General features: G+C 40.3%; 8 protein-coding genes and 3 pseudogenes across 9 annotated transcripts; 6 read left to right on the top strand and 5 right to left on the bottom strand.

Moving 5' to 3' along the window:
• Positions 1–52,393: 52,393 nt before the first annotated feature.
• On the bottom strand, positions 52,394–76,190 carry LOC139466072 (protocadherin Fat 4-like). Its single transcript, XM_071248084.1, has 20 exons — positions 74,330–76,190; positions 73,805–73,909; positions 71,955–72,074; positions 69,018–70,499; positions 68,129–68,306; positions 67,318–67,412; positions 66,913–67,053; positions 66,100–66,229; positions 65,502–65,795; positions 64,836–64,975; positions 62,688–62,865; positions 61,130–61,359; positions 60,158–60,337; positions 59,303–59,441; positions 58,617–58,741; positions 57,995–58,119; positions 56,958–57,131; positions 55,471–55,636; positions 53,877–53,926; positions 52,394–53,348 (listed from the first exon to the last, which is right to left on the bottom strand). Exons 1-20 carry the CDS (start codon positions 75,464–75,466, stop codon positions 53,270–53,272), a joined length of 5,268 nt encoding a protein of 1,755 aa, XP_071104185.1. The 5' UTR covers positions 75,467–76,190; the 3' UTR covers positions 52,394–53,269.
• Positions 76,191–82,895: 6,705 nt separating this feature from the next.
• On the bottom strand, positions 82,896–109,299 carry LOC139466071 (protocadherin Fat 4-like). The gene is made up of 24 exons (XM_071248083.1): positions 109,226–109,299; positions 109,034–109,115; positions 105,644–107,980; positions 105,058–105,129; positions 102,599–103,905; positions 101,974–102,081; positions 101,514–101,630; positions 98,528–99,976; positions 98,065–98,245; positions 97,461–97,555; positions 96,374–96,514; positions 95,514–95,622; positions 93,950–94,264; positions 93,300–93,439; positions 92,835–92,997; positions 91,945–92,168; positions 91,136–91,318; positions 89,673–89,814; positions 88,807–88,931; positions 87,932–88,056; positions 86,519–86,698; positions 85,513–85,642; positions 85,036–85,082; positions 82,896–84,311 (listed from the first exon to the last, which is right to left on the bottom strand). Exons 3-24 carry the CDS (start codon positions 105,948–105,950, stop codon positions 84,176–84,178), a joined length of 5,796 nt encoding a protein of 1,931 aa, XP_071104184.1. The 5' UTR covers positions 105,951–107,980; positions 109,034–109,115; positions 109,226–109,299; the 3' UTR covers positions 82,896–84,175.
• Positions 109,300–116,929: 7,630 nt separating this feature from the next.
• On the bottom strand, positions 116,930–140,622 carry LOC139466070 (uncharacterized transporter slc-17.2-like). The gene is made up of 10 exons (XM_071248082.1): positions 140,544–140,622; positions 136,265–136,497; positions 130,271–130,504; positions 129,644–129,731; positions 129,068–129,163; positions 128,412–128,545; positions 127,208–127,357; positions 119,339–119,471; positions 118,426–118,667; positions 116,930–117,127 (listed from the first exon to the last, which is right to left on the bottom strand). The coding sequence occupies exons 1-10, from the start codon at positions 140,620–140,622 to the stop codon at positions 116,930–116,932; spliced, it is 1,587 nt and encodes a 528-aa protein (XP_071104183.1).
• On the top strand, positions 122,304–124,167 carry LOC139465980 (uncharacterized; annotated as a pseudogene).
• Positions 140,623–148,825: 8,203 nt separating the features above from the next.
• Positions 148,826–164,275, bottom strand: LOC139465318 (uncharacterized transporter slc-17.2-like). Its single transcript, XM_071247014.1, has 11 exons — positions 164,223–164,275; positions 160,236–160,334; positions 159,493–159,683; positions 158,742–158,975; positions 158,548–158,635; positions 157,383–157,478; positions 154,896–155,029; positions 153,488–153,637; positions 152,761–152,893; positions 151,254–151,495; positions 148,826–149,199 (listed from the first exon to the last, which is right to left on the bottom strand). The coding sequence occupies exons 2-11, from the start codon at positions 160,270–160,272 to the stop codon at positions 148,993–148,995; spliced, it is 1,512 nt and encodes a 503-aa protein (XP_071103115.1). The 5' UTR covers positions 160,273–160,334; positions 164,223–164,275; the 3' UTR covers positions 148,826–148,992.
• A 21,178-nt stretch (positions 164,276–185,453) lies between these two features.
• LOC139465317 (uncharacterized transporter slc-17.2-like) lies at positions 185,454–207,961 on the top strand. 2 transcript variants are annotated; one of them, XM_071247013.1, is made up of 9 exons: positions 185,454–185,735; positions 195,631–195,956; positions 197,606–197,839; positions 198,781–198,964; positions 202,001–202,137; positions 203,419–203,571; positions 205,412–205,544; positions 205,868–206,109; positions 207,558–207,961. In XM_071247013.1, the coding sequence occupies exons 1-9, from the start codon at positions 185,708–185,710 to the stop codon at positions 207,708–207,710; spliced, it is 1,590 nt and encodes a 529-aa protein (XP_071103114.1). In that variant the 5' UTR covers positions 185,454–185,707; the 3' UTR covers positions 207,711–207,961. The 2 variants fall into 2 exon arrangements, with proteins under 2 accessions (XP_071103114.1, XP_071103113.1); XM_071247012.1 differs by lacking the exon at positions 185,454–185,735 and adding an exon at positions 186,156–186,362.
• A 3,840-nt stretch (positions 207,962–211,801) lies between these two features.
• LOC139465617 (uncharacterized) lies at positions 211,802–212,973 on the top strand (annotated as a pseudogene).
• Positions 212,974–228,605: 15,632 nt separating this feature from the next.
• LOC139466069 (uncharacterized transporter slc-17.2-like) lies at positions 228,606–242,050 on the top strand (the record flags this gene model as incomplete). Its single annotated transcript, XM_071248081.1, has 9 exons — positions 228,606–228,666; positions 233,557–233,888; positions 235,384–235,617; positions 236,005–236,188; positions 236,555–236,691; positions 237,810–237,962; positions 239,438–239,570; positions 240,885–241,126; positions 241,898–242,050. Coding segments are annotated over 9 exons (1,629 nt in total), but the record flags the coding sequence as incomplete, so codon positions are not given.
• A 4,619-nt stretch (positions 242,051–246,669) lies between these two features.
• LOC139465316 (uncharacterized) lies at positions 246,670–249,243 on the top strand. Its single transcript, XM_071247011.1, has 2 exons — positions 246,670–247,024; positions 247,921–249,243. Exons 1-2 carry the CDS (start codon positions 246,670–246,672, stop codon positions 248,802–248,804), a joined length of 1,239 nt encoding a protein of 412 aa, XP_071103112.1. The 3' UTR covers positions 248,805–249,243.
• A 7,232-nt stretch (positions 249,244–256,475) lies between these two features.
• Positions 256,476–257,831, bottom strand: LOC139465618 (heparan-sulfate 6-O-sulfotransferase 2-like; annotated as a pseudogene).
• A 15,899-nt stretch (positions 257,832–273,730) lies between these two features.
• Positions 273,731–284,950, top strand: LOC139465315 (uncharacterized transporter slc-17.2-like). Its single transcript, XM_071247010.1, has 10 exons — positions 273,731–273,815; positions 274,719–275,014; positions 276,200–276,433; positions 276,880–276,967; positions 278,283–278,378; positions 279,095–279,228; positions 281,368–281,511; positions 282,147–282,279; positions 282,812–283,056; positions 283,849–284,950. Exons 1-10 carry the CDS (start codon positions 273,782–273,784, stop codon positions 284,020–284,022), a joined length of 1,578 nt encoding a protein of 525 aa, XP_071103111.1. The 5' UTR covers positions 273,731–273,781; the 3' UTR covers positions 284,023–284,950.
• Positions 284,951–288,358: the final 3,408 nt, after the last annotated feature.

Raw genomic sequence — 288,358 nt, 5'->3', positions numbered from 1 at the left:
CATGTTCTTTCTTCTCAGATTTCAAAGAGCGTTGTTCTCTTGCGCAAAGGTTGCAAAGGTTGCAACATTCAAGGCATCAGTAAAACATTCTAATATGGTAGACACGTGGAGGATATTCCAAATTTGAAGGACAAAAAACATGTCCGGTGCAATGCCCTAGTTTTGATCCCTACTCCTGTTCCCGTGTTTCTTCAGGAAAACGATTGACGTGCCTTTGCATGTGTTTGTGGCGAGTGCCACCATTCGGGAAGGATACGCTCACCTGTTCGCGAACGCATAACAATATTATCACAATTGGATAGTGCTCCATAAACACAAACTCGTGATGCAGTCGAAATCGTATAATCGACTCTGTTTCAAGCAGAGATTTCTTGTGGGCATGGAAACAGTTTTACCATTTCCGTTAAAATCGAAAAATAACTGACATGCTCAAAAGTACCTAAGATAAAGGTAGATTGCTCGACATGAACTGGAACTTCACGCTTGTTGTACAGCTTGGTACAGAGGCCGTCATTCTTTCTACATAGATCCAGATAGGACACTGGTTACCATATCTATTGATTTCTAACTGATGGATAGTTGGGGTGACGCTACTCATTTATCCTGGCACATATCGTGTTTAAAGCGTTCTTTATTTGATTTAATTAAGGTATGCAGAGAGAAAGGGATCAGCTTTGTGAGGGGATTAGTTGAACCCATGAAGATACCTACTATATATATATATATAGTGTTGTCAAGATGTTCTGTGCCGAAATTTGAAACATCCGAATGCAATGACATCATCAACCAATGGATGACGTCATGTTTCCCATAGCACCACATCAACTGGATAGTTAGCAGACAAAAATAAATAATTTCTCTCAGACATGATTAATTTAACTTCATTTTATGAACACAGTATTTATTTACTTAAATCTACGGTAAACGAGAAAACAACAGACAAAAGCCTTCCGGCTTCGAATCCTTTAAATTATGTGTTTTTAGATCCGCACTAACATTTCTTTGGTGATAAAGGTTAGGGTGATCAGCTGTTCCTGAAATAAACATAAATAAGCTTGCTTCAATATCCGCTTGAGAGGCTGTGATTGCCGTTAACGAGATACACGTGTTCTAGGACGGGTTTCGCCGCGAATAGCTGCAAAATTGCTGATGCGGCGTTAAGCAATATTCACTCACTCACTCTAGGACGGGTTCTTTGTGGCATCCCACAGGAATACTGATGCCTCAGTGGCATTCCACTACCTGATTATATCCGGGGTAGAAAAGGTCTTCAGCAACCCATGTTTACCGTAAGAGGTGACTATGCTTGTCGTAAGAGGCAACTAACAGGATCGGGTGGTCAGGCTCACTGACTTGGTTGATGCATGCCCGCGATACCAAATTGCGTGGATCGATGCTCATGATATTAATTACTTGATTGTCTGGTCCAGATTCGATTATTTACAGAGTGCGACTTTTAACAACCAACCAACCAAAATTATCATTGATGGATTACAGATACTACATACTTATGTCATATGTTTCATTTAGACTTCCGAAGTATATTGGACATAGCCACGCTCTTTGGAAGATCATGGAATATTCTGCACGTTTGTTTGCTCTTTAAATCTTATTATATTCATTCCGAAATTGCGATATCCGAAGAATAGAACGGAATTTGTATTCCATATATTAGCTCATGATGAAGTAGATATTTAATATCATGATCCATATGATTCAAGTTGGAGAAAAAAGTATAATTCTACGAAAAGCACTTCGGACAATACTTGATTTTATGACATCATTGTAAACGTTGACGTCTCATTTGTTGATGACGTTACAACCTAATGTCTAACGTCATCGGCGGGACAAAGTCCATTGTATCATTCCGACGAAATCATAAAAAATTGTTTACGAATCAACTTCAAATAATAATGATAGACGATATTCGCGCGCATCATACCCCTATGTGCCATATGTTGTCATCGGTGTTTTATTAATTAAGATCGACAACCAACTCAAATCGTTTGGCTTAACCCATGCCAAGTCACCAAATATCCTGCCTAATCCTAAGAGTTCGCATTTTAGTTTTAAAAACATCTTATTCAAGAACTTAGCTCCTGTCTTAGAAAAAAGTGACCAATGGAACATAATTCTTATGTTTTTCTTGTCAACAAAAGCCATGATCTGAACAAGTTGACACATTTTACTTGTGGTGGCGCCATCAATGCACTTTTTAATTTTGAGATGGACATGTTTTAGACAAGATATTGTCCACATATCTTCTGTTTTCAAAACAATTGTTTTATTATGATCCCCTTGCATGTTTTGCTCTATTTCAAGTTATCATGTGAAGATCTTCATGGACTATATATTTGTATTTAGTCAATGAAAAACATATTTTATTGCAATGCCTTGGTAGTACATGAGATCTCAAAATTGGCGTAATTAGAGTTTTTTCTGCGTACCCCGTGACGTAATTCGTGGTTACGTTACTGCACATTTATAATAATTTATTTATCTGTGCCATTTGACCACATGTCTATTGTCAGAATCCATAAAGAGTCTAAGCAGTTTGCTTGTGTTCTACTTATAGTTCTACCATGAATTTGGAATTTACTCGATTCTGATTGGTCAATCAGAGGCTGTTAAATCACAATAAGCCCCCTCTGATTGAAACAGTTGATTTGACGGCCGCATCACCGCGGAAGCTAATATTCATAGAATAGTACTATTTTCAGTAATTGTCGGTAGGCATATTAAAAAAATTATATCTACAATTACAGGTTACAAAATGCACAGACGCGTTTACTACAATATTCGAAGGATGTGTCGCAATACATTTCGTGCAGAAAACACGATAGAAATCTACAAAGGGAATGTATTTACGTTTTGGAGACAACAGAGAGCTTGGAATTCGGTATGATATGACGTCATAATAGTGACGTGCGATGTAGAGCGAAAGCCTTGCAAAGCTTGCTTTGTTTTCTTTAGGGATGCCCACCTCATGTTAGCTTACCAAGTTGCCGTGCTTATATGCTTTCAATGCCTGTCATATGTTCGAGTGAAGTATTACGGTGTAAACAAACTGCTTGAGTATATACATCGCCTTATTTTGTTCGGTGATTCTGTAATTCAGATCAATAACTCACTCAAAACACTGGACTCAAACCATGCCGCTTCACTCAGTATATTTGCTAACACCTAAGAGTTCGCGTTTTATTTAGTCATGGTAGAATGGAGATAAACATACTCTGTTTTTAATGTAAAGTTCTGTACCGGTAAATTTAACCGCGCGCGTTCGGTTCCAAATTCAATTTAGCGCGGTTAAATCGACAGGTAACCTAACTCTACATTGAAAACACAGAATGTTTATCTCCTAAATTTACGAAGGAATACCCTAACCATTTAAGTGCTCTACCAATTTAACCCTTACTCTGTAATTCCAGAACACACACATATATGTTCCGGACAAACTGTTTGCAGCTACCTTGAACAATTCATTTAGATATACCCTGATATTTAGTGATGAGACGACTAACGGTATCGGGTGGTCAGGCTCACTGACTTGGTTGATGCATGTCAAAGTAACCAAATTGCGTATATCCTTGATGTCAATCACTGGGTTGTCTTGTCCAAACTTGATCATTTACAGACAATGATTCCATCAATGATTCTGATACACCTCCTGAACATGAAGTAGTTCATATCGTGACTGATAACTAAAAGCATCAAAACTATTAATAATAATAACAAATCAATAATAAGAAACCTCTGCTAAATCATAGAGTCCCTTCCACGATTCATGAATCACTGTCAAATAGTGATTAACTTGATCAAAACAGTTTTATTCACATAGCCAGAGTTAAAAATATTTAGTTGTTTGCCAGTAACAGAAAAGGGTTCAATCGATTTGTCAATGGGTATTTTGATTAAAGTTCATGTCTTTTCTTTTGTTGTTTCAGCTGGTACGATTCGGCACCAATGGACCTCTCGGCGTATTTTGAAGACATCGCATGAGGTCATTGAAGGCCGTCGATGCTCGTGTGCGGACAGCGAGGCGAGAGTGACATAAATATTTATTTTGTAATAAACCTCCTAAACCAAGGACTACCACATGACCTTATGTCAATACCGGGCAAGGTTTTAGTGGAGAGAAGTGGCGTGGAAATGGCGTGCGTTCCTGTTTCTTGGACTAGTCAAAACAATATCAGACTTTTAGCAACATTTTACAAAAGCCATTGAAACCATTTCCATACACAAGGGATTTGTGAACGGATCTTGCAAACTTCTTCTCCTGACTGCTGAATCAACACGATGAGCCTTCCTGTAATCCAACATGTGTGCATTCCCCTTCTCTGTCTTCAACATCATATTATTTTTCATGTGAAATGTTTAACCAAAATGCGGCATTAAAACCTTATTTGTGTCTTCTAAACTTTAATCACAAGAAGTAATTTATCCGTTGAAGTGAATGACGCATAGAAGGGCGGTGTAAATATTGTATTTCGTTTCTGTACTGGTAAGCGACTATCCACCAAATTATAAACATAAACAGAATACCTGAAGCATTCACAGTTTGATCTTAAAACAAAAAATAATGAAGTTTTGTCCGATAAAATACCCAAATAAGCTCAAAATGTAAGAACAAAGTCCATTTGAAAAGTGTATGCATACAGCGTCAAATCTTAAAATTATATCTACTGCCTACATTTATTGTGGTTTAATCGCTGTTATATTCAATACAAAGGATTATGAATCGTGTCATATTATATTAAGCGATGTAGAGGGGAATGTCCGAGTAACTCTTCATTCCTTAAAAATAATGGAGCAGAGGTCCCGCAGGGGTTGAGGCCCATTATTTTTAAGGAATGGAGAGTTACGAGGATATTTCCCTACTTAAAACTCATTCTACTTTTACACTTTGACAAAATATTCTGTAGTTGAACATATTTGAAAAATTCAAATGCTGCTTCAAGATAATGTACAGTTGACAAACAACTCTCCATTCCTGAAAAATAATGGAGCGTTCAAACAATAGAATGACGTCACAGATGTGTTTTAATAATAATTAATCTGTCACGATATCTGATTAATGGTGCTACGCAAACACACTATTTAACACTGATGTGGTATGCTTGCTGTCACTTGGTTGTTCATTTACGTCAATTGCAAGGTACATTTCACCTGCGGTCATTTATGAGATTTTTTAAGACGTTTATGATAGAAATAATGTCTACATTTTGTTAGTATTGCATGATAAAGTTGTATTACGGAACGGCGACAGCGGAAACACAAAGACAGAATACTGATCACATTCAGCTGTGTCGTCCAATCTTAGACGTTCTCACTAATAGTGATGTACTCGTTTTCAATAATAGTTTTTCTGTGGCACGATTCCAATTAGGATTGTGGTAGGCATAATTATTCCGAAGGATATAAGCTCATATATTCACCATGGACACACGGGTAGTCATAAGATATTAACTGTACCTGATTCCAATAATTCAGAAAAAAACACGTGCTTGATGATATTGACTCATGGAAGTACGTTACCTTTCAATATTCATGTCAACTAATTCACAACGTGGAGGATGTTGTATTTGAAAAAATTATATGGTTGCTTCGGAGGATATTTGTTTTTGTTTGTTGTTTGTAAATCGGGTGTTGCTCCCTCTGTCCATAGATTACAACTAAAATCCGTGTCACTGTTCTCGTCATACGCCCCTAGCAACCTATTCTTGTCGTGTCGTAAGAGGCGACTAAATGGATCAGGTGGTCAGGCTTGGTTGACTGATTGTCATCGTATCTCGATTGCGTGGACTGAGGTACTGGATTGTCAATCTCTGTATTGTCTGGCCCAGACTCGATTATTTACAGACCGCCGGGATATGGCCACAGTATTGCAGACTGCGGCGATAAACAACAAACAAAAAGGTTCAATTTAGTACCTAATATGTACACGTACAATGTAGAATACGTGGTTACTTTTATATACTGACACACATTTATATAATTACAAAATATATTACATTATGAATAAAACAGTACATACACAATTGTTTGAATAAACAAAACACGTTGATAGGACAAGATAGACAAGAGTGAGTGAGTGAGTGAGTATGGTTTTACGACCTTATCAGTATTCCAGTAATACCACGGTAGGGTACACAGGAAATGGACTTAACATATTGTACCCATGTGGAGAATCGAACCGGGCCTTCGGCGAAAACCTTTAGCCATTATACTACGCCAGCTCCATTCCGAGACAAAACTCCCGTAAGGAATCTGATTGGCACTTACCTTACATCATTGATGAAACAATACAATCTGAGTTCTGCATTGTACATAAACATGAAACAGATTACAAACATAACTTTACATATTACCTATTAAAGATGCAGACACACTCAACATCACCCAATGTAGTCTCGTTCGTACATGGATCTGTTTGTGCAGTGTTTGAATTTGGTGTTTCGGTGTCTGGTCTGGTGTCCATATCTGGTACTGCCATGTCACATCGGTTACCTTTCGAAATTCTCCATCATGACATGAGCCGTGGAACGTACATTTGTAATTCCATCTATTATTGCAACAAAGAGAGAGGCCACGGGCCGTCTGACACACCACACATATCTGTGCAGAGTGTCTTTTGGTTGACATATTCGTACCAACGTCCATTCGAATCTCAAATTGCCCTGACTGTGATTCTTGGAATGCTCAAGGGTTTATCTAAAATGGTAAACGTCCAAGTCATGTATTTTTTCGGGCTCCCCTCTTCCATTAAGTTGACACGCCGTGACATAACGTTATAATTTTCAAAGGGGAGTTTAATCCAAAGGATGCTTGAATTATAGGTTTAGTGCAGTTTACTTCCCACTGATAAAATGTTGAAAACATATATAAGTAACAAGAAAAAAACATCTATTTGAAATTATTTTATGTTTATCCGAGAATTAAAATGGGTTTAAGTGTAGATGCATGACTTTAAATTTCCAATAGTTTACTTTCACTTTTGTCGAGCAATATTCCCAAAGCTCTAGTCTTTCGTTTCAACATTTCACAACATTTGAGGTATAATTGAGCACACTCTTTCTATTAGGTTTGCAAAGAGCGTCATACGAATGTCGCTCTAAATTTGTTGGATTAAGGGTACAGCATTTAAGGCCTCTTTTCGAAACAATTGAAATAATCGCTGTTTGATGGTGATTCATAGCTGGTGACACGGTCGGAATCGTACAATACAATCTGCTTTTTACAGAGTTTTTTTGGTGATTATGGAAATGATTTTGTAGCGTATATTTATGTGTATTTCCATTCAATCGAGATCTTACTGAGTGATCATACCATAAGAAAACGAAATTTTGATTTGCTTTGCCAGGTTTGTGGGCCAAATCTTGGAGGTATAATTGCTCACGAGGCCATAGTATCCAAATCCTTGTACTTATAACCTGATTACGAAATATATATATTTATCTACGTACTTTAATGTCAATGCATTGTGACAAGTAAATGAGATTTTAACCACCATAACTATCCATTTTAATGATAAAATCTTCAACTTATAAAGTAGTTTGACTTTTAGAAAATACACTTCACGCTTTTATTCACCAACAATCGTTAATGTCACTTAAAACTGCTCATTTAAATTAAAGCGATGAAACCCTTTTCATATTCATCGAAAATGTCGACTTACAATTCCGGCTAAATCATTGGCATGTTGATGAATCACTGTCAAAAAGTGATGACACCAGGTCTTCGTGAACACGTAAGCGTATCCAGCCTCGCAAACACATGCAAAGGCAAGTCCATTGTTCACCTGAAGAAAAAACAACGCATGGTACATATCAAAACTGCATCAAACATATTCTTTGTCACTGATCATGATGCGTCAAGTTTGGAAATGTCTTCCATAGTTTCACCATAAATCATTTTGAGTGCTTTACTGGGCGCTTTATTGTCGTAACATTGAGCAACGTTTCAGCAAGAGTCATATGACGCTCTGTGAAAGGGCATGGTTGATTGTACCTCAAAAGTTGTCGGAAGTGAACACCAAATGTTTTTCGACATAAAGAGGAAGATGACTTTTGGAAAGTTTGGAAGTCAGTCCTCTTGTCATAAGTAGTGTGGAGATTTCCACGCACGCAATGGACGCTAAGGTACATTATTAACCTGAACACCCTAATGGGATGATTGGTCTCTTCACGCTACCTATATACAAACGAAACAACACATTCAGATGACTTTATATTTTGCACGTATTTACAGCAAATCTACATATCTCATATTTGACATTGCGTTTAGGTGCTAGATACAAATATGTTGATATAATGATAGGCTCCAAGCTCCTAATTTGCTTGTCAGGAGTTCTCCAAAATAGAGAATGAATGAATATTATTTTACGTCGCTTTCACTGCGGGGGACGTCCTTAATGGTATCCATGTGGACATTGTACAATTGGCATTGTTTGCATGCATTTCCCCGCACAGCATTATATTGTAGCAATATATTATAGACAATCGAATATCGACCAGACAAACCAGAAGTGACATGAGCAAATGTTCCAATTTAAAATCTGTTCTGTCTAAAGTAAAAGCAGAATACCATACATTAACTCGAACGTTTGTTTCGTGTGTGTAAACATAACATACTTCGCAGCGCGCTTAGCACAATTTCCTGGACTTCTGAAACACAATCATTGCAGGAAGAAATCATGCTGGCACTTAATGACATTCAAACAAATTTAAAGGTCCCTTCTGCACAAATCACAAAAGGAAATATATACAAAATGAAGACAAACGAACCATGTGTCATCATCCCCTTTCATCTTTCCAAGAACAAAGCCATCCCCTCTTCTTGTGAACGAAATATAACCTTCAGTTTTAGAAAATATCGACCTTTTCCGTATGATGTGTGACTTTCATGCACACACGTCACAATAGAATGCTCACGCTTCCATTCGATTAGTGATCAAAGTTTATCTGCTTTGTCAGGAATGTTTCAATCTTGTGAAAAGGATGAACAAACGATTTGTCGGACATTAAACGTGAAATTCAAATAGCTAGCAGCATGTTAACTCATTCTTCCATCCCAGAACAGACGTGCAATGGTTGAATGGAGTGTGCACAATATTACACTCTGTGTAGGACTACGGATATGCAACTTAATGAGAAGGAAAAGGACTTTCCGCTTTCCATTTTAAACAGTTATAAATGCGTTATACATGCGTCACTTAAACACAACCATAATCCGCTGACTTCACTGTTTATGTTAGCGAGACAATTACATTATGTGATTTGAAATGTCAGGTTATGCCTAGGTTGTACTCAAACAAAATCATTATCGTTATTGCAGTAACCTAGATAAGGCGAAATACTCTTTCACATGTGATGCATTTCGAACGCTTAGATTACAAAAGAGACTCATTGCCCTGTGATGCCAGATCAGATCAGGAAACAAATATCGCTTCGGGCGAAATGTTTTCAAACGCATATATTCCACAAACTGGGTCTTCAGGACATGTAATACCAGCTTTCTCGAAATATCGGGTGACACCACAATAACGGAGATACGAGCCCTGCGCGGTCAAGGGCAGAGAGACCGACACCGGGCGCACTCCAGGGTAACGCACCAGGCAGGGTACCATCCACTGTATGGCTACCAGATTCAGATTCAGATTCATTTATTTACTCAAAACCATCCACGGTGGTACAAGAGTACAATATATAATTAACATTAGATAAATATACATGGAACAATTTGCGACTTTGTATACATACATTGCATATATAAATTACATCAGGGTAAAGGCTTTTAGAACTCATTCATGAGTTAAAAGGTAAATATGCAGATGGAAAATAGTCTTGACAATTAATAGGTATTGGGGAATGTGGAGAGATCTTTAGAGAGCAAAAAAGAGCAGGGAAGTACATAGTCCTCAAGTTCACTCTTCTCAAGTGAGTTTTGTTCCATTTCCGGTCTCTACCTGAAATATGTGATTATAAGTTCTAAATTTTAATAGAGGGATGTACACTCTTCCAAAAAAGAAACGCACAGGTAGATTTTTAGTACATTCATTTTACCTAATAAAGTCGATATATTTAATTCAATATCATAGATACAAATATGAAATTTTGTAGCTCGATAGTCACATGTTGTCGTTGTACAAAGTCATTGAAAACCGTTCATTGTCATGTCACATAAGGTCGCGCTGAGTTCGGTATCTGGTGTGACCACCCCGGGCAGCAATCTCTGCTCTGCACAATCACTGGATAAGTGTACGAATTCTGTCCTGCGGAATTCTGAGCCATACTGCTTGTAACGCGTTGGCCAGTTGTGGGAGTGTCTTTGGCGTGTTCTGACGTTGACGTACACGTCGATCGAGTTCATCCCAGAGGTGTTCGATTGGGTTGAGATCTGGAGATATAACATATATCCAATTTATATACCAGATGTTTTGTGTGGTCAGTTTCAATGAACTACATACTACCTATGCGTTTCGTTTTTTGAAGAGTGTATATATTTGGTTAAGTAACAGGTATTTTTCAAAGGAGAGCTCAGGTTTGATGAACTTATACAGATTGCCTTTAGAACTAGATTTGATATTGCAATGCCATTCTTGAAAATACCCTGGTCTTTTGAAGTGTATTCGGCACGGCTTGTGAGCTCCATAGTTGTACCTGCACAAGGATTATCCATCACGCACAGCAAAAAAGTATAGGTTTCCGTTTTCCGGAAACCTCCCCCAAAAATGTCCAAATTTGGGGGGTGCATTTTGTTCAGTTAAGTGTGAAACACATAAAAATAGTTGAAACTTACCAAGAAAATTAAAGATTGCTGAAGGTGCCGGATGCAAATTTTCTTCATGTCTTATTTCTAGTTAATAATGTTAGACTTGGCGCGGGTTCGATTCGCCGCCTGGGTACAATGTGTGAAGCTTATTGCTTTATAAGCCACCGTGATATTATTTTTTCCATAGCTTCTTGAATCATGATAAACTTTATTATGATTATAAGTGTGAGGGTTTCTGAGCTACTAGCTGTTTTATGCGAGCTGAGCTGTTTTATGCCAGAAGTTTATTCTCTTATATACCTTTAAACGGTGTGGTATTCTTTCAAATTCTCGCTATTAATCATGAAGTTTGGGGTACTGTTTTTAAGCCACGTTGCCATTTAAAACAAATATTCTCTATGATTTCCAAATGTTCATATCGCCATAGTTCTCAGGCTTATAGAATAATTGGTGTTACCAATAAATCGAAGGCTCAAAACAAACAATCGAGTGGAAGAGTTATATTTCTAGCTTTTTTTCTGTGAGAAAACCATCGCTTTTGGACCATTTAATGACAAACCTTTGATTGTACTTAGTGGACGCCGGTTCCTACGCTTGCTGGTATAACCCACCGTGATATCGTTACAATATTGCCAAAAGTGGCATTACACTATTCTCACTCGGAAAAAATGGAATGTCATCGGCTATGTGCTCACTTTGGCATTTGGTCCTGGTGAGATTAAAAGATTAGTTTGAAACGGTATCAGTACTTGTTATATCTGGACAGTTTGGTTTCATTGAAGTTCAAAACAGAATACAATTGCCCCAAATAGGTGCATCAGATTCATGGCATCCATAGAAAACACCAAGATAAAGTATATAACATTTTCAATGTCATTTTTCTACTTACATGAAACTAAAAACTTTACTTAGTGAGCTGTATTAACTGTAGGAAAACATTCAGGGTATTAGTATATTTGATATGTGTTCAGCACCTATGTTATTGCTGATCAGTATTATATTTCTGTATGCTAAATAAATGAAGCAAAACAAATAATGTTTTGGCAAAAAGATATATTTATTGATTATGTGACATTTCATTGATTACATAACCAAATAACCCCCAGAGGCAAATATAACACTTTTGCTCTTCCTACCGTTGACTAATAATTGTCTTTTAAAAATAAGGCAGTAAATATGCATAGCATCAATGGACTGCAAGGATAAAGCAGAAGTAATAATGTAACATATAGAAAAGTATTATCATCGTCAAATAGTACAAGGCAGCCATCACACCGCTGTTCATTTAGAAATGTCTCAAGATAATTTAGATAAACTGAGAAAAGAAATGGGGATAAATTTCCCCTTGTCGCACGCCAGCATAACACGGAAAAGGATCTGATGTCTTATCATTTACCATGACACGTAATTTTAAATTTGAGTACATGTTGTTTACCAGAGTGAAATATCTACCGTTAATACCACTTTGAAGTAATTTCTTCCTATGTCAGTAAGGTTACCACGGTGTAACCTGGCGCAACTGATGTTCCTCTATTGGAATACTTTGTCAGAGGACCATCATGCAGCTTACCGTCATCTGTACGGGTGCCATATCAGTCAGGGGACCATTGTGTAACTGAGGTCCTCTGTAGTGCTACCAATGTCACTAAGGGTACCATGGAGTGAATGATGTTCTTCTGAAAGGGTACCATGGTAGTGTCGCTGTGTTGTGACGAGTAGCGTACCCCTCCTCGCTCTATCCACAGCTCTCCCCGTCTTCCCGACGCGCTCCATCCATCTGCTTTCTTTCAGCAAAACTTGAAGGCGATCTGGCTACAAGGCGTCCTCAAACAGGTACCAATGACGCGTTCTGTCGTAAATCAACACATAATTTTGATGATTTCTGAAGGTATACACTGCACTCTGACACTTCTCTGTTTAATTCCCTATGTGCCTTATAATGTTATCACTCTAGTGTCAGTTAGGAATGCGTGGAACCATCAGGTTCTGATGTTTCCAAGTAACTTGTAATAAGCTCGTCAGTACAGTCCAGTTCGAGACAGTCCCTATATGTATATTATACTCATATGAGGTAATATTTTCAAAATGATCATATGAGCACGCCCATATATTGTGATCAAGGATCCAGGTCATAATAAAGCTATGAATCGAACACTACTAGAGGCTTCTGATCAGTTCAGTACAGCATATTCGCAGTGTTTGACCACTGGTCCCCGCGCCATGAATGTCACGAACGAACACCCTTCTCAATAACCCATTACGACTACAAAGTTTAATGTGCCATATGTAATTGTAAAAACGATGTGTCAAAGACCCCAAAGTGAGGTATAAAGGAAGGCTGACGAAATCCAACCCAAAAGCGAGTGAGTGAGTTGGGTCTAACGCCGCTTTTAACAGTATTCCATTCATATCGCGGCGTGTCAGCTTCCCAGGTAGCATGCCATCATCGGCCCTGCATCGGCCCAACGTCGGCTACACCATCGGCCCAACGTCGGCAAACTGCATCGGGCCGATGAAGTTTTGCTCATCGGATCGACATCGGCCCAACGCCGGCAAACGTCATCGGCACTGCATCGGCACTGCACCGGCCCAGCATCGGCCCAGCGTCGACAAACATCGTCGGGCCAATGAAGTTTTGCTCATCGGATCGACATTGGCCCAACGTCGGCAAACATCATCGGCCCTGCATCGGCAATGCACCGGCCCAGCATTGGCCCAGCGTCGGCAAACATCGTCGGGCCGATGAAGTTTTGCTCATCGGATCGACATCGGCCCAACGTCGTAAATAGTTATCTGGCCAGCCTCCGGCAACTGTTTTGGAATCAGCATTGGATGGACATCGGCCGAACGTCGACAATAATTATCAGCGCAGCATCTGCCATTGTCTTAAATAGGCTGATGTCATCAGAAGTCATAACTGACAACATCTCATCTTAATATTTCATGGAAATGATGCCACAATAGAACTTTTCCAAGTGTAGTGTTAGGGTACATAAAACTAAACATTTCTAAAAGCTGCAGCTAGCCGTGATGTTAATGTTACAAAGATAAAAGGTAAAACTAAAAAATACTGAATTTTTAAAAAGATAATATTTTGTTATCATAGTTAATACTTTGAAAACCAAATGTTAGTAATATAAATACTTCTAGCTGTACAAAACAATCGAAATGCTTACACTATAGTTACAGTACTATTTTTTATGTACCCTAATACATGTGTAGTTAATACTTATAAATAAACACAAAGAGCAAAATAGAATAATAAACTTTATTATTAATTAATTATTATTTACAAGAAAACAGTGTTACTACCTGCAACAAGGCGGATGTGAAACATATATTCTCAAAACCTGTTTTAAAATACAGTCTAAACATATACCCCTCATATTGGCCTGCAAAATTTCATTTATGTGTCTTCAAATTCAGAGACAAACTCCCCCCCCCCCCCCCTATATTTCATCAAGTTAAAATAGCATGAAGCAAAGGCCATAACTCCATACAAAATAAGTTCTTATAACCATCTTCTGGAGTTTGTACCTTAGATAAGCACGGAAAGTTTCATTTATTAACTTCAGTAGTGTCCAAGAGAACCTGGCAGTATATGTACCAAGTTCAAAAACAAGGGTCATAACCCTGTGAAAAATATGTTGTCAACACCAATTTTTTGGATTTCTTTGTTCCGTTGCAATTCAGCACTTTTGTTTGCAGATTCTCTATCTACACCTCTGTTTTTCAGTACGCGTTTTCCTTATGCCATTTCTAAGCCTTGCTCCTGGAACTCGAAGCCATTCTTTTACACAGGTCACCATGTACTTGTCAGTGGCTTGTAAGAGCCCAGCTGCAGCCTTCCTCCTCAGCTTCTGTTTACAAATGATAGCAAAAAATGTCAGTGTGCATATCATAAGTCATTGCATGCACTCTCACAATTACAAGTAATGGACTTCACAAGTGTGTTAACATAATGGAATAATAGAATAAGTAATACCCTGTTCACATGCACCACCTTACATATGTGTGTATATTTTATTTTAAGTCTTGACACCTGTTAATAAATACAGGGTTCACTCAAGGAATTTTCTGCCATGGGCCCTTTATGTGACAATTTCATATATTCCCTAGGTACACCCGCACTTGCCCATACAGCACAATGTTAAAATGCCCCATTGTATTTGAAAATGTGGGCCTTTTTCCAAATTTAGGGGCTAAAAGCAGAAGGCCCCATCCTAGAATTATCGGAATCCCAGTAAGTAAATTGATGAGTTAATAATATGTGTAAATAAGTAAATTGAATTATGTGTAATTATATACGCAAATAACATATCAACTCCCAATATTGTATGGTAGGTCCCTAATCTGTTTCTTATGTCAATTAAAAAAGATTTTTTAACTGACATATCACCCTATTAATTTAGCCCAATAAAAATCCTCTATATGAATCAAAATTGGAGTAAATTTCCCATACTTGATACATCTAAAGAAATTTAATTCACTCACCAGTTCTCTCTCAGTTGCTCGATTTTGGAAAAGCTGCTAAGAGTTCATTCAGCTCATCCATGTTTGCCAATCTGATTTTCTTAAATAGAAATATAAGGATATTATATGTCAAGTTTGTGTAGCAGCAGTGAGCACTTAGCTATTATGGTGATGATGTCAAGAGGTTGAGGGGAATATTGCTCAAAACATAAAAGTAACATTTAAATAAAGCTTTGGCCATACACAGATATCAGGTCCTTTCCTTAAGTCATACATCTTATCTCATATATTTGCACTTGTACATACAGTCCTTATATCTGGAGCCATGTAGCAGAAATAATTTCCCAGGGAAAGTAGTTTCACGTTAATAGCCATAGCCACATGCATTGAAAAGCAGTGAGAAAATCCCCATATTGACATAATATTGACTTGTACATACAGTCCTTATCTGTCGCCATGTAGCAGAAATAATTTCCCAGGGAAAGTAGTTTCACGTTAATAGCCATAGCCACATCCATTGAAAAGCAGTGAGAAAATCCCCATATTGACATAATATTGAACAGATCCTGTGAAGTCTGGTTACCACAAAACAGATTTCATCTATTATATGATGCCAAAATATATGTAGATTACATCATGGTAAACCAAAACTGCAAATAAATCATTAAAAGATCAGATACAAAAAGATCAGATACAAAGGTATGTACATATTACAAACACTTGTATGCAAAAAATAGCAGGAAAGTATTGGGGACAAGTAATTTTATGCAGTTTCATTGCTTGTAAACATAGGCAAAGGGATAATGATAAACTGAAATAATATATCTTTAGTTAGAATAAATCAAATTTGAAACAAGGCTGTGGGTGTTTTTCTATAATGGAAAATGTCCTGAAAAATCTGTACTGAAGTATCTTTCTCAAAGTTTTACCATTAATTTGAAATTTGATTAAATAAATGACATTCTCAATTGTTTTGGATTATATATTTAGCATCATACCTTTGAAATAGTACATTTAAAAAAAATTAATTCAGTATTTCATCAAAAATGTACATCATAAATTACTTAACTAGATAAGACTACCATACCCCCCCCCCCCCATCCCCAAACACACACACCCTAAAAATCCATTCTGAAATAGCCATATCTCAAAACCTCAATCGATCGATACAGATACCATACATAGGTATAAGATTTCTGATCGATTATAGGCCTAGGTCTATGTAAGGTATCCAGCAGATCTTGATAAAATTGCCCACACCTGTAATGCGCAGTGATCCGTTTACTAAAAGAGCTGTCCTTTTATTTCGCCCATTATCCAGAAAAAGTTCAAAATTCGCAAGTAACTATGACATTAAAAAACATAAATTTTATTTTTTTTATTTCAACTTTTTGGTGATCGAAAACCAAACTCGGCTGTGAAGCTCCGTTCATCGATCAGTAGGAAACATTAGATGGATCGCATGACATGCACACGCAATGCTGAAAGTTTCCGAAAGCCTCGTTATGAATTTCATGTTCACTGCTTTTTGCGCTGACAGCAATCACAAAATTGACTTGTAAATTCGAGTTTGTAATCAATTTCCTAACCTCATCCATCCCCACACTTAACAAATACGCATGTGACAATGACAAATAAAGCAATGTTCATTCAAAAATACTAATGTAAGTAAATGTTTGGCTATTCATTTGCTTACCGCTGTAATACTCTCACCCCGAGATTGCGACTCGTTGGTTGAACATCGCTGAATCTACATGGAAATAAAACATATCTTGTCATGTTTTGTATTTGCCCTTGTCCCCGCGTTTTGCTAGAAATATGTATATGGTATTTAAAAAAAATATAAATAGAGAATTTAGTGACGATGCAGTGTCACGACATATTCCACGGATTTTGACACTGACGTAGAATTGACAGGAGTGTGTTTCTCGAACCTCCAAAACACATAGGCCTAGATTTCTCTACTCACGTTGACACTTATGAATGTACACTGTTTCTCGTTTCAATTGTAAGGTTTGAAAATGAAATAAACACCTCGTAAATACAGTAATGAAGTAAACACTTACCGCAAAATAGATTTTCTCTCAGCCCTCCACACATCATCCTTTCGTCGTCTGCTTGAAAAGACGCGCGTGAGTAACAGCGCCTTCTATAACAAGAGTAGCTTCCCTTGGAAACATGTTGTGAAAACGTTGGACCAACGTAACATAACCGCTCGCGATATTCCAAACTTTTGCCAATATCATGTAATTTGCTGAATGAATTGTAAGATGTGACGAATCCCGTCTGTATCTTCTCTGTCTGTTGTATATGTGCAGCCAAAATGGTCAGTGAATGTGCTTGATCTATTTAATTTAAAATTAAAAATAAAGTTAATATTTTGAGTTCGAATAGAATTATTGTATTATTCGTAAATATACTTGATCTATTATTTGTCACATTGTAATCGACAAATGTGTTTTTTTTTCTTTTATGTTATCATAACAAGATCAAATCATATATCAGGTTCAATGTCAGTGCCAGTCACCAGCATTGGCCTGACAGCGGACCGCTGCAGTTTGCCGATGCCGATATTGCCGGCGGTTGCCGATGCAAAGCCAACGTCGGCCCGATGTAGGTGTGCTAGCTGGGTTAATGTGGGAGGAAAGCCCGAAGTGATGCAGGTCTCAGACGTTTACCACTTCGGTGAAACCCACGAACACATGTTTCTGGCGTACCCAAGGGAGGCAACTCTGCACAGCGAATCGCGGCTCCTTAGACGACTGGGCCACCCGTGCCCCCCCTCCCCCTCCCCCCCAAAGAACATCACGTGTACACATCATATTTGGTTAAGCTTTTCCATGTGATTTTTTATTTCACGAGTTCATCATTTTCATTTTCAGAAATAAAACGTTATGTCAGGTCATGTTTGTAATTCTTGGAAATGCATGCCATTTGAGTCGGAGTAATCATGAATCAATCTGCTAGGATGGATCTGTGCTGACTGAACCCAATAAAGGATCCAACAGGGAAAATGAAGAACCGACAGCTGTCATAATGCACACATTACAAACGTTGAACTGGAATAATAAGATAAATAAATAAGTAAAATACATAAATAATAATAATAAAATTAATAATAATAATAATAATAATAATAAGTATAGAAACTAAATCTGCATGCACTTCAATAGGTGTGTGAACGTTCAAATTTGTTACAAATGTTTACATGTGGCTCTCCATGTTCTAAAAGTAAAACAGACCGCCTCCGTGGTAGAGCGTCCGCCCGGAGAACGGAAGGTCCGGGGTTCGATCCCCGACCGCGTCATACCAAAAGACGTTAAAAGATGGTACTTGTTTTTACCCTGTCTGGCGCACGGCATTAAGGGGCTAAAACAAGGACTGGTCGGCTCGGAGTCAGTATACTGTGTCTGCTAGCACTATAAATCGGCATCAGTCCGGACTAGTACAAGCAGCCACACACACACACACACACACACACACACGTGCATGCACGTCGCTATATAACTGCAATAATCTTGGACGTGACGTTAAACCTTATTTCACCTCACCTCACCTAAAAGTAAAACTGATGTGTTCCAGTTGCTGTGAAGACAACCAAAGCCGATTTCGACGGGCAGTGTATACGTACACAGTGCAGGATCATAAAGTTTCTTCCACTTTTCGTCTCATTCACAAGCCACTTTTCGTCCCATTCTTCACTCATCATTCCAAGGTCATTAAGCCTTAAGAGAAGGAAAGACAGACAAATGGACATATAATTTATCACAGTTTCATATAATTACGTATACAGAAATGGTTCAGCAACTTGCATAATTATGCCCAAGTGCAAGAATATCCAATTGTAAGCTACTGTGGAACATTAGACTAATTGAGTGACTACATGACGGAAGAAGTCCATGTTTTGTCGAATCAAGTTACCTTATCCCTATCGAACGTTCATAGTTAGCTGTACAGTACACGGGGACTATGGGATACGAGGCAACCCACTAGAATATTCTGCATCTTTAATAATAAAATACATCTTTAATCAATTTTATAAACCACATCTCGTTTTGCTCCTCGTCGAAGGTGCTGCGATTTGCTGGGTGGAGGTGTGTCCCAAGGCGTTTTCATTATGCTTCTGGGTTTGTCAGCACAATGTCATGGCTTTTCCTGAGTGGTTGACATCTAAGACCGGCATCGCGTCGGGCTTTCCTCTCACACCAAGCCGACTCGCCGAAAAACTGGAATATTATTAAAAACGGCCATGATAAAGCTGTATTATTGCACACCACAGCTTAAAACTCCCTTCCTGTTAGTGCGTCCCGTTTTACAATCATCTAATGATGAGCTTTAGCTAAGGGCAAATTAATACAAAGAAATCACGGTTGGACATGCTATGGACATTGAGATCAATGGAATACAATTTGTTTGTTTGTTGTTTAGCGCCGCACTCAACTATGTTCCTGCTATATGGCGGCGGTGTGTAAATAATAGTGTTATTAGACCAGTTATTCAAGTGACTGACATGAACATCGATCTACGCAATTGCCATACGATGACATGCATCACCAAGTCAGCCTGACCACTCGATACCATTACTCACCCTTTCCGACAACCATGGGCTGCTGAAGATCTATTCTTACCGGATCTTCTCGAGAGGAATGGAATGCAAATGGCATTACTGATACACAATTATCTACACTACCCCTTGTAGTATACAACAGATAACATTCATCGAAACATGAGTCCTAATACTACCAATTACGCTGTTTCTGGGTTGGAATAAGAACACGGGCCAACTTCTTTCCTGTTCATATGTAATATGTTTAGTCCATTTAGAATGCGAATAAGAAAACGTTTAACTTTATGGATAACAACTTCAGCTCATTGCAATCATCCAGAAACAACGACTAGCATGCTTATCAAACAGTTAACAATTTGATTTAAACTTTATAAAATGATAAATTTGAATCAGTGTACATTTCGGATCAATTCTTTGTTTTTAAGTCACTATAATGGAACATGAGATTTTATAGTCCTTGAAAAACTAAGTGAATAGTCTGTAAAGATTTGTAAAGGAGCTAATATAAGGAGACATTTTCCCAACACATTAGACTGTTTAGAAGTTCAAGTGAACATTTATAAATCACGGTGAAGGCTAAGTAGTTTTCCTCTACGTTTTTGCCATCTTGTTCTCACCCAAATCCCTTGGTTTACAAATGCTCGTTTTCCGTGGAGGAATTACAGGGTGTCGGGTCAATTTAGTGGACGTATGCAACCATCACTAAAGTATAGGTTTCTTGTACTAGAAAGTCCCCCATCTGCGGTAATGCTCAGAAATTCGCAATCCCGAGGGAAGAGAGGTGAACGAAAGTTGACTGAATAGGATACAAGACCTGCGTTGGCATTAGGAAATCGTATTGTGCGAGAACCTTGGCCATGCGACGTCATACTCCGCTCGGGGCATGCCTTGGTTGTGCTTTCAGTTGAATTGACGGATCAAGTCACACTGGTCCACCAGGTTATGATAAACATGAAAGTACATTGAGTCTTATGGGAAAGGATAGGGCACTACATCAATTTCAGGTACCTAACCAATACATTTGAGAACTGCAGTGTGCGAGCGTGTGATTATTCTTTAATGTTTCGTGTGTGCACAACGATATTCCAGCAACTTGGCCGGCCTGTAACAAATCTGGTCTGACCACCTGATGTCATCACTATCTGTTAAATAATTTCATAAACACATGCTCATGGTACAGCTGGACTCGTACAATCGACTCTACTTTTTGCCGAGATTTCTTATGAATACAGAAAAGGGTTTTGTCGCTTTTATTTAAAAATCTGAATCAAAGTTTGACTAAATTGAAATTACATGAATCCACACGGAAGTTGATAGACCACTATATATCAAAGAAACATTGCAATTAACATATATGAGGACTGTAGTGAGTCACTGAAGGTTGTTGTTTTTATTTTATGTGACTCTCAGCATTATCGGAGCTCATACAGGTCGGCCTGTAAATAATCGCGTCTTGGCAATTACAACCTTTTGTCAGCTCGATCAGCAATCCACGCAATCGTTGTTCAAAGATACAACTATTACATCAGATACGCCACTCATTGTAATCACTCGGTTCTCACACAAGTCTGTTAGCATTTCTTGGGGGGTGGGACCTGGTATAAATAATAATCCACATGTTCAAGGTGCTACGTTATTACCCCGACCAATGGATCATTGTGCATGTGACTCAAGTCTCACCTCCCTGAGTATACAACCCAAGCCATCTTTGAAGGTTAACAGCATCATTATAATTTTCCCAGGTACCCATTCAGTGCCGGTTGGGTATATTTCAAACAAAGTCATATGAATTTGGTGAATGAGTACCCACTGATTATCATTATCATCAAGGTTATTGGACTTATGTAGCGACGTGCATGGGAACGCCAGAAACCTATGATTGTGGGTTCGAATCCCGGTTCGCCCCGATTATGTTTCTAGGTTTGTCAGCACCATACTCGTGCTTGTAGGTTTCACCAACTGGTTTACTATTAAGATCTGTCCTCCCACTTTAAGCTGACATGCCGCGATATAACTGTAATAGTGTTAAACGCGGCGTTAAACCCCTCACTCACTCACTCCAACTTCTAAATGCCGATAGAGACTCTCTAGTAGCAGTGTTCGACTCTCAAACATCTCAAGCTTCAATGTTAACGATGATATGCCAGCGTCGCAATGACAATGTGGACTATGTGATGTTTTCCGATGCATCACGTGGTTTGGAAATAACAGCTGCTTCCATGTCATATCACATATCATCTCCCACTGACTTCATACTCTCTCCACAATACTTGACATCACAAGTATACGTAACATGCACCAGTGCGTGCATCTTCTTCACTCTGATAACACAATGTAGCTAATAGAATTCTGTGCAACTTATGTCTCCTTCAATTTCTGGAACAGGTTATGGCAACCAGCCGTTGTCTTTGACACATTGTATGACTCTGAGTGGGCTCATAGATTCCCACATGTCATAACGCTACTCACTGAGAGCCAATAAAGAAATCACAGTCACTCATGCTCAAACGGGATTCACACTGACAAGATTGCAAGGCGGATATAACGCGCAGTATCAGTTCGTAACCCTGAGACCTATGCAGAGATTTATTTCCAACAATTGCTAACGACATTGAACTGTGCTAGTAAATAGTCTGATCGTGTTTTTTTTCGGTCATACCAAGTAGATGGCTATGCTTGGGGCATTGTATTTGTTGTCTTTGAACGAAACTGAAGAGCTTGAAACATGGTGGAAACGAATATAGACTTTGTGCTGACATGTAGATACGTGATGAATGTTAGATTCTATCACTGCTATAATCTATCCTGGCAGCATAGGGACAATGATCTGCACAACCTATTGCAACAAAATTACATCACCGGCGCACTTGTGTTCCAAAGGATATAACCGCCTCCGTGGTATAGTGGTAGAGCGTCCGCCCGGAGAGCGGAGGTCCGGGGTTCGATCCCCGGCCGCGTCATACCAAAATACGTTAAAAGATGGTACTTGTTGTTACCCTGTCTGGCGCTCGGCATTAAGGGGCTAAAACAAGTACTGGTCGGCTCGGAGTCAGTATACTGTGTCTGAGTAAGGTATTCATGTTAAACTGCGGCATGGTATCTCAGTGTGCTAGCACTATAAATCGGCATCAGTCCGGGGTTGATAGTGAGTGAATCGATCCCCTCTATGCAATGATATTGCTGAGTGCAGATAAAATCAATGTGAATACCTATCACAAACATTCCTCTTCAATCCCATTACGTTTGTGTGAAAAAGGGTTCGATTCCCGACATGGGTACAATCTGTGTACATTTCTGGTGTCCCCAGCTGTGATTTTGCTGAATATTGCTAAAGGCGGCGTAAAATGTCACTCAATAACTCCGGCGAAAGATTAATGCTTTGATATGACTGTAATGTTGCAGACTAAGGCTTAAAACACCAACCACCTTCTGCATCTTTGTCAGTAATCGTCATATTAGGAATATCTTACTTGGACATAAACCATTGCGTATTCATTCGTCACCATAACACACTCTTGCTATTTGTTAATAAAACGTTCTCATATTTTAATAAAATACATACTAATGCTTGCTGCTGAAATTGCCGGGAAAAGAAAAATGTACAGCCATGTTTGATAGTGGCTAAAAATGAAACAAACAAAAAATATTAATTCGATGGTCATGTAATTGATACAATTGATCATAATTATATTTTGGACCGTACGTTTGTAGTATTTTCAACCCAGTAACGTTTTGATAACTCTTGTAATGTTTTGTTCAAATCCAATTTTCAAGTCTATACTTGCAATCTAAACACGTTGTCAGAATATGGGAATGGAACTCAAAATACAAGTATTGATAATTGGCTCTAACTCGTACACTTCCCTTTAAACAAACATTTCGCTCAATTCCTCCCATCGTAACATTGAAGTTGTGTTACTACTGTTGACCTTGCGGGACGGAATACGGATTAGGGCCAATCTGCTTCATGTTGCTTTCTCATCGCGTTTTTGCACATTTTGGATTCATCAGGATACATTTGGATGAATGTGCATCAACAAGAACACTTGCAGTAATTTGCGCTCAATTTAATATTTTCTTTTAACTTGCAATAACGGAAACTGTGAGTTTGTACAGCCCATTAGGAATAATGTGAATAGTTGGTAAAGATTCGTAAAGAAGACATGTTAGAAGGAACACCTTCAGTTTGTGGTGTACGCTAAGCACTCCTCTCTCCTTTTCGTCCATCGAGTTCTAAAGCAGAACTACAACGTTTACAAATGCTCGGGCAGTGGTTGCGGTAATAAACTACAGGGTTTCGAAACATTTTAGGGCAAGGAAGAAACCTTCGCTTAACTACAGGTTCATGTAAACTAGAGCTCCAATCTGTGGTTATGCTCAGAAGGTTGCGAAACCCGATGAACAAAAGTAAGTGAAAGTTAACTGGGTCAGAACCAATGCCTACCTTGACGTCGGGTAATCGTATTGCACGTGAAAACCATGGCCACATGACACCTATCTCTGCTTGGGGCATGCCTGTTTGATATTTCTGTTGAAAGTCAAACAATGTAATTGATGGATCAAGCCGAACTGTTCACCAGGTTATATAATCTTAGATTTAGACTATAATGAAAGTGCATGGGTTCTCAAGGGGGTTTGCTACGCCATTACAACAAAGTCAGGTGTCCAACAAAGAGGGAATCTGAGAACTGCAATGAGTGAGTGTATGAATATTCGTATACCACGCTGTTGGTGATATTCCAACCAAAACACACCGACCTGTAACCAATCGAATCTTGACCCTATGGTTACACGCTCGAGCATGTGTCCAATTTATTTGTAGGACTGATTCAGAATTATGCTGGTATATAACAGTTCCTGATGGATTGATACATAGCACATACAAGGAGAAAATGGTACTCATCTTCTATATACAATTTGTTACACAATAGACATACTCTCTCACATCTTGGTTGTGTGCAGCATCGTCCGGTTTCAATTCTTAACTTATGGTAAGTACATCTTAGTTTTGCGAGATAGTTCTAAACGCAGAGATATTAATGACATTCAGGTACATTTCTAGACCATCTGACGTTTCATACAAAGAAGATTTTTTAACTCTTTTGGAGGGCGTCATGGCACTTTGGTCGTAGGAAGACTTTAATCGAAATGTAAATTCTGAAATAAATGTTAGAACGTTTACGACGGATTGATGTTCCCAAATATAACTAAAACTATAGGAGTAGCGCAAGTGCTTAATCTTAGATACCCAGTAGATCTTTCCATTATTTGCAAAAACAACAACATATAATTACATTTTTTTACATATCGTTTTTCGGGAAAATCTACAATTCGACACCAGTATTTTTCAACATGTTTGCAAGAATATATTTTGGTTTTACCTAAATTAACAGACAAATTGTAATAAGAACAAAAACTGTCCAAAGTGTCAATTTGTTTCTTGAGACCAAAAAATGGGGATGAAGTAAGTGCTGCATCGTCAACAAACAAAAACAGAAATAATTGAATGATATCTGGGTGTAGCTGAACACCAGAACCAAATGTAGACTCTATTTCATCAGCAAGTTCATCAATAAACACTGAGAACAACATAGAATCATCTTTTGACAGTGATTCAGATACATCAATCCTCATGGTGCAGTCGACTTGGCACTCATGTTTCAGCAGAGACATCTTTTTTATTATGGAATGAGTTACGTTGCTGATATTTTTAAGGTTTTACAGGTTTGACAGTTCAGACGCCTCATGATGCATCATGAGGAAAATATTGCGATGAGAGAAAGTAAGGAAGGAAGGTTATAGAAGAACGGCGATTACTGCTACTAATCGACAAGCGCCCTGGGATTGCGAACGTGGAACATGGCAAGTAAAACAGTAATCATCAGCTTTAGCTTAGATGAAAGAAATAGTAAAATATTGCAGCAAAGTTGCACTCTAAAATATCTCAAGCTTCAAATATCAAAGTGACACTACAAATGTCGTGTCATAATGACCACGGAGGCGATTGGGTGCGTGACACACCACTGGGTTTTGCAATAACTGGCGCATCACAGATATTTCACAAGACGCATTTATTACCGTCATGTTCCATACACAATATACGCAATATACCATTTAAAGACACTTTACTCAATAGTACTTGCATCATCTCCAGTGGGACTCCGGGTAAGAGGATGTAGCTGATGGATTTCCTCGTCTCTACAACTGGTGCCTTTTTACAATTTCTCGAACACGTTATGAAAACCAACCATTGTCTGAGACACCTTGTGTGAGTTGTAGTGGGCTATTAGATTCCCACAGCTCTTAACTCTTCTCTCTGAGAGCCAATAATGCAATCACTGTCACTTATGTCGGAACTGGGTTTACTCTGACGAGATTACATTGCTGATCAATTTTATGTGGGTGTGATACATTTATATCAAGCGATGTTTAGCCAACATTATAATGTAATAGAATTCTCAGGTAGCATCTTCTGTTTCGTTTGAAAGTCAAATGAAATCATATAAGCGTTTAAATGATTAACCAAAAAAAGCTGTTATCTTTCCAAACAGACCATTGACATGATGCCTCGCCTGTGAACATGTAAACTATCCACACAAAATATAGAACATACAAGGTACAAGTAGCATGTGTTGACAGAAGACAGAAAACACCCTCGGTTGCGGATACAGGTAGCGGTTACCAACCATGTCCATTGGGTATTTACATCAGATACTTAACATTTGCGAGACAGATGTCAGAACTTGCCGATTTCTCTTGGTTACCAGCACTGTGTCATGACTATTTCTGGCCACTAACTCTATTTTGGCGCAAAGGTATATCAACGACAACTCAAATGTTACAGTTTATATTAAATTATAGATGTATGTCACACATCGAGAATATTATTCGATTAAACATCCATTTCTAATTCGCTGATCAAATTGTTTTTACATATATACGGCAGCTGCAGTGCCATGACATTCATCTCTTGATTTGAGCATCATTGTAATGTTACTTTAGTACTAGTAGTATTTCTTATGAAATTAGGGCTTCTTCATTTGGCTTTGTTTTTATTCCATAAAATGTCAATGTTGAATAATGAATAAAACCAGTGTCATTAAGCTCTTCCTGTTGCATAACAGTCCAATCATTTGTGTGTCATAATAATCTTATTATTTGTATCCACAAGCAGGCAACTGAAGGCAAATAACTTCCCTCCAAAACTAATTAAAAAGCCTACTTTAATATGAGGCCGTTGTGTGGCGAGAAACAAGAAGCTGTTAAAATATGCAGAAATATACTGAACAAACAAAATCAGGGATCATGAATATTTTGGGGAGACTTTTTTGTGTTGAGGACTAAACAAAAATTCAAGATTCACTTTTTTGTCAAGTATATATAGAATCTTTGAACATCAATTGTAGCATTACTAGCCTTAATTAATACATTATCGATCACACGCCATACAGAATTACATTACTGGTTAAATGAAAAAGAAAAGAAACAGGTAGGACATATCAACAAACATACAACTTAATGCCGGAAATCATGTTTATCCAACACAATATATCAACAGACATCACAGAGGCATTCGTGTTAAGATAGATGCAATAGACCTTTTCTGCAATAATATGCTGCTTCGTACGAGGCAAATATACAATTATGGTGTGGAATTTCAACAACTCAAAGGATTCGTATAAATGTTTGCAATCTCAGAAACGAACCAAGTTCGATTTTGTAAAAAGTTTGAAAAGAACTTTGTACACCACTATCCGAGAAGTCAAACATATGATCCGTGACGCTTTTGTCCCTAAACGTTGTGACCATATTTATTGTCACATCTCTTTCGTCAAATTTGTTAACAATGATAGCAAATGTCATTTGAAATAAACCGAGAAAACAATATGTGAAATCCGAGATTTCCTTATTTGTGTTCCCCTCCGTGCTATTTGTTATGCACATGAACTGCGATGTCTGCTCGTCAAAAATAAGAAGGAATTGGCCAAGAAGTTTAACTTGAGTTTCAGGTAATGGTCGAATATAGCCATTTCCCTTCCACTGATTTACCCACTATAAACAAAGGAAACCAGTGACACCGCCTCATCTGTTTCATATCTAGATCTACTAGTATGCATAAAGATTCAGAGTGATAGAAAACTATCCTCAACACTGTATGACGAGAGGGATGACTTCAACTTTCCGTTTATGTGGAGCAAAAGTCCAGCGGCTCCAGCCTTCGGCGTCTATATATAACTTTTAAGGCACAGTCGAACACTCACTTTGTACAAAGATTTCAAAGACTCTCGCTCAAAAGATGGTTGTTCAGGGTTACAGTATTCAAGGTCTTAGTAAAACTTTCAAAAGGTTTTATGTGGAGGTTTTTCCTTTCATGTAAACACTTTAATTTCTGGTGTATGTGTATGTGACGGGTGCCACCGTTTGGGCAGGGTACGCTCATCTGTTTTGAAACAGGTGCAAAATAATCGGAAATGTACAATGAACTCAGTACATAATTCTTAAAATGATAATGTAAACTATGTATTGTCGCTTGTGTTTACATGTTCGTTGTGTCTGCTATACAACCATGCCACTCGCTATATGTTACACTCCAAATTCCCCATGTGTCGGGTACTAATTCGAAAACTTGCTCTATAGTTCTTAAGATGGCATTCTTCGTCTTTCATCTGTGATTGAACGTTGTACGCCTAAGGAAGTAAGTTGTAACAGATGTCCACATAACAAAATACGTTCGAAGACACAGTGTATACTATCCATTTAGGTTGGTACATTGAAAGGACAATTTGGGGGCACATATGGTATGGGATTTGGTTTCGCATTTGATATTCTAACCTAGTTGATTTAATTATTTTTATGACAGCTTCCCCGATTAAACAGCGTAGCTCTTTCATACTGATCCAATAATATCACCCAGTCAGAAATATATTGCCCAGCCCTTAAAAATAATTTTATACGGATTTCATGTCGCTGTATGAGAATAGGTCTCCCGTTGTGAGGTGAGTATATCTCATTTTACGAGAAAATAGTTTCTCTTGTTAGAGAGTTGCATCGACGTGGCCTATTAGGGACCATCTGACAGGTGGCGAAAACATTTGTATTCTGGTCTAAATTATTCGTTTAGGGAACGACATGGGTTTTTCAGAATGAGTGTCGCTAGTATAAAAAACATGTAATTTGGCGTTAACATTAACAGAAGAGACACGTCGGTATTCCTGAAGCTTTTCAGTGTCCTATGTATAAAGCCGGACGCATTTTCCACCAACACGCACGCATGCACATTAAAATGTTTAGTCTTGAAAAGCACCCCAACCACCCACATCCTGACAGACAAACATATAATGTCCGATCTCGTCGGCGATAATGATGCAATATTTTATGTAGCTGGGATTGCAAACGAGTTGGTAATGTGCTTTTGACAAAGGTTGAAACTGATGGTACACATCAAGTATTGCTACAGTCCAGTCGCCGGATGCTGCCACATGTTTTCCCAATCGACAGTGAGACTTGAGGTAACAGAGACAGGGAGAAACAAATACAAATGTCGAAAGTCAAAAACTCTCAACTGGATTATCGCTGCAAATATTTACTGTTACTTTCCGGGATAAGGCAGAGCCCATGACTTCTAGCACTGACTTGTTCATGTCAGGGTTTAATGTATCATTACAACACAAATCAAGGAAAGTTACCAACGGAAATTTGAGTACAACTCAATGTCAGTAGGCACAGTACAGTTTGAATGAGATCAAATTTCAAACTGCTACGTGATTGAAAGCGTAGGAATGACTGTACGCACACGCATCAAATGCTAGTAAAATGAGACACATCACTAAACAGATCAGGTACTAATCACGCAAACTGTCACGTGACATACCAATAATTGACATTTCCTGAAATTTATTATCCAGGTCGGCTGCGACAGAACGTCTGTGCCCGAGGTATGACAGTTATTAATACAAAGGCCATACTGTCCAGTGTGCTTTTTAAATCAAGATGAAAGAACGGCTGTCACTTACAAGAGAATTATTTATTGTAAATGTCGACATCAATTTTTTTTGTATACAACTTTCTTAAATTGTTTGAAGCCTTAGGCACATTTCCCACCTTGTAGTGAATGGTCTTGAAATATTTAAATTTGCTTTCAAAACCACCTTATTCAATTTACTATTATCAACACTAATGGCAGGTAATTCCAATAGCAACTAGATGGTGTAGTGTTTGCATTGTAAACGGCATGATGGCGCCTTCTCCAAACGATTATCTAAATGGTTTAACGAAATAGGATAAATACGTCAAGTAAAATCTAATTAGGTTTTGATCATTAAAGTGTAATAACTAGGTCACCCTACAAGGGACAGAAACAGACCCGCAGTTCGTCATAAGTGAGGAGAAGAATCTAACTGAATATAGCTTGCACATGGAATTGTCATTTGCAACCATGGGTCTTTAGGCGTCATCTTTTTGCCGCTTCTTATCGGGTTGCAAGAATAAAACATGACATGTCACAATCCGATAAATATGCATATTAGGTCGCCAAGCACACTATCCTTGAACACAGAGTTATTGACCAGAAAAGTATATATTTACTGTTAGCACAATAATTTTATGACACGGACAACACATGTAAAAATTGTTAAAATGAGACACACGTTTCCAAACCTATTTTGTGAAACTGTGTCATTCCTCCTGTCATCTTGTAAACTGCGATTACGAAAACCAAATCAACTTTAATGATCTTTTATGACCTAGTAAGCTCGATCTAGGGTTAGGCAGCAAGTGTCTGCTAAGTGTTTGTGGGCATGCATGGTAGTGTACCTTGCCAGTGGTAGGATCTGTTGTTCATGATTTGAAAATCCGACAGCACTACACCATTCTCATTGGTTATTAAAGTGACGATCGTTTTCTACTTAATGGTGTCTGATGGTATGAATGTGTGTCACTGTGCACCATATTTCGCCATATTTCAAGCCACTCTTTCGTCGATACGAATGCCATACTATATGGTGTGAGTAACCTGGCACATGTTCCCGTTATACAGAAACACACCATACATTCAACAATGCTTCTGTTTTATTGGACATTTTAGGTTAAAGGGGGGAGACGAGTAAAGTCAAACCGCGAAGCAAGTCGTAATCGATATTAACATTCGCTCAAACAACGTGTACAGACATTGTGCTGACATGTACATAAATGATGAATCTTGGATTCTATCTCTCCTATAATCTATCCTGTCAGCATAGGGACACAGTTCTATACAACAATAGCACCACAATTACATCACCGAAACAAATTTTCCAAGGGACATACATGTAAATTCACATTCACATAAATGTTCAATTCATGTCATGTACTGGATATAATTGAAGATGTATTGTCTTATTTGAAGGCTGCTGTAGAAAATGTCAGCAACTGTTGTCGAAATGATTAAAATTAGCCAAAGACCATCACATTGTGTCAGTGTTTCCGGGTGATTGAAAAATTACGACGCCAGATACAATCACATTTGTGTATCATTTTCTGTCCTGACGTTATGTAATACTTTTACGACAAGTTATTTGTATCTCTTCCCAATTAAACATTTTGGACGTGGTGCCAATAGAATCCGTAGATAGTTCCAATACGGCGATGTCAACTTCCGAAGACTGACAATGTTGTTCATCTTTAGTTGTGAGTAAGGCAATGGGAGTTTTCAATCATAATCCACTCAAGCATGAGTTTAACGTCAAGATGGTTCCGGACTGGTGACAAGTGAGAAATGCGAGAAGCTCCATGATCCGAAAGTCAAGCAGATTTGTGTCACTGAGGACACAACAAAGCAGATTTGTGTCACTAAGAACACCATCAAACAGATTTGTGTCACCAAGAACACAAGGTGGAACACAACCCAGCTCATTGAATCCGATGCAGCAACACTACCACGTATACATCTCACTCATGCTTTTCCCTGTACACTGGGCACCGTGCAGTCACATATAGTGATTCGTGAGTAAAGCCCGTTTGGTTAACCGCTGTAGTTACAAATGATGGGAATGACATCAACAGTATCCTAATTAAATGAAGGCGGATCTCTCTGATTAGTAGAAAACAGAGCAGGTAGGCCAGTGGGCAATAAAACAACCGTTACCGTGGCCAATCATTCGTTTGTCTTTTAGTCTAAGCAGTACAAATTGGTACTACTGTGGGCTATAGGGAGTAATACTGACACTTCTATATCCCAGATAAACTACGAACTATTAAACGTTTAGAAAGGTACATATGTATCGCAACCTGTTCCAGAAATGTAAACATATTTTTTATAAATGTGAAATTGTGTTCAGTTACGTTGAGACCGACACCTTCATATCGAAAGCAGCTAGTACTATTAACAAAACGGAAGCCACAGCAAGGGGTTGATAGTGACAGCCTCGATCTTCGCCATGCAATGATGTCGAAAACAGCCCTCTTCAATCACGTTGGGATTCTGCGAATTAATTATGCTTCGATAAAACTTTTACACACTAGGGCTTAAAACATGTTTCTCCTTTTGCATATTTGTCAGTTATCGCCATATTAGGAACATCGTACTTGAACATAAACCCTAATGTATTCATTCTGCACCTTAATACTCTTATGGCATTTGTAAATAAAATGTCCTACTACATTTTATGAAATATAATGCTTTCTATATAAACTGCCGGGTAAAATGTACACCCATTTTAGGTGGTGGCTAAAAAGGAAACAAACGAGAAATGATTAATTATTCGATGTTCATGTATTTGATATAGATATCATAGATGTATTTTGGACCTTTCGTTTGCAGTGTTACGGCGACTGTTTTCACCCCAGTAACGTTTGGATAACTTTTGTCATCGTGGGGACCCAGGGTAGAATATATCCCCAGCCTCTATTGTCAGCCAGACTGACGTGAGTTCAACCTATCCCTACCGCTTCCGCTGTGACTCCTTCTGTGACACCTCTAAAACGAAAAAACGTATAATATATGTCGAGTCTCAGACTTCAAAACCAGTACCTGAACCAGAACCAGAAATTGTTAATCTTACAAAGAAAGAAAGAAAATAATTAAAACAAAGGCAGCAAAAAGAGCAGTCTATCTCTACTTTTGAGGTCCCCATAGAGGTCCATGACTCCTTTGGTCCTCTGGACATGGAGGTAACTATATCTCCACATGACACAAATAGGAGAAATACAAAGACTTCCGCGCGTTCACGAGATATATCTCCTGACGAAGCACCACCATAAATACACAGAACATTATACAATGAAATTACAAACGTCTCAAGTAGAATTTAAATGAAATACAGCTATTGATTCACAATTTTAAGCCGTTGGCATTTTGTCTCCAAGAACTTACCTTAAAACACAGATAAATTTGATATCCGTCAGTACAATTCTTACCACTCGTTTTCCTCTCCTGTTGATAACGCTACAAGAGGTTCTTCTAACCTGGTGAGGCAGGACATAATCCATACAATGTAGCTCTGTTCCACTCAATACTACTCTTCAACTTTTGCTGTCAGTATAACTAAGAACATAGTGCTTCCATATTTTCTTCACTGTATCTTCCACCTTTCTCAACTGTCCGTCAATCAGATCTGCAGACTTTGCATGATCAGTTCCCTAAGACCCGCATATTCATGGGCGATGTAAACGGTCATAATGAACTATGGGGGAGTACTGATACAAATAATAAGGTAAACGTCCTTGAAGATTGTATCTCAAGCAATGATTTATGTATCTTCAATCATGGATCTAATACTTATATGCAAACTGCCACTGGCAATACTCTGCCCTTGATCTTTCTCCCTCGTGTTCAAATATTTTAAACAGATTTGAATGGTCAGTCTATGATGACCTTTGAGGAAGTGACCATTTTCCAAAATGACTTACAACTATCAATCTCACTGACGAACCACCTTCAACAATGTGCAACTTTACAAGAGACAATTGGTCTTTATTCCACACCATGTACAGAAAAGCTACAACCTGACTTTTTCAGGAATGATCCTGATGCTACGCAACTATTTTCAGATCAGTTAAATTCTACTGGAGACGAAAGCATTCCTAAGTCTTCTGCAAACCCTCATATACGTAAACCATGGTTTGATAATGAAAATGATAAGAAGAAAGATGAGAAATGTTTCCGCCGAATTATGTTAAAATCACGAGCGCCATAGCGAGACGTACTTTTAAATAAAATAAACGTCAACTCCAGAAAAAACTATGTACCTATAATCAATTCCCGCACACCCATGTCCAAAGTGTGGGACATGATTCAATAGATTAAGGATCAAAATATGGAGTTCACCAACTCAAAGATGGTAACAATATATTCACAAATAAATCTGAAATTGCCAGCAACCTTGGCGAAACTTTAGCAAACCATTCTTTATCATCAAATCATAACCCTCAATTTCAGAGGTTTAAAAAACAATAGGAAAACCAAAAAGGTGAGGTTTAAGTATAATAAATGTGACTACTATAATGAACCATTTCACTCTTTGAGTTACATACTGCCCTTGGACAAGCTCATGACACTGCAGCAGAAGACGACAACATCATTATCAGCTCATGAAACACTTGCCCGATTCATGAGGTCAACAATCCATTGGTCTTGTACGTGGAGACCAATAACCTCCGAAATAAACCCAGAAGCACCATTGACCATTTGGTGCGTTTAGAATCCTTTATTGCATTGTCAACAAACATGGAATCAGAATTCAACCACACGCCACTGCAGCTAAAATAGATCTCCTTACTGACTTCTGTCTTCTCCCCCTCACCCTCCTAAAAAACTCTCCGAAACTGTCTTCTCAAGGATCCAGATGGTAGTTCAATCTTTACTGCTGGGAACAAAGCTATGTTAACAGCTTTGACCTATTTTAAACAACAACATCAATGTTAAACCTTCATCATATTTTCAGATTCACTGTCTTGCCTTAAAGCACTTAAATGTGTCGCATCATATCACCTTATAATCCTAGACATTTTAGAACTTAACAATGATCTTTACACTGACAAATGTGACACGGTCTTTTGCTGGTTACCAAGGCATGTAGGCGTAGTAGGTAACTCAAAAGCCGATACTGCAGCTGAAGCAGCTCCTAACAAATCGTCATCTCCACTCCTTGTCCCGTACAGCGATTTCAAACCAAACATCCAGAGTTACCCTCAGGGTTTCATGCAAAAGAGGTTGGACACCCAGATAGAAATCAATGAACTTCATGAATTAAACCAACAATGGGTCATACTTTCTTGGGTTGTCAACGACGACGCGGTATTGGCCACGAATATCTGCGTAAAACAGATGAGGACTAACCTCCTATGTGTATCCCTTGTGAAGATAAGTTCACCGTCAAACATATTTTGCTTGACTGTGTAGACTTTGCAATCGCAAGGTATTCACATTACCAAACAGTAAATCTGAAGGATTTCAACTTGTTCTCGTCGCTATATGGCTGGCATAATACTGCTGCAACGTTAAATTGTAACTCACTCACTCACTCTCCCCATTGTAACTCGTACACTTCTCTTTGAACTAACATTCCCACCAGCTCCACATGTGGATTCTATTTCATCAGCACGTTCATCAATAAGCACTGAGAACAACATAGAATCATCTTTTGATATAGATTCAGAAACATCCATCCTCATGGTGTAGCCGAATTGGCACACATGTTTCAGCAGAGACATCTATATATTATTGAATGGGTTTCGATGCTTATATTTCTAAGGTTTAAAAGGTTTGACAGTTCAGACACCATAGATGCATCATTGTGAATGTGAGAATGTAAGGGTCTTTCTTTGGAAAGAACAAGCAAGGTTATAGAAGAACGGCGATTACTGCCACTAATCGACAAGCGCCCTGGGATTGCGAACGTGGAACATAGCAAGTAAAACATTAATCATCAGCTTCAGCTGAGGAAGACCATGTGATTAGATGAAAGAAATAGTAAAATATTGCAGCAAAGTTGCACTCTAAAATATCTCAAGCTTCAAATATCAAAGTGACACTACAAATGTCGTGTCATAATGACCACGGAGGCGATTGGGTGCGTGACACGCACCACTGGGTTTTGCAATAACTGGCGCATCACAGACAAAACGCATTTATTACCGTCATGTTCCATACACAATATACGCAATATACCATGTAAAGTCATTTTACTCAATAGTACTTGCATCATCTCCAGTGGGACTCCGGGTCAGAGGATGTAGCTTATGGATTTCCTCGTCTCTACAACTGATGCCTTTTAACAATTTCTGGCACACGTTATGTGAACCAACCATTGTCTGAGACACCTTGTGTGAGTTGTAGTGGGCTATTAGATTCCCATAGCTCATAACTCTTCTCTCTGAGAGCCAATAAAGCAATCACTGTCACTTATGTCGGAACTGGGTTTACTCTGACGAGATTACATAGCTGATCAATTTTATGTGGGTGTGATACATTAACATCAAGCGATGTTTAGCCAACATTATAAAGTAATAGAATTCTCAGGTAGCATCTTCTGTTTCGTTTGAAAGTCAAATGAAATCCTATAAGTGTTTGAATTATTAACCAAGAAAAAGCTGTTAACTTTCAAAAGAGACCATTGACATAATACCTCGCCTATGAACATGTAAACTATCCACACAATATATGGAACACACATGGTACAAGTAGCATGTGTTGACAGAAGACAGAAAACACCCTCGGTTGCGGATACAGGTAACGGTTACCAACCATGTCCATTGGGTATTTAAATGACATACTTTACACTTGCGAGACAGATGTCAGAACTTGTCGACTTCTATTGGTTACCAGCACTGTGCCATGACTCTTTCTGGCCACTAACTCTATTTTGGCGCAAAGGTATATCACCGACAACTCAAATGTTCGAGAATATTATTCGATCAAACAGCTATTTCCAATTTGCTGATCAAATTGTTTCTACAGATATACGGCAGCTGCAGTGACATGACATTCATCTCTTGATTCGAACATCAATGTAATGTTACTTTACTACCAGTTTTTTTTCTTATGAAATTAGGGCTTCTTCATTTTGCTTTGTTTTTATTCCATAAAATGTCAATGTTGAATAATGTATAACACTAGTGTCATGGAGCTCTTCCTGTTGCATAACAGTCCAATCATTTGTGTGTCATAATAATCTTTTTATATGTATCCACAAGCAGGCAACTGAAGGCAAATAACTTCCCTCAAAAAACAATTATATATACGCCTAAAAGCCTTCTCTAGTATGAGGCTTTTGTGTGGAGAGAATCAAGTAGCTGTCAAATATGCAGAAATATACCTGAACGAACAAAATCAGGGATCATGAATATTTTTGGGGAGACCTTTTTGTGGTGAAGACTAAACAAAAATTCCCGATTCACTTTTTTGTCAAGTATATATAGAATCTTTGAACATCAATTACAGCATTACTAGCCTTAATAAACACTTTATCGATAACATGCCATACATAATTACATTACTGGTTAAATGAAAAAGAAAAGAAACAGGTAGGACATATCAACAAACATATAACTTATTGACGGAAAACATGTTTATCCAACACAATATATCAACAGACATCGCAGAGGCATTCGTGTTAAGACAACTCGATTTTGTAAAAAGTTTGAAAAGAACTTTGAACACCACTACCCGACAAGTTAAACATATGATCCTTGACGCTTTTGTCCCTAAACGTTGTGACCATAGTTATTGTTAGTGTAAATATTGAGTTTTTGAATATTTTTTTTCTCCATTTTTTCTTCCTTGGTATGTTCCCATGAAAACAGCATGTTTAATTGTTTTTGACCGAGCCTGGGCAAAGACCGTAGAGTTTCTGGACTTTTGGGTTTCCAGAATTAAAATGGGACGTGTTAAACTATGTTTTGTCGCTTGTATTTACATGTGCGTTGTGTCTGCTATACAACCATGCCACTCGCTACATGTGACACTCCAAATTCCCCATGTGTCGGGTACGTATTCGAATACTTGTTCTGTAGTTCTTAAGATTGCATACTTCGTCTTTCATCTGTGATTGGACGGTGTACGCCTAAGTAAGTGAGGTTTAACAGATGTGCACGTAACAAAATACGATCGAAGACACAGTGTATACTATCCATTTAGGTTGGTACATTGAAAGGACAATTTGGGGACACATAGAGTATAGGTTTTGGTTTCGCATTTGATATTCTTACCTAGTTAATTTAATTATTTTTGTGACAGCTTCCCCGAATAAATGACGTGGCTCCTTCATACTTATCCAATAATACCACCCTGTCAGAAATATATTGCCCACCCCTTAAAAATAATTTTATACGGATTACATGTCGCTGTGTGAGAATCGGTCTCCCGTTGTGAGGTGAGTATATCTCATTTTACAAGAAAATAGTTTCTCTTGTTAGTTGGCTGCATCGACGTGGCCTATTAGAGACCATCTGACAGGTGGCGAAAACATTTGTATTCTGGTCTAAATTAGTCGTTTAGGGAACGACATGGGTTTTTTCAGAATGTGTGTCACTTGAATAAAAAACATGTAATTTGGCGTTAACATTAACAGAAGAGACACGTCCGTATTCCTGAAGCCTTTCAGTGTCCAATGTATAAAGCCGGACGCATTTTCCACCAACACGCACGCACGCACATTAAAATGTTTAGTCCTGAAAAGCACCCCAACCACCCACATCCTGACTGACAAACATATAATGTCCGATCCCTTCGGCGATAATGATGCAATATTTCATGTAGCTGGGATTGCAAACGAGTTGGTAATATACTCTTGACAAAGGTTGAAACTGATGGTACACATCAAGTATTGCTACAGTCCAGTCGCCGGATGCTGCCACATGTTTTCCCAATCGACAGTGAGACTTGCAGTATGTGTTGAGGTAACAGAGACAGGGAGAAACAAATACAAATGTCAAAGTCAAAAACTCTCAACGGGACTATCGCTGCAAATATTTACTGTGACTTTGCGGGATAAGGCAGAGCCCATGACTTCTAGCACTGACTTGTTCATGTAAGGGTTTAATTTATTATTACAACACAAATCAAGGAAAATTACCAACGGAAATTTGAGTACAACTCAATGTAAGTAGGCACAGTACAGTTTGAATGAGATCGAATTTCAAACTGCTACGTGATTGAAAGCGTAGGAATGACTGTACGCACACGCATCAAATGCTAGTAAAATGAGACACATCACTAAACAGATCAGGTACTAATCACGCAAACTGTCACGTGACATACCAATAATTGACATTTCCTGAAATTTAGTATCCAGGTCGGCTGCGACAGAACGTCTGTGCCCGAGGTATGACAGTTATTACTACAAAGGCCATACTTTCCAGTGTGCTTTTTTAAAACAAGATGAAAGAACGGCTGTCACTTACAAGAGAATTATTTATCATAATTGCCGACATCAGTGATATTTTATACAACTTTCTTATATTGTTTGAAGCCTTAGGCACATTTCCAACCTTGTAGTGAATGGTCTTGAAATGTTTAAATTTGCTTTCAAAACCACCTTATTCGATTTACTATTATCAACACTAACGGCAGGTAATTCCAATAGCAACTAGATGGTATACTGTTTGCATTGTAAACAGCATGATGGCGCCTTCTCCAAATGATTGTCTAAATGGTTTAACGAAATAGGATAAATACGTCAAGTAAAATCTAATTAGGTTTTGATCATTAAAGTTTAATAACTAGGTCACCCTGATGCACTGTAAGGCCATCCTACAAGGGACAGAAACACACCAGCAGTTCGGCATAAGTGAGGAGAAGAATCTAATTGAACGTAGAAATAAAATATGACGTGTGTCACAATGCGATAAATATGCATATTAGGACGCCAAGGACACAATCCTAGAACACAGAGTTACTGACCAGAAAAGTATTAATTTACTGTTATCACAATAATTTTATGACACGGACAACACAGAGGATCCTTCAAAGATAAGTGTTCAATTGTTCAAATGAGAAACACGTTTCCAAACCTATTTTGTGAAACTGTGTAATTCCTTCTTTCATCTTGTAAACTGTGCACATGTGCACAGTACACGCGATTACGAAAACCAAATCAACTTTAATGATCTAGTAAGCTCGATCTAGGTTTAGGCAGCATGGTCTGCTTAGCGTTTGTGGGTATGTATGGTAGTGTACCCTGCCAGTGGTAGTATCTGTTGTTCGTGATTTGAAAATCAGACAGCATTATACCATTGGTTATTAAAGTGACGTTCGTTCACTACCTGCGGCATCCTAATGGTATCTGATGTTAGTGTTGAACTCTCGTATTCGCCGTATTTCAAGCCACTCTTTCGTCGATACGAATGGCGTACAATATGGTGTGAGTAAACTGGCACATGTTCCCGTTATACAGAAACACACCAAACAAGACAATGAGTTCAATCGTTTGACTGCAAACAACGTTAACGCTCGCTTAAAGGTCCAAATTTTGGTAGAATTGGTTTGAGAAGTGAGCGAGTATGGTTTAATTCAACAATGTTTCTGTTTTTTTTACATTTTAGGTTAAAGTGAGGAGACGAGTGAAGTCAAAAGTGAAGCAAGTCGTAATCGATATTAACATTCGTTCAAACAACGTGTACAGACATTGTGCTGACATGTACATAAATGAAGAATCTTTGATTCTATCTCTCCTATAATCTATCCTGTCAGCATAGGGACACAGTTCTATACAACAATAGCACCACAATCACATCATCGAAACACATTTTCCAAGGGACATACATGTACATTCACATTCACATAAATGTTCAATTCATGTCATGTACTGGATATAATTAAAGATGTATTGTCTTATTTGAAGGCTGCTGTAGGAAATGTCAGCAACTGTTATCGAAAAGATTAAAATTAGCTAAAGACCATCACATTGTATCAGAGTTTCCGGGTGAAATTACGACGCCAGATACAATCACATTTGTGTATCATTTTCTGTCCTGACATTATGTAATACCTTTACGACAAGTTACTTGTATCTTCCCAATTAAACATTTTGGACGTGGTGCGAATAGAATCCGTAGATAGTTCCAATACGGCGATGTCAACTTCTGAGCACTGACAATGTTGTTTATCTTTAGTTGTGAGTAAGTTTTCAATCATAATCCACTCAAGCATCTTGGAATGCCATCCCTCGACGTGGTTAGTTGTTCATGGATATGGAACAGTCTTTGTTACGTAAATTGCATACACCAGGGGGAACATCTTCTCGTTGACAAAAGCATGGATGGAATAAATCTGTAGAAAAGGCCTGGGAACATGCTGAAAGTTCCATCGCAGTAATAGATGTCTGATGTAGCAAGGTGATGGATGTTGTCTGCTGTTGAAACGATCAGGAGCTTGTTGTCATCTTCTGCATGGAGGAAGAAGTTCTGGCCTCTGGTGGTCTGTTGGTAGATGTCAGGCAGGTTGGTGTTGTGACGCTGCTTGGGTAAAGTCTTAGCAGTGGCACTGGCACTGACACTGTACAGGGTTGATACAGTCTGAAGTACCTCATCGACCTCGGAACATCTCAGCTCTAAAAATAAAAGTATTTAATTAATAATTGATTTAATGGAAGCTACAACACAAACAAAATACAAATATATCACCAGATGGTTACAGTAGAAACTGAAAATTGCTGAAAATGGCATTTGTTACTCTTACTATTCAGCTCTTCTTGATAGATACTAGGCACCGGCCTAGGGTCAACTTGAACTGTATCTATCATGGAGGCAAGGAAGACGTCGACTTTCAACTTGGCTTCATCGGGAAGATGGTAATGGATGTTCCTGTAGGTGGTAATGAGATTGTTGGCAGTGTTGATGGTTGCAGGATATCCAGCCTTACAACACCTCCAGTGCACTGTGTCTCGTCTTCTTGTCTTGACTCTGAACTTATGTCCAACATACACTAAACTCTGTCCACCTCGCGAATTAGGGATGAACTTAACGTGTACCTGTGCATTTGCCATTTTGCAATAAATTTTCAAATGGCACCTCCATATATAGACAGTGTATATACCCGTTATTTTAAACTCACTCAATTTGTCTGTTTGGAAAAGTATAGTAATCAGTGATTTATGTTCACATCAAATAATTTAGCCATATCTGTTAAGCTGAACACAGTTCACTTCATAAGTTTAGTTTGGCTCACAGTGGGTCACGGGTACGTCACTAAGGAGCTCAGATAATCAGAACAGGCTTTAGCTGGCAAGTCACTGGACCGTACAAGTTAATCTCCCCAGCCTGCTGGCAAAGTGAGAGTAAACCAGTTTAACGTCAAGATGGTTCTTGACTGGTGACAAGTGAGAAATGTGAGAAGCTCCATGATCCGAAAGTCAAGCAGATTTGTGTCACTAAGGACAAACAAAGCAGATTTGTGTCACTAAGAACACCATCAAACAGATTTGTGTCACGACGAACACAAGCTGGAACACAACCCAGCTCATTGAATCCGACGATGCAGCAACACTACCACGTATACGTCTCACTTGTGCTTTTCCCTGTACACTTGGCACCGTGCAGTCACATATAGTGATTCGTGAGTGAAGCCCGTTTGGTTAACCGCTGTAGTGACAAATGGTGTGAATGACATCAACAGTATCCTAATTAAATGAAGGCGGATCTCTCTGATTAGTAGAAAACAGAGAAGGTAGGCCAGTGGGCAATAAAACAACCGCTACTGTGGCCCATCATTCGTTTGTCTATTAGTCTAAGCAGTACAAATTGTCACCACTGTGGGCTATAGGGAGTAATCTTGACACTTCTATATCCCAGATTAACTACAAACTATTAAACGTTTAGAAAGGTACATATGTATCGCAACCTGTTCCAGAAATGTAAACATATTTTCCATAAATGTGAAATTGTGTTCAGACAAAAAACGAACACCGCTAGCGGTTAAATTGACCCTGATACCTTTATGTCGAAAACAGCTATGTACTGTTAACAAAACGGTAACCCCAACAAGGGGTTGATAGTGAGTCGCTCGATCTCCCCCACGAAATGATATCCAAAACAGACCTCTTGAATCCCGTTGCACACTAGGGCTTAAAGCATCACCCCCCGCCCTCCCCCTCCTTCTGCATACTGGTCAGTAATCGCCATATTTGGAACATCGTACTTGAACATAAACCCTTATGTATATACTCTGCACATTTTATACACTCATGGCATTTGTAAAAAAAATGTCTGATATATTTTATGAAATATAAGCCTTGATATATAAACTGCAATGAAAATGTATACCTATGTTAGATGGTGGCTACACAAAAAGTAATGATTATTCGATGTACATGTATTTGATTTGAGTATTACAGGTTATTTTGGACCTTAACTTTGCAGTGTAATTACCTGACTGTTTTCAATCCAATAACGTTTTGATAACGTTTGTCACCGTGGGGACCCAGGGTAGAATGTGTCTCCTTCTGTGACACCTCCAAAACCAAAAACCGTAATACATGTCAAGTCTCAGACTCCAAAACCAGTACCTGAATCAGAACCAGAAATTGTTAATTTTACACAGAAAGAAAGAAAATAATTAAAACGAAGACAGCAAAAGATCAGGCCATCTCTACTTCTGAGGTCCCCATAGAGGTCCATGTCTCCTTTGGTCCTCTGGACATGGAGGTAACTTCATCACCACATGAAACAAATAGGAGAAATACAAAGTCTTCCGCGCGTTCACGAGATATATCCCCCTGTAGAAACACCACCGTGAATCCGCAGAACATTATACAATGAAATTACAAACGTCTCAAGTAGAATTTTAATGAAATACAGCTATTGATTCACAATTTTAAGCCGTTGGCATTTTGTCTCCAAGAACTTACATGTACCTTACCTTTGGTCCTCTGGACATGGAGGTAACTATATCTCCACATGACACAAGTAGGAGAACTACAAAGTCCTCACGTTCACGAGATAAATCCATCCTCTTTGGAAACACCGCCATGGATCCACAAAACATGATGCAATGGAATTACAAAGGTCTTAAGAAGAATATTTAATGAAATATAGCTTATGATTCAAAATTTTTAAAAACGTCGGCTTTCTATCCTACCTCACAAGAACTTACCTAAAAACACAGATCAATTTGGTATCCGTCTGTACAGTTCTTACCACTCGTTTTCCCATTTTGGGGATAACGCTACAGGAAGTTCTTCTATCCTGGTGAGGCAGGGCATAATCCAAAGACCTGTTCCACTCAATACTAATCTTCAAACTGTTACTGTCAGTGTAACTCAGAACATAGTGTTAACATTATGTTCACTGTATCCTCAGCCTTCGTCAACTGTCCGTCAATCAGATCAGTTCCCGAAGCCCTGTATATTCATGGGCGATTTCAACGGTCATAATACCCCATGGGGGTGTACTGATTCAAATGATAAGGTGAAAGTCCTTGACGATTTTATCTCAAACAATGATTTACGTATATTCAATGATGGATCAAATACTTATATGCATCCTACCACTGGCATATCTCTGCCCTTGATCTTTCACTCTCGGGTTCAAATATTTTAAACAAATTTGAATGGTCACTCAATGATGACCTTTGTGGAAGTGATCATTTTCCAAAATTACTTACAACTATCAATCCCTTCAGCAATGTGCAGCTTTACAAGAGTTAATTTGTCTTTATACCACGCAATGTACAGAAAAACTACAACCTGACTTTTTCAGGAATGCTCGATCCTATTTTCAGATCAGTTAAATGCTATTGGAGACGAAAGCTTTTCAAAGTCTTCTGGAAACCCTCATATACGTAAACAATGGTTTGATAATGTATGTAAACAAACTTAAAAAAATAGGAAGAAAGATGAGAAATATTTCCTCCGTCCATAACCTGACTAATGTAAGTTAAAATCACCGGCGGCAAAGCGAGACGTACTTTTAAACAAAATGAACGTCAATCCTGGAGAAACTATGTATCTATAATCATTTCTCGCACACACATGTCCAACGTGTGGAAAATTTAGACAAACTATCAATAACTAAATCTGAAATTGCCAACAAACTTGGCGAAACTTTAACAAAACAGTCCTCATCATCAAATTATAACCCTCAATTTCAGTGGTTTCAAAAACAACAGGAAAGAAAAAGGTTTTAACTCTGATAATGGTGAGGACTATAATGAAACATTTCACTTCATGAACTGCATACTGCCACAGGACAGGCTCATGACAGTGCAGCAGAAGCCGACAACATTCGTTATTAGCTCCCGAAACACTTGCCCGATTCATGTATGGAAACTCTATTCTATATATTTGCTGAAATATGGACAATTTCTCTCCTTCCTATTACCCAAGCCTGGAGGAATGATACTAATCCATCCATTTACCGTCTCATATAATTAACTAGCTGTATTTGTAAAACCATGGAGCAACCTCCTGGGTGACATTCCGAAAAAACAGAATCACCATTGACCATTTGGTGCGTTACGAATCCCTTATTATAAATTCCAGTGTCAAAAACAACATACTGTATAAATCTTTTTCGACCTAGAGAAGGCATATGACACAACGTGGAAACAGAATTGTAAAGGATTTGCATGAAATTGGATTTGTACCCCACCTCTTATCTCAAAAACCCTCTGTATGAAAACATGTTTCGAACTTGGTCTAACCTGGTTCAATCACATGGAATCAGAATTCAACCACACATCACTGAATCTAAAATAGATCTAAATATTATATCACCTTACCGACTTGTCTTCTCACTGGCAGATGATGAAGCCGGGGTAGACCCTACTCTCAATATTTCAAACTTTACTGCTGGGAACAAAGCTATGTCACAGCTTGAACCTATATTCAACAACAAAATCAATGTACAGACTCCATCATATTTTCAGATTCATTGTCTTGCCTTCAGGCACTGAAATGTGTCTCATCATATCACCCTACAATCCTGGACATTTTAGGACTTTACAATGGTCTTTACTCATGTGACATCGTCTTTTTCTGGTTACCAAGTCATGTAGCCAAAGCAGGTAACTAAGAAACCGATGGTGCAGCTAAAGCAGCTCTTGACAAACCGCCATATCCACTCCTTGTCCCGTGCTGCGATTTCAAACCAACCATCAAAAGGTATCCTCGGGATCTCATGCAAAAGAGGTGGGACACCCAGTTAGGCATCAATATACTTTATGAATTCAACCGGCAACTGTGTTGACTTCGCAATAGCAATTCACATTACCAAACAGTAAATCTGAAAGATCTTTTTTCCCCGTGTCATCTTAGTTTCTTGAAAGAAATTGGTGTGTATCATATTTTTGTCCCCCTGTGTGACACGTACATTGTAATTGATTTCATATTCGATGTAACTATCACAAACCAGTTTTTTAAGCCAACTCATTGCTGAGCATTTTCTGATATTGGCTAGGATTGTGCACAACCACCAGTGGCTAAAGTGATGACATAAATACTGTTTGGGTATCTCGCGGGAAGCTGAGGCACAGTAAGTCCCCATGATCCAGAGCGAGGCGGCCTTGTTTTAGTTACAGGTTGCTAATGGCCAGTGTTTTAAACAGTTACAAATGAGATTGCTATGCCCAATTGACAAATTTGTTTCAACATATAACTTTGTATTCATGACACAATTGTATAAATATTTATATTGTTCTTGTCGCTATATGGCTTGAATAATGCCAATGCGACGTTAAATATTATCTCACTCAACCCATTGATAACTTCTCAACGTTTTGGTCAAATCCAAATTTCAAGCGTGTACTATCATTCTTAAAACATTTGCCCGATATGGGAATAGAATTCACTACGTACACTTCTACATCTAACTCGTAGACTTCCCTTTAAACTAACATTCCCCACAATTCCTCCCATCGAATCATTAAAGTTGTGTTTCTACTGTATTATGCGTCTTGCGGGACGGAATACGGATTAGAGCCCATCTGCTTCCTGTTCCTTTATCATCGTTTTTTTTGTACATATTAGATTAATAAACGTGCTTGTCAAAAATACATTTGGATGAACGTGTATCATGAAGAACACTGGCAGTATTTGCGTTCAAGTCGATATTTTCTTATAAAAAACGGAAACATTGAGTTTTTGTAGCCCATTAGGAACCATGTGAACAGTTAGTCAAGATTCGTAAGAGCTAATATGAGAGACATACATTTTAGACGGAATACGTTCAGGAGATCAAGAGATCGTGGTGTAGGCTAAGCACTTTTCTTCCAGTTTTCGTCCATCGAATTCTAAAGCACAATTGCAACGTTTACAAATGCTTTGGCATCGGTTACCGTGATACATTACAGGGTTTCGGAGCAATTTAGGGCATGGGAGGTCTCTTCGCTGAAGTTCAGGTTTCAGTTAACTAGAGATCCAATCTGTGGTTATACTCAGAAGGTTACAAAAACGGATGAACAAAAATGAGTGACAGTTGACTGGATCGGAAATCGTTATGCACGTGAAAACCATGGTCACGTGACTCCAACCTCTGCACGGGGCATGACCAACCTTTGCACGGGGCATGCCTTGTTTTTGAGTTCTGCTGAAGTTCATTTGATTGATGGATCAAGACGCACTGGAATCTGTGGTTTAAACTTAAATGAAAGTGCTTAGATTCTCTAAGGGTTTGATACGCCATTATATCAAAGTCCGGTGTACAACCAAGGGGGTATTTGAGAACTGCGATGAGTGAGTGTACAACGCAGGTGGTGATATTCCAACCAAAACAGACCGGCCTGTAACCAATCGAATATTGGACCTATGGTTACAAGCATAAGCATTGGTATCCAATGATATATTCAGCCAGGTTACACATTGTGATCCCTCGACCGTCATTAATATCCTCCCTAACGACGTGTTGTTGATGGGTATTTGGACCTATGCTGGCCCGGAATTCCCAAAGATTACCAATTTTCCATCAACATAAACGCCCTGCACTCAAAACAAGTGCAACTTATTCCTTGCATATCGTTAGTCGTGAAGTTGAATATGTCAACATGTTTCTCTGTTTAGTGTTAAATAGTTTGACACTTGGTTCATTATTATATCCTGTTCTTTCAGGTTACAATTTGACTTGCCTTTGCCTGTGTGTGTGTGTGACCGTTGCCATTGGTACAAATGTGGAATGGTAGAAATCTTGTGATTTTGAATTATTTTTGTCGCTTATATTTTAATGGTAAGTGATTATGGTTTATGCTGCTTAGCAATATTCCAGCAATATCTGGACACCAGAAATGGGCTTCACACATTGTACACATGTCGGGAGTCATACCCGGGTCTCCGGAGTGACGAGCGAACGCTTTAACCACTAGGCTACCCGACGGCCCCTTGGAAACTATTGCGAAGAGATAAAGTGAGGGTCTTTCTTCGGAAAGAACAAACAGGGCTATAGAAGAATGGCGATTACTGCCACTAATCGACAAGCGCCCTGGGATTCCGAACGTGGAATGCGGCAAGTTAACGGTAATAATCAGCTTAAGCTGAGGAAGAACATGTGATTAGATGAAAGAAATAGTTGATATTGCAGCAATGTTGCACTCTAAAATATCTCAAGCTTTAAATATCAAAGTGACACTACAAATGTCAGTGCCCTATTGGCAACGGTGGTGATTTGATGTGTCACACACACCAGTGGGTTTTGCAAACAAACAGCTGCTTCACTTGTCATTTCACAAAATACATTTATTACCGTCATGTTTCAAACACAATATGCGCAATATACTATGTAAAGAGTGCACTCAATATTATTTGCATCAACCACATTGGGACTCCGTGTAAGTGGGCGTAGCTAAAGGAATTCTTCGTCTCTGAACCTGATGTCTTTTTTACGCGTTATGACAACCACCCATTGCTTGTGACACGTTGCGTGAGCTGGAACAGGCTTTTAGATTCCCATACCTCATAACTCTACTCTCTGAGAACCAATAAAGCAATCACCGTCACTTATGTCGGAACAGACAACGCTGAACAGATTGATGCATGTGTGATACTTTAATATCAAGAGATTTAATGACGACAATATAAAATAAAAGAATTCTCAGAGAGCGTATTCTTTCTCGTTTGAAATTATTTACCAAGAAAAAGTTTTAAAACAGACCAGCTGACGTCATACCTCGACTGTGTTTCATGCAAAACTATCCACGCAATCTACAGAACAATTGATATACAGAACAATATATGAAACAAGTATGTCTCGACAGAAGACAAACAACGCCATCGGATGCCAATGCAGGTAAAGGTTACCACTCCAGTTCATTGGGTATTTCCATAACATATTAGCCACATAGCCAACATCTATTGGTAACCAGCACTGTGTACATGTCAAGACTATTTCTTGCCATCAACTCCACTTTGGCGCTAAGTTAAAGCAGTGACTGCACTCAAATGTTGCACTTCATACATTTATGTCCGCATCGAGAATATTTTTGATTAAATTATGTTTTTCCAAGCTTTGCTGATCAAGTCTTTGTAAAGCATTTAGAAGTTATACACATGAGGAAGAGAATTTATGGATGTCAACGTCTTTATTATGAGGAACACCACGTTTCGGATTATATTGTTACTCCTTCATCAAGTGAAGTTTCAACTGATGAAAGAGTAAACACATACTCCGAAACGTTGTGGTCCTCATAATGAAGAAGTTGACATCCATAAAGTCTCTTCCTTTTGCTGATCACATTGTTTAATTCTACAGACATACGGTAGAGAAGCGAATTTCATCTCAACGAATCTTACCAAAGTGTTTGAACACTCATACTCACCAGTCACTGTTTTGCCACTGGTAGTTTTTCTAATGAAATCGAAACTTCTATGTTGCTGTAGTTTTTTTCTTAAAATGTTTTTTTCTGTGAAATGATATTTGGTACCAGTGTCATAGTGCTTGTCATACTGCAAGGCTGTCCAATAATTTGTGTGTCATTATAATCCAATCATATGTGTCCATAAGCAGACAACTTACGGCAATTTTTTCCCTCCAAAATCAATCATATATATGCCTAGAGGTCTACACCAGAATTTGACTATTGTGTAGAGAAAACGATTCGCTGTTACACAATGCCGAAGGATACGAGAGAAATGTTTTTTATCGATATTTTACAGATATCTTATGATTAAGGAAAGGGATTTGTTGCATAAAATTACATGTTCGTTGTGTCTGCTATACAACCATGTCACTCGCTAAATGTTACACTCCAAATTCTCCACGTGTCAATATGTTTTAACGAAGACAGGTAATGGCTCTGTAGTTTCTCATATGGAATCGTTCGTCTTTCATCTGTGATTGTACGTTGTACGCCACAGAAAGAGTTTTGTCACAGATGTCCACGTAACGAAATACGACAAACGACAAAGAAATGTGACAAAGAAAATAAATTTGTATTCCGGTGTAAATCATGATTAGGGAACTACATATTTTTCAGAATGTATGTTGCTTGAATAAAAAAATCCCATGCTATTTCAATTTAACATTTATGGCACAGAGGCACGTCGGTGTTCCTAAAGCTTCACAATTTCCAAAGTGTATATCCTGGCGTATGTGCCACCAAATCAGGCATGCACGCACGCACGCATTCAAGCATGCTCGCACTCACTCACTCACGCAGGCACGCACGCAAGCACGCAAGCACGCACGCACGCACGCACGCACACATACACACACAGCAAACTGCAAACATATAATGTCCGGTCCCTAAGGCGATAGTGATGTCATGTAGCTGGTATTGCAAACACGTCTTGGTAATTTGCCCTTGACAAAGGTTGTAATTGATGGTCCACACCAAGTATTGCTACAGTGCAGTCGTAGGATACAGCCAACTGTTTTTCCAATCGACGGTGATACTTGCTCTGTTAGCTGAGGTAACAGAGAAAGGGAGAAACAAATAAGACTGGCGAAAGTCAATACACTAAACGGGACTATCGCTGCAAATTTATTACTGTAATCTTGCGGGATAACGCATAACACACGATATAACTTTAAGACTCCGACACCGTCTAATTGATATCAGGCTTTTGTTTATTATTACACAAAAAAATAAGGAAATTACAAACTGAACTTTATTTAGACTCTATGTCAGTTGGCATACCTATTTCGTACAGTTTAAAGGATATCGAATTTCAAACTGCACTGTAAGCGTAGGAATGACCATACGCACACGCATCAAAGGTTAGTACGATTAAAGGGACATCTCTAAATAGATCAGGTACTAATCATGCAGATGGTCATGTACTGCTAATAATTACTAATAATTGACATTTCCTGAAATTTATCATCCAAGTTGGCTGCGCCAGAACAGCTGTACGCGTCGCAGAATAGTATCTAATAAAAAAGTCGTACAGTGTGCTTTATTAAAGCAAGTTGAAAGAACGTGAGTTTTACAAGAGATGTATTTATTGGAAATGTCAACATCAATGCTTATCAAAATAACTTTCTTAAATTGTTTGAAGTCTTTGGAGCACATTTACATCTGACCTTAGAGAGAATGGTCTTGAAACATTTATATGCGTTTTCAAAACTACCTTTTTCAATTTACTATCATAAACAACAATGTTAGGTAATTCCAACAGCTACCAGAACGTGTAGTGTTTGTAAACAGCAGGACGCCGCCTTCTACAAATGATCGGCGTGATGGTGTTAAAGGAACAGGATAAATACGTCGAGTAAAATCTAATTAGGTTTTGAATATCAAAGTGTAATAACTAGGTCACTCTGATGGGCTGTAAGGTCATCCCACAAGGGACAGAAACAGACCAGCAGTTCATCATAAGTGAGGATAACAACCCGATTGAACGTAGCTTGCACATGGAATTGTCACTTGTAACCATCGATCTTTCAGAGCCATCATTTTTGTGGCATTAGCTGCTGATCGGGTCGCAAGAGATGAATGACCGATATTTTTTGCTGTTTTCAATCGCCAACATGAAATGCTGGCAAACTCTTCTTGAACAAAATAAGTTTGGGTGAACATTACAGTCCGTTTGACTCCAAATGAGAACGATGAATTGCAAAATAACTCGAAATCCAGAAAAGTGTATGAAACATAAATACAGTACTTGACCATGAATACCCTGTACCCAACAAAATCTTAATTTTGTTTAATTTAAGACCCATGACGGATGAAGGGGTTTCCTACATTGCTCCTCCATCAGTTGTGAGAATTCGATATGGACATTGGGTCGATGCAGTAGATACCATTTCTTTTAGGTTTTGTTTGTTTGTTTGCTGTTTAACGCCAGACACAGCAATATTCCAGGTATATGACGGCGGTCTGTAAATAATCGAGTCCGGACCAGACAATCCAGTGATTGATATCATGAGCATCGATCCACGGACTTGGGTTACGATGTTCTCTTAGGTACGGCATTTAAACAGTATCGTTTAAAATTGGACTTTCTCATACTAAAGGTCGTGTCAGTCATTGTGTCCGACAAATAGTACAGAAAACAAAAATAAATATACGCATATACTTGCGAGCCGCGATGCTGAGGCCCAATCTGATTCCTGATTTCTTTCAAATACACGCACAAGGGCAAATATCAGAATGTGTTTATTTTTGATTGCTTGTGGGTGATATTCCAAATTTCACATGTATGGGTGTGTATTGTATTGTATTTGTGTATTTGTTTACGCTATAATATCGTCGGCCGGACATGTCGAAAATCAAAGTTAAAATACAACTGAAAAAAGAATTCCTGGCTTTCAGGACTATGTACCAACACCATGTGTTTTTAGTAAATTCTTATATACTGCATACTACAAAACACGATTGGAAATATATGAATCTATTAACTTAATTAGACAGGGTCTACATTATCCTTGTCGCATCTACATTTACATTTATCTGATATTCAAACGGTAATTTTGAAGCAGTTAATGTCTGGAATGGATTTGACCTTTACATTGTTACAGTAATGGCGCCTCGCTTACGAGGTCGTAAACGAAGTAAGCTATGTCATGGCATCAAATCTGCTGATGTCCCTTATGCCTTAATGATAATTGTATTTGGTGAGATACGTGATTTTCCTTCCACCCTACTACCGGAATCGACCGATACATCTGCCGTATGACATGCATCATCTTGGGAACTTACCAATGTATTGACTTCCCGTTCTATTTCAAAATGACAGTTAAACGCCAATACCTCATGACGTCATAATTGAAGATCATAGTGAGCTTAGCGATGACGCTCACATCTAGTCCGAGCGTCTTTCAACTGTTGCACACTCACAACACCCGATAATTGTTTGGTTTGGATTCATTTGAATAGTATTGTTAACATTCGAGAATTCTATCAGTTCAAAATGATTTGTTAGCTGCCAGTTCTGGGTGATGCCAAACAAATTAAAGCGAGATAATCCCTCCATGTGCGTGTCCAGAAGTCTACGATCAAGGTATCCCGTAGTATATTATGATGAGGCTACCACTAGTATACCACGTCCTGTTCTCACATGCGGTGCTGCCGCACACACTGCCACATGTTCCAGAGATGTTCTTAAATGTACATGGAACACCCTACAGATGTCCCTTGTATCTGTCACTTGCGTCGTTCTGGATCGACTCGTAGTCTGGGTCAGCGTCACTGTACGTGTGACTGCAACATTAACAACATATCAGAAATATAAAATATGTAAAACCATTTGCGAATATCACTGTATCATCAGTATTCAATATAGCTAAATGCAGAAGAGCTGATGAAGGTTGAACACCCGGTGCCATCATCGATTGTTGTATCCATTTATGATATTTATAACTATTCAATCAGTTTCGGCAGTTAATAGGGACTGGCGTTGACGTTTATATGATAACTACTATGTATTGACAGTAAACACAGTCAAATCGATCCCACTTACACGTGTCATGGCGCTAATCAGTGCAAAAACAGGAGGTCGGGAAAGATTCAGTCACAGCACGTATTAGGTGGAAAATATTCGAAGTAACAATTAGGTAGATTGATGAAGAAAGGTATTTTCTTTTATCATGGATGCGAAAACATATGCTACCTCATCACATGTGTTGAAACAAATGATGGAAAAGATACAGTGTTTTGAAGGATTGTGCTAGCCCAATGGCTGCTATCAATAGTGCTTGTGTAAGTATGTTGTATGTGTTTTCACCTTACCTTCGCTGTGTACCACCCGTCTTGCTTAGGGAACCATAATCAATGTAAAACTGGAACAAATACGAAGTGGTTTGAATAGAAATGTGAGCACCAGGGTAGGGGGTTAAGTTATCTGGACACGGAACTTGAATAACGTTTCATCTACACTTCTGTTATTACTATTCGTACATTGATTTAAACATATCATGAATAACTAGCTGTGCAGGCGAATTACCCATTACTTTTATCAGGTAAATTACTTATTCACTTCGATAAGTCAGGTCAGCTATATAGACGAATTACGTATTACGTTGCAAGGCAAATATTTGTACAATTGTACAAGCATCACTTGTTCCCAACTTGTATTTTCATGATTCAAATAAAACTGTTTTCTATAAAAATCCAGAGGGGCAACTGCCTGCCCCCCCGGCTGGCTACGGCACTGCTTTGGTGAGATGAGCTATACAGGTGAATTACTTATCAGATCAGCTGTACAGGCTAGTAACTCACTACATCCCTACTTTTACACTTTGACAAAATATTCTGTAGTTGAAAATATTTGAAAAATTCAAATACTGCTTCAAGATAATGTACTGTTGACAAACAACTCTCCATTCCTGAAAAATAATGGAGCGTTCAAACAATAGAATGACGTCACAGATGTGTTTTAAACTCAGATCAGCTACACAGGCTAAGAACTCACGACTACACTCAGATCAGCTTAACAGGCTAAGAACTCACTACTTCACACAGATCAGCTACACAGGCTAATAATTCACTGCTTCACACAAATCAGCTACACAGGCTAATAACTCACTACTTCACACAAATCAGCTACACAGGCTAATAACTCACTACTTCACACAGATCAGCTACACAGGCAAATAAGTCACTACTTCACTCAGTTCAGCTACACAGGCTAATAACACAATACTTCACTCAGATCAGCTACACAGGCTAAGAACTCACTACTTCACTCAGTTCAGCTACACAGGCTAATAACTCAATACTTCACTCAGATCAGCTACACAGGCTAAGAACTCACTACTTTACACAGATCAGCTACACAGGCTAATAACTCACTACTACACACAGATCAGCTACACAGGCTAATAACTCACTACTTCACTCAGATCAGCTTAACAGGTTAATAACTCACTACTTCAATCAGATCAGCTTAACAGGCTAATAACTCACTACTTCAATCAGATCAGCTTAACAGGCTAATAACTCACTACTTCACTCAGATCAGCTACGCAGGCTAATAACTCACTACTTCACTCAGATCAGCTACACAGGCTAATAACTCACTACTTCACTCAGATCAGCTACACAGGCTAATAACTCACTACTTCACTCAGATCAGCTACACAGGCTAATAACTCACTACTTCACTCAGATCAGCTACACAGGCAAATAACTCACTACTTAACTCAGATCAGCTACACAGGCTAAGAACTCACTACTTCACACAGATCAGCTACACAGGCTAATAACTCACTACTTCACTCAGATCAGCTACACAGGCTAATAACTCACTACTTCACACAGATCAACTACACAGGCTAATAACACACTGCTTCACTCAGATCAGCTACACAGGCTAAGAACTCACTACTTCACTCAGATCAGCAATGCTAGTGTACGGCCGTGCCTCTCTGTAGTCCCGGTCGACACTTGACCTTGCATACCGCATGCGCTGTCCATTCTGATCCACCGTCGATGAGAGTACGGTGTTGGTGCAGTATAGCTGACTCAGTAACTTCCTGGACATGCGCAGTCTGGGTATGAGATAGACATACATATTGATTTGCCTTTCACATGATGTTACGCCGCATACAGTATATACGTTGTAAATCAGTGACCGTAATTTATTACTTGCCCGTGAAGAGATCACCCGTTTAATAAACATACAGCTTTATTACACATTGTGTAATACCAAAACGCGTGCTTATGTACTCTCGGAACACGTTTCACGAACAAATATTGAAAGCTCTCAACATCCCTTGGCGTATTCAACGACATTGTGTGTGGAGATGATAGATCACTGGGAGGAGCTTAAGCACACTCGATGACCCCAGCAACCTTCTGGTAGGCTGACGTCACATTGCTTTGACTCGCCGATGGATCTTGCAACAAAATTCAACAAATTACGTCATCGGGTATTGTGACGTCATTGTAAACTTGAGCTGCAAGGCCCCGTTCCACAAGGCGATCGTACTCTAGCGCAACGACAGTCTTTAGTCTAAGTTAAATTATGCGAGTTGTGATAGCCTTAGCACTACGATAATTTTGTGGGACGAACGCCTGAATTCTAAAGGTGGACCATTGTATGATATTAAATTCATACGTTTCAACTTTTGACGTGTTTGAAGTATTATTCTGTTAAACTCAATTGGATTATGCCATGGATCGTGTAGGTGTCAGCCTATTTACACTCAACAGTATAATTCTAAAAACATTATAAATGACAAGTAATAAATAAAATACTAAACTCGCTCTCGTGTAAAACCAATTTTATGAAACTCGTGAATAGTTGTGGTATCTGACTCGCTTTCGCTCGTCAGATACCAGAACTATTCACTCGTTTCATAAATTTGGTATTACACGGGAGCTCGTTTAGTATTCTATATTTATTTTACATTCAATACTAGTATTTGTTCAGTCGGTTGCTTTGATAATACTTTCTGAAAGCATTTGTTCCAAATTTGACACATCAGGGACCGATGCAATTCCCTATTTTGACTTGTACTATATGTTCTCGTGTTTTTTTCAGGTGGGCAATTGACTTGTTTTTGCGTGAGTTTGTGACGGTTGCGACCGGTGGGGCAGGACACGCTCACCTCTTTTGCGAACACCTGATATCCTCACAATTTGATAGTGATTCATAAACTCATGCTCATGATATAGTCGGAATCGTGCAATCGACTCTGCTTTTAGCAAAAACTTCTATTGTTTATGGAAAGGGTTTTGTTGCTTTAAATTAAAGTTAACGTTTATACTTTTTGGAAACTATATGGACCAGTTTGTCTTGGGGTGTCAAATCACTGTATATGTGATCGAGTCGCTTTAATCACAAGAGGAATAAGAGCAATATCTTACTTAACAGCCAACACAATGGCTACAACAACAGCAGCAACCAGTAGGCCAGCGACCACACCAACGACGACCGGATACACCTTGTTTATCTCAGTCTGAATCTGGAGATTTAATTCATTTGAGGAGTAGCACTGTCTGGCGTCAGAGCCTTCCTGTCTGATGATGATGACACACGTGCTGCAGACAAAGAAACCTACACCGATCTTTAACAGGGTCCGTCCGATGTTCAATGATGAGTGGCAGTTACAACAGGATCTAATGCGTACCACTCCTTCACAGAGCAGGTATATAACATTGCATATAATAATAGCAAGTATTTGTTCCAAAAACAGAAAGTCGCGATATGGATGAAATATTGCCGATGTGACTTTAGATATTAACCCACACACTCACTTCGAAAAGAGATACCAGAGAACTTTCGATGCGATGCATCAACGCGGCGCTAATCTATTTGTTCGTCAATTATATTTGCAATAAAATAATTTTCACAAAATATTTAATCAACACAGGCATGTTTAAAACAATGCAAACAATATTGGCTTAAATTCATTTCCTGTTTTACATCTTGAGTGAGGCAGGCTGTCATGATAACAAACGATGGCCAGTCTGGACAATTTCAAACTCCATGCAGGACAAAACCTTGTACAACAGAAGGTGAGTTGAGTTGAGGTGAGGTGTGATGGAGTTTAACGTCGAGTTCAAGATTATTACACTTGTAACGCACACGTGTGTGTGTGTCTACTCGCACTTGTCCAGACTAATGTCGGTTTTATAGTGCTAGCCCACTGAAATACCATGCCGTACTTTAACACGGATACACCACTCAGACACAGTATACTAACACCGAGCAGACCAGTCCATGTGTTATCCCCTCAATGCCAAGCGCCAGGCAGGACACAACAAACACCAGAATTTAATGTCTTTTGGTATGACCCGCCCGAACCATCGACCTTCCGATTTCATGGCAGACACTCTATCCACAAGACCACGGAGGCGGTCTTGAACATGCAACAAGGTAAGAACTATGATATGAAACAGACCTGGATTTCGATACAAATCCACTGTCCACCGCTTCTACAGTGAGGTTCATAACGGGAGGAATTGTACTGTCAACGTCATACTGGAGGGAAAGAACTCCAGACGCTCTGTCTACATGGAATAAATCCTGCAATGTAAAACCATTAGGAAGGTTTTGTATAACGTTTGTATAACATTTTATTAAAGACCAGTTCTTAAGGTATTTGAGGACACGGGTGGCCCAGTCGTCTAAGGCGTGGCAATACGCTGTGCAGAGTTGCTGACCCTTGGACACACTAGAAACCTATCATTGTGGGTTCCAATCCCGTTTCGCCTCGATAATGTACCTAGGGTTGTTAACACCATACCCGTGATCGTGAATTTCACCAAAGTGGTAAACTTCTTAGACCTGCACCACCTCGGGCTTTCCGCCTATATTAAGCTGACATGCCGGGAAATAACTTGAAAACGCGGCGTTAAACCAAACTCACTCATTCACTTAAAATATTTCGTGATGTGAAATTGTGTCATGTTATTCAACAGGCATACATGTACAGATGGTTTGAAGTGTGACGAAGTACATTCCTTCCTGTCAATGCAATCATCATCCCAGTGTTGTAATGGCCCGGGGCCGTGGATACCTACCCTGACGTTGCCAGATACAATGGAATATGTAATGTTATCGCCGTCTCCGTCAGTTGCGTTGAACTCTGGGATGAGAATCGTTGTGTGCTGACGGGATGTTGACGAGATGTTTGCCTCGTATAAATCTATACAATGAGCAACAAGAGTAAATGTAACAACATGTAAAAGCGAATATAAGTGTCCACAGGATATAACCTAAAATTGGAAATATATGAGTAAACAATATCACATCGGGGGAGAAAATTTGTGGATGTCAACTTCTTTATTGTGAGGAACAGGGGAAATCATCTCACCTGATGAAGGCGTAAGCATTTACTCAGAAACGTTGTGTTCCTCATAATAAAGAAGTTGATATCCATACATTCTCATCCTTATGTGTATCACTTCTAAATGCCTTTCAAAGACTTAATATTACATTGTACACAAATGTAAGGATAAGAACCTACAAATGGTAGGCGAAAAGCTAGGTAGAAATGAACATAAAGTTGATTGAATGTATAGTTTACACAATGACACTTTCGATCACATTGTCATGGACATTTTATCAAAATGCATTTCATATGCACAGATACTGTGATATATGGCACAGGCTCACACGATGACTTGTGTAAGTTAAGACTAAAAGTTGGCTATATTGAGCGTTAGGTAACACAGGTATACGTATACCTTTATAGACACATAATTACCTTGTGTGAATGTTGGTGCATGAGAGTTTTGCAGCTGATTGACATGAATTATAATCAGAGCGGACGTGTTTTGCTGAGTAAGCCGGGTAATGTTTGACACGCGTTGGAGGATGGAGCCATCAGACACGCTCACCATCAGCTGTTGCCATACGTGATGACATGAAGAGACATGCAAATTACTGACGCAATCATGCCAAATATACAGGGTGATTGTTTGTTGACTAACACCACAATCAGCAATGTTCCAGCTATAATAATAATAATTAGGACCAGACAATCCAGTGAGTGACATCATGAGCATTGACATACGTAATTGAGGTACGATGACATGCATCATCCAAATGTAGTGAGCCAGACCCGATCCCGTTAATCACCTCTTACGACAAGCATGGGATGAGGAAGACGAAATCTAACCCGGATCATCACGGGGTCAATCAACTACTGACGCAATCAAAGCAGATGTATAGAAACATGAAAAACGGACAGGAAGTTCCTATAGGGTTTATTTGTGTGAATTATCGTCTTCTTGTCATGGGGATTTAAGGACAACAAGCTGTTATGTCTGACACATTTGTGAACCAGTGACCCGATTTCTAAACAGACAATTGAGACTCTAGATTGGCAATATGTTTCATTGTCAATGTCAATATCACGTGACCTGTACAGAATCAAATGATCAACTTTATCATTTAATTTTTATTTAAAGTTATGTTAATCCTTTTGGACGGATTAAATTTAGTTTTAGCATCCTGAATAGTGAAGTTAACAACAAGTCCGTAATGTGATATAAATGTGATACTGAATGCTAATTACATATATACATGTATGGTCATATACATATCAACATCAACGTACCTGTATTGTGTAGACCTCAACTCCTTCCTTGACCAAAGGTTCTCTAACTGTAAGTTGACCGGAAGTGTCTACAGAGATGCTCCTATGGGCTATGACCGGTCTGTACACGGCAGAAGACGTTGCTGGTTCGTCGTTGTCGTAGGATGCAACACGGCCAATCACGTGACCCACATGAGTTGTCTTATAGAAAATGTCATGTTAATGTCAAACAAGGTCAATTGTTGTATTTATGCTTTTTACACACCCACCATGACACTTGTGGCTTATCATTGTAGAGTGGTCGTCACAATGACGTTCTTATGCTCGTCACAATGACGTTCCTATGCTCGACTATGATTGGTCAATCCGAGGTCAAAAACTATAAGCGTCTGATTAAACAGACGGTTTGACTGTCACACTAAGACGGAAGCTAATGTTCTTGTGAATTACTTCTTTGCCATACACTGTACGTAGGCAGTATCAAATAATGAGATTAACCAATGTAGTTTGGGAAAGGTCGATTTCACGTCAAATCCTCTAGACGTTTCAACTTCAGGTTTGCAGCAAGATCTAGATGTTACATTGCCTCTCATGCATGCGAGTAAAGTACACTGGCGAAAAGCCAGGAGTGTTACAGTGATTATTATCGTGAAATCGGAACCCTATTAAAAAAACATTGGAATTAATCCATACATCTCATTATCTTTGCAGGTACCAATTGAAGTATTCGCGTGAAATAATGTCACGTAAGAACGAAGCTAAATCCAATACTGAAACATCACCCTGAGCTTTCTGTTCCATGTTCAAGTTAGCAACCTTAGTCTACAGGTAGCTTTACATTAAACACAAAGATTTTCATCTCATAAATATACTAAGCCAGGGGATACCGAAAATATTTCGCATCAGTACCGTCAAGCCATCTTTTAAAGATAAGATATTTTTGTATATTGATAATTTTACGGAAACATTATGCTATAAACAGGTATCCCTCACCTGGGTGGTGACAAATGTCTGTATCTGTTGCGCCGGTGTGAATACGGGCACGTTGTCATTGATGTCATCTACAGTGACGTTGATGACGGCGGTGTCCCTCCTGGTCAGAGACACACCCTCACTCACTGTGATGTACAGCAGCATCATGCCCCCCATCACCTCCCGGTCTACCGGCCGCGTCTGACTCACCATGCCGTTGCTGTTGTTGATTCGGAAGTAGTCGGAGAACTCTGCCACAAGAGAAGCAACCGAACTGTGGAGGCTGTTGTTATCAGTGATTAAAGGATTATCGTTGAAATACCAATTTCCAGTCTCGACACTATAATTACGAATCTGACATTGCTACTCCGTTTCTTTTTGATAAGGTAAGATTAAACGAGAATTTGAGATAGCTTGAACGAGAATTTGAGATAAAGCGGTACTGATTGATCGCTTCTGTGTAAAGTCGGGACCTAGCATATCTAGGTACACAGTCATGGAAATCTGATCTTCAGCTGGAAATGCAATTTTACATGCAGATGCTACTAAGGTCACAACAAATCGATTCCTGACTCGGAATCTCCAAATCCATACCTAAGATAATACAGTTATAAATCATAATTAATCTGCCAAGCTCAACTGATGTCAACAAAGGCTAGGTAATTATCCATCAGTTTATGACATATCAACATCTGCCAATTTTCATTGAAAAAGTTCCATACCCTTATTTTAAGATTTTTAATTTAAATGTTTAAACGAATATTCAATTGGCCGCAGCATTGTGGGTACGGCATAGGCAAAATTTATGTTGCGGTTACAACCTGCCTCAAAGAATTCAAATTGTGAAAACTCCAAGAAGCCATCAACATCAAAAGACACCAACCATGATCAAGGCTATTACATGCCAATGCGTACCATCAATTTATCAAAGACCCCAATCAGTTATAATCCCTTTGCTTACACCATTGACCTCACCGGTTAAGATGTTTAGCATACATCACCCCTTTTGTGTACAATGTACGTAACAGTCTTCTCCATTCCATTGTAAGTACATACCATTCTACGCAACTGTATATACACTGCCTCACACCTGTATATAAACTAGTCAACCATACTCTGTACATCACTTGCTTGATAACGCTGTTTAGAACATACACCGAAACATCGCTATGAATTGGAATGAAAAAGTTATTCATCCATATGGACCGCCTCCGTGGTCTAATGGTAGAGCGGCCGCTCCTGTCTGGCGCTCGGCGTCAAGGGGCTAAAACAAGGACTGGTCGGCTCGGAGTCAGTATACTGTGTCTGAGTAGGGTATTCATGTTAAACTGCGGCATGGTATCTCAATGTGCTAGCACTATAAATCGGCATCAGTACGGACTAGTACAAGCAGCCACACACACACACACACACACACACACACACACACACACACACACACACACATACACATGCGTGCACGTCGCTATATAAGTGCAATGATCTTGGACGCGACCTTAAACCCCATTTCACCTCACCTATTCATCCATATATCTTATCATTAATGTTAATGTTGAAGTACAGCACGTGTGCTGCTCACCTCCGGCCTGTAGTGTGTAGTTGTATTCCTGTGTGCTGGCGTTGCCCTGGTTGTGGAGATACCCTGCTGTAACTAACTGCACGATGTCATTCAATGGCTCAGCCTCCTCCTTGACTGTAGCATCATATCGATGTTTCAGAAATCGAGGCCGAGGGTTGCCGAAAATTCTTATAACCACCTACAATTGTAAATATCATATGTCTGGTTAAAATAATTCTTGATACTTATAGGTTTTTTTGTCAATAAAAAGAAATGAAAAATTGAAAGATTTATTTATACACAATATTTATACACAATATCTCGTTACGGGCTCTTGTTTGTAGAGATTGCCATGTCCTGCACTAGCGATTCGACACGGGTGGCCGAAAACGCCACATCCTACTGTATGGAGTCATGACCCGTAGCTGCCAGATCATTTGAATTCACAGTTCTTGGTTATGATGTATGGCGTGTCAGCGAGGTCACGATGTGCTTATAGTCGGTGATAGTAAAGTCACCGTGACACATGTCACAGACTATAAGCAATTCCTGAACTCGCTGACATGCGTCACGGTACCTTTACTTCGTCAATAAAAGCGACAGTCACTCATCAACTTTACAAGATGTGTCTACGCACACGAATTGTTATAAAACATAAGATGTGTTCTTAATATATACTAAAATACTATTATCCTTTACAAATTATTTTGGAGATGTGATCATGATTTCAATGACAAATGGATTGGTTTCAGGTATAAATATCGATGGGTGTTCGAGCCAGTCAAACCAGTAACACAGGAGCTCATCTTTATGAGTGAGTGAGTGAGTGAGTATGGTTTTACGCCACTTTTAGCAATATTCCAGCAATATCACGGCAGTCATCTTTATGAAGGCATGGTAACTTGCAGGGGCATGTACAAGACGTTATGTAAATAGCATTCAAGTGAGTGAGTGAGTGAGTTGGGTTTAACGCCGCTTTTAACAGTATTGCAGTTATATCACGGCGTGTCAGCTTAATGTGGGAGGAAAGGCCGAAGTGATGCAGGTCTCAGACATTTACCATCTCCATGTTTTGTGGTTTTGAAGAAGAAGAAGAAGGAGGAGGAGGAGAAGAAGGAGAAGAAGAAAAAGAAGAAATGGGGACGGACAAAAGGACGTATGAAAACCCACGAGCTCACTTTAACAATATCAGGGTAATAGAGATAAACCAGATATTTATTAAAGTGTTTCATAACATAAAAACCATGAACAACTTGTGGCATATCGATAATGTATATATCAGCAGAAATATGAATTTATTATCCACGAACATGTTAAGGTATACAGTGTTTTCTCTTATTTAATTGTACGTTTGCGTGGGTAGTCAAAGTTTTCGTACGTTTGCAGAAGCGGGCAGTGTTTACATACGTTTGCGGGTGTTTTCAATGTTTACGTACGTTTGTGGAGGTGGTCAATGTTTACGTACGTTTTCGGAGGTGGTCAATGTTTACGTACGTTCGTTTGTGGAGATGTTCAATGTTTACGTACATTTGTGGAGATGGCCAAAGTTTACGTACGTTTGTGGAGGTGTTCAATGTTTACGTACGTTTGCGGAGGTGGTCAATGTTTACGTACGTTTGTGGAGGTGGTTAATGTTTACGTACGTTTGTCGAGGTTGTCAATGTTTACGTACGTTTGCGGACGTGATCAATGTTTACGTACGTTCGTTTGTGGAGGTGTTCAATGTTTTGGTATGTTTGTGGAGGTGTTCAATGTTTACGTACGTTTGCGGAGGTGGTCAATGTTTACGTTCGTTTGCGGAGGTGTTCAATATTTACGTACGTTTGCGGAGGTGTTCAATGTTTATGTACGTTTGCGGAGGTGTTCAATGTTTACGTACGTTTGCGGGGGTGGTCATTTTTTACGTACGTTTGCGGAGGTGGTCAATGTTTACGTACGTTTGCGGAGGTTGTCAATGTTTACGTTCGTTTGCGGAGTCGGTCAATGTTTACGTACGTTTGCGGAAATGTTCAATGTTTACGTACGTTTGTCGAGCTGGTCAATGTTTACGTACGTTTGTGGAGATGTTCAATGTTTACGTACGTTTGAGGAGGTGGTCAATCTTAATGTACGTTTGTGGAGGTGTTCAATGTTTACGTACGTTTGCGGAGGTGATCAATGTTTACGTACGTTTGCGGAGGTGTTCAATGGAGTGTCGAACTGTGGCATATCTACTGCGAGAACAGTCAGTGTCACTGTTGGAGGCAAGGACCACAGAGGATGCTTGACGGTTATTATCCCGGTAGATGCGTCAATACTGAAATTCATTTCTGTTGAGAAAAAAGTAATATTTCCTTAAATCATTAATGAGACACTGTGAAACACATAAAGAAATAGAGAGTTGGGATTAAAGCCACTTTGAACAGTATTCCAGTTATATTACAGCGTGTCAGCTTAATGTGGGAAGAAAGCCCGAAATGATATTAAACGTTCACCACTTTGGTGTCCCCACGAGCACTGGTGCTGACAAATGTAATCAGAAACATAACCCGAGCCTATTCTTGATTCGGGAAGTTTCTGGCTCTCAGCAAATTGCGGCGCCGTCGGTAACTTAACCAACCATGATAGTTGAGTTAAGATAATATTTACATACGCGACAGGTAACTCGTCGGTGAAGATGATCTCTTCATACGTGACAAAAACAAATCAAAATATATGATTACTGTACAACTTTGTTTCCGATGTTCTGTGATCTTATACAAATATTATGTGTCACCCAAAGGACGAAACCAGTTGAGTGTCCTCAGTCAAACCATAAATTTTCAGGAATGAAACTTATGTTCTACTGTAGCTTACTGTATGCATTGATAAGGGAATACGTGACGACCCCGTTCCCAGCGGTATCGCTGTCGATGGCTACTACGGCGTCAGTAACTACGGAGCCTACTGCAGCATCACGACTGATGTTGACTGTATAAGGAATATTCTTAAATTCAGGTGCATTGTCGTTGACGTCATCCACGTAGATATGTATGGAGGTGCTGGCATTCATGTTGTTACCGTAGACTGGACTATCGGAGGCTATCGCGATGCAGCTGTAGCTTCGTTTTGTCTCATAGTCGAGTTTACTATTTACACCGATATCGCCATCTGTGAGAAGAGCAAATATATAATTTGTATATCTATTCAAAATGTCGACGCCAGAGAATAATCGGTCTCAAACATATGCCGAGACAGATTCCATTGGGCGTTATAGACAAAATAGCGATGAAAATTATACGAATTGATCGTTGAAAATCAGTTATGACACCAGGTGTTCTCTGGAATGTTAAGAGTGTCCTGCTCTACCGGCAGCACCCGCCACACACACAATTTTCTCACACAGCGTTGTATCATTTAGACAAAGCATAACTAGAAACAGACATGACATATTGACATATTTGGTATTCTTTACTTTCTGATACGTAGAAAGGGCAGTTTCCTGGTTCTCCAACAGTAACCATAGTCCTGTTGTAAATCACATGTCCGTTCGTAGAATGGTCTAAATCTCTGTCGTACGCCCTCAAAGGAATACTCCCATAAACCTGCCGACAACAAATATAGCAAGGTGACCTTCAAACAAAGGGTGGAACTCTAAACACAGTTTCAATACAATACAAATGATTGGGTCCCCTACATTGTATTTTAACATTGATGTACACATCATCTTGTAAAAAGACACGTAGAGAATACAGGGGTGGGGTGGGGGGCACGGGTAGTCGCCGAAGGTGCCGGAATTCGCTGTGCAGAGTTGCGTCCTTTGGGCACATCAGAAACCTATGATTGTGGGTTCAAATCCCGGTTCGCCCCGATTGTGTTTCTAGGTTTGTCAGCACCATACCATGCTCGTGGGTTTCAGCTAAGTGGTAAACGTCTGAGACCTGCATCACTTCGGGCTTTCCTCCCACATTAAGCTGACATGCAGCGATATTACTGTAATACTGTTAATAGCGGCGTTAGACCCAACTCACTCACTCACTCACTCACAGTTATCACGAATACCACGCCCTTGTACATATACATGAAAAGCACCAAGGCCAGATAATACTCTCGATTATCTGCCGCCACAGATTCCATTGAATGCAAAGAAACAAATGTGATAAAAATGATTTGAATGGATCACTGAAAACCAGTGCTGAAGATAATGAAAAAAGGACAAAGTACACTAAGAACAAGAGATGAGCATATAGTTAACTGACGACAAAAGTAGCTATCAACAGGATCTTACCTTCTCATTAACTTCAGCATTTTCCTTCACATGAAAGGTGTATCTGTGTTTGGTAAATACAGGAGCGTTGTCATTGACGTCCACGAGGACGATGTGTAATGTTGTCGACGACGTCAGTGGCGGATCTCCCTGATCACTGGCCTACGCAACATGCCATGGGGCAAACATGCATTACTGAGTTATTTACAAAATTGTTCCGGTTTTGTAAAAATGAAGTTTCTTGCGCCTAGACATTTAACCAATGACATTCATTTCATTTAAAATAGCGGTGTTAACAAAATGAAGTTTTTATGTAAGTCTTTTAATTAAGTTTCTAGACATTTTACCGACCATTTATTGCGACACAGACGTGTAATATATTTGTTAGAACGTTTCTGTTCAAATTTAGTTGAAGTAAATTCTTACTGTAACCCTCAGAAGACGAACACTGCTATTTCCAGAATCAACATCCAACATCCGCGCTACTCTCACAATTCCAGTCTGCTCTCCGATTGTAAAGTCTTCAGCAACATTATAGTCAGACAAAATATACGACTTTAATAAATATCCGTCAAAAAAATATAGAATAGGATATTTTAAACTGACATTTGGGGCATGACAGGTAAATAATTATCAGTTAGGTAATCATTAAACAAATGTAAACAAAAATACTATTGTACTAAAATTGTTCGATAAACATTGTTATTTCTTTCTAAAATATGAATTTTCGTGAAGGGGTCATTCGAGCAGATATCAAGTAATCCGTAGTTCGAGATGTGATCTGTCAGGACCATATTTAAATACTCCATCATAAACCATGGATCGACTTATCTACAGTTTTATGGTATGGAGTATGCCAGGACCATACAAAGGAACCTTCATTATATATTAAGACTTCTGTAGATCGAGATGTAGACTGTCAGGACCATATTTAAATACTCCATCATAGATCATGGATCGACTTATCCATAGTTCCATGGTATGGAGTATGCCAGGACCATACAAAGGAACATTCATCATATATCAAGACTTCTGTAGTTCGAGATATGGATCATACCAGGGACACACTAAGAAACACCATTAACAACATACGGCGTTATCCGTAGTTCGAAAGGCACGACATCGTACCCTAGTGCTTACACGGGTGATGTCATTATCATATCAAGCAACACCGTAAACAGCCACACATCGAGTTCGAATTAACACTGTTCTACTGTAATAGCATCTTAATACGTACCTGCATGAGGTGACAGCGTGTAGGTCACATTGCCGTTGGCTCCGGCATCAGGGTCGGTGGTATTAACAACAATCACTACAGTGTCTATTGCTACACTCTCTTTCAGATAGATTTGTTGGTGGTTGTCTGTTTGGAAACGTGGTTTGTTGTCATTGACGTCACTAACACTGATATTTACCTGTAAATTGAATGAGCATGTTTGGTTTAACGCCGCTTCGAACAATATTTCAGTTAAACCAAGGGCTAAGATTTAGTGTACGCGAAAACGCTGAACAGATGAAAATCGTTTGTCAATAAGGTGAAACATTCGAACAGGAAAACCAAGGAACACAATCAGGGCGATAATTAGTGGAATTCGAACCCCTAAACTAAGGGACCCGACTTTGCACATCGACTACATCACCTCCCCATAGGGCGCATCAAGGAAGTTACCATAGTACCCACATTCCAAAAAGTGGAATACCCTGACCCGTAAGTCATGGTAAAGGTAATAATCATTTATCAATGATCATCTATTTGTTTGTTTGTTGTTTAACACCGCAATGATCCAGCTATATGACTCGAGTCTGGACCAGACAACCCAGTGACTGACATCATGGGCATCCATTTACGCCAATGGGATACGATGACATGCATCAACCAAGTTAGCGAGCCTTACTACCCGATTCCCTTAGTCGCCTCTCACGACAAGCACTGACTGCTAAACACTAAAACGTTATCAGTGAATAGACAGGACCTAGCAAGACCAGTTGACATAATAAATAAATATTTCAAATGTTGTCACATATGCAGACAATTATCAATAACCGATAAACAAGCACAGATACGTAAGTGTACAACCCATCTATGGATAGACAGATAAATGCACAGATATTGCACCCTGACTCACAAGAGCAAGATCGTAATCACTTCCATTCGTCAATTGGGCTCTGATCATCAGCTGATGAAGAGATTTCTTCTCTCGGTCAAACTGGTCTCTGTAAAATAAACTTCCCGTGCTTGCGTTCAATATGAATGGTCCACTTGTTTCCACAAGTGTGTATGTGATCTTCTGCACAGGATTTACGTTTGCATTGATCATACCTATTGCCTTTGTTGAGTAGTTTCTGTTCTCAATAACAGTGAAGAGGACCTCATTGTGCGGATAGCCTATTAAAACCGGACGTGGGCGAGACGAATTGAGCAAAGACGGAGAAGTTGGTATAGTCGATAAGTGTATTACTACTTGCGCTGTCGCTGAGTTTGGTGGGGACCCTCCGTCCGTAGCTGTGACGTTAAATGTGTATTTACCAACAGAAGGTGCATGTGGTCTTACTGTGCGAACAACATTACCAGCAACTGTGAAATACTGAGAAAGGTTCTGACTGTGTGTCTGAAATGTGATTTCTCCATATTTTCCAGAATCGGCGTCTGAGACATCAAGCACAAGCACTGGCTTGTTAGCAGCCCAACGAGATATCAAAAACCATGTTTCAAACACAGATTTAGAGAAAATAGGTTTGTTATCGTTGACATCTTGTACATCGACGACAACAATCGTGGACGCACTTCTCACAGGCTTCCCCGAATCCACAGCAAAGACGGTCAAGGTGTGCTTCATCTGCGTTTCGAAATCAAGGGGCTGTTTACACCAAATATCTCCAGTTGAGCTGTTGATCTTGAAAAACTTACTTGACAAGTTGTAGGTTACTGTCTTGTTTAAATCGGCATCTTCTGCCCTTATAGTAATGATTGGAGATTTGCACGTCTTATTTTCCGGATATCTTGTAATCATAGGAAGGTTATTTTTAAATCTTGGTGCGTTATCGTTCTCATCAAGCACGCTGATCGTAAAGTTTCGTAATGACTTAAGTTGCGGTTTACCGTGATCGAATGCTTCAAGTGAGATATTAATACTTCCGTAAACCTCTCTGTCCAGCTTCTCTGTTGTACAAAGAACGCCAGTTTGCTGCCCTATCTCAAAATACCCTTTTCCGCTTACAACAATGAAAGACACGTTTCCATTTGCACCTGAGTCCTCATCGGTAGCTCTTATGCTCTCTGAACAACACGTGTCTGCATTTTCTCGAATAGTCAAATGAGTTCCACTGTCGCTGTCAAATTCTGGGGCATTGTCGTTGATGTCGAGCACGTGGACGTTGATGGAGGCGAAGCTTGTATTTCCACTTGATCTGTTCCTGTCGCCATCCTTGGCCACGAGATTAAGAACAAAATCTTGGATTGTTTCTCTGTCAAATGTCGTATTTGGGCGAATGTTTGCAGTTTTGCCATCGGTTGTGTCCACGCTAAAACTGTTCCGGTTTTGGCCAAACAAAGAAAAATGTGATGTTCCATTTTGGCCCTCATCGGGATCAAAGATCGTAACCTTTAGCTGAAAGAAGAATATCATGATGTCAGCACTTTACTCTACATAACATCCATTAATATTTGGCAGTGATGTTCAATCCATTAATAAATGCTCCCAAAACAGTTATAATATTATAAACGGCAAGGCAAAAGAAAGCATACACCCATGTTATTACTATTGAAAAGGTTTTCTCACCTTTCCCTACCGTTATCACGTGCTTCTATCAAACATACACCCGAGCCTTGATTCCAATATATCAACAAATGAAACTGTTCACATGGCTTGATTAATCACACTTGAAAGTAGGCTTGAAATGTATGCAAGATTTGTAAACGCAATGCATACCCTCCCTGGCCTTACATTGTCACACTAAACTGCCGGGCAAACGAAAGTATACAGCCATGTTTGATGGTGGTTAAATGTAACAAACAGGAAATGGCTGTTCGATGGTGATGTTGGTTGTTGGTTGGTTTGTTGTTTAACACTGCATTCAGCAATATTCCAGCTATATGACGGCGGTCTGTAAATAATCGAGTCTGGACCAGACAATCCAGTGAGTAATAACATGAGCATCGATCCACGCAATTGGGATCAGTGACATGCATCAACTGAGTCAGCGAGTCTGACCACCCGATCCTGTTAGTCGCCTTTTACGACAAACATAGTCACCTTTTCCGGCAAGCACGGGTTGCTGAAGACCTATTCTACCCCGGAATCTTCACGGGTCACGATGGTGATGTATTTGATACAGGCAAGTATTTGTGGTTTCGGTGACTGTTTTCAGGCCAGTAACATTTTGATAAGTATGTATGTTTCTTTGCCGGGCAGTTAACATGTATCATAAAAAGTCATATCTAAACACACAGTAGTTGACATTCACTGAACTAAATATTGAAGAGTCATGTAGAAGTACCATTAATAAGCGTAACAAAGGAATGAGATAAATCGAACAGGAAGGTAAAATACAGTCGAACACCGTTGTCTCGAAGCCATGGGTACCAGGAAATAATTGGACTTCTCGGAGGTTTGACATATCCAACACGTATGACCAAGCCATCAGGCAAGAAAAACGTACAGGATCTTGCATGGTTACACAAGCGCCGGTTCTCCAATAGAGGGTTTAGCTATGAAATTAATTTGAAGACGCCGTATTGTGTGCAGGTCATTGCATGAATACTTGATAAAAATTATAGCTTGTGCCAAGTTGGGTTTGAAAAACAACAACACTATTAGGACTATAATTTGAGTTCGAGACAACCGGAAAGTCGACACATCCAGGTTTGAATAATAATAAATGCGGTACAAGTATGGGAGGAGAGTTCGACACAACCGGGGATTCGACAGGTCCATGTTCGGAACAACCCGGTTCGACTCTAGAATGATTGAGTCACATTGTGAGTGTTCACATATGTAAACAAGGGACTAAAGGTGTTGGCGATAACCGACATATACGAATAGTACATGTGTTGTATATCTTACCACAACTTTGCCAATCGCTGTAGCATCGTTTTCCAATAAATAAATGTCATATGAACTGGAGTCAAACTGAGGAGTGTGGTCATTGATGTCATCTATTACTACATGTAGCGTCCCAAGAATCTAAAAGGAAACCAGTAAATGACACATTACACATTTCAAAGAAGGAATATTATTAACATTTAGAGAATGACCGACGAGTTTAGACGACTTTCGCATCATCTGTTTCGAGGGAACGACGAGAGCATAACACTATTCCTTTACGAAATGAGACAATCCGTAATCTTGTGATTCTGGTAGGCTATCGGATATATTTCCTGATATTGTTCCGAGAAGCAAAATTTAAAAAAATAAACTTCAGTCTATTCTATATATTAAGGGCCATCATGAACAATAAATGACGTATTATAGAATTTACCAGCAATTTGGTTTGTTTCCTTGTTGTTTAACGCTACACTCAGCAATATTCCAGCTATATGACGGCAAGGTAAGGATAAGAATTTATGGATGAACAACTTCTTTATTACAATTAAGATGTTCATCCAAAAATTCTTACTTAGTATTCCAATTTCTAAATGCCTATCACAGAAGTTATGTTACGGCTCTCAGTAAATAAAAGAGTCTGTACCAGACAATCCAGACATGAGCATCGTCCTACGCAATTGCGATACGATGACATGCATCAACAAAGTCAGCCAGCCTGATCCCCCAATCCCGTCGGTCATATCGACAATCATGGGTCGCTGAAGACCATTTCTAACCCGTATATGTATCAGTATGACGTAATATTTATTTTACTTTAGCTGGCCAGCCAGCTTTGGGATACATTACGCGAAGATGCTACAACATCAAAAAGTAAATACTCCTACTCTAACACTGTGGGTTATGAAATTTGTCTTGCGGCGAGACGCAGTTGGAATGCCTCGCCCAATCGTAGGTTAAATGGACACGCAGTGTCAATGTGAACAGTACACAATGATAAATATCAGACCATTTCCACACTGATAAGGAGCAAGCCCAAACCAGAGACGTCACTGGGTACATTTTCTTTAAGGGCTACCTCATACCATATAAGGGAAGTGGTGTAGCCTAGAGGTTACAAACTTCGGTCTTCACGCTGTAGGCCTGGGTTCGATTCCCCATATGGATACAATGTGTGAAAACCATTTATGGCGCCTTTGGCTAGAATATTGCTAAAAGCGGCGTAACATATTCTGACGACCAAAATACATAACAATTATCCAGTGACGCGCGTCTTTCAAACGTTATAGGTAACAATATCACTTATCACTTGACATACATTTCAGAAGGCAAGAACAGCACATACACGAACAACGAAGCACCAAATTAAAGTAACATAATATGTAATTAGTAACAAAAATACTGATATCTATTTACCGAAAGGACGTATGCTCAGGCCAGATATTCTTACAAACAGGTTTGTCTTACTACACGATTCTGTAAATGAATGGGCGGTGTATCCCGCTGACAGTAATGTTACACGCGACAAAGTGCATGTAGGATAAGGGCCCTTTTTGACCCACGGGATCTGTATAATTCGTTAATTGAGGTCAACGTTTAGAAATTGGTATCAAAGTTAGAGACGTGTTCATGTGAATGTGAACTAGGCTTAGTTGATTGACAAAAACGCGTGTTGGCGTGTTTTGGGGCTCCTTTTCAGGCACACCGTGCATCAACACCGTGAAGCAGTCTGAAGCATGATTATTTTTTTCATGAAATTTTCAAGAAGCGATTTGAATATGAACATGAGAAGGTCCCTGTCCTCCGGTATTTCTTGTAGCGGGAAGCACTAGGGTCGCATGTGAATGAGATTGAATGCTCTCTATATCTACCACCAATCCACAGTGCGTGGTATCTCGCTCCACGCCCATGACTGTGAATGTTTGCACGTGATGTCCGGCTTCCCTGTCGAGATCCTGTATGATGGAGATACTGCCCTATGAAATGAAAAAAAATGAAATTATAGATGATACCTGAACGCCATTTGTATAAATGCTGATCATCGTTTTTATTAAGACTTTATAATTATTAATATGCTATGTAAGCTGCTATCAGACTATCATAGATATTGTGCATTGATAAATAACATGATTTCTATATATTCATATAAATAATTGTTCTTCTAAAGTTCAACTTTAAAATTATTTGTTTAAAATCGAATACTGGTTATAATATTAGGTTACTCCTTCGTACACTGTTATCATTCTGGGCAAACGTAAGAACAACGAATTGATATTCGTCGTTGAACTGCATAGCCCTCCCGTGCAGAGCAGAATCAAGCAATGCATTGCACCTCTTTTCAGAGCAACGTTAAGCCCATCTCAATCACTATGTGCTAGACGATTTTTACTACTCACTGTGTTCCCGTCTATCCTGAATGTGTTCTGTGTCTCTAGAATATGATAGTTTGTGTAATTAGAAATGGCTGTAGAGTATGTCTTCAGACTTGCTACTTGAATGCCTCTAGGGGAATGTTCTGGTATATGCAAATCAAACATCAGACGAAGGTTTTTCATCGGAATATTCTGTGTTACAACGGTCACTCTCACTACACTATCACGAACTGACCGACTCACCCCATCTGACACTGACACCGTCAAATTAAAACCACTGCTCAGGTTACTGAGGACATCAACACTTATCGCCCCATCAGCTCCGATTCTGAAAAGCTGTCTGTCCTTCCCATGCAGGGTATATGATAGGTGTTGTTCGGGCGTATCTGGATCCGTGGCCTTGACAATACCGACTATGCTTCCTCTTGGAGAACCTTTGAGCATACTGAAGCTGTACACCGGAAGAATAAATACTGGGGGTTCATCATCTATGTTCTCAACATGAATATTTGCTGAAATGGACGTTTCTCGTAGCCCATCTAGGGTCCTAATCCTGGCTGAAAATTGAAGATCGTGATGATGAGGGTTTTCAAAGTCCAAATATTCTCGAAGTATTACAGTTCCATTTTCGTACGTAAAAACCTTATTAAGATCAGATATATTAACGTTGAACTGAGGTTGACGGAATGGCCGTAATGAGTTCTTCAACACAGGTATATTGAGAAGATTCTCTTCTACAAAGTAATTAAATGAACTCTTGATGATAAGAATGTGAACATTCGCCAGTACCACAGATCGGGTTGACCTTTGGTCCCAAGCTCTGACTTTAAAGAACAGCTCAAGAGAGCATATGATGTCATCCCCACTTAGCAAATACAAATCCACGTCTCGTGTCAAAAGCAACTGCCCACGTTGTGATAAAGTGAACAGAATGTTAGCAATCTGACCCGGATAGCTGTTGGTGATGTTAAAATACGGATAATCCTGGCTGAAATCTTCCGAGATGATATCCGCAACTAGTGTCCCATTCCGCGTACCATCCAGGACAAAGAAGTTGACAGTTTGGGGTTTAGAGTCGACCAGTGTAGAAATCCGCACTGGTAGTACTTGATGGATGTGAGTGTATCCTGTTGAAGCTGTAACGTGTATCATAATGTTCATGTAACGTGGTGACGATACGAGGACCAAGGAGATGTTGCTGGGGTTGACGACGGCTGATATACCACTACCTCGGGGAACGACGTCGACGGAGACTTGAAGATCGTGTAGTATTCCAGGGAGAGAGAGGAGACGGAATGTCGCCACTGAGGATCAGTATTATAATCAGAAAGGAGATGATAGTTTTTAGGAATATGTTATATCTGTTTTTACACAAGTCTTACAGCAGTCTTATTTGCATGTCTGGCGCTATTATAATATTACATCACAACACACGTAAATTGTTACAACGCCAGAAAAAAACATGATATTATAAGAAACAGGAGGTCAGTTATTAATAATGATAAATATATTACCAAAACAATTACTAGCTAGGTATCCCTATTGAATGACACAGTGCATGTATTCAAGGGGATAACTAATCCCTCATGCTTCAATAGGTGACAACGAGTTCTAATAGTACACAGCTTTTACAGACATTTCTCTGTGTTTTGTTGAGGACATTTGAGAAACTGTCGGCTCGAGCTCGTGAACAAGAAACTTTACAGGTAAAATAACATAACACAACAGCACACACATTATGTTACCTTCCAGGATTATACACATATTTTATAATATTTCTACCATGTGTCATCGTAGTCGAAGCCTACTATTACTTATCCTCAATTCATATGGTGCTAGATAGAGCCCCGCTGCCGACACATAGTTTCCGATAAACACAACTGGAATAATTCACTTTAGTGTCAAAGCCAAAAAACAGTTCCGAGTGGACACTGATCTGTGGGTTCAGGAAATGCATAATTGCCAACCACCTGTCCATCCGTGAAAACAAATGGACCGTTTAAACATGATTATGGTGGCGTTGCAGATGTGCTTTAGGGTGATATAATACCTAAATAGCATCATGAGCATCGATCAACGCAATTGGGATACGACATGCATCAATCATATCATCGGGCCTGGCTACCCGATCCCGTTAGTCGCCTCTTACAAGCATGGGCTGCTGAAGACCAATTCTGATCCGGATCTGCACTGGTTATAGACTTGTGACGTTAAAAGGATGACATCATTTTGTCATCATATTCTCAGCAATGAAGGTAACTACGAAGGACGGTTTTTGTTAAACCCCGACGAAAAATATATGCATTTAAGCAGAAGCAATATCAGTGAAATAAGTAGTGGCGTTCATATATGACCTTCAAATGTTTAACTGTGTAAGAACATGCACATGAAGCAGGACCAAAGGCTTCATTCATTGACATGTCACCCAAATAATACTATTTGTATTCAACAACAATGCTTAACATATCCTGAAGGCAGGAACGTTGAGGAAGCCTTGAGGTTAAAGCCTTTGCTTGTCATGCCGAAGGCCAGTGTTCGATTCCCTGCATGGGTATAATGTGTGAAGCTAATTTGTTGTGTTCTCCGCCGTGACATTGCAACATTATTACTGAAAGCGGCTTAAAACCATACCCTCTCACGCTCACTTACCCACGCACCTGAGTGTAATCTACATTTTGTAAAATTGTGAGAAAAAAATAGCTTATCAGATTATTATATTCTTTTAATGTTAAATTATGATATGTTCTACTTAATGCACCATCAATTCCGTTCACACATATTCCGGCAAAATGTGACTGTACTTTGCCTATATGAGAGCCATCATAAAAACGTCCTTAATTTGTCAAAAAGGGGCATGGACTATAGATTACTTAAAGCTTTGTCTATTTTAAAGAGAAACAACAGATGAAGTTGTTTGACACAATGATCCTGCCTCATGTATCACCTACCGAGTGTTCCTAACTGGGCATTGGGATGGATCCAATATTCATGCACACTCTCTTCCAATACTTTCGTTGGTGCTGTAAGTAAACATGTCCACAATAAATAACACAGTTGTGAATAAACACTGTCTGTCGTAAAATTCAATTTTCTTTAGAAAGAGCCAAAGATCAACAGTGAATTTATGTACAACAACGTACAACTGGTATCTACACTATTTGATAATGATTAATAAACATTTGCTTGTGATGTCGTACAATTGATCTGCCTTATGTTATGATTATGAAAGTACTTTTGTCGCTTATATTTTTTGGGTAGGTCATGTCTATCATGAACTTACCAGTAATGCATGTTCCATTGACTGCTCTGAGGTATCCCGACAAACAAATGCAGGACAAAATCCCATCATTGCCTCGACAGCAGACACTGTGTTTCACTTGACATTTTGAATGTTCACAGGATTGTCCAAGCGCTGCTTCAGGAGGCTTTACGTTGACATTGTTTTTACAGGAACAGTTTTGCATGCCTGACCCGGCCGGAATAGAAGAAGAAATGTTTATTTAAGTGTCACATATTGTACATAAAACACATTTTAAACAAAAGCAAGTTGCCATTAAAAGTACAATATCCAGCCTCTAGGGCTTATGAGACACTATAAAAGCATTTAAAACATATAACATTATTAAATATAAAACACAAAATAAAAATATTATATACAATGTTAAGACTAGAAGAGATGCACTCTCCTTCTATACATGCTGTATAATGTGTTGCTAAAAGCGGCTGTAAAATCACTTCTTGCGTCAAATAAGATAATTGCTGAATGCTATTAAAATAATAAAAGTCTTGATTTAATTCATCTGCCTTGTGTAGTAGTTCATATCTCAGGTCACTGTATACAAAACAATCTATTAAAAAGTGTGATTCATCCTCAATAACATAATTATTTTTTTCTGCACAAAATTTACATATTCTATCATTTAAAGGAATAGTGGCTTGGAATAGCGGCCTGTTTCGACTAATAGAGGGAGGTTACCACACCTAAACTTAGATAAAACACTTCGATAATCCCTTCGCTTCACACATTTCACATAGTGGCTCACATTCACATCAAATTTGAAAAGTCTGAAAGTCCTTAGCTTGTTACCATTTTGTTTGTTCTCATCATCCCACACTTGTTTACACCATGATTCACTATCTTTCGCTTTCAAGATATCCTTCAGTAAGTTCACTTTTTTCTTGTTATTGTCACTGTCACTGATAATCCCATCCACATTTAAGTCTCGTATCAGCATTTCAGTTCTTTTATCAAGAGATTTACTTATGAATAATATTTGGAATTCTGCTATCTGGCATTGATTCACATCTGAAGAATTGTCTAAATAATCTTTTGATCCACATCACTTGATGACCATCCCATATCGCTGCGAATCGCCAAGTTAGATGCATTTTGACCGGTTCCTAGAAAAAATCTACAAGCTTTGTTTTGGATGACTTACACCTCCCTGTATTTGTTAATCCCCCATGTACCAGCTCCATAGAACAAAACAGGCTTGATAAGGCTATTGTACACCTTGGTATACACTTCAAAGGACATCCCACCACAACTTCTAAATTTAGTGTACAATGCAGATAGTGCTCTACTGGCAGATTTACAAAGTTCTTTTACAGTCTTATGCATGTCCATATGTTGATTCAACCTATATATAGCTCTCTGTATATGGTACAACATTTAAGCCACATTTAAACTGGTAATCTGACATGATTGTAGACTTGGGTCTGAAATACACAACTTGTGTTTTCTCACAGTTTATTTTTAACCTCCACTTTCTGCACCATTCACTGAGCATACATAGCATTTTCTGCAGAGAATGTTCATCCGGGGCGATTAATGCTAGGTCATCCGCATATAGGAGAACAGATAACATATAGTTCTCTATTTCAATTCCACATTGTAAACCTTTCAATTCCTCAGCAAGATCATTGATGTAAATAGAAAATAAAGTTGGGGATAACTTACAGCCTTGTTTAACACCATAATTCACATCAAATGGATCTGTATACAAGTCATTTAATTTAACTGTGCAATAGAACATCGACCATACAGATAGAACATAATACATTTAAGGGACGATTGACCTTAAAACTACTTATGCTGTTTGTACATATGCAGGAAGTGTGGCTACACCGGAAGAGAACATCGATCATACAGATAGAACATAATACATTTAAGGGACGATTGACCTAAAACGTACTTATGCTGTTTGTACATATGCAGGAAGTGTGGCTATACCGGAAGGTCACGGTAGCCAACATACATGCCTGACCCGGCCGGAATAGAACATCGATCATACAGATAGAACACCAAAATGAGTTTTAGATAAATTATACATTTGAAGGGCGATTGACATTAAAGTATTTATTTTGTTTGTACATAAATGTATGCAGGAGGGGCAGCTGCACAGGAATGTCACTGTAATCAAAGGTGTAATGCCTTCCACTGTGGGTCAGCTAACATCGACATTATGTAGATATCTTGTGAAGGTAAAATTAACTCGAATACACAAATGAAAGAAAACGAAATACACAGGTTGGATCAGTTTCCCAACCATATGCAGTATGACATGAACACAAGTAAAAATGCAAAAGATTGTTACTGTCGTGTTTTTCTTTTAACCATATGGTTATTGAAACATGAAGATAAACTGCAGGGCAAAAGAAAGCATGGGCTTGAATTGCACACGTTATCCAAACGTTACTAGCCTACAAAACGTATGACCCAAAACACTCTGATGCCCGTATCAAATGCATCACCATCGAAAAACCATTTCTTGTTTGTTTCATTTCATCCACCATCAAACATGAGTGTAGACTTTCTTTTGCCCGGCAGTTTGTTTAACAAGGGCATCGTTCATAGTATATTTGATGAATGTCCCTTAACTTACCTCTTGTGACATCAAATGTCATGTTATGTCTGATTTTATCCATTAATATTGTATTAAGATGGCTTCCAGGTGAAACAATATCGTTGAAAATGCTAGGTCGAGTGTTGTTGTGCAGTTGGGATATGAAAGACACATACTTTACGAGACTGTCACTGACGTTTCTACCAAAGATACCATTCACTAGATCATGTCCGGCTTTGTCCGACAGGAAATATGTGAACATTGAAAGCCATGTTGACGTTCTCTGTGAAGACATGAGATTCAGTACAGTTGAGATTTGGCGGGATGTGATGTTGTTGAGATTCCGCACCATCCTGAGGATGAATTGTTTTCCATCTCCGGATGCCCATAAACTGTGCACGAGTCGGATGAAGCCTCCCCCTGGGGCTATATACGGATTGGCCCGAGGCAGAATGGAAGATATCATGTTTATGTCCTTCTCGCTTAGATTCCTGAACATGTAAGACAAGCTCGCCAAGAGCTTCCTTCCATCTTGAGACATCTGCAGTCTCAGCAGTGGCTCCATTAGCCCGGGTGCAAGGACAATCTGTAAACTCGAGTTGCCATGACCAAACACATTGTTGCAGGTATTGTTGAAATAATGAGATGTATTTCGAGATGCATTAAATTGTATAACAGAAGCACATGGGGGTACGGTAGTCCTGTTCGGCGACAGATTCATAAAACGTTTATGCATGTACTTCTCGCCGTCATACTGACGTTTGTGTTGCTTAATGTGGTATCCGTTTAAAACTGGCACACCTGGTGAATTGTCCTTCGTGTCTTCTGATTGTCTTCTTTGAAATCCACTTCTGGATATAAATATTGAGCTTGGCCAGAAAATCTGTTCATCCTGTTCTTGATAGTTACCACATGGGACCAATAATGGAAGTGAGAACCAAATCAAGAGATAAATATTATTCATTGTCCTCTGGGACTGTTATAATCCGTTTGTTCTGACGTGAATATTGCTATCTGTTATAGGTGTAGTCGAAAATCAGGCCCACTTTGGTTTGAAGCTCCCACGGCCCCATTGTTGAACGTTTATCAGATAAGCTTCTCCCACTTTAGACATAACCACACACTTCTAAAGAAGATAACGACATGTAGTAAACAGATAGCACACTCACTCGACAGTGCAAATGTTTTTCGATTCCCGACAGGGATTTGTATAATGCATGAAGCCAGTGTCAGGTGTCGCACGTCGACATGTCGCTGGAATATTGCTAATAGCGTTGTAAAACCATACTTGATGACTCACTTACTATGTTTGTTAGGAAGTATATGCTTGTTTAAAAAAAGTATTTGATGCTAGAATTGTACCCATATGATTTCATTGCAATTAGTTCATATCAAAAGAACTTTTAGTTTGGCCTGCAGTGCAGCATAAATGCTGGGTTGTGTGTCCAGAATATTTTTGTGGAAATGTTCTATTCCTATAAAAAGGAAAACTGTCCAGTTGATGAACATTACAATACCAATTTGTATTTCTTAGGGGTGGCGGGGTAGCCTAGGGGTTAAAGCGTTCGCTCGTCACGCCGATGACCCGGGTTGTGAAGCCTCTTTCTAGTGTCCCTCACAGTGATATTTCTGGAACATCGCTTTAAGCGGCGTAAAACTCACTCACTCACACACGATTTTAAACGAAACAATATAGCTTTCGCCGTTTCAATTCAAGGGAAGTTTAAGCAATGAAATAACTACCACATAAGGATTTGCCAAGAACTACATCGAAAGATTCCTTTCTACCCGCCTCCTCCATTCTGTGGTTGATCTGAGTTATATGTGTCTGGATCTGTATCAAACGCGATCATTTGAGTCAGCAAAATCAGCACACAGCCTCTGGCACAGCTAAGGAAATAAAAGGATGTTGGAGTATTTTATGTACGATTCATTCAATTTCCACGCGCTACGATTCTTACAGACTCATTTGCAGCGGGACAGTTAATAAATCGCATTAGCACATCTTAATTACAAAAGGAAGCACGATTATACTTCTTGCATTTACTTATTAACAGATGTGTATAATTAGCCTCTTCTTGCATATTGTGATGCAGAAAATACGTATAGGTAATAAGAGTTTTACCTTACAATCATGATCCAGTTATGACTAAAATATGCGCTTAGTTATTTTATGTTTTCTTCAAATATGATGCATATTTCATCTAATGAAGCTACGGCGGATAATCTAGACTGGTTTTTAACTTGCACTGAAAATTTCCATTTCAATTGTACAATAAACTCTGCTTTTAGTTGAGAATTCTGCTCATTAGGGAAATGGTTTTCGTCGCATTTTGTTTAGAAACATTTTCATTTAGTTTAACATTACTTTCTATAACGTACAGCACAGATACCACAGATATCGAAATTGATGTTAAAGCATAGCGGATGCCGGAGGATCAATAAAATCCTTCCGAGCGGGTTCCTGCCTCATATCTGGGTACGAACTCCTCTTCACAATATCATCCATCTCACTGTTCGGTTTGTCAACACCATATTGTTCTCGTGCTTCACCAAAGAGGGAAACGTCTTGCCTCCCACAAAAAGCTGACACGCCATGTTACAGCGTTAAATCAAACTCACTCACTCATGAACCGTTACTGCATGATTCCAAAAAACTATTAATATTTATTCTATTGATAAATAATTGCAATTCGTTTAAAATTGGTTAAGCGCTTGTGTGGAGAGAGAAAAAACGAAGAAGAAATCGCTCGAATCTATATATTTACAAACAGTATATAAACGAGTAGTAAACATATTCAGCAACATTAAATGATTATCTAAGTGGATTATTTAATACCAAATGGCGACACTGCTGGCACAGCTAGTGGTACCGTTACCCACCCTGTGTTTGGATGTCTGACCTGTTCTCAATGGACACTGGCGATGTGGATCTATCTTCATGCTTATCAGTTCATACTTGTTGTCGCACCAGAACCAATGGCGTTAAACAATATACAATTTCACAAAACCAATATGACTAAGGCAAGATAATATAGATGTAACAGAGATAGAATTGCTTGAAGAGTAATATAATGCTCAGTTATATACTTACATCTATCACAAGTTGGACACAATAACGAAATTAAATGTACACAATCACGAAAAACGAAATACACGAATAAAAACACACATACACGGACAGCTGAATTGTTAACAGGATGAAAATATGAATATTGCGGTACATTCGTCTGGTAATAATTCTGTGCTAAGGGGTGCTAACGTTACGTCGAAGGCGGGGATTATAGTGCGGAATGGATCCAGCCTATTTATCATACTAGAAAGGAAGTTAGGTATAATCTCTGGATAATCGGAATTTTTAATAGCAAAATAGACTTATGTATATGTCGGTATTTGGTCTCGCATTTGTATATAAATACGTGGCAACGTGAGGACTACTGATTGTTTTTAATAGGCAGTGAAACTGTTTTCAAAAGACAGTGAAACTGTTTTCAATAGACGTGTGTATGAAAAATTAAAACTGAGTGAGAGAACTAAGTTGTGCATTTGACGATCGTTAATATCGTTAGTCTGAAAGTACACTGTAGAACCAATTCAAATCTACGTCTATCAGTTCAAGTTGAAGCGTCTGATGTTTATTTTTTGCATCATGAGCGTTGGTGTCTTCGGCCACAAAACATTTCCTCAACTGTGATGAAACGCCATACCATAAATGGTATTGATAAACGTTTGTATGTGTGTAGTGTGTATGTGTATGTGTATGTGTGTGTTTCTGACCATAAAACAAGTTCATCAATGTGTATCATTCATCTAGAGAGCAATTATGATTATGATACACAGGTGCAATGGTAATTTTAGTTACTCGATATCATTTTCATTTTAGCTCTGTCATCAATGGTTGGCCCCACCTATATCTACCAAACTTCACCATAGTGCCAGGGCAACCGCATACTCATTTATGCTAACGGAACCTGCATTCAAAATCATTCACGACAAAATACCTCTGGTATTTTATCTCAGAAACTTAATATCGTGGTAAGCGACTCCTCTCACGATCGTCATAGCTTCTACCCCCATCATCGCGTCTATACAGCTGTTCATCGCTGAACGGGCGGGGTTCACGTGGAGGTGGAGGCGGCTGTGCGCATGCACTCGTCCTACTAAAACACAAAGATATTCACCCCTGTTATACTGTTTCATTACATTGCCTATATAATTCACGTCAGAGGTAGCACTTCAACAGAAATTGAGCGCCTGTCACAAACCAACGGAGGACGATTCAAGTTATTTCAAGGTATTATGAATTGTTACGTTCGTTTGTTTGTTGTGTAACGCCGCACTGAGCAATATTCCAGCTTTATGACGGCGGTCTGTAAATAATCGAGTCTGGACCAGACAATCCAGTCGTTGACATTATGGGCATCGATCCACGCAATTGGGATCGATGGCATGCATCAACAAAATCAGCGAGCCTGACCACCCGATCCCGTTAGTCGTCTCTTACGACAAGCATAATCGCCTTTAACGGCAAGCATGGCTTGCTGAAGATCTATTCTACCCCGGATCTTCTCGGGTCGAATCGTTAGGAATGATATAGGAAAGTAAATGGAGCTAGAGGGACATACATCGTTTTACAAAATTAAAGAATGAATTTCAACAATATACGATCACACACTGCTTCAAGATTAATCAAAGGTTTGCGACAATATTACGTTTCTAGAATACACCTGACAGCCGTAATTACATTTTTTTCGATATGGGTGATAACACATGTAAGGACATGTTTATGGCTTATTACAAATATTTGGAAATATATATTTGGAAATGACCGTATCATGTACCTTTATTGAACTGAAACAAGGACACAGACTGAAAGTACTTTACCTCCTGTCGTGTGAAATATATCCTGGATTGTTCACTGGCTCCTCCGACTGCAATAACAAGTAACAAGTGAATATTGCATCTATACTCTGGTGAAACTGAGCCCGTTACTGTTAAATTGAACATTCAAAGGTTTACCTTTGAACAGCCATGTACTGATGTGTTTCAAAGGGTCTAGAATTAGTTTGATAGAAAATGCGTCACATGTTACACATTGGACTAAGGCGAAAGAACGTGCAGTGCTAAACACACAGTTGTTGTCTGCTTGTCCTGGGTTCGAATCCAAGTTTCGATCGTGGATTATTGGTTTGTCCACACGCAATCCGCAGTCATGGTTCACCAAATTGCTAAGCGTCACATTGGGTCCCACATGAAGCTGACAAGCCGTGGTGCGGCTTCATACATTAGTCCAAGCTTCGCTCAGTGATATAAATCACTCCGTACTCTCACGTGCATGAACATGTAATCATTACTACTCACAAATCGATTTGGATCAGAAAGCTGCTCGTAAGGTTCGGGAGTTTCCCTGGCTTTAGATAAGTTGCTGTAGCTGGTCTGGTTCGTTGTGGCATTCGTCACAGATGTGTCGTTTCTTTTTGTCAGACGAAGTCTACAGAAGAGTTTTCGCATTAAACACATGCTATATTACAGCTTCTTATAGCATATAATAGTGTAAAAAACATGTAATTGACATGACAATTATTATTATTATTTTTATTTTCATTATCATCATCATTATTATTATTATTATTTTTATTATTTAAAACATGTAATTTTTATACCGCACTTTCTCAGGTAGTAGTATCTGCTCAAATGCGGTTATTTGTTCCCCGACCATAGATCAGTGTGCATTCCAGTTATCATTCTCAACTCCATGTGAAGTATACAACCCTAGCTGCCTACGGAAACTATATGTTTTTACATCTACCTATAATAATGCATGGACACTTCAGAACAACTGTACTGTGACAGTAGCGAGCCACTTTGTGATCGTTTCTTTATGCTTTGCTTTCATGAACTAATTCGAAAGGTGCTCATAGGCATATATGATGCCAAGACCATTGTATATCCATCCTTTCAAACACGCCTTCGGCTTAACATGACTGATGTTTATTCTGTACAAACTGCAACATCAACGTTAACATCGTAATGATATTCTTGTTGTCACCAAGGAACCTTCACTGCGTGATCGAGTCGTGAACATCCGATTAAGAACAAGTCTTCAGATACCCATTCGTACCGTAAAATGCGACAGTGGTTGTCTTAAGAGGCGACTAACAGGATCGGGTGGTAAGGCTCGCTGACTTGGCTGATGCATGTAATCGTATTCCAATTGCGTGGATCGATGCTCATGATGTCAATCGTTGGATTGTCTGGTTCAGACTCGATTATTTACAGACCGCCGTCATATAGCTAGAATATTGCTGAGTGCGGCGTTAAACAACAAACAAACATAAAATCACTGCGTGGTCATTTCTGTACATACTTGACGATGAGGACAAGGCATACGATGATCGCTAGGGCCAACAGACCCGCCGTAACACCAAGGGGAGCAATGTACTGTGTCTGTGGTGATGTGTTGGAAGCGACCTGTCGGCTCAGCTCAGAGGGAGAATAACATTGCCTGCTTGATGAGCCTTCAAGGGTAATCTGAACCAAACACGTTCTGAAACATGACAAACAATGAGATTATTGTGAAACCTACAAAGGTTACTTCGTTAAAGTGATGTAATCCTGATGTAAACAAATGTCATATTATACGTACACTCGATTAACCATTGTAATATTAAAAGAAGTACCCAAGGTTTCAGTGATATTCGGATAAAATTTATATAAAACAATGCGCAATACTGTTTATGCTATTGCTTATACATTATGACACTTGGAAATAGTGTGACTGTTCATGAATCCATCAATTTGATATTTCACAAATAGAGACGAAAACCCGGAAGGGTCTTATTTCCTGAAATGCAAGTTCTAAAATATATGCAAACGCAGGTCGGCCTGCGGGTAGGCTATAGGTTCGTTCGTTACACCGAAGCCCCGGTTTCGATTCCCCACTTGGGTACATTGTTTGATTCCCACGCCTTGAGTTTCCCGCCGTGATATTGTTGGAATATTGCTAAAAGTGACGTAAAATCGAACTGACTAACTGTTTGACATGTCTTTAACGTTCTGCGCATAACTACGAATGATGTATCGTACACAGATAACAGTTTGCATGTATTAAGTACAAAACTTTCCACTCTGTCATGCGGCATTGAACCAAATACGAAACCAGTCATCAAAGTGACTAACTATTCTCTGTTGATTAAAATTGACAAAATTGGCGTTCGCACTTTCAAGCATCTCCAACTGAAAGGCCGGGTTCCAGTAGTCAGCCATGTGGCCATGTTGTCAACTTCAGGACATGACAATCCTTGCTTTGCAGGCGTAAAGAATTGCGTAGCGGAATTCAAAAGGGAATTAGAGAAACTCGAGGGTGACCCAAGATCAGAAAGACCTTCAACTGCCACCACTGGGGAGAAAGTTCACAAAATACATGATGTGATTATGGATGATCGACGAGTTATCACATGTCACACAGCCAAGATAGCAACTAAAATGTCTTATGAAAACTCTGAGAATACTCTAAGGAATTCCTGAGAACAATCACTGTTTCAGCACGCTAGCTGCCAAGGCGTCTGACTCCGGATCAGAAACGCTGTCAAAGCAGTGGAAATATCAAACGTCTCCTCCTCCAAAGAAGGCAAGGTCTGTTCAAGCAGCTGGCAAGGCTATTCCAAAGAAAACCTACTGGTGGACTGGTTGATTCAAAATGCGAAATTCATACTGGGATTATCATATTTCAATGATGCTATGATCAAAAAGTGAAGATATAAAAAGAACCATTTTTTACCCTGTCTTAGACACTTCGGCGTCATCAGTTGCTTTGATAGTGAGGCTTATGACATGAGGAACATGAACATCTATGTCGTACGTCAGCGTGATTGCTCCAGTTACATTATTTATCCTGAAAGTATCCTGAAACAGCAAAACAATCATTTGAAAAACAGACCCTGGTACCATGACTCCGAGCAGTATGCAGAGGTGGCAAGTTTGAATGCAAGGTTTCTAATCTAGACAAATTTATCAATACAAAAGCAAGCTGGTGATCATGGCAATTAATGAGTCGGAAGGAAACCATTATTCATTTTCAGAGTTGCGTCTCGGAGGTGTGCCAGGATCTTATTATCAAGAGCTGGAATCCCAGATTTATTCTGAGTTGTGTCAAAGGTTTGTCAACACCATATCCGTGATAGAAGAGAGTTTCTGCATAAACGAGCTATTTGGCCTCCTACTTCCTCTCACAATAAGCTGACTCTACGTGAAATGATTGTTTGTTTTTTGTTTAACGCCGCAATCAGCAATATTCCAACTATAAGACGGCGGTCTGTAAATAATCGAGTCTGGACCAGACAATCTAGTAATGACATCATGAGCATCGATCCACGTTATTCGGATACTAAGACATGCATTAACCAAGTCAGCGAGCCTGACCACCCGATCCCGTTAGTCGCCCTTTAACGATAAGCGTAGTCGCATTATTACGATTAGCATAGTCGCCTTTTACGGTAAGCATGCGTTGCTGAAGACCTATTCTACCCCGGACCAACGTCAAATGACTCAAACTGACTCAAACTAAGCTCGCATAAGGTGAATAGTAAAAGCTTAAATAACAAATTGTTAAATTGTGCAATTACAGTTGGACTATTCGGCAATGCGCAGGCTTACCCTGAAGTTGCCGGAAAGTATCGCATATGTAATGTTGTCGCCGTCCTTGTCTACTGCCTTGAATCCTGGTACAGGAACCTCTTGGGAGCTCCTGGCTGTTGTGGAGAGCTCCGTGGTGTATGTACCTGATGGTGCAAACATACTCTGTAATATCGGTACATGATCATGAGTTTTTTATTTATGTTTGTTTGTTTGATTGTTCTTTAACGCCTCACTCAGCAATATTTGACGGCGATCTGAAAATAATCGAGTCTTGTCAAGACAATCCAGTGAATGACATCATGGGCATCGATCCATGCAATTGGGATACGATGACATGCATCAACCTCGTCAGCGAGCCTCACCACCCGATCATCGTTTACGGCAAGCATGAGTATCTGAAGACCTATTCTAACCCGGATCTTCATGGGTCGAATTATTTATGTATTATTTTGATGCAAGCACACGTAAAAGGACTTTTAACCACATATATAATAAAGGTTTAGTGCATTGAATCACATTGTTGGTATTAAAAGCGACAAAGACTTTCCTGAATCATAAGCAATCCACCATAAAGTCATGCAAAGGCTAGTCAATGATTCCCCGGAAAAAAACACACTGGAACATATGGTTCAAGGCAAAAAGGGAATTGCTTCAGACATTATTGTTCTCTGACTAGTAAAATTTCATTATGTTCTCCACACGTCTACCACAGAACATTTTGAAAGCTTTGATTAATAAGGCCTTGAATGTTTTAACTCTCCTAAAAAAACTCGCAGTTATAAATGTTTATGCCTTAGGATGATTCACTCTACAAAGACCTATCTATGTCAGAGGAAAAGGGAAAGAATAAAACAAGAAATGTTGAGTAACAAACTCGTGCTTACCTTGTGTAAACTGTGGAGCATATGTATTGTTTTTCTTGTGTATAGTGATGATGACCTGGGCTGTGTTATTTTCTGCAGAGTAGTTCCTGTGTTCGGGGAGGGCTGGGGTGACTATCTTACTGTCCAGAACCTGCGTCACAATCTGAGGACAAGGAATGATACTTATGGGTTCGCAGGTGTAACCGTTCCTAACATCATACCTCTTCCTAGCATCATACCTATTGTTGTCGCCCAAGACCTTCAGATTGATTGATTGATTGATTGATTGATTGATCGTATTTTATTTAACGCCGCATCAGCAATCTGGCAGCTACAATCGGCGATAGGCTGGCACAGAAGAAACTATTGCTTCATTTCACTGGGTGGCGTTTTTCTAAATTTTGGCTCAAGTTACTGTTCTAAATTAAGATATTGTCTGGCATGCGACTTGGGGAAAAATACACATTAATGGATCGGTAAGAAATGTTAGAGGTGTTTTGATAAGAAGCACGAATTTTCCTTGATGTGTTCTTAACCAAATATCTGAGAATGGTAACGTTAAAGGATTACACGAAGGTGTCAATGAACCTAATACAGAACTCTTTATATGTCACCTGGTGTTAAGCACGAATCTATAATCACAAGTTTATACGTCCCAAACTACAAATTATATTTTTGAAATACCTACGTATGAAAGTCTTCTTATATTGATAAATGTCTAAGCTGTCACCGAACATTTATGGTTCATATCATATGATGAAATCAGAGGAAGCATTTATTAATAAAGTAAAATACAAAAGCAAGTCATACAACCATAGATCATTTACGGAGACATGTATCTATGGTCTGATAAAAGTATGTCACTTCCGAAACAATAAATATAATCGCCAAAACCCTTTCCATAATAACAAGAAAACTTTGCTAAAAGCAGATTCCATTACGATGCCGACTTCTCAATAGCATGTGTTTATAATTCACTATTATGTTGGCTCATCACGCTGAAGACCCTGGTGTGAATCTCCCCACGTGGTATGTACAAGTAACGCCCATTTCGTGTGTCCCCCGTGGTATTTAACGCTGGAATACTGATACAGGCGGCACAAAACCCTACTCAATCAACCAATAAAAAATAATTTAAAGGCTGGAGAAAGCTGTCTGTATATCACGATGCAATAATACGCTGAGGCGAGTGTACTCATATGACAATATAACCTCGCATTGTCAATTAAGTGAATAAATAACTGTGACATTCAAGACCCACAGCCCTTGCTTATGTAATTGTTATTACTAGCAGTCAAAGGACACAAGTTGAAGCGGATAAATGGCATCACAATGAACAGATAACTGAAATTGTCGATAGTCTGTGAATTTGACAATTTCTTTCAGCGACACGTCAAACAACATAATGACAGTATTCAAATGTAAACACGCTAGTTTGTTTATTCTTATACCGAGGTAGGTTTGGCCCAGTAAATTATCATTACCCTAATAGTATAACTCTCCATCTCAGGGTTCCAAAGAGATCGAGTTACAACCAGCGCTCCATCTTCACGGAGTCGTATGCTGTTGTTGGTGTTGAAAATTGTGGTGAAACGTGGACGTGATGTTGACGGTTCATCCTTGTCTGTATAATCTACGTGGTTGATTACTGTGTTGATCGGTGCATTCTGCAATAAAGTATGACGTCACGGTGACTTGGAAATATTTTATATGTCTTCAGAGGAGATATATTTGTGCCTGAAACGATTCAAATAGTATCAAATGCTTGTGTTGTTGTTGTTGTTGTTGTGAGTTGGGTTCAACGCCGCTTTTAACAGTATTCCTGTTATATCACGGCGCGTCAGCTTAATGTGGGAGGAAAGCCGGAAGTGATGCAGGTCTCAGACGTCTACCACTTCGGTGAAACCCACGAGTACGGGTATGGTGCTGACAAACCTAGAAACATAATCGGGGAGAAGCCAGATTCGAACACACAACCAAGAGACGCAACTCTGCACAGCGAATTGCGGCACTTGAGACGGCTAGGCCACGTGTATGCATGGGAATAAGATAGGATGAGATTGCGATGTAAGATAAAGCAAAAGAAAAGCTCTGCGAATCGGCATTCGGAGCAACGGTCAGCGGATCCTGGCATTATAAAAGGACGCAACTCTAGACAGCAAAGCACAGAACTGTGTTCAGTACACAAACACCGACCTATCCCACAAATTAAAAAATCAAACTAAAGCATTCAATTTGGAAGAAATGACATACGTGAACAAACATATCTGCAGAGTCAGCAAAACAGATATACCTGGGAAACTGTAAACTTCTGGGGCCTGTGGGAGAAGAATGGGGCATTGTCGTTGACGTCAACGATGTTGATCACAAGCAAGGTAGCGGTAGACTTTGGAGGAGACCCGTGGTCAGTGGCTGTGATATGTAGCGCTATATTACTACCCGTTGTTTCTCTGTCCACAGACTTTACTTGAAAGACGCTTCCGGTCGTTTTATCCATAGTAAAATATTCTGAACCATCTGGAAAGAACATGTGACACTAGAATCGTCACCGCAATGATATTTATAGTTGGTAATGATTTGTGCTGATTTGATTTAACGAGAAGGTTTGGTAGGTTAATTCCAGCTATGTGGCGGCGGTCTGTAAATAACCGAGGCTCGAACAGGTTTACAAGTGATATTTGAAACTTGTGTCTGTCGCCATCGTCATGGCAGCAGATCCATCTGTATAAATAATACGACACACAATAGGAGAATCAATTCAAGATAGAGCTCGTGCTATTTTTTACCCATTTCAGTTACAGGTTGACCTTAAGTCATCAAGCGCTATCACACCGACATCGGGCACCTGCTATGTCTTACCTATTTCATACGTGCAGTTACAGGTTGACCTAAAGTCACCAAGCGCTGTCACACCGACATCGGGCACCTGCTATGTCTTACCTATTTCATACGTGCAGTTACAGAATGACCTAAAGTCATCAAGCGCTATCACACCGACATTTGGCACCTGCTATATCTTACCTATTTCATACGTGCAGTTACAGGTTGACCTAAAGTCATCAAGCGCTATCACACCGACATCGGGCTCCTGTTGTGTCTTACCAATTTCATACGTGCAGTTACAGAATGAGCTAAAGTCATCAAGCGCTGTCACACCGACATCGGGCACCTGCTATATCTTACCTATTTCATACGTGCAGTTACAGGTTGGCTTGTTATCGTCTTTCGCTGTCACTTTGGTGAGATAAAGTGGCTTGAGGATCTCACTTTCCTCGGTGATATTGAAGTTGTACTTTGGCTTTATAAACATTGGCCTCTGATTATTGTCGATGATGTTAATGGTGAGCTGGAAACACAAATGTATGTCCCAAGCAGATGAAGACAAACTACGGCAATGAATTCATCATGGCAAATATCCTTTTTTTCTATGTTACGTTTCATAAAGATTCAACACCTGTACTTCCCCAAATCTACGCACTATTTGAAATCATGGCATGTTTTATGGATAGCAACTTCAATTTTACTTCATACGACGTTTCAGAGCTACTTCCTCCTCCTTCATCAGGTGAAGCCTTGAACTATTTGCCATGTACCTGAAATATATGGATAACTTAATTATTATCTATATTAGTGACAGTCTTTACTTACTGTTGTGCTGTTGCTATGCTTGGTATCTTTGGCTGTTATGGTCAAATTAAAAAAGTCAGGAACAGTTGCAAGGGAGTCCACAACTGACACAGTCCCCGTGAAAGGATCAATCTTGAAAAGCGGATTGGTTGTCTTCAGATCTGAAGATAATTCCATGTCAAAAATAATTTACCAATATTACGATAAAAATTTCGAAAATTCAAACATTTGCGAAGCATCATATGAGAATAGTTTTAACATACACATAGGGTATTAAAACATATACTAAACTAGATATTTCAGATAGTTATTGCATCTCTATCGTGTACAGATAGTTTTATATGATAATGTTATATAAAAAACAATTCTACTACTGTTACTGTTGCTGTTACTGCTACTACTACTACTACTACTACTACTACTACTACTACTACTACTACGACTACTACGACTACTACTACTACTACTACTACTACACGTGAAGATCCGGGTCAGAATATAGGTCATCAGCAGCAGATTGGCGTAAGAGATGACACTGCTTGTCGGAGGAGGCGACTAACTGGTTTGGTTATTGCATGTCATCGTATCCCAATTGCGTAGATCGATGCTCATGATATCAATCACCGGATTCTACTACTAAAAATTCCTAGACTTCAACATATATTTGTTACCGTCTGCTAGGCTGTATTGGATTTGACCATTGACTGCATCCGTATCGACATCATCGGCGGTGACGTTAAAACTAAAAGTTTTCTCAGCGCCTTCTCGACTGACATTGGCGATGTAGGGCTCGTTCAGAAAAAATGGGACGTTATCGTTAACATCCTCCACAGTAATGTTGACTGTGGCTGTGCTGCTCTTCTGACTGGACCGTTCTGGGTTGTCATGCGCTGTGACCATACACGTGTATGCCCTGACACTTTCATAGTCCAGTGTCTCCTTGACCTGGATGCTGCCCTGTACGTCGTTAGTGTTTGGATCTGAAACTAAAATTAGAGAATTCTTAATTTGGGAAACCGCCTACAAGTGATGAATATATTGAGTACGATATTGTATGACGTGCGTGCGCTCTCACGCTTGTTTGTTTAATACCGTACCCAGCAATATTCCAGCTTTGTGACCGCTGTCTGTAAATAATCATGTCTGGACCAGACAATTTAGTGATTGACATCATGAGCATCAATTGGGCTACGATGACATGCATCAACCAAAGTCAGCAACCCTGACGACCCGTTAGTCGCCTCTTACGACAATCATGGTCGCCTTTTACCCGTTCTTCCCCGGATCTTCACGGGTAGTACTCTCAAATGAATAATACTATGTTTGTGTGTGTAGTGAATCTGGGATTTTTCCGGTCAACCTAACTTCGCTCCCATCCCAAAGAAACACACAGACGTTATCGAAAAAACCCCAGTAAATTAGACTTCTGCCTTACAGTTAGGGGACATTTTCCGTTGTACCGATATTTACAGACGTGGCCGTTCATTCATATTTACTTTTGACATGCAACTCCATGTAACCACAAGTGTGTGTTTCATTTTTCAAAGTTTCATCATATTCGTTGTAATACAGGTTGAACTGCTGCTTAAGACTCTGCAACTGGTTTAGCAAGAAGGAGCGCAGTTCGCGTTTGTTATGATTCACTTCTACTTTAAGGTGGCACGTTATTATAATATATATTGTCAATGCAAGAGAATACCCAGTCTAGATTATCCTCCAAAACTGATACAAATTTGGCGTACATGGCAAAATAACTGTTAAATGAATATGAAAGGACCACTGAAAATCAGTGATGACACCAGGTGTTCACGACAAGGACATCCGTGACCTGCCCTACCGGCAGCACCCGCCATCCACAATATTTTTGAACAAAATATCAAATACTTATAAAGAAGGAATATTATCTAAGCAATTCGTAACAAAGGATGCACGAACTGAGTGAATCAGTGACAAACAACAACTGAGGTATCATACAGTAACGCAAAGGTACCTACACACCGAGAAACACCAGATTCAAACATGGCACATGGGGAAGACCATACCATAAGGGCAAAATATGTCATGAATTATATTAACAAGCGATCACATTTGCGATGCGTTAAAACATATTTCCAACTCGAAGGAAAGCATCGCATTCAAATTTGGGTTCCTTGTGTTCGGCTATGTTACACAAAACATTAATTTTAGCATAAAATTATAGTGGTATTGGGAATGTACCTTCGTGTGAGTTCCTACCTTCTTTAATGAAGAAAGGGCATGGCTGTGTTGATGTCGCCATGTCGTAGCTGACCAAGCCATTGGTGTCCTTGTTGTAGTCGTTGTCTGTAGCTCGTATTGTGGACACCTTTGTATTATAACATCGTCATTAATTAAAAGATACAGTGTTAGCAGACATAAAAACAAAGGCACCAACATTGCATGGCAATGGAACGCAGTGACTAATAAATTGGGATGTGGCCACAATATGTTTTACATGCATGGGCATATTGCTTGGATACCAAAAGCCCCAATATTTTGACCGCATCTTCCAGAGGCAAGAGAGTTAACTGACTATAAAAGTCCAGTTTCCGGCCTTGCCGAAGTTAGCTGATATTACGGAGTTACATTTTGGCTGGACTAACGAGTCTAACAAAATCGCGCAACGAAAATCGAAATCCGGTTCGAAAACCGTCGTGCAATTGCAGGATTTACAAAGCATGTACTCCGCCAAATCCTTGTATGTTTTTAATCAAGGTGCTCGATTGATTTGGTGCACTTCGCGATGTAAGACACGTTTTATCACACTATAAATATGGATTATCGATCAGATCGTCTTGACCGAGCGTCGCCATTTGGTTTGAAGCCATCACATGTAATACGAGAGGTGGAATCTGATCGGTTCATAGGGACATACCTCGCTTAAGCCACTGGTGGCGCTACGATCGAGCCCAGGAATTCCAGCCTAGTTCGGCAAGGGTGGAAACTGGACTTTTATCGTCAGTTAACTCTCTTGCCCCGGGAAGATGGACCACAATGGGTATGAATAAAACATGTCATAGGTTTGTGTCACGTCTCAGATTGCTATTTCCTTCGTACTCCCGTGTCAACAACCTGACCTCAGAGTTAACAGCGGCGTTTTCCTTTACGCTGAAAGAGTACGTCGGTGAACTGAACACTGGAGAGTTGTCGTTGACGTCGATCACAAGGACTGTTGCCGTTACAGTTGCCCTTTTTCTTGGACTACCATTGTCCTTCGCCTGCAAATAGAAAGAGTTTAATTAACGTTCAACAGTATTCCTGTTACATCGCGGCGTGTCAGCTTAGTGTGGGAAGAAAGCCCAAAGTGATACAGATCTCAGGCGCTTAACACTTTGGGAAACCTAATAGGACGTGTATGGTGAAGACAAACCCTGAAACCGGGATTCGAACCTACGATATATAGGTTCCAGCGTGCCCAAGGGACGACTGGGCCACCAAAGGCTCCCAACCTTATCTAAATCTTATTAGAGGGTGGCTCAAGCGATCAAGAATAGTTAGGAAATGCACTTTTTTATTCTTTATTTTACGTTTACTTACATTTTCTCTCTGAATTGCATAGCGATGCATAATAACAGTAGACGTAGATGACAAGAGTTATGCGCAACATTATTTCTGTAACAATTGATTGGGGAATAACAGTAACAGAATATATCTTCCTAAAATATCTTATACATGTACTGAACATGCATCTGATTAAAACACTGCTGGGGATGGATAATATGGATAATTATTAAGGCTTTAGGCAGTTGAAAATGCCCCTACAACGGCCTTAATAAAGCTATTTTTTGTGTATATTTACCAGTCACGGTACCAACCTTTCGGTCAGTAAATAATGACAAATATTATTATGAGTAACGGTATACAGCAATGTCCATTTGTTTCATCACCACTGTGGTAAAGCCACAATATTTCGTTCAACATCATAAACCACATTGTACTTTCTCACTAGCTCCCATGACGTCATTATGAACATTACATGGACTCTCAAAATATTAAATGAGATCAAATACAATTTCAATTTTTAGATACGTCATGAAACAAGATTCCACGGTTTTGCTTCCTCTGCGATGACACCAGGAACACGCTTTGACTCTCCGTTCCTCCACATTGTTGCAACAACGCTGAGATAGTGCTAATACGACAATGACTCGTTCACACCCATACCGTTATTGTTATATTGTAAGACCGACGAGAGGGATCATCCGCATCGAGGCCGTGGGCTACCTTTAATTCGCCTTTGGTTGGGTTTATCGAAAAATCTGAAATGGTATGTACATGAATAGTTGATAACTATCACTTGTCGTGTTCTTGAATTTTGAACATTTGTTACTGTTTACTGTAGGAATGATTATGAAATATGCCAGAACGTGACAATGTGGCTTAAGTGTCCGATTGTTTTAAGCATCGGCATTATTTCATCATATTTAAAAACAAACAAATAGTCAAGCATACTTTTGCAAAACAATATTACTTAATTGTTATTTATTGACATCTGATAGTCTCCAACCATTGTTGGTTTGATGGTTTGTTATTTTCTGTTTAACGCCATTATTCCAGTTACGGCGGTCTGTAAACAAAGGAGTCTAGACCAGACAACCTAGTGATTGAAATCATTAGCATCGATCTACCCACATGGGATACAAAAACATACATCAACCATCCCATCCCGTTAGTCGCCTCTTACGAAAATCATGGGTTGCTGTTAACCAATTCTAACCCGGATCTTCATTGGTGGTAAACTGGATTCATTACAATAAAAATAGATTACCTGTTAATTGATGAAGGGAATATGTCACGTGACCGTTTTTCCCCGCATCCTTGTCACTGGCAGTGACAGTCGATATGACTGTGTCGACATTCACGTCCTCAGGTTCGCTGAAGATCAGTTGATCGGATTGAAGAGTGAAGATCGGAGGGTTGTCGTTGACATCCTCTACATGGACGCGCACCTGCCAAATACAGCCCCGAATATACATAAACACGAAGTATGAAAGCAACAATCTCCAAAGAATCCGAACACTTAGCCTATTTGCTCACTATTTCCGTAATACACAAAGGTGAATGCGTAAGGTAATTATACCAAACAATATTAGTCCATAAACGTATTTTGATTATGGTCAAAGTCGTAAAGGACGATTGTTCAGGACATGTAACTCGTTTCACCGAGGTTCCACTGAAGACACAAATGCTCGTTAAATTGGTTTGGTAATACATGAAAAAGAATATCCTACCACTGCTACATCGGCCGCACCTTGTTGAGTCACTCTCACAATTAGGTTGTATGAGTCTTGTATCTCTCGGTCAAATGTGCCAGCAAAGAAAATATCCCCTGCATTGTTTACTGAAAAGTTCGATTTGCCGAAATCAGCATCTATTGAGAACGTCAAAGTACTTCCTCCAGAATTCGTTACTGAGACATTTCCAATAACCTTCGTTGTGTAGTCAATGTTTTCTTTGGCAGTAAAACTGAAGTCAGTGTCCTTGAATTTTAGTCCGTTTGATACACTTTGGTCGACGTGCACCGTTACCGTGGTCGTAGCAGACAACGAAGGAGTTCCGCCGTCGTTTGCAATAACGTTGAAAACATAGTCTTTGTTTGTAAGCTGCGGTGATGTAGTGAGTCGTATGAGGTTTGAAGTAACTGTAAATAGGTTAGGATACTGTGAACTTGCAACAGATAATGACACATTTCCATTCTCTCCCGAATCAGCATCATGTACACTGAGAAGTAAAAGTGGTATGCTACCTTTCGTCGCAGTGTTCGTAACATTAACTTCGTAGCTGGACTTTGAGAACATCGGAGGGTTGTCGTTGACGTCCAAGACTTTAACAGTGATAGCAGATGTTGAATTTAGAGGCGGTTGTCCCTGGTCTGTGGCTAAAAGGATTAAATCCTTATACACTGATTTTGTTTCATAATCTAGTGGCGTCTTACACCTAATACCTCCGGTGTGGCTGTCCACTGAGAACATGTGACTATCGTCACCTCCAAGACTGTATACGATGACACTATTGTTCCCTGTATCTAAGTCAGTTGCAGTAGCAGTTACAATATCCGTCGAACATGGAGTATTTTCTTCAACTTGAAACACTTGGCCATCGATGCCATGAAACACAGGAGCGTTATCATTCACGTCTATGATGTCGATGGTGACATTCCGATACGTACTCATCTGAGGACTTCCAGAGTCAAAGGCTACAATATTCAAATCAAAAGAAGCATAAGCTTCCCTGTCAATACCTTTGGTCGTTTTGAGCGTTCCATTATTAATACTAAAGAAACCAAGACCACCAGATTTTATTAGAAAGGAGACCTTTCCATTCAACCCCGCGTCTCTGTCGGTAGCGTTTAGCGTTGTAACAGGTACGTCAGCGTGGTTCTCCTGCACACCAAACGACGTCGCTGTTGTTGTAAAAACCGGAGGGTTGTCGTTGACATCCTCCACCTTTATGTTCAGATATGTCGAACTTGTTTGCCGCACTGCACTGCCTGCTGCACCATCTACGGCGTAAATGGTTAAGAAATATGCAGATACTGTCTCCCTGTCAAGCGTGGTGTTCACTCGGATTTTGAACGATTTTCCATTACTTGTTTCTATTGTGAAGGCTGACGTGTTATTAATTATGAAGTTTGACTCTCCGTTTTTGCCTTCGTCATCGTCTTGTATACTTCCCTCGATCTGAAAACAACATAACCTCATTCAGAGATACTTAGGAATAGGATTTATCGTCTCCGAATGTCACAAGGATTAACGTGTTCCTAGGCATCAGATATGAGGTGAGGCGAAGGAAAATCGGGTTTGACGTCGCTTCCAAGATGATTGCACTCATATAGCGACGTGTATGCTCGTGTGTGTGGCTGTGTGTACTAGTCCGAACTATTGCTGATTTTATAAAACTAGACCACTGAGATACCATGCCGCAGGTTAACATGAATACCACTGTCAGACACAGTATACTTTGTTTTAGCCCCTTAATGGCATATGTTGTTATCCTGCCTGGCGCTCTTTTAATGAGTTGTGGTATGGTGAGGCCGGGGATGGAACCCCTGACCTTTCTCTCTCTTGGCGGACGCCCTACCAGTAGACCATGGAGGCGCATCAGATATGAATACAACTTTCAATGTCTAAGTGGCGCATCAGTGTGTGAATAGTGTGTGAATAGCTACGACAAATGTGCATGCACATCGCTATGTAAGTGGAATTTTCTTGAACGCTTGGTAAAATCCATTTAACCTAACCACTCTTGAAAATGTATTTGAGGGGCACCTAAGATTTATAGAACCAGAGAGAGTTATATTTATTCCATGCTTTTATGGTGATAATTGCCAATTTCGAAAAACATGATAAGACCTGTGATGTAATATCTTCAATTTGCATGTATGTACACAGTCACTTCGTCTTTCTAGTCCACGAAAACAACAATAACGGACGAACATTTCATGGGTTTAAATGTTTTTGGTGTTGAATGTCCACTTGGTCCAATACATTGTCAGGAATAAAGTAGTTATGACACCAAAACTGGCTAAAGTTTGTAAAACATATTCTTATTATGACAGGTAATAACAATGTTTGGATGAATCAGTCATTTTCATCAGTTGATTGGCTTACATGTGTGATTAGAACTTGTTTGGAAGATCAGTTTATACAACAGTGGAATTCTGATATCACAAATTCAAGTAAAGGAATTTTTTTATAAAGTCATTAAAGATAATATCTCACTGGAAACATATCTATGTAATTTACCAAAACGAGTGTTCATACCACTACTACTGTTAAGAACTTCTTGCCATTATTTACCGATGAATGTGGAAGATGGAATCACACCCCTTTATCAGATAGAAAGTGTACTGTTTGTAAAAGCCAAGACATTGCGGATGAATATCATTATGTTTTTAAATGTGAATATTTTAAAGAAGTAAGACAATTATACATACCAAAGAATCTTATTGCACATCCATCTATGTTTAAACTTCAACAGATGTTTCATTGTAAAAATAATATCTTCTTGAAAAAATTATCAAAATATTGTAAAATATTACAGTAATGGCTACACTTAAATAACAATTATGGCTGACCTCATTATTATACGTCACATCTCCTGTTAAACCTCAACATGCTTTTTTGTAGCCTTGGGCATAATAAAGTTCTGTTCTGCCAACTTTATGGTACTCACGCAAGCCTAACAAATCCGTAAGCATGAACACCAGGTACTCACCAAGACGTATCCGGTTTCAACATTTTCCTTGACCTTAACACTCGCACAGGCAGGACAATGAAACACGGGGCTGTTGTCATTAATATCAGACAGAGTAGTATGGAGTTCACCAATAATCTGAAAAACAGAGGTCATATTAATAGGAAAAGACCCAGTTCAAATTCATTGTGCCATATCATTTAGACAATTTGCAGGATAAGTATAAAAAACATCAAAACGGGATTTACTATTCGCTTGAAAATAATCTCTTACGACCCCAGCTGGAGGATTTATTGCAAATAAATCAAGCAAAATTTTCCATCTATACAACATCATTTGATTTATAGGAAAGCGTATGTATGACCCTTTATTCACCTACTTTTAAAATATTCTCTCTCAAACAAAAACCTCAGTCTCCCACTGTGAATATTAAATGGTGGAAACCATATTAGATAACACTAGCATTTAAATATTCACTAACAATGAAGGTGCACATATCTTGATCCTCCATGTGGCCGCTGATGCCAAAGTCAGTGTGGGCGTCGGTGCTCTTCTCCCTATCAAGACCTTTCGCAGTTGTAACTCTACCCTGCAGAATATGTTATTATTCGCAGCATCAATCACAAGTATATTAATGCCAGAGATAGCGCAAACACTTGCTGAGCAAAACAGGTATTCACTTAATTAATATTCAGTCAGGATGGTGACACTTAGAAAACATCCAAACTGGACGAAAATACACATTTGTCTCTTCAACACTGGCACATTAAATATATTTAATTTACAATATATCTTAAGTTTTCATGAATAATCTCTTGGTGTTTCTTCATTCGCTCGGGGTCGGGTAGCCCAGTCGTTAAAGCGTTCGTTCATCACACCAAATACCCGGGTTCGAATCCGGACATGGGTACAATGTGGGAAGACCATTTCTAGTGTCCCCTCTGTGATATTGCTGGAATATTGCTAAAAGCGGTGTAGAATCATACTCGCTCACTCATTCTTCTTTCATGTAAAATCTGTTGGCAAGATCGATGCTTGCACACAATGAAAACATTAATCATTTTCATTTAAATCACAGGTAATGAAAGTCCAAATGCGGTTATTACCGTTGTTTTGTTGAGATGGAAATAGGAGTAAGCCTCGCGCTCTGTAAACAGATAGTTGGTGTAATTAATCTGTCTGACATCAGCCACAAAGGTGCCAATGGGAGACTCTTCTGGCAACGTGGCGGGGAATGACATGTTTAGATTAGTCGTGTGTTGATTCGCCACTTTGATTGTAACATCCACAATGCAATAGTTGTCTGATGTTAATGCGCCGTCACTAGCCGAAACCAAAAAATTGAAATTGTGTGGAAACTTCGAGGGTCCAATATGTATATCAGTTGAACTTGACAGTGTACCTCCATTGTCTATTATAAAGTATGCACTGTATGGTCCGTTGATAGTAAGTGTTAAGCCAGATAAAGGGGTGTCCTGATCATTTACAGGTATTACACCAAGAATTGTTCCCTTTGGTGAACCACTCAGAACGGTGAGGTATAATTTGGATTCTTCAAAATGAGGCGGTTCGTCGTTCACATTCTTCACGAACAGTTTTCCAGACATTCGAACGTCCGTCGATCCGTCTGCGTCATTCGTGGATACATAAAGATCAAACTCAGTTTCTCTGTCCGATACTATTTCATAATCGAGTTGTTCCCTTACCAAGACATCATTATATTGAAATTGTAATACTGATGACATACCAGGTGCCGCGATTTTGAAAAAAGAATCACCCAAAAGCTGATTCTGCATAATGGCCCTATTTGGACTATTATTCTCATCGATAGTGTAGTGATACTCATCGTTCAGTATTAGGATGTGATAAACTGCTAATACCACAGCTTCGGATGCAGAATCGCGGGTTAGGTTTACTTGAAACGATATTTCTATTGATGCAACAAGGGAAGACCCTGTCAAGCCTTGAAGGGCTACGTCCTTCTTTAGTACGATTTGCCCAGAATCTTGCAACAAAAACAATGCTTCAACAATGTCGGATTTGTCGTTACTAGTAATTGAGAGTTTGTACCCAGATTGTCCATACCGCGACGTGAATTGTGTGGTATCTCCAATGATAGTTGCCGCCTTTGTTCCTTCATAGAGAAAGGAGTGCAGTATCCGAGTATGGATTGTGATTTCCTCAAAGACAATATGCACTGATACCACCTGCGATATGTGTATGTAATGTACATGAGCGTCGATCTGTAGCACGATGTCTGTCCGTGTGTTTTCTGTGTTGGACGTTGACTTCAATGTTATGTCCGTGGGCGTGACCTTAGCCGTGATGCCACTTCCAGCTGGAAGGATGTTAACGGTAATTTGGAACTCTGATCTCGAGAAGTCGGCCAATGAGATGAAGGGAATCCTGCCAACTGAAACATAATGAATCGGACCTATATCTTCATGCTGTAACATTGACACGTGGGCCACCTAGTTCATAGAACCTCCTTTCTTTTTACACATGTATCCGTCATAGTGTGGAGTCAAATTTTGCTATGCAGAGTTGAGTTCATAAGGTATTTCCAAATTCTATAATCGTTGGTTCAAATCCAAGATTCGCCCTGATTATCATTCTTAATTAATCATTATCATACCAGTGTTCGATGGTTTCAACAAAATGGTAATTTCAATATCAATAACCTGAGACCTTGTGCTGATGTAACACAAATTTGCTTCAAGATAATGAAGTGTAACTCATTTCATCGTATCTTATTTCAGACATGCATCTTCTCGGACTTTCCTCCTACTTCAAGCTCACATGTTTATACACGCGATGTGCTCACATGCGATACAGTTCAAAGCGACGTTAAAGCAATCACCCCTCGATTGCGTATATTTTTTCATTTTCTGCCCAAGAAACGTTAGTAATCATCAAATCAACCAGTGTGTCGCTATGTAATTTGTACGCATAGGTTCTTTTAAGTTCCACATTTGGGCGATATGGTAGCCAATTGGTCCAATAGGTCGCTCGTCACGCCGAAGACCCGGGATAGATTCCCAAAATGAATATAATTTCTAGTATCCCCTTCAGTCATAATTCTGAAATGTTGCTAAAAGCGGTGTAGACACCAACTCAAGACGTCAAACAGAGACCACAGAATATAGCTCATGGTGTATGAAGCTACCTTAGTCACGGAGTCTTACGATGTTATCCTATACATGGATATCAGCAATAATCTCTTTGTATCTACACACTGATCACTCATTCATAACGTGAAGAGATTCGTCACAGCTCTCCACAAAGTATGTTTAAGACACCCCATGGTTTCTCAAGACTAAACAACAACTCTATTTATTCGAGACTTAATCTTGAATAAACAAGAATATAACGTTGAAACCACAAACATTCGCTAAACTGCTCTGCTAATTCTCTATCTGACAATTTACACCCGTTTGTTAGTAATATAATGGGAGTGTCTCGTAAAACGCCGTACAACACAAATACCGTAGGTGAATCAATCACTCATTCGCTATATCAGGGCTTACACTAAGTGAGTCAGGTTAGCACGACTTGCTGTACTTACCCACGTCTCCAACATGTTGACTGCCTTTCACAGTAATGTCATGGATGTCCTTGGCAACCAGCATGGTTGGAGCTGTAACCAAATGGTTATTAATGGTCATAAACAAGCGACAAACAAACAAAGCTTTCGGCCATGGGAACCGTGCCTATTTACACTTGTCAGAGAGGTAAACAAAGTACGTGATTTAGACTACCAGTTGTTAGACTTTTACTTTGTGGAAGCCTCGGTGGCTGAGTGGGTTAGATGGCTGACTTTGAGTGGTGGCCACTAGTTGCCTCATTCTGGCAGGCTGGGTTCGAATCCCAGACTGAATCCTTTACTTATCGTTTCTTATTGTCATGTGTCATATCAAACAATTCGATCACATTGTCATCCTAAAGTAGTTTGTGGAATAGTGGTGTTTATATTACCCTAATACACACCTTCTGCTAAATCTGAGAAGGCACATATAGTATTATATATATGCATAATATGCATAAACGCAGCCGACGGTGATCGACGGATATATGTAAGAACACCCATCTTTGATGAATATTGGTGTGTATATTTCATAGACTTTCATAGACTTTTAAATTTCACGTCTCACCTTGTTTACAATGCCCATTCACGGTTTTCAAATAATTCTGCACACATTCGCATCTACGGTCCCCAGCCTCATCCATTACACATGCGCTGTGGATTACACTACAGTGCGCATGCGTGCAGTCCTGGTCTAGTCCGACGTCGGTAATAGCTATGTAGGGTGGTCTGGTTGTAGCTGTCGAGGCAGTGGATGAAGTTTGGGTTGTAGTCGGGGTTGATGTAGTTGACAGGCTCGTTGTAGCCGTCGAAGTGATGGAGGAAGGTACGGTTGTACTCGTAGCTTTAAATATAATAACGAAACATTTGAACATTGTGTGGACGATTGTATATAACAACCTGAAATGAAAGTAGATAATTAAAAATTAATTGATGATACTATAATTTGTTCATCCTTTATTATCAAACATACACATTCACCATTAATCATACATCAACCGATAATCACCTTTCACTTCAATCATTCACCACGTAATCCATTCCAAACGCACGCTTGCACTTACCTTCTTGATCTCGGAGTCACTAAACTAATGCTCATATTATACTGACCAAGCCCTGGTTTAGTGAGCGCTGGATATTATAGTCATCAGGCAATTGGTATCGTCTTTTTTGTTTATTTGTATTACAAGAGGTAGAAGCCACAACAAAACAAAACATAACAAGTTCTGTACCAGAACGCTTTAATGCGAGGTGTCAACATGAGGCAACACATTTTTAAAATGTCTTTATTAAAATGGCAAACAATTTACTTTCGCTTTCTCGTCCCGCGCTTTCGCTTTCGCTTTCTCGTCTTGCGCTATCGCTTTCGCGTCTCGTGCTTTTGCTTTGTCGTCTCGCGTTATCGCTTTCTCGTCTCGTGCTTTCACTTTCTTATCTCGCGTTACCACCTTCTTGTTTTGTCGCGACAGCAATTGAAGCCGAAAAGTCCACTCGCGGCCACCATAGAAATGTGCTGTCTGAAACTGAAAGAATACTCAAAGTGACTGGACATGCATGAACTTCGGAGATCACAATTATTAAAACATCAGACGTACAGAGAAAGCAATCCTGTTGGTATGACAACACTCACGATTAGGGGTGCCGACAACGGCTCCATCCTATTCCGTCCCTACCAAACGAGGCTGCAAATTAAATTCATCTTTGAAAACGTGATTGGTTTCGGTGTGCATGCGTCTGTAAGATACCGTCGACATATAAGGTACTAAAAGTACATTCAGTCGTACTTGAGACTGTAAGAAAAAAGGCGGACTGTCTGGAAGGCAAGTCTGAGCTAGACTGTATCTACACCCGCCCTCTGTTTGTGTCACGTGGTGTTACGTCGCGAGGCCTACAAGGCAGTATGGACATGGTGCGGTGTTATCTATCACAAAAGCTGCATTGCACAGATCATTCGGCGAACAGACAGTAAGAGTGTCATCATTACTCGTCACATGGGTGGATGTTCATCATTGACCATCTAGGTTCTTCTGCCAAGTCCGTGTACAGTGTACAGAGTATAGTGTACAGACAGCCTTTTAGATACGGGGTACAAGGGGGCCTAGTCGTGTAAGTCGACGCAATTCGCTGTGTAGAGTTACGTGCCTTAGGCTTGAAAGAAACCTATGACTGTGGGTTCCAATCCCGGTTCTTTCTGATCATGTTTTGTCGCATCCTAACCGTGCCCCCAGGTTTCAATAAAGTTGAAAACGCCTCAGACCTCTATCACTTTCCACACCAAGATGGTCTGCCGTTATCTACCTAAAATAGGGACCTTTCTTCGTTTTAAAAGAGAGACTACAGTGTGTACCGCTGTCTATCAAGACTGTGCACCATGGACATTTTGAAACCAGTGTATGACACACAAAGATAAAACGGTTGGTGTGCACTTCAAGATCAAGATTACTTTATTCTACAAAATGACTGTCTCCGTATTCTAGTGGCGGGAGCGATTGCCCGGAGAGTAGAATGTCGGAGGTTCGATCCCCGGCCGCGTCATACCAAAATACGTTAAAAGATTCCATTTGTTAGTACCCTGCCTGGCGCTTAAGGGGATAAAACAAGGACTGGTCGACTCGGATGAGGATACTGTGTCTGAGTGGGGTATCGTGTTAAACTGAAGTATGGTATCTCAGTGGGCTGACACTACAAATCGCCATTAGTCCGGACAAGTAAAGAAATCACACACGTATACTTGCATGCACGACGCTGTTATCTTGAACCACCTCATTCTGCACACATCCTCCCCTATGGCCACCGGTCTCATTCAGTTCATACGTCGTGTACAAGAATTGTACTTGGTGATGTCCAGATCTAGTCCGACGTTGGTCATGGCGACGTAGAGAGGTGGCTGTATTCGTTGAGGCAGCTTTAAGGAATATAATGAAAGATTTTAACATTTTATTAACGATTGTAATGAACCTGAAATGAAAGTAGTCAATCGTTAACCATTCACAATGTGTCTCAATAATCCTCCATCCATCCACCACCCCCACTTACCTTTTTATCTTTGAGTCATCCTGAACTTTAATTGGGTAAAACCACCTGCCTTTAGTGTGAAGCCATGGACCCACAACAAGTGAGGATACACAATGACATGACTGATATGCTAGAAGCTGTTATCTCTTTCGAAAGCCTACGTACACAATGAAAAGGGTATAAGGTCGCAGGCATAGACAGCTTGTAAGCCGCACTTCAACATAATGCATTTATGATAACGGACAAGCCCTGGTTTGGTAGTGATCAAGCAATTGGGATTGCAGTCAAACTTTGAATGGCAAAAAGAGATTTTATATTTCGAATTTGTTTGGCAGCTGTCGTGTCACTGGACTTTCTTGTCTCTCTCGTTATTGTATGTTATGGAGTGGCAGGGGTGCTACTGTGCAAACTTACGTTTTTTATGCAGGTTGTGTAAGGCAGGTGCCGTCAGTCGAGCGGGCAATGCTGGTATTTTGGTGGTCCATACGTGTGGTTTTCACCACTGTTTTGCATTAAGCGCCCATTGAGGTCAGCGGACAGTCGGGGCTGGTTGTTCTTAGGTGTTGACTTTTTATATACATTTGGATACAGGATAATGTTTATTTTGAGAGCGCACAGGGTGGTACGATGTTCAGTACTAGAGTCATAGATGGACATCATATCGTTGTACCCAGTAATATGAAATGAACTCTTGGAATAATGTACGGCAGCTGTTTTGTTACTGTTAAACTTGTCATTCGAAAAATAACCCAGTAACTATCATAGGATTCCGTATCATGTAGTTGTAAAGGTAGTCCAATATAGACCATTTGACAATGATTGAGTAGTATTCTGCTATTTGAAACATTAAGAGTGGTTGGATATGTTTGAACCTTGGGGGTCGCAATTATTAAAACATCCGACGTACAGAGAAAGCGATCCTGTTTCTTATGACAATACTCACAACAACTGTTGCCTTCGACCCCTGTTCCATCCCATTCCGTCCCAACCACCTGAGGCTTCATATTTCCATGTGTTGATCTGGACTAAAAAACAAATTCAGCTTCGGAAACGTGATAAATGTCGGTGTACAATCGTCAATACGATACAGATTACTAAAATTACTAAAAGAAACTAAAAGTGCAATCAGATTTACCAGAAACTGTAAGGAACACAAACCAGGACGGGTTTTTGTCAGGTCGCTCGACAAATGTCTGGGCTAGACTGTATCTGCACCTACACAGTCCTCTGTGTGTCACATGGTGTTACGTCACGAGGCCTACAAGGAAGTTTGTCCATGTATAGACATGATATGCACTGTTATCTATTACGACAGCTGTATGCCTGGTACATATACGGGTTTGATTATTATTATCAATGGCTGTTGGTTACTCAACAAGGCGTTATATCTGGTACATTTTTAAAGGAAAGAGACAAAAAGGTGACCGTCGTTACCGAAGCAGGCAATATATGTGGGGATTTGTTACTGAGACTAGATGGTTGTTAAGAAGGGGTGGGGGGGTGAGGGTGGGGGTGGGGGGGGGGGGGGGGTACAGCTGCTGCATAGATGATAACCTGCACATCATTAAATCAACTATGACATCACGGACACTGTATGTTAACTCACTCACTCATTCACTATCTGATACTTTTGTTCCTTTGTAATTTCTTATTTATTGTTATTTTGATATACAGTGTTTGTGTTTTTGTCCTGCCACCTGTGGGGCAGGCTACGTCACCTTTTCGCGAACATTTTGTATCATCACTATTTGATATTGAATTATAAACAGACGCTTATGATATAGTCAGAATCATAGAGTGGACTCTGCTTCTGGTATAATGTCTCATTGTGGCAGTGGCTTTTGTTGCCTTTTGTTTACATAATAACTAACATCGTGGTGTATTACGATTGTCACATGATGTGCCATCTGGACAACTAGTTCCCACGCATCACCACGACCATAAACAGATGACACTGCTGGAATTGATATGGCGATTGTTCAGTGCATAAGTTGAACAAAGTTTTCGCAGTGACCTGACAGTTGGGTTATCATTCCTCCTCTACCGGGTCGATATTCAACAGTGATCACCTTTGATTTTCAACCAAGTCCCGTAAACAGTGGACAGAAAGCCATGTCCATAATGAGGACTCGGGGACCCCGTGGTCATGGTTCCATCCCAAGCCGCGCCATACCAACAGTTAAAAGACGCTCGACATTAAGGGGTTAGAGTAAGGAGTGGCCAGCTTGTAGTCAGTACGATGTTTCTGAGTGGGATATCCATGACATAATGTTAAACTGCACCATGGTATCTCAGTTGGCTAGACACACACACACACACACACACGCACACACACACACACACACACACACACGCACGTGCATTCACGTCGCCATATAAATGCAATAATATAGAAGTGGACGATAAACCTCATTTCACCTCGCCACGTCTATCTAGAAGACGACACGACCTAGGAATATCGCTAGCCGATTTTCACTATGTCAACATATCCAATGATATATTTCGTCACAGACAGTGTCCAAAATGGTAGCTGACAGAGGGCTAAGCTTTAGTGTTCAGAAATGCTTGTTCAGAATGTAAGGCTAAATATAAAGACGTTATTCAGGAAGTAACAAACAATATAATTGACCACGTCTTGTGCTGCATTACAATGTTGCCTGCGTCTCCGTCACATTGGAGATAACATATGTCCCAGCAATGCGGACAGATAACGTTATGACGGAAATTACACAAGCTATTTTCCCCGACACTAAAAATCAGGTTGGAATAGTCATTTAGGGAATATGTCTTGAGGTGAGGTGAAATGGAGTTTTACGTCGCGTCCAAGATTTTTGCACTTATTGCACTTATAAAGCGACGTACATGCACTTGTGTGTCTGCGTGTTCTAGTCCGGACTTATGCCGATTTTAAGTGCAAGCACACTGAGATACCATGCCACAGTTTAACATGAATACCCCACTCAGACACAGTATACTGACTCCGGGCCGACTAGTCCTTGTTTTAGCCAGAGCGCCAGACATGGTAACAACAAGTTCCATCGTTTAACGTCTTTTGGTATGATTCTGCCGGGGATCGAACCCCGGACCTTCCGCTCTTCGGGCGGACGCTCTACCACTAGACCACGGAGGCGGCCGAATAGGTCTTGAACAAATGGAAGATGTGATCAGGATGTGTAAGACAGAAAAAACAATGAATTGGAAAATTAATCCTGCCAGCCCTATGTGTGGTGTCCAGGTGCAAGGTTTATTTATCGACATAGCCACTGTAATCTCATACATGCACGCGACCCGTAAAGATCCGGGTAGAGAACAGGTCTTCGGCGACCCATACTTGTGAGAGGCGACTATAGCTAACGGGGTCGGGTGGTCAAGCTCGCTGACTAGGTCGATGCATGTCATCTATTCCCAATTGCGTCGAACGATGCTCATGATGTCAATCACTGAATTGTCTGGTCCAGATTCGAAACCTTACAGACCGCCGTCATATAGCTGGAATATTACTGCTTTAAACAAGAAGGAAACATACATGCAGGATATATATATATATACTACACACTATATATATATATAGTGTGTGTGTGTGTGTTTGCGTGCGCGCGTGTGTGTGTAGTGCTAACCCACTGAGGTACCATGCCACAGTTTAACATGGATACCCCACTCAGACACAGTATACTGACTCCGAGCCGACCAGTCCTTGTTTTATCCACGCAATGTGGAGCGTCGGGCAGGGTAACAACAAGTACCATCTTTGGTTTAGATACTTCAAAATCCCCCATTGCTGATAGAGGAGCAATTCCTCTGCGATTGACCACACTTGTGTCACTAATGCCGAAACCTTAAATTTGGCTCATGTCCGAATGTCAACTCTTGCTTTATTGATCAGTCTGCCAAACTCGGACTCCTAAATTTAAAACAAATCTGTTTATGATGACTTTCCAGTGACAAATATCAAACCTCAACCCCAGCGAAAAACCGGTCTCGATTATCCGATAAAACAGATTCCATAGGCATTAAAGACAAAATTGTGGTAATAATTGCATGAGAGGGTCACTGAAAATCAGTGAAGTCATCAGTTGTTCGCGGAAAGGGTAATTTAAGCATGTCTTACCTAACTAGCAGCACCCCTACTCACACAACTTGCATACAAACATATAGGTTTGTTGCCATAAACATGTCAACACATCTTGATCTCTATGATGTTTACGCTTGTGGTGAATGTCGAGTAGGGTGGAGTAACACTTACGGTTACATCCATTTGAATCTCAAATTTCTTACATTGCAATTATACATTTTTCAGTGATCTCTCATGTCTATCAATCCGTTCATTTTAACGTTTTGCTAGTCTTGAGTAAATAGTGTAGCCTGGCGCTATGTCAATTACTCTTTTTCAATGTAATTTTAGGGACGATGGGGTAGCATAGTGGTTCAAGTTTTCGCTAGTCCAGCTGAAAATCCGGGTTCCGTTCTATACACAGGTACAATGTGTAAAGCCCATTTCTGGTGTCTCCCGACATGATGTTGCTGGAATATTGTTTAAAGCGGCGTAAACCATGCTCACTCACTCAATCAATCTAATTTTAGTGTTTTCCTGCCTCACAGTTTAACTATTATGAAACGTTTTGCGCATTATGTTAGGATTGTGTGAAGTTTGTAGGACAGCTAAGCCCAAACACACATTCTTTTAAGAAGTTACTTTTCAGTTGCTGTATATATGCCTGAAATCCCGAAAAGTGAAGGTCACTGGTTTGATTTTTTCTGTATTGAATTTCACTATGAACTTAATACGTGTGTTTAGTTATGACTTAAAACTTCTTGTGCTGAACAGTGTTTTAAATCATACTTTTGATTGCATGTCCACTACAATCACTAAAACCTATATGTAGTACATTCTGGAACTATTTGAGAAAAAAATGCTTATTTTGTTGATACTTAACACTCAAGAATAAACTTATATTAGAAATAAGCTTCTGATTGTCAAACTTAAAAAAAATACTAAAAATTTCAAATTCTTTCATTCTTTCAGTATTGAATGACAACGCTTCAAAATAGCCATTATCTCAAAACTGTAGTAGTGGGAGCTGTTGTTTCAGACGACGAAATATTTACTTCATCGTGGGTCACCAGGTAAGCTTCAGATGGCGTTGTAACCAGGAATCAACGCACAGCATGTGCCCACCTATTTGGTCCTCACAGTAGAGCTGTTATCACAATGAGTTGGGCTCCGATGGATTGTGTCAATGCTAGGTCAAACAAGCATGTTGATAGAAGCTGTATTGACAAATCTGCGCTTTAGGCTTAGGAAGGAGAACAAGGTCCATGTGTTCGATGTCTTTAAATAATTTCCAAACACAAATATTGAAGGCGCTACATTTCGATGTGCTGTATAGTATACTTAAGCCATACGTTGATCATGTTGGTATGCAAAATTCCACAATGATCAGTGGTCTGTCAGCAGTAGTCCGATACCTTTGTAGTACGGGAAAGTGGTCGATCGAACTGCATGATATGACTTTCAGCCCCGATTAGCGTCACCATGTGTGGTAACTGATAACGATCCCTGGTTTATACATACCAGGAAGTACAAACAATAACAGTTTACTTTGTTTAGAGACATAATCCGATGGTAATAAACAACCCTAAAAAAAATATTACCAATACACCTCACCGTCATACCCGACAGGACCCGTGAAGATCCGTGGTAGAATAGGTCTTCAGCAAGCAATGCGTGCCGTAAAAGGCGACTATGCTTGTTGTAAGGGGCGACTAACAGGTTCGGGTGGTCAGACTCGCTGATTTGGTTGATGCATGTCATTTGTCCCAATTGCGTGGATCGATGCTCCACTGTATTGTCTGGTCAAGACTCGATTATTTACAGACCGCCGTCATGTAGCTAGAATATTGCTACGTGCGGCTTTAAACAACAAACAAACAAACATCATATCGGACAGAATAGGAACACATCCGCGATCGTGTCGCAAGTGTTACATAATCACGTGTTCCAGGTGCACTTGATAGCTACTCGATTATATTTTTCATTCATTCGATCTCGAACTTCCATCCTTGCCAATCATTTACATGCCAAACAAATGCAGAAAGACGGCTACAGACAGCAACACCTAGTGTATTAACATTACCAATTGAATTGTCAGTAATTAATATGTTACTTAAATTTCTGTGGTAGTATAGATCTGTCTTTGTTGCATCGGGACACGGGTGGCCCAGTCGTCTACGGCGCCCAAATTTGCTGTGCAGAGTTGCATCCCTTGGGCACGCCGAAACATACTGTTGGATGTTGTATGTCTGGTTCGCTCCGATAATGTTTTAGGTTTGTCAGCAACATAGCGTGCTTTTGGGTTTCACCAAAGTTGTAAACGTCTGAAGCACTTTGGATATGCTCCCAAATTAAGCTGACACGCCATGAGATAACTGAAATACTTTTCAAAGCAGCGTTAAACCCAATCCCAGATTCAACACTGTACGGCGAGACCATGAACCCAGCATGATAACATCAACGAAAATAATTAAATTGTTAAGTAAGTACAATGTTTCACACATTTCTAGTTTTGTCAGAACATTAAACATCATACCTTATGTTATATATTCAATTCAATTCGGTTTATTTTCGTAAGTGTAGGCCATCGGCCCATAATTACATTTGTATTACAATGGACGTAATGGACACAGCTATTATTGTTGTGGCAAAAATGTACTACGAAGTGACATCGCTTGATAGATATAGATAGCTAGACGTTTAATTAATTTACAATCAGTTGTAGACATAATGATATAAAACATTTGTTTGGTCGGATATTCACACGTCAATATTTTTGTGGTAAGTGATCCACCCGTAGCTTGTTATAAACGGAGCAAACTAACAAAATATGATACTCATCCTCCATATACACAGCATTACATAGTCTTCTGTTACGTGGGATATCAGCGTATCTCCCAGTTTCAACACACAGCTGATGCGAAAAACATCTGACTCGCAAACTCAGTGCTACCTTGGAAGATATTAAGCGAAATATGGAAGACCTAAAGGGTGAACATGTGATATTACGTCTAGAATTGAGGCAGTAAACGAACGTTTGCACCAAATAGAGCAGACTCACACTATACCAGTAGAACCCACAGCTACAGTGATATATTATATAAAGGTATTATGTTTAATGTTCTGATAATATTGCAAATGTATGAAGACTTGTACATGAAAGTCGTCATGTCAAGATTACCTGTTCATCCGCTTTTTCGGACACCGAATTTTCTTTGTTTTAATGTTTTGATTATATTTCGAATAACTTCATATCATTGTACATCGGTCTCAATAATACAACATCAGCTACAATTGCACATTGCTTTACGCCGCTCCAAGTATGCTTACGGATAAGTACTGTAAGTACACTTATGTCTCACTGAAAACATATATGTGTATAGCTTACGGGGGATACTTACTCAAGCTTTCATTTTTGCAGTCACTGACTCACTGACTTATTCAACACCCCAAATACTCACTCACTCACTGAACGTACTTTAGTTAGATAGCATGTTTGTTTCAAGATGGCGATTTGATCACAGCACAGTATGAATAACATGACACACTACCCTACTCTGCGCCACATCGGCGCCATCTGATGCGCGATAATGTTCATCATTTGAAGTAATAGATGCATGACAAATGTTGGTTACTCATGCATCGCCCAAGTTTCATTTCACATTAATGGACAAAGCGTTACCATACAACATATATAACTGGTCCGTTACTACAAATGGTCGACATACGTGTATGCAATGGTTTATTTGTACATACATTTTTAATTTGACGTTTACACAGTATACGGCTTTTGGACGAGAGGTCGGTCACATGACCGCAAAACTGACCTTCATCAGTGTATGAACGACACAATTTGACGTTCATACGTTTTTCACGAAACCGTGTTCTTGAAATGACGTAAACACTGGCAGACTACTTCCACATTCTTGGGGAAACCCCTGGGAATTCCCAAGCACGAAAACATACAGAAGCGTTTTTTTTCTGATCAATTAGAATCTTTTATCTTGAACTCAGCGTTTAAGTTTACATTAAAAAACGTCAGAGAGTTTGACTGCATTATTGTTTACGAATATCCTTGCTACGGGCCATACTAATGAACAAAACGAAGAAATGCACATCCAAACTATCGTAGTATCGACTCGATCCGTGTGTAGGCTGACAGTGACCGTCTTCAGCAATCTGTGAATTTACCTTAGTGTCTGTCTGACACATCTTTAATCACCTTGGGCGAGTTGATCAATGATGACAAACACATATGTTCATTTACAACTTTGGAAATCGCTCCCGTCACGTTTATCGTGTCGCCCATTTTGACGTCTTGTACTTGATGTAAATGTATTGCGACGCGCTGTCATGGTGACTGACTCACTGAGGTAGTTCTTAACAGACCTTTCTCATCTAATGAGGATTTTATTTGAGTACATTCGTTCTGAGGGAACTAAAAAAGTTGTCTCTGTTGAGCATGTTGAGCATACATGAGAGCATGTCACCTCTCGTTTTGAGGAACTATTTTATTCCGCGATACAGCTGGTTGTTGTATGTCTGTCAGTGTAAACATGAAGTCACATGTACGAAATATAATTGTGTATAGATCAAAGTCTTTGTCCTTTGGGGTAAAACTATTGATATAAAAATTATAAGGATTGACTTTCACTATGTCTGAGTTCATTGGAGTATGAACCTTCATCGAGTGAGGACCAAACTGTATGAACATCGGAGCTTGCGAACCTATGAAGGTTCATACTCCAATGGTCTCACACAAAGTGAAATTCAATTAATGAATGACCTCTACGTCTTTTGGGTATTATTAATAATAGGAGCCTCGTCTTGCATAGTTTGTTTTCCAATGAAAACTGTTTGCTCCACTCCTTTAGGTTGCGCCCACGACTGTAGCTCACCTGATCCAAACGGAATGAATATGGCCGTCGCCAAGGAAACGACACCAGCAGCCACATAGAAGACCAGTTGCCACTCAGAGCGGGTACCCTGGAAAGTATATGACCTGAGAATACATATTTTTGAATTTATTCAGATGGTGCTCTGTCAATTAAAAATGATACAATCAAACTTCGTTAACCCGGTTTTATTATGCTTGTGAGAACGTCTACACCAATACTATTTACAACTACTCTGTAGCCATGATTCGTCCATACGGACATTATGGTGCTTTTGTAATATACCATCCCCGTGAAGATCCGTGTTAGAAATGGTCTTCAATAAATTGGTTTCGTACATGTCATTTTATCCCAAATGATAGGGTTTTCGAGGATTTACCGACAGACGTCACATAGGTTGAATATTAGAGTGTGTCGTTAAAAAAATATTATAAACAAATTGATAACTACTAAATTACTCCGACACCTTCGACAGCACAGTGCACAGTTACGGTATTTAGAATGCAATATGTTACTCTATATATACTAGAAAAGAAATAGAAACGAACGACATCTGGAAAGACATATGTCACGCCACACAAACAGAGAAGCGTTGCCGTTCTGCACAGCGCCCAATTATATTTATTTAATTCCACTTGTACAAATAAATTAGGTAACATTATGCAATGAAAGTGAATCAATATGCATATCCTTCAAATAAGGTAAGCGGACCGAGGAAGTTCCATGTTAATCGTCAGCTCGAGGAAACCTGTTTCTGGTATGGAAAGTGTAACACTAATTGATGACATTATGTAAATAAGATCAAATCGCTGAATGCGTCACTTATGATTCAGTGAACAGTAAAACGTAATACAAACACCAGTTATGACAAACAACAGGCATATTTTTCGACACAATAAGGCCTTATTGATGACGTAATAGAGCACCATTGTTGACTTTAAACATGCATCATTTTTGACGTAATATACATGCATTATTGTAGATGTAATACATGCACTATTGTTGATGTAATGCATGCACTATTTTTTACGTAAAACAGGCACTATTGTTGACCTAATACAGGCACTATTTTGACGTAATAGAGTCATTATTGTTGACGTAAAAACAGGCACTTTTGTTGACGTAATACAGGTACTATTGCTGACGTAATACAGGAACTATTTTGGCATAATAAATCATTATTTCTGACGTAAATACATGCACTTTTGCCGACGTAATACAGGCACTATTTTGACGTAATACAGTTATTATTGCTGATGTAAATACAGGCACTTTTGCCAACGTAATAGAGGTACTATTGTTGACGTAATACAGGAATTATTGTTGACGTAATACAGACACTATTGGTGATGTAATAAAATGCAGTGTTTATTTGACTAGTAGACTCACGTTAGGAGTGAGCCTGGACACGACGTAGGGAGCTAGTACTCCTGGTAGAGAGGCGATTGCATTTCCTATACCAGATAGGATGCCGGCGTACTGGTGAGCGATGTCGACATAGTTGGTGCTGAATCCACACATCCCAAACCCAACAAAACCCACCGCAAGGCACAGCATCGAGACAGCAAACAGGTGTTGGCCACGCTCGGCCTGCGCCAGTATAACCATACAAATTCCAGGAAAGAGCGTACCTGCAATATTAAATCAATAATTTATCATTTGCTTGAAATATAACTCTTAACTGTGAATATGTGGTAACATTAGGATATGACGAGCTGCGATACCATCTAGATAAGCGGTCATGCATATGCAACATTATAGATTTGCTGTTAATGTTTGTAGTAACTCAAATACTACATATTCATATACTAAAGGGGCACGGGTGGCCAAGTCGTCTAAGGCGTCGCGAATCGATGTGCAGAGTTGCGTTCCTTGGGCACGCCAGAAACATATGATTGTGGGTTCGAATCCCGGTTCGCCCCGATTATATTTCTAGGTTTGTCAGTACCATACCCGCGCACGTTGGTTTCACCGAAGTGGTAAACGTCTGAGACCTGCATCACTTCGGGCTTTCCTCCTACATTAAGCTGTCACGCCGTGATATAACTGGAATACTGTTAAAAGCGGCGTTAAACCCAACTCACTCACTCATAATCAGTTGGGACTCATCATTCTGTATGTGCCAATAAGTCAAACTGTATTTTTGTTTTTGTTTGATTGTTGTTTAACACCACACTCAGCAATATCCAAGCTGTATGACGGCGGTCTATAATAATCGAGTCTGGCCCAGACAATCCAGGGATTGACATACTGAACATCGATCCACGCACTCACTCACTCACATATACTATACTTAACATACCGAGCGTAACGATGATCTTCCTTGTAACCCCAATGGAACATATTTTCCTAGTTATGAGCAGATCAGCCAGGAAGCCACAAACAAACGTAGCTATACCCATGCAGACAACAGGCACCATGGAGTAGGCGCCATTCTGTCAACATGGAAACACAAGTATAGCCATACAGACAACAAGCTCAAGCACAGTGCCATAGGCACCTTACTGTTACCATGAACACATGGTAATTCCAATACAGGCATCATGAAGTAGGCCCCATACTATAATATGGTCTTGCTGTCTTGACCTAATCTATGTCTTAAAACCTGGAATACCCAAACTTGAATATCCAACGATTTTAGGTAACAAAGATTAAGTGTGCTCGAGGAAAACTCCATGGCCGGTTACAACACATTAACATGAACATGAACATGAACTTGTATATGAAAGTCGACACACTACTTCACAAGACTTCACACGATATACTTGCCTGTCAGCGCTAGATGTTGTTATAGTCTTAAAATATAAGCAGTAATTGTAAACAGAATATCTTTAGTAAACGTTGTCCATCATAAGTGTCATCTATTTTCGTTATATCATCTGCAAAAGTCACATAGCTACAGATAAGCTGCGTATTTGCGTAAAATATCCCCCAAGAATATTCAAATCCCAATTACTTTCAATTAACGTGCGTTCAGAAATGCACGTATTAAATGAAAAACTCCATTGTATAAAAACAGCACGCGTAAATACACAATGAAGCTTTTTAAGCATGTGTCCAACAGAGCTAATTTCCGAAACCCAATTACGAGCTAATTTACTTTCCGAGTCAAGCCTATATTTAGAACCCTTGTATACATCTAAAACATTTTTTTCATTTTTTTAAAATCTCAAAATGTTCACTAATTTTTGGGGAAAACCTAAAGAGTGATGATTAGATGAGTGAAAAATATTGATTACCCAATGAAAAATGTAGTAAACCAATTATAGTAGAAACCGTTGAGTAAAAACTCAATTGCTCAAAAAGTTATCTAGAGCTCTGTAATGTCCATTCATGATTTTCACATTTAAGCAAATAATGAGATCATACTATATTTGTTCACTGTTTGGACTCATGATGTATTTTGAGTGAACGATGCTTACCACGGACTATTTTTTGTATTCACTCTTGCCATCGTGGCTATTTTTAGTAAGTAATTTGACATTGGATCTTGATAAACAATGACCTAATACACCAGTTATTGACTATTTTCTGATAATGATTTGGCTCTCGAGTATTCCACAGTACATTCACTTTGGATATTAATGATAATTACACTTGATTGCACTGCATAACTAATTTGATCTGTTACATTTCTAAGGTTACGGTGACCTGTCAATTATGTTTACGCTTTGCATAGTGGCTGTTTATAACCTAGATGTCCGTTTTCACATCAAACTCAAAGATTCATGATAAAGTATTTTCCTACAGTCTGTTCTAGATTTGCATTCAGACACATAGATGACAACATATACGTTCCCATGTTTCATGCATTTGTACCTGCAATATATGTCGTTTTGTGCTTTGACATTCGTTGCCGACCATTCAAGTCAATATTGGAAATCTGTTTGACCGTTTCTCTGATATTATTTGCAAAGAATTTTAGTGAATCCTGTTACTGTCCGAATTTATAAAGGACATATATATACCTCGAATTGGCCTACATTTGTCAATAGTCTTAGCGTAAGTTTGACGTCTGTCAAACTGCCTTCCAAGTCGCTTGGTCTGAATTTATCTTTGTCCTTAATATGATTATATCTGATATAAGCACCAGTTCTGTTCGTTCGTCATGTTCGATCTATGGTACAGTATAAGGGCAATACCAATTGATAAAAGAAACTGATTGTTTTGTAAATTTCATTTGTAATGGAGATGACCACCAACAAAGAACATTGTCTCAATGTCCTGATTATTTGTACTGTGTCCTAATTGTATCAGCACAAACAGGACAAAACAAGTACATTTTGTAATCACTTACTTGTGTTAGAAATGACACTACAAATGCCATGCTTGTGATATGAAAGCAATCCAAGCTGTGTTCTGATTGGCTGAGAAAGGTCACATGACCTGTTCATGATAGAACGGCCCTATCGCGCGCTTGACGTTCACTTTCGGAGACGTTTTTGAAGATGAACGACATGAGAACGTAACAGCGGTATTATTGCAGCGTCTGCTCGAATTATAGGGGGAAGGAGGTAGATGGACGTCTGGTGACATTAAACATGTTTCCAGCGAATGAATTACTAAAGAAAGCGTTGGTAAACAATGTCTACAGACACTACCCAGCGCCTATGTCCGGAACACTTCAAGGATAGTAATTTCAGACGGTGTTTAATACCATCCATTTTCAACCATTTTCATCCAACAGGTTATCAGGTAAAGTCTACTTAAACAATATATATTTTTGAGGGCCAAAATCCACGTTATTTAATGATGCATGCATACTTTTCAAAATGATAGATTATCGCAACGATATTGTTAAAAAAGTCAACCAGAATTAGCATGATGAACATTTTGAACTTGAATAATCTGAAATTAGATCTTTTACAATATTCCTGTTAATCCTGGACATCAAGGATCTGAAACAGTTAATATTTTATGTTTTATCTTATAATTTTTTAGTTTGATTCCAACTCAGAAGAGAGTACTATACAAACGGAGGTCCAAGCACCAGTAGATGAGCAATCCGGGGACAGTGACAATAGGAGTGAGCATTTCTCTGTCCGACCATAAGCAGATAAGTATGAAGTCCTGAGGATCAAGTGTGGAAACTTCAGTTGCCATGCATGACTATTGTGGACAAACTGAAGATCATCTTGTTGACAAGTATGAACAGACTGATTTTCATCCTTCAGGCATTGATGCATCAACAGAGACAGATATCTTTGATAATTTAGATAACTCAAACATTGAATGATAATATTTTAAATGCTATGTCAAAACCGAAAATGGTAGATGTAGAAATTCAGTGCAGTAAGCCTGTGCTAACATATGAAGATGTCTCCTCTAGTGAAAAATTCACTTTTTACACAGGAATCCCTAATGCTGGTGTACTTAAAGCGTTATTTGATGAGATGGATGATGCCTTAGAGCATACAACTAGGGGTAATGATTCTGGTGAATCGGATTTTGATGGTCGTCCATGCACCTTGAGATTGATAGATGAGTTCTTCCTAGTTCTCATGAGTCTAAGATTGGGTCTGTTACTGGAGGATTTGGCAGATAGATTTTGTTTCAAAATCAACATGTGATGGTATATTTGACAAGTGGGTTGACTGCTTAAGTGTCAAACTGTCTTCTTTGACATTAATGCCATCGAAAGCTATCGTTAAGAAATCAATGCCTAAGAAATTTAGAAAATACCCCAATACCCGAGTTATCATTGACTGTACTGAAATCTTTACTGAAACACCACAACCCCTTACAAACAGGACCCTCTTATACTCCAATTACAAGTCGCATAGGACTTACAAATCATTGATTGGTATTAGTCCTGCTGGGGTAATAACTTTTGTGTCTGATCTTTGGTGTGGTAGTACTAGTGATCAACAAATTACCAAATTATGTGGCTTGCAACATTTCTGTGAACCTGGGGAATCAATAATGGCTGATAAAGGATTTCCCATTTCTGAACTGACAACACCCTTAGGTGTGAAGTTACACATTCCACGATTTACGCATAAAACATTTTTAAGAAGAGAAGTTGAAGAAACAAAACGCAAAGTAAATTTAAGAATATATGTTGAAATGGCAATTAAACGTGTGAAGAATTTCCGGATTGTGCAAGGGGTCATTCCAATTATTTTGGCCAAGAAAGTGTGTGTTCACTTGACAAACCTTCAGCCTCCACACTGTGGTGTTGAAATGTTTTACAGTGTACATACAGTGTTCATCATGAAAACTCAAATATCAGCCTTCTATTTTAGACCATGAAATTTATGTTCATCCATGGTCAAAATCGTGGCAAATAATGTTAACAAGTCTGGTTCATGTAACTGGCAAAACCTATAAAAGCATATGTCATTCTAAAACTGTTGATTGCGCATGTCTGCTTGCACTAGCTAGGACTTTTGACTTTTAATATTAATAATAATGCTAGTTCAGATGCTCCCTGAGACACCCTGTCACAGTTGAACATAGATACACCACTCCCCCATTGGGGACACACACTGACTGAACGAATCAGTCCTTTCTTTATCCCTTTATCCCAATTACAGAACCTTGGAGAGAAACACTATGTACATAGATGTACATTAATTAAATATTTACACAATCTTTTGGTATCTCACAACTGGGGATTCAATTCTGCAACTGTCCATAACTAAACGATAACAGCCGGTGACAGAAATGACAAACAGCCGTAAGGTTTAAGACAGGTATTGAAACTTTTAATGTCATAAGACCCTTCTTCATGTTTTATGACAGTGCTCATTTCATAAACATGAAATCCGACTGAAAAGGGAAAAAGACAGAAGCCTGTTTACATCCTAATGTGAAACAATTCACATGATTAATATCATCAATCCTGCCCAGGATAAGTAAATCAAATTCAGATTTGTAAAACTTACATATAAATGATGTTATGATTGAATTAAACTTTTAAGGTGTCATAAGGTTGTGTCTTCCTTATTTCAAAAATGATCCCATTTTAATAGGCACAGAGGGACCTACATTTGTTTCAGCTAGTAGAATGAACACTGTATTTGTGAAGAATTCATACACACACAGTTTTTTTAAGATCTAAAGTTGACCACCCACTGAACGCACACTTTAAGCTGCTGTGTTTACGTTTCAGATATAAAATTGTGTTGATGTGCAAAGCCTTTTATGTCCATTACACAGGATACAAATGCTTTCCTCGTTTCAAACGAGTTGAGAAAAGCTCTGGCTGAATGGCTTTGATATAAAAGATATTTACTGTATTTATGCAACCCTCCCAGAACTTTGAATCAAAGTGTATCCACATGACAATCCTTAAGAGTCCAGAAGATAAAATCACACCACTTCATCTGGGAAAGAGCCATTTGTTCTTGTATTTGATAGTAATATGTACGGTTTACTTTCAAATGAATTTCACTCCTCAAGTGGAGAACAGAACTGGGTCTTCTGCTGCCTCATGCATAGTGGAAAGGCGCCACGTGTAAGGACAATTAATTTCAAGAAGACCAGTTTCATCTCCAGTCTGAACAACACCATCAGGACTTGATCCGAGATGAGGATACTCCTTCCGCACAAAGAGACCACACGTAAAAACTTTTGCATTCGGGTTATCTTTCTTCAGCATATTTTCATACTTTCGCCTTGCAATGGGCTCATGACTACGTCCCCATTTTTGACCATTATTATCATATGATGAATATCAAAAAATCGTCTCAACAGCATTATCAGTGGCAGTTGATGGTTTCAGTTTACAGACAAGTCCAAAATTGGAAGAGGTTAATCGGCCTTCCCTTGCTGAGCTCCACAATTCGTTGTTTGCTTGTCCACGTGTATTCGTTTCTATGGTTACACAGTTTTTTTCTGAGAGGCACAAATCTCTGAAGTACTGTGAAAAATGTCTGGCACACTCACATTTCAAATCACAGCTGTCTGTATAGTTTAAAACAACTGAGTGAAGGGAAGGTATTGTACCATCTGTTTCTTCAACCATATTGACAACACACTCTTGAGTCAGTAACCAACCTGCATGTTTTCGAGCAAATCTATCCACATTTATTGGTTTAACAGTTGATTTACCACTTTCATAAGACGCATCTTGCTTTGAAATTGTTGATATATTTTTATGTTCTATCCACTGGTGTTCACAGAAATGTTGCAAGCCACATAATCTTGTAATTTAACCGGGCCAAATTTGCGTTTTCTTGGCTGGTTCGACTTGCATTCCATTGAAGTAGATGCATGCAATCCCTCAAGTTTCTTTTCTGAGATGTCAACTGAAGCTTAAAGGACAGCAGCAACATGGTTGCAGGATTCACCCTTACTGAAACAAATATATTGTTCACTGATTATTTAATTAAAAATGAATGAAAACATCTAATTCCAGAGCCAAAAGTTTTAGTAGCATAACACAATAATTTAGGATTAATATAATGTTGCTATACATTACCACCTCATACCATGTACATATAGTATACAGTGGGCCTAATGCACCATGAAAATCCAATATTGTTTCTTGGTTATGTTTTGCAAAATTCATTCAATTGCAGAACAATCATACATCCAGTTCAGGTACTTTTCAATAAATAAAATTGATACCTTAGAGCTACTGTTTAATGGTAATTTATTAGATCTACTTACCCTGCACTACAGTTGCAACCAGGAGTATCTACTCGGCCAGTAACCTTGGACAGGGACACCCACATATCATAATCCGGTTTTAGTTTCCTGTGCTGTGTTGATTCTGAAGGAATCACCTTGGCACTGACATAACAATGAGAACAGCCCTTGGATATATGGTGATAGTGGACTGTATGGACGTGTCTGTCTTCATAGAAAACTTTAGCTTTCATTTGACGTTTAGCGTTGTTTGGGCCCGCTGTTTTCTCAAAACCAAATAATTATACAAATCATTTGACCTAATGATGGCACAAGTTCAACATTGCTATCCCAGTCATGTTTCAGGAGTAATTGGTTTGGTAAAAGCTCGCCTAGAGGTGACAGAAACTTCTCAAATCGTCTTCGTCTCACATTGACCACGCCGTTTGTATTTACAATAGATCGTTTGCCAAGATCACTTACACCTTTGGCGTGCTTCATCAAGACCGACTTCTTCCCTGACACGTATTCTTCATGATTCCGTAAGTAGGTCTTGAATTCACGCACATTTAACTTGTCAAAATGCAAATCTACATCTTCTGCATTCCCGCATAAATGCTCTTTTCTCGACACCATTCTGAACCTAAAACATCTCCGGAAGTGGCCTTGATAAAGGGAGATAATTCACGAAAGGGGAGATAAGAACTTATTGGAAAGGACTATACGCGTAAGATTTCCAAAGTAACTACCTGACAAAGGTCTAGGACACTTCTACTTATCATTCACTACCACATGGAATATATTTATAAACATTCTTTTGACATTTTATTAACATTTTCTCAGTTCAATAAAGCTGAAATAACTAAATAATATTACTTCTAATAGTACAAACTTACTTATTAGTATTTGATCAGAACTATTGGTATTTATTGGCATAATTTTATCATATTGTTAATAATTCATATCACATTGCTGACATTAAAACCTAAATTAAACATAAAGTGTGTATACGTTATTACAAGATGTAAGATTATCAGTAAGTTGAGGCATGGTCATAAAGTTGTTTCATCACATAGTCAGCGATTTACAGCTATGACCAGACTATACAAATACAATCCAAAGCTTGGGGTACAATGCCACACCAATGACCTCCTGGTCCGGAAGTTTGTCTGATCGTAAGAATGGTTTGCTTTGGACCCATTTAGCCACAGCATCTACAAGTTTGCTGTGAATGTGTGAGAGGGGATTAGTTCAACGCCGCTTTTAACAGTATTACAGTTATATCGCGGCGTGTCAGCTTAATGTGGGAGGAAAGCCCGAAGTGATACAGGTCTCAGACGTTTACCACTTCGGTGAAACCCACGAGCACGGTTATGGTGCTGACAAACCTAGAAACATAGTCGGGGCGAACCTGGATTCGAACCCACAATCAGGATTCTGGCATGCCCAAGGGACGTAAAACTGCACAACGAATCGCGGCGTCTTAGACGACTGGGCCACCCATTCTCCCAGTTCGCTGTGCACCCTCTGAAACTGCAGCAGGCTAAATCAAGCTATATCATTACTGAGGCAGCAAGTTCAATGGGTAACATCTCACCGATCTGAAATTGAGTTTATGGACATCGTTGAAGTATGTTGGCATCTGCGTGAGCAGCATATACAGACAGTAGTTGGTCAGGAAGTTGTTGGCCATGTTTGCATACACGGGACGGGACGTGAACATACTTCGCCATGGAACACTGTGTACCTGCATGAATACATAGTATGTATGTAGGCCCGATGATCATCATGGAATAATATAGTTCTTATCTGTCAAATTGCGATAGGGAAATTCATGATATGTACAATCAGTAATTGTTTTAAATGGGATGATAAACATACTGGTATAAAATTTATAGCGTTGGTTAACTTTTAATGTTAGTCATACACCTTTTGAATAAAGTCAACATTCCTATGACGCTATGAGGCTATATCATTCACTAATGTCATTTAATCCTAACACCTGAGCGGTGTTTGATACCGATCAGTATATGTACTGAAGTACCAAATAAATGCACTTTTTCAAACTTGTATTTGTAGAGTGAGTGTGTGAATGAGTCATGTAGTGGATGTGTAATATGTTGGTTGGTTGTTGTTTAACGCCGTACTCAGCAATATTCCAGTTCTATGACGGCGGTCTGTAAATAATCGAGTCTGGACCAGACAATCAAGTGGTTGACAACATGAGCATTCATCCACGCAATTGGGATCGATGACATGCATCAACCAAGTAAGCGAGGATGACCACCCGATCCCATTAGTCGCATCTTACGACGAGCAGTCACCTTTTACGGCAAGCATGGGTTGATGAAGACCTATTCTACCTCGGATCTTTACGGGTAGTGGAAATATGTAACTGGGTGATGAGTCAATGAGTTTGTAAATGGGTGAGAGAGTGAAGGAGTGCATGAGTGAATGAGATTCAAACCGGTGTTAACAATGTTCCAGCCAAATACAAATTTAAAGGTAAATACAGGCTACCACTCTAACGACTGGGCTACTACACTGCCCCTGAATCTGTAGACGTAGTGAAAACATACGTCCACACACACACACACACACACACACACACACACACACACACACACACACACACACACACACACACACACACACACACACACACACACACACACACACTCTCTCTCTCACACACACACACACACACACACACACACACACACACACACACACACACACACACATAGTTTATATGATGTTACTTGTAACAATGTAAGTGTACGCTAACTTGCATGACCCACTCTGCTCAATTGCACTCTGTGTCGGAAAAAAGCTTCAATATATGCTTTCTCCTCTGCTGATATACCCGCTGCTTGGGACGGTTGGTTCCGGGCAAGTAGAACCCACAGCAGAGTCCATAATGCCGCTATGCCACCTAAGAAATGAAACAGTTTATTATTATCTGCATTGTCTGTTCACGATGAACATCATGAAACGTCCATGTACACTCCAAAATAGTCCGGAAATTGAAACGAATAAATGCTTGAGCCGCATTCATGTACAAATAAGACATTTAAATGTCGTGGTTTAGAATCCCGATTTACTCCGATAATGATCATTCCTCTGTTTGCACTGTGTACATGCTCGTGGATTTCACTAATCAGTTACCACCATGTATGTATGTATGTATGTATGTATGTATGTATGTATGTATGTATGTATGCATGGATGGGCGAATGGATGGGTGGATGGATGGGTGAATGGATGGATGATGGGGGTGTGTGCGTATGTGTGTGTGTGTGTGTGTGTGTGATTCCGCCGCCATAAAGCTGGAACATTGCTGAGTGCGGCGTTAATGGAACAGACAAACAACATGTATACATAAGCTTTAAAATCCAATTAACCTCTGTTGACTATTAAACAATGAACAATAGTGTTCAGTATGCAAGTGGTTCACCTGTTGTGTAGAATATGAAAGGCCAACCAAGACTGACGCCATCCCCGCAGAGAAGTCCACCGATAGGGTAAACAACAGCATTGCCTACAGTGCTCCCTGTAACATCGGAGGTGAACACTGCATACAACCTACATTCGATACGTCGACATTCCTGTTAACTAAACACTCGATTTTATCTCGGGATCAGCGGGCCCATTGTGTTTGGTATTGATGTCACGCACATGTGATAACAGGTTTCTTACGTGATTCTGATTTGAGAACATGTTGACCACTGACTAATCCCTTAGATCCTTCAGACCCCAACTATGGAGGTATGGTACTCTCTTGGTGGTAAAACATAGTTTATGTAATTGCTCTTCCTCACAACAAATTCCACTTAGTCGGGTGAAAAATTGAGAAAACTAATTAAACTGATCTAATGTAAATTATGTAATCATTTCAAAATGTCACAAGACATTTCGTCAACTGATGACACGGATACATCACATGTCAGCTAATGATACCTCGATGAGCGAGAACAGTTCAGATTAATTCCTATGTATGACGTATGAAAATTATTAATAGTGGTATGATCACCTGCTATGCAAACAGATACGATTCTGCTGTATTCATTTGGTGGTGCCCACTCGGCCCAGAAAGTTGCCATGCTTGGAAATATCACTGCCTGAAAACAGACTTGATATAAACATATTTATTTCCATAAAATGGAGGGATTGGCAAACAAGCAAAGTTTGCTTATCTGAATACTTCTCCCAAACATGATACACGTACAAATTACAATGTATTGAAAGTGACATGGGAAAATCGTAGCCTTTTACGAAATAATACATAGTTTGCCTAACTGTATTGTTTAAGTGACACATAGAAACGCATCATCTTTATCAGTAAAGAGTAATTCTCATCAAACCACGTTTTTTTTCATTAGAACTCAATCATGTATTCTTTGGTTGAAGTCGTCGACCTAAAAGAAGATACTAAAAGTCTAAAAGGGTGAAATTAGGGACAATGGGCGCCCCACTAAACGGTTCTTTTGAAATTTGAACTCTTTTCTGCCTTACGTTTTTTTCTCTCACAAAACTACATTTCCTTTTTATGCAAATAGAAAATACCGAGTGCCATAGCTGCTTTCACCAAGTTGAGTACGACATACAAATGCGTAAGCAACACCTTCTTATAGAACAATCTGTCTTGATGGCTACTCACCAGACATATACCAAACAGAAGCCGCATAGCCAGGAAGAGGTAAGGGTTTGTCCTTGCAGCCACAGGACTGAAGAGAGTGAGGACAGCAGATGCTCCTACCCCCAGCCCCATCACCATGCGGGCACCGAATCTCTGGCTCAAAACACCAGCGAACAGTTGGCCTACCATATAGCCCCAGAACATGGCCCCGAGAAGAAGACCTTGGAGTTGTTTGGACCACGTGAATTCACCCTTCTGGGAAAGATAACAACTCATTAACTAACTAAAATGGGAACATAACAATCCATTAACTCGCCGTTCTGGGGAATATAACAATTCATTAAGTGACCCATCTGGGGAAGCTAACAATTCATTAACTCTCCCATCTGGAGAAGATAACAATCCATTAACTCCCCCTTCTAGGGAAGATAACAATCCATTGACTCACACTTCTAGGGAAGATAACAATCCATTGACTCACACTTCTAGGGAAGATAACAATCCATTGACTCCCCCTTCTAGGGAAGATAACAATCCACTGACTCCCCCTTCTAGGGAACATAACAATCCATTGACTTCCCCTTCTAGGGAAGATAACAATCCATTGACTTCCCCTTCTAGGGAAGATAACAATCCATTAACTCCCCCTTCTAGGGAAGATAACAATCCATTAACTCAACCTTCTAGGGAAGATAACAATCCATTAACTCCCCCTTCCAGTGAAGATAACAATCCATTGACTCACCCTTCTAGGGAAGATAACAATCCATTGACTCCCCCTTCTAGGGAACATAACAATCCATTGACTCCCCCTTCTAGGGAAGATAACAATCCATTGACTCAACCTTCTAGGGAAGATAACAATCCATTGACTCCCCCTTCTAGGGAAGATAACAATCCATTGACTCCCCCTTCTAATGAAGATAACAATCCATTGACTCACACTTCTAGGGAAGATAACAATCCATTGACTCCCCCTTCTAGGGAAGATAACAATCCATTGACTCACACTTCTAGGGAAGATAACAATCCATTAACTCCCCCTTCTAGGGAAGATAACAATCCATTGACTCCCCCTTCTAGGGAAGATAACAATCCATTGACTTCCCTTTCTAGGGAAGATAACAATCCATTGACTCCCCCTTGTAGGGAAGACAACAATCCATTGACTCCCCCTTCTATGGAAGATAACAATCCATTAACTCCCCCTTCCAGTGAAGATAACAATCCATTTTGTCACCCTTCTAGGGAAGATAACAATCCATTGACTCCCCCTTCTAGGGAAGATAACAATCCATTAACTCCCCCTTCCAGTGAAGATAACAATCCATTGACTCACCGTTCTAGAGAAGATAACAATCCAGTGACCCCCCCCCCCCCCCCCCCCCCCCCCCCTTTTTGAGAAGCTAACAATTCATTAGCTCTCCCATCTGGGGAAGCTAACAATTCATTAACTCCCCCCTTCTAGGGAAGATAACAATCCATTGACTCCCCCTTCTAGGGAAGATAATAATTCATTAACTCACCCTTCTGGGAAATATAACAATTCATTAACTCGCCCATCTGGGGCTGATCACAATTCATTAACCGTTCCATCTGGGTAAGATAACAATCCATTGACTCCCCCTTCTAGGGAAGATAACAATCCATTGACTCACCTTCTACGGAAGCTAACAATTTATTAACTCACCCTTCTGGGTAATATAACAATTCATTAACTTACCAATCTGGGAAAGCTGACAACCCATTAACTCACCCTTTTGGAAGATAAAACTCTTCACAAACTCACCCTTCTGAGGAATGCCTTGCTTGAGACGAGAAGGGTTGTGAGGTCTTTGGTTATTTCTGTCAGTAACGTGGCAGAGGCAGATCAAAGACCTTCAAACTGTTTAACCAGGGTGTCTTGGTAGGAATATATATTTTATATAGGCCTCTGGTATAACAATGTTGGTGGCATTGCCAGCATGAAATGAAGTTTATACAATATAAATGTAGATTGTTTTTAGCATATTAATAATCTATCAGTATCAACCATGGACATGGTCCACTGCTAACATTCAATATGAAACTGTTCCTGTCCTGGAACAAAATATACAATATAATAATTCTCTGCTTCAATGGATATGAGCAGCTGTCAGTTGCACTCCTCTGTGCTTGTTAATAATTGAAACCAATATAAAATTGTTTTTTGTATATTGTTATTAAGCAAAAGTAAACTATATAAGCTATTAACAAGTTAACAGCATGACTGGGGACTAAACTACATAGCAGCCGAATAAATTTCTTCTCGAATGTGGAAATTAACGCGTCTCCAAATCAGTACGACTGTTGACCCCTTGCCAAAAATGCGACTCAATTTCAATGTGACTCCCCGCACCCCGTCCCCAGTGGAATTATACATAATTATATATACAGGATTCTTTTGTATTTTCATTAGATATAAATCCACTGATGCTTGAGAGGAGGGGGTTGTAGCATTCATATTGAGTCGCATTTTTGGCTAGGGGCCAACGGTCGCATTCTTTTGGAGTCGCATTAATTTCACGATTTACAGTATCTACATCGCTGCTAGGTAAAGATGCAAACTACTAAGCTCCATTTCGATAAACATTAACAACTGTAACGTATGTTTAAAAGTCTTTTAAAGCTTTTAACATCGTTTAATATGGATCCGACACGCTTGACATTTTAAAGCAACCCCCTTTCTCCATGGCTCAACAGCCAATATAACTTTGATGTTCAACAGTCAATATTTATTTCATATAAATATTATAGATAAAATCTTATCCAAACATCATCATAAAAAATAAATAATTATCACTTCTTTTATTACCAGACTTCTCAAGGTCACCCAAGCCAACGTGTCATGCATAGAGGGCTTCGTGTAAATAGGTAAAACATTTTACATACATCAACCAATAATTATGAAGCGCATATACAACAAATCAGTATTACTTGTTGTGATAGCATTCATGTCCAATGCTCAGCAGCCAACAACCGAGACCCATTTCATATGCACATAACCCATGAACCATACAACCTCAAGGCCAGATAGTAACGTATACCTAGCATGACTTGCTCAGCAGTTCTCAGGTTGAGGATTCACGGATTCTGACGGTTCGCCGGCTCAAATATACTTAACCAAATTAAAAACTTCACAATCCTTATTGTGTATTTAAACAGTAATGGCCACGTATTGTCTTCAGATAACACCCGTTTTTGTGCAGGTGAATCGATCAAAATCATGTGCAAAGCACTATAGAGGCAAAAGCGGTTTTTCACGTGCAACTGGTCACGTGGCCATAATACCGCACGTTTTTTCAACCATACTTGTTAGCAGTCATTAACAAAAAAAGAAAAACACAAGAAACCAAAAGTCTTTACGGCCATTTGTCATGCCACGCCTTTCAAATGTGCAACGTGAACGTGCCGTCGGCATGTAGCAGACGGGAACGTCCGTAGCTGAAGTCGCAAGGACGATGGGTTGTAGTCGACGGACTGTTTATGATTTACAGACGCGTCTACAGCAAACGGGTACCACCGCTGATCGCCCTCGGCCAGGTCGACCACGTGTGACGTCACATGCAGAGGATCGTCAGATTGTCCTACGTCACCCCCGTAACCGATTTTTGAAGGCTACATCAACCAGAAATGAACTGTTTAGGGGTAGACTGAGTGCGCAAACTGTTCGAAACCGTATGAGAACTGCTCACCTTCAAGCACGACGGCCATACTGTGGGCCAATTCTGACTCAATTACACAGACGTCAACGTCAATTGTGGGCACAGCGACACTTACGATGGACTCAGAGGAATTGGAATCAAATCGTCTTCAGTGATAAATCCCGATTTAATCTTCGATTTGCTGATGGTAGGGCGAGGGTGTGGAGGCGCCGTCATGAACGTTACGCCCAGTGTTGTGTACAGGAAGTTGACAGATTTCGAGGCGGAAGTGTCATGGTGTGGGGTGCTTTCTGTGACAATGCACGTTCCAGGCTTCTTGTCATCCGTGGCAACCTCAACGCTGCTGCTTACAGCGACCAGGTACTGGCACCAGAACTTCTGCCTTTTATGGCAGCACATGGACCCGGTTTGATCTTCCAACACGACAATGCTAGACCCCACACAGGAATTTTGACAAGGAATTTCCTTCAGAATGCGGGAGTCAACGTCATGGACTGGCCGTCAAGGTCCCCCGACCTCAATCCCATCGTACACGTCTGGGATGCTCTTGGCAGAGGTCTGGGCACTCTCCAGAACCAACCACAGAATGTGCAAGATCTTGGCACCATTTTGCAGCAACAATGGCGTCGTCTTCCCAATCTTGTGTTCAAAAGCATCACAAGGTCCATGCGGAGGCGTTATGTGGCAGCTGTCAACGCACATGGTGGCCATACACGCTACTGAACTTGTGTGCCATCAGATTCTGGGACTTATGATTTAAACTGTTGATGTAATTACCGAATACCGTAGGTGCTTGGAACAAATTATGGTTACCACCGTTAATTAAAATCCTTCTTTTGACATTAATGATTAAAAAATACCTTCTCTGATACATGTGTCCGTTGTATATCATATATGAGATTACTTTTAGAAATGTGAAGTTTTTAATTTGACTCAGTATATATCCACGTTATGCTTGCGGCATAAATAAGCAATTCTAAAAGACAATGCTGATAACTGTCTACACTTCACTTTGCCGCAACAGGTTCCACGCATTGACGCATTGAACCAATGTCCACCTTCACTGCAATTCTCTGTCCAACCAAAGATGCAATGCTTCGAACCAGAAAAGGTTAAGAAGCCTCCTAAACTCTTACATATAGGCTAATAAATATGAAAATATTCTCATTCATTGAACCTGGACGGTATTCGCATGATGGAATTGTAAGTACGGCCATACTGCGCATTTGCCACAATAGATGAAAGAGTATAGATAGATAGGTATGTAGATACGTACATGTAGGCAGGTAGGTTTGGTTTGTTTTGTGTGTTGTTTGTTGTTTATCGCCGCACTCAGCAATATTCCAGCTATATGACGGAGGTCTGTAAATAATCGAGTCTGAACCGGACAATCCAGTGATTGACATGATGAGCATCGATCCACGCAATTGGGATACGATGACATGCATCAACCAAGTCAGCAAGTCTGACCACCCGGTATCCGTTAGTCGCCTTCTACGACAAGCATACATATGTGTAGTCGCCTCTTACGGCCAGCATGGGTTGCTGGAGACCTATTCTCTACCCGGATTTTCACTGGTCAATTGTGGACGGTCAAGGTAGGTATGTAGGTAGCCATATAGATAGATAAATTTATAGATGGATAAATAGAGAGATGGAGGAATAGAACTGATAGAAAAGTTTCTGTAAGTACTACCATATTGCGTATTGGTCACAATAGAAAGATTGAGTGAGTGAGTGAGTTCGGTCAGTGGTCATAAAGTTGTTTCATCACATAGTCAGCGATTTACAGCTATGACCAGACTATACAAATACAATCCAAAGCTTGGGGTACAATGCCACACCAATGACCTGGTTCGGAAGTTTGTCTGATCGTAAGAATGGTTTGCTTTGGACCCATTTAGCCTCAGCATCTACAAGTTCGCTGTGAATGTGTGAGTGGGTTTAGTTTAACGCTGCTTTTAACAGTATTCCAGTTATATCACGGCGTGTCAGCTTAATGTGGGAGGAAAGCCCCAAGTGATGCAGGTCCTAGACGTTTACCACGGTGATGACAAACCTAGAAACATAATCGGGGCGTACCGGGATTCGAACCCACAATCATAGGTTTCTGGCGTGCCCAAGGGACGCAACTCTGCACAGCGAATCGCGGCGCCTTAGACGACTAGGCCACCCGTGACCCCAGATAGATGGAGAGGCGTATTAGCAGGTAGGTAGATGGGTAGATGGATAGATGGACAGGTAGAAAAATAGATAGATATATACATTATCGGTAGGAAGGCAGGTAGTCATCAAGTAGGCAGGCGGGCAGTTTGATAGAATTCAACCTCACCTGTCCACAGGTCGTCAAGTTGTGTGCATCGCTGCATTCTAGAGGCATGTTGCCACTTCTTGTCATCTCGGTGCTAACATTAACGTTGTTGGCTCCAGCATTGTGGGAGATGTGTTGGGGATTCACCATGCACACTATAGATATGCTCAGGTTGTACATGAGCATACCCTGAACAGCGAACCCAAGACTGTACAGGAGAGCCAGCTGGTAGCGCTTGGTGTGCCATGCTGAAACTAACAGAACATACAAGTGAGCGCCTAATGGTGAGACCAGGAACATATACGTTCAATGTTGAGTGGTGGAGTCGTTTTCATTTGATGTATTTATTGAGTGAGTGAGTGAGGTTTTACGCCGCTTTTAGCAATATTCCAGCAATATCGCGGCGGGGGACACCAGAAATGGGCTTCATACATTGTACCCATGTCGGGAATCGAACCCGGGTCTTCGGCGTGACGAGTGAACGCTTTAACCACTAGGCTACCCGACCACCCTATTGACTGGAGATACCATTGGAATATTAAGACACATTAAACGTTGTCTTCTGGGTGTTTGAAGATACCAAACGTTCTGATAGATACAGTTGTCAATAAATAATACCAGAAAGATCAATAAGTGTTATTTTGTTTGCTATTTAATTTGAACTTTATGTAACACCAAAGCCAATGCTTTTTCAAGCATTTAATTTTATATATTCTATTGGGACACCATGACGACATGTGCATGTGTTTATGACGGGTGTTTGTAATACAGGAAGTTTGTGTGCCCCCGCTGGGGCAGGATACGCTCGCCTTTATGGTATAGTCTGAATCGTACCATGGACTCTGCTTTTAGCAGAAATTTAGTAGAACTATGGAATGAATAGATATATTGCTATGTTGAACTTGATACAATATTGGAAAATACTGATATAAACGATGGAAGAATACCATACAGGAAGATACAGTGTAGGTACATTGCTGCAGATGAAGCATACAGTTTACATGCAGACAGTGTATATGTAAAATTAATTAAATTTAACAATTTTGTCACGGACATAAATGCAGGCAACCCAACACTGTAGTGAATTCATTATCTACGGGGCAATACGTGACAAGTGGATACTTAACTGGAATAAAACAAGGTTTTTACACCAGGTACAAATTCTAAGGGGATCTTTGGATACTTGTATGCACTCCTTTATGCACCTTCCTGAAAAAAACAACCCTTCTACAGTGACGCCAACAATTATGATGTTGCTTGAATGACATTTTGAGTAGCGTGAACGTTTCAAAATATCCTTAGAGCTTAGTATAAATAATGAAGTATAATCTCATGCTATGCTTGTCGTAAAAGGCGACTGACGGGATCGGGTGGTCAGACTCGCTGACTTGGTTGATGCGTGTCATCGTATCCTAATTGCGTGGATCGATGCTCATGATGTCAATCACTGGATTGTCCGGTCCCGACTCGATTATTTACAGACCGCCGTCATATAGCTGGAATACTGCTGAGTGAGGCGTTAAACAACCAACCAACCAACCAACCAAAGAGCACCATCTTAAAATGAAACCAGTCTAGTTTGGAACCAGTTGCTCAGAGGTAGCGCTAAACACCCTTTAAAAATATTATGTTAAGTTCTCATAGTCCTGGGTAAATGTTTATTATCATACACAAATCAAGCACTCCGACCTACATTTAAACGTAATATACCATAAACTGCTGATCCGCATAATATTATGGACTGGATGTGTGATCATGAATAGAATAGGGAATTTGAAAATGACATGCGAGGAATATTCCCATGTAGATTCCAAGTCTTTCAAAATGATAGTTGGGTATTTGTTCCATTTATATCCAACAGTTACCTGTTACTGTGAAACTAATTGAAGAGTACGCAATTGAGGCGATATACATGTATATACTTTGGTATGCGAGTGTCTTAAACACGTATCTTAATTCATTCATTTCTTAAACACATGTTCGTGATGTACAATCGACTCTGCTTAATCCGGAGATTTCTATTGGATATGGGAAGGGTTTTGTTGCTTTATTATTATGTACAGATTAAAATATGAAATGCAGCAAAGGGGGTTTGGAGGATCCTGGCACAGTCAGGCCGGTTAGGCTCATCATCAGCTCAGGGCCCTTTCCCTTCCTACTCGCAGCCCAGACAGCTAATGGGACTTCTCCTAAGACGCGCTGCCTAGTCAAACCCACCCAGAATATTTCGGGGAATGTGAAGATTCCCCAAAACTGCAATCTTCTGTTTTCCTGGTAGCAAACCCGGGGACTTTCCCAATGTCAGTCATTAAATTGGGAGGTACCAAACCAAAGGCACCAAGAACGATTAGGAGTCGGACAACTTGGTACTTGGGATGCAAGCGTGACATTTCGACAAATAGTTGCTGCTTTTTCCATATGAAATGACTAAGAGTCATGTGTGACTGCTCGAACTACCTGACCGCGTGAAGGAATTGCCCTAACCGTTTGACATTTTGTCGGAAAAGGTGATTTCAAAAGTGTGGCCACGACATCTTACGTGAGTCGACGCCATATTGCAAACAAATATTGTGTCAAGGTCGGTTTCACATGTGGTAGCTCGGCCCCCGTTTTTGTCGATGGTACACGCGATACAAACATAATACAACTATTGAAAACATCAACATAACTTCTAAAATGATGACAGCAATACCTTTTTGCATTTTGATTAACCGCTTATGGATACGGTGTGCTGTAAAGTTCTGTTTCGACTTGTGTTTCTTTCATTAAAACTGTGATAATGGCGCTATGATTGGTTTGCTGAAATAGTACTTTCCGTGAGTCTAATGTACCTGGTACATTGAAAACACAGCATGTTTGTCTTCAAAATATTTCCTTAAACCGTTGCATAATGAATTTACCAGTTAATAGATTAAAATCCATAACCTGACTTCGCTTTATTATCAATAAGATGTCGCCATTTAAGTTCAAGAATCTTGAACGTTGAACTCTATTTCCCCTCACCTCACACCAATAAGAAAAGTAGCATAACTTGAATAAACGTTCCGTATAAAACAGATAATACGCTTCTCTTACATGTAATAATATGTTATTTGGTTGCTAAGCAACTGAACACAGGCAGCATCCCATCTGTTCAGATGATGTTGTTACACCTATCCAATAACCAAGCATGTAACAATAAATTCCAGAGAGGGGTACTTTCTGTGAGTTCCCAGAAGATTGTCTTAAGCTAATCTGGAAGAGTATATATTATAGTGTATCTTATATTTGTGATAGCATACAAATATTAGAACGTATCTACATCGGTATGCAGCCATGCGTGAATATTCCATATCACACAGGCCTACGAGGGTTTTTATATACTTCATGTGTTCTCATTCACGTTCTGGGCAGACTGTTGCTACAGCACAGCCCTAAAAGAGATCCCACTCTCATTTGTCTGACTCACATATGTGATGCACCCTTCTCCTCCTTCTTCCTTGCATGTATGTGTGGGTATGGTTGTCTGACGCTTTGCAGTATATTCTGTATTCATAAAGTAATGAAAATACAACCGACATGAGTACCGTCTTGTGCATAGTGAGGTGAGGTGTGGAGGGGTGAGGTGACGTTTAACGTCGCGTTTAAGATTATTGCACTTATAGCGATGTGTTTGTGTGGCTGCTTGTACTAGTCCGGACTGATGCCGATTTATAGTGCTAGCACACTGAGGTACCATGTCGCACTTTAACATGCATACCCCACTCAGACACAGTATACTGACTCCGAGCCGACCAGTCCTTGTTTTAGCCCCTTAATGCCGAGCGCCAGATAGGGTAACAACAAGTGCCATCTTTTATCGTCTTTTGGTATGACGCGGTCGGGGATCGAACCCCGAACCTTCCGCTCTCCGGACGGACGCTCTACCACTAGACCACGAAGGCGGCCCTCTTGTGCATGGAGAAATTTGCAAGTGTTATGATAATGTAGAAATTCCTGACATGAGATATCATAATCGTTTACAAGCATCCATCTAATTCCGAACCACAGTAACTGCTGAACGAGGTCAAGCTGCCATCAAAGTCTAGCTGACCGCAAAGTCAAGCTGACCGCAAAGTCAATCAATGAAAGAATATTTCATTCTACACATTATGGCGAGATGTGCTCACAAAACCTGTATACCCACATGGTTAGATTGGGAAAAGCGAAATCATGCTTGCAATCGATAGGGAAACAGTGTGTTTTGACGTGAGACGAAAGCTGTAGTGATGTGGTGGGAGATCCAGACCACTCTATACAGAACTGACGCTGCAGTACTTACTATTTGGTTTTTGAATGAATTCCTCGTGAGGCATCTCTGTCCCCTTTGGCGTCTTCAGCTGTTTCGTCAGATGCGTCATCAAGCCATTGTGGCGTTGTGGAACAGCGTATTAACCAGTATGAAACAGCTTGATATCTTAAGTATCAGAAAATTAAATCGTTATTCAGTCAACGTAGGAAACCACGTGAGGTGAATTGTACAGCACTTCGCAGTCATGGTTGGCTCACAGTGAGCGACCACATATTCTCTTATGCAAGCTGTATCAGACTCAGTGATAGGTAATCGTTGGTCTATTCCTGGCTAGGACTCGGTAACGCACGCATCATTACCTTCTGTACTTATACCTCTATAACAGCATCGCCTACGTATGGCAATGGACAGTTATGGAACAACTCACGTATAAATATTATCATTCAATCCAATGGTTATTGCTTATCCGACATAAAAATAAATATATATTGGAGTAAACGATGACCCCAATGCAGAGGTTTGGGCTTCAGCAACCCGTGTCTGTTGTAGACCCGTGAAGATCAGAGGTAGAATAGGTCTTCAGCAACCCATGCTTGCAGTAAAAGGTGACTATGCTTGTCGTAAGAGGCGACTAACGGGATCGGCTGGTCAGACTCGCTGACTTGGTTGAAGCATGTCATCGATCCCAATTGCGTGGATCGATGCTCATGAGGTCAGTCACTGGATTTTCTGCTCCAGACTCGATTATATACAGCCCGCCGTCATATAGCTGGAATATTGCGGCGTTTTACAGCAAACCAAACCAAACAACCATGCCTGTTGTAGGGGGCCCAAAAAGGTACTAGGATTCTTAATTTAACAAAAGTTTCCCAAATAGAAAATCTGTTACATTGTCACCATTGTTATGTGGCAATAATTCGTATGTGTTATTAGAAATCTACGTATTTGTACATGTCAGCTTAATTACGCGTCATGACCATCTCGCTCCGGCGTTAAGCAACAAACAAACACACAAAATGCAGATATGGTCGGACGGGTGACCGTTTTTGGCAACCACGAGTCCTGGGAGTCTTCAGGGCTTCAGTACTGCTTCACACGGTTGGCTGGTTGGTTGTTTAAATCCGCACTCAGCAATATTCCTGCTGTATGACGGCGGTCGGTATATAATCGAGTCTGGACCAGACAAGCCAGTGATTGACATGATGAGCATCGATCCACGCAATTGGGATACGCTGGCATGCATCAACCAAGTCAGCGAGCCTGACCACCCGATCCCGTTAGTCGCCTCTTACGACAAGCATAGTCGCCTTTTACGGCAAGCATGGGTTGCTGAAGACCTATTCTACCCCGGATCTTCACAGGTCGAAGCACGATCCGAAATTCCGCTCTCCGGGCAGACGATCTATCCACTTGACCACGGTCGTGGTCAGCCAGACATGCAGGTGAGGTGTTAGAAATATTTCGTATTTAATACATTGCGACATTATATTTCAACAGCTCAACACATAATTAATACAGTAGTCTATATTCAAATTCAGTTTATTATCAGAAACGAACTCACATTGATAACACGCATGTAATGCTTAGTAGAGCGTTGAAAACAGGTAATTACTATTCTGAATAAAATACAGCATAAGATATCAGGCGATTAATTTGCATACTTAATGGAACATATTGACAGGCTTCATAATGCAATATGGCTTTTATAAGGGACGCCTCACTTGCCCTCGATCGCTGCGGTTCAGACGACTGGGCCATCCGAGCCCTCTGTTTTACCGCAGATTTTTTAACAAGAATTTTCTGTTCCGCTGTCAAACTCAGCCGCCATTTTGGTTTGAGAACGAAGCGACATCAGCCAGCGATTGTTGCGCTTGCAAGCGGCTGAAAGTTGTACCAAATGCAACTCGAGTTGATTGTCTATCTAACAGTATCTAAAGTCAACAAATCCAAAATATCTATGCACTGCCTAGCTATTGATAAAAGTGCTGGTATGGTGCGTTTCCCACTTTACTTCATTAATCGTAAGATGGAAGCACCCGAATGCAGCAAGTAAAGTCAAGTAAGCGCCCTGGTTTGAAATCTGTATGTACAATAGTTCATATCATTGGAAAGTACATATTTGTTTGCTGGTTGTGTAACGCCGCATTTAATAATAATCCAGCTTCATGACGGCGGTCTAAATAATCGAGTCTGGACCAGACAAGCCAGTGACTGACATCATGAGCATCGATCCTCGCAATTGAGATACGATGACATGTATCAACCAAGTCAGCGAGCCTTACCACCCGATCCCGTTAGTGGCCTCTTACGACAAGCATAGTCGCCTTTTACAGCAACATGGGTTGATGGAGACCTATTCCAGCCCGGATGGTCACGGGTCTTAACAACAGAGATGAGTTGTGTGATTTCAAGGTATTATTTCACAATGAAATTGCTCATGTGAGCTACAGTACATGTCGTCACAGTATCGTTGAGATAGTTGCATCCTGTGGACTTTCACAGCTGGTTAGTCAATTGAAGCAACAGAATAACGTCATCTATTATTCATGATCACTTATGTTTTTTATGTTGTTTAAAAAAAATATCTTTTATTGTTCCCAGAGCTGTGGAGTAATACAGCATTCCGTCAAAAACATATTTCGGATTGCATGGAATGACACAATACACTCTTTAAAAAATTAAAGGTTTGGAAACAAACATTGTCATATTTCAAACCAAAACCTAAACAAACATGGCATGTTTGAGCAGAGAACAAGGAATCAAACGCTGAGAATTAAAACAACCATTTTTTGTTACAGTTATTTTTGTGATCCTTTTTCACAGCAATATATTTCTCGATTGAATATATGTTGTAAGTAGTTTTAATAGTATATCAATTTTCGGAGTGATTCCTTTTAATCCACATACAATAATATTTCTTTTCCCCAATAAAAATAGATGATTGATTAAAGTATTAGGGTAGTCAGATCCAAACCAAATAAGATATTTTGTCAATTTTTTTTTGTGATCGATAATTGTTAAGCCGAGATAATTAAAAAAACAATAACTTAAGTTATCGTTAATTTTCTGACGCAAATTGTGTGAGATCTAAAATACAATGTATGGACGTTGTACGAGTGTGGCGGTCTAACTTTTACATCATGTTTAAACGTAGAGTTCTATCTTCTATCGGTTTCAAATTAATTGAAAATACAAGACTTGCTTGAAAACCTGACAGGACCAAATGTTGACTGCAGTTTTATTTAGCGTAAGAAAATTGAGGGACAGCATATTTAGCCACTTTTAATCCTACACCTATGAATGCACTGTTCGCTGAAAACTCCGCCAAACCATAGTAATTTCTTTCACACGAACGCTTTCCACTTATGAGGTAAACACACACACACATACGGGGACCTAACACCGCTTTGAATGTCATTGTCACTATCTTGTCGAGTTCGTTAAAAGGCCGGGTAACGTCATTCGATGTTCGGGGTCCTTCTTCCCTGTTTTAAATATAGTGAGTGAGTGAGTTGGGGATAACGCCGCTTTTATCAGTATTCCAGTTACATCGCGGCGTGTCAGCTTAATGTAGGAGGAGGGCCCGAAGTGATGCATGTCTAAGACGTTTATCACTTCGGTGAAACCCACGAGCACGGGTATGGTGCTGACAAACCTAGACACATAATAGGGGCGAACCGGGATTCGAACCCACAATCATAGGTTTCTGGCGTGTCCAAGGGACGCAATTCTGCACAGCGAATCGCGGCGCCTTAGACGACTGGGCAACCCGTGCCCCCGTATTAAATATAGGTATCAAGACCTTGCCATAAACTTAAGAAAAGATTTCATATCTATATGCATAAAGAAAGAGGTCAGTAAGGAGGCAGCACAATAGGTGCCCATGGCGATGCCTACTTCTTGCCTAGATGTCTTATCCCCAAATTCCATTAGATTGTTTCAAATAGAAGTCCAGCATTTCACATATTGTTTTCTCAGTACACTTCATATGACATTTGCTTATATGTTTGATTATCTGACCTAACTGTTTGAAGATAGTGATGTAATTATGCATATTATCACCAAGTACTTACAAGTTTCAAAAATACTCGATTTTGATTGGTCATTCTGAAGTATCAAATTACATTACATACCTGTTTCCTTATGCATATGGATAGGAAATCATTTCTTAAGTTTGTGGCAAAGGTAATATTTGATACCTGTGCGTTCGGTTCCAAATTTAATTTAGCGCGGTTAAATCTACAGGTAACCTAGCTCTACTTTGAAAACACAGTATGTTTCTCTCCAAAATCAAAGAATTATTTTTTTCCTCAAGTGGCTCGGATTGCTGAGTGCGGGCCTTTTTTGTTGAAACCTTGGTGGCTGAGTGCGGGCCTTTTTGTTGAAGCCTCGGTGGCTGAGTGGGAAGAACCCGTGAAGATCCGGGGTAGAATAGGTCTTCAGCAATCAGAAAAGAGAGTATGCTTGTCGTAAGAGGCGACTAACGGGATCGGGTGGTCATCCTCGCTTACTTGGTTGATGCATGTCATCGATCCCAATTGCGTGGATCGATGCTCATGTTGTCAGTCACTGGATTGTCTGGTCCAGACTCGATTATTTACAGACTGCCGTCATATAACTGGAATATTGCTGAGTGCGGCGTTAAACAACAACCAGCCAACATATTTACACATCCACTCCATGACTCATTCACACACTCACCCTACCAATACGAGTTTGAAAAAGTACATTTATTTAGTACTTATCATATACTGATCGGTATCAAGCACCGTTCAGGTGTTAGGATTAAATGACATTAGTGAATGCTATAGTCTCATTCGCGTCATAGGAATGTTGCCTTTATTCAAAAGGTGCATAATTGATATCCAAAGTTAACCAACGCTATAAATTGTATACCAGTATGTTTATCATCCCATTTAAAACAATTACTGATTGTACATATCATGAATTTCCCTATCGCAATTTGAAAGATAAGAACTATATTATTCCATGATGATCATCGGGCCTACATACATACTATTTATTCATGCAGGTACACAGTGTTCCATGGCGAAGTATGTTCACGTCCCGTCCCGTGTATGCAAACATGGCCAACAACTGACCAACTACGGTCTGTATATGCTGCTCATGCAGATGCCATACTTCAACTATGTCCATAAACTCAATTTCAATTCGGTGAGATGTTACCCATTGACTTTGCTGCCTCAGTAATGATATAGCTTGATTTAGCCTGCTGCAGTTTCAGAGGGTGCACAGCGAACTGGGAGCACGCCAGAAACCTATGATTGTGGGTTCGAATCCCAGTCCGTCCCGACTATGTTTCTAGGTTTGTCAGCACCATATCCGTGCTCGTGGGTTTCACCGAAGTGGTAAACGTCTGAGACCTGCATCACTTCGGCCTTTCCTCCCACATTAAGCTGACACGCCGTGATATTACTGTAATACTGTTAAAAGCGGCGTTAAACCAAACCCACTCACTCACTCACAGCGAACTTGTAGATGCTGTGGCTAAATGGGTCCAAAGCAAACCATTCTTACGATAAGACAAACTTCCGGACCAGGAGGTTATAGGTGTAGCATTGTACCCCAAGCTTTGGATTGTATTTGTATTTAGTCTGGTCGTAGCTGTAAATCGCTGACTATGTGATGAAACAACTTTATGACCATGCCTCAACTTACTGATAATCTTACATCTTGTAATAGCGTAGACAAACTTTATGTTTAATTTTGGTTTTAATGTCAGCAATAAATTATTAACAATGTGATGACACAATTATGCCAATAAATACTCCCAGTTGTGATCAAATACTATTAAGTGTATTAGATGTTAATTATGAACAGGGCTCATTCTCCAAAGAAGTAATACTATTTAGTAATTTCAGCTTTATTGAATTGAGAAAATATTAATAAATGTCAAAAGAATGTTTATAAATATATTCCATGTGGTAGTGAATGATAAGTAGAAGTGTCCTGTACCTGTTCCGACTACAAGCGTATAGTCCTTTCCAATAAGTTCTTTTCTCCCCTTTCGTGTATTATCTGTATGCATGTCATCGTATCTTATTTGCATGGATCGATGCTCATGATGTCAATCAGTGGATTGTCGGGTTCAGAGTGCGGCGTTAAACAACAAACAACAACTAGTGGGTTAGATCGCTGACTTTGTTTTCTGGCGATTCGGTGCCTCACTCTGACTCAATCCAAAAAGGTACAAGAATTTGTGATTTACCAAAGAAATGTTATTCCAAATAGAACATCTGTTACATTGTCATCATCGTTATGTGACTATGATTCGTGTGTGTAATTACAATTTGACGGTTTTGTACATTTGAGCTTAATTACGCGTCTGCGACTTTTGCATGTCTATCTCTGTTCCATGACATTGATACGAATATATTCAAATAACAGTAAATATGAACATAAGTCACAACTAATTACGAAACGTACCGCGATGTAGGGATGCAATGTCTACCCCAAAACAATATGATAAAGGAACATCGATCTTCGATATGCACAAAGATATGGTATACATTTAGGAACACAATCTATATACAGGAATGTCATTTTGTTTCTTTATTGTTGATAGGTAAACAACGTTTCGGAGTATATTTTTGCTCTTTCATCGGTTAATGATTTACAGAGCTGAGGTAGGAGTCTATATACACAATAACAAACAATAACAATGATAATGTAGAGCAAAGGATAACAAAGCCAAGACAGTTATGATTGATAACAGGCCAATAGTGTTGAGAGTGAGTGAGTGAGTGAGTTGGGTTTAACGCCGCTTTTAACAGTATTCCAGTTATATCACGGCGTGTCAGCTTAATGTGGGAGGAAAGCCCGAAGTGATGCAGGTCTCAGACGTTTACCACTTCGGTGAAACCCACGAGCACGGGTATGGTGCTGACAAACCTAGAAACATAATCGGGGCGAACCGGGATTCGAACCCACAATCATAGGTTTCTGGCGTGCCCAAGGGACGCAACTCTGCACAGCGAATCGCGGCGCCTTAGACGACTGGGCCACCCGTGCCCCAAATAGTGTTGAGAGGTTAGTTGATGAGTAGGTTCTCTTCCTGATGTATTAAGATACATATTTGTACATTGGAAGCAGATGTTCTCCCTCCTCTGTGCAAAGCATAATGTTCAATCAATATGTTATATTACCTGAAGTGGCTATTTATCTACACAAAATTAGACGGACAAACATCCTTTATCTATATCACATAACATTGTATAAGGTTAACTTATTAAGCTGTACAAACTTGGAATATTACACTACATTCACTCAACAAAACAGAATGCACTGTATAAATGAATGGTTATGTAATGACAGGTAGGCTACAGCCAGCTGATCTTCATCAGCGACCAAGAGATGCCAATGTGGGAGACAGATGTTAAGATGAATGTTACTGCTGCTGTTAGCATAGTGGAAGCCACCAACATAACACGGTACCATAACTTCAGCTTGGAATGTATCCATCGTTACTAGCTATACAAATTGGCTCATCAATTCAAGGTCATTTTGGACAACCGAAAATATAAAACTGTTTAAGAATCGCACTGATAGTCCATGATCCTTCAGCTTCATATTGTGTTTGTCGGTTGCAATGGACTGCAACATGTAAGTCAGTGGGAGCTGAACTCAATTACTGTTTTAATCGGCACCGATGATAAACTCAAGAAACATACCAACTTGTTTCAGAGTCTGTCTCTGGAACTCGTAAAAATAGTTGCAATGGACTGCTACAGACTGTTTCAGAGTCTGTCTCTGGTACTCGTAAAAATGGTTGCAATGGACTGCTACATGTAAATCCATGGGAGCTGAACTCAATTACTGTTTTAATCGGCACCGATGATAAACTCAAGAAACATACCCACTTGTTCCAGAGTCTGTCTCTGGTACTCGTAAAAATCTTCAGAGCCAGTGTCTGAGGATCGACTGGTTACAATGACTGTCCTGGTTGTTTGGGTGTCATGCCCGTCGCAAGATGTACTCCATAGTAATGTCAGTATCAAAGAGGTGGCACGGGTGGCCCAGTCGTCTAAGGCGCCGCGATTCGCTGTGCAGAGTTGCGTCCCTTGGGCACGCCAGAAACCTATGATTGTTGGTTCGAATCCCGGTTCGCCCCGATTATGTTTCTAGGTTTGTCAGCACCATACCCGTGCTCGTGGGTTTCACCGAAGTGGTAAACGTCTGAGACCTGCATCACTTCGGGCTTTCCTCCCACATTAAGCTGACACGCCGCGATATAACTGGAATACTGTTAAAAGCGGCGTTAAAACCAAACTCACTCACTCACTCACTCAGTATCAAAGAGGTGGGTATTTTAACGTGGGACGGGAGACTTTGATGATACACGATGTTAATAGAGTGCTCGTGGTGGATACCAGCCATTAAGTTGAAAATACAATCCGTCTTGAACCAACATCTACGTGTGATTCCAAGATTATTTCGTTATATGTTTATCATATGTGTTTCAAGGCATATCTTCGTCCTTTTGACACTTCAGCATAGAATCTGTTTTAGTTTGATTCGGTTTTTCGATGAATATCACTTCCTGTGCAGATTGTCGCGTTGCCCATGGTTGCAGTTCACCGGAACCAAACAGGGTAAAAACAAGGGCCGAAAGTCCTGCTATGGCAGCAGTGACATAGAAAGCCAGTTGCCATTCTTGCCGAGTACCCTGAAAATAAAAATTCCAATTATGGAAAACATATTGTTTCCTGGCATCAACTGAATAGCGGAGAGCTAATATGATAACTTAAGGTTTACTTTCTTAAGTAAATATTAATAAACATATCACCTTTAATCAACAGCCATATGTAGGAGGCGGAAATTGTTACGTCTTGATGGGTCCCTACTTGCTTTTGTTGTATATACATACATATTCCCCCAAAGAAGAAAGGAGTATATGGTTTTCAGGAGATTAATTCTGTAACTTCTACAAGGCACAAGGGACGGTCGGGTAACCTAGTGGTTAAAGCGTTCGCTCGTCAGGCGAAGACCCGAGTTTCGATTCCCGACATGGGTACAATGTGTGCAGCCCATTTCTGATGTTTCCCATCGTGGTGTTGCTGGAATGTTGCTAAAAGAGGCGTCAAACCAAACTCACTCACTCTACAAGGCAAACATGCGATGTGTTGTGTATGTGTGTGTTTGGAAGATTACAAATTGAAACCGAGTTCATCAAACGTTAACGTATTTGCATATGGCGGTCATGTCACTGTCTCGTGCACGGCAGTCGTGAAGTCCTGCACCGGTGGCTCCACCATTGCCTTCAAGACACATACTGCCCATGGAACCATGAAGCCAACGGATCACATCTTGTTGAAGTGCATCTAATTCTTCCTGAGGGCTTGACATATTTGCTGCAGATACTGTGGCCCTGATTAACGTGGACGTTAACTGGGTTGAGCTCCAGTCACCGTGTGTTCACGGTCACGGCAGTATGTTCATGTTCTGAGCTTCAGATTCGCAACAGATTCGTGCTGCGTGGGGACGAGCATTGACATACTGGAAAATTGCGATTGATGCTTGCTGAGCCGGGTCCACGCGGGGACGCAGATACGTCACGATATAGACCGAAGAACATTAATGTAAAACATAATTTGATCCGCCAACTCTGATGTGGCATCGTCTTTGCATTCAATTTGACGTTTAGGGATGTTTTGCCACGCCTCTTGTCATTTAAAGGCCAATCACCGTTGCAGAGGCAGCTGCAAGCATGCACCTCACATGGGATTGAGATCAGGACTGAGATTTGGTCACTCAGTCACTCCATACACCACGTTGACATAAACATTTAGTTACAAAACCCGGCCTGTCGTCATCAGCTTGGAGATATGACAGCAATACAAAACAATTATCATGTTGAGCATAGTAACGTCATGGAACCGTTCACCTTGACACCGGTCTGCAGCCGTCTTTGAACATGAGGTGAAAACGGGATTCACCAGAGACTACTGTGTGCGACCATCTTCAGTTTCCCAAGCCTACATGCTGTTCAGCCCTTAGCACTTCTGCACCCTGCGGCTTTGTGTCATGTTTGGAGAACTGCCGGACGAGAGCAATCCGTGAGCAATCCGTGAGCAATCAAGCGGCCTCTAACGGCTGAGAGAGAAACACGGGTCACTTTTGGGGCGTTGTCGGAGCCTGGTACTGCTTCGTACGTCTTGTCGTTATGCTTGGTCTGCCAGAACGGGGTCTATCTCGTCCGGAATTGGTGTGATGAAAAGGTTAGACCATTTTGTAAGACCCCTATTCGTTCTGCACGCAACAACGCGTTGGGAACGTTCACCTTGTTAAAGCGAAATGGCTTTTTGACGATTCTCCTAGCACAAACAAAGCCCTTGACCATGTTTTCAATATTCCTCTTTTGCTTAATGTATACCCTAAACCACTCAAGGTGACTGGATTGGATTGATGTCAACAATCAGTTTCGATTATGAAAATGTAAGTGTTTTTTGATTGCCTAATGTCCCAACTCATGTTCCACCCAGCCATACGACGGTTGCCTGTAAACAAACGACTGTATACCAGAACAACCATTTATTAGTATCATGAGCGAAACCCATGCCGTCGGTGTGCTAGGCCACGCCTTCAACAGCCTGACCATCCGAGCCATTAATGTGCCAGTGAGTAAGGAGGTTTTGTCAATTTCAGAGCTTTACAGCAATATCCCCAGCATGTTGAGTACATTGGCCTGATAAATTACAGAAACATTAATATGTGACTTACATTTGGGGTGAGCTGTGACACAATATAGGGGGCCGCCACTCCCGGTAGGGAGCTGATGGCGTTGCCTATGCCAGACAGCGTGCCGGCGTACTGTAACGCGATGTCACCGTAGTTGATGCAGTAGGAGCTGAAGCCGAAGCCCATGAAGCCGAGGGTCAGACACATCAACGCCACTGCGAACACATCTTGACCCTGATTTGCCTGAGCCAGAATGACCATAAAGATCCCGGGAAACAGTGTACCTGGACATAGAGTATGGAAGTGAATCAGATTTAACGTAACAGTGAATGGTACAATTAAATATAAGGAAATTGAGTGAGTGAATTTTGTTTTATGCCGCTTTAAGCAATATTCCAGCAATATCACGGCGGGGGGCACCTGAAATGGGCTTCACACATCGTACCCATGTCGGGAATCGAACTCGGGTCCTTGGCGTGACGAGCGAACGCCTTAACCTCTAGGCTACCCGACCGCCCCATAAGGAAAATGAAGCCGATGGGCACATATACTTTTCACCTGATACCCTAGGCCCAAGTGCCATTTTGGACTGACCATTTCGACATTTGATTCAGAAACATTGCTTCACATAAACACAAGTGAGAGAGTGAGTTATGCTTTGGCGCCGCTTATAGCACATTCCTGCAATATCACGGCGGGGGTTATCACATTATCACATTATCACATTTACACAAAATAGTAGACATATAATTGTGTGCCCAAGAAATTCGGTTAAGTTCACACCAATCTTTTACACCAAAGAAATGCTCGTTAAGTGAAGCATTTTCAAATCTTAAAAACAATCCTACAATACATTCCTACAATTAAGACTTATTAAATTGTGGGTTTTGCAAGAAATATATGAATCAGCATGTCTTGAACCTTCTTGTAATAGGACAGCAGGTCGAAGTACGCACTTGTGTATATTTTAATAGTGATAACGGTCCGGTAGGTTTTGGCTAACCTAACGGTTTAACTGATATTTGCATGAAGTGTGAAATGACAAATGATATGCGTACAAATACATGGAATCCCAGTAAATGTTACCAAGTGAACCAGTTGTGTAAGTTGATAGAGGGAAGCTGGAGTCAAGCTCTTTGTGGTACAAAGTACTTTAACTCTCTATCGCTGAGAGAATCACCGAAGGTAGAAGTAAAGAGGTTTTCAAAAGCGGCTGTAAGTAATGTGTCAACTAAATGCTTACAAAGGTGACTGAAAAACAGATCTTACCCGATGGTTATTAAAGTGTCTGCTTGTTTCAGTGCTCTACACTAACATTAACATTAAGTTGAACTCCAATTTGGTTCCAAATTCAATAAAGCGTGGTTATGTCTGCAGGTAATCTAGCCTTTCTAGCTAACTAAAGGATTATCAAAATAAAGTCGATTATTATCAATTTGATGCCTTGATGAAAATGTTAAGTAAGAAGTGGAAAATGCCAAAAGAGCTAATTATAATGAAATATATCAGTTTGAGGTGTTGCAAGTAGCGGGGGCCATTCTGGACCGACCTAGAGCATTTACGATCTTCCTCGTCACTCCAACACTGAATATCTTCCTTGAGATGAAGAAGTCACACAGCTGTCCTCCGGCAAACACGACTACGCCCATACATATCACTGGCAACATCGAATATACCCCGTTCTGGAAAACAAAACGATGTCATCAATGTCTGGTAAGAAGCGTTAGAGAAAGGACTTATTGTCATGATTGATATATATATAAGTCACATGGAAAAATGTTTATTTCTTCTTTCCTCGCAATTATTACCGTGTGTTGTTAAATCAGTCGTGCTGATAAAAAATAAATTAAATAATAGTGACGAGTCGAGGGTTTGACACGTCGTCTAGCAGATGCTAATAACAGTAAATTTAAAATGCGCCATTTTACTCAAGTGAATGCCCAGTGCGCATTGTCATTACCCCGTGGGTGGAACAGTGTTAACTTGATTTTAATTCTCACCTCCCTGGGGAGTATACAATATCACTGAAACAACCTTGCACCCATTGCAACATGGAAATTGGCACTCTAAACAGAGATCATTCTCACTACAACACAAAGACCACAATTGCGATTCCGTGGTTCAAAGAATACCACGGAAACCAATACCAATAGAAACAAAAGGAACCAAAACCTATCCACTGTCGTCTACTGTGACATCCAGGAAGGGTGGAATAAAACTGTTCCATCAGGACTGGCTACAAGGACAAAGAACAGTACTATTACTCTGCAACTCACAGCTTTGATGTCTAGCTTTAAGATGTCATTGTAATAGGTTGGTGCTTGTGTTAGAAGCATGTAGAGAACGAAGTTGGATAGAAAATGCGTTGTGATGACGGCGATGACGGGTCTGGAAGTGAACATTTTCCTCCACGGTGTTGTGCGGACCTGCAATCAACAATATCATCTCAGTAAACTGTGAGAATATCTTTATCGTGGTTTATTTACCGTTAATGACAAATGACATTGAAAAATACTCATGATTTCTAAATTTATCAATTCTCCCCTTCCCCACTAACCCAACAAATAAGTAATGTTTGTTTTGTTTGTTTGTTGTTTAACGCCGCATTCAGCAATATAGCAATATTCCAGCCATATGACGCCGGACTGTAAATAATCGAGTCTGGACCAGATAATCCAGTGATTGACATGATGAGAATCGATCCACGCAATTGGGATACGATGACATGCATCAACCAAGTCAGCGGGTCTGATCATCCGATCCCGTTCGTCGCCTCTTACGACAAACATAGACGCTTTTGTACGGCAAACAGGTTCCTGAAGACCTACAACTGATGAAAATATCCCAGATTATCGACGTAAAGAAGAAAGTCGCCACTCAAGTATGGTTTACCTTTTTCAATTTCATCTTATTTATATAACACAAATACTGCAATTCTAAATATTTATTCATAAATGCGTTTGCAATAGAATGTTATCGCCTTTTGGTGTTCCTAGAACTCCTCTGTACTCAACATGAACCTTCCAATTTTCACATTAAAGACGGTGAATTATAGTGCTTCCTGTATTGCTGTACTGGGAAAGCTAAAGGTAAAACCATGTGCTGTCCTTCACAGCCATATCAAGGTCACAAAAAATATTATTTCTGCTATTTGAATAACAAAGCTAGATGCATTTTCTATCTTATTACATCATGTGCGCTTTGAACATCATATGCTTTATACAATATAACTATCAAGTTAAAGAGAGCGCCCTCGTCTCCAGTTCGCGTCACGAGAACGTAAAATTTACTTCCGATTTTGTGGAAAACCACTCCATATGTAGTCCGTCTTTATAACAGAATGTCCATTTCTTTTTTGCTACCTTAAAAAGAAAGTAGTATGTACTTCCGGTTTGATGACATCACTATATGACCAGTACACGACAGAATGTCAAATGTATTTTGCAGTAAACAACAAACTATATATTTGTTAAAAACAAAGTTACATGTATATCCGGTTTAATAAACTTGCCCCTCCACACCGGACAGACAAAACTTACAGTCGAGAGCCACATCATGAGTGAATGACCTTAAAAATGACCTTGACATTTGACATCGCCAAGACCTATGCAGATTAAATTGTTTGTAGCTCATCTTCACTGAGTAAACATTGCTTTAATTTGTATTTTGCTGTTTTAAACTTACTCTTTTCATGGACACCCGGTGTCTGAGACTATCTTCAATGTATTCTCTCTCCTCTGCTGATATGCCCGGGGATTGAGATGGGGTGTTGCGAGCAAAGACAATCCACAGCATGCTCCATATTGCCGACACACCACCTAATTTAGAACATAGTGCCACAGTGATATGTACCGCACCTAACTTAGGATTGATTGTTTGTTGTTTGAGGCCGCACTCAGCAATATTCCAGCTTTATGACAGTGGTCTGAAAAAAATCGAGTTTGGACCAGACAATCCAGTGATTGACATCCTGAGCATCGATCCACGCAGTCGGGATACGATGACATGCATCAACCAAGTCAGCGAGACTGACCACCCGATCCCGTTAGTCGCCTCTTATGACAAGCATAGACGCCTTTTATGGAAAGCATGGTATGCTGAAGACCTATTATACCCTGGATCTTCACGGGTCCCTGACTTATGACGTAGCAATTGTATCACTCATTTTGGAACAAATATGTACAGCGAATTGAGGAGTTGGTGCAAACTATTCTGTTAAAAAGAAACGAAATCACAGTATATTTGCAGGATAAGGATGTTGAGTGCACATAGTGATGTCTTGAACAGGACTCGGATTTTCTAATGGTTCACATTTACATAAACATCACATCCATATTGTGCCCCGTGCTCAGTGGATATTTAAAACCAGATTAAACTATTTATAAAAAATTGATTATATAAATGTTATTAAAATTAAGTTACCCCTCTTTGAAACGCTGTAGGTCCCTAGCCCTACCGAAACCATTATCTGTGTGACAAGCCAAGGCCTAATTGACACACTAGTGATTTTGACAAGCACGTTGACCTGCCCTCTCTGGACAGGTTAATCCTGCTTGAATTTGTTTCGCTATGTTTAAAAGATGCAGGATGATGACACTTTGACAGTACAATCCAACCAACCGACTCTCCAAATGTAGCTCGACAATGTTGCTTGTTTTTTTGGGTTGTTTTGTGTGTGTTTTTGTTGTTGTTTTTTGTTGTTGTTGTTTTGTTTTTTTGTGGTTTTTTTGTTTTTGTTTTTTTGGGTGGTGGTGGTCCATGGCAAGTTTGGTTTCCAACCAAATGCAAAATCCTACTTTTCATTGACCCTCCAATGTATACAGATGATTTCATGAAACATTATGACAGGCTAGTGTGCAGTGGTTTTCCAATTTGTTGTGCCCGTGTCACTATGGTAACGCCGACTGTTATGCTCGAAATGTTGAACCAAGGACAAAGCGGTATTGGAAAAATGATCAAAGATGTTAGGGCCCACTACCAGCTTCACCTATAAAAGACTCAATATAATTTTAAAATTGATGGTGCTTTAAGAGCCTTTCATTGGTTTCTAAATATGGTCGCCACGGCGGCCAGAATTTAAGAATGCCATTGCATGATAAAGAGGTTGTGTGACATGAATTCTGTGAGCACATTAAGCTCGCTAAATACAATGTTTATTCCTAATACAGCATATGTAACATCCCAAAGCACACAAGCGTGATAATCTCTTTATCATATTATGCCATTCTTCAATTCTATCGCGGAAACACCTGTTGACATCTCTCACAAACATTACCTAAACATTGCAAGTTTTCCTGGAATGTGCGCATTCATACATAATGCCTGAAGGTCAGTGATTTATCAGCCCGACAGTGACAACAGTTAACATAGTTCCAACCGAAACCTGTTTCTTCGGTGCTGGCGTAACTACATGTAGTCCAAATTCTTGTTTCTACTGGCCTTTCGCGGCTATCCATCAGTCCATCCGATTGAGCAACTGCCCCACATCAAAGAGAAGCTACTCTAACCATAGTCTACGAGAAGTCACCTTTTTTTAGTCTGCCTGTCCTGTCATAGCAACAACATGAAACAAGGTATCATTTCGGTCGTATTTCGGCCAAATCCAACTGTTTTAAATTGGTGAAAATGCCCAAAGCCGCAGAGGCCTACGAGCACAAATATGAAAAACGATCACGGTAGGCTATAGCTAGTGTCTTCTCAAAATTGTTTCGAAATTTATATCTCCAAAGTTGCCGAGCTCAAACGGCGAATCATTCATCAGCCTACTGGAGAGACAGTAGGCCGCCGATTAACTTGCCAAGGGCTGCAAGAGGAGTGGGACAGACTCCCTCAAATCGCCATCGCAGTGAATGGGATCTTTGACAAATCGTGGTGGTATTACGCAATAGTGATCTTTAAACGTCAATTGTGAAATTTCCCATCTTACCCCTTCCGTCCTCCATGATCGCTGGCGTTCATAACGTCCACTCTGACACTTCACTGGTGTGTTGTAATGTGTTTCCAATTGGTTCATTATTATCTTACAACTATTACTGGAAACTAATATTTCTTACAATTTTGGAAATGTTAAGTTATTTTCGAGTTACGCCTACTTGTTTGAAAAGTATATTTTTACCGTTTGTTCTTAACGCCCAGTTCAGTTATGTCACGGGGTCTTACACGCCAACTAACCAGTTATGTAGAATACAAATGGCCATCCAAGGCTGACGTCATCGCCGCAAAGTATTCCACCAATCGGAAACACGACGGCATTGCCTATTGTACATCCTGTAACACAGACATAGGATAAGAGCACATGTCCAAGACATTCGTTTGCATGAGAGAGTGAGTGAGTGAGTGAGTTTGGTTTTACGTCGCTTTTAGCAATATTCCAGCAATATCACGGCGGGGAACACCAGAAATGGGCTTCACACATTGTACCCATGTCGAGATTCGAACCCGGGCCTTCGGCGTGACGAGCGAACGCTTTCACCACTGGGCTACCCGACCGCCCCTGCTTGAGAGACATTCATAATGACAGCCATAATGTGTACACTGTTCAGTGCGTCATGATGATACCCTGGGATAAATGTGATAACAAGAAAAGGTGAGGTGAGGTGAAATCGGGTTTAACGTCGCGTCCAAGATTATTGCACCTATATCGCGATGTGCGTGTGTGTCTGGCTGCTTGTACTAGTCCGGACTGATGCCGATTTATAGTGCTAGCCCACTGAGATACCATGCTGTAGTGTAACATGAATACCCCACTCAGACACAGTATACTGACTCCGAGCCGAATAGTCCTTGTTTTAGCCCCTCAGTGTCGAGCGCCAGGCAGGGTAACAACAAGTACCATATTTTAACGTCTTTAGGTATGACGCGGCCGGGGATCGAACTCCGGGCCTTCCGCTCTCTGGGCAGACACTCTACCACTAGATCACAGAGAAGAAGAAATGAACATGACTGGAAAACATGCATAATATTGCTTAAGTTCCAAAGTAAAATTACACACCCTCAATTCCGAAACAACAGGTGATTGACCAAAGGTGACTGACCTCATCGTTTAAGGAAAACAACACAGCATAAATATTAAAAGTTATTTGTTTCCTTAATTTGTAATAAGGTTATAGAAAGTAGTATTGAGATGCATGCTGCTGTGGAACGATGTCAAGGACATTTAAAGTTCTTACAAACACAATTCTAGTTTTGATAGCAGTCATACTGATACCAACATGTATTTAGGATTATTGTGCATGAAACAGTCCCTGACAGTATATTTATGAATTAAAAACTTCACGTATCATGCTTTCCATATACGAAATGTTTTCATGATAATCAACTTTGTCATTGCACTCGCCTAGTAGACTGATAGTTAAAAGTCTGCTGTACTCGCTCGGCGGTGCCCACTTGGACCAGAAAGTTGCCAAACTTGGGTATATCACTGTCTGAAATACATCCATTGTCAAACATGATCAAGTTATGATTCAAATTCTGCATTAGATTAAACAACTTTGAACTATGTTATAATATTGCCAATAATCTTAAACTTACCAACAATGCTCCAAATATCAGTCTGGTGGCCAGGAAGAGATAGATGTTTGTTCTAGCTGCTAACGGAGAGAGAAGCGTGACGACCGACGCACCACCCACTCCGATGCCCACCACCATCCTGGCACCGTACCTCTGGCTCAGCCACCCCGAGGGTATCTGGGCTGCCATATAGCCCCAGAACATGGCACCAAGAAGCAAACCTTGAATCTGTTTGGACCACAGGAACTCACCACCCTAGGGATATACTTCAGGTGATAATGGGTTTCTTATTGAACGCATACATGCAGAGCTGTTCTGTACTGTTTACTGTGCTTGTATGGTATTAGCTGAGAGGGCTCTGTAGCAGAGAAGGCTCGTGGAAATGCCACCACAGTCAGAAATATTGCCTCCATAAACCAGTGTCAAGAAAGAACGTTTAGGGTCCAGAATAAGTATTGTACAACGACATTTTACCTCTGATCCAAATGACAAAGGGATAAATAAACATAAATGTGTTCTTATCCTTGTAATATACATTTTACGTATTTGGCAACATTTTGTTCTGCAAAACCGTATTGTCGGCGATTCTTTTTTCCAAAGAAACTCTTGTTCAAATTGAATATTTCTGTTGTTTCGTATTTTCAGTGGAATGATATAAGTTAACATAATATATTCAAGCTACTTCAACATATTGTACATTTTTCTTAAGAAAAGATACGTCTTACAGGATTAATTCTTTTTGAAATATTAGAGTGAAAGACAAAGATGAAACCTCTGCCAGCCTGGTATTGTTAGTCGTGGTCTCGTTGGAAAATGGCGCCGTGTTGACCTCGTTGTCATGTAGATCATGCTTCACCATACACACGATGGAGATGCTGAGGTTGTACATGAGGATGCCCTGCACAAGAAAGGCCAGACAGTACAGAAGGGCCATCTGGTATCGTTTCGTACGCCATATCGGAACTGAAAGTTGAAAAATCATTTGCCCTATTGGTGTACCATCAAACATTATGTTGTAGCTGTAATTGTGGACCCTTATGTTGAGACCAAGTGTTGCAGTGATCTACGGCGCAGAATTTGATCCTTGAATTGCTCAAAAAGCCCAAACTATCATCCAATATCATACCTGTACCGATCTGTTTTGGAAAGGGGAAAATGTAAATTATGTGTGGGTTTTGTCACTATGTTAAGTTGTCATGTCGTGTTATAGCTGAAATATTGTAATTATAGTGATAATAATCCATTTATATCAAGCTGTACTCCGTGCATGAGCATATGATAAGTGCTTAAACATTATTAGCCAACAATACTCAGTGAAAATGTCATTGTTCACCTGGATGAAAGACACAAAGCACACAATAGGTGAGTGAAGTGATGAAAACTTTAAACTTTTGTTAGGACGGATGCATCACATGTAATATATACAGACGCAGTATGTCTGCAGTATGCGTGTCACATTAACCCCCAAGCATGCCACAGTGACAATGATATATTTCTGCAGAGCGGATAACTTACTGTTCGGTTTCCGAATAACTTCTTCCTTTGTAGTCATGGCTCGTTAAGATATCCACTCGTCAATGCATTTATTCCAGTCACGCACCTGTCCTCGTTTATCTACAAAACATCAACAATTGTGGTTTTAATGTACACATACAGACCTATATATGAATGCATGGGTAACACGATGCGTGATTTCATTATGTCAGGTCAGCTTAAGCAACTAAACGATTCGTGGATACGGTGAAATAAAGATCAATACAAGAGTGCCATTCAATGCTGAAAGATAAATGACAGGCACAAATGCATGAATCTGTTTCTTACATACCCTAAAATCGCACCATGTTAGCAATCGTTGCGCATTTCGTCTATTCTAATGATCGCAGTGACACATCTGTACATAGATACAACGCTGATGAATGAGGTCACCCTGCTTACTACTCCTATCTGGGGTGACCTTCCAAAAACAGTTTCAGTCACATCTGTGGATTGTCAAGGCGATGATGATAACTCAAACTAGATAATATGAAAGACCTTTTATGAAACACTCTAAATCCACAACGTGTAAACACAGGCGTGACTGAAACACAAGAAATATATCAATGAAAAACAACTACGAGGGTACAGTCCGTCATAATCTGACCTTAGGTTATCACAAGAGAGTAGCCAGTCAATGACCTGGAATTCGATTTTACACAATATGTGACTCCAATTATCGGAAGTGGGTTCTCGCCTACAGATGTGTAAGACATGCCCTTTTGTATAAATCGCCCGGATAACTGGAGGCCCAGACATCCGGGATTTAACTCTATCTGCAGTCAACTGTTTGATTAGTTTGTGCTATTTCGTGTCTCCGTTCAGCTGAATACCTATCTCAGCTCACCAGGCCCGGCAGTCACGGAGACGACGGAAAGACCATGACTTAGGCACACTTTGATTGTCAGTGTGTTATGTAAACAAAACATATCTTATCAAATTGTGAAAAATGTGTCTTTGTCCGCAAAATAGAGACAATACTCTTATTAAGGACCCAAAAGAAAATCAGGTATCTCATCAAAAAGAACCATACAATAACGTATGTTTCGATGAAAATGTGGTCCCACTTGGCAGTGAAGATGGTCTATATAAAACCACCTCTCATGTTTTGCTAACCCACCTCTGTTTCTAAATACAACTACATTTGTCTTTTTTGTGTCACCACTTTAATACGTTCATCAATATTGGTTAGTGCCTTGTCCATAGATCTGGCGAATAAGCCTTATAAACTATCATGACATTGTTCCGACTTAGCATTAACCCATATTGATGTGAACGAATTATAACCGGGTGTACCATCTGATTCGCCGGAGAACATGACTCCTGCTGATAGAAGGGTAACAGTGACAGGAAAGTGAATCAGCTCATGTGATAACAGTAAAATCAGTACAAAGGTTGAAGGATTGCAGTGAACACATGACACAACTGACATCACTTGTACCATTGTGACCTACGTGCGTAAAATCACCAACATCTGAATCATTTATTCATATTCCTGAGAGGCAATAATTGTATGCACCACATATACCTTGAAAACATACAGAAAGTGGATGGTTCCACTTTCTACATCGGCGTCACAACCTTCAGGAGATAAATTTCTATACATATTTTTTGGACACATCACAACATGAATATTTCCCAAATTCGATTTTGAATACTGGATTGCATTGCTCTTAAGGCCTACATGTCCGTGTACTTTGTCATATCTCAAGATGGCCTCCCGTAGTTCATGATCAATTAGTGTTTATTGGGTACACAAATCAATCAAGTTTGCAACAATCGATGAATAAGTTGATAAATTACGACCGCCGTTCCCGATTAACAACTTAAGACATAAAGACAGGGAATCGATATATAACCAAAATTATCGCCGTCCAGCATTTATTTACAACAAACAAGGTTGTCAGTTTCGCTTTGAACCACCATCCCCACCCTGTCGGTAGGGGTTATCTAATCGGTGCGTACATAACTAGACGTAGCATCCGAAGACTAATAAAGTCACTTTTAAGACAGTACAGGCCATGGAGCCGGAAGCTAATATGTCCAGGACGCATCTGCTCTGTATAAGAGGATGTCTAAGACCCGAAATGTTATAAAGTTAGATCGCGAGTGCGAAACAGTACAGTAGATACACGAGAGTTGGGACACTGGCTGTGTAACACCAAGACATGCGATTTGAAATCAGTCACTGACATGAGAGATTGGGTTTATTAAACACACAATTTTGCTTTCATATGAAGCATTATGAGAACTGGGGAGCCAATATGCAAGTACATGTATTACACGCATTCACACACGGGAGAAATTTACTGTTGATATAGTATATGTTTTAATTAATCTGTACACGTGTATATCAACAATAAGCAAATAAACAAGTCAATGGAAAATGCTTTGTTGCACGTTAATGTTTTTGTTTTCACTTTGACATAATATATCATAACAGAGTAAGAGAAGGTTTGGGATTCCTCATGAAAGTACTAAAATAACAACTGTTGTTTACTTAACAGAGAGCTTTTTATGATAAAAACATTGACTATTATTTTTTTCTCCCATCTACAGGTTCAGTCATTTCCAATTTCCTCCACTAGTTATTGGAAACGTTCAGGAAAATATTCCCTTTCTCCCTTAATCCCATCGTTCATGCATGCAAATGCAAAACATATAATTAGTGAGATATTTATATCATCGATACAATAAACTAACGTTCATTCCTTAAGATATTGAACTGTCCCTTTGAATTTTATGATTTCACACAAATTTATATACAGTTTGACAGATTATAATAATATGAATATAAAAATCGATCACCACTTGCAAAGTTCACTTAAGTGTTAAAGTCGTAATTATAAGTTGTCACAGATAAACACGGATTCTAATCAAGTCTGATCTTCTTTTACCAAGGAATGCATGAACTGGTTGAGTGTCTTGAATCTTGAAGATATCCTACATACATGGTATTAAGTATTCACTACCAATTTTCGCTAATGATAATATGTTACCTTTGGCATCACTAAGCACCAATACTCAGCAGGATCATTTGGGCAATTGTAAAATTCACAACCCCTAATGTGAAACCCCAGTGATTGTTAAGGTTACAAATCCTATCTGCAGTCAGACAACATGACAGTCCATTTCCAATATCCTACAGTAAACAGTGGGTAATGTCAGAAGTCACACACACTCTGAAAAGATATCTCTAGTCCCCCACCAAACCTCCTCTTATTAACTTTTACCAAAAACAAACCAAAAGTGGGGTGCGGGGAATTGTCCAGCATTGAACATCAAGAGAACTATTTTTTCGAAAGAGTGACATTACTTTACTGAAAACCCTTATGGACCTTTTATTATAAGAAATACATCTTTTTGTGGATCTTTCAATTTCAAGGGTTATATGCTACTAACGTTTAAATGTATCTAAAATGTGTTTAATCAGTTTTCTTCCTGGCTCTGACTGTGGAACACAGGCTTTTGTTTAGGATAACATATGTATCTTGTTATCACTGTATTTTAATCCGATTTGAATATTAATATTTACTATCTTACTTACTCCATGTTTTACATGAGACGTAATATATTTACATGTCACCACAAATTACAATTATTGCCTGTAAACTCAACACAATTGACACATATTCTAAAAGATATGACAAGTAAACTATTAATGTTCGTTGAAAAAATAGATATTGTAAATGCCAGAATGATGTATCTAGGACCAAGTAGAAGCTACATTGACAGTAGCGCTGGGAATTTATCTAACAAGCACGTGAAAACAACACTGCTTTAGCTCAATGTTTACCTCTCCTGGCGGCCATTACGCAACGGCCATCTAACACAAAACCCCACGCTCACGTCTCTTCCTGCGGTACCACTTGAATAGCCATAACATTTAAACATGTTGCAGTGGCCACAACAGTACCCATATTTTCCAACAAAATCACATCTAATAAAGAGACATCAGCAAGTACATACCAGCTCAGCATGGGTCCTCATTTGGTAAAAAGTTCGTTCCCCCTGTAATAAGTGTCATGCGTTGCACACGAGAGACGAAAGGGGTGCACACGGGTTGCGTAACGCGTTGACCATGCATGCGTGTAAGGGGAATGAACTTCTAGGCAGTAGTGTTCCTGTTGAACTATCTAAGCCAGTCTCGTCGTATTGCCGTCGCGTTATACACAAAGGAAACATATATGCATAGGTCTAAGCAACTGTGTCACATCCGTGAAAGGTAAAATATACTATGATATTCACAACGCCTCATTTCGGAAAGTGTTTGCTAGTTCCTCAAGCTACACCCCTGCTGTGCAACGACGTATGTAGGACAATGCAGAAAAGAATATCCAGAGAGCAGTATCATGAACAATGATCCACGTTGCTGTAGTAGAAAGCCAAGCTGTCAAGCAAGCCACCAAGCATGGCCATCTGATTCGATCCATCCAGGTAGAAAGAGACGTGAAAACTCACATAGTTTCGGATATCATCGCACATTGTGTTGACAAGCGTGAAATAATCTGAAACATGTGACAGAGCTCAGTGAATGCACATGCATGGTGCATATACATACAGTGGAACAGCGGAACATCTGGAGGAACAGCGGAACAGTGCGATTGAACCAAATGTATATCACTCAAATGTACATGATCTGGTTAAGTCGGATTAGCAAATCCGTGTCACAAAATATTGCTCAGAAAGAGATAAATTGACTACTTGCCAGCAACAGGGCTGAACATCCGTGTTGACATATCTTCTATATCTGAATCAAACTAGTTACAACTGCCCTGCATTATCTTTATCTTGTAACAGGCTCCTTGTACCAAATGATCTCGTAAACCGGAAATTGGCAGTTGTACTGACATCAGGCGTAGTCATTTGTCACAGAAGATCCAAGCTCAAGGACGCGAGCACATCAATTGCACACAATCCCATGAAGACACGTGTTTCATCTACATCATATTCACTGGAAATGCTGGATATAAAGAGAAATACTGTGTTGAGGGTAAAATAATTTATATCCCCGCCTTGCAGAGAAGAAAGACAAAATATGTGGCATTGAATAGTCGTTCTCTGCGAGGCACCTTTTTACTGATATGCATTCAACAAACCAAGTTGTCAGAAATGAAAACACTGCTTCCTATAACCATCCCCTTTAGATATCACCGGTTAAAATTGTTTTCAGTCGTATAATGTCATATAGTATTCTATTATTAACCATTCGCGAGAGTAGTTTGATCAGTGTTACAACATTCAAGGCCTCAGTAAAGCTTTAAACACGTTCCATGGGAGACATGTGGAGAACATTTCAACTCTGACGCATCAGTAATATAAAGAGATGCCCCTTGTAATTCACTACCATAATATCATATAATTTGTCAAAATTAACATTTCCAGTTCAGTTTCTAACATTTCTAGCATATATTATCTATTAGCATTAACTCAATCAACGTAGTCATATAAAATTTGAATAAGCATTTTGGGCATCCATGTAAACGTCAGACTTATGTCTGACGAGTGCCATCGGTGGAACAGAATATGCTCACCTGTTCGCAAACACATGGTATGATCTCTATGTTATAGTGATTCATTAACACTGACTTATGAAAAAAGACAGACTCTGCTTTTAACAGATATTCATATGATTATGGAAAAGGTTTAATTGCTTTCATTCCCATGGTTAAAGTTGTTTATGTTAAACTTACAACATATCATCAAGACAGTGCTTTTTGTTTAAGGTGTCACCATAAATTTGAAGAACATTCCGAAAAACGGGTTTCGATCGTAGTCACGCGATTGTCCATCGACGTTTATTTGTATGTTTTTTGTGTGTGAACATTGTCGGCACTTTTCAGTTAAAGGGGCACCGTTCTAAAGCATTTCCCTGGACTGGTTGTTGCCCTTGTTATTGTTTTCCCCCGTGAGTACCCGGATGTGTAGCAAAAATCTAGACCGGTTCGCGACCTGTGCTGCGCCATTCGTAAGCGCATTAGTCACTTTTATGGATAGTAAAAAGGGGGTATGGTCAAATGCAGTTTTCTAGATAATAAGGAAATGTAGGTATCTTTGTGGGTAGCATCGGTAATGGTGACGAAGTTTTGATAAGTCACTTGGTAATTGTGCGGTTTTCGTTTACACTATTTTGACTTGCAACACAAAATGAATGTTTGTATATTTTTAAAAGTCCAAATGTGTAAAATTTGCACTTAGGAAATTTATTAAACGCCTAAATATTCAATTATTTTACAAATTGACTAAAAAATATGTCCATCTGTATTTTTAAGATAACGAATCCCAAACAAAAAAAGATACATCAGCAAGTACATATATAATAAAATGTGTATTAACATTTTTCGTTAGGAAAAGAAAAAATAAATTCTCTCCTTGTTACCACCTCCAAGTTCAGTTTAACATGGGAACTCGTTGCCCATGCGTGTAAGGGGAATGAACTTCAACAGCTGCAGAATTCAAATATGAATGGATCACTTCAAATCAGGGATGAATCCAGATGTCTACGAAAATGGTAATAGTGTTCTTCTGTTCTGGTCACGACACCCCCCCCCCCCCCCCCCCCCACACACACACACACACACTAGCACAGTACTCATAGAAAAGTAAGTGTTTGCTAGTTCCTCAAGCTACACCCCTGCCATGCAACGACGTATGTAAGACAAATGTAGACTAGATTATCCAGAGATCAGTATCATGAACAATGATCCACGTCGTTGTAGTACAGAACCAAGCTGTCAAGCAAGTCACCAAGCACGACCATCTGATTCGATCTCTACAGGTAGAAAGAGGTGTGAAAACTCCCATAGTATTGGATATCATCGCGCATTGTGTTGACAAGCGTGTCATAATTAGTAAATTCCTCTGAATATCTACGATAGCATTTCTACAATGACTTGACCGAACACATCTAGCTGCTCTAAGAAAGGGTTAATTGTAAAATAGATCAGGTTCCCGACAAGGGCGAAGCAATCTGAAATAATCTGAAACATGTGACAGAGATCGGTGAATGCACATGCATGGTGAATATGAATACAGTGGAACACCGGAACATCTGGAGGAACAGCGGAACAGTGCGATTGAACCAAATGTACATGATGCAGATAGGGGTAAGACACACTCACGTAGCAAAAGCCTTCAGTTACTCTTGGATCAACGTCATAAACCTCATGCAGCGCTGCAGACAGCTGGATTGACATCAACCAGTCCACAAGCAGCTGGACCAAAGGTTACGATCTCACTGGACGAATACGAAACTTCTTCTTTCGAACAGATTCCTCACTGTAATATCATCAGCCCCAAGTGTGCGTATTTACCCACCTCCCCACCACATGTCGTGTCATTGGCCCATGTCCCAGTGTAATACCGCCCCAGAGCAAACTCACCCGGGGCTGTGGGCTCACATGTGGGCTCGTGTCATGGGTCGATGTCCCGGTATAAAGCCGCCCCGACTTACGGCCACATGCTTGTCCATTCAGTCAAATTCACCTGATGAAGGGGCGAGAAATACCTTAAAACGTCGTTGGGAACAATATAAAAGTTGTATCCATACACACATGCATGGCTTCATTTTCTTCCTGTCTTAAAGACTTGACGGGATAATCATACCTTCTGGTTACGCCAATTTAGCAAAATATTGCTTAGAAAGAGAGAAATTGACTACTTGCCAGTAACAGGTCTGAACATCCGTGTTGACGTCTCTTTTATATCTGAATCAAACTCATTACAACTGCCCTACATTCATCTTTTAGCAGGCTCGTAATGGGAAATTGGCAGTTGTAATGACGTCAGGCGTAGTGATTCGTCACAGATGGTCTACGCTCAAGTACGCGTGCAAAACAATTGCACACAATCCCATGAAGACATGTGTTTCATCTACATCATATTCACTGGAAATGCTGAATAGAAAGAAAAATACTATGTTGAAGGTAAAATAATTATATCCCCGCCTTGCAGAGAAGAAAGACAAAATATGTGGCATTGAATAGTCGTTCTCTGAGAGGCATCTTTTCACTGACATTCATTCAACCAAGCAAGTTGTCAGAAATGAAAACTCTGCTTCCTATAACCATCCCCTTTGGATATCACCGGTTAAAATTGTTTTCAGTCGTATAATGTCTTATAGTATTCTATTATTAACGATACGCAAGAGTAGCGTGATCGGGTTACAACATTCAAGGCCTCAGTAGAACTTTTATAAGGTTTCATGGGAGACATGTGGAGAACATTTCAACTCTGACGGATCAGTGATAAAAATAGATCCCCGTTGTAATACCTTATCATAATATCATATAATTTGTCAAAATAAACGTTTCCAGTTCAGCTGTTAACGATTTTGGAATGGATTATTTATCAGCATTAAAGAGATGAGCTTTGTAATATAAAATTTGAATAAGCCTTTTGAGTATCCATGAAAACGTCAGACTTATTTCTGACGAGTGCAACCGGTGGGACCTGTTCGCAAACACCCAGTGTCGTTATAGTGATTCATAAACACCTGCTCATGAAAAAGTCAGACTCTGCCTTTAATATATATTCGTATGATTATGGAAAGGGTTTAATCGTGTTCATGTACATGGTTAAAGTTGTTTATGTTAAACTTACAACATATCATCAAGATAGTGTATAAGGTGTCACCATTAATTTACAGAACATTGCGAAAAACAGGTTTCGGCCGTAGTCACGCCATTGTCATTCGACATTTTTCGTATTGTTTTTGTTGTTGGTGTGTGTGAACATTGTCGGCATTGGTCAGTTAACCTGAAGCTGAGTGAGTGAGTGAGTGAGTGAGTTGGGTTTAACGCCGATTTTAACAATATTCCAGTTATATCACGGCGTGTCAGCTTAATGTGGGAGGAAAGCCCGAAGTGATGCAGGTCTTAAGACGTTTACCACTTCGGTGAAACCCACGAGCACGGGTATGGTGCTGACAAACCTAGAAACATAATCGGGGCGAACCGGGATTCGAACTCACAATCATAGGTTTCTGGCGTGTCCAAGGGAGGCAACTCTGTACAGCGAATCGTGGCGCCTTAGACGACTGGGCCACCCGTGCCCCCCATTACGATAAGCATTCAACGTATTGCTCGTACAGTTTGGTATTATGTAGTTAGCTTGCATATGTCTCAGAAGGCATTTACGTTATCCCGAAACAATGCCAAACGGCCAGAGCGGTCAAGGTTAAATGATACAGGAAGAAGAGATCCGAGGAAGGGTCAAAAGTTGAGGTGCTCAGCGGTCACTGCAGATATTATTTCCACATAAGCATATGCTTAAGTAACGAATATGTCAGCTATATAATGAAGAGGCATACGCCCATTGTGGATTTTTGCAGCATATGTTATCTCTCGAATAAGATATGATGTTACAGTATGTGTTACACATGTACGCGAATGTTTAGACGCACTACAAATGTGGTGCATGTGATTTAGATTATACACGTTTATCAAAACGAACTCATACCATTGCTACTACAAAAGATTTTTGTCCGTTACACATATTTACGAATGTGAATGAAAGATCGAGTGAGTGAGTTGGGTGAAACGCCCCCTAGAAGAGTATTGGAGTATCACCGTGTGTCAGCTTAAGGTGGGAGGAAATCCCGGGGTAATGCAGGTCTCTGACGTTTACTACTTTGCTGAAACTCACGAGCACGGGTATGGTGCTGACAAACTTAGAAACATAATCGGAGCCAACCGGGATTCGAACCCACGATCATAGGTTTCTGGTGTATCCAAGGGACGCAACTCTGCACAGCGAATTGCGACGCCTCAGATGACGATGCCACCCGTGGCCCCTCACGAATGTGTAGACGAACATGATATATGACAGTCAATTATGAACGCAAGTGTATTGAAATAAACACAGAACTGTGTTACTGCAAACATGATAAATATGTCAGTTACTTATCAAACACAGGTGTAAACACCAAACATTCACATGACGTACAAGATGTGCATACTAGCATTATTTTTTACACGTGAAACGTGAACATGTGACGTCACACATTATACATGTTACCTGTTACTAGTCTGTTATACAGACCCTGAAACAAAAATATACACACACCCGATGCAAGTCTATAATGTTTGGCAAGTCTAAATTACTGCAGCATCAGGAAGAAAGTCTCTGGGCTCCTTTTTATTATATTTTATAACTATAATTTAACGACTTTTTTCCGTAAAATATGTTCATTTCAGAGACTAGATGTTAGTCCACTATTAACTGTAAACACACACACGAGTGCATTGTTAGCAAAGTTATAACGTTGTTACGACGCAGGTGATGATTATGTTGGTATTTGTAACAGACACACCTGGACTAGACAACCACAGTTAATGTCAAATATTAAACGCGTGTCAGTTAATAAATCGCCTGTATGAAGACGAAATCAAACAGTGTTACGACAAACATGATTTTGTTAGTTACGTTAAGTACACAACTGTATTAAAGCAAACACATTCCATTGTTACGACGATAGACATAACGTATGTGTTAACATACACAATACATACGTTTATACAAACACGAACAATTGTTCCGATAGGCTGATGTAATTGTTACATTATATTTACGCCTGCACTAACGGTGAGGTGAAATGGGGTTTAACGTCGCGACCGAGATTATTGCACGTATATAGCGAGGAGCATGTGTGCGTGCGTGCGTGCGTGCGTGCGTGCGTGCGTGCGTGCGTGCGTGTGTGTGTGTGTAGTTTAACATGAATACCCCACTCAAACACAGTATACTGTCTCAGGGCCGACCAGTCCTTGTTTTAGTCCCTTAATGCCGAGCGCCAGACAGGGTAACAACAAGTACCATCTTTTAACGTCTTTTGGTATGACGCGGCCGGGGATCGAACCACGGACCTCTACCGGTAGATCACGAAGGCGTTCGCCTGCATTAAAAGGATACATCAATTTTTTTATTACGACAAACGTGTAACGTGGGTATACATATTTATGTGAGTTTGTATGTAACCACAAGCATCAAAACCAACATTAAACCAACATTGATCAGACAAATATATATAATATCTATTACATGTATACTTATTTGTTGAAACTTACACCTCATTTGTACGACATAAATGATATGTTTACCTGACAAGATGAAGGCCATGTTCCACTGTTTCAAATGACACTTTTAAGGAATCCACTCCGTGAACCCAACAATTGTGTGAGTGAGTGAGTATGGTTTTACGCCGCCTTAAGTAGTAATTCTAGGTTTATCACGTCGGGGGCTAGCGGAAATGGGCTTGGCCAATATGTACCCATGAGGGGAATCGATGATTGTATGTGTGTTATAATGTTGCACACGTGCATGACAACAAACACAAAATTTCTTACATGTGTCATATGTCGATAATCACCCCTGAGATGCATAGATTGTATTTTCAAGTCTATGTTGTTCATGGTAGTACATTTAGCTACTCACGTGAGATCGAGATGCACCGAGTTTTCTTTATTGACTAGTTCCTGCCTTAAACTTGTGACCTTTGTACATACGTAGGTTGATATAGGCTTGCTATAGTCCATATCATTAATGCAAACACCCGGAATGTGACGTGACAGACAACGTGGAAATGTCAACACTTATTAGAACAATTAAGCCTTGGAACATGTTTATACCACAGTGGACACATACTGGGACAAGGCTATTGTGTATGTGAGTCGAGTGAGACAGTTGTGTTTAAGACCCCTTTGAACAACAATCCAGATTCACCACAGCCTTTCAGCTTGATGCTGGAGGAAAGCTCAAAGTGATGGACGTCTTAGACGTTTACCAATATTGTGACACCAAAGACCATGGGTATGGTGCTAATAGACCTAGACATATTATCGGGACGCAACGGGATTTGTGGCGTGCCCGAGGGGACACAGCACTGCACAAAAAATTGCTGCTCCTTAGCCAAACTGTGAGACCTATTTGTACAGTTGAATAAATGATACTAACAAAGAAAAGGATGTGGGTATCCGATGTTATATAATGTGGAATAGAAATCACTATACATTGGTGAGGTGAGGTGAAATGGGGCTTAACGTCTCATCCAAGATTACTGCACTTATATAGCGACGTGCATGTACGTGTATGTGTTTGTGTGGCTGCTTGTACTAGTCCGGACTGATGCCGATTTATAGTGCTAGCTCACTGAGATACCATACCATGAATACCCCACTCAGACACAGTATACTGACTCCGAGCCGACCAGTCCTTGTTTTAGCCCCTTATTGCCGAGCGCCAGACAGGGTAACAACAAGTATACCATCTTTTAACGTCTTTTGGTATGACGCGGTCGGGGATCGAACCCAGGACCTTCCGCTCTCCGGGCGGACGCTCTACCACTAGACCACGGAGGCGGTCCCACTATACATTGAAACCATTATTGCACAAGAGCGTGCGACATTTTTCTACGTAGTGCTTCCGGACATATTTACCTAGAATCAATATGCGGAAACGCTTTATGGAAGGAACATAACTTCTTGTCCCTGATTTCATTATATTTTGTACACATAAAATATATTAGGATTCGTCTTCATTACTATGTATATCATAAACGTGTATGTTCCTATAAAACTGAAAATAATGCAAGTTGTATATCTGTGTTGCTGTCCGTGCGTTAAGGTCTTCTCATGCTGCTACACAATAATTACCCCGGTCATTCATTTACTTTGTGTACTCATGTTACTTTCCTATCTCACTGATGAGCATAATGATACAATCTCAGCTGGCTGTTAAGCGTTGGAAGGTTTACATGCAGTTGCCCATCAGTCTCATCCAGCTCAGTTCCCACTAGCCCGCACGTGTTTCTCTGTGGGCAGAGATCATATACCGGTGTATGGTCTCTGCTTTGGGGCAAGGTCGAAGTCGAAACCCTGAGAATTAAACCGAGCCCGGACCCCCGTGAACCCTCTTTCCTCCACCAGCGTGTCTTACCATCAGATGATTGGTGATCTGTTGATCCTGCTCTGTGTCAAATAGTACACGTGGTACATATACATATACACGAATGTGAAAACAAACACAAATCATTGTAGTGAGTGTGCTTTTTACGGCTTTTAGCAACATTCCAGCAATATCACGGCGGGGGATACCAGAAATGGGCTTCGAAGAAATACTGCTTTAATATCGTTGACTCTGTACATCAATTCTTCTCTGTGAGCAAAAGATTTGCCTAAACATGCACTCTTATATATATAAATCTCACTAAGAACTGTTTACCCTTGATGTACAACATATGACTTAATACCAAGTCTATACTACAGTATAATTATACTACTGCTGCTTGTTCGAATTTTGTCGGGGAGAGATATTTATATAGGCTCTGCCTGATCATCAACCCCCTTTCACTGTACTAAGTGGAAATACATATTGTTTCAAAAAAGAAAAAGAAATGGGCTTCACATATTGTATCCATGTCGGGAATCGAACCCGGCGTGAAGGGCGAACGCTTTAACCTCTTGACTACCCCACTGCCCTACAAATACTTTTTAACACCTAACATGTTATATGTGATTGGCATTTATGAAAGCATTGCTAATGCTCTTAAATCGAACTGCAAACATGATATTTGTGTCAGTTATTTAATATGCATACAAGCCTATTAATGCCAACACAAACTATTGTTACGACGCACGTGAGTTTTACGAATTTGAGAAAAGTGATATTTTCACTGCAATGAACATAACACTTGATATTTCATTAGTGCAGTGAACATAACACTTGATATTTCATTAGTGCAGTGAACATAACACTTGATATTTCTCACTTGGACGGAACTATTGTCATACAAGAGATACTCCCTTGTCTCCCTTTATCGTAAAATGTCTAGCCCGAACACAGACTGTTCACTTCCGTTTTACGTTAGTTCCACATTGACATGGCAAAATAATGACAAATGGTTATTTGCGGAGTTAATGTCGCTTCTTGCCATTTGTTATTCTCTCGAAAGGTTATAAATTGTAAACTTCTGTAAATGTCTCATCAATTGAGACGCAAAGCGCCAGTTTTGTTATTTGTCCAGCCTGTTTTCTTTCGGTACCAACATCTGTCTCGTAGAATACAAGAATATTTTTTAAGCTGAATTTGCATATTATCACATCTAGATGGTAAATAATTTCCATGACCTTAAATATTTGTTTATATTTGTTTTATATATTTTTTAAGATTTCGAAATCACGGAAGTCGCAATTACAAGAGGTGGTGAAACGTCCCTCTGTGTTAGGTAGGGAGAATTTACGGCACTCAACATTCACTCAAACATGAATTATCCCCTTCATACACATGGACTAGATCTGGACGAACATAGTGAGTGATTTGGCTTTCAAGCCGCTTTTAACAGTATTCCAGTTATATCACGGCGTGTCAGCTTAATGTGGGAGGAGGGCCCGAAGTGATGCAGGTCTCAGACGTTTACAACTTCGGTGAAACTCACGAGCACGGGTATGGTGATGACAAACCTCGAAACATAATCGGGGCGAACCGGGATTCGAACCCACAATCATAGGTTTCTGGCGTGCCCAAGGGACGCAACTGTGAATCGCGGCGCCTTAGACGACTGGGCCACCCGTGTCCCCCGGACGAACAGAGTGTAACTTCAAACATTGTATATGTCTCAGTTGATATAGCGCGTGTTTCAAGAACTCAAAACAGTGTTAAGGAAACGGTATTTGTGTCAGAACACAATTTCGTATGATGTATGTGTTAATGTACACAATTGTATTCCAATTTCGTAGATCGATGCTCATGATCACTGGATCGTCCGGTCAAGACTCGATTATGTACAGACCGCTGTCATATAGCTGGAATATTGTTGAGTGCGGCGTTACACAACAAACAAACAAATATACTCAATATACACGCTGATTTAGACGAACATCAATTGTTTCGATAGACAGGATAAAATTGTTCTCTGATATATAATGACCCATCTGTTTGAAATTACAACAAACGTGGGTGTAAATATGTATGTTGGTTATTTTATGTGACCACAAGCATTACGACCGCCATTAAACATTGATAAGACAAATGGACCAGGTGTCATTAAACAAAAACAAGCATAAAATACCCATATCCCTCGCCAAGGGTGCTTTCGTATCCACATGCAGTAAAAAGTTTCTAAAAAGTTTCTAAAGATTAGCTAATGTGTCCATTAACGTCAGAGATATTAAAACACTAATATATCCACATGAGTAGGAGGTACCGTTTGGTTCTTTGACCTGTGTATATGCAAACATTCATACAGAAATGTAAGATTGTTTCTGAATTGCAACCGAGATAAAACATCACCCAAAAATGTTTGGATCAATGGAACCAGAGTAAGGCAGTAATAGTTCAAAACTTCCACGTAATTCCCAATCTCATTAAAATTATATCTTAGTTCTCGCTATCGTTGAACAAAGATCTGAGGACATCCCATGACGGATCACCTCAGAACGACCTTTCATCCGACCAATCAAAGCGGCTCTTACCAGATCATGAAAGTGACAGTTGGAATGTGTTTTCTAATCATGCAACCTCGTAAACGTTAAAACGGGGTATTCCGAACGACAGTTAAGGCCCGTACGACTGATTCCGTCCAAATTATCGTCTATCTCTCGCTTCCGTGGGATAAACATTTGAACGGAGGAGGCATTGCATAGAACGTGGGAAGCACTACCATACAATCGCAACCATATATTAGACATTCCGGAATGATTACCAACAAGAGGTAATTAATGGGGTTGGGTAATGTATATCAATTGAGCTGGTATGTAATATAGGGGGCCATAAGTAAAGAAAAAGGTAACTTTTTTTCTTTGCTTTCGTGCATTAATAATTTATTTGCACCACCAAGCTACACGCTTGTGGAGGGGCGGTAGGGTAACCTAGTGGTTAAAGCGTTCGCTCGTCACGCCGAAGTCCCGGGTTCGTTTACCGACATGAATATAATGTGTGAAGCCCATTTCTGGTGTTCCCCGCCGTAATATTGCTGGAATATTGCTAAAAACGGCGTAAAACCATACTCACTCATTCACTTGCTTGTTGACAGTGTATATTTTAGATTTTGGGATGTATTTGGAGGGTCTGTCATGTATTACGTTGGTGAAATTTGATTTTAATATGTTCTGTATAGTTGTCATGTTTATGTTGTTTAAAAAAAAAAGTTTAGTAAACAACATCCAATCTGCTTTTTTCAAGTTATATTTTATTTGCTGGGAATCTAGGTCTAATGAAGGATCTGAAGCAGTGGGGAAGTTTGATGCTGTGTAAAGGGCAATTTTATCCCGTGAGCGCATACGTCGGAGAGGACAACCTGTCCTTGTCAGCAGTGGCACGGCTATAACCTGGTGAGGTAACCAAAGTGTCTCTCCTCACATAGGGAAGACCCGAATAGCAAACTAAGTGAGGTGAGGTGAAATTGGGTTTAACGTCGCGTCCAAGATTATTGCACTTATATGGCGACGTGCATGCACGTGTGTGTGTGTGTGTTTGTGTGTGTGTGTGGCTGCTTGTACTAGTCCGGACTGATGCCGATTTATAGTGCTAGCCCACTCAGATACCATACCGCAGTTTAACATGAATACCCCATTCACACACAGTATACTGACTCCGAGCCGACCAGTCCGTGTTTTAGCCCCTTAATGCCAAGCACCAGACAGGGTAACAACAAGTACCATCTTTTAACGTCTTTTGGTATGACGCGGCCGGGGATCGAACCCCGGACCTTCCGCTCTCCGGGCGGACGCTCTACCTCTAGGCCACGGAAGCGGTCAGCAAACTAAGTACTAAAATGCAAGTACCAAACAAACCCACTGAACATAAGCTATCCAAACTACGACAAAAGAGTTACAACTCGATATGTACAATTATTGAGGTGTCAAAAATGACTATAACTACAAGAGCAATATCTACCAGTACTAGATAATCCCGCTACTGCGCGAAAATAAATGTTACTAAAACATTGTCCATACAGGTATAAGGTAACAAACATATACGAGATAACCTATATCAAATCAATAGATGATAACAGTATGCCTTAATCCGCTCGAGAATGACATTTGCGGGTTACCACAATGAACGGACAGACAACACAGGTCGGCGACCGCCGGAGTTTGCCGAACTGTGCCGACGGCCGGCAATAAAGGAAAGAAGCGATACGGTAAATAGGCCATGTCTTGACCTACTTTACGTCCCGGTGTCATTGACACATCTGTTTGATATTAACATATTGACATTAACATGGTACGTGTGTGAAAATATGTATGTTGGTTATTGTATGTAACCACGAGCATCACGCCGACATCAAACATTGATAAGGCAAACACATATCTGCTCAGTTACATATATGCACATGTGTTAAAACAGAGACCATCTATTATATGGTCTCTGGTTAAAACTAACACCTCATTGTTACGACGAAAATGACACACTTCGAGTTATATGCTTGCTTGACAGGCTGAAGACTCTTTCAAATGAACACTTTTTTGGAATCCACCCTGTGGAATCCACCCTGTGAAGTCAACCCTTGGAGCAACGGTGGCAACGCCAGCCGCCCTCGGCAAGGTACGCCATCCCACTTTCAAGGTGATACAAATGTCGTAGAGGCCCAAAATCAATATACCGCAGCGAGTAATCATGTGGTATAATGTGCACACGTGCATGACAACAAACACAAAAAATATGCTTTCATTGGTATGACGTATGTCGATAATCACCCCTGAGATGCATACATTGTATTTTCAAATCTATTTGGCTCATAAAGGTACATTTAGCTACTCACGTGGGATCGGGATGCACCGTGTATTCTTTATTGACTGGATCCTGCCTTAAACTTGGGACCTTGGTACAGGCGTACGTTGATCTCGGGTTGAAATAGTCCATATCATTAATGTAAACACACGGAAAGTAACGCGATACACAACGTGGAAATGAATATTTTTATATGTTCATATAACACAAAGCACATACAGGGACGAGGTCATCTTGTATGCGAGGCGATGAGTCTTCTTTGTAAAGCTGAACACTAGCATAACGAAGAGCAGTGGATATGGGTCATCAGCTTGCTACTTTTTAATACATCCCTTTGTGTCGCGTTTCAGTTAGATTCAGCGTTTCATAGCAGTACAGAAACAGTGTCAATATACAATCAACTTCTCGTCTCAGATTTTCATTCTATTTTTTCCCATTCCATTTGCTGGATCCGAAAAGGATATTCCACAGTGGATAACATGTTTATTCTTCAATCATTAGTGCAGAAATATGTGTCAAAAGGAAGATTTTGTTCATAGACTTCCAGAAAGGTTTCGACTCTATTACAGTAAATTACGCTTATAACGGACACGCTTCTAAAGAACTGACCGATATAACGAACTAATTTTTAGTCCCGGCCTTTTGTTGTATATATGCTGTATATCTGTTTATAACGAACTACGGTCATAACGAACTAAACTTAGTGGTCCCTTTGAGTTCGTTATAACAGTAGTTTACTGTTATAGGGAATGTCTTTGGTTTGTTCTCCACTAAAATGGAATTCATGGGAAAATATTAACTATCACACAGGATATTTATTCTAAAACTCTAGCTTGGGTTAAAAGATCAAAGAGTAGCATCTCAGGTGGCAGAGGGATATTTGTACATGCGGGTTTACTGGAATTAGTTCTTCTCGCATATGCGGATGACTTGTATTTTTTACAGATTCAGTTCTTGAACTACAGAAGAAGATTGACGAATTACAATTTTTTTTAAAAAAATAGGGGTTTAAAAACTAACATGGATAAAACTGATATCTTAGTTTTTTGTAATGGTGGTCAATAAGAAACTACGAGAAATGAAAACAAGGGATAAGGCTGTCAAGGTTTCTACATATTACAGTTATTTGGGTTTTATATTTTCAAAAAGGCTGTGTTGGCCGAGAACAGTTTTGAAAGTAAAGCTTTAATTCTATAAAAGAGCTCAGTTATAAACTTCGAAAGATATCGCTCCTAAAGTGTTGTATAAAATGTTCAACTCTCAATTTAGACCAATTATTTTATATGGTTCGGAGATTTGGGGTGTTCATAAATGGTTGATTCCCGAATGTTTCCAAGCGAAGTTTTGTAAATCTGTTTTGAGTATTAGTTCCAAGTCTACAAATGTTGCAGAACTCGGAGAATGTGGTCGATATGATATTTATATTGATTCTTACACAAGATGTTTAAGATACTCGTTTAAGCTCCTTAACATGTCTCAAGAGAGATCTAAAAAAAGGCAGTTGTAAATGAAATTCATTACATCCTTGTTTGCCCTTCTTATGAAGATATTCGCTAAAATATTTCCCATATTTAGACTTTATTACTCGTAATAATCGTACAGGCATACTTGTTAGAATGTTAAACTCCTCTGATGTAAACTGTCTTGAGAACTTAGCCAATTATATTAAAGATGCATTCTATCTTCGTTCTTCTTACCTGTAAATATTACTTCATTCTTCATAAATGGAAATATATCTGTACATGGGCCTGAGGCCTTATTTCCGAATAAACTGACTGATTGATTAAAGTTTATTGAAAACTTCTTGCCTCCGATTTTTATCATATTTTGTCCATATAAAATAGATTTCATCTTCAATAATGTCTGCATCATAAACAACTTACATTATTGCAATATTAGTGTAATAATAAGAAGAAATGCATATCAATATTTATGTCAGCTTGTTGCAGTGTTCTTATGTTCTACAAACCCGTGAAGATCCGGGGTAGAATAGGTTTTCAGCAACCCATGCTTGCCATAAAAGGCGACTATGTCAACAATCGAGTCTGGATCAGATAATCCAGTGACTGACATCATGAGCATCGGGATACGAGTACTCGCATCAACCAAGTCAGCCTGAGCACCCCATCCCGTTCGACGCCTCTTACGGCAAGCAAAGTCACACAATGCTTCATTTCAACCACTGATCTTCAGTGAAGGATATAGACAACGTACTATTCAACTGCTCGCTACCAATCACACTTTAAACTTTTTATCTCACGTTCAATGGTCACTACACATTAAATTAATATGTGCACACGCTATGAACAGCTTCAACTGTTGTTTTGCATATTTGTTAATATACGTATCGGCAGAATACCTATGATTGCAAACAATGTTTGAGTAGTCCATTGCAAGTTCAGTTGATCTGTTGAGGCCGTTTGTATACGAGTGACGAGTGATAGGGATCCAAATGGTCACAGAATTGAAAAGGACGTGTGCCTATCAGTCATCAGCTTTTTTACTGTTTTGACCGCATGTCATAAGTGTATGGGGATACGTGCCCTGGCTTTCCACTGTTAATCGTTCGGCAGCTATGTTTAAGGCTCGGAGAACAAGCCTTGATGATGACCCGAGGTCTGGACACCCCTGAACAATGTCTGGACGTCCTTCAATGAAGATTCAATCAAGGAGATAAGAAAACTGTTCTGTCATATTGACATGTTACCAGTACTGAACTTGAGGAAGACACGGGTCTAAGCCATGTAACCACACTACCCACAATATAATAAAAGTACGTTTTACTTAGCCAACTGGGGTGGGATTGGATCAGTCGTCTAATAGTTCGGCATTCACATAAGACCATTTGTTTAATTGCCTTGAAGCGTTAGCAGAAATTCAATCGCCGTGTCGTGTGTTGAGGCTGTGGGCTACGATTTTACGGTTGTTTCAACAGCTACTTGCAATCATCTTAATTTTCACGAGACATGTTCTCAAATATCGTGCCCAGACGCCCTTTGTAAGTTATGTATCTTTAGATCATCACATTATCAGCTCCAGCCTTTTGTGTTTAAATTTCGCAACTTTTGCGATCGAGCATGCTCTTTCTACCAAGATTTCAAAGAGTGTGATACAATTCTTGCTTAGAAGTTGTTTGATCAAGGTTACAACATTCAAGGCCCCAGTAAAGCTTTCAAAACGTTTTATGGTAGACATGTGGAGGACATTTCCAAATTTGACGCATCAGTGACACAAATGATGTCCGATGCAATTCCCTGTTTTGACTTGTACCATATGTTCCCATGTTTTTTTCTGGTGAACAGTTGACTTGCCTTTGCATGTGTTTGTGACGGGCGCCACCGGTGGGGCAGGGTATGTTCATCTTTTCGCGAATACCTGGTATCACTTCTATTCATAAACACATGCTCATGATACAGTCGGAATTGTACAATCGACTCTGCTTTATTCAGAGATTTCTATTTGATATGGAAAGGGTTTTGTCGTGTGTTGAGGCTGTGGGCTACGATTTTACGGTTGTTTCAACAGCCACTTGCAATCATCTTAATTTCCACGAGACATGTTCTCAAATATCGTGCCCAGACGCCCTTTGTAAGTTATGTAATTTTAGATCATCACGTTATCAGTTCCAGCCTTTTGTGTTTATATTTCGCAACTTTTGAGATACAATCGAGCATGCTCTTTCTACCAAGATTTCAAAGATCGTCATACGACTCTTGTTCAGAAGTTGTTTGATCAAGGTTACAATATTTAAGGCCTCAGTAAAGCTTTCAAAACGTTTTATGGTGACCATGTGGAGGACATTTCCAAATTTGACGCATCCGTGACCAAAATGATGTCCGATGCAATTCCCTGTTTTGACTTGTACCATATGTTCCCATGTTTTTTTTCAGGTGAACAGTTGACTTGCCTTTGCATGTGTTTGTGACGGGCGCCACCTGTTTCGCGAACACCTGGTATCATTACTTTTTGACAGTGATTCATAAACACATGCCCATGATACAGTCTGAATTGTACAATCGACTCTGCTTTATGCAGAGATCTATATTTGATATGGAAAGGGTTTTGTCGCTTTATTTACAGGTTTTACCCATGAAGATATTGGTGAAATAATGGATTCGTTAAGCATTCATAAGGCGCAATTTCCTCAAAAAACGTTTTCCGAAATTCGGGTCAATATCCCAACATTGAATGGATGGCACCTTCCATTTAACATGCACACGTTATGAACAAAAAACACTACAGCTTCAACTGCTGTTTAGCATAGTTGTTAATATGCATATCGGCAGAATATCTATGATTGCAAACATTCGTCTGGTTTATATTGTTAAATTTAGTGAGCAGAAATAGCAAATACACATTACAACTGAAATACAGATTAAGCTAACTGTCATTGGCGTTTCATGATCAAGAATGATACGTGAGTATTACCAGCTACTGAGGAAACGCGTTACAATATCACTTGATTTTTTTTAATTCAAACCTTAATTCATAGTGGCCTGGTCGGGGGCAGAGATGAACCAGTTGTTGCGCGAATTTATGCTCCTTTGCTCGAATCCCATGTCGACCTGATAATGTTTCTAGTCTTGTCAGGGCCATACTCCTGTCCGAGGTGAATGTCGAAGACCTGCATCACTTCGGGCTTTCCTCCCACATCAAGACGAGTCGTTCTATAACGCGATACACATTTTAATAAAAAAAAAAATAAACATATATACATTATATCATGAAATCGTTTCCACTTTCTGTAAACTTGTTGCTTACACTATTCACATTCCAACTGAAGAATGTTTCATTGTTTTGTGTTGTGACAGACAATGTTTTGATTACTGCTGGAGCTTATGAGGTCAACACAATCGCGGGCACGGACAGAGCTGGTACGTCCGGTATTGTCAAACTATATTGCACAGGCAAACACTTGAACTTCAGTGATACCAGTTACGTTGCTGAAAACAGATTGGTCTAAAACTATTTTCATTATACACGAGATCCCTTTAACAAATGATAAGCAATCCGGTCTCTTCTTTGGGTAAGTTTGCATCTACATATGTGCTTCTATCTACTCATTGTTATGTAAGACGCGTTAACGCTTTGTACAGTGTTCCAGTCATATCACGGCGTGTCAGCTTAATGTGGGAGGGAAGCCCGAAGTGATGCAGGTCTCAGGCGTTTACCATTGTGGTAAAACCCACGAGCACGGGCATGGTGCTAACAAACCTAGAAACATTATCTGGCCGAATTGGGATTCGAACCCGCGATCATAGGTTTCTGGAGTGCCAACGGGACGGAACTCTGCACAGCGTGGCCCCCTTCATATATGATTAATTCATTATATTCGCATGTACATTTACCAATTTATGTAATATAACTAGTGTAAGCCTGTTTGCATGGCAAATTGTGTGAATTCTGTATATGCATGTAAGTAATGACGTTGAGATACGTTGTTTGCTTGTTTGTTTGTTTGTTTGTTGTTTAACGCCGCACTCAGCAATATTCCAGCTATATGTCGGCCAAAGGGGACGCAACCCTGCACAAAACTTTGAGACGCCTGTAAATGGACGTTAACTTAGGTAAGTCCCTTGTGCGGGACCCTAGCACAGCTTCTCATCCATAATGTTGCCTCCATAACATGTTCCTTCGTGAGAAATGTGCAGAACCTCCAGTGACACCGTCCACGCAGTGGTTCACTGTGGTAATCTTAAGTATACATGGGCGGTCGGGTAGCCTAGTGGTTAAAGCGTTCACTCGTCACGTCGATTCCCGACATGGGTACAATGTGTGAAGCCCATTTCTGGTGTCCCCCGCCGTGATATTGCTGGAATATTGCTAAAAGCGGTGTAAAACCATACTCACTCACTTAAGTAGACACGGGATCAACTTTGGTGGAAACTAAGCAACACTGGACAAACAGACTTTGAGTGTCTTTCTCCACAGACTCTCCGTGTTGAGCTTGTGCTATGCCTACTGTCCTGTAGACCTCATTATGAACTGAACGAAGTCACAATTCACCTGTAATGTGTCAGATATGTCAACCTAATGTGAAAAGTGCACTGATACAACATATACCTATGAACATTCAATAAAGCCATTATTTATTATCTGTGCCAATTAAAGAAGTCACGTCCCGACTTGGATACGATGTGTGAAGCCCATTTCCGGTGTCCCCCGCCGTGATATTGCTGGAATATTGCTAAAAGCGGCGTAAAATCATACTCACTCACTCACTCACGTCCCATTCTGTTTGTCACTACATGATTAAACTTCCATGGTCATTCCTGCATTCCGAGTAGCTGAATTGGTCAAGTGTAACTGCATTCATTACCTTGTGAATGTGAACAATTTAGCCACGCCCAGATATTACTTTCGTCACTGAGTACGGAATGTCGTGGAATTTCAATAATTATTACATCTGAGAGAAGTCTTTCTACTCACCTGTATCATCATGATGTTATCAGGCATAGTAATATTTTAGTGCTATTTATCGGCATCAAACATACTAACGCCGTCTTGAAACACTCACAGCGCCTTGATTCGCTGTGCAGAGTTGCGTCCCTTGGGTACGCCAGAAACCTATGATTGTGGATTCGAATCCCGGTTCGCCCATATTATGTTTCTAGGTTTGTCAGCACCATACCCGTGGTCGTGGTTTTCATCGAAGTGGTAAACGTCTGAGACCTGCATCACTTCGGGCTTTCCTCCCACATTAAGCTGACACGCCGTAATATAAATGGAATATTGTTAAAAGCGGCGTTAAACACAACTCACTCACTCACTCACTCATTTAGCTAAAAGGCATTCCTAAGGCTAACACCTGTCCCCGTGGTGATGAATATTAACCGTTGGTATGGTAATATTAATATTAAAACTTTCACTCTCATGTCCGTAAACGAGTTCCTTCAGTATGGCTGACTCTCTCTCATGGGGAGATGCCTCTATATGCAAAGAACACAAAACGGCGTGTCGGATTCCATTCCATTGCTCTATGCTGACATCCAAACGTCCTATATCCAAACTTTCCCCCTCGCTAACTCGGTCTTCTTGCTTGGAAATATGAAGAAATGCCACATTGTACATCAACTATAGTAGGACTAATCCCCCCCGACACACACACACACTCCCACCCCCACCCCCACCCCCACTCACACACACGCGCGCAATATAATACCCCTTTTCTAGTCTTCAATACACCGTGAATAACGGAAATCAATTCATGGTCACTGTTAAGAAAGGGAATGGCGCGGCGTACATGTTGTGCGTCTCTCTACTGTGACATCACTGCTACAGCGCACCCTATAGCAGGGATTTTGATATGCATACGTGCTGGTTGTGTGATCAGACAGTTGTTTGTTTCGTTGTCGACAACAGTGAAATTACATTATGACTTTTGCGGGGCGTAAATATGTACTTTGTATGACTATTTAACATGAAATTTAAATGTTTTGATTCAATAGATCACTTATAATTGTGAGTCCTGGTATCGTCAAATCTTAAGCTTGTTCATCCAAATGTATTGATTTGGGTAACGTAATTAATAACTACTGTGTATGTATCACAAATGCAGACATAAGACCACACGGGGATATTAATTACAGTATCACACGGAATATGTCCTCACCGTGAACACGTGCGTCCTGAGTGATGTCGATACTCAAGAACGGTAACTCCACCTGGCTTATGCACAAAATCTGGAGGAAACGATTATCACAGTCAGGAAAACGTGTGTTTATGTGAACATGTCGGGAACAGGTGATGCCACCGGAGGTTTGTGTAACCGTCTATAGATTAGTCTCGTGTGTATTACATGTAATTGGTTACAACAATTGCTACGTTATACCTTCATCGTGGCTACAACCGCCAGCTGTATAATATGAGGGATGACATTCACGTGAAAAATCGATCCCGGATAGGATGTACACCACATCTCGGCCATGATAAGTGAAGCAAGATAGTCGACTGAAATGTTGGCAGAGATAAGCAGCTTTCGCACATAATTTTTTAAGATATTATGTCGAATATGGGCGCCTAATGGATCAATTGTTTCTGATCACCAGTAGGCGATAACCTGAAGTGACACGTAGCTTCAACGGGTAACAGTTCATTGTTCGATTTGCCCTGGCAAGCCAACATTTAGTGGTTGGAGCGTCCTTCCTCAGCTAAAAATACACACGGGGACGGTTTGTTCTCTGTGAAGTAAGGCAAGGTGGATTGTGTTTACCGTTGCGATCAAGATTTGTGTATTCTATAGCGTGTGTTTGGCTGCTTGTACTAGTCGTGATTTGGGCTGTTTTTATAGTGCAAGCCCCCTATCGTGAGCCACCATACTTCAGTATAACATGGATACCCCACTCAGACACGTTACACAGACGCTCGATCCACCAGACCACAGAGGTAATATTCGCTTCTATAGCCCTACACGTTTTGTACGGAAGATTGTAATATTATTGTCGCGACATCTACCAACAAGTACTTTTGTGACTCGAACCAGAAAATGTTATTTTGTCATGTACATCATCATTTCTTTGAAGAAATTAAATGTTTTAAGCTGTGATTCGTGGTTATGAGCAGTGCATGGTGTGTATATAGAATACTAAACGGGCTCCCGTGTAATATCAATTTTAATGAAACGAGTGAATAGTTCTGGTGCCTGGCGAGCGAAAGCGAGTCAGATACCACAACTATTCACGAGTTTCATAAAATTGGTATTACACGGGAGCTCGTTTAGTATTATATTTATTACTTGCCATTTATGATGTTTTTAAGAATTGAACGTCAGTTTGGATGGGTTCATTGAAGTGTGAACGATTTAAAAGCGCTGGTTAAACTGTGAACCTCCGAGCTTGCGAGGATGTTCACACGAAAGTTTAACCAGCGCTTTTAAATCGTTCACACTTCAATGAACCCATCCAACACGTCCAAACTGACGTTCAATTCTTATAATTTCATGCGTTGTAGTTTACTGGTCTCTCCGAATAATATTGTAACAATGTTTGCTTAAATTGGTTTCGCCGAAGAACATTACAACAATGTTATTTTATCGGTATTTGCCGGCTCTCGGTCACATACGTTTCCCAACTCATACTCAGTTACTCAAAGAAAAATAGTTCTTTGGATATATACAACATAATCTAAAAATATGTCAACATAATTTCATTCTCTAAACAAATTTACTAACATTATTTGGGATAAATCAAATCTTAAAAATAGGTTACAGGAAGTTGAACAAAAATATATACTACATGACCTCGATGCACCGAGGCGAGGTCAATTTTCAAGGGCGGATTTATACATGACGTCACATAAGTTTGTAAAGAGGTGTATTTCGAGTCGAACGGGAGCATGGGGATGAAATTTATACTTACTGCTGTTGAAAATGACGTTCATGGAGCAGTTTTGGAAAACACCCCGACGCGTGAACCCTGGCACTTGCAAAATTGGGAATATCACCGATTTATGAATGTGTTGCTTGTGTGTGGAAAATCGCAAACCAATTCGGACGATGTGGAATGGACTTGTGGGGGTTGAACCGAGTGCTCTGAAACTTGTGTGTTTTTGTGTTAATTTTTAACGTCAGGGTGTGTTATATTTGGAGTCTGGGATTTGTCGCGTGTGCTGTAATACTTTGCTAAGCTGGTGTTTCTTGTCACCTGAGATGGACCTATTGTATGACCTGATGCCAGCTCCAGTACTGTGTCCCGTCATTCCTCCTGTGACGCCGCTTCTCGGCCTAAAATGCACGGAGAAGGTCGGCCAACTCAGAAACCAGAATAATTGATTTCTAATTCCGTCTACGGATATTTTCTCGACTCCGATGGCCAATCGATAAAACAGGTAGGCAAGTTTTGGTGTGTGTTTTTTTTTTAATTCAAGTTTCTTTCCTTACCTATTTACGTTTAATGGTATCTCAAAATCTTAGATCCCCTCCCCCTGATAAGATAGTAAATTGGATTTTAGTTTGGGATTGATTAGGGGCAGTCGCTTTGATCTGTGTCAGCGGCCACATCTGAGCAGGGTACGACATTGTTTTCATTGGTGCAAGATTCCTGTCATTTCCGAAAACAAGGCATCAAAGTCAATATCGCTCAATAAATCAAATTAGTTCACCTCAGTAATTTCTTCACTTGCGTTATTAGTATTGAAAGGTAACTATTCCATATCCAAATCATCGCAAGGACAATCCATTTTGTTTCATGTAGCAGCTAGACGACATCAATAACCAGAACCAAAGCATTTATTTATTTATAAGTCAGATGAAATGTTACAAGACCAGGCAAACACTAAATTATTATATTGCTGATAAATGCAGGTATTAAAAAGAAAATAGAAAAACGAGTTGATCGTAAACACCGATCGAGAATTCGGGGAAACCCCGGAAAGTAGTTCCGGCAAAAGTTCACACGATCAATTTCACAAAAAAATTGTTCACATCGTGTGAGCTTTTTCTGTCCGTCCACAGCTAGGTGTGTGAACTCCAAATATCAGATCACGTGACGACCCCTTCAGCCAATCAGCCTGAAAGAAACAGTGTAAACTTCAAAGTATCAAATTATTTAGAATTATACTGTTGAGTGTGAATAGGCTGACACCTACACGATCCATGGCATAATCCAATTGAGTTTAACAGAATACTTCTTCAAACACGTCAAATGTTCAAACGTATGAATTTAATATCGTACAATGGTCCACCTATAAAATTCAGGCGTCCGTCCCACAAAACTATGGTAGCGCTAAGGCTATCGCAACTCACATACTTTAACTTTGACTAACGACTGTCGTTGCGATCGCCTTGTTGAACGGGGCCTTGCACCTCAAAGTTTACAATCGCATCACAATTAGGAGATAAATATTTCGTTTTGTAAGATTTGCGTGATGTTATGCTGAATGGATGTACGGAAATTTCATTTGAACACGACGCCGTAAGGCGGAGTGTTCAAATGAAAAATTTCCGTACATCCATTCAGCATAACATCACGCAAATCTTACAAAACGAAATATTTATCGACATTGTAACATGAACGTTAATTAAATCGATATTTAGGAGGAACTAATTTACTGAGCGCATGACACAACAAAACTGTCGTTAGTAATACGTCTCCTCGTGCTCACCTTCGAAAAGATGCATGATATGGGGTGCCGCGAAACCGATCAATGGTTTCGAGGTACTCCAATAATGAGGGTCCATTTTACGAAAGGGGTGGTCACATGTTCAAGCTCATTTCTCAGTAAATAAACAAACAGGAAATATCACAAATTCAATTCTTTATCACAGTTCCTCATCTTACTTGTAATTTGTAGTTATGCGTAACTATGAAATACAAATAATCAAAATTAGAAAAGACGTACATACTGTTTGGCCCCTGTACAAGATAGTGTCAACTCGCCTGAAACTGAGGTGGTGACAAGAGACGTCAAACGTGCGAAATTTCAGACATGCAGCTTAGCTGGGATTGAAAAAGTTGTTTACTGTTACAGTGGAATAACATATGTGAGAGAGGCCGTGGAAATTAGCAGAAGAATTAACCTGGAAATTACTCACGGGAGCAGTGGACAGTGGCAGGATATTTGTATCTATGACAGGTACCAAATTACGTTCGTTAGCGAGCTGCTGCTGTCTCTGAAAAATGTTCGAATAATGTCGTTTTTGAGACGAGCTCGAGTCAATGGAATACGACTTCAACGATTCATCGGATTTGTGGCCGGTAATTCTGCAAATCTCGCGATTCAATACCTGCGTTTGACAGTAAAGTGACGGCAGTTTGCAGTGTGAAATTCCCGGTCTTGGATAATGTTTATGCTGCGCTCAAATGGCGGCCCCCTGATGTGCCTGTGTATGGCAGCACGCAACCCAACAAAACTCGATTTTGAGTAAAGTTCTCCCTCAGCATTTCTGACTTGGGCATAAAAGAACCTCAGTCTCTCATTCAGTTGAAAAGCAGGAAGCTCTTCGAACGTGGGTTCAAAACCTCGGAAACCAAGCCATTCTGGAAGTGAAAAGATTGCCTTGTTCAGGGTACAAATGTGACGGTAAGTGGGAGTATTTCGTTATTATTACGGTGTCGTGTTTAAATGAAATTTCCGTATATCCATTTAGTATAACATATCTCAAATCTTACAAAACGAAATATTTAATTTATGTTAAGATTTTGGTCAATCTCGTTATATTATTGCCAATTTTTGCGATGACACATTGGTCACGCTTTACATTGCTATTATGGCAATGGTGTAAGGGAGGTAACTCTCGCTGATGTTGATCGAATCTGCGTAGGATTTTTTTTTTATTTGTTTATGTATTCTTTTATGTTTCAATGGCTTACGTCGAAATATTTTAACTCCCAGTAGATTTGGAGAGGTTCCTATCCACGATGTCCTGTACTGCTTTTGTATCAAGGGACGCGAAGCGGTGACTGGACGCTTGAACTTTGGGCTCTACGGAAACGCTGGCTGTATTTCCTAGTTCGGGGGCCATCTCAGAACGGTTTTCAGCTTCAACAGCTTTTTGTGGGTTATAATAAGAACAAAATTAGGTGGATGTATGAAAGTCATTATAGAGTTGCAATAAATGTTTTTTACTCTGTTAAAAATTGATTTTGTTTTGTTTTTTCCTTTGGCCAAGCCCAAGAAAATTACATTATTTATGATTATGATTTTGTAATTAATGGACAAAGGTAAATTTCATTTACCTTCAAATTCTTGTATTATCTCAGAAAATGTCTCGTCGCCCCATTCACTCAATATTTCATCGAAATCTCCGATGTGGAAATCAGGGTAAATTTCCATCTGTTCCTCCATGTTGATGATTTCAAAAATAGTTCCATTAATTAATGTATACATACACGGTGATGAGACCCCAAAAACTCAGCGATGTTATGCTCATTCGACAACACTTTTTAACCAATCAGATCAGGGAACATACCTACATTTATGTTACAATTACGCATAACTACAAATTACAAGTAAGATGAGGAACTGTGATAAAGAATTGAATTTGTGATATTTCCTGTTGTTTGTTTATTTCCTGAGAAATGAGCTTGAACATGTGACCACCCCTTTCGTAAAATGGACCCTCATTATTGGAGTACCTCGAAACCATTGATCGGTTTCGCGGCACCCCATATCATGCATCTTTTCGAAGGTGAGCACGAGGAGACGTATTACTAACGACAGTTTTGTTGTGTCATGCGCTCAGTAAATTAGTTCCTCCTAAATATCGATTTAATTAACGTTCATGTTACAATGTCGATAAATATTTCGTTTTGTAAGATTTGCGTGATGTTATGCTGAATGGATGTACGGAAATTTTTCATTTGAACACTCCGCCTTACGGCGTCGTGTTCAAATGAAATTTCCGTACATCCATTCAGCATAACATCACGCAAATCTTACAAAACGAAATATTTATCTCCTAATTGTGATGCGATTGTAAACTTTGAGGTGCAAGGCCCCGTTCAACAAGGCGATCGCAACGACAGTCGTTAGTCAAAGTTAAAGTATGTGAGTTGCGATAGCCTTAGCGCTACCATAGTTTTGTGGGACGGACGCCTGAATTTTATAGGTGGACCATTGTACGATATTAAATTCATACGTTTGAACATTTGACGTGTTTGAAGAAGTATTCTGTTAAACTCAATTGGATTATGCCATGGATCGTGTAGGTGTCAGCCTATTCACACTCAACAGTATAATTCTAAATAATTTGATACTTTGAAGTTTACACTGTTTCTTTCAGGCTGATTGGCTGAAGGGGTCGTCACGTGATCTGATATTTGGAGTTCACACACCTAGCTGTGGACGGACAGAAAAAGCTCACACGATGTGAACAATTTTTTTGTGAAATTGATCGTGTGAACTTTTGCCGGAACTACTTTCCGGGGTTTCCCCGAATTCTCGATCGGTGTTTACGATCAACTCGTTTTTCTATTTTCTTTTTAATACCTGCATTTATCAGCAATATAATAATTTAGTGTTTGCCTGGTCTTGTAACATTTCATCTGACTTATAAATAAATAAATGCTTTGGTTCTGGTTATTGATGTCGTCTAGCTGCTACATGAAACAAAATGGATTGTCCTTGCGATGATTTGGATATGGAATAGTTACCTTTCAATACTAATAACGCAAGTGAAGAAATTACTGAGGTGAACTAATTTGATTTATTGAGCGATATTGACTTTGATGCCTTGTTTTCGGAAATGACAGGAATCTTGCACCAATGAAAACAATGTCGTACCCTGCTCAGATGTGGCCGCTGACACAGATCAAAGCGACTGCCCCTAATCAATCCCAAACTAAAATCCAATTTACTATCTTATCAGGGGGAGGGGATCTAAGATTTTGAGATACCATTAAACGTAAATAGGTAAGGAAAGAAACTTGAATTAAAAAAAAAACACACACCAAAACTTACGGCGTCGTGTTCAAATGAAATTTCCGTACATCCATTCAGCATAACATCACGCAAATCTTACAAAACGAAATATTTATCTCCTAACTATGAAATACAAATAATCAAAATTAGAAAATACGTACATACTGTTTGGCCCCTGTACAAGATAGTGTCAACTCGTCTGAAACTGAGGTGGTGACAAGAGACGTCAAACGTGCGAAATTTCAGACATGCAGCTTAGCTGGGATTGAAAAAGTTGTTTACTGTTACAGTGGAATAACATATGTGAGAGGCCGTGGAAATTAGCAGAAGAATTAACCTGGAAATTACTCACGGGAGCAGTGGACAGTGGCAGGATATTTGTATCTATGACAGGTACCAAATTACGTTCGTTAGCGAGCTGCTCCTGTCTCTGAAAAATGTTCGAATAATGTCGTTTTTGAGACGAGCACGAGTCAATGGAATACGACTTCAACGATTCATCGGATTTGTGGCCGGTAATTCTGCAAATCTCGCGATTCAATACCTGCGTTTGAGAGTAAAGTGACGGCAGTTTGCAGTGTGAAATTCCCGGTCTTGGATAATGTTTATGCTGCGCTCAAATGGCGGCCCCCTGATGTGCCTGTGTATGGCAGCACGCAACCCAACAAAACTCGATTTTGAGTAAAGTTCTCCCTCAGCATTTCTGACTTCGGCATAAAAGAACCTCAGTCTCTCATTCAGTTGAAAAGCAGGAAGCTCTTCGAACGTGGGTTCAAAACCTCGGAAACCAAGCCATTCTGGAAGTGAAAAGATTACCGTGTTCAGGGTACAAATGTGACGGTAAGTGGGAGTATTTCGTTATTATTACGGTGTCGTGTTTAAATGAAATTTCCGTATATCCATTTAGTATAACATATCTCAAATCTTACAAAACGAAATATTTAATTTATTTTAAGATTTTGGTCAATCTCGTTATATTATTGCCAATTTTTGCGATGACACATTGGTCACGCTTTACATTGCTATTATGGCAATGGTGTAAGGGAGGTAACTCTCGTAGGAATTTTTTTTTATTTGTTTATGTATTCTTTTATGTTTCAATGGCTTACGTCGAAATATTTTAACTCCCAGTAGATTTGGAGAGGTTCCTATCCACGATGTCCTGTACTGCTTTTGTATCAAGGGACGCGAAGCGGTGACTGGACGCTTGAACTTTGGGCTCTACGGAAACGCTGGCTGTATTTCCTAGTTCGGGGGCCATCTCAGAACGGTTTTCAGCTTCAACAGCTTTTTGTGGGTTATAATAAGAACAAAATTAGGTGGATGTATGAAAGTCATTATTGAGTTGCAATAAATGTTTTTTACTCTGTTAAAAATTGATTTTGTTTTGTTTTTTCCTTTGGCCAAGCCCAAGAAAATTACATTATTTATGATTATGATTTTGTAATTAATGGACAAAGGTAAATTTCATTTACCTTCAAATTCTTGTATTATCTCAGAAAATGTCTCGTCGCCCCATTCACTCAATATTTCATCGAAATCTCCGATGTGGAAGTCAGGGTAAATTTCCATCTGTTCCTCCATGTTGATGATTTCAAAAATAGTTCCATTAATTAATGTATACATACACGGTGATGAGACCCCAAAAATTCAGCGATGTTATGCTCATTCGACAACACTTTTTAACCAATCAGATCAGGGAACATACCTACATTTATGTTACAATACCCGATGACGCATGTGTTGAATTTTGTTGCAAGATCCATCGGCGAAACAATGCCATGTGACGTCAGCCTAGCAACAGGGTTGCTGGGGTCATCGAGTGTGCATAAGCTATTACAATTTTTTTTAATAACTTTGATAGATTGGTTGTGAGTGACATTATTTGTTGATTGCACAGATATTATTAACCAACATACAGTAAACTACGGTTATAACGAACACGCTTATAACGAAATGACCGATATAACGAACTTATTTTTTAGTCCCGGCCATTTGTTGTATATATATGCTGCATATGTGCCTATAACGAACTACGGTTATAACGAACTAAAATTAGTGGTCTGTTTGAGTTCGTTAGAACTGTAGTTTACCGTAACCAACTATGTAACATTGCAATGTGTGAAAGGGAACAGGAATTCGAAATGATGTCATGAATAATTAAAATATTCGATTCTGATTGGTCAAACCACACAAAATGTGAACTCAACTCATACCGCTTCAAACAATATCTTTGCCAACACAAAACTGTTCGAGTTGTTTTTTGTCATTGCGGAATAGAGACGCGAATACTGTGTTCTCAATATAGAGCTAAATAACCTGTAGATTTAACTCCGCTTAACTTAGATCGAAATACTCACGCGGTTCGCTCGGTTCAATTTAGCGCGATTAGGTCTACGCACAACCTGGCTGAACCCACAGTCTGTTTATCTCCTGCCAAACCTCACCTTATCAATAGTAACACAGAGATTATTACCAGAGTTGCACAATACCGGTAGGAAAAGGCGAATGTCTAATTGTCGTACGTACATGCTGGTAAACAGTTGACTTGCCTTTGCATGTGTTTGTGACGGGTGGGACTGGGAACGCTCACCTTTTCGCGAACACCTGGGTCCACTTGCACAAAACGATCTTAGCGCTAAGACTATTGTAAGCCTATGTTAAAGTATGGGAGTTAAGATCATCTTCGCGCTAAGATCGCTTTGTGCAAGTGGACCCTGGTATCATCTCTAATTGATAGTGATTCATAAACACATGCTCGTGATATAGTCGGAATCGTACAATCGACACTGCTTTACGCAGAATGTTCTATTGGATATGTATAGCGGCCATGATGTCCCGTGATGGGATTCGAACCACGGACCTTCTGATCAGAGGTCGGACGCCTTGAACACATGACCAAAGTGGTTAACCCCGTCAGCAAGCTGACAAGGTAAGGATGTCATCTGTGGGATGACTCCACGCCCTGCTACATACTCCCCAGTCAGCAAAAGGTACGTTCCGGGTCGCACAGTAGGGTACTGAGGCTTATTTTGCTCAAATTTAATAAGAACGTGCTCAGCCCCACGTTGGGTGCCAATTTTGTAGCGGCCATAAAATTTCCGAGTCCCGTGATGGGATTCGAACCACAGACCTTCTGATCAAGGGTCGGACGCCTTGTCCACATGACCAAAGAGGTTAACCCCATCAGCAAGCTGACAAGGAAAAGATGTCATCTGTGGGATGACTCCACGCCCTGCTACAGATGTAAAGGGTTTTGTCTCTTTATTAAAGGATACATTACAACATGTTTCAGATGAAGGGCCCCCGCCTTGGTACCGCTCCACCCGATATTTCATAGCTTTCATTAGCTCCTTCGGCATGGCGAATACATTCCTTCAACGCGGCGACCTCAGCATGGCAATTGTCTGCATGGTCAACCACACTGCGGTGGACATTCTAAAATACGGTCATTCAGTGAACGACAATGCCACCATCTCCACCAACGACACAACGAGATATCTGTACATGGGAATCAACACAACCTCCAACATAAGATTGACGAGCAATGCCACTGATGGTGAATCTCCATACCGTTCATGTGGCACTCCAACATTTGATGACAATGCACAGGAGCGTGAGGTAAGCATAATTCATATTGACTCTCCATTTCTTCATCTGTCAATTAATATTCCGGTAATGACTGAATTCTATCGCTATTGTATATATTACTATGAATATGAATCCCACAAGCCATTCGTAAGTTATTAATGAATACGAATAGAAATCATACTTAAGGCATAAATGAATAGGAATCCTACAAACATGCCTATTGTGTGGATGACTACGTGGTAATAGGACCCATGAAGATCCATGGTAGAACAGGGCCCCGTTCCTCAAAGCGACCTTAGCACTAAGGTGATCGTAACTCTCCTACTTTAACATAGGCTTACGATCATCGTAGCTCTAAGATCGCTTTGAGGAACAAGGTCCAGGTCTTTAAGCAACCCAGGTGCGACACGAATTGACTGAACAACAAATCAGCTAGGAATACATCCTGCGTTTCAAAAGGTAGCGTTTTAATGACTGAAATTCGATTTATATCTGACAGTGATGTCATTTTAAGTACACTTAAAATGTTTCGTCCTGTGAATAGCCCGTCAAGTTTATTGTATTTAAATAATCCACCACACAGTTAGAACACGCATCGAAAGACCTGATTTTGAAACGTCCTCCACGTGTCTACCATCAAACCGTTTGAAAGCGTTACTGAGGCCTTGCATTTTGGAACAAGGATCAAACTAGATTTGAGCAAGAGTCGTATGGTGCTTTTGGTAGAAGTTTTGGTAGAACAAGCGTGCTCGATCGTTCCTCAAAAGTTCTGAATTGGAGACACCGAAGGCTGGAACTGCCAGAATACTGCTCGACCTAAAGGGAACGTTGGCTCCTTGAAAGTTGAAGTCTTCCTTCCTGGCGTACAGTCTTGTGTGGAGTTGTTTGATAGGCATTACTTAGAAGCTGATGGATGAAAAAGTAGAGATAATTCTAATGTGCCTTGCTTGACAACGGTATAAGGATCTATACCGAAACGTCGCCTTTACAGCAAATAACGAAGTAAATATCCATAAATTATCTCTACTTTGTAGGGAGTTTTTTGGCACTCTGATTCTGAACATGCTTATCTAAATGAGACGTCCTCATTGGTCTTTTTTTCAAGTTCAGGTGGTTTAAAAAGTGGGTAAATCAGTTGGTAAATCAGATGGTGGTTCAGGTGGGTAAATCAAAGGCAGGAATGCACTCATGCGACTTTCGAATGATCAGATCAGCTCCACAAATCAGTATGTAACCCTTTCAATATACCAAACCGCTTCCTGTTGGTCCCGTCAAACATGTTAAGTACAGATGTATCTTCCACCCATGAACATTACATATATTCATTCATGAAAGTCTAGTGCTTGTTTGAATGACAGTTTGTAACTCTTTTTTGCCCCGCGAAGATCCGGGGTAGAATAGTTCTTCAGCAACCCGTGCTTGCAGTAAAAGGCGACTATGCTTGTCGTGAGAGACGACTAACGGGATCGGGTGGTCAGCCTCACTTACTTGTTGATACATATCCATCGTATCCCAATTGCTTGGATCGATGTTCATGATGTTAATCACTGGATTGTCTGGTGAATTTTCTATTATTTTCAGACAGCCGTCATGTAGCTGGAGTATTGCTGAGTGTGGCGTTAAACAACAAAGAAGCAAACAAACAATAGTATATCTTTTACTGATGTATCTTCAAACAGGATGGGGAGCTGGTGTGGGACAAGCAGGCACAGGGCCTCGTGCTTGGAGGGCTTTTCTGGGGCTACATGACTCTCCAGATTTTCTGCTCAATTCTTATCCAACGATGGGGATCAAAGAAAGTGGTGGCGACTGGGATGTTCTTCATGTCAATACTCACGTTGTTGACGCCGGTCACAGCCTGGTGGTCCCCCTGGGCATTGCTCGTACTCAGAGCAATTATGGGTGTCTTTAACGTTAGTGTCATTTTATCAATGGAAGTTGAATGTTTACATTTTGCTGATATAATTATTTGATATCTAATGGTTATTTAAATATACCGATCCACCGATATATGTCCATGGTATCAGTTGAATATCTCATGTACTCTTCTGATTGAACTGGGCGGTGGGGTAGCCAAGCTGTTAAAACTTTCGCTCGTCACGCTGAAGTTGTTGTTGTTTATGGTTTTGTTGTTTAACGCCGCACTCAGCAATATTCCAGCTATATGACGGCAGTCTTTAAATAATCGAGACTGGACCAGACAATCCAGTGATTAATATCATGAGCATCGATCCACGGAATAAGGATCGATGACATGCATCAACCAAGTCAACGAGACTGACCACCCGATCCCGTTAGTCGACTCTTACGAAAAGCATAGTCACCTTTTACGGCAAGCGTGGGTGGCTGAAGACCTGTTCTACCTCGGCTCTCCACGGGTCTCACGCCGAAGTCCTAGGTTCGATTCCCAACATAGGCACAATGTACACTAGAGTGCAAAAGGTTGTTATCGTGTTCTGCAGAAAAGTTGCGAATAATTCGCGGATAATTCACAGACAGTCCCTTTTCTGTAAAATCCAAACAACAGGTCTTCTTCTATGGATTAAAGAAAATAGTTTTTGTACCATAATTAACCAAATTATATGTGAGATCCGGGTTAGAGTAGGTCTTCAGCAACAGCCGTAAAAGGCGACTATACTTGTCGTAAGAGGCAACTATACTTGTCGTAAAAGGCGACTATACTTGTCGTAAGAGGCGACTGACGTCAGTCTCGCTGACGTGGTTGATGCATGTCATCGTATCCCAATTGCGTAGGTCGATGCTCACTTGGTTGTCTGGTTAGATTCGATTATTTACATACAAAGAAACAGATCAAGTTATGTGATATATCTCGCTAATAGACCGCTTATTATAGGGTTTTACTATTCCTGGTCTGTTTGCTGTCTGGGGAAAATGGGCGCCTCCGACAGAACGAAGTCGTCTCATATGCATCACATACTCCGGCAACATATCAGCAACTGCTCTAGTGTTTCCTCTATCAGCGTACCTCTGCAAGGTGAACTTTGCCGGAGGATGGCCCTCAGTGTTCTATCTCTATGGTAAGCATCATATGCGTCTGACTCTCTTTATACCCCCGGGGTAGATCTAGAATAGTTCCTCAGCAACCCATCCTTGTCGTAAGAGGCGACTGACGAGATCAGATGGTCAGGACCTTGTTGGTGCATGTCATCGTATCCCAATTAAGTAGATCGATCATCATGATGCCAATCACTGGATTGTCTGGTCCAGACTCGATTATTTACATACCGCCGTCATATAGTTGGAATACAGTAAACTACGTTTACAACGAACACGTTTATAACGAACTGATGGATATAAGGAAGTTATTTTTAGTCCCGGCCATTTGATGTATATATGCTGTATATATGCTTATAACGAACTACGGTTATTACGAAGTAAAATTAATGGTCCCTTTGAGTTCGTAATAACCGTAGTTTACTGTAGTGCTGAGTGCGGCGTTAAACAAGAAACAAACAAGCTCATTGTACCCTGCCCCAAGCGTAGTGGCATGGTGTTGCAATTTGTTCGACTTCCACTGCGGTGAGAACTGTTTTCAATGATATGTAGGCCCATGACCGTGAATACAGTAAACAGATTTAAATTGAATTGAACAATGCAATCCCCAACCTCTCTTCAAACGCTTTTAAGAACATGCAATATGTTGAGGACCTGCTCATCTGCTTTTGAAGGCAATTCATGCCTCCCCGATGATAAATTACACCACTGACACACAGTTTTAGTAATAATATTCCCAGTAATAACAGCTAAATTCATTCAAAAATCAAAATCTGCGTGTGCATAGTCAATGACAACCTGATAATTGTCTTTAAATGAATAAACAATATTTGAAATGCTGAGTAAGTATGCTATAATTTATATAAGTAAAATCAAACATATCGCTCAGTCAATTATATGACAGTCGGTAAAGATTTTTATGTGGTTATTCCACTTGCTACCATTGTCAATGCATATGACTACTACAATGCTACTTGCTTTTGTATTTCTGCTTGCAAGTGAGTTTCGAGGGTTGCTTCATGCCTTCTGAGCCCTACATGGAAAGACGTGACATAAAGACATTAAAATAATCACCTTCCACTTTGATACATTTTTTGCGGAACAAATCACCACTGGCGGAAAGTGTCTGGTGAACAAAGTCCAACGTTACGGCAATAGAAGAATAGGACTATGGAATGAAATCTGTATATCACCGAATTTGAATTGTTGTCATCCAGATGATGCCTCATTTTCTTTCATACTGTGATTGAGTGAGTATGTTCTTTTACGCCGCTTTTAGCAATATTCCAGTACTAACATGGCGGGGGACAAAAGAAATGGGTTTCTCACATTGTACCCATGTGGGGAATCGAACCAGGGTCTTCGGAGCAAACGCTTTCACCACAAGGCTACTCCACAGTATCCACACAAACATAGGGCCAATTAAGTGTGTGAGGTGGGTATATTGTGACACTCCTAGTGTCTATAGCTTCTTGCACTTATTTCATGCAGCCTCATTGACATTCCGGGCGGTCGGGTAGCCTAGTGGTTAAAGCGTTCGCTCGTCACGCCGAAGACCCGGGTTCGATTACCGACATGGGTGCAATGTGTGAAGCCTATTTCTGGTGTCCCCCGCCGTGATATTGCTGGAATATTGCTAAAAGCGGCGTAAAACCATACTCACTCACTAACTCATTGACATTCATACTCTACATAATACTACAAATACAGTTTGACAGCTATTTGCAAATGAAGCATATTGATATTTCGATTCAACATATTTTATTGACAATCAATAGGATTGGAGTTTATTTAATCCTTTCCTTTTAAAAAAACACAATGATTGGTGTATCACCACATGAAATCACGAGGCAATATGGTATTATATGTACCTGCGAGTCTGACCTTCTGTCTGCATATGTTTCTTGGCGAAAATAAAATTACCAGGATTGCGAAGCCCATTTCCTGTGCAATGATTTGCGAATATTATATTAAACATTGATATTGGGATTCACGACTGATTTCTCAAGATCAACATCTCTATTAACGTTTAAGGAAAAAACGTCTTGTCTCGTGTGTATGCATGTACATGTGTGTTGTAACATGATCTCATTAAAATGTGATCGCGGTGTTGCGGGTATCCTAGTCAAATATTTGACAACATTAAAGTTGACTTTCATTAATATATTTTATATTCATGAATATATTTATCACATATCGGCGGTGACACACAGTCAAATCATAACATGTTATATCCAAATATAATCAAATAACATGTATTTACATGTACCTCTGAGTCGTAAAGATCCGGGGTAGAACAGGTCTTCAGCAACCCATGGACTGTGCTTGTCATAAGAGGGATCGGGCGGTCAGGCTCGCTGATAATGTTGATGCATGTCATTTGCATGGGCCGATGCTCATTATGTCCATCACTGGATTGTCTGGTCCGGTCTCGATTATTTACAGACCGCCGTCCTATATCTGGAATATTGCTGAGTGCGGCGTTAAACAAACGAGCATAAAACATGTATGTACCATGGTTCTGCATATGTATGATGCATGTGTTTATCATTGAGCTGCATGTTGGACAGTAGACTAGCCTCGTGGTTTACGCGTTCACTCATAACACCGATATCTGGTGTCCGCCGCCGCCGTGGTTGTGTTGAAAAGCGGCGTTAAACCTGTCTGGGGCACTCAGCAGGATGTCTTGTGTAAACTATATTATTTTCAGATGTCTTGTGTAAACGATATTATTTTCAGATGTCTTGTGTAAACGATATTATTTTCAGGTGGGGGCACGGGTAGCCCAGTCGTCTAAGGCGCCGCGATTCGCTGTGCAGAGTTGCGTCCCTTGGTCAGGCCAAAAACCTATGATTATGGGTTCGAATCCCGTCTCGCCCCGATTATGTTTCTTGGTTTGTCAGCACCATACCCGTGCTCGTGGGTTTCACCGAAGTGGTAAACGTCTGAGATCTGCATCACTTCGGGCTTTCCTCCCACATTAAGCTGACACGCCGTGATATAACTGGAATATTGTTAAAAGCGGCGTTAAACCCAACTCACTCACTCTCTATTTTCAGGTGTCCTAGGCTTATTGTGGACGTTCATCTGGATGTTCTGCATGTACGATGAACCGGCACACCATCCTAGAATACACCCCAAGGAATTGCAGTATATAGAAGCAGCACTCGGAAGGTCGACCAAGAAAGACGTGTCAGTGAGTCAATACATCTTTCTCTAATAACCATCTATAAGCTATTTTGTACGTCTACTCGAGAAAAATGATTTGAATATGGAAGATCATTTGGTTAACTTCCACATATAAACTATTTTGAGATAATCATAAACATTTGTGACAATGTGAGTCTGGCAATAAAGAGATTAAGAAACAAGAAAAGTTAGTGTATTTTTATTCTTAACAAGAGTGAAATATGGGATTAAAGTCGCATTCAATTTCATTTCATCACATAACGACGTGCATACCACAATTACTAGTCCCTGTTTTATCTCCATTATGGTGACCATCAGGCAGGGAAGCAACAAGTACCATCTTTTAATGTATTTTGAGTAATGCGGACAAAAGATCGAACCGGTTTATTGATGCGCTATGCAAGATTGAAGAATATATTAAGTATGCCTTGTATTTGTGCAGTCGTTAGAATATGTGTTGTGTGCTTGACTGCGTGAATACAGTCGCTCCATCTTTCAAGCATGAATCATTAACACACAGAGAAATCACTAATGCACACAATACAGCAAATATATCAATCAGAAATATTCAAGCAATAATAGGTCAAGATTTAGCCCGCAAAGCTACTTATTAAGTACATAATTACTAATTACTAATAATTTGGTTACTTTCACATGAACTGTATGACCGTATGTATGATCGAATGTAACTGTAAAGGTTTAGCAGTTCTGTGTTTTCTGTACTCTAGGGAGCGAGGATGTGAAACATATGCAGGCAATTCAATATGAGTGAGTCAGTGAATTTGGTTTAACGCCGTTTTAAACATCATTTGGTGTATTTCGTGGCGCGTCGGCTTCGTTTGGGAAAATGAAGCCTGTACGTTTACCACTTCAGTGAAAAGCACGAGCATATACATAGTGCTGACAAACCTAGAGTCATAATTAGGGAATCTAGGATTTGAACCTTTGATTACAGGTTTTACACGCCCAGAGGACGTTTCCCTTCACAGCGAATTGCAGCGCCTGTGACGATAGGTTCACCCGTGCGCACTACACCCCCGCCCACCCGCACCCACTCCCACTCCCACTCGAAGCACTGACCTGAGCTTCCAATGTTACAAATAGGGACAAAGGGATATTTCAATTGTTTTTCCGATTTGTTTATTTTTCTATTGATGTATGATTTCTTTCACAATATCAACAGCTCATCTGTATATATCTTGAATCGTATGGAGCCCTTCAAAAGACCTTTTCAACAATGAGGATTTATTTTACCGTTATTAGTCCAGTGTCTTGTTTTCAATTTCAGGTACAAATACCTACTCCATGGGTAGATATATGCACGTCTTTGCCCTTCCTTGCTATAGTATGTGCTCAGGTGACCTATAACTGGAGCATCTTCCTCATGATGTCCAACCTACCTATCTACATGAAGGAAGTACTGCGCTTCGACATTAAATCGGTCAGTGGATATACTGAAACCTTGAATATTCAAATATGAAAGTAAACAATCAGAAAAGATAGGGCTGCTGGGTCTTGGACCTACATGTTGTTTTTGAAAAAAAAACCTACTTGCCACATTGTAGTTTTTGTAGTAGTCCCAGCCATATTTTTTTTTTTTAATTTCAAGCACTTTATGGGTGCATTTATTTTTTTCAATTTGAACAATTGTATAATTGGATCAACAACTATATCAACCAGGATGCCAACTGTTACAGAACATTGTCAACACAAATGATTAATTTACCACATTTGTCGTACGATATCTCAACGGAAACGAAGCATCAGGAACTTAAATCCATATTAGAATTTTGTTGGTAGACTGTTCATATAGTGTTCAATAAGCTCATATGAATTTGTGGTGTATTTAAATATGAATTATTTCTTCCTGCTAATGAGTGAGTGAATAAGCATGCATTCACGCCATTTCGGTAGTATTTCAGCAATATCACGGCTGGGGCCACCAGAAATTGACTTCACACGTTGTACCCAAGTGGGGAATCGAACCAGGGTCTTATGCGTGACGCGCGAACGCTTTCATCATTAGGCTACAAGGGGTTTCATCCCATATGAGGAATTGTACCCACTATATCCATGTGTAGCCATGCGAGGAATCGAATCCCTGTTCAGCGTGACTGACCAACCAATTGCCTGGCTATTCACGTTGGAATTTATTTATGATATTCCCAAGCATATCATTAAGGAGAGTTTTAAGAAAAGTAATATATTGTTATCTACTATTCTATTTCACACATCGGTCGTTGTACGCTAACAAGACAACTATTGTTTGAATCATGTGAAACATGGAAGCCATACTGGCATCTGTTCTCAACCTCGAACAACAAGGAAGATGTCGAATGAAGTAATTTCAACGCTTTAATTGGTACATGTGAACAAAAGCATGATCATCTCAAGGTTAAGAAAATATGTGAATTACTGCCGGATGACGGGCAACAATTAGCGACAAAGCGATGCATGATGGACTACATTAAACATTTCAGAATAGCTGGTTATTCCAGAACCATCACAAGCTGTTATGGCAAAGGGGATTCGATTAGAAATATACTCACACTCAAAAGAAACGCAAGTCGGGTATGCAGTATACATGTTATTTATTCTCAACAGTAAAGACAAGAAATGCTAATAGGGCAAGACTGACAAAAAATTGACTGAAGACAGTTTAATGGATTGAAAGCCAGATGACATAATTGTTTTTTTCAAATGTTAAGGGCTTACACAGTTTCGGGTCAATACCCAAAATGTCAGTCAATACCTGGTGTGACCACCATTAGCATTGATCACTGCCACACATCTCCTGTACATTGAGTGGATCAGACGATTTGTGAAGGCTCTAGGGATCCTCCTGCACACATCCAGAGCAGCTGTGTGTAGTTCATTGGCAGTTGTAGGGACTGGGCGCACATTGGGCAGACGCCTTTGAACCTCATCCCACAAGTGTTCGATGGGGTTCAGATCAGGGCTGAGGGCTGGCCACGGTAGAATACGGATGTTGTGTTGTTGCAGAAAGGCCATTGTAGCTCTCGCAACATGGGGACGAGCGTTGTCCTGCTGGAAAATGTGTTGTTGATGTTGTGCAAAAAATGGAACAACGTGGCGTCTGATCACTTGGTCGATATACCGCTGAGCAGTGACGCCCTGTCCCCGACCTTGACCAACATTCAGAAAGTACATGGGTCCAAGTCTCGCATTAAGTCCAATCCCTGGCCATATGACTGTATGACTGGAATACTGTTAAGAGCGGCGTTAAACCCAACTCATTCAAACTCATCTTGTATTAACAGAATGGCGTATATTCCTTCATCCCTTATCTGGCCATGTTCCTCGTAATTCTTCTCGGGTCATTATGTGCAGATGCTCTCATAGAGAAACAGTTACTAAGTGTAAAATATACAAGGAAACTCATGACAGTCATAGGTAAGTACGTGTTTTCCGTAGCTACAAGAAATGATTTTATAGAAAAATATAATTATGGAACAGTGTTTAGTCTAGACAAAAGTCTCCATTTTGGATCACTGTGAAACCTTTATACAAGATTTGTAATTGCTAATCCAAAATGGTCAGGTTGTTTATGCGATTTAGGCTTATAAGAGCATATTTTTCAAAGATGAGAAATACATTTCGTCAACGAGAAGTCATTTCTGCCATTGTCCAATTTAGTAACCCCTGCTGCTGCTGCTGCTGGCAATTTGAACTTTGATTCACAGTGTCCACAGATGTAATCCAGTGCCTACTTTCAGGTCATCTTGTTCCTGGCATGTTGTTGATCGTACTGAGCTATCTAGACTGCACCCAGAGTCACATCGCTGTGGCCGTTCTGACGTTAGCCATCGGCCTTGGCGGTTTGGCCTTCTGTGGAATCTTGGTCAACTTCTATGATATCGCGCCTGTATTTGCCACCAAAATTATGACTGTTTCCAACGCCGTGAGCATGATTCCTGGAATACTGGTGCCCTATGTTGTTGCCGAGGTCACGAAAGATGTAAGAAGCATGTTTCTCTTGGCGTAATTTTACAGAAAATGGTTATCAGAAAGAACAACGTTAATTAACACATAGAACGAACATATGAGTATTTCGTGTGTGTGCTTCTTTATTTATGGATTGACTGTGTATTGTTTTCGGTTCATTGAGGTATGAATCGAAAAACCGATTTGCAAACTGTATGAATCCGCGTAGCCGATTCTTACAAAAGTTTGCACATCGGTTTTTCGATTCATACCTCAATGAACCGAAAAATACATAGTCAAAGCTTATAATTAAATTCGACAACGAAAACATATAATAGTTTAACCAAAAACAGTTGTTTATATAAAATTAGACCAAAATGACGAGATTGATAAACATCCCCGGTGACATGAATCAGGTGATTGTTTAATTTATGCACATAACTTGACACGCCCACTCAGTCAGTAGCCAATCAACAGAGAGTAGGATTAAAGAAAATTTCATAGGACACGTCAATCAAGGAAAGAGGCGAGAAGAACTGCAACTGTCAGGCTGTAACGAGCCGGATCAAATATGTCCGGGAGAAGGCGGCTGTTTCAAATGACATACAGTAAACTACGGTTATAACGAACTCAAAGGGACTACTAATTTTAGTTCGTTATAACCGTAATTCGTTATAAGCATATATACAGCATAACTACAGCAGATAGTCGGGACTAAAAAGTTAGTTCGTTATATCCGTTAGTTCGTTATAAGCGTGTTCGTTATAACCGTTGTTTACTGTAGTCAGTTACCGCCAGATTCGAACATTAGTTCCCTGAGAACGGGAAGACCTAGTTGGGAAAATGCTAGTTAGAAATGAAACCCGAAGAAATGAAAGTTGTGGCACCGAGGCGAGCGTGACAAAAATAGGCGAGCGAGTCTGCACATTTTTCATTCCTTCTCGGCCTTCGGTCTCAAGGATTGTATGGACAAGGAATATGCGTGAATTTCGCTAAATACCCACTGCATGGCGATACACGTGAGCGGAAAGGGAATTCCCTCTCATGTAATATTAGGATTCCCCGACATTCCGTAGTAATAAAAGTAGTCCGCTTCGGTGGGCGTGGCTTACTTTTTTACATTCATTGGGAAATGAATGCAATAACACGTGACCAATTCAGCTAATCAGAATGCAGGAATTTCAATGAACACAAGGAAAATTTAATAATATGTACTTGATAGTCTAAGATCGTGTGATAAAGGTTTAGAGCAAGGTTGTGAACAACATACTAGTATATAGGTAAAAGTTTAAACATATTTATTGATCATCTGTTTTAATGTCTTGCAAGTGATTTATATTTAGATCTATGGATATGTTCATTCTATAACATTTTCGTGCAGTATGTCCAGGAAAATCCTCCACCGCCAACTCTTAAACACATTTTTTTTATTGTTATTCACTCTGATTCGCACAGATGATTGTTTTATTGCTCGGCTTTCAGAAAACTAGAGAACAGTGGCAGATAGTGTTTTTCCTGACCGCCGGTCTGCTTGGGATCGGAACTGTTGCGTACCTAATTCTTGGACAGGGTCACGTACAGAAGTGGGCGGTCATCCGGGATACACCTGAGGAAGAAATAGCTCTTCCTTCTTAATGATCAACCTGCAACACGCCATTTCAGAGTATATGAGCAGATACAAATAATTCCGACCCCGCCTGCTGGAATATTGCTAAAAGCGGCGTAAAACCATGCTCACTCAATCGAAATTCCGGCATGAGTTATTCACTAAATGATTATATATTTTGCAACACTTTGCATATAAACTCAGTTGCCATGGACACCGTGTTGTTTTAGTCAAATGGTATTGTATTTGTACATTGTTGATTTGTTTGCATGTTTTGGAAATAAAAGGCAATTATATTTTAGTGATAACATATGTTCTTGTTTTTAATTTTACGAAATGCTTGCATGGTTCTATAGTTTCTAGAATAATGTGAAATATGGGATGAGAGCAGCTGCAGTAACATTGTCTACATGTTTAGTTCTTCATGCTCAAATGAGCATATATAAATAGTGAATAATATGCTATCGTAGGCTTATAAAAATATGAAATGACATTACAGAATGCAGATATGGATTATGCTTTCGACAATAATCAAACTTCCCCGACACTGTATGTAATTTGTTTGTTGTCTATTTGTTCGTTGTTTAACGCCGCACTCAGTAATATGACGTCGGTATGTAAATAATCGAGTCTGGACCTGGAAATCCAGTGATTGACATCATGAGCATCGATCCACGCAATTTGGATGCGATGACATGCATCAACCAAGACAGCGAGCCTGATCACCCTATCCCGACAAACATAGTCGCCTTTTACGGCAAGAATGGGTTGCTGAAGACCTATTCTATCCCGGATCCTCACGGGTCGTATGTATTTAATACACGTGTGATGGAACCATTAATGCCTTCTGTGTCATACCAATTCATATTACGTCTCTGCAAAATCATATATTTTTCATAAATATGTATTATTAATATCCATGATCACAACTGGAATGCTCACAACGTGTTCGTTGATTATGATGCAAGAGTATGCAACTGTTCTCCTTCAATACTGACAGATATATCAACAACCAAGCTATTTTATTTTAAGTTGGATGAGATAAAATGAGGTTTAACCTTGTGTCCAAGATTTTTGTACTTATATAGCGAAGAGCATGCAGGTGTGTGTCTGATAATACTAGTCCGGACTAATGCCGACTTTATATTGCTAACTCACTGAGATACCATGTCACAGTTTAACATGAATACCCGACTCAGACACAATATCACGACTCCGAGCCGACCAGTCCTTGTTTTAGCAACTTAATGCCGAGGGCCAGTCAGGGTAACAACAAGTACCATCTTTTAACGTCGAGCATTGCGCACAACCACCAGTAGCTAAAGTGATGCCGTAAATCCTGCTGGAGTATCATGCAGGAAGCAGAGGTATTGTAAGTCCCCATGATCCCCAGCGAGGTGGCCTAGCTTTGGTTACTGGTGGCCTATGGCCCGTGTTTTAAAACTGTATACATCATATTGTTATGCTCAAGTGTGTTTCATAAATTGTTTTAAAAAAAACTTTGCACAAATAACTTAATTTTAAATATATTAACTTGGTCTCGTCGCTATATGGCTGAAATAATGCCGATGCGACGTTAAATTTTAACTCTCTCATTTTTAACCTTCCGCTCCCCGGGGGAGCGCTCTTCCACCAGCCCATGGAGGCGGTCCATTTTAAGTATGAATATGTACACTGCGCACTACAACATAAACATACCTCTTTGGAGCGGCTCAGTTCCGCAACCGCAGATGCCTTGTATCAAGGAGCTGTGCTCCAATGATCAGGGATGTCATTAAACAAGAAAAAAAGTAATGATGAAAACGTGGTAATATGTTCACAGGTTTATTACTAGTAGCTGATCGTATTAAAGGAGGACAATATAAAACATAAAAAAACAAATCTATACTGACAATGATCGCAGATCAAATAAATCAGAGCAAATGTATTGCAGTAAAAATTGATAGTAGCTAAAACAACAATTTGACAAGAAATTGACAAGATACGGAGGCAGCCAATTTAGTCTGCTGCGTCCAATTAACACCTCAGTTAATTAACTAATTAGCTAGAGTATAACTTCAGCTGGGTTAAATAACGGGAAATAAACATGGGGCCTATCGCTAAAATAAGTCCCTTGGACAATATAATAGACGAAACCGTCTGAATATCGAATTAGTGTAATTTACTACAGACTCAGCCACTTTGATATCAACTGGAAACCTCTATACAATGTGGAAATTACATTATGTTAAACCATAATGTAAAGGTGTGCCATCAAATGATAAAATCTAATATTATACAAAATGTGCATGGTGCTTCATAACATAAAGTCTGAATCAGTAATACTTTAGATTGTGTGTATTGGTAGAATGTACGTAGGTTAGGGAAATGAAAGTAGTGAAAAGCTGAACAGCTCGACATGATCTGTGAATCAAAATATATTCAGTTCGTCAACAAAACACATGCAGATATGCAGTAGCTAGATACATAAAAGAATATACAGTAAACCAAAATAAAACATTAGTAAGACAAACACATGTCATAACGGTCACATATTAACTCCGTTCCTATATCTCCCGCCCCACCTCGTGGCGTGGGATAATTATATATCAACCAGAAAATGTACAATTACGAACTAAATATGAAAGTCATCGTTCAATCTTTACAGATGGATTCAAGGATGGTGGCAAGTTTTCAAGTGCCACTGTCGTTGGATCTAAATCATATCTTCCAGGAAACCTTATAATAGTTTTATTTTCACTGCTGAATCCAAGGCGATTCAAAAAGCCTTAATGTACATTCAGCGCCAGTCTAAATATAAACAATTCATAATCGTTTCTGATTCTCTTTCTTGTCGTCAGGCACTTAATAATGCACCTTCGACTCATCCAATTATTTTAAATATTTTAGAGCTCTACAATGATCTTTCAACTGGCAAATGCGACATCGTCATTTGTTGGTTGTCTAGTTATATTGGCATAACAGGTACCACAATGGCTAATGCTATAGCAAAAGCAGCACTCAACAAATCTGTGACGGCACTTCTAATGCCATACAGTGATATTAAACCTGTAATTAGATTTTACATAAGAGATTGTACTTAAAAGAAGTGGGATACCCAAGCAGTTATAAACATATTACATTAAATCAAACCAACTATCGGTTACACTTACTTTGGTTGTCAGTCCAGATTCGACGATGTCGTATTGGCCACATCTGATATACACATGAATGTTAATTTAAAGGTGAGGATCGCCATTATGCGACGATGTCGTATTGGCCACAGCAGATATACACATGAATGTTAATTTAAAGGTGGGGATCGCCATTATGCGACGATGTCGTATTGGCCACATCTGATATACACATGAATATTAATTTAAAGGTGAGGATCCTCCATTATGCGACGATGTCGTATTGGCCACAGGAGATATACACATGAATAATAATTGAAAGGTGAGGATCTCCATTATGCGACGATGTCGAATTGGCCACATCTGATATACACATGAATATTAATTGAAAGGGGAGGATCTCCATTATGCGACGATGTCGTATTGGCCACAGGAGATATACACATGAATATTAATTGAAAGGGGAGGATCGCCATTATGCGACGATGTCGTATTGGCCACAGCAGATATACACATGAATATTAATTGAAAGGGGAGGATCCCCATGATGCGACGATGTCGTATTGGCCACAGGAGATATACACATGAATTTTAATTGAAAGGTGAGGATCCTCCATTCCTTGTGATGAGAAAATGACGGTCAAGCATGTTCTGCTATCATAAGGAATTAATATTTTAAACCATCTGAGAAGGGTCGTTTTAATAGTTTCAGTTCTGCTACGTCACTAATGCTTCCGGTTCCCATGAGATTGCGCAGTGCGATCGAGCGGCAGTGCGCCATGTGCTTTCAGTGGTGGTTGGACTGACCTGATCGGTCACAGCACAAATTTGTGATTTTCGTTCACGAGGTGGCTAATTTTCGTAATTGGTGATTATAGTTGCACTACGTGTTAGTGTAACGCTTTTTATTAACCTTTCACTATCGACGCTGTCGATTTTAGTGGTTTAGTGAGTGAAACGTACACGTGAGTGTACACATGTTGAAAACAGTAACCTGTATTCGAATCATGGCCTCTACCTCATCACAGCAAAAGAGACACTGCGAGGCTAAACCTGGCGGTAAACATGCAGACAAAACCAAATCACACCCCAAAGAGACACTGCGAGGCAGTGACTCGCGTGAAACCAGCTCTAAAAGTCTTTTTTCGGGCGAAGAGACTGCAGAACAACCACAAGGTGGCGCTGATACCAATATGGCAGCGCCCGAACAACAAAACTCGCGGAGCGAGTTTCTTGACTTTGGTAAACTGATTGCTGATTCGATCTCAGACATTAAATCATCAATCACTGCAGGGTTTGACGAACTAAAGCAGACAGTGACTGACAAGCCATACTATGAGTATGAAGATGGCACTGCGAGGAACGCCTCTTACATGCATTACGAAGATGAGTACGTCAATGGGGAAGACGAACCCCTAAAGACGAATGCGTGTGAAAACAAGACTGACGACAAGATTGAAAGATTGTTAAATACCTGTGAAGTGGATCGTCAGAGTACACCCTCCACAAGTCATGGTGATAAATTCTTGTCACAATTCATGACGAGATCAAAACTAATGAAAAAACTGGTGAAAGAATTAATCAAGAACTGGCTGACATCCTTAATGAACTTATGTTTTAAATCAAAAAGCCCTGATGATGAGTATGTTGAATCCAAGCTGGATAGTATTGTAAGACCTGATAACTGTCCCTCGCTCGTTGCCACACGAGTTGAAGAACTTATTTGGAGTCTAATGAGACCCAACTCACAGAGCATGGACAAAACATTCCAAAAATGTTAATGATTGTCAAGACAGTGTCTTTATTGGCAGTTATCACTGACAAGATATACAACATGAAGAAATATCTTGATAAGGGGTCTGGGCCCAACATTGTGAATGATTCTTTGGGAGAAGTGGTCAAGGGTCTCATAGACACCATCCAGATGGCCAGTCTGGCGAACTTCGAGCTCAATATGAGACGGCGTGAACACATAAGGCCAGATGTGCATGCAAACTATTTGCCCCTTTTTTCTGTTACTGTACCAGTTAGTACCAGTCTTGCAAAGCTGCTAACAAGGCTAGACCCAGGGACTACAACACATTCACAAGGGGTCCGAGTAGATTTCTGTATAAAGGTCGCTATTCCGGTCGAGCACGACAAAGGCCATACAGAAGTTGACCATATCAGCCTTTTTTAGCCACAAGAGATGGATACGCAGGGGCTACAAGAGACTGGTGAAGCACGCTCAGAGCCAGTAGCACAGTCTGGTGAAATCCCGACAGCTGCAAACACACAGGTAATCATAACACATAATTCAGAAAATATTGATGTTGAACTTCTTCTTCACTCTGATTTATACGCAGGTAAAATACAACACTTTATTCATAAATGGTCAGGAATTACATCAGACAATGCTGTGTTAGATACAGTTACTGGTTGCCTTATTGAATTTATCGATGACCAATGTACTCCAGAAATTCCTGATGCAAGGAAAACTAGATTATCTAGAGGTGAAGAAGTTCATGTCGACAAGGAAATTAAAAAAATGTTAGAAAGCTGAGTTTTGAGTGGAAACTGATCATTGTGAGGGGGAATGTGTTTCATCAATATCCACTAGAATGAAGAAAGATGGCACTTATAGGATGATTTTGAATTTAAAAGAATTCAACAAAAACATCCAATATGAGCACTTCAAAATGGACACTTTAGGGTCTGCAGTCCGATTAATGACCCCAGGTTGTTATATGGCTAGTATTGACCTGAAAGATGCCTACTAGTATGTGCCCATTGCCCAAGAACACAGAAAATATCTTCGCTTTCAATGGAAAAATAGATTGTATGAGTACACGTTTACCAAATGGGCTTGCTTGTGCCCCCAACAGTTTACTAAATTACTCAAACCAGTCTTTGCTACTCTAAGACAATATGGTTGTTTAGTTGTACCATATCTTAATGACTCTTACCTCCAGGGTGGCTCGCCTGTCGAATGTTCACAGAATGTAAAGGAAACTGCTCTCATGTTGCAAGATCTAGGCTTTATCATTCATGCCGATAAATCCCAATTTAGCCCCTCACAAGAAATTGAATTTCTGGGACTCCTCCTAAATTCTGTTGACATGACAGTAACCTTACCAGCAGAAAAAGCAATTAAAGTTGCTAATGCATTTCAATCTCTATCATGCAAAACTAAAGCAACAATCCTTGAAGTGGCTCATGTTCTTGGACTGTTAGTGAGCAGTTTCCCTGGGGTACAATTTGGTCCGCTGCATTATCGGAACTTAGAAAATGCAGCGATAGATGCACTGAGAAAGTCAAAAGGGAATTATTCCGACATTATGCTCATTACCACACTGATGATATCAGATTTGGAATGGTGGGTACATGATGTCAAAATAGCAAACAAACCAATCATCATACCTGACCCAGCTTGTGATTTGTACTCGGATGCATCAATGGAAGGATGGGGTAATCACCTTGGTTGTAAGAGAGCTAACGGTAGATGGTCTGTGGATGAACAGAGGTGTCATATAAATGAATTGGAAATCTTGTCCTCTTTCTATGCTTTGCAGGCCCTATGTAGTGACAAACTCAATTGTCACATACACCTCTTTATAGACAATTCTACGGCAATCGCCTGCGTCAATGCAATGGGCGGAAGTAAATCTAGATCATGTGACAGGACTGTCAGAAAACTTTGGCAATGGTGTGTTGATAGGCATATATGGGTCACTGCAAGCCATATACCTGGGTCAAAAAACATCATAGCAGATTCAGAATCAAGGATTTTCGATGACAAAACGGAATGGATGCTCAACAAACAGGTCTTTGAAACGTTAACTCAGCCCTGGAATAAACCTGAAATAGACTTGTTTGCGTCAAGGCTTAATAAACAGTTAGATGTATATGCATCTTGGAAGCCTGATCCATCAGCTAGGTATGTCGATGCAGTCAGTGTTTCATGGCATAACTTATACGCATACATGTTTTGATCAGCCAGCGTTTGCAGAAACTTCAGAAGGAGGGCTGGGGGTGGTGGTTGGTGGGGAGGCGGTAATTGTACTTCCGAACTGGCCCACTCAGACATGGTACAGAGTAGCGATGAGCATGGTGGTGGATTATCCCCGAGTGCTACCATGGCGGATGGATCTTCTCAGCCTTCCTCACAATGGAGCTCTACATCCACTAAGGAAAAACTTCTAACCTGTTGCTTGTCAGGAAAGCGCAGGAGAAGCGTGGCTTTCCGAGAGAGATTGGCGACGTCATCCTCAAATCATGGAGGGAATCTATACAAAGACAGTACACAGTCCAAGTGCACAGATGGGAAATTTTCTGTAATAAAAGGGGTGCTTATCCCCTTCAGGTGTCTGTAGCGAGCTGTCTATACAAGGACTAAGCTATAGCTCATTGAATACAGCAAGGTCGGCTGTGTCATCTTTGATTTCTATTAGTTGTGATGTTAATGTTGGTTCTGATGCCTTGATCTGCAGATTTTTGCGAGGAGTTTTTCACGAGAGCCAGGTCTAGATACAGTTCAGTTTGGGATGTGTCTCTTGTTATTAAGTATTTACAGTCCAGGGGAGACAACTCAACTCTAACATTGAAAGAACTTACTCTAAAACTTACTACACTGTTAGCTCTGGCTACAGCCAACCGACTCCAGTCACTTCAGACAGTACATATTAACAATATGAACGTTTCAGATTCCAAGATTGTTTCTGTGCTTGATCTGTTTCAACAGAGAAATCCATTACGGAAATCTCACTGTGTTGAGCTAGAAAAAATTGAAACTGATCATGTGTTATGTGTTTATCAAGCTCTGTCCTTGTACTTGGACAAAACTGCAGAGTTTAGAGGAAGTGAAACCCAGGTGCTCATTAGTTTCCAGAGACCCCATAATAAAGTAACAAGATCCACAATAGCAAGATGGATTAGAACTGTTCTTGAAGAAGCGGGTATTGACATTTCTGTGTTTGCAGCTCATAGTACGAGAGCTGCAGCCACATCGGAAGCTAAGAAAGCAAATGTGCCAATGAATGACATCTTAAAAACTGCAGGCTGGGCTTCAGCTGCAACTTTTGTTAGAGACTACAATGTACCAATAGAAACACTGCCGAACGACACAAGTCGTATGTACAAGACAATTGTGTCAACATCTGCGGGTGAATAGAATTACTACTGTTTGGAGTTATGTACAAACAACCTGCTGGTTGTGATTAGCAGTGACATTAGTTTGTGCCATGTTGGCTTGAATACCAGTTTTGAAATTTCGTTGGGTTGTCATGCTTATGCTTACATGTTTCCGAAATTTTTGTTCAAATCTTGTTGAATTTGCTGGAACTCAAAAAATAAATATACTGAACTTTGACCTTGTATTTTCTTTTCTTGGGATAAGACTTGTGCCACCAAGTGGCTTTAAAATCTCATGGGAACCGGAAGCATTAGTGACTTAGCAGAATTAAACATTTCAACGAGACTTACCTGTAAGTTGAAGTTTGATTGGGGTTCTGCTACGTCACTGGAATGCTGGAGGTTTACATGTCCTCCTCATCCCTCCCTCGTACCTGTAGTGGCACTTGGTGTCACAAGCATACTTTGAATCCTGCCGCTCGATCGCACTGCGCAATCTCATGTAAACCTCCAGCACTCCAGTGACGTAGCAGAACCCCAATCAAACTTCAACTTACAGGTAAGTCTCGTTTAATTGTTTAATTCTCATTTAATTATTTAGTTTAAAGGAAATAGAATTGTTTGAACAATTTTGATTACATGTTTTATAATTGGTAGATTCAATGAGCAGCTGAGATTGTTAGTGGTTGTATCCTCGAAGTGGGTTAAAATACAGTAAAATAATTGTCCCCCCTGAGAGGGTACGTAACTTTCACATCGTTCAAAGTAAAGATAGGCCTACCGAAATTATAATCTTTGTATATTTGTTAGTTTTAATTGATGGCTCCAATTGTCTACAATCGCTGGCGGCGGGAGGGATGGTGTAAATCCTGCTGGGGAACCATGCAGGTAGCAGATATATCTAAGTCCCCACGGTCCCTAGAATGGTGGCCTAACTAGCCTAACTTTGGTTGCTGGCCATCTATAACCCATTTGTATAATGTATCGTTATAAATAATCAATTGTTATGGCTACATACTAATTTTCAGCCTCTATCTGTGATAATCTAGTTCTTTTACTGCCCTTTGTCAACAGGTCTTATGATAAAAATTTATGTATGTACAACTTGATTTAGTCACGACATGGCTGAAATATTGCCGATCTGACTATAAATCGTAACTCCCTCACTTACTATCTTTGGAAGTAGATGGTGAAACGTTAGAGGTAGTACATGAAAATATAAGTATCTTTGTATCGTTTTTCATAAATTCAATAAATAAAACACAGCAACATAGAAAACCTCTTTATATCCAATTATCTGCACGTATGGTGTCAGTTTGGTCCCGTACCATGTCAGGAAATGCAACCATAATCCTTTATATATTGTACAAACTAGTATTAGATGGTAATCGTGCTGGAGGTAATACGAATACATGGTTAATGTCAATTGGTTCTATCTTTATTAAAACTGGATTGATGAATAGATGGCATTCACATTGTTTTTGCTCTGTTCATTCACAAGAAATATTGTGTCAAATAGATTCCAAGATCAGTATTTCCAAATATGGTCATCTGAAAGGTTTGAATCAAAATCTGTTACGTACAGAATATTTAAATCCGAAATTGTAGCTGAATAATATTTTTATTCGCCTATTACACTCGGGCACGTTTTATAGCGTTATTTCGATAGAAACAGTGATTATATTGTCAACGTGAGCATGTAGATCGGAAACAGCTTACTAAATCACCTGACTGTGACATTGTCCAAGATAATTATGTCAAGACGTTACATATATTCCAATATCAATACATAATTCTCAAAACAAATATGTAAGTGTAGTAAGTGAACATATCTTTTGAGGCCATTCATATTGTTTCACAGCATTTGTGAGAAAAACAAACGCCTCAACAATTCGTATCTGTGTACTGCTATCGCTGCTGGGGTCAAGTGTTCTACCCACTCGTGTCAAACTAGCCATCATTGACCACTCCAGTCAGTGAATTGTTGTTGGTTCAATTATTTTACTGCCTTTGAACTTCCTAAATGCCAGTCAAAAGAGTAAACATATAACCTGTGTGTTGTTTTTAGGAAAACACTGTTTATTGTTATTACGGACGTGCTTTACTCAGTGCTAATAAGCGGTGCTATTTGCTGTTTGATTGGATTAAGGTAAGGATATATATCATTCCACTAGGGATGGGGTTGGGGGGAGTCGCATTGATTTTGAGTCGCATTTTTGGCTAGGGGCAAGCAGTCGTATTAAATTTGGAGACGCATTAATTTCCAGATTTACCGTACTCATATTGCATTGCTTCATTACAACAGAAACTTTTGTTTTCTTGTTCTGCTGTGAAATTACGAATGATCACCACAAAGTTGCGAATAAGTCGCAGATAATTCGCGAATTTCTGCTGAAACTGATTTATGGTTTTATGGTCGTAACTGGGAGCTTCAGGTGAAATTAACGCGTGACGGGTCATGGCAGATAGACAGATAATTTTATTTGCTTTTCTGGCCACAGACTGATGAAGATCATTCAAATGATATTTAAGTTACATGGCAGCAGGACAGATTATTTACAATTTACTGTAATACAGTGCATGTGTTGTATTTACCCAGAGGACTAATATGTTTGCATGACCGATAACTGTTATCTTTTCTCCTCTCTATTTTTTTCTATTTCGTCGATCGCAAGTATGGGGTCATTGAATAAATATTGGTGCATATTACTTGACAGGCGTGACAGGAAAATTTACGAACCAGCTAGAAACATTATATCGAAAGATAACATGCACACAACTGGTTCATTCTATACTGACAAGTGCTCGTGGGTTTCACCGAAGTGGTAAACGTCGGAGACCTGCATCACTTCGGGCTTTCCTCCCACATTAAGCTGACACGCCGCGATATAACTGGAATACTGTTAAAAGCGGCGTTAAACCCAACTCACTCACTCACTATACTGACAAAGGTAGTCATCTGTCTGGTTACAAAATTATTTTTTTCAAAGAGATAACGAGCACACAGCTGGTTCATTGTGTACCGGCAATCATATTTGGTGTGACGAACCTTGTGTTAATGTTACATTGTTGAGGTGAGGTGAAATGGGGTTTAACGTCGCGTCCAAGATTATTGCGCTTATATAGCGACGTGCATGCACATGTTTTATGTGTGTGGCTGTTTGTACTAGTCCGAACTGATGCCGATTTATAGTGCTAGCCCACTGAGATACCATGCCGCAGTTTAACATGAATACCCCACTCAGACACAGTATACTGACTCCGAGCCGACCAGTCCTTGTTTTAACCCCTTAATGCCGAGCGCCAGACAGGATAAAAACAAGTACCATCTTTTGGTATGACGCGGCCGGGGATCGGACCCCTGACCTTCCGCTCTCCGGGCGGACGCTCTACCAGTAGACCACGGAGGCGGTCTTTACATTGTTGACCAATCATTCTGTTGGCTTAACGAATTTACAACATAAGCATATTTTAACCTTTTAAAATCAAATGTTTATACACTAAACCTCGTCACTTTGATCTTGGTGTATGTGGCATGTCACGGTCGAAACCTGTTCCGTTTTGCTGACGATATTGGCCTTTCGCTTCTTTGCAAATACATATACCTGTGTGTAGTCCGACTGTCCGATGGGTTGGTATTCTATTCGTATCGCCTTATTAATCCATTTGACAACATGTTTCGACTGCTGGTGAAAACGCCCTCAAGGAGACAACGACACACTTCTCGTCTTCACACCATCGTATTTGAAGATGGTTCTTTCTACTCCTTCCCAAAGCGGTTTTGTCAAATTTACACTCTCCATACAAAACATCAAGGAATCATACATACTCTTGTTCCCTACGTCTTACCGAATAAGGCTGAAGCATCCTACACAGCCGGCTTCAAGGTAATTAAGGATGAACCAGAACATTATTTTAATCTGAGACCCCAAGTATTCCAGATTGATTTTGAGAAAGTAGCTACCAATGATGCCATTGCAGTTTTGGAAGATATCCAGATACGTGGCTGCTTTGTCAATCTATTCTCAGGCCTTTTCAATCAAGATCCAACATGTAGGTCTTGCTATTCTCTACAAAGAGGATGGACTATGTGACGACTACTTGGGTAGGGAGTGTTCACTGGGATAAAGTGCAGTCGAACCATTTTGCTTACAGCGGTCATTGGACCAATACCAACATCGTTGGGTGGAATACACTTAGGGTACTTGCCACTAACATCTTTGATTTTGTGAAACGTTCCCAGCAGTATGGTCACCTGACACAACCACCTAAAACGTCGCCATGTTGCCATGACCAAGGGCTGCTGGAATCTGAGGACAGACTCAAATTGTTTTATTCATTGCAAACTGAAAGGCCATAGGCCCATAGTTCAACGTATTTACAAGGTATGGGTGTTTCTTCTAACTAACAATGCATGATGTATGTACAATGCAAAATTTTGTAATAAAGTAATATTTGAAGTTGACATGAGTATGCAAAACAAATTAATATTTAGGTAAGTTATAAACTTCTTTGGAATATACTTGTTTCTTAATTAACAATAGAGTTTACACACAAGCATAAAATGATACTCATTTTCTACAACATTATGGTTACAAGATTTAAAGATATTGTTAAACTTTTTAAATATACCTTTATAGATCTTTATATCATAATATCCTGCTCTGAACTGCGCTAGCGATACTCAGTTTTTTTTATTGTAACAGATATTAGATATTCGCCGGGTATAAATTGTTGTTTGAAGAGAGAATACGTATATGTACATTTGCTATTTCTTAGTTTTTCTATCCACATTTGCTGAAAGCAATCTTTAGCTTTTTGGAGTAATAGTGACATAAACATCTTGACATTTCCAACACCCTGAGGACAGACATCATCAATGGCCACTTATCTGTATACTATACTGACGTCGACTATACTGACACCATATCCGCATTACTCATCTTCTTGCAGTGTTGGATAACTAGACATTAACTAGATTTATGGTCAGCGTATGCTTTATAGTGCTCTATTTATGTGTAACAGTGTTTGAAAGGACATGATCACTGCATTTGTTTGTAACAGTGTATGAGGTGAGGCGAGGTAAAAAGGGGTTTAACGTCGCGTCCAACATTATTGCACTTCTATAGCGACGTTAACAGTGCATGAAAGTAATATACAAACATGTAAAATAAAAGCCATCTGCTAGTTATTTGTTCAGTATTTTGGTACCCCCTAAAGAATTCAAGAGAAGGATCTTCCAGACCCGATGACAGAATTACCTAAGTCCAGTCAAGCATAGTAAACCCACATCACCTACCGCATTCGACGTAATAAGCGCCCAGGGCGCTCTCAAACTTAGAAATAGGGGGCTCTTATTAAAAAAAATATTTTGGTGGAAAAAACCAGAGTTGAAAGATCGTAAATTTCGTGGTCTATGCTGCCAGCCTGAAATGTTTATATACGACAGATATATTTTTCCAGGATTTCATTGCTCACAATTAAGGATGCATATAACACACGAGTGCGTATTATACACGAATAGATAAGTCTTACATTGATGTAATTGATCTGCTAATTTGAGATTGTTCACAACCAATATAATTAGCAAATATCGCCGCGGGCGCTTATTACGTCGAATACGGAAATTACTTTTACTCAAAAATTAGTTGAAGTGGGTGGACACCAAAACACATACAGTCACAGACACTCTCAGATACAACTTCATTTACCACGTGATGCTATTCTTCACACGTTCTGCTTGACGCATGGCCGGCATCAGAGATCATTACAAAACATTTCGGCGCCATATTTTGTTCGCCAAACTGACAGCTGACAGTAGTTACTTTCCACAATAAGCACCGGGTCAGCGATATTCTCAACAATAGACTCTGTGTCAGTCTTGAGTGTAAAATTTCTAATTATTTTTCCAATTTCCACCGCGTGATTTGAACGATGAGTGTGACAAGTGTAGGTTGTATGTGTGAGTGAACTATTATGAGGCTATACTCAAATACCTTTCTCAACTTAATTTTCCTCAAATTTTACAACAATTAAAATCGTTCACGTTACTGGTTGTTCTGAACAATTAAAGAAATTGTTCGTCCGAAAGCGAAGACTGACAAATTATCTCGATCAAAACTACGCCGCTCCAAATAATCATATGAACATGTCACCATGGCAGTTAATCATAATACGTATGTAATAAAATATAATATGTAGAATATTAAAGGAACATTACATTTAATAAATAACAAAACGTACAACTTAATACCTCTATTCATTAAAATCAAGTTCACACAAATAGTACACAGTGTAAAATACACCATATGTTTCTGATAAAATTGTTAACTGAACATTATTTGACTGAAAATCTTCATACAATCTTCGACCCGTGAAGATTCCGGGGTAGAATGGGTCTTCAGCAACCCATGCTTGCCGTAAAAGGTGACTATGCTTGTCGTAAAAGGCGACTAACGGGATCGGGTGGATCGATGCTCATGATATCAATCATTGGATTGTCTGGTTCAGACTCGATTATTTACAGACCGCCGTCATATAGCTGGAATATTGCTGAGTGCGGCGTTAAACAACAAACCAACCAAATCATACAATCTTCATTACCTACGGTATATCTACTATATCTATCAGTATACGCTGGCGTGTCACACTGACCACCGACTGACTATGGGAAGCATATGGCATATTCTGGACATGTTGTTAATTATAATAGCCACCAACCGAACTCATCCCAACACACCTGCCAAATTCCCATTCAGCGCATGATGTATTTTTGTGATCACTTTGAATTCTATAATTCTGAATTCGTAAATGGCAGGTTTTAGTTACATACACCTTAATGTCCCCAGCTTGACTAATATTTGCAAAACTTGTCAGAATATATATTAATTGATCATTCTAATCAAACATTTGGAACATCATGTGTTCATAATATATAACGATAACCTCAGAGAATAACTAGTCTCAATTATCCCGTGAACCAGATTCACCTGGGCTTTCAAGGTAAAATTGCTGTGAATATGATATTCTTGCACCACTAAAACTCAGTCATGACACCAGCTGTTCGCGAAAAGGGTAAGCACATCCTGCCTTTAGCGGAAACACACTACACTGACAAAATTTGCATAAATTTGCATAAAGAAGGTTCTCTCTGCACGTATTGCTATTCAACCGCGGACATACGGTATACAATAAAACACGTGAACAGTTCACTGACCCGCTCAAACGGAACTAGGTCACCTTTACACTTGTCAACTGTGACTTTGGACATATCTCTGACTGACAGTTTGTGAAACATCCACGAGTGAAATACGCCTCACTTACTGGTAACGGTGTTCATACAATATCAGTTTTACCCAACTCAACTACAAACGTAAGTGTGATTTTGTTCTGTTTCATAGAATGTGAGTATTTTGACAAGATGTCTCGGTTAAATGTTTCACCTGCGGTGTGGTCGGGGCTTTGCAAGCTGAAATGGCTTGTGGGCAAGCAGGCGGAATGTCGAGAAGTGTACACGTGCGACCGGATCACACATTCGCGCACACTCCACTAATGTTTCCGGAACGAACATGTCATTACGGGTTCACATGTTACAAAGATATATTGGCGACACAACATTTATGTGTGACACTTAGATCTAGCTTGTGGCGACCAACAGACTTTCAGTTTGGTAACAGTGGGAAGGGGTCAACTGTGACGTGTCACGTACGTCACTTCAACGGTATGTAGTCATAATGTGTGTACATGCCGAACAGTCCCGTGAAGATTCCGGGTTAGAAGAGGTCTTCAGCAAAGCATGCTTGTCGTAAAGAGGCGACTAACGGGATCGGGTGGCCAGGATCACTGACTTGGTTGATGCATGTATTCGTATCCCATTAGTGTAGATCTATGCTCATGGTGTCAGGACCCGTGAAGATCCGCGGTAGAATAGGTCTTCAGCAACCCATGCTTGCCGTAAAAGGTGACTATGCTTGTCGTAAAAGGCGACTAACGGGATTGGGTGGTCAGGCTCGCTGACTTGGTTGATGCATGTCATGGGTCCCATTTGCGTGGATCGATGCCATGATATTAATCACTGGATTGTCTGGTCTAGACTAGATTATTTACAGACTGCCATCATATAGTTGGAATATTGCTGAGTACGGCGTTAAACAACAAACCAACCAACCAAATCATGGTGTCAGCTGCAGTCACTGGATTGTCTGGTCCAGACTCGATTATTTACAGACCATCGTCGTATAGTTGGAATATTTCTGAGTGTGGCGTTAAACAACAAACAAACAAACAAACATGCCGAACAGCCGACTTACACGTCTTTGTACAAGAACGCGACTGGCCAATCAGATAGCTAGAGTAATGATACAAAATGTATTTACGCAGTTTGATGTGATCACATGTACAGTAACTTATAGTATCCGTAGGGTTTCTGGGTAAGATAGTCCCCTTGTGACTTGGCTGAATGCATGTCATCGTGTCTTCTAATGCGAGTAGGACTGATAATACAGATAACCCGTGAAGATCCGGGTTATAATAGGTCATCGGCAAATCATGCTTGTCGTAAGAGGCGAGGTCCGGGATCAGATGGTCCGGATCGCTGACTTGGTTGATGTATGTCATCGTATCCTGATTGCGTGTATCGATTCTCATGATATCAAGCACTGGATTGTCTTGCCCCATCTCGATTATTTGCAGACCCCCGCCATACAGCTGGGATATAGCTGAGTAGGCGTTTAACAACAATAACAAACGACAAAGATAATACAAGTTCCCGCTTGTGTTAACCACTAGTATGCAGAAGTGTAAAACCAAGCATCCAGAATCCTTTCTATCCGTGAAGATCCGGGTTAGAATAGGTCTTCAGCAACTTGCTTTCATTGAAAGGCGACTATGCTAGTCGAAAGAGGCGACTAACGGGATCGGGTGGTCAGGCTCGCTCAGGCTCATCGGTCTTATTTGCGTGGATCGTTGCTCATGATGTCAATCCCTGGATTGTCTGGTCCAGACTCGATTATTTACAGACCATCGTCATATAGCTGGAATAGTGCTGTGTGCGGCGTTAACAACAAGCAAACAAATTCTACATATATTGTTATTCAATCACTGGATTGTCTGGTCCAGACTAGATTATTTACAGCACACCGTCAAATTGCTGGAATAATGCTGAGTGCGGCGTTAAACAACAAGCAAGTACACAACACGTTCACACTTGTGTTAAATATCTAGAAGTGTTATGACAAAGCATCCAGAAGGTTCTCTCTACATGTATTACAATTCAAACACAGACAGGGTACACAATAAAACACGTGAACAGTTCACTGACCCGCTCAAACGGAACTAGGTTACCGTTATACTTGTTTACTCGGACTTTGGACGTATCTCTGACTGACAATTTGTGAAACATCCACGGGTGAAATACGTCTCACTTACTGGTTACGGTGTTAATACAATATCAGTATTTTCCCAACTCAACAACAAACGTTAGTGTGATATTTTTTTAGTAGACAGTGTGTCTTTTGTCAATATGTCTCGGTTAAATGTTACATCAGCTGGGTGTACGGACCACTGACTTGGTTGATGCATGTCATCGTATCCCATTTGTGTAGGACCCGTGAAGATTCCGGGGTAGAATAGGTCTTCAGCAACCCATGCTTGCCGTAAAAGGTGACTATGCTTGTCGTAAAAGGCGATCGGGTGGTCAGGCTCGCTGACTTGGATGATGCATGTCATCGATCCCAATTGCTTGGAACGATGCTCATGATATCAATCACTGGATCGTCTGGTCCAGACTCGATTATTTACAGACCGTCGTCAAATCACCCGAATAGTGCTGAGTGCGGCATTAAACAACAAACAAACAAGCAAACATGCCGAACAGCCGACTTACGAGGTATATGTCTTTGTACAAGAATGCGACTGGCCAATCAGATAGCTATAGTAATGATACATGTTTTTTACGCAGTTGGATATGATCACATGTACAGTAACTTATAGTATTGTCATAGCGACTGATTTACGACTACCGTTGTCTGAAGAACATTTCATTCCAAAGGCTAATTACCCTGTAGCCATGTCTCCATAACATAATTGTCATTACGTTTTAGGCGCTAATCCCCGTTGTTAATCCTCACAAACATTAAATTGTATATTGACTGTCAGTCAGCCTGGACTACCATATCACTTCCCTTTAACTACTGCTTTTTAGAGTATGGCATGTATTGCCTTAATTGAATATCCACTGAACTGTGTCGGTTCATCACGCCCGTATGTCCAATGTCAAAAGCAACGCCATTGTCTCTTTGTCTGTCCATTGTTGTTCATTACTACATATATGTTACCATTACATGGTGTTAGTCAAGCTGGGTATTCCGACGCTCACCTCGTGTATGCCTGAGCTGGAAGGTCCGCTCATGATTGTGTTTGTGTTGTCAGAGCAGGTATTCCGCTCATTGTTTATTGTTTATTGTTTACATGTTGTGCATAAAGTGTTCCGGGACAGTGATGTCGATTTTGTCCTTTATTCCCCCAAGAGCTAATTCCCCGTCAACATGCAGGTTGACAGTATCCGTAAGGGTTCCGGGTAAGATGGTCCACCAGCATCCTGTGAATGTTGTAAGAGGCGTCGATGATTGCATGTCATCGTATCCCAAGTTCCCAACTGCGTGGATCGATACTTATAACGTCAATCACCGGATTGACCAGACTCGATCAGTTTCACATCGCCGTCACATAGCTGTCATTGGCTGAGTGAGGGGTTAAGTGACATACATTATTATATACTAAAGTGAGGTAGACTGAGTTTTCCGAAGTTGAGAAAAGTGATATTTTCATTGCAGTGAATATAACAAATGATATTTCACTGCAGTGAACATAACACTTGATAGTTCACTTTGACGGAACTGTAGTCATACAAGAGTGACCTCCACTCAAAATGTCTCCCTTTATCGCAAATTACTTGCCTGTTCAAAAACAATTGACTTCCTTTTTACCTTAGTTCCAATTTGACAAGACCAAATAATGGCAAACGGTCATTTATGGAGTTAATATCGCTTCATGACGTGTGTTATTCTCTTGCAAATGCTCTGTTTGTCTGTCGATTTGTTACTTAATCGAGACCGTTCGTTCGCGGAGCGCCATTTTTGTTACTTGGCCAGCGTGTATTCTTTCGCTTCTGTCAGCTGTCTCGACGTTTTCAAGAATAGTTTTTATTAAAATTGATTTTGTACTTAATCACATCTACATGTATGATACAGAATTTTCGCGACCCTAAATATTTTTTGTGTCTTTTGTTTATAATTGTTTATGATTTTTCAAAGAATAGATTACTTTTTTAGTCTCAAATGCAGGGGGTGGTGGCCCGTCCCTGTATGTTAGGTAGGGAGAATTTACGTCAACATGGAATGTCCGCTATATATACACTAATAATAGACACTTGAAGATCACATTTGTTAAACCGCTTGAGTAAATAATACAGCTCATCTTTCGACATTTTTTATTCTAAACATCTAACAGCACACTCCTACCCAGAGTTCCATGCGGCCGGCAGCCAGCCAGCATAGTACCTCTGCCACAGGCCAGCGCCATGTGACGATTCGTCACATCTTTCACAGTCCATTCAAGATATTGCATAATGCTTTTCATCCCTTTTATGTTTGACAAGTCTACACATTTTCATAAACAAATGTCCAAGAATGGTTACAGTTCATTCAGAAAGTATCCTAATACGTGAAAATCTACTTGTGTTTGCGTAGTAATCCTTTGCTTACATTGGTTGTACGGCTCCACGTGCTGTCATCGAAGCCCAACGGAGAGCTAGAGATACGGTAACTTTGATATATAAATAATATATTGTCATGCAACTCACTGTCGCAGTTGTAGTAGCATATCTATATAATTACGCAAAACAATATGTAAAGCACCCCCAAATACTTGCATTAGTCCGTTCTACTGATTTCTGACGAAGCGCGATCGTTTACAAACAAGAGAAAAGTCCGGTCACGTGATATGCATCAGCCTGTGGCAGTGGTGTTATGCTGAGTCACCACTGCGCCGGAGTGTGGTCTAATAGATATCTGTCATTGACTAAAGATATATATTATCGAGGTGACTAATACGAGGAGCCAGGGTATCTTAGGCTTGGCAACTTACACTAATCTGAGGAAGTGCAGGTGAATATAATTCGCTTCTGTCTTTGAGGGAGTTGATGTGCATGTATCTTCGACAGAGTATGACTATGCATGTTAATCTTGACGCCTAATCTTTAGTCAGGTAACGAGAGTTATGTAAAGAATATTCATGTACATATATGTGTTGTAATTCAAGTTAAGGGTTGTTTACAAAAAAAGAAATGCGAAGCTCTTTTTGTAATGAATCCACCAAATTCCGAAACATCGTGTTCATCAATAATAAGGCACAAACATCCACGACATCAAATATCACTGAGCTACTTCAGAATGTTGTCTTTTTTAGTTATTACTCAGAACAACAGCATCTAGTCGTGTGTGCTAATGCCTGCTATCTGTGTGGATTATGGATATCCAGGTGCTAAAATACAATGGAACGTTCTCCTCTTATCTCAGTTTGTCAATAGTATAGTGTAGACATACAAGTATGTATACACTACCTTTACCCGATACTCTGTGACACAGATGACCTACTGACAACGACACACATTGGAAATCACATCACCAGGAATGATTTCATTGTGTGGCCTATATTTCTTTCAGTCTGACAAAAACCATGCCCGGATCAGCTGTTCACGAATCAGGTATGTATTTGCCATGTGTTACAGTAATCATTAGCGTCATACGTTATCAGGAGTACATATGCACATGTACACCAGCATATTGGGAATGCCATATTCCGTAAGCATTCATGAAGAACATGTATACCGACCACGATCATGTGATGATCACGCTTTAATAGCATTACAACTGATTCTGTATATGGGCATGACCCGTGAAGATCCGGGGTAGAATAGATCTTCAGCAACCCATGCTTGCCGTAAAAGGCGACTATGCTTGTTGTAAGAGGCGACTTCGTTGTCAATTGGTTGGAAGGATGCAGGACATGTTTTTGACAAAGTATCATTTTATCAGTGATGCTTAATTCAAACTTTTGATCGTGAAATAGAGATAGCACCAGTGTTCAGCACATAATTCCTTTTATCTGCAAACGCCAACATAGCTGATTTGGTTTCTGCACCTGACCCGTAAAGATCCGGGGTAGAAAAGGTCTTCAGCAACCCATGCTTGTCGGAAAAGGCGACTAACGGGATCGGGTGGTCAGGCTCGCTGACTTGGTTGATGCATGTCATCGTATCCCAAATGCGCGGATCGATGCTCATGATGTCAATAACTGGATTGTCTTGTTCAGACTCGATTATTTAAAGCCCGCCGTCATAGAGCAGGAATATTGCTTAGTGCGGGTTAAACTTTAGAACAAACAAGCAAAACTAAATGGGCATAAGTGTGTGGAAATGAATTCCGAATAGCGTGAGCGTTAGTTTATTTCAAGCCTACACAGTACAATATTCACTACTTGTGAGTAAAATAGTTTAACGAGTCTTGCAGCGGCATTTCAGTTATATTGACGGGCGGAACAACAGTCTTTTCCCAATCCTTTTAAAACTGACCTGCAACCTAGTGACACATATATTTATCACTCCGGCGAACACAAAGGAGGACGGACGGGTTCGGTGTGCGGGCAAATCTGGGATCAAAGGATCCAAGCAAAGTAAAGCAAAATATTGTGTTACGTACATGTACGTCCCCGACACCTGTGGGCGAAAAAAACGTGTTTTTGCCAATGCCTGCCATCTTTATGCATGATAACCTCTGTTTAGGTAAACTGTTATACACTCGGGGCGGTCGTGTAGCCTAGTGGTTAAAGCGTTTGCTCGTCACGCCGAAAACCCGGGTCCGATTCCCGACATGGGTACAATGTGTGAAGCCCATTTCTGGTGTCCCCCGCCGTGATATTGCTGGAATATTGCTAAAAGCGGCGTAAAACCATACTCACTCACTCACATAAAGAGTAATACATAAACATTATGATAAAAAACATCCAAAACATGGCAGTGATCCAGACGGAGATACACGACCTCGGGTATGTGTACTGTGTTATAAGGGTCATGCTTGCGTGCACTATCACGTTTTGTGTTACCTGGCTGTGTAAATAAAGCGATGAAATCCTTTACACATAACACGGTGGTCATAGTTTGTGGAGTAAGATCGCTTTACATGAGTTGGTGTTGTGTGACTAATTTACCTGAATCACAACAACTGGGGTCTTGATCGGAGGTCTGCACATTTGCTTCAGAGTTCATAGCTTTTGTCATGGGAATATCACATTCATTACAACGTGCTTTGAATATATTAATGCGGTCTTACTATGTAAAGATTCAAATAAAAAATGCAACAAAGAGGGTTTGGGTGATCCTGGCACAGCTAAGCTCATCATCAGTTCAGGGCCCTGCCCGCTCTACACGCAGCCCAGACAGCGAATGGGTCTTCTCCCAGGAAGCGGTGCCTGGTCAAACCCACCCATAACTTTCCCGAGAATGTGAAGATTCCCTACACTGAAGCCTCCTGCATTAACTAGATTGTCAGAAGGGATGTATTCCTAGTAGCAAACCTGGTACACTGCCAATGTCAGTCAACAGATATGGAGGTACCATACCTAAGGCACCGAGAACGAGTAGGAAGTCACTGGTCCTGAACAGCAAACAGAAAGCCTTCTGTTTCACTTTTCAGGCTAGCCGACTTCATCCAAGCGATGTTCTCTGAAGGAATGCTGATCTTCTCAACACACTGCACATGAACACGAAGCAGTGGTCGTTCAGATAGCCTGCCTTTACAAAACTAGTCTGGGCTGATTTGATATGACACTTTGCTTGGCTGACACTATTCTGACGTGATTCTTCGTGTGAGGGTGTCAATACCGTAAATTTCATATTATTCTGATTTTAGACGTATATTTTCATCAGTGTTTTGTTTGTTTGTTGTTTAACGCCGCACTCAGCAATATTTCAGCTATATGACGGTGGTCTGTAAATAATGGTGTCCGGACCAGACAATCCAGTGATTGACATAAATGTAGAACATCGAATATGTTAACTAATTTCAGTAATGGAAACAACTTCAAAGAACAGCAAGAAACTCTTTAACTTTGATCAAATATAAATACCGTTTCATGTTTTCGTTACTTTACCCTCTTGAAAATTTCCAATGCTTTCTCTTAAGAAATGTTTTGTCTTTCGTTAAACATATTTCAGTTTGTATTTCAAACACTGACAACGTAGTGAACGTTGCAGTGTTTAGTCACTTTTAGAGGAATCATATTTCTAAACCAACTTTAAAATAGGTTGTATCCGTTTACAAACTTATCGTGATACCATGATCAGTCTTTAGAGACTAATTCCATCACTACATGGGGATATGGGTGGCTCAGTCGTCTTGGGCGCTGCAGTTCGCTGTGCAGAGTCGTTGTCCCTTGGGCAGGCCAGAACCCTATCATCGTGGGTCGAATCCCGGTTAACCCCGATTATGTTTCTAGGTTTGTCAGCACAATGCCTGTGCCCGTCGGTTTCACTGAAGTGGTTAACCCCTTCATGCTTTCCTTCCACGTCATGCTGACACGCCGGGATGCAACCTGAATCACTTCAACATATATGTGATTGTGATTGACTGATTTTTGGGGTTTGGGCATCGTCGTCGTCGACATTGATCTTGTCAAAAAATCCCCCAACAAGAGAGACATTGAAATGCTCTTAAGTCGAATACTAACATAAATAGGAAACAAGCTTTTTATTACTTGGTTTATCCGGACCAGCACCTGATTTACTGTGAGAATACCAAATACAAAGAGTAGCGATTCGTAGTGTCGTCTTGTGGACATATAAACATCTGGCGTGAGATGAATATGCTATAAGAAACTCAACATGCACTTGTTTTAACACAATACAACAATGTCATCAAACCAAAGACGATACATGACTCACGGAATAGATGGGCATCTCACCAATCTTACCATGATGGAGGAGCTGTGTTGGTCCGGATAAACTAAGAAATAAGAAGATTTGTTTCTGATGATGAGTGCTTACATTTTGCATTTGAAATTGATAGGTATAAGAGTGTCGATTATTAGAATCCACGCTTGTTGTGATTGGTATGATCTATATTGTTACCCAGTAGTCATGGGAGTGCTCTCTTGCATGATGAATAGAGGTTATCACGTGAGTGTGTTTGGGGATGGTTAATATCCTGCATTAGGAATAAACATTGTATTTAGCGAGCCTTGACAGGATATTTACCATCCCCAAACACACAAGCGTGATAACCTCTTTATCATATAATGCCATTCTTTAATTCTGTGCTTCAAAATCGCTTTCCCTCTCTCACAAACATTACCGAAACATTGCGAGTTTTCCTGGAATGCGCCCATTAATATTTATTACGTCACAGGGTAAGTGATGTGTCAGTAGGACTGTGACAGTAGCCAATAGAGTTCCAACTGAAATCTGTTTCTTATACAGTGGCGAAGCAACATATACGCAAAACAACAATTGTTTTTAATTGCCTTTCGCGGCAATCCATCGGTCTGTCCGCTAGAGATATTTTAAACTGTAACTGCCCTTTGTCAAAGGGAAGCTACTCTAACCCTAGTCTATGAGACGTCACGGCCACGGTCAGACGTTGTTGAAAGTCGGTCTGTCCTATAATAACGTTAAGAAGTGTAGTCAGATGATCACACAGCGACAAAACGAAACAAGGTAACAATTCAAACATATTTCGGCCAAATGCATCTATTTTAATTTGTGGAGAAGGTTTCAAGCCGCAGAGGTCTACAAGCACAGATATGACTACTGATACCGCTTGGCTAGGCCTCGTGCCCTCGCAAAATTGTTTCGAAATTTATATCGCCAAAGTTGCCAATGCCTTAGCTACGTCACAGTTAGACACTGATTTTCAGTATATTAGACTGTTCTTTTAATAATGATAGCAGTTATTCCTGTAGTTTATCCAGATTCCCGATGGTTAATTCTGACTCGATCGCCGAATGACGAGGGCGACGCCATGTTTGTTTATAAACAGTGAAAGTAATCCCTACTTGACCTTTGAAATTTGCATCTCTATCCGCATATGACCCCAACGGATATCGTTTTTATCCGTTGGCTTTATCCTGCCGAGAAACCTACCCATTATATGATAAACAAGGATACTTAGCATCCAAAACTGGCTCCCTCAGGAGATATCGCTTGGATGAGATCCAGCGATATCTACACTGTAGATATCGCTGCAATGAAATTGCATCACAATGCTTTGCGGACCATTGTGACGTCATTGGTTACCGTGACGTTGCAATCAAATGACATCACGACTGGCACTGCCACTGAAGCTGTTAGCAGTACTTTATACACTGCTTATTACTGTCTACAAAGAGAAAAAAAGTTTGAAGAATGATGTTGGATGATAAATAAAATCTCACCCTCGTGTCTTTTGATATCAAATATATCAACACTCGTTTTTAAAAGGGGAAAAAACCTTTTGAAGCCTCGTGTTGATATATTTGATACCAAAAGACACTCCGGTGAGATTCTCTTTATATAATACGATGACATCGCAGATGTATTATATTCAAATTTTTAAAATTTCAGATGATGGCTCCCCGCCTTGGTATCGCTCCACCCGGTACTTCATATCCTTCATTGGCTCCTTCGGTATGATAAATACGTTCCTTCAGCGGGGCGACCTCAGCATGGCTATTGTCTGCATGGTCAACCACACTGCGGTGGACATCCTCAAATATGGTCAGTCAGTGAACGGCAATGTCAGCATCTTTATCAACGACACGGGAGGATTGGACATGAGAGGCAACGTGAATGTATCTTATATGACCTTTGACAGAGGCGACGCTTCTAATGTTACTGATGGAGAGCATTCACATCATCCGTGTGACAGTAAAACTGTTAATATACAAGAGCGTGAGGTAAATAGAAGCGACAATACCCTTTCCATATTCTGAAATATATTTTTTTCTCTTTTTGCCGCTCCAATTTGCCAATAACATTGTATCCATTTACGGAGAAACAATATCAAATTGGTGTTTGGGCATATGTACCCACATGTATATATATGTGGTATTATATATAATATCATAATTATGTATTGCATCAATTTCGTAGGTGGGGGTGGGTTCGTTTGTTTGTTTGTTGTTTTACGCCGCACTCAGCAATATGACGGAGGTTTGTAAATAATCGTGTCTGGGCCAGACAATCCAGTGATTGACATCATGAACACCGATCCACGCATTTGGGATACGATGACATGCATCAACCCAGTCAACGAGCCTGACCCCCCGAAGGTGGGGGTGGTACGTGAGTGTGGTGAGAAAACAGTTCTTGGTGCCAGGGTTCAATTATCGAGGGTGTGCATCCCGGAGTTCATCCTGATTATGGTAATTTGTTTGTCAGCCGGATAACCGTGCTCCTGTATTTCACGCACACATTGCTGGCATCCTGTGATAAAACTGACAAAAAGAAAGTGACCTAAGATCACAGGATACTAACATTGCAAAACGACAGTGTTGATACTTTAAACCCACTCTAACGGTTGTAAGCTTAGGCAGAATGCAAGCTATCTGTATTCAGTGTGGATTTTAGTAATGTGTTAGCATGTATTGAGATAGTATGACAATTATAAAGTTTATAAAGTAATTTCTAAACATTTGATTAAACTACCGGACAAAAGAAAGTTTTCACTTTAAAAATAGTTGTATAAAAATCTAAAAAGCTGGTACAGGTTTGAACCCCCGCAGAAAACATTTGCCCAAATGCAACATGACCCCAACCACAACGCAGATTTTCGAACGCAGCTTTCCTAAGCATGCATTGTTGAAAACGTGCAAAACGTGATATTGAGACATTGGTCTGATCATCTCATCATCTGAGACAACATGTACCGCCTCCAGCGAACCGACAGGAACTTGAACAGACTCTATTGAACTTATGGAACAGGATTCCCGTTGACGTTTTCCGCCGACTGACGACGTCAATGAGGAGGCGTGTGTTGGCGTGCATGGATGCCCAGGGTTGTCACACTCGCTATTGATGACGTGTTACCTGACTACTTTGTCATTAATGGACTCTTCATGCACTTTTTCAATGAACTCTGATTTGTGTCATTTTTAATTTGGACCCCTTGACTCTTTCTTTGTGTATTGCGGAGAATGCAATATCGGCATTACAATGCATTTTCATTCTAATTCATGGAAAATGATTTCTGTTTATAAATTAATCATCATAAATTCACATATGCCTTTGTTTTTGGTGTTTGGTCAAGTGAAGTAGGTGAAAACTTTCTTTTGCCCGGTAGTTTAAACAGTTGTTCTGTTATACGGTTAGCATTAAATATATTCATTCATGAAAGTCCTGTGCTTGATGGCATGACAGTCAAATCTCTTTTACCGTTATATCTCCAAACAGGATGGGGACCTGGTGTGGGACAAGGAGACACAGGGCCTCGTGCTTGGGGGGCTTTTCTGGGGCTACATGACTCTCCAGATTTTCTGCTCATTCATTATACAACGATGGGGATCAAAGAAAGTGGTGGCGACTGGGATGTTCTTCATGTCAGTACTCACGTTGTTGACGCCGGTCACAGCCTGGTGGTCCCCCTGGGCAGTGCTCGTACTCAGAGCAATGATTGGCGTCTTTAACGTTAGTGTCATTTTATCATGTTGAATGTTTTTATTATACTGGTATAATTATTTGATATCTAATGGTTATTTAAATATACCGATCAACCATGTATGTCCATGATATCAGTTGAATATCCCAGGCACTCCTCTTATTGAACTGGGCGGTGGGGTAGCCAAGCTGTTAAAACTTTCGCTCGTCACGCCGAAGTCCTAGGTTCGATTCCCCACATAGGCACAATGTACACTACAGCGCAAAAGGTTGTTATCGTGTTCTGCAGTAGAACTGCGCATAATCCACGGATAATCCGTGGATAAATTGCGAATAACTGTTGCAAATAATAATTATTGTATTATTGCTAAAAGCGGCGGAAAACCAAACTCACGCATTTTTATTGATCTGGTGTAGGGATTCACAATAAATGGCATCTTCGCTCTATGGGGTAAATGGGCTCCCCCGACAGAACGGAGTCGTCTTATATGCATCACATACTCCGGCACCATGTCTGCCACGGCTCTGGTGTTTCCTCTCTCCGCTCTACTCTGTAAGGTGAACTTTGCTGGAGGCTGGCCCACCGTATTCTATTTCTACGGTAAGCATATAGAAATATATTACTTCGAATGTTGTATTGGTTGACACACATTTCAAAATTATGTCCACCAATTATAAGTGTAGATTCGATGTGGCTTAATGACATTTCGATCTTCTGCAGCCCATGCTTGCTTTAAAAGGCGTCTATGCTTGTCGTAAGAGGCGACCAACGGGATCGGGTGGTCAGGCTCGCTGACTTGGTTGATGCATATCATCGTATCCCAATTGTGTAGATCGATGCTCATGATATCACACACGTGAAGTAATGATGATAAACATTCAACTGCATGAATGCCGGGGCAGGTAGTGTAAGTTCATGTTGTGAATTCATTAACATAGATACATCATGCATGTTGCCATGTTACAGGTGTTATAGGTATATGTTGGACATTTATCTGGATCTACAGTGTGTACGATGATCCTGCCCACCATCCTAGAATACACCCAAAGGAACGGCGGTATATAGAAGCAGCTCTCGGAAAGTCGTCGAGGAAAGGCGTTTCAGTAGGTCAATACGCTTCGTTCTGTAAAGTAGATGTTATTGCATTTGTTTCCCGGGATATCGTAGGTGAAGATTTGTTTTGTTTGTTTATTTGTTTGTTGTTTAACGCCGCACTCGGCAATAGTTCATCTTTATGGCGGCGGTTTGTAAATAATCGAGTCTAGACCAGACAATCCAGTGATTGACATCATGAGCATCGATCCACGAAATTGGGGTACGATTACATGCATCAACCAAGTCAGCGAGCCTGACCACCCGATCCCGTTAGTCGCCTTTTCCGACAAGCATGTGTTGCTGAAGACCTTTTCTACCCCGGATCTTTACGGGTCAGGTGAAGAAACCAAATCAGCTATGTTTGCGTTTGCAGATAAAAGGAATTATGTGCTGAACACCTTAGAGGTATGCCTTACAATATAGCATTGATTGTTAAGGGAGGTAAATTGTGAAAACAAGATGAGAAACAAATCGAAAACAATAAGAAGTTCAGGTATTTTCATAGACAATGATGAAACGAGTTGAAACTGTGTGTCTACTGACTACCTGGGAACAAGATGAATCATATTGAGGGTAGGTTATTTATGTGCAGAAATGCAATCTCATTAAAATCTGATCTTAGTTCTCGCTATCGCTGAACAAAGATCTGAGGACATCCCATTAAGGGTCACGTCAGAACGACCTTTCATCCAACCAATCAGAGTGTCGCTTAACAGATCATGAAAGTGACAGTCGGAATGTGTTTTCTAATCATGCAACCACGAATTATTTAACACGGGGTATTCCGAACGACAGTTACGGGTTTTATGATTATATCCATACAATCTAGGCCATCTATAAGCCATTCCAAAATGTTCTTCTTATCAGTTTTATATTTTTTAATTGAGAATACGTCAAAATATGTTTCGAAGCCGTGTCGCCAGTTTGAAACTGGTATCGTAAAGCTCGAGAAAGCTGCCTTCTGATTGGCTAATGTCGATTTCTTGTCAGTCATTTCATTGGTCGGTCTAAATTCGCGAAATGTCGTTCTGACGTGACCCGTAATGGGACGTCCCCAGATCTTTGTTTGGCGGTAGTGAAAACTAACATCTGATTTTAATGAGATTGGCAGAAATGTTGTTTATAGTTGCAGGTACCTACACCGTGGAGGACCATTTTCACGTCCTTGCCATTCCTTGGTATTGTATGTGCTCACGTGACCTATAACTGGGGGCTCTTTCTCATGATGTCCAACCTCCCCACATATATGATGGAAGTACTGCGCTTCGACATACAATCGGTGAGTTGATACCTTGACACCTTCAACATTGTCATTGACGTGATAAGAAATATATGATATAATCAGTCGCTTAGCGAGGAGTTCCAAAGTTCAATAAAGGATAAAAACAATGATTCCTTAATTTTGAGACGAGACCCTTCTCCTGATAATGACCGCCTCCGTGGTCTGCCCGGGGAGGAGAAGGTCCGGGGTTCGATCCCCAGCAGCGTCATACCAAAATACGTTAAAAGATGGTACTTGTTGTCACCCTGTCATTCGCTCGTCGTTAAGGGGCTAAATAAGGATTGATCGGCTCGGAGTCAGTATACTGTGTCTGAGTATTCATGTTAAACTGCGGAATGGTATCTCAGTGGGCTAGCACTATAAGTCGGCATCAGTCCGGACAAGTACAAGCAGCCACACACACACACACACACACACACACACACACACACACACACGTATACACGCATGCACGTCGCTATATAAGTGCAATAATCTTAGACGCCACGTTAAACCCAATTTCACTTCAACTCCTAAAAAATCCTCAAAGAGATAAATATGGGCGTGCGCCATAGCCTTCGAGTAGATCAAGTTGCCTGCGTTTTCACCTCGAGGTGGGCGAGGTGGGTTTCAGGCCGTTTTGAGCAGTATTTCAGCTATATAACGCCGTGACTGCTTGATATGTGAGGAAAGCCCGAAGTGATGCAGGTATAAGGCTTTTACCACTTTGATGAAATCCACAACCTAGGAACATAAATAGGCGAATCTGGGAATCAAACCCACGATAATTAGTTTCTTGTAAGACTAAGGGGCGCACTCTGCACAGCAAATTCTTCAGACGACTGAACCGTATACGACTATGTGACCCATGCCACCACTGGCTATGATGAAGAAAGTTGATTCCTTTGTAAATCAAAATTACGATTAGAGCTGTTATAGATATACTTGAAATTAATTCTCCTGAAACGTATAGTTAGATGGGTAGAAAACATGCAAGGCTGTCAACACACATGTACACACACACACACACACCACACCACACAGAGACACCACACACCACACACCACACCACACAGAGACAACACACACACACACACACACACACACACACACACACACACACACACCACACACACACACACACACACACACACACACACACACACACACACACACACACACACACACACACGTTTTCGAACGTAGGCGCTACTCGCTTTAGCAGGTACATGTATATGTCAATTGAAAGTGAGTGATTGAGTGAGTTGGGTTTAACGCCGCTTTTAACAGTATTCCAGTTATATCACGGCGTGTCAGCTTAATGTGGGAGGAAAGCCTGTAGCGATGCAGGTCGGTGAAACCCACGAGCACGGGAATGGTGCTGACAAACCTATCCCTGATGCATGCAGATAATTCCCCCGCTTTGTTTCCTTTTGACTGTTATTCTCTGGCGTTGACGTTACATATTTTATTCGTTTTCAATGTGCAATCAGAATGGCGTGTATTCTCTTATCCCGTACCTGGCCATGCTTCTGGCGATCCTGCTGGGATCACTGTGTGCCGATACTCTCATCGAGAAACAGCTACTGAGTGTAAACTATACCAGGAAACTCATGACAATAGTCGGTAAGTAGGATAATTATGATGATTGGTGATGTCGGTAGTAATATTCAAACTGCATAATGCGACAGACCCACACGAGTCACACCCTAAAAGATAAACGCGACTAAACCATTCCCATATGCATAAGAAATCGATTGTACGATTCTGACTGTATCACGGACGTGTGTTCATGAATCACTTGGCACAAATAAAAACAGGGAATTGCACCGGATTTAATCTTTGTCACTGATGCGTCAAATTTGGAAATGTCCTCCATGTGTCTACCATAAAACGGGCGGTCGGGTAGCCTAGTGGTTAAAGCGTTCGCTCGTCACGCTGAAGATCCGGGTTCGATTCCCGACATGGGTACAATGTGTGAAGCCCATTTCTGGTGTGCCCCGCCGTGATGTTGCTGGAATATTGCTAAAAGCGGCGTTAAAAAACATACTCACTTACTACCATAAAAAAGTTTTTTAAAGCTTTATCGAGGCCTTGAATGTTGTAACCGTGATCAAACAACTTCTAAGCAAGAATTGTATCACACACTTTGAAATCTTGGTAGAAAAAGCCTGATCGATTGTACCTAAAAGTTGTCAAATGTAGACACAAAGGGCTGCAGCGGCAGGAATATTGCTCGACACAAAGGGAAACTTGACTATTGAAAGTCACCCCTCTTGTTGTACATCTTGTGGTGAGTGTTTTGTCACTAGATCTAAATATCAAACAGGAAGCGGTCTCACTGGCCCCTCTATTTCCAGTTCAGGTGGGTAAGTTAGTGGTAGGTAATTGGCCATCTGATGTTAACTGAACGACATCAGTTCATCGATATACTTGAAGCTTTAGTAAAACGTCTTGGCCAAATGACCTTGTTTTGACTGAGCCAACCCGAAGAGAAACTTTGATACATATACATAAAGAAACATGAAGCGCCATTGGTGTCCATGGGGATGCCTATTTCTTGTCTAAATATCTTACCACCAAATAACGGTAGGCATTCTTTGTGAACTAAATATATGTATACGGTGATATGCGGTTCGTCCACCAACTCATACACTGCTCGCCGTGAACCATATGTTGAATCGTGAAGTACATGCTATGGTGTGTATCTGAAGTTTCAAGCCTGAAGATTGATCACGCACAGGTCAAAAATGGAAATAATAATAATAATGGACATTGGTGAAACGCCTGGGAATATTAATCCGAAAATGGTTCCATTAACTCATCTATGACTGCAGCAGTTTACATGTTGATGTGGAGCGTCCGACAATATGAAACCCTTGTTATTAGAAACAAAACTATAAATGTTGATGGTAAGAAACGTCACTTGCATACATACAGGCCATTTTATTCCCGGACTTCTACTGATAGTACTGAGCTATCTGGACTGCACCCAGAGCCACATCGTTGTGGCTCTACTGACGTTAATCATTGGCCTCGGCGGTCTGGCTTACTGTGGTCTCTTTGTCAACTTCTACGACATAGCGCCTGTGTTTGCTACCAAGATAATGAGCGTCTCCAACGCCATTAGTATGATACCTGGCATACTGGCTCCCTATGTTGTGGCTGAGGTAACAAAAGATGTAAGTTCATTATATTTCCTTTAAATATACTAAAGTCAGATACCAGTCACAAAAATGAGCACACAAACTGAAAGTTCATAGTTACTACTAGTTATTGTCAGACAAATGTATTTACAGTAGTGGCTCTGATGGGAAATAATGCTTATAAAAATAACGAATATACATCAATGAATGAAATATCCCTTCCCTAAGTGTCGATTAGTTGACGGAGATGTACATGTGTGTCAAGATAACAGTGTGACAACATAAGGTGAAAAACATCCCCGTGAATATCCAGATGGAATAGGTCTTCATCAACCCATGCTTGTCGTAAGATACGACTAACGGGATCGGATGGTCAGGTTCGCTAACTTGGTTGACGCATGTCACAGTGTCTCGAATTGCGTGGATCGATACTCATGGTGTCAATGCCTGGATTGTTTGGTCCAGACTCGATTATTAACACACCGTCGTCATACAGCTGGACTATTGCTGAATGCGGCGTAAAAATCCAAACAAACACACAAACATAAGGTGACCAAATCCCAATCATGATAGCCAAGCGAACGTTGGGGGTTTGATAAAAAACGGAGTAAACTCTTCCATATTCGCATTAGGCTAAAGTATTATTATGAATGAGGTTTAGAGCCCCATGTTCCACATTTGTGGTTCTGTGTTTGGTAAAATCCAATGGTAGTTTGGCATGTATCATACACATATACCTCTTGAAAGATAAGTCAATACTAGTATTAATGACAATGACAGCATAAATCTCTATTTTCTATCTTTCAGAAAACAAGAGAACAATGGCAGATAGTATTTTTCTTGACTGCTAGTCTGCTAGGATTGGGAACAGTTGTGTACCTGATTCTTGGACAAGGTCACGTACAGAAGTGGGCGGTCATCCAGGATGCGCCAGAGGAAGAGATAGCTCTTCCTTCTTGATGACCAACCTGCAACATGCTGCCACTGAGCATGTGATTATCAACAGATACGGATACCTTTTATACAAGATAAAGTCAGTTATGCGCTGATGAACACCAGACAGTTCTGGGGGATGTTGTACCAATTGGCATTACTGAGCTAGCGTCACCGGTTCTGATCCTGTTGTAGGCGTCGTATATTAGTATTACACTACAACGCTACTAAAATATATACATATAGTTCATGTTTAAGGACCTACACTACATATACTAATCATTTCATGAACATGGAACAGTGAATATATATTTATTGTATTGTATGCACTACAACTCCAGGAGGGGCTCATATATCATTGTATTAGGTCTCTCGTCGATCTTATTTCAGAGTTGTATTTCCAAAAAAAAAGATAGTGTTTGTTTTATTGTCACCATGTCGTAATATAACAAGTTATTGTCGTAATGGAGAACGTTTTTGACATTGACACCTTGTTGTAGAATCGTTCATACCCACCTATACCCAACCTCTTGCCGGTGTTCCACTGTGGAAGATGATCCTTCTGGTGTTTGTTTGTTTGTTCGCTTGTTGTTTAACGCCGCACTCAGCAATAGTCCAGCTATATGACGGCGGTCTATAAATAATCGAGACAGGACCAGACAAGCAATTAATTGACATCATGAGGATCCATGAAATTGGGATACGGTGTCATGCATCAACCAAGTTTAGCGATCCTGACCTCCCGATCCCGTTAGTCTCCTATTAAGACAAGCAGAGTCGCCTTTTACGGCAAGCATGGGTTGCCTAAGACCTATGCTACCCCTGATCTTCACGGGTCCCTTCTCGTGTAATAATAATGTCAACTGGGTCATACCATGGTCACCTATCTTGCTTCCCAAGAATATGTGCACACACTTTTTGTTTAAATATGGTCTCCGTGGTCTAGTGGTAGAGCATCCGCCCGAAGACCGGAAGGTCGTTGGTTCGATCCCCGGCCGCGTTACTCCAAAAGACGTTTAAAGATTATACTTGTTGTTACCCTGCCTGGCGCTGGGTTTTATGGGGGCTAAAACAACTTGTCAAACGACTTGTCAACTCGGGGTCAGTATACTGGGTCCGAGTGGGGTATTCATATTAAACTGCGGCATGGTATCTCAGTGAGCTAGCGCCATTAAATCGGAATTAGTCCGGACTAGTACTAGCAGCCATACACACAAACACACGCGCATGCACGTAGCTATATAGGTGCAATAATCTTGGACGCGACGTTAAACCCAATTTCACCTCACCTCACCTCAAATATGGTCTGGCTCAATGACAGAGTTTATGTGTCCAAATTTGTTACCTCTCTCTTAAGCCAGTAAAAACACAGTTTCAACAAAGCATGATCCATCAAAGACGAAGAAAAAACATTCCCTGTTTCTTGAAGTACCCTGCGCGATACTAGTCTGTATCGATTGACCCAAAGAGAGAGCGTCTCCGCAGAAAGCGGAAGGTCCGTGGTTCGATCTCCTTGACATTATAAGATGGTATTTCTTGTTACCGTGCTGATTAGTCGGCTTGGGGTCGGAATACTGTCTCAGTGGGTTATCCCTGTAAAACTGAGGCATGGTATCTCGGTGGGCTAGCACTGAAACCGGCAGAAATAAAAACAGCCACACACACATACGTGCATGCATGTCGCTCATCTTCCCGAGGCAAGTGAGTTAACTGACTATAAACGTCAACTTTCCACCCTTGCCCAATTAGGCTGGTATTATGGAGTTACATTTTGGCTGGGTTAACGAGTCTATGCATAGTCCAATCAAAAGCGCGCAACGAAATCGAAATCCGGTTCGTAAACTGTCATGTAGATTTCGGTCGATTGCAGGATTTGCAAAACATGTGCACCGCCAAATTGTTGTCAACAGATATTTTCAAAATCTTTTCATGATTTTAATCAAGGTGCTCACGTGATTTGATGCACTTGGCAATGTATGACCCGTTTTATCACAATATAGATCTTGATTACCGATCAGATCGTGTTGACTTGGCGCCGCCATTTTGTTTGAAGCGGTACGAGAGGTGGAATCTGATTGGTCCATATGAGAGGCATAGAAGGGACACGTAATAGCCACTGGTGGTTCTAAGATCGAGCCCGGTAATTCCAGCCAAGGTCGGCAAGGGTGGAAACTGGGTTTTTAAAGTCAGCTAACTCTCTTTGCCTCTGGAAGATGGCATGTCGCTATGTAAGTTCAATAACATTGAACGCGACGATAAACGATTTCACCTCACCTCTATTGACTCTATCGATGACCGTTTCCAGATCAATTGCGAATCCCGTAATAAACGTCTCGCCATCCCATTATCCGTCATATATAACATGATGTGTCTGGTGCACAGATCAACACGCGTTATTCGTGACTGATGAACTGTTATGTTCCGACATCAAATAGCCCACAGAAGTTCCTTCTTGATCGGGCCATAGGTGGCCCAGTCGCCCAAGGCGCCGTGATTCGCTGTGCAGAATTCACACCAGGCACGCCAGAAACCTATGATTGTGGGTTCGAAACCCGGCTCGCCCCGATTATGTTTCTAGGTTTGTCAGCACCATACCCGTGATCGTGGGTTTCACCAAAGTGGTAAACGTCTGAGACCTGCATCACTTCGGGCTTTCCTCCCACATTAAGCTGACACGCCGTGATATAACTGGAATAATATTAAAAGCGACGTTAAACCCAACTCACTCACTCACTCCATCTTGATATAATCGACACTCAAATATAACTTTCCAATTATGTCAGTCTATATCTGGTTCAATATCGGGATTTTATGACCGATTCTTTCATATGCTCAACGGAATGAGGAGTATTTCCAATAATTAAATATATTATTGACATGCTGACATTGGCCAGTATATGTCAGGAACACTTTTTTTGTATGCAAAATATGTGAGCAGTGGGTGCTTACGGAAGGGCAGGATAGTCATGCTTACCCTATTGCGAACACCAGGTGTCATCAGGGCGATCCATTCATATAATTTCTCCGCGTTTCAATCGCAAAGTGTTATTTCAAACAAGGACAGTCCCTCCCATCCACAGTTTACTTGAGCTTTTACAGATACTTGGTGTTACTTTTGCTGTTGGTACGGTGATGATGCAGATGCCCGCCCAATTACCAGGCCTGGCACCCCCCAAATCATAAGTCGGGGTCTCAAGGACCCCCCAGTAGAGTGAGTGAGTGAATTTTGCTTTACGCCGCTTTTAACAATATTTCAGCAATATCAGCGGGGAAACCAGAAATGGGCTTCACACATTATACCCATGTGGCGAATCGAACCCGGGTCTTCAGCGTGACGAGCGAACATGGCTACCCCTCTCTCCCCAGTAGAAAGGTACGGGTATATCACAGTTTGTAATCATCGATTTTGCGATCAGGTACAGTGCAATATTGGTACTTATATTCAATTAATGTCACGCCTTGTGAAGAATTTTAATGTCAGACCGTTGTCCTTATTACATAAATAATATTAGATGTTGAACCACGACCATTATTTGGTGATAACTCATGATTTTGAGAAGAATCTTTATCGTGAATAAACCAAAACAATTTAACCAATTAAATTCAAGGACAGCATCCTATTTTATTAAAATATTGTGTTATAATAATAATAATAATTTAATCATAATAGTGTGAGTGAATATAACATAACGCCGCATCAGCAATCTTGCAGTTATTCGCGGCGATTAAATATCACGTACCAAACTCATTAACATTATTTACTCGAAGCTGAAAATAAGCAACAATTGATAACAATAATCAATACAAATCTCTCAACAGTGAGATGTTAGTAATAGGCCTTAATGCATGTAAGACACCAAGGTCCCCTACACATTGATCTCGGTGCCATCGGCCTCAATGTCACTGACTTGTGTGAGAAAGGTCTCTAACACCACTTTGTTAACTGTTACCTCGATCAGCCCCAGGAGACAGACCTCGCACTCTAACAGCACTCTCGGTACATCGGAGGCATGTAACAGTACTTCCCTCTATATCGCTGTCTGTGGCAGCCACATGTGAGACGAACAGCCCGGCTGACGTAAATATAGAACGCGCGGCAGTGACAGCTTGATCCGTCTATCTAGTCAAGATGTGCGGTTCAGACTCGGGTCATGCTCACTCGACCAGCAGGTTCATTTGACCTAGAACCTGTCAGCTGTAAATCCCGCGGCTTGCACGTGATCCTGTAAAAATAGCATGAGCTATGTTGTGAACTCGCGACGGGAATCAATACTGAGCTCGAAAGCAACTTGAGCCGTCTCAAGGTGAATTAGTGTCACGTGATTAACAACTGTCTCGCTTTACCGCAGTATATGTATACGGATATAACACTGTGATTCACACTGAAAAGAGGTTCTATATTTCCTTGGCAGTTCTACTCTCATGTTTGTCATTGATACCGCAACAAGCTGAGCGGGCCGCGTTAGTGTACCGACTTTTGCGTTATAATGAGGTAGATATGAGCGAGAGTTGAGGTTGCGCTCATTTGACCACTGTTCTTTTGTTGTGTTGATTCTCTGACAGTGGAATGTCCGCGCGACGCAGCCATACGGAGCATTTAGAAACTTTTCTAACTTAACTCACCAAACTGCACGCTGGCGGCAGTAATGTTTAAGAGATCTATCAACTTCTCGCCGTTTGAGAAAGACCAGCTATTACGCCTCATCCGGGAGTACATCGTTATATTCGAGGACAAGCGTTTAGATGGAGTTGGAAGACGCGAGAAGGAGCGAGCTTGGCTGGAGCTGACGGACAGGTACAACTCGCTGGAAAATGTCAACCTACGAACCAGCAAACAGCTACAGGCTTGTTGGAAAAATCTCAAAAACAGAGCAAAGGATGTCACCGAGGCATGTAAGAGAGGAGAGGAGTTCCCATTCTTCACTATGTCCAACAATCTTAATTCGAGTTACCTCCCTTTCAACTCTTTCAGCGAGGATGAAAATGGATACGAGATTCGAGGTATGTCCTCACTGTAACACATTTACGCTTCAGTTAACACAAATGGTGCATGACGTTTCGTTGCTGTTTTTGTCGTCCACGTTGAACTTTTGTTTGAGATGGCATTGTTTTGTTTCAACTAGAAAGCATTACGAGCGGTTATTAAGTAATGAGCTGTTGTCGGTATGCCGAGGGAGGTGGTCGGAGTGAGTTTGTCAGCAACCTCGCTTCCGTGTACCGTAACTTCATGTAAGACTCTTAGTGCTTGTCAGGTGGGATGAAGTACCTGCTCAAAGGTCTATGTCTCTATATAAACATAGAGAAGATTACGTACAATAGGAGTTACTTGTCCTTATTACTGTGGCAACAAATGGTTCATCTCAACCTGCACACCGAGATTTGTAACGGTACATACAATTTCAATGTTCATATACATGTAGTTGTTCAGTTCTATCTCGCAAAATAAAAAGTTATTAATTTGAACATAATTAAGGTACTAGTAATTTATTTATTTATTATTTTTTTTAAATTTATTTAATTTATCTATTTATTTATTTATTTATTTATTTATTTATTTATTTGTGTGTGTTTGTGTGTGTAGGGGGGGGGGGGGGGGGGGGGGGCTGAATGGAAAATAAGTTACATGTTTCTGGGAGCGGGGATACTGAAAAGGTGTTGCATAAAGTAGGGACCTAACAAAATATGATACAGTCCCATAAACGACTTCATGCTTGGGTGGTGTCCCTTTGCGTTGATGTTAAACTTATCCGAGTCCTGTGACTAGAAGTTATGATGATTAAATACAAATTTATTTTGAAGATTGAAGATTTAACTATGGAATTCAACTCGGTTTATGCATACTATTATGTGACTATTATTATTGTGCATATTAAAGTACTTCTGTTTGATATTTCCAGTGAAAGCAGAACGTAATAGCGACGACGAAGATGCCGCCAATGACGACTTCACTGTCACCTTCAACGCCCATCCACAACCCTACTCTGTCAGTAATTCTCCTTCACCCCTTCCGGAGTCGGGTCCTGTAAATTACGTTTACTCTCCCACCGCATCCACACAATCGTTACTGATTCCTCCATCATCATCACATGTGCTGTCGTCATCAGTTTCCGCGCTCGCGTCATCCCCATCTCGTTCCCCTCCCCGTGAAGGACCCCTAGATGAGAAGGTTCAACGCCTGGAGAGAAGTGCCCCCACGAGATTGCCGTGTTCAGTGCCTACTTACAAAGCCCCGGAACGAAGCATTAGTAAGTCAGTTGATCGCATTGCCACCTCTATACTCTTTGAGCGTGGCGTGTACGACCACCCGGGTTCCCAGGGCTTGCTTGTTCCTCGGTTGTCAGACGCTGTATCAAGTGAAGGAAACCTCCCACCACGTGATAACTGGATGCATAATCACCGTCAGCATTGCAATACAAGTCCACCACAGTACAAAAATGCTCAGCGATTTAACAGTTCTACACAACCTTTAAGAAAGGGCGGTAACTCCCACCGTCCTATCACGTCATCTAGACCAATGGCGTCAAATACTGCCCGTGCAAGTGTCAATGGCCATGTACCGCTTCCATCGCCCCGCAAGATGAAGAAAGCTGCTCAATACAGGAGACTGGAACATGAGGTTAGAATGAAGAACTTGAAGTTTGAGAGGAACTGTGTTGAAGCCGAACACAAGCTCAAATGTGAACTTTTGCAATTGAAGATCAAATACTACAAGAATAAACTAGGCGAAGAACGTTGCAACCGACCCTCTCAAGCCGACCTCACCCATGTTGGACCCGAATAACTTGTTGAAAGTATTTTTTGTGTGAATTCGTTCCTACCGTCCGGACTTCAATATGAAGTGGACGGTGTTGAGAGCTTATGGTTCAGAGAGTATCCACTGTTCACATATTGACATATTTCTTGATACTCGTGGATATTTGAGCGAGAAATGGTGTGCCGGTTTAGTGTCGTGATCCTTGCCAACTAATAATGGGTGCTACTGAGAAGAGTCACACACTTCAAAACAGCCAGTATTTACTCCAGACACACTCAGGGTAACTAACGCATTGTATTAAATAATGTAACCATTTCGGTGGCTTGCTTCGATCGAAAGTGCAATGTAGCGGTGTCCTCCCATAAGAGCTACATGGCATTCGAATAACACTAGTCAAATACCGGTGTGTATGCACCTGTCTTTTACCTGTTTGTCTATGTAGATAATAATGATGTAATCGCGTGCCTCAGACATAATCATATCAATATTTAGTTTATATGATTTCAGCTCCGTCTAAAGGGAAGTTAAAGAAAACACACTTCTTTCATAAGACCTGTTTGTCTGTCATAGCATAACATGGGTTAAATATGTGAAGCCAATTTCTGGTGGATATAGCTTGAATATTGATAAAAGCGGCTTAAAACCCAACTCACACTTATCTGTCAAGGCGACGGGTGATGCACCAATTGTGATGTTCCTTAACTTGTTTTGACTGATATATTTTGACGTTCATGATCTATATCAAGCTGTAAGATGCAGCGTTATCGTTGAGCTGAAATCATATAAACATCAAATTGATCTTTCTTTCAAGACACGGGGCGGTCGGGTGGCCTAGTGGTTAAAGCGTTCTCTCGTCACGCTGTCATATTGCTGAAATATTGCTAAAAGTGGCGTATAACCATACTCACTCACTCACTCACTCTTTCAAGACACGAAATATGAGCAAAACAATAACACTGTGTTAAATGTAACATTGCATTATAACAGCCGAAACCTACTTAAGCTTGTTCAATCCAATATGGTGTCTCATGTGAAGAACATAAACTGTGGGGAAAAGAAACTATACCTCTGTTGACTTGATTTTATCATGTGTTTGATTTTCATTTGAAAATATTTTAAGTTGGCGATGATATATCCAACAAGGGGCGGTCGGGTAGCCTAGTGGGTAAAGCGTTCGCTCGTCACGCAGAAGACCCGGGTTCGATTCCCGACATGGGTACAATGTGCGAAGCCCATTTCTGGTGTCCCCCGCCGTGATATTGCTGGAATATTGCTAAAAGCGGCGTAAAACCATACTCGCTCGTATATCCAACAAAAAAAGCTAAAAGGTGTTTTTCGCATATGCTGATGGGTAATTTAGACATCTTTATCTTGAAAATCAATAAATTTGTTGTTGTATTTTTTCGCCTCAAATTTACAACATTAAAAAGTTGGTAAAGGTTAAGTGGTTACAAATTCATTTTTTGACCGAGTCTTCATTGAACCAATATATTTTTACCCCAATTACCCATCCAGAGATTACCTTTTACAAACTGCGGAAGGGATGAATGATGGTTCAATAGACACATTCAAAGATGGCAACAGTTCTTTCAACTTTCAAATGCATAAAAAACGAACTCGGTATACTTTCTTTTCACCCGTGATTTAAATCATAGACGCTTCATAATTTTCTTCACCTGGCTGTTCTCCTTGTTCCTCTGAGTGTTGATGCCAAACCCAACCACATGTCGCTGATGTCACCCAGTGACTATACGATTTGATTGACCCATACTGTGTTGAGTGTGTTCTCATATGGCTGCAGACCATTCGTGACCAACTCGTGTTATTCCGGGACAAGCCGAATAGCGACTCGTGCCCTTCTCATGGCCATTTTTGCGACCGGGCTCCGTCTTAGCTCAAACGGGCATACCTAAAACAATTGTCAACTCGTTGCGTAATGGTTCACACATCTTTACCCATATATTATATATATTTAAGATGCAATTTAAAGCACATCGGGACATGCGGAATTATACAGTATGATTGAACACATTTAACTGTGTCTTGGGTATATTTTTAGATGCAAGACATATGTAAAATCAAAAATTATTTCTGAGGGATTCTTTGACGAAGAACTTGAAATCATACGCGCATTCTGATTGGTTTGTCGTATTTTCGCACATAACATTCATCGATAGGGGGACGAGTCTTCGTGAAGATTACGGAAAGGGGCGAGTGGTGACGAATGGGCTGCAGACGTGTGTATGATTACGTTATGGCGGCTCGCTTCGTTATAAAACCGACACTCCCTGTTCATGCATGCATAAACACTGTATTCTGACATCTAAGAGCCATGCTTTACCCATGAGCTAAGATGAATGTGAAGATCAGTGTTTTCAATGAGACATATATTTATACAATACTATTATCATTTGTGACACAAATGAGATACGAACAATATGAATGTTGTACTGACCTTGCCCGTCCTTGAACCTTTTCTGACGTTTGTTATGTTGTACAAAGTGATAACGAGAAGACGTTTTCCAAGTTTGCATTTTGTGACAAATGTTATTTGATATAGAATATATATAGACATATATGTTTACATGTACTACTTACAAAGTATCCAAAGTAGAAGTGTGTGATAAGTGATTATTTGTTGTTTAACGCCGCACCCAGCAATATTCCAGCTATATGACGGCGGTCTGTAAATAATCGAGTCTGGACCAGACAATCCAGTGGTTGACATCATGAACATCGATCTACGCAATTGGATCAACCAAGTCAGCGAGTCTGTCCACCCGATCCCGTTAGTCGCCTCTTACGACAAGCATAGTCGCCTTTTACGGCAGGCATGGGTAGAAGGGTGTGTATGTGTTTACAAGCTAACGTATCTGAATTTTCCTTCCTGATGTTATCAGAATTATGTGTTTTCTGTTGAAATATCTTGTTACAATATGGTTATTATTATCATGACCTTTTTCCATACCTTGATGTGTGACTTTCCAACAAACTGGTATCATGGCCATTCTGATTCTAACGAGTGATGTGATTTTATAATCAAGTATATTTTATCATTCCTAATTAAAGTTGCCTTACACAATGTTGTAACTATTTGTATTGATTTGTTATCGGTCACAGATGTCATATGGCGTGACAGATTATCTATAGTAATATAATAGAATCGGTGGTCCTTAACCGTTTCTGAGGAATATACATTATAATGGACGAACAAAGAAAATGTGGGATGAGTGAGTTGGGTTTAACAATGTTTTGAACAGTATATCATATCGGTTTTATCTAAGCATGTCAGAGTAATTCCTGGCCGAACTAACTATGACGCGTCAACCAGTTCGTGCACGTGACTCAGACATATTTTGTGTGAACGGTTCAGCCTATTTTTTAGCTGTTAAGCCAGTCCATTTTGTGAATGAGTCTCCGTGTGAATTTTGAATGGGTTGACAAATCTGGGATCACAACGACTATGTCCATTGGATGCTGGTACATCTAAGGGACGCAAATCTGCTCAGTGACATACGGTTTCTTTGGCCGCTTGGCCATTGGTTCCCACTGGTTATACCACTTGATCCAGGTGTGTTCCTCAAGTGTGTATACAATAAGACACACGTGATAACTGATGTTTCCGCTTGATCCAGGTGTGTCCCTCAAGTGTGTATACAATAAGACACACGTGATAACTGATGTTTCCGCTTGATCCAGGCGTTTCCCTCAAGTGTGTATACAATAAGACACACGTGATAACTGATGTTTCCGCTTGGTCCAGGTGTGTCCCTCAAGTGTGTATACAATAAGACACACGTGATAACTGATGTTCCCGCTTGATCCAGGTGTGTCCCTCAAGTGTGTATACAATAAGACACACGTGATAACTGATGTTCCCGCTTGATCCAGGCGTTTCCCTCAAGTGTGTATACAATAAGACACAGGTGATAACTGATGTTCCCGCTTGATCCAGGCGTTTCCCTCAAGTGTGTATACAATAAGACACAGGTGATAACTGATGTTCCCGCTTGATCCAGGCGTTTCCCTCAAGTGTGTATACAATAAGACACAGGTGATAACTGATGTTCCCGCTTGATCCAGGCGTTTCCCTCAAGTGTGTATACAATAAGACACATGTGATAACTGATGTTCCCGCTTGATCCAGGCATTTCCCTCAAGTGTGTATACAATAAGACACAGGTGATAACTGATGTTTCCGCTTGATCCAGGCGTTTCCCTCAAGTGTGTATACAATAAGAGACATGTGATAACTGATGTTCCCGCTTGATCCAGGTGTGTCCCTCAAGTGTGTATACAATTAGACACATGTGATAACTGATGTTTCCACTTGATCCAGGTGGCCCCACAACTATGTATACAATACGACACAGGTGTTAAGTGACGTTTCCGGTTGATCCAGGTGTGTCCCTCAAGTGTGTATACAATAAGGTATAGATGATAACTGGTCTGTTTGCTTGATCCAGATGTGTCCCTCAAGTGTGTATACAATAAGACACAGATGATAACTGGTGTTTCCTCTTGATCCAGGTGTGTCCCTTAAGTGTGTATACAATATGACACAGGTGATGATTGTTCACAATGGATTGTCAATCCAGTTGAATGTCCAGATAGCATACATGAGTAACCAACTATGCTCTTGGAAACCTGCAATATCGGAGGAGGCTTGGCTTGTTAAGCGATATAGGGGCGGTCGGGTAGCCTAGTGGTGAAAGCGTACGCTCGTCACGCCGAAGGCCCGGGTTCGATTCCCGACATGGGTACAATGTGTGAAGCCCATTTCTAGTGTCCCCCGCCGTGATATTGCAGGAGTATTGCTAAAAAGCGGCGTAAAACCATACACACTCACACTTCTCATATCTGGCGGTCGTGAGTTTAAGAGAATGCAGTTTTCTTTCGGAAGAGTAAAACAATGCTAATTTGACTGATGTCGATCTTAAAGTGACCCAAATACAGTCAAAATAGACGCTGCAAAAGAAACAGAATAAGCGAGTAAGCATGTAGACATTTTAGGCGGGTCACTTGAACCAAAGAACTGTCGTTCCGCATGGCAATTCTCTTTTAGAATGCTCGCTGTCTTTATTGGCAATTAAGTGGGTGGATGTAGCCTAAATGCATGATCTGAGGAGGAAATTCGAATGAATCTTGGCATTGAGACAAAATTACGGTTAATCATACCTTTCATTCAGATGAGTATCCCGTCGGCAGTATATTTCTCAACGCACCGTAGATCTACATCCATTACCGTAGTGAGAAAAACACCAATTATAGCAGCATGAGAAGATCTTGGCACAGGAAGTCTTGCAACCGTCGACGCTGACGCTTGTGGCAAGGTAATAGTGAGATGAGAGGTCTAACTCGCTAAGATTCTATTGATCTCACATAGACACGTGTTGTGTTGCAGATATGAATATTATCAATAGAAATTTAACTCTTTTGAGAAACAATCTCAAAGAGCTTCATAGGAAAGATATGGTTAATGGTTGACAAGGGACATTTTCAAATTTAACCCATTTGTGATGAACATAATTTCTGTGAGTGAGTGAGTGAGTGAGTATGGCTTTACGCCGCTTTTAGCAATATTCCAGCAATATCACGGCGGGGGACACCAGAAATGGGCTATACACATTGTACCCATGTCGGGAATCGAACCCGGGTATTCGGCGTGACGAGCGAACGCTTTAACCACTAGGCTAGCCTACCGCCCTTCAATGCTATAGAGCGTTTGTAGGCCGTGGAGTGTTTGTGTGGCGCACATGAGAAATGTGAAGTCTGTAGAGAAAACGTACCAAAGCATCAAGTCATCCTTTTCAAGGTCGCATAAGTCACCAAGCTGCCGTTTCATTATGTGCCTTGAATGTCACTTATGGAAATAGGGTTTGCATCCACATCAGAAGCAAATGCCATACTGGCTACGTGATTGGAAGTCTGTCAGTCGGAACAGTACAGGAAATAGAAATGAGACATGGGTTCTGAATAATGACGTGGAACTACGGATCTAGGATGAATCAACGCCGAGAGGCTGGTGAGCTTTTAGCATTTGTCTGTGTGGTTCGTTACGTTTATACAGTAGCAGTAGCAGCATAAGCAGAAGTAGGTTGTGTAAGCAGTTGTAGTAGTGGTAATAGTAGGCTTAGTAGAAGCAGTAGAAGTAGTATTAGTAGTTGGAGTAGTGATGTATTGGTGAAAGTGTTGGTGATCGTAATGGTGATGTTGTAGTAGTAGTAGTAGTGGTAGTAGTAGTAGCAGTAGTGAGTGAGTATGGTTTTACGCCGCTTCGCACATTGTACCCATTTCGGGATTCGAACCCGGGTCTTCGTGACGAGCGAACGCTTTAACCACTAGGCTACCAGACCGCCCCACATAATTTCAGACACAATTCCCTATTTTGACTTGTTTACGTGTACCAGATGTTCCCATGTTTGTTTCAATTGACGGAAGCCACGGGTGAGTGAGTGAGTAGGTTTTAACGCCGCTTTTAACAGTATTCCAGTTATAACGCGGAGTGTCAGCTTAATGTGGGAGGAAAGCCCGAAGTGATGCAGGTCTCAGACGTTTACCACGAGCACGGGTATGGTGCTGACAAACCAAGAAACATAATCGGGGCGTACCGGGATTCGAACCCACAATCATAGGTTTCTGGCGTACCCAAGGGACGCAACTCTGCACAGCGAATTGCGACGCCTTAGACGACTGGGCCACCCGTGCCCCGATGCCACCGGTGGGGCAGGATCAAACACCCCAGCCCATCATTTGCATTATATGGTGTTTTAACATAGTGACATTGACAAAAGGTGATGCGAAAATTGAAGAATCCTTCACAGCCTTTTGGAAATCTTTGTCCGGGCCATAGGAAAGCAAGGCTTGTGTTCTTTAATCTTTAACATCGCATTAGCAGTGTTTCAGCATATTTTGCAACGAGGTAAGTTAGTATGAAATAACAAACTATGAGCAAATGGACCGCCTCTGTAGTCTAGTGGTAGAGCGTCCGCCCGGAGAGCGAAAGGCCCGGGGTTCCATCCCCGGCCGCGTCATACCAAAAGATATTTCAAGATGGTACTGGTTGTTACCCTGTCTGGCGGTCGGCATTAAGGGGCTAAAACGAGGACTGGTCGGCTCGGAGTCAGTATACTGTGTCTGAGTGGGGTATTAATGTTAAACTGCGGCATGGTATCTCAGTGGGCTAGCACTATATATCGGCATCAGTCCAGACTAGTACAAGCAGCCACACACTCACACACACGTGCATGCACGTCGCTATATAAGTGCAATAATCTTGGACGCGACGTTAAACCCAATTTCACCTCACCTCACCTCATGAGCAAATGATATAGCGAAATTGTTAGCACGATGGCACGAATTTAGTAATAATAAACAATAACCAGACTAATACTACAAATCATCTTTAACTATTTTTTATGTGATTACTAAACTCCGTTGGCCACCAGCAACCAAAATACCGTGGGTACTAAGTGTATCTAATATGCCCTGTCAGGACTTCTGCTGTTACATTTGCTACAGATGGTTGTATTGTATGCATACGTCCCTGTGTTTCACAAACCAAAACAGAGCATTTGAACAGAACGTCAGGCAAGGGAACACATATAAATGAGTATCTTTGTTCTTGTATACATGATTTATTACGACTACACGCCGAAACAAAAAAGGGAAACAGTTGGTGAAAAAATGCCCTCTTTGTTAGGATTCAGTATCCCTGTACGTGACAAGAGTGTCATATCGTTCAAAGAATAACTCTAGTGCATAATCATACAGCAAGAAATCATATTTGTTGAGCGTAGAAATGACCTCGAATTCTTCACGTGAAATATCGTAAGAAGACATGAATGTTTTCATATTCGGCGGATGAACATACTTATCGATTACCTTTAACTGAAACGTCTCTTCAAACAACACCTGAGTCATGTACGAATACTCCGTTATTCCCAAGAATGCCATATGTTTAAGGGTATCTTTAGCACTGCTCAACATTTTATCATAACACTGAATTTCCGACATTTTAGTAGTAGAAAGGCATTCGTCTAAGGACATATTTGCTAACATTTGCGTTTGTCTGTTGATGGCGGGGTTCTGTGGACAGCCAGTAAAAGTTTTGAAACTGACATCTTTCCCCTTGGACATTGCACGGCATTCTCGGCTCGCATGGTCTAGTTTGTCTGAAGGAACCTGAGACCACTTTGGCCATCCATGATTTTTTACTTCGTTCCACTCATGGTAGAAATGGTGTGCTGGGTATCGTAGAAGTATCATGTAAAGATACCTGAAAGTGAAAATGTATCATGTGTAACCTGTTACATATTTGAGAGAGATTACAGTAGGTGACGTGTGTATGTATGTAATTAAAGAAACATTTCACACAACGATTCGTAAATCTTGGAAGATATTCACTTGGAACGAGCCTGTCCTAGTGAACGGGATTGCAATTTAGTACAACACACACTCAGATATCATTCGCAGCAATAACCATGAGCATCGATACTTCGGTAAAATAAAACACATTACATTAAAGAATCAATGTATTTAGACATATACGAAACATTACCGTGACATGTTTTGTTACGTGCCTCATTTTGTTTCGTCGTCTTCGACGAACGCCTAAGTTTCGAGAGGAGCCTATACACGCCTCCAGCGTCCTCAAATCTGGGTACTCGCCACACGGCCATGGATGCTTAATGCTGGAAAACAATACTGATTCTCTGCTATATATATGGCATGGGCAGTCCCTTTGTGTTATACATTTTGGACAGTTGCCATATATAAGGCCGTTCTGTAGCAACGTTGACAAATCGCTCTCTCCTGTGTAGGGTATTTGTACGAAGACTAAGACGTCATGTCCCCTCTTATCAATGTAAAATGTTTGTACGTCCTTCCCGTACACTTTCTCAACAGTGTTAATTTCATTAAAATTATATGAAACCAGAGAAAAACTGACGCATGTTATCCATAGAAAACCAACGACGGATATAAATCCGAATATCAGTAAAGCCTTTCGTAACATCAGCGAGCCAGTGGGAACCACCTGACAAATCTGAAAAAGAACAACGTACATCAGTTGACGGAACAAACTTATATCACAAGAATATCCAACTCTCCTTTTTATTAACATTGCATGATGCGATATTTTTATTTTTCACAAGGAGCGGCGAGGGAGCCAAGTAGTTAGAATGTTTGCCTGTTACTTCGAAACCTGGGTTCGATTCCCCACATGGGTACAATGTTTAAAGCCTATTTTTGGTATCCCCCGCCGTGACAGTGGTGGAATATTGCTAAAAGCGGCCTTAAACCATGCTCACTCACTCACTCACTCATATTTGACAACAATTTGTGTTGCAACGTGTCATTTGAGCTCATCTCAATCTGATGATTGTAATCGCATTCAAATTATGCTTAACGTGAATATAATGTTTCGGGCTTGATTCTAGTTTTGTAGTGCATGTTTATATGGACAGAAAATATTTTGTTGTAACGATTTGAACCTAAATTTGATTTTAATGATTTCCAAAGACAGCATTGCGTTCATCGTTTCCATATTAATGTAATTGAACGGCATTTGAGTCGATATCTGAAAATACTGTCACAAAATAACGAACTCAAAGGGACCACTAATTTTGGTTCGTTATAACCGTAGTTCGTTATAAGCATATATACAGCATATATACAACAAATGGCCGGGACTAAAAAATAAGTTCGTTATATCCGTCAGTTCGTTATAAGCGTGTTCGTTATAACCGTAGTTTACTGTAGTTACAAACTGTGACTAAAGTCACATATGTGCGGCATTCCTTATCAACCATAATTTATAGAAATAGTAATCATCTGAAACTCTAAAAGGTTGTTTCTGGTTGAATAGTTGACTTGCTTAGTGGACAAGAGGTATCATATCAGGTTTCTCGCAGCACTGATGGCAGCATACGGACATAGTCCTGAGAAAGTCCTGAGATTCTCTTCGGGTGTGTGTAACGATTCTACGGGAACCATGCACCGCAAAGACATACGACACCTTCCTCGTCATCGCCAAGCAGTATCCATTGTGTGACAAGATTAATGATCGATCGATGTGTGCCGCAGATGGCCATACCCGAACCATCTTCCCGAGGCAAGGGAGTTAACTGACTATAAAAGTCCAGTTTCCACCCTTGACGAACTAGGCTGGAATTATGGAGTTATATTTTGGCTGGACTAACGAGTCTATGCATAGTCCAATCAAAAGCGCGAACCGAAATCGAAATCCGGTTCGTTAACTGTCGTGCAGATTTCGGTCGATTGCAGAATTTGCAAAGCATGTGCACCGCCAACTCGTTGTCAGCAGATATTTTCCAAATCTCCTCATGTTTTTAATCAAGGTGCTCACGTGATTTGATGCATTTAGCGATGAAAGACCCGTTTTATCACAATATAGATCTTGATTATCGATCAGTTCGTCCTGACCGGGAGCCACCATTTTGTGTGAAGCAAACGCAAGTGATTCGAGAGGTAGAATCTGAATGGTCCATAGGAGAGGCTTAAAAGGGACATAACTGGTAATAGCCACTGGTGGCGCTACGATCGAGCCCAGTAATTCCAGCCTAGTTCGGCAAGGGTGGAAACTGGACTTTTAAAGTCAGTAAACTCTCTTGCCTCCGGAAGATGTACCCGAACGCGAAACATCGAACACTGAAACTGAAGCAGCCAGTATTTGTAATCATGAGCCTTTCACAATTTGATTGGGGGCACGGGTGGCCCAGTCGTCTAAGGCGCCGCGATTCGCTGTGCAGAGTTGCGTCCCTTGGGCACGCCAGAAACCTATGATTGTGGGTTCGAATCCCGGTTCGCCCCGATTATGTTTTCAGGTTTGTCAGCACCATACGAGTGCTTGTGGGTTTCTCCGAAGTGGCAAACGTCTGAGACCTGCATCACTTTGGGCTTTCCTCCCTTATTAAGCTGACACGCCGCGATATAACTGGAATACTGTTAAAAAAGCGGCGTTAAACCCAACTCACAATTTGATAACATTACTGCTATGAGTGGCAGACACACTTTAATACTCGCCTGTTGAAGAAGATACCGCTGTTTAACATTTTGTTTGTTTGTTGTTTAACGCCTCACAATATTCCAGCCATATGATGACGATATGTAAATAATCGTTTAGAAAAAACAGTGATTGATGACATGCATCAACCAAATCAGCGAGCCTGACCAACCGATCCCGTTAGTCGACTCTTACCGACAAGCATTGTCGCCTCTCACGACAAGTATGGGTTGCTGAAGGCCAATTATAATCGTATAAAAAATATGTTCGTTTTATCGGTCAATTCGTTATAAGCGTGTTCGTTATAACCGTAGTTTACTGTATATACGACAAGAAAAAGATAAAATGCTAAACTTGTTCGCATCTAATACCAACTTTTGGAAAGTCGTGAATAATTCTTGTATCGGACACGCCGTCGCTCGTCAGATACAAGAACTGTTTATTCGTTCCATAAAATTGGTATCATATGGGAGCTTGTTAGTTAAATAACAGATACATAACATGTATACCACAGCACTATGTCTGAGCATAATGTATACGGTAGCGGCCATTTTCAATGCAAGTCATCTCTACCGAATGGTTTACTTAGGTTACCTGCACCCCTTGATGAAACCCATGAACACTTCCAAGACGCTAACCACCCAGTGATCAGAATGAAACTGTTTGTATGACAACTTAACACAGCTACTTACAAAATCAGAAGAAAATCCGTGTTTCACCAACCCTGGTCACAGAAATGAAAGCCACTTTGCCAGCTGTTGGTCCTGAACTAATGTCTAATCATTGTCTATTTCCAAGTTCAGAGTGCAGTGGAAGGGGAGACCGGCGACACATGTCGCTGATGAGATTTGTGAGTTGAACAACCATTTGTTCCTAGCTTCAAGCCACCTGGAAACACAAAACACTATCGATTGTAGGGTTATGTAGGCCGAATTGTTGTGTGTTGGATTACAGATACTAGAATGTGAAGATGCCTCATCAGTTCGAACTTCAGTAGTACGTGGTCTCTGGGATTACTGGGGATATAATATTTTTCCAGGTTAGGATTTCGTAAGTTTTCGTGGCAGGACTAGACCTTGTACCATATGAGACCCACGCCAAGAGACAATAACGGCACTCAACTTCATAGAAAACTCTCTTCCACTATTTCAAAGAAAACAACTTATATTAACATTAAAACGCATACTTTTAAGAAACATAAATGTACCAATCGATGTGAAACTTTTGTTCGAGGGGAGTGCAGACCTATCAACAATTCATAATACATATGTATTTAAGGCCGTGCAAAGTAACATCAATCAGACCAAACGCTTGTCTAATTTATTTCTTTTCTTCTATATTTCTTTCTTGCTATTCCCATCATTCTTTATTGTTCTTGTCATCCTTCGCCATCTCTTGTATACATGTACATTTGTAAGCAATGTACATTTGTAAACAATGTCGTAAAAGGTGACTATGCTTGTCGTAAAAGGCGACTAACGGGATCGGGTGGTCAGGCTCGCTGACTTGGTTGTTGCATGTCATCGGTCCCAATTGCATGGATCGATGCTCATGATAGCAATCACTGGACTGTCTGGTCCAGACTCGATTATTTACAGACCGCCGTCATATAGCTTTAATATTGCTGAGTGCGGCGTTAAACAACAAACCAACCAATCAAATGCAAACAATGTATGTAAATATCAAGGAGAGGGTGCCCTAAGTTGGATACCCTTCCCATTCCTTTTCCATTTGTGAATAAAATGTTTCAAGTAAACTAATAACGGTTCTCCGATGCCGTATAAATATGACCTTTAACATTCTTTATATCTTCTTCGTTCACCTCCCCTTTCGAAAGTTGTAAATCTTCAATTATCGTCAGGGAACGTTGTTTCTCCAGTCTAGGATTAAGTAAGTTGTCAAACACAACGATTGCAAATACTCTGTGTTCTTATCTCTGCAAAGATAGCAACAAATATCAATTATTGAAGATATCCCTGTGGTCTAGGGTATGGAGCGTCTGTCCGGAGTGTACAAGATCGGTGAGTCCACCCTCAGGCGCGTCATACCAAACGTCGTTAAAAGATGGTACGTGTTGTTAGCCAACCTGGGACGCAGCATTAAAGGGGATAAAACAAGGATTGGTCGACTTGGAGTCAGTGCACTGTTAACCTCCGGCATGATATCTCAAACGGCATGATCTATAAAACCGACATTAGTCCGGAATAATACAAGCAGTCGCACACGCACACACGCAAGCGGCCCGTCGGGCAATAAGTGGAATAATCTTGAACACGGCGTTTAACCTCATTTCACCTCACCTCGATTAATGGAGAAAATTAAAATGTATCGGGTTTACTATTAAGAGCACAAGTTGGGCATCAGGCGCCCATTTGCTTGTTAGCTGTTGCGTAGGGATACATTTGTTTTGAGTGGCTCTCGGCATCTATGGCAGTAATTCCCTTGGGAAAGATAAGCCGTAATTCCCCGTAGCTCGTTAGTTATTCTCTTAGTACACAATACGATACCAAGGATATTTGGTCAAAATGGATTGCATATCCGGAGGAAAGGATGTCTAAAGATGTCTTCGGGCACATCAAGAAACACACGCCGTGGTAGGGTTACGATCAAAAGGGCTTTAAAAATCACTGACTGACTGACTGACTGACTGACTGACTGACTGACTCACTCGCATTGCAATCGAGTGAGAATACAGATGCTAATGCTACTTCAGATGTTTGTGTGCACACATGAGAGGGTGAACAAGCATGAGCCTAACGATGATGGACTGCGTTGATGGCGCTGGCTGCTGATTACTTTTCAACATAATGCCCTCCGAGGTCTACACAAGTCTGCCAACGATGCGGTAGTGCCTGGATGCAAGTGGTGTACACAACTACCTACTGGTGACGTAAGAAAGTCCTCCACAGCATAAATGATCATAATGCCTGTCACACTGGTGAATACGGAAGATGTTCAATGCTTTCAAAGTCACTATAATGCAGTGCTGCAATGGCGACAACCGACACGTGCACATCTTTTGAGGAACCTTTTTGGAAACCTAGAAAAAGACATCCATCACCTTGCCACCTGATGGAACTACTTTATTCTCGAACTTGTGCGAGTGGCGGGTGCTACCGGTAGGGCAGGGTATGCTTACCCTTTTCGCGAACACCTGGTGTCATCACTGATTTTCAGTGAATCATAAAGACATATTGTCTGATCCAATAGGTATTGGCAAATGTAAATGGTATGATCTTATATTCGGGGAAGCAGGCGATAGGATCTAATGGGTTCTATAGGTTGGCGCGATGGGATGGTAGCGCACGAGGGAGTAAAAGAGTTGAGCGGCCAAATTCGAAATTTGCATTTTGCAGCCAACGTCACCAATAAGGAAGATATGGATGTCAACGTCTTTAATATGAGGAACACAATTTCGGAGTATATGCTTACTCCTTCATCAGGTGAATGAATGCCATGAGGCAGAGAGCATATACATGTACATGTAAGGACAACAAAATTAGTAAGATAACAAAAGGTGGAACATAACAGAGGGAAGAAACTAACAAGGGAAGCCAAGGAATGGAGAACGACATTCTGTATTCCTTCTTGTATTTATTGCCATACATACACGGGTGGTGCATCCGGTAAAACGGGGGATCCCGACGGATAGGTCGTCAAGGGAGATTACTCTAATACTTATACACCATCACAGCCGCTAATGATGCCGTACGATAACAGTACATCCAGTAACAGTACAGTGAGTGAACTACAGAGCACTGAAAACGACTATAAAGAGTAGACACGTGATATTGATCATATTCAATTACTTCAATGATTCCAAACTGCGAACTTGAATAACAACTAATCTCTCAAAAGCTGTCATTTCTTGACTGTAAAATAAAACAAACATTGTGAAGTGGCCTACATAGCCCATCAGAATGACACTGACACAAACTTCCTGTGTTCGACTGTTATATTGTCTTACAATTATCATGAGCTAAAACTGGTAAAAACTACACAGAGGCAATAACCTTGGGTTTGACAACCCGACCCAAACGATAATATATTATTGATTATTGGCACTGTCAATACCTTTCTGGGGACTGTATGTTAGTGATGAGATCGGTGATTTTACTGGGTCATCAGAGGGTTTGACCTCAGCTGGATCACGAGTGTGTGAGTCAGTATGGTTTAACGCCGCTTTTAGCAATATTCCAGCAATATCACGGCGGGGGACACCGGAAATGGTCTTCACAAATTGTACCCATGTCGGGAATCGAACCCGGGTCTTCTGCGTGACGAGCGAACGCTTTAACCACTAGGCTACCCGACCGCCCTCTGTATCACGAGTACAGGTAACGGCTCTGTCAGTCTGTGGAACACGTGGTAACTCACTACTTGTGACATCAATGTTCTTTTCAGGTATGTCATGCTTTTCGCGTGTCTTTAGTAGGTGAAGTCAGTTGCGACGATATTCTGCTCCGACGATGTAAGACCTGGAGGTGTCCACAAGTTATTGTGTTGTCGTACACGAATTGCTTTTGTTTTAAGGGGCAACAGGGACTTTGCAGCAGTAACGTAGTAGTGCTTTTGTTTCCTCCGACCTGTAGTACCTTCTGGTACTGAGAATGATCAACAGATCCAGGCAATAGTTGATGTTGGGTACAAGGTAAGGTGGACCGTAATCGTCGACCCATGAGTAGCTGAGAGGGTGATAGATTTGCCTCTATTGGGGTAGTACGGTACTCTAGAATACCAATGTGCGGGGCTCTGCCATTTGTCTTTGCCTTGGAAAAGACGCGCTTGAAGGTTTGGACAGTTTTCTCGGCAAGACCATTTGACTGTGGGAAATGAGGTCACATTTTTCTGCAAACTGAGCAAAGTCTTGTGAGTACTGGGGGCCATTTTCAGATATCATCTTATCCAGTATCCCATGTCTCGCAAATACATCTTTGAAGGCATTGATGACAGTGGTGCTTTTGGTACTGTAATTTGCAAACTTCAAAGTACTTGCTATAATAGACGACAACGACCGCAAAATCATTGTTGTCCCACGGTATGTCATGTGATATGATGGGTTCTTTGGGGTTAGAGTTTCTTCTCTCTAGGCACACAGAACAGTTGAGACAGAACATTTGACATCTTGGGCCAAAACAAAATGTCACGAGCACGACGGAGACAAATTTTTAACTCCCATGTGTCCAGACTTTTGAAAGCATACTTGTCATCAGGGACTTGGGTATGGCATTTTTACCATTGAATATGATACCATCCATGAAGGCAAGTTGGTCCCTGAAGTTCAAGAATTCAAGTATCGTCCCTGGACATTGCTTCGTATGTTCAGGCCAACTATGATAGTTTGTTGGAGTAAGAAGAACTGAGGTGAGGTGAAATGAGGTTTGACGTCGCGTCCAAGATTATAACACTTATATAGCGACGTGCATGCACGTGTGTGTGTGTGGCTGCTTGTACTAGACCGGACTGATGCCGATTAATAGTGCTAGCCCACTGAGATACCATGCTGCAGTTTAACATGAATACCCCACTCAGACACAGTATACTGACTCCGAGCCGACCAGTCCTTGCTTTAACCCCTTAATGCCGAGCGCCAGACAGGGTAACAACAAGTACCATCTTTTAACGTCTTTTGGTATGACGCGACCGGATCGAACCCCGGACCTTCCGCTCTTCGGGCGGACGCTCTACCAGTAGACCACAGGGCGGTCAAGAAGAACTGAGGATCAGCTTCTGTGGCTCGTCTTATATCCTCCATCCTCTTGTCACTGACAGGAACATTTGATACTATCATATGGACATACCTTCTGAAAGGTGCGGGTAGGTATCAGACACAGACTTGCGTGAAAGTGTTTCAGCTACTGCTATTTCCTTCCCAGGTCTGTGTTCAACTGTTAGGTCACACGTACATTACACAACCCCCCCCCCCCCCCCCCCCCCACACACACACACACATACTCATGCACGCAATCGTAGCACATACGGGGTGGTGAACGTTGTAAGTGAAGAGATTACTCTAATACGTTATACGCCATCACAGCCGCTAATTACATAATGCAGTACGATAACAGTACAGTCACAAACCTATCCTAACTGGTCAATAGTTCACGCCATCTAAATCTACACTATATATATCTTCCCATATGATCCGTCTGAGCGAAGGTCAATCAGTATAAATCCCTTTCACTGACTAAACAGTGAACGCGTGTACACATACGTAAAGCGATCGAGAAAGTTTTTGTAACAATTATTACCGTTACGTTACATATTGTGATCCTACCTGTAACTGCCTGAGTCATCAAACCCATACCGTCACCATGTTGTCATCCTTTGTTACTTAATGTCTGAATAGCCTTTAATAGATAGGGGGCACAGGTGGCCCAGTCGTCTAAGGCGCCGCGATTCGCTGTGCAGAGTTGCGTCCCTTAGGCACGCCAGAAACCTAAGATAGTGGGTTCGAATCCCGGTTCGCCCCGATTATGTTTCTAGGTTTGTCAGCACCATACCCGTGCTCTGGGTTTCACCGAAGTGGTAAACGTCTGAGACCTGCATCACTGCGGGCTTTCCTCCCACATTAAGCTGACACGCCGTGATATAACTGGAATACTGTTAAAAGCGGCGTTAAACCAAAACTCACTCACTCACTCACTTTAATAGATATATACAGAGTGCTCTGTTCACATTCATGGTCAGAAAAAGACTTGCACTCCAGTGTAGCTGAACATTTATTTTACATAATTACATTTACATTGAAATATTAAATTATCCGTCCTCCTAATGACAATGTATAATGTAGGCTGGTATGGATATAACTATTCCAATTGAATGTACGCTTTGTTGACACGAATCATGCCGAATTATTACAAAAATTGTCACGCGCACACAAAGAAGACGTGCCATGTTCACTTATTGATTGAAGTTGTATTTGTTGACGTTCATCAGCGGATGAAGAGAGTGCCTCACGTGAGCAAATTCCATGATGCGCGAAGCCTTATATTGACAGATACATATATCATAATAAAACTATCCATTAAACATCAAACTTTAGTTATTTAAAACGAACTATATCAACGCGGAGAGTCGTGACGTTGTGACGTTATCCGTCCCAAACATTCCATGTGGAGTGACATCCTTTGGTTTTACAAACGCCAGAAAATGGCGGCTTCGGCAATGTCATTCACTTGGAATTAGCACCCAGAAAAAGTTGGCGTTGGAAAGAAATCCAGACCCGGCTGATGCTGAAAATGGATTGATATAAACGTCCTGTGAACATTGGGTGTGTGTTTTGAGTCATACCACGGCTGCTGATGACGGGGACTACCGCTTGAGGCGGCGCGGTTGGATTTCCCGAAGCAATACACGACGGTGTGGAGCTCAGTGATTTCTTTTGGTATGTCGAGCATTCTCTGTTATAGCTTCGAATGGTCGCTTCATTTCAGTGACCCGACAGCCAGGCCTCAAAGCCTGCATCATTCACAGCCAGAATCGATGTCGTCAGTTTTCCCTAATGTTATTTTAAGACATTGAGGAATTCCCCTGAGCTATTCTATATGTCTCCGCGCGGTTGACAATGTAATCACGTGACATACTGACGTTCATCCGGAAATGAACGACAGTCAGCTTGGCAGTGTTCATCTAGGCGAGGTCACCCGCTACTGTCAATATTACGCATGGAGTATATATGTCATGCTCCATTCAACCTTTTCGTGGATTGTCAGCCGAGTGTTACGGACGCGTGCATCAGAGGTAAGTGAACATTCACTTTTTGCCACAGGTTGTTTTCGTTTACAGGTACAGATTTCATTTCTTCCAACTTCCCTATTACGCAGGGTCTTCTTCGTGTCAGTCCGTGTATCAGCCCGTGTACAGTAGTCATGACAACCGGTATAGTTCGATGAGCAAGATTTATTCCTTTGTTCGTTAGTTGTTTGTTTGTTGTTTACGCTGCACTCAGCCATATACCAGCAGCTGCTGTAAGACGGAGGTCTGTCAATAATCGGGTCTTGACCAGAGAATCCAGGTATTGACATCATGAGCATCGATCCACGCAATTGGGATACAATGACATGCATCAACCAAGTCAGCAAGCCTGACCACCCGACCCCGTCAGTCGCCTCTTACGACAAGCATAGTCGCCTTTTGACGACAAGCATGGGTTGCTGAAGCCCTATTCTAACCCGGATCTTCACTTGTCTCAATGAGCAGGAAGCTCCTTTTCAAAATCAGTTTCGAATCAGATTACGAACTGAACAGGAAATGATGCACAAAATAGTTTGAACAAAGATTGTCGTTTTCTTTTATGTCACCTGAATTCTAAGGGATTGACAATGGTTAACTATATATAAGTATATAAGTACTTTATATAGTGATGACAATAGCATGCATTGTGAATGGATCAGAAAGTGAGTGAGTGAGGACACCAGGGTAAGCACAACCTGCTCTACCGACAGCACCCGCCACTCACAATGTATCTTTCTTCTTATGGTATGGCGGAAGGCCCGGGGTTCGATCCCCAGCCGCGTCATACCAAAATACGTTAAAAGATGGTACTTGTTGTTACCCTGTCTGGCGCTCGGCATTAAGGGGCTAAAACAAGGACTGGTCGGCTCGGAGTCGGTATACTGTGTCTAGGTGGGGTATTCATGTTAAACTGCGGCCTGGTATCTCAGTGTGCTAGCACTATAAATCGGCAAAAGTTCGGACTTGTACAAGCAGCCACACACACACACATTTACATGCACGTCGCTATATATGTGCAATGATCTTGGACGCGACGTTAAACCTCATTTCACCTCACCATCTTGTGGTATGTTTTGCCATTTTTAATATTAATTAGATTTTCAAGATAATAATTCACATATACTTTAGGTTCTTCGGGATTTGATAATATTCTGCATCCATTCATTGCATTAAAATAAATGATAAAAAAATATAAATATCTCGTCTTGAGAACTTAGCCAATTATGTTAAAGTTGCTATCTGTCTTCGTTCTTTTTACCTGTAAATATTATTTCATGCAACACTTGATGTGAAACTAAATTGTATATATCTGTACGTGGGCCTGAGGCCTCGTTACCGAAAACACTGATTGATTGAATATGTTGTATGGAAAACCTATTTTCATTGTTGGGCTATGTTACCTGTACATTTAAGCGCACTAAACTGAATTTGGAACGTAACGCGCAGCGTGAGGTTTCAAATGTTACATTTAGCGCAGGATATTGACGTGTAGTAACAGCAACTTGCATTTTGTAACCTTTAATTGTAGATAAAAGTATTTAAATAGGCCTACCAACAATGACTGAAAAAAGTTCATTCAATGTATATATGGATATATACTTCCGCGTTGAAGCGGCCGTCAAAATGGTTGTAAGTGCTTCAATCAGAGGTCAACCAATTGACGGTAGACCATATCATACTAAACACCGAGTGACATCGTGACAAACAAGTAGCGTCTCCGATCCTTAAAGTGTGACTTACAAGTTCAACTGGTTAACAACTATAATGACACCAGGATATACAATACATGTCAACGCTTGCAGAAGAGTGGTTAGATGGCGACAACAGTTCCCATGTGAACGTGGAATATCTTGATTAGAATATCAATATGGTCAGTATGTGCATATTGTTTCACACTGGAATCGGACAGGTCCAGCATAAGAAATTTACCCTTAAACTACACAACCCCTTCCATACTCATAGGTTAGGTGAAATATGGTTTAACGTCGCGTCCAAGATTATTGCACTTATATAGCGACGTGCATGCACGCGTGATTGTGTAGCTGCTTGTACTAGTCCGCAATTTATAGCGCTAACCCGCTAATGCCGCAGTTTAAATGAATAAAACGGACACGTCTAAGGCACAAAACTGACACGTCTAGGGAACAAAACGGACACGTCTAAGGCACAAAACTGACACGTCTAAGGCACAAAGCTGACACATCTAGGGCACAAAACTGACACGTCTACGACATATATACTTACACTTAATCAGTGTTATTTCTTTCCCGAAAACAAACTCAGTGCGAATCATTTGCGTCTCATGTGAAAGACACGAGCGAGCTGAACATTCATAAATAAAAATGCGGTCCACTTAGTTATCTCCCTTTGTATCACATTTGCCCCAAAAGAATTGTGTTCTCGTCATAACCATTTTTAAGACGTGTATATTTAATCTGTCTCCTAACACCTTACCTCAATACACATGCTAAAAGATACATAAGATCAATATTAAGCCCCATTCCAGGAAATATGTGTGAGCGTGCCCTGGCATACTGATAGCAGTTGTCGCGAGAGAGGGTCACCGCTCAATGACGCCTATAAATAAAAGCGACAGATCCTTTACCATACCTATAAGAAATCTCTGGACCCGTGAGCTTTTAACAGTATTCCAGTTATATCACGGCGTGTCAGCTTAATGTTGGAGGAAAGCCCGAAGTGATGCAAGTCTGGTGCTGACAAACCTAGAAACATAATCGGGGCGAACCGGGATTCGAACCCACAATCATAAGTTTCTGGCGTACCCAAGGGATGCAACTCTGCACACCGAATCGCGGCGCCTCAGACAACTGTGCCACCCTTGTCCTCCGCTATTAAGTGAGTGAGTGAGTATGGTTTTACGCCGCTTTTAGCAATATTCCAGCAATATCACGACGGGGGACACCAGAAATGGGCTTCACACATTGTACCAATGTCGGGAATCGAAACCGGGTCTTCGGCGTGACGAGCAAACGCTTTAACCACTAGGCTACCCTTGCCCTCCGCTATTAAGAAGCAGAGTCGATTGTATTTACTTTTAAATAGTGATGATACCAGGGGTTCGCGAAAGGGTGAGCATATCCTGCCCTACCGGTGGCATCCGTCACAAACACAAAGACAAATCAATTGGCCACATAATAAGAAGGTGGTATGTGTATTGCAAGTGAAAATAGGGCATCGGACAAAAGTTTTGTCACTGATGCGTCACATTTGGAGATTTGATGGTGTACACATTTTTTTCTTAAGTGTTTATGTTTTGTTTTATTTTTAAAAAAACACACTGACTTACTGCTGCATGGAAGTCATCAATCAATAATCCATTAATCAAGGATTATAATTGTTCTTGGCTCATGGGGACGATAAGGATGGTGCATGGATTGAAGGCAAAACGGTCATAGATGAAGATTATTATGTCCTTCAAAGATTTATGTTTTTGTGGTATTTGTCTGTATTCTCCCCTCTTTGTCGATTTAGTAGGTTGCCAGTTGACGGAAGTTATTGACACAGTTGAATTGTTTTGGATTGTCGTAGTACGAACAGTACATATACCAAATCTATATACCAGATGTTTTGTGAAGTCAGGTTCAATGACCTACACACTACCTGTGCGTTTCTTTTTTTGAAGATTGTATATAGTGCATGTCGGTGGTACTTGGTGGTAATGACGAAACACATTTAGTTGAATTGACCATAAAAAATATTTTCCACGGCCGTGTATTTACCACTCGTTGATTAAATGTGCTGTTTTCATTTAGTGTAGAAAATGGGGCATGTATGGGAAGAAGCATGGTAACGGTTTGAGGTCTTTTATGCGATCTAATCGTTTGTTGTTTGTGACTGCCTACTTATTTATCAGATTCTTCACCCTTTAGGGATTCCGTTTAGCACATGCCCCTAGTAGCCAAACGCTGGCCGTCAGTGACGACAGAACTGGGTCGGCCATGTGACTAGGTTGCATGTCTTTGTAATCCCAAGTCGTTGAAAGTACATGTAGCGCATACTTTCACTTACTCGTTTGCCTGACCAGGATTTGATTGTTTACAGGCCGCCGTGACGTGATCTGATATCTCGCTTCAAGCCCGGCTGCAACACGGGTTTATCTAATTAACAGTCACAATACATGATTATTAAAATGTGCAGATATCAGCATGGGTGTGAAACTAGCTTCTCCATTGGTTAATCCTGACATTCCTTCTTAAAGAGTTTATGACTTACTGCTGCATGGCATGTCATGAAGACCCACATACGCCTGCTCAAATGTGCAGATATCAGAATGGTTGTGAAACCAGCTTCTCCATTGGTTCCTCACGAAGGCCCCCTGCTGATAATGTTCTAGCATAGCAAGTACAGGTTCGGCGCAGCGTGTTGATTGACTGCCAATCCACCAAACACCGCGCGGTGACACACAGCGTCAGTGCACCTTCATGTGTGACTTAGTTGACACACAAAGGCAATATACCGCCGTCGTGACTTGCGGACTTGCCGCCTATTCCACTCCTTACAGAATAGTGGACACAGTTTCCATGTGCACGTCAGCAGACTGTGTGGAGCTCCAACTATGTGCATCTCAGTTGGAATATTTACTTTGGACCTATTCGTGCTCTTTGGTGTTACACTGGTGTTGAAATCCAAGGTCACGCAGTGTAATAAGGTAGCGTATACGTATCTTTGTATAGCTAGAAATCTAGGTCATCGAATAACTTGATGTACGTGTGCAGTGAATCGACAAAGAACAGTTGTCCAACTCGTAATGCCTTACGCACACTATTTCACACATCAACACGAAACAAATATGAGTATCCGTTACTGCGTCTTGTCTTTCACTAGGATCAGGTAACTCAAATATCATACTTCATCTTTTATTTGTTTTTCGTTTGTTTGTTTGTTGTTTAACGCCCCACTCCGCAATATTACAGCTACACGTCAGCGGTCTGTAAAAAATCGAATCTGGACCAGACAATCCAGAGATTAACATCAAAAGCATCGATCCACTCAAATAGGATACGATGACATGCATCAACCAAGTCATCGAGCCTGATAATCCTATCCCGTTAGTCGCCTCCTCCGAGAAAAACGTAGTCGCCTTTTTCCGAAAAATAGACAGTCGCCTTTTATGACAAGCATGGGTTGCTGAAGACCCATTCTATCCCGGATCTTCACGGGTCATTTCATCTTTTAACCTGTTTTTGGTCGAATAATGACGTTTTTGTTTAGAAACTTTTCTCGTGCAACAGTATCGAGTTATGATGAACAACCATCTGTGTGGATTTTGTACATCTGTGACATACATATTGCGTTAATTGTATTTAGATTGAAAACCTATCGACATCCGCTCATGAATAAATTAATGAGAAAAAATAATTATGGAATTCAATATTCTGTCCCCGTAGTGGTTAATCTGATTGAAAGCAGTGCCGGGCATGAGATGAGTACGTATGGAACGTGCCTTACTCTCATATGAGTTACATACGTGGTAATAATGCTGACAATGGTAGCACGTGTCTCCCCGAAAGGCTTGCAATAGGCCAGTTCTGTTCCAATGTTTATTCTGTTTCAGAATAGGCGCGTTGACTCACAAACAAGAGAAAATTCCGGTCAGGTAATATGCATATGAATCCGTGGCAGTTATGTAATGCCAAGTCAGTACCGCGCCGAGAGTGTGGTATATCAATGTTAACTGGGGGAAAAGCTCAAGTAAACGGTTATTTACGACCAGAGAGACTTATATGCTGTATCGATGTACTGATTAGCCATAACTAAAAGTGTGACATTTCGAAAATCATGTGGATATGCTCATGTCTCATCAGGGAATTAACCATGAAAACAAAAACCTTCATGATGTTAACGAGGCTTCCATACAGCTGCAAATAAACATCAATGGCAGGCAGGTGCATCCTATAGATCCTAAGGGGCGGTCGGGTAGTCTAGTGGTTAAAACGTTCGCTTGTCACGCCGAAGGCCCGGGTTCGATTCCCGACATGGGTACAATGTGTGAAGCCCATTTCTGGTGTCCCCCGTAGTGATATTGCTGGAATATTGCTAAAAGCGGCGTAAAACCATACTCACTCACTCACTATAGATCCTACAATAACAACTGAGCGAACCTTCCCGAATTTCTCTTGCAGCATTGGTCACATCATATAGAACAACACAGGGCTATAGGGTTAATCCTGCATTTCAATAACTGACCAATACCGACTCAACTATATGTGAAGAAATAAAGATGGAAGTGGAACGAAGTCTGAAAAGACACAAAGGTACGTTTACTGTAATGTTTAAAATTTCTGACAAATGTGTCAAGTCATCGTTTATCAACTGTACAGATATTCGGAGCCTCAAACACTGCAGACACCAGTGGAACGATGGTATGCACTGTACATTAATGTGTATTTGATTTTACTTTTATTGTCTTAAAATCATGGGTTTGGCAGGCCGAGGTAGTTCCGAAGGGATACACCCGACTCGCCTAAAATCCGACTCGCCTAAAAAGATTTTGACCCGACTCGCCTAAATTCGACTCGAGTCGGATTTTAGGCGAGTCGGGTGGAACTCGCAACGAAAAAGGAACAATATTAGTTATTCTAGAATCTGACGAATCCCTGATTGGTTTTTTTCTTTTCATAAAATTGGTATCCTACCTCAGCACTAAACACAAACTTAAAGGTTACACCAATCTACGCATCATTGTCATTCCGTTGGCCGATCGGCTTCATTTTGTTTACTTTGTGTTTGTTAGACTATCGCTGGAAAATTTGTTGTCTGTACATTTCATTCTCTAGCATTTTAATCTTATGCTTTTATCACATGTTGATTTGATAAATGTTATCTCATACGTGTGTGCAAGCATATTCACGTGTTGAAAGTGTGTTAGTAACTTTGATTTTCAAGGAGTAGCGGGGTTATCTAGTACAGTGTAGATATTTCTCATGTATTTGTGGTCATTTTTGCCATCTTAATAATTGTACATATCTGGCTGTCAACGTTTAGTAGAACCTTACGGTAGGTTATGCATGGCCCTTTATTTGGAAAACCATGTAAGAAAGTTTAGCCTCCATTAGATTCAGCGTCACTTGAGATGGGTTTTAACAAAAGGCCAGCTGGTCCGCACAGGACCAAGTCATAGGAGCAGATTTAAAGCGCAAATGAATTCACTCTTTCAGATCATCCACAGGGAAAATGGCGCTGCTGTCTTGCCATGCTTCTCTCGGTTGGCATGTTTCTAGGGAGCTGTTTCCGATCGAGTCTCGGCATAACTATAGTGTGTATGATTCGTCATCCCCACAGGAACATGACCTATGCTCAAGATCTTGAAGGTGGGTTATCATTGACAACATTACCTAACCTGTCTACAAATCATGGTCATGTAAACAACAGCTATGAATCCGGAACAGCAGACAGTTATTGCCATGCTGGGCAATTTCTTAATTGGATTACCAATGATGGTGATGAGTACGAGGTGAGTTGTCTTATAGTAACTTATCTGCAACATCTATATACTATTTTCAGGGATTGTTTTAGCATGTCATAGTTCCCGGAATAATGAAAATTATTATTATGTACAGATTAAAAAATACAATGCAGCAAAGAGGGTTTGGATGATCCTGGCACAGTCAGGCTAGTTAGGCTCATCATCAGCCCAAGGCCCTTGTCCCCTCTACACGAAGCCAAGAAAGCGAATGGGACTTCTCCCAGGAAGCGCTGCCTAGTCAAACCTACCCAGAACTTTTCGGAGAATGTGAAGACTCCCTAACACTGCAGCCTTCTACATTTTCCAGATTGTCTGAAGGGCTGTCATTGTCTCCCAATGTCAGTCATCAGATTGGGAGTTACAAAACCTAAGGCACCAAGAAAAATGGGGAGACGGACAACTTGGTTATAGGGATGCAAGCGTGACATTTCGAAAGCGCGGCCCGCATATTTATCATGTTTTTCCTGAACCTCTGTGTCAAAACCACAAGCGGTCGAGACACTCTATCTTGTCGCTTAAGATACAGTGTTTGTGCCAATGCTGGGCATCCACTGACAATGTGTTGGACAGTCTCGTTAAAGTTATTGCATATTCTACATTTCACATTTACATTTTCATCCAAGCGAAGGACTCTCCAGGGTTGCTGATCTTCTCAACACACTGCACATAAACTCGATGCAGTGGTCGCTCAGATAGCCTCTCCATGAGGAATGCCTGGTTTTATCAGGAGTATTGATGCTTCACATCCCCTGTATCCACAAGAGAATTTATACATGTTTTTTGAACATAAGGAAACAGTTTCCTAAGCCGGTTTCGAATACCAACAGTATTGGATTTGGACTTTTAATCACCTTTTTCAGGCAACTGGGTATAATGAAAAACAACAATGTTGACATTACTTTGTCATATACATTATTATTGTAATCCCCTACCCATGCGAGGTTGCAGTTGCCGGGTAGAGACCACACCTGTTTCCAAAACCTCTCACTGGAATCCATGGTAGGTCTTTTCTCATGACTGCTATTGGTTGCTTTTAAGTGCCTGTGAAACTGTTTTTCTTTTTCCTCTACACCTTCTTCTTCATCTTCTGCTTCTTCTTCTTCTTCTTCTTATTATTATCATTATTATTTGCCACATTTGGTATACATACAGAGGACGTCTTGGTATTTACAGATGGGAGAGTTTGAATGGAGCAAACAAATTCAAGGAATTGTTCTTGGTGCAATATTTTGGGGTTACCTATGCCTCCAAATTCCCTGTGGGTTTCTAGCCGAACGATTTGGTCCCAGAAAAGTCATTGGTATAGGGTTTATTCTGTGTTCTGCATCAACGTTGTTATCACCCGTGGGTGCCCGCAAGAACGTCTACATCCTGGTTGGTCTTAGGATTCTAACTGGAGCGTTTGCGGTGAGAATTGTCATAATAAATGTATGCTTATTTAGGTTTTGTAATATTTCATTACACCAAAACCTCTATTTAGGGCTAGCACCACGTATGGATATATCGTGTGTACTTAATGTTTTAGAACCATACATAGAAGTAATCCATCTTTTAAGAAGGAAACAATGTAAGTACATACATGTAGTCTCTAAATATTTCTTAGTATAAACCTTTGGCATCACCTGCCTTTGTGTTATACCTTGAATATTCCCAGATTACATACCCACCGCATTAGATTAATGTAGACCCGTGGGCTAACACTTTGTTGCTTGTCGTTGGAGCTACTTAATATGATCTTTTCATACTCGTTCACGTTCTTGATTGAGACGTTGCCAAACATATCAACCACGTGTATGAATCATTACCCTAGATGGGAGCAGTTTCTAACAGTCGTGTTTTGTTCTGTTTCTAAGTCAGTGTTGTTCACATCGCTTCCCGCTTTCTGGGTACAGTGGGCACCCAAATCGGAAATCTCGACTTTACAAAGTATCGCATTTACAGGTAAACACATGCCTCATCACTCTATTCCTTTGATGTTCAATCCTCCTTCTATGCTGGTATCCTGAATTTATCGTATGAAGGATGGTGTGGACGGTTGAAAACCTGACCCAATAAACTTGTTCTCACCATCCGATGAACAAGTAAATATAAAGATGATCTACCAGAAGAGGCATGCGTGATTAATAAACTATTGTTTAAAGTTACAATACAGTTTTCATAAGGGTATGCATATGTGAAAGTGTTTCTGTAAACCAAACTAAGGCTGCCTTGCAAATAAGCATCGGTGATACCAAATGACGATCGTGGAACTGGTAATGTCACTGCAGTGATAGATTTTGGAAAATAAGTGGAGTAGATTATGAAGTTCGAATCACTTGTTATTGGTTTGCAGAGGTACTGACTGTGGAAACTGGGCATATTACATTCATCACATCATCACAAAAACTTTCTACTACATTTGCTTATTTCAAGCATACCTTGAATGTAACAATGAAAACAGAAAACATTAAGTATATTCCAGTAGACAAACCATCCCCTGTTCTGTCACACGCTTTAATCATCTTTGCTAAGAAAAAGTAAAAACCAACCGCTTTCAAATATTACTTTCATTGCTTCTTTCTCCTAAATTTGCAGATGACAATTCCCCAGGCAAATAAAAATACGTTGGTATTTTTGTTGACAGTGTATTTTGGTCTTTGAAAGAGTTGTGCACACAAAAGGGTTTTGAATACGTCATCTATGTCTACAAGTGTGGTGATATTGCTGCAGCAAGGACCACATTCTTGAAGTTAATCCAGAACCTTGTGTTTTTCACACTGTTGTTTTAGTTAGGCAGGACTGTAGAAAGTGTCAATGTAGGTGCCCAGTTAGTTGTAGAACAGAAATTATGAGACATAGTAGTGGTAAAAGAATGCGACAAAAAACTTTTTTCCACAATTATGACACATAACTCCAACTTCATGGCAAAATTGACTTGTTTTGACTATGACATTCCAAGCTGAAATTCCAATTTATCTGCATCAAGAAACAGATCTGCCAGGAGGGGAATGGAACTGATGTCCATTTGGGTGTCTTCTTATTGCCAAAATGTCTTATCCCCTAATTTCACGTGCATTTTCAATGAGGAAGTCAAGCATTTCATATTTTGTTTTCTCACTAAACCTCAGATGACATTAGCTTTTGGGGCAAATTGTACTGAATCTTTCTGTCCTCAAAACACTCACACATATGTTATTTCATTTAATACGCTTTAAATCAGGCGAATATTTTTGTATTACCCTTTTGTGGTTTATTGATTTACACTTATGTGTGCTAGGTAGTGAAGTTGGAAATGCTTTAGTCTTTCCACTGTCCGGGTTCCTGTGCAGATCTGGCATTGACGGTGGATGGGCTTCAGTGTTTTATGTTACAGGTGCGTATCAGTGAATAATAATTATGATTCTTTGAATAACATTAATCAGCTCCTTTAACCTCAATATGTAATTCTAAGTTCATGTCGCATACAAACAAAGACTCCAGTATCATACACATCGGTTATGAAGCTGATAGTAGCACTTACGCCTATACATACCATTGCAACCATAAGACCGCCTACGCGGTATTGGATAGAGCGTCCGCCCGGAGAGTGGAAGGTTCGGGGGTCGATCCCCGGCCGCGTCATACCAAAATACGTTAAAAGATGGTACTTGTTGTTACCCTGTCTGGCGCTAGACATTAAGGGACTAATACAAGGACTGGTCGGCTCAGAGTCTGTATACTGTGTCTGAGTGGGGTATACATGTTAAACTGCTGCATGGTATTTCAGAGGGCTAGCACTAAACATCGGCATAAGACCGGACTAATACAAGAAGCCAAACACACATACACATAAAATGCATGGTATATAAGTGCAATAATCTTGAACGTAACGTTAAACCCCATTTCACCTCACCTTTGTAAGCATACAGTATTATTTTATTTTTGTTATTTTTCGGGGAAACCTTTTAACTTTTCACAAGAACGCTTTATAATTTACACAATATGCACACAGTGTATATACACACCGCAGTGATGTCACATGTCGTATCAGACCAAGGTTATTGCTTTGATTGTATGGGTACATACTGTCACATGTTTCATCAAATACAGGTGGTCTCGGGGTAGTATGGTCTTTATCATGGATGATTCTGTCACGTGATAAACCATGCGATCAACCATGGATTTCAGAGGAGGAAAAAACCTACATAGAACAAAATACCAAATCACGGATACGGGAAGAAAAGGTAGGACAAATACAATTCAATGAAAAAACTAGTTATTTAAAAGCCAAGCACGTCTTCATCTTGTCATATGCAGTACTGACTTTGCTATGATTTGCTATTGCGTGTGTATTGATAGAAATATAAAGGGAGTGACTTACAACGAAGTATAATTTCAGTGGAGCTGAAAACATGTTAATGTTCCTGCTTACAAAAAAAGACGTCGCAATGTGTGCAATAATCTTGGACGTGACGCTAAACTCCATTTCACCTCACCTTAGATGTAGGGGCATTGGTGGCCCAGTTGTCAAGGCGCTGATACAAGGACTGGTCGGCTCAGAGTCTGTATACTGTGTCTGAGTGGGGTATACATGTTAAACTGCTGCATGGTATTTCAGAGGGCTAGCACTAAACATCGGCATAAGACCGGACTAATACAAGAAGCCAAACACACATACACATAAAATGCATGGTATATAAGTGCAATAATCTTGAACGTAACGTTAAACCCCATTTCACCTCACCTTTGTAAGCATACAGTATTATTTTATTTTTGTTATTTTTCGGGGAAACCTTTTAACTTTTCACAAGAACGCTTTATAATTTACACAATATGCACACAGTGTATATACACACCGCAGTGATGTCACATGTCGTATCAGACCAAGGTTATTGCTTTGATTGTATGGGTACATACTGTCACATGTTTCATCAAATACAGGTGGTCTCGGGGTAGTATGGTCTTTATCATGGATGATTCTGTCACGTGATAAACCATGCGATCAACCATGGATTTCAGAGGAGGAAAAAACCTACATAGAACAAAATACCAAATCACGGATACGGGAAGAAAAGGTAGGACAAATACAATTCAATGAAAAAACTAGTTATTTAAAAGCCAAGCACGTCTTCATCTTGTCATATGCAGTACTGACTTTGCTATGATTTGCTATTGCGTGTGTATTGATAGAAATATAAAGGGAGTGACTTACAACGAAGTATAATTTCAGTGGAGCTGAAAACATGTTAATGTTCCTGCTTACAAAAAAAGACGTCGCAATGTGTGCAATAATCTTGGACGTGACGCTAAACTCCATTTCACCTCACCTTAGATGTAGGGGCATTGGTGGCCCAGTTGTCAAGGCGCTGCAATTTTACTGTGGAGAGCAGTGTCCGACAAAAACCTATGACTGTGTGTTAAAATCACTGTCCGCCCTGGTTCTGCTTCCTGGTTTGTTAGTACCATACCCGTGATCTTTGGTTTCACCTAAGTGGTAAACGTCTAAGACTGCATCACTTCGGGGCTTCCCCCCACATCAAGCTGACACGGGGTGATATAATTGGAATACTGTTAAACAATACGGATTCCCTCCCTATTAGTATATGTTGTCCAGCTGCCAGTGTTGCTAATCTCATGCCCCGCTTCGTCAGAAACAATTGCAAAGCATTTCCACTTCATCTTAAGAATCTACTTGTTTTGCGGTCGGGTAGCCTTGTGGTTAAAGCGCCAGCTTGTTATGGCGAAGACCCGGCTTCGATTCCCGACATGTGTACGATGGTTTTAGCAAACGATTTAGCAATATTCCAGCAATATCAGGGTTGGTGACACCAGAACTGGGCTTCACACTTTGTACCCATGTGGGGAATCGAACCCGGGTCTTCGGTGTGACGAGCGAACTCTTAACCACTAGACTCTCCCACCGCCCCTTCCTCGTCATAAAAAGTGTTGGCGTTCTGTCTCACAACACCGTCTCCGCCTTCTCACACCGCATTACAAATACTTTATTGTTGTATGATGTATTGTCAATTGTATCGATTCGAAGTTGGTTATTATATTGACTATCTTGGTAAAGACTGGTTTATGCACGACTTGGTGTCCATCGTATTTAAAATTTAAAATCACGAACTTTTTTGGGTTTATGATGACCTAAACGCTGAGATCTTTTTTGGTACCGGTCACAATGTGTGCAACACCAAAGTCACAATTACTATGGCTATAGTGTAAACTTCATTGGCCTGTATGAAAGCCTTTATCCCTACAGATAAAATCAAAATGTAATTTCAGTTAGCACTGGAAGTTAATTACATTGTTAACATGATATATTCTATTACTCGTACTTTATTTATACAAATGTGCACACGAAACTTCGGTGTTCTCTGTAGAAGATACCATGGGGTGATATGCTGAAGTCGAGGGCGGCGTGGACGTTAATCTGCACCCACACATTGTACAACTACGCCTACTACATGCTACAGCTTCAACTGCCAACGTACCTCAATGAAGTCATGCATATCGACATTCAATCGGTAAAACTGAACTTGCATATTACAGATTTTAATCAGGATATGATCTAACTACCCCTTTTTCCACAGAATGTAAACGCTATTCATTTATTCGTTACATATACGTTATATATATAAGACGATTAAACCATTCAGGAATTTGGTTAAACATGCTGCGTGTTACGAGTAAGGTAAGACATGCTTACCCGATTATTGCGAACACTGATTTTCAATGATCACTTCATATAACTATCATCATTATTTTGCCTTATGCTCCCAATGGAATCTGTATCGGCTGATAATATCATATTATAGACTGTTCTCGGGCGTTGACGTTTTGAATTTAGATGCTTGTGAGAAGAATAAGGCACACATTTGCAGGGAAGATATAATGTCTCATTCACTCAGGTAATATACATAATCCCTAAAATTTTCAGGTATTTTACATATTCCCTGATTTAACATCTATAATACCTCGGCCAAGGTTATAAACACAGACTACTTAAAAATGTTTTTTACCTCGTTCTGCAGATTCTTTTATTCGTAATTTTTTTTCAGGACAAGTATGGCGATTTTGAATTGTTATGTCGAAAGTACATCTACAGCGTTTACACCTTTATTTTTATCGATAGTATCTTTATTGCTCTTTATCATTTCAGAGTGGTGTACTTGTTATGTTGCCCTACCTTTGTAGTGGTCTCTTTGTATTTCTGGCTGGCTGGCTGGCGGATGCACTTATAAAGAAGAAATATCTCTCACGTGACAACACAAGGAAGCTCATGAATTCTCTAGGTGCTAATTGCTCTCGTTCTCGTTTCTTGTTGTGTTTTTTATGTGTTAACGTTAGCATGGTGTTTAAGAAGCATTATTGTCACAATTGTTCTCATAAACTGGCGGGCAAAAGAAAATGAACACATAGAAGCTGGAATAGATCAAATAATTTCAAACGTTATTATAAACGTTACCAGGATGAAAACAGTCGCCTAAACACTGCAAACGTAAAGGTCATGTCGTAACTATGATAACCGTATCAAATACGTCACCATCGAATAACCATTTCTTGTTTGTTTCATTTTAGCCACCATCAAACATAAGATTAAATTACACGTAGGTAGGGTGCTTGCAAATGTTAATATTGTCTTTGAAATTTATCTTTGAAAATTAATTGAACGTTGCGTCCCAATATTATTTTTTATTATCATGATGCAGGTATATTTGAAGTGACTGCGAATATCAGGGCAAAGCTTTTGACGATAACATACCTTATTACATGAAAGATTCTCGAGACACACAACTTCACTTACATGGACCATTGTTTCTTCAGCTTGCGCTGTACCGGCAGTTCTGATGATCACACTGGCAAAGCTCGACTGTAGAAGTCAGATACCCGCAGTCGTATTGCTCTGTGTAGCAGGGGCAATGAGTGGACTTTCCTTCTCTGGAGGGTTTTTAGGGACCTTTGTAGAGATCGCCCTTGCCCATTCTGCAATTCTCTTCGCCGTGTCTAACACCATTGCCAGTATACCAGGGATAGTGGCGCCCTATGTTGTGTCACTACTGACCCCTACAGTGAGTATAGATACCATTGCATTAGGGGACGGTATTAGCTAATCTGAGCACAATCTTCGTGTGAGCCTATGTCAGGGCATTAACCGTCTGTACATTTCTGATAACATGAGGCTAATAACGTTGAAACCTTTTGTGAATTATGGTATATGAAGAATGCCTCTGTGCTCAACGTCTGTCTACCCAAATTTGCACATGATAGGTTAGGGCAAGTTGTGAACACACATCATATTCAAAACTGATGTTTCGGAACGGGCTATGATTATTAGTATGATACTTACTATATGACTGGACCAGAAACACTGTAACCAACCTTTGGTGTCTACATTTCACAACTTCTGAGATTCTATCGAGCACGCTCTCTCTGAAAAAAATTCAAAGAGCGTCATAAATCTGCTAAAATGCTGTTTGATCAAAGTTACAACACTCATCTCCTTAGTAAAGTTTTCGAAAGCTCTATGGTAGACCGGTGGAGGGAATTTCCAATTGGAATTTACCTCTACCATATGTACCCATGTTTTTTCAGGTGTACACTTGACTTTATTTTGCATGTGTTTGTGACGGACGGGTGGGACAGGATGCGCTCACCTATCGCAAACACCTCGTATCATCACTGTTTGATAGGGATTCATCATCATGCATATGATATAGTCGGAATCGTATTATGAACTATGTTTTTAGTAGAGATGGCTTATGATTATGGATACGGTATTGTTGTGTATAAAATAACACATGGCATCTTTACAGAACGTTTTAACAATGACAAAATGTCGTTATTTCCTCATGTTTCCTCAGGGTTCCCAGAGTGAGTGGCAGTCTGCGTTCTACGTAGCAGCGGCTTTGCTGCTCATGTCAACCACTGTCTTCCTGTTTTCTACGACCACCCCACAACCCTGGGCTCTACCTCCTGTTGAAGATACAACCACAGTGGACAGTCTTACTGAGGATAGCACTGATGATAAATTATAACACTTGAGAATCCTTTGATATTTCTGTAGTTACAGTATATTACATAACTCCAAACGATTTTGAAACCTGAAAAACCATCATAGCAACATCAAAGCATTTGACTGGAACAGAAATCCTGTGGAGAATATTTAATTTAATTCAGTGAAAATAGCACCTCGTCCGATCACGATTTCTATTCAAACCTTATCTTCTGGGAGCTTTGTTTAGGTTGAAATTATATTTATTTTCCTCATTCAACTAGATTACTGCAAGTGTATCCCATCATAGAATTTCATGGTTATAAATAACCCATCATATGTTCCAATGTTCATGTTTTCAAATTTAATGCACTTTTTATGTACTTTTTTATAATTTTAAACTTCATTGATTTTAAACTAAAATCCTCTCAAAATCTGAACGAATGAAAGACGTGGGGAGTCTGCATTATGAAAATGTTTTACCCTCACCTACAAATATTCCAAATATATGGCGGCGGATTTAAAAAATCGAGTCTGGACCAGACAATCCAGTGATTCACATGATAGGCATCGATCTACGCAACTGGCATATGCGAGTCTGGCCACAAGATCCCGTTAGTCGTCTCTTACAAACATGAGTTGCCGAAGACCACTTCTAACCCTTGTCTTCTCGGGACTGGATTGGATGCACAGGACTAGACACGTTCTAACAGACTCAATACTGATACGAGGGATGCTGAACATCAGTTGTAATATTTGCATCCAACTCGACGATAGTCAAGAAGATTTTGTTTTGTTTGTTTGTTGTTAAAGCGTTTAGTTTGTATATTTCACAATCATAGAATATTAAATGGCTTATCTATATAAGAATTGCGAATACATATATAAGGAACGTGACTTGTACCCCTGTTGGTCGAACTAGGGAGAGAGTGTTTAATCAGAAATGTACATGTGTATCCTGACATACATAAAGCCGGTTGTCGAGTTCTAGCTGAATGAGTGATATGTGATATATTAGCTTGTTTGTTGTTTAACTACGCCATGAAGGGATATTACAGCTTTATGCCGTAGGTCTGTAAATAATCGAGTCTAGGCCAGACTGCATTTACATCATGAGCATCGATCTACGCAATTCGGTTACGATATCATGCTTCAAACAAATCAGCGAGCCTGATCACTCGATGCCATAAGTCGCCTTTCACGGCAAGCAATGGGTTGCTGAAGACACATTCTCCACTCGGATCTTCACGTGCTTTCACACCAGTACTAGTAAATAGCTATCGGATCGACAGTCAAATGTCAGTTGTGTCAAGGTGTGTTAGCTTAATGTTTTGGTGGCGGGGGTTGGGGAAGGATGCAAATTCTGAAGGGGGTCGAGAGGCAATCCATGAGTACCGTGTTTACAAACTACGAATCACCATTAGAGTGAGTTTTCAGTTTGAATTCACGGTCAGCTGATCTTGGTAAGTGTAAGCTGATCAATATGCACACCAACATGTTGGTCTCCAAATACAATTCACATACCGTGTTTGTCCGTAAAGAATACTGACAGGTTAATGGTACGTATCACACACTTCCATCCTACGTAAAGGCGTATCTTCATGATTACAGGGACACCCGACACATTTTTCAATGCATTTTTTATTTAAGGATCATTTACATCCTACATCTTCATTCAAAATGTATGTTCAGCGCTAGTGATGCGGTCGAACGTTGGTCTTGCTCTCGTCAAATGAGAGAGAAAATGAGCGTTAACGATTTTAATCATCTAAATTGTTCAAAAGAAGTTACCCAATGCAGTGAGGTCACTGTTGTCGACAATTTGGACTTTTCTAACGCACAAAATCCCCAGAGTTCGGCAAACCCTGCCTTCTTTCCATGTCAATATCAAGTGAACACGGCAGACAGATGGAAGCCATGATTGTTTCCTCGGGCACGACTACACATGCGAACCTGCCCCTTCCGTCTGAACCAACAGAACGCTGGGCACGAGCCTCCTCCTCCATGGATACGAGATATTAGATTACGTTTCGACCACATTGATCAGAAAATGAATATTAGACAATTTAGAACTTCCTGTGAGAAATACGGTAGCTAACGTAAACACACTGATGAGTCGATAAAAACAAGTAAAAGTTGTGTAGATGTATTCAAAACACGTCCAAATCTACACAAAAGAGCCAAACCTGAAAGTGATGGTTTACTTCATAAGACGAATAAGAAAAGGAATAAAACCAAGAAAACAGACAAAACAGCTCTAGAGCTATCGATACATGTTTATAGTGCTGGATACTTTCCTATTGAGGGGATCACATGAAAGAGCACAGAAGCGGATATATTACCAACAATAGAAGCATATATGTCAATCAGTTCTGCTGATATGGCGATGATATAAACTGTGGAATATATGTGAGACAATAACTATGAAGATGACCCACATTAAAAACCCGACAACTTGCACATGCTTCCAGAGACGTGACTATGCACGGTCTTTGTTTGATTATTCTGTGCATGCATCCTAGTGGTTAAAGCGTTCGCTCGTCACGCCGAAGACCCGGGTTCCATTCGCGACATTGATACAATGTGATGTCCCCCTCCGTGATATTGCTTAAATATTGCTAAAAGCGGCGTTAAACCTCACTCACACACCCACTAAAGCATAAATAATTTAAAACATTGTCCCAATTTAGAATTGGTGATATTAATGAATTTTTACCACATTTGGTATTATTATTTGAATGAGAATTGCATAAAGCTGCTCAGTTGAAGGCATGCCACCTTTGACATGTTTCGTCTAGTAATGATAACGGAAATAGCTTGCTCAACTGACTAGGCCTCACGTTCTACTTAAACGTGTCGTTGCATTACTAAGTAGTCGCTTGATAGGGCATACACGTACAGGGCTCTAAGACAAGGATTCGTTGATAGTATAACGATTCACGCAGATACACGTGGCAAAATGTTCGTGTCCCATGATTTGTTATTTGCATTCATCGGGTTTTGAGTACCTGCTTGTGTGACCTCCACACAAAGTTACAAACCAGACAAGCAATTTGATTGACACACTTAGTAGTGAGCCCCAGCTTATGATTCCTAGTCACAAAGTTGACTTGCATTGCAAAATGTTTGACGCCCTCAGCACAAAGCCACTATTTGACTGCCGTGGATTCCAGACGCAGTCATAAGTGGAAGTGAGTACAATGTGTGGATCCTACATGATGTATATTTCGTTTGGCATTAACGTCACAAAACATATGTAGCTGCACACATCTCCGTGCATTGGTATGTGGCAGTAGTGTTTAATGTAAGTAGCAGCAAATCGAGAGAGGCGCTCGTACAATATTGAGATTTTCCAAGACACACACCGAAAATCCTTGAATTTGAATTTTGCAAACAAGGCAATTGATACTTTAAACATAAGTACCATTCTCAGACAAAAACAGTTTCCCAAGATGTGCCACATTGTTTAAAATTTTAGGAACCACCAACAATATAATTTTCCTATACGAACACCAGTTCATCCAATTATAGGCGAGGGTTGCAAAACGTTGAGTCACTACTTGTAGCTGCCAAGACTCATCATTCTGCTACCAACCTGTAGGTCTTATAATCACAGTTGACTTCTCTATTATTGACGATAACAATCCTCGTCAGTTATTTGTAAATCGACAAAAATATCGGCATCAGCCTCCTGCTAAATGGGATCACAACTTTAAAATGATTATGTACGCTGTCGAAGCATCTGCCAATAAATGGGCCAAATGAGAAGAAGAACCTGTTGGATGTCTTTCAGAGTGGGTTAAGTCAGTTAGTGACATTGGTAATATGCACACATTAAAAAGAGGAAAGAAAAATGGAAAAACCCGTTCTGTCACACCCAGATGTCATCCAAAGTTTGGTTGCCCTAGAGTTTGTAGTTGTTCCCACTGAAAGGTCTCAAATGACATAACCATTATATGTCAGCATCACTACATTAATTGTATCATCAATGAACTTGGTATAAGTGACATATTAACTAATGCCACATATAAGGCCAGTATGTTAACTGAGGAAGAGATCTACCAAAACCATGCATCAATACTATCAACTTCTGACTTGACTCTACAACCTGGGGACATGTCCAACCCATTTGTATTGGACAAAGCACCATAAAAATCCGAACACAGAGAGATATATTGCTGGGTCCAGAAAATGCATCACCAAATCCCTGTCTCAAAGATTAACCATAATCATTAATGCTACCAAAGAATGACTTTCTTTATATTCACAGAAAGTATTTGAGACAAGCGGAATTAATACCATGTGGATTCTTAAAAAACTCAAAAGATTTGCCTGACGGTTTACAACCTTAGAAAAGAACCAGCTTCAGTTCTGTCAAA

Source organism: Haliotis cracherodii, unplaced genomic scaffold (assembly GCF_022045235.1).
Source record: "Haliotis cracherodii isolate W230 unplaced genomic scaffold, xgHalCrac1.p SCAF_18, whole genome shotgun sequence".
Classification (NCBI taxonomy): Eukaryota; Metazoa; Mollusca; class Gastropoda; order Lepetellida; family Haliotidae; genus Haliotis; species Haliotis cracherodii.
This window is presented reverse-complemented; position numbering and strand designations above follow the sequence as displayed.

Bases quoted from the DNA above. Each gene is read 5' to 3' on its own strand.
- LOC139466072 (XM_071248084.1), bottom strand. From the start codon at position 75,466: ATGAACATTATGATACACGTTACAGCTTCAACAGGATACACTCACATC. The intron at 68,307-69,017 runs GTGAGTCAGGGT...TTCAATTTACAG, and splicing joins GTGATTACGATCTTGCTCTT to GTAAATATCAGTGTTAGTGA. The intron at 60,338-61,129 runs GTGAGGGATACC...ATTTTCTATAAG, and splicing joins AGACATTTGTCACCACCCAG to ACAACTCATGTGGGTCACGT.
- LOC139465315 (XM_071247010.1), top strand. From the start codon at position 273,782: ATGGAAGTGGAACGAAGTCTGAAAAGACACAAAG. The intron at 276,968-278,282 runs GTAAACACATGC...TATGTGTGCTAG, and splicing joins ACAAAGTATCGCATTTACAG to GTAGTGAAGTTGGAAATGCT. The intron at 279,229-281,367 runs GTAGGACAAATA...TGTTCTCTGTAG, and splicing joins CACGGATACGGGAAGAAAAG to AAGATACCATGGGGTGATAT.
- LOC139466071 (XM_071248083.1), bottom strand. From the start codon at position 105,950: ATGTTCAAATGTTTCGTTATTATATTTAAAGCTACGAGTACAACCGTA. The intron at 99,977-101,513 runs GTGAGTACCTGG...TGTTGTTTTCAG, and splicing joins TTGAAACCGGATACGTCTTG to ATCGAGGGAAGTATACAAGA. The intron at 88,932-89,672 runs GTAAGCACGAGT...TTGCACCATCAG, and splicing joins TGCTCCACAGTTTACACAAG to GTACATACACCACGGAGCTC.
- LOC139465316 (XM_071247011.1), top strand. From the start codon at position 246,670: ATGTTTAAGAGATCTATCAACTTCTCGCCGTTTGAGAAAGACCAGCTA. The intron at 247,025-247,920 runs GTATGTCCTCAC...TGATATTTCCAG, and splicing joins AAATGGATACGAGATTCGAG to TGAAAGCAGAACGTAATAGC.
- LOC139465318 (XM_071247014.1), bottom strand. From the start codon at position 160,272: ATGACTACAAAGGAAGAAGTTATTCGGAAACCGAACA. The intron at 151,496-152,760 runs GTCGGTCCAGAA...CTCTATGTCCAG, and splicing joins GAAGATCGTAAATGCTCTAG to GTACACTGTTTCCCGGGATC. The intron at 149,200-151,253 runs GTAAGTCACATA...TTTTATTTTCAG, and splicing joins TGTCACAGCTCACCCCAAAT to GGTACTCGGCAAGAATGGCA.
- LOC139466070 (XM_071248082.1), bottom strand. From the start codon at position 140,622: ATGACGCATCTGACGAAACAGCTGAAGACGCCAAAGGGGACAGAGATG. The intron at 129,164-129,643 runs GTGATCATACCA...CCGATGTTACAG, and splicing joins CGTATCTGTTTGCATAGCAG to GGAGCACTGTAGGCAATGCT. The intron at 118,668-119,338 runs GTATGTTAAGTA...TTAATATTGCAG, and splicing joins GAAGATCATCGTTACGCTCG to GTACGCTCTTTCCTGGAATT.
- LOC139465317 (XM_071247012.1), top strand. From the start codon at position 186,308: ATGGATACCCCACTCAGACACGTTACACAGACGCTCGATCCACCAGAC. The intron at 197,840-198,780 runs GTTAGTGTCATT...CGCTTATTATAG, and splicing joins CAATTATGGGTGTCTTTAAC to GGTTTTACTATTCCTGGTCT. The intron at 202,138-203,418 runs GTGAGTCAATAC...TTTCAATTTCAG, and splicing joins CGACCAAGAAAGACGTGTCA to GTACAAATACCTACTCCATG.